This window comes from Aptenodytes patagonicus, chromosome Z (assembly GCF_965638725.1).
Source record: "Aptenodytes patagonicus chromosome Z, bAptPat1.pri.cur, whole genome shotgun sequence".
In the NCBI taxonomy this organism is placed as follows: domain Eukaryota; kingdom Metazoa; phylum Chordata; class Aves; order Sphenisciformes; family Spheniscidae; genus Aptenodytes; species Aptenodytes patagonicus.
Window position 1 is genome coordinate 65,408,482 of NC_134982.1, and position 243,793 is coordinate 65,652,274.

Genomic DNA, 243,793 nt, shown 5'->3' on the forward strand with positions numbered 1-243,793 from the left:
TGCGTGGGGCAAGAGGAGGATGTGAGCCATGGAGGGGCTGCAGCGGTGCTGTGTCCCAGGCACCATCATGGCGGGGGCGCCTGGGGAGCAAGAGCTGGCATGACATGCTGCTGCTTCGAGGCCGCTTTCCCTTCCCCCTGGCAGCCTGCAAATGGATTGCTGTAGTTTAACTTCTTCCATGAGAAATGAGAGGTGTTTTTGTCTTTGTATTATGCAATATAGTGAAAAGGAGAAAGATTTTTCACTTGAATCTTTGTTGCAGTGAGAAAAATCTCATGGTTTCTCTTGGAGCCTGCCCCAGCAGTTCCCTGGCACTGCTGTTTCATTCAGAAATGGTGTGAAAACTGGAAAGGGCTTTCTGGGCCCCTCTAACAGTGGAAAACGACCACCTGTTAAGCTAAAACTTCAGCATAAACTTCAAACGTTAAAGTAAAAGCAGCATATGACATAAGGTTATGCTTTATACCAAACAGAAACTGAAATACTGCAAACTTAGCCGTCGTCTTTGCATTCAGGAGCAGTTTTGAAGCTGTTATTTCAAAACTCAGATTTTTCAGCTTCATTGTGAAATAGAAAGGTCTAGTCCTTAACTAACTGTATCCCTTTCTACTTATGGCTCTTCTGCTAATAGTTAACACAGAGTTGCCGTTTCTCATACTGTAAATTCACTCTGACATCACCACTATATTGTGAAGAAAGTATGAATCTCCCGCTACCTTGTTTTCAGCTACAAGACCTTATTTGTTCATCACTATGGCAACTGCTGCCCCAGCCCAGCTTAATAGGGTGCTTGTCTAGACAGCATTAAACATATCTGCACTTATATGTGTCTGGTTTTAAGAGCCAGGTGTGCAGAAAGTGTGGTGGAGGGAAGAGAGGCAACAGAAAAGGGATGAGTAAAAGAAGAGAAAAAGCATTTCAGAAGTCACCACACTTTATATTAGACTTTTTAATTCTGGAGGCCTTTCCCGGGATGCAGTGTTAAAATGTGTTCCTCACTCAGGACACACAGATTTATAGATGTACATGAAAGAATGCCAAACTGATTTCTAACTGACCTGAGTAAGGGCCACCACCATCCGTGGGCTCGTCTGGGAGCAGAGGTATCTCTCAGGGGCAGAAGTCCATTTCACCGTTCCTGTGGAGAAGTGTGATGTGTCTGGTACTGATCAAGGTCAGCAGGTCCTAGCAAGGACCTGAGGAAGGTTTTAGTTCTGATTCAGATCTGCTGGTTGGATCTTGGAGAAAACAGAATAAAGCACCCCAGCACTGTCCACCTCCCCGTCACAGGAGGCCCCTGTGGAAGGGGACAGCATGCTGTGGCATGTTTGGGGATGCTGAACTATCAGTGTGTATTTTCTGGAACTGTCCTTACTTCAGTAAGTGAACAGACTAGAGCAGGTCTAGCTGACACCCAGACATTGACCAACCTAAGCTTCCCCCCAACCAACATATAAGCAGACATCCTTCCACCTCTCCTGTTCCCACTGTGCATGATATGAGCAAATACTCACTGAGCCATAACAAATGAATGTTGAGATGCTGTCCTGGAAAACAGAGGGTAAAATACCCCTGACAGAGGCAAGAGGCGAAGTAGCTTTCCCGCTACTGGAAGTGGGAAGCAACAGCATGAATCTAACCCTTCATTCCTATTTATTATTTTCTGTACGAGGCTGAAAAACATAACACTTATTTCCAATCTAAACTAAGCAAAGTTATTAAGGGGCAAGAACAGTGAGAAGGCAGGGGAGAAGAGAAATAAAAATTAAGTGGGAGGAGTCAGTCTTAATTTTTGCTGAACTAAAAAGCACCTGAGTATTCATACTGCTTAGCCAATGACCCTCGTACTCCTAGGTGGACAAGATATAATTTTGTTGCTCACGTATGATAGATAAATACCATGTATGCATTCCTATGATGAGTACCCAAAATATGAAAGGTGTATGGCACCAGGAGCTGCATATACCACTTAGCATCATCCTTGGAAATACTCTGTGAAGTGAAGCACAGTTTCCAGGCAGAGGTGTCTGCGGGACTAAACACCTGGATTTTTAATCCTTATCTGTTAACTAGGGATTTTTTTAATATTTAACCCCTAATTGTGCCCTTATTGTGAGTTAAAGATAGCAGAAAAGTACGTACAAACCAGGCCAACATATAAACTCCGTATTGCAGCCACAATTAATGAGTATACCAGCGGATAAAAAATGCTATCTCTGATACTTACATTTTCTTTTTTTCTTACTAAGAGAAAAATTGGTGTGGTTTACGTTGTCAGGCATCAACCTTCCAGCTGGCACGAGGCAACAGAGAAATACAGAAGTGTCCAGAGTCAATTCAGGGACGATACCTGCTGGCAAACAGGGTCATCACAGGAAAAGCCAGAGATGGGTGTTGCAGCTACCTGTGACGCCAACACACTGCTTGTGTGTTGTGGGGCTGACTGGTTGCCAGAACTGTTCAAAAAGCGAGCATCTCCCTTTGAAGAGAAGACAGTTAAGATTGTTGGTAGAGATACATATTCAGCACATTCCAAATGCCACCTTGTCTAGACAGTTACTGAATCCATGAGAAAATACTCTGCCAGTGGAAACACTAGCCACTAGCTCCCACCACTGAGTTCTTCTTATTTGACACACTGTTTGTACACGACAAGGAGATGCAGGTTGCACTTTCTGAAACATATTGGGAAGGTTGAGACCAAAGACTGAAAGGGACAGTTTTTAACAAAAACAGCATTAGGTGATCATGTGTCCGGTTATCTGGCTAGGTCCACTGCAATGTAGCCATTTGCCCCTTTTACAGCTATCCCTAATGCATGCTCACAAGATCATATCATATGTTCATAAGTTTCATGGCAGTATTCCACCCTAGCAACTGCAGAGTTATGCTATACCCTTCCATGTGCTTGGCTCAGCATCATTCACATTGAAGCACTTGATCATACCAAAAAGGGATATTCTTGTAACACGTTCATTCATTCCGTAAATATGAGCAAATGGTAAGCAAAACACCTACACATTATATTTATAGTTTAAAAATATCACTACAGTCTCTCTTGCTAAATATACTATCTTAAAAAACAAGTCCTTTTCACTTGAATTCACTACACTACAGTGTGCAACATTTTTACTGATGTGTGTAATTACATTATATCGACCTTTCCTACCCAAAAGATCCCCATTATCGCAACAGCACTATGCCAGCCTGGGTGTCACTGTGGGGTGGGCATTGACCATCTGTTTATTGTACAATACTAATAAATCTAATGGCTTGGCGTTAGGAAAATCTCTTATCTACTTAATGCTCTATCAAAGCCTTAAAGTAAGAGTGTCCACCTGGTATAAGTCACTAATGCAGCCAAATGAATTACCTGAAGCTGTTTGAAAATGCTTGAATTCTCTGAAACCCAATGTTATTTTGCTTTGGGGTTGCAAGTAAGCCCATGACAAGCTTAATGAGAGCAGTAGAATATACAGGGGTACTGTTGCTAGGCATCTGTGTGCAGGGTCCTATCAACTTAGTCCCAGTAGTTACCACAGACAATTGGCACAATACCTTCTGCTTAAACTTCTTGAGTTTCCTTTGTTTAAACACTCCTGGGAGAACAAAATAGCTTCCTGAGACATCAAGTGCCTAAGCTGAAGCATTACTTGTAAGAGCTTAATATTCACCATCAGGAAGCCAGACTGCTGATGAATGCCAATAATTGATATAACGTAGAAGGGTTTGTATATGAGTAAGGATTTAATCTCAGTGTTAGTGTTGCCCCTAGGAAATTTACCATCTGTATTTAATAAAGGATGTAACTCACTGATGGAATATGATTTTTGTGTGAATAAAGCCTCATGTTTAATGCTCAGCATCACTTCCATTTCTGAGGCAAACTGAACTATCAGGATACTTCCCACTCTTTGGCAAAAAGTGCAGATGAAAAGGCATAGTTCAAATACTGGAAGAATGACATCTATTATACATACAGATGCTCCAGAAAGTTTACTGTTTTTCTAACCACAAATGATGTCCAGATGTCCAAAGGTGACTTTTGGCCTACTGTCAGCTACTTCTCTCATGCGGCTGCCAGACATGCAGGAGAGCTGCCTGTGGGTGATGGTGCTTATGCTCTGACACCAATGCCTCTATGCACTGGAAGTACGATTCACATGGATTTAAGCATTTGCTTTAGAATAGTAGGAGCACGTAATGCTGAACTGGCCTGATAAAGGAGTGTTAGACAGTGTTGTATTTAATAGCAATTGATAAATATCTTTTTGTTTCATACAATGTGAAATGTGAATTTAAATAGCTGCTGTTCTTCATGAGTCATAATACAGCCACCACTGTACTTACTATACATTTGATTGCATAGTAAGATAAATGCAATTGCAATCACTGCACTCTTTAAAAAGGACATTACATTTGCTGAAAAGATATATGCAGACAAATAATTTACAGATTATAACAGGAAAAACAAACTCCTATTAAAAATATCTTATTAGAAACCATGGAAATCAAACACATCACAAAGTGCTACAGCAAAGCAGAACTTTTTTTTCCTGATTCACTGTTGTAACTGCCAAAAAAGTCAGTGTCCTCAAAACTTTACAACATACCAGATAACACTAAAAAAACCCAAAACATCCTACTTTTAACTCTTCTGTCTATAAAAAGGTGATCATTTCTATTTTTGCAGTATCATTTCCATTTCACAGCCCTCGCTTGAGTGGACAGAATTTTGTAATATTTGCAAAGAATTTTCAAGCTAGAATCTTATTTGGCTTTGAAGCTTTTCTGGTATGCTGTTGTGCATTTGCTATTTTTATTCTTCTTGGTGCACTTACTATTGCTTTCATCTTGCCAAAACCTATCTAGGAAGAATCACTAGAACGGCAGCTAGGCTAAGTGGCCTAATGGACGGAATAAGGGAGTTCTGGATGCCTTGAAAATTTCTCTGGTGTATAGTTTTATCACGTAAATATTGATAAAGTTGTCCTGATGAAAGTCACAGGCAACACCACTTTTTACCAGCATAATGGGAGTTTATTTCAGTGGGACAAGGATTTGGCCCATCTGTATGTTTTTACTGATGATCTTGAGCATATGCACAAAGCATTTAAAGTAGTTTTCGGAGACTGACATCTTATTTCTGTAAACTTGTTGCTCATCTATGCCTCTGATGAGCTTGAACAAACAATTAGTTGGAAACTCAGTCACACAAACTGTAAAAACATAAAATGTCATGCATTTACCAGCCGACATAGTAAAACAGTACTTGGTATAGATGCTACTTCGTTATAACTAAGAAGTAACAGAATTATTATCTATTTCTGCTCTGACGTAGAGAGCTGCAAATCTTCCACAGTGCAGATCTTGGGGTCAGATTCTTGTTCCAGCTGTAGCCTGACAAATCCTGGGAAAGAGAGGAAGTGCTGTGCAAATGTAATTGAAAGCAGAAAACATTTTTCCCTCATTATTTAGCTACAGCTGTCACTGTAGTATATTATGGATTTGCATGGTGAACTTTATCTTACACATATGAAACAACACAGTGGCTGTAGGTGTCTATACCTAGTCTGAGGGCTGCCAAGGGCTGTGACAAACTGTCGTGGTTTAACCTCAGTCGGCAACTAAGCACCACGCAGCCGCTCGCTCACTGCCCCCACACCCCGGTGGGATGGGGGAGAGAATTGGAAGAGCACAAGTGAGAAAAACTCATGGGTTGAGATAAAAACAGTTTAATAATTGAAATAAAATAATAATAATAATAATATGATAATAATAATACACAAAGCAAGTGATACACAGTACAATTGCTCACCACCCGCTGACCGATGCCCAGCCAGTCCCCGAGCAGCGGCCCCCCTGGCCAGCTTTCCCCCAGTTTATGTACTGAGCATGACGTCACATGGTATGGAATGTCCCTTTGGCCAGTTTGGCTGTGCCCCCTCCCAGCTTCTTGTGCACCTGCAGCCTTCTCAGTCGGTAGAGCATGGAAAACTAAAAAGTCCTTGGCTAGTGTAAGCACTACCTAGCAACAACTAAAACATCGGTGCGTTATCAACTTTGTTCTCATCCTAAATCCAAAACACAGCATTGTGCCAGCTACTAGGAAGAAAATTAACACTATCCCAGCCAAAACCAGGACACAAACACACTTCCAGACTGTGCTACAATGCTGTAGACATCACTCACCAGAATTGGAATGCATGGTGTTCTTACGTGCAAGCCAAATTCTGATTCAGCCTTAATTGTATTAAATAAAATACATGAAATACACATACAGAAGAAAATCTGCTCCATGTAGGCCAACGGCCACATAAGCCATCTGCAGTCTTCAATGTTCAGGGACACCATGGTCTGTGGGAAAGCCAAAATAGGCCTTCCCATTCTGCTATCTTCTCATGGTTCTACTGGGATCTTCTCTGGAGTAGAAGGTGCTGAAGTTTAAATATTCCTCCAGCAGCAGAACCCATAGGCTGAATGACCCTTCTGGGATGTTACTTGCCAGGGTAGATGGAGCACACAGGGTAGAATCTGGCTTTTATACATCTATTTTAGTTTCAGCAGCAGCATTAATAAAGCATGGCAGCTTGCCCTCATTCCAGTTCAGTGGCAGCCTTATTATACAATGTACTTTGACGTACAGTAGTCTTTAGTTGCTATCAGATTGGGAGACAAAATCATATTCCAACACAGAATCTGATAATTTATCTCACTCTGACTTAGCAGCATGAAGGTTACAGCTATAATGTGGAATTTGGTCATTACATACTGGACTTTTTACAGGAAAATCTTTTTTTTTTTTAATTGGTATTTGAAATCTAGTGTGATAGGTCTCTTTATAATCATGCAGGTTTGTCTCTGCAGCATCAGTAGCAGTTTGGCCTTTTGGCACAGTATTTAGAGAAAGAAGGGGGAAATGGCAAAGGGAAGAAACACTGAACCCTGAGTATGGATGGAGTAAAACATTGAGTAATGGCTGCTGGATTTGACTAGCTTTCAGAAATGGAATCACAAGCATTCCTAGTTTCTCCTGAGTCAGTGCTGTTATGGAGTAGCATTTTATTTTCAGTGTTCACTGAGAAATTGAAGACATTCCCTGAGAAAGATGAAGAATGAGACCCTGGTTCACTGAGCTAATTTTCCTTGGGGGAAAATTAAGTATCCTTAAAAACAAAAATGATGAAAATATGTTCCTGAGGAGTAAGATTTAAGCAGTAGAGTTATTGCAGACCATCAAGTAATTAACCCCAAACTGGCTTTACTTTTAATATAGCCATGTCTTACTCTTTAGCTTTTCTGTCTAGGAATGGATTTGAGTGTCTTTGTCAAATTAGATCTGAACCTCCTTAACAAGTGACCACAGAACATTGTATATCAAAATTCAGATTTATCATTTCAAGAGCATCTAAAACCATTGTAATGCGAAGAAATTAAGATAACAGAGACCTTCTTTCTCTACTGTATTAGCAGAAGCAGCCAGAGATGCAACCAACAGGATCTCAATGTTCCCAAAAGGATTAACACCAACAGAATGAAACCACCTTCAGATTTGCATAAAAAAAAATAGTGCAAAGTGAGTGCCTTGCCCAAGTATGATGCAGAGAGAGTTCTAAGAATTAAAATGTACTTTTCCTTATTAAGCTGCCCTGAGGGTGCAGAGAATGTGGTTTATCCATTAACTTTGTTCATGTGTCACAGAATCACAGAATGGTTTGGGTTGGAAGGGACCTTTAAAGATCATCTAGTCCAACCCCCCTGCCATGGGCAGGGACGTCCTTCACTAGATCAGGTTGCTCAAAGCCCCATCCAACCTGGCCTTGAACACTCCCAGGAAGGGGGCATCCACAGCTTCTCCGTGTTCCAGTGTCTCACCACCCTCGTCGTAAAAGATTTCTTCTTTATATCTAACCTAAGTCTACCCTCTTTCAGTTTAAAACCATGACCTCTTGTCCTATCACTACAGGTCCTGGTAAAACATCTCTTTCCATCTTTCTTATAAGCCTCCTTTAAGTATTCAAAGGGCACAATAATGTCTTCCCAGAGCCTTCTCTTCTCCAGGTTGAACAACCCCAACTCCCTCAGCCTTTCTTCGTAGTGGAGGTGTTCCAGCCTTCTGATCATCTTCATGGCCCTCCTCTGGAGCTGCTTTAACAGGTCCTTGTCTTTCTTGTACTGGGGACCCCAGAGCTGGACACAGTACTCCAGGTGGGGTCTCACAAGAGTGGAGTAGAGGGGGAGAAATGTTACTAAGAGAAATGCTGCTCCGTAGCACACCACCACCCTGCACCCCTAATAATACCACTTCATCAGCATTCAGGCCTGATTGCTTATTTTTGTATATTAGTGAAAGCCAGTGGTACGAAGGTTTCAGATAAACACATGGGGAATCCTGAATATGTGCGTGTAGGGAGTGGTGGAGAACAGACGAGCTGGGAAAGGAGGGTCTCCATGCAAGGCTGGGCAGGCAGCATCCCACTCTCCCAGCCCATTCTCCCTCTGCCGCAAAAGGCTTCTGTGCATTTGATTTCCAAAAAGGGCATATGCCAAATTTCACTGACCTTTTGATAAGGAGGAAACAGTGGATGAAATGAATACAACACAATAGTGCATGCGGACAAGCATTTGCACCTTATTTGCTCATGCAAGAGAAACAACTGGATTCATAACTCAAATCATACAAAGGCTCAAAGAGCTAGGCTACCATAAGCAAGTAGCCATGTTGGCAGCTGTGATGGAGACCTCCGTCTCTGCCCTGGAAGCAGCAGTCTCTTTCACCTCCCCAGAAAGAAATGCTAGTCCAGAAACTCCACAGACAGATTTGCACAGCCTGAGGGAACTGTGCCTACAGATGAGGTCCTGCATGCCTTTTTCAAAAGAGCAATTGCAGAGCTTCATGCAGTCAAAATTGCTATTGGAACGGTTTTCCTCACCTGAAACCTTAGCTGAGCGTTAATTCACTCATTGGAAGTCTGGCCTCTGAAGTCTAGCAGATAGGGGATCAGACTGTGTGTGGTGTCTAGCTCCCACTGTATTTTGGAAGAATGGGGTGGCTGACAGGGAGTTAACAGCACCTTCAATCTCCTTCTAATCGAGGGTCCAAATGTGGGTTAGACCACAGGAGACACCTGCCAGCTGCTGCATTGGGAACTAAATCTCACTTTGTTTGCTCCCCTCCCTGCACTTTTGGTTCAGGAGGGAAAAATCATACTGGATCTATGATCTCTGGACCTGCTGGGACTCTTTCCAACACAGAAATAGATCCAGGTAGAGAGTCCATCTTTACTGAAATACTTGGGTGTCTAAAAAAAAGTACAAAGACAACCTCCACCCAATCAGAAGACTTATAGGTGTCTTCAGGGACACTTTGCTGACATCCAATACTGTGAAACCATCTGCAAATTTTGGGCAGTAGGTTTTAACTGGAAAATTATATTCTGGCGATAGATCGTAATGAAAAGTCCTAAAAATGAGCAATATGACACAGAGGAAAATGCTTTTGATCTTGTTAGACCTAGGCTAGACCCTTAGACAGGACCTGAGTGTGAGGCTCATACATAACACAATCAAGACCTACATTAACACCAGACTGTTCAAATCTTCTCTGTGGTGCAGAGACTATTTGTTTGAATGAGGGTCAAACAAACACACTTTTGCCATTGAATTTGCCTTCCAGCAGATACAAATACATCATTCACTATTCTGTATGCAGCAGTTGTGCTGGGGATTTGTCTCATTGTGCTTTACCAACACTTTCTTCAAATAAGAGGTTAGCAGAGTTGCTCCCCGCTGCCGGCCCCCTTGCTCCTCACCTTATTTCATTATTATACATGACTCCCCTGAAACAGCAGGAGATCACAAGAGGTCATCTAACTTTTGAAGACCATTGTCCCAGAGCTGTTGTCAAATACCTACTTATACAGCTTGCTGCACATGGCACCATACAGTAAGCTGTATGAGTAGGTAGACCAAGGAATGCAACACCAATTATTTGCTTGAACTACTCTAGTGAGGTTGGTGTGTTGGTTTTTTTCTCACAGTTCATAAAAAGGGTCTGAGGAGAAAGGGAGCAGTGGTCTGTAAAAGGTATTGCCAGTTCATGCTCTTATCTGCAATAGTAACATGGTACTGCCTGATCCAGTATTCAGTGGAAAACAATTTCTCTGCAAAGAGTTTTAGATTGCAGTGGGATTGCTGCCAGAGCAGAATGTCAGCTTAGGCAACAGAGCCTTGAATCCAGCATGGCTATCATGAATCCTTGCTGGAGGATGCCCCATTAGGCTTTAAATTTTGAAGCACTGCAGAAGTGCCAACTCTTTCTTACTCACCTTCAGTGAGATTCAATCATTCATTACTTTGTGTGTCACACCTCTTTGATCATGGATCTCAGTAAAAAATTTATGTGCAACTCCACACATCCATTGGAAAGTCCCTCACATTCTCCTCTTAAAGCTAATTTTATAACCCTGCGTAAAAGAAGCTGGCAATGAGATCTTCTGTAAAGGAGTTCTGGATCATTTCATTATTACTGGAAATATAGTCAAAGGAAGAAGAGCCCATCTGGAGTGTATTTTTGCCAACCTTCCATCATATGGTGACACACAGTTGCCGACATCTACATTCTTGCTTAAATTCTGATATTTCTTTCCTTCTTTCGCTCCATTAAATTACATCCCAAGGAAGAATCAATGTCTGAACTTCCATGGAACAGTTATATTTAATGTCAGCTTGTGATTCCATAACAATTGGGGTTTTTTTTCCCTTTGGATCTTAAGAAACAATGTAGTTTTCAGGAGCACAAAACTAGTGAGAAGTGGTGAAGGTAGGAATGCTTACCACTGGTTTTGCTAAACAAAAAACAGTCTTCACTATCTCAGATCAGGTCAGAAAGCTAAACTTATCAGAAGCTATGCATTTTTAATAAAGCTTTCTATCAAAAGCTTGACCTAATAAAGTTATTTGTAGAGGGGACTTTGTGTCTCGGTTAGTTGGCAGAGGTCAGAACCTGCCAGTTCAGCCGGTGGTTCAGATACAGCCTAGGTAATCAAAATGTGCATGTTGTTCAAGAAAAAGAAGTGACTGGAGCATGATGGTCTCAGCTTGGTTTAAATTTAACAGAACTGGGGCCTACCTAGCCTAAATATTTTAAACAGGTAAAGGTAGTGAATATGAAATGTGCTGTCTTCTTGCTATCCCCTCAGAAGGGGCGGTGTACCTCTCATTCCCCAGGCAGAAACACAAGTCAGCAGCTTCCACATCAATAGACTTCAGCTCTGATTTAGCAAAACCATTCCCAGGTGTTCAGTTTTCATTATATTACTACTGATATTGTCAACAAGACTCTCCGTTACTGCCAAATCTTTGTTTAGTGTCAACCAGACTTGCATGTTCCAAGGGGAGTCCAGGGTTCCTAGGGGAAGCCTAGGTGTGACAGGATACAGCCTTAGGGAAAAATTTTAATTCAGCTTCACAGGGAGAATAATTGCACTCAGGGAATTCAGATGCTGTTAGAAAGTCTTGTGTTGAGTCCTGCCCAAACGCAGATGTCCAAGAACACAACAGCTGCAATAATGAATCACAGTCATTTCCAGTGATACCCGTATGATTTTTTTTTTTCCTCTGAGATTTCTTATGTGAAGCTCAGGATCAAAGTTGGGAAACTTACAAAGAAAGTGGATTTGATTAGAACGTGAACAAAAAGCACTTTCTAAAAGTCCAGCAACTCAAAGGCAATTATGCAAGATTGCACTACCATGTGAATCATTGCAGCTGTTTACTAGGAGTAAAGCAGATGTACAGAATATAAGCACGGGCATCGTGTTTCTGTGCTTTCATCTCTGAGATAATCTTCACATTCCCAAATTAATACATAGTACGATCACTATGCTCTATCATACTGATTCCCCAGACATGCTTAAGCGATGGGAAGTGAGATAGATAGATAGATAGATAGATAGATAGATAGATAGATAGATAGATAGATAGATAGCTATAAAGATAATACCTTAGTAAAAGTTAGTGGTTCGAATAGGATCAAAGCTAGAAATTTCTCAAGGACCCTTCAGACAGAAAACATGAACTCTAAGCGTATAGCTGTAAAAAGGACTCCCTTAGTAAAGCAGTCATACAGTCCAGGCAAAGCTCTCCTCAGTTTCTCCCAGGAGATCCAGATAAGAGTATGAAGAAAAAGGAGAGTACATGTAAAAGCAGCAAAGTGGGCTAACAGAGCAGTCCCTAGTTCCAGGAATTTTTGTAACTTTTCACTCTAAAGCTAATGCTCTGTGATGCCAAGAAGTCAGAGTAAAACAGTCTGGTAAATGTTTTGCTCCTCTCAGTTCCTCACAGAATTATTATCAGCAGAACAAGCAGTAATAATGTTTAGTCTTGCTCCACTCCTTTTCACCAGAGACTATAGTGCAGTGAGAGCCTTGAAAGTATCTTGCTGCAAGGAAAACTAACGGTATCTCTGGAAATCATGTTTTCTGTCTTGCATATGAACATGCATTCCCCTGGGAGGCAGTTCCAAGTGATGAGGGGATCCTTAACATGATAAACCAGTGTATTGGGCTCCCTGTCTTCTTGTGGATCTTGTTGTGGCCATAACTTCGTTAATGCCCATAGCTGAAGTATACAATTGAAGCAATTCTCGGTTATCTTCTGTTTTTCTCTGCTTTGTAAAATTTATATAAGCTTCTGCTATAACACCATTGATTGAAACAAAAATGCAGTTGCAGAGTATAAAGCTTTTGCTTTTATGAAGCCTCATGCTGTTGCCCATAAAATAAAGGACTCATCAAGCCAAGTTTACATGCAATCTTAACTCTTCCATTGTGTATATCTATGATAAAAAGCCAAGCTTTTCAGGAGAGATAGCATCTTTTATTAGCTAGCTGATATAGTTAAAAAAAGTCAGATAAGCTCACACAGTACCTTCATCGAGCCAGACAGAAGCACCAAGCTCCATGCCAAACAGATGTTGGAAATGATATGTGCCTACATCACTCTTCTATTGCCACATGGATAGTAATATGTCTTGCACTGGATTGTAACTTGCTCCAAATAAAAAGTGACATTTTATCCCACAATAACTTTTTGGAATAAAGCAGTACAGAAGTGAAGTGCCTTAGGCATTTTCTTCTACATTGTTAGTATCTGCTGCCAAATGTGAAATACCTGAATCACAGATCACATATCCGTCCATCCTTCAGTTTTTCAATACACATACCAAAGAAAAGGAACTATTTAACTGAGAAAACAATGACCTCTTCAGACTAGCAAGACATCATCCATCCCAGTAGCCACAGAGAGGGGAAGATACTCAGCACTTTGCAGGTTAGATATTAAAAATATTACACCATGATTTTTCTGGGAATGGAAGAAAGAGCCTTTCTCAAACTGGAATTAAAACTGTACGTAAGTGTTTACTAGATTAAAATATCTTTAAACCCTACATTAAAAAAAAAAGTCATGGTAACATGGAGGTATATTCTAGGAATGAAACTGTCTTCCACCCCTTGTAATAGGCAGTACAAAACTATGCAAGAGAAAATCTCCTACTCAGTCTATCATTTCTAAAACAGTTTTTCAGTATGGATCACATAGTCATGTATCTCAGCCCCACCAACAGATTTAATAGATGAAGTGTCTATGGTCCCATCCCATCCTTACTGAGGAGGCAGGCAGGCAGGCAGGGAATATTGAGGGAGACATGAAAGAAAAGGGACAATGTTCTACCTAGCATAACTTTGCCTTTGACGTGCAGAATCTCCTCAAGCTGGGGAGAGGCTTTGGGAGTGGTTCTTCACCACAAACCATCTGTAAGCAGCTGTTCTGTGCCTAAAGCAGGCGGTTGTTCCTCCAGCTCCTGTTGTAACTTGTGTGAGCTGTCCTGCAGAGCTCATTAAGGCACCTGGTTGCGGTGGTAAAGAAATTTCCATCATTTATTGGAAGCCATAACTGTAAACCTGAAATTAAGGGCTTGGAGGGATTATAGAAAATCTTCCAGCTGCTTGAAAAAATCTATTAGCCTATTAGGAAGGGCTGCAAAGATTGCTATTTCAGCTAGTTTTCCTGTATAACTCATAAACATTGCCTGTCAAATCCCAAACTCTTCACCCAGACAAACTCCTGCTGAGCAAATGGAATTTTGCCCGAGGAAGGACTGAATAAGGTCTTCTGCAGTTAACCCTGTGAGCCTGGCACTGGTCATCATGATAGGGCTACCTATTCTCATTGAATCTGCCAAAGTGGAAAGAGCCACAGAGGTTATACATTTTTATAGGTTGGTCCACAAGCATTTGTTTAGCCTGGGAATTCACTGGTCACCAAATATTTACAATATATATAATACACTGGTCAAATTTGTGTTTGCCCTCTGGACACCTATAATTTGTGCATCGTTATTTTCCATCATTTGTGTGCTAGGTAAGGATACAAATACAAATGGTTTTTTTGGTAGCTGTCAACCTTTTTTCAATCTGTGGTTCTCCTAAAAACAGAACACTATTGACAATAACTTTGCTTTCCTTAACTGCCTTTTATGGATCCCTTAGAGGCATTCTGTAAGAGTTTCTGGATCAGAAAGCTGAAAAACATTGCTAACTTAAATTATTTCCTTTTAAGTGCTGAAGCTGTTGACACATGTAGTCCACAGGCTAAGTCATTTTTTAAAATTTGACAACCAAAGGCAGGATTCTGATGTTCTTACTTGCCCTCTGACAGGAAGCTTTTCTGTGGGTCTACTCCTGCAATGAAGTACTACAAGACAAATAAGAGTATTATCATGCAACTTCAAATTATTGGTCTTCCTTATCAACACTGTGTGCACAAGACAAGTATCAGCTGTATTGTCTTGGAGCAGTGCAGGACCTTGAAAGTGTCCTGACCCGGATTTTACTGGTACTGGGTAAATTCCCATTATTATTCCTCACAAATGAATTACACAGATTGTGTTTACCCTCTGTTGGAGGCACAGCACTCTGTGTTATTGTTATGTCTAATGCCACCATTTGCTCAGGGCAGAACCAGACAAAAATAAATTGGCTGAGATTAACCTAACACACTTCAACTTCACAGGCCCACGTGAGTGCCATAGGTAGTAAATGATGAAATAAAGTATATCTAAGAGTTTTGGATGTGGAAAATTCAGCTTAAGTGCTCTGAGAGAACTCAGTTCCCATTTCACCCATATAAGAAGTGTCCTGGTCAGATTCCAATTCAGTTCACTGCATGAAGTCCAATTCTTCCTTAAGACATGAATGAGCAGATACAACTTGGATGATCTAATATCATTGCAATGGGCATAATGTAAAATCCTGAACAGAGTGACCTCTCTGATACCTGAAACCATGCATTGAATCATGACCATGCGATCTACTTACCTTTTCTGTGCATTTTGAAGGAGTCAGGCTGATTTCTGCACTGATCTAATGCCACTGAGGACAGCAGTAATGCTGCTAGGTGTCAGTTAAAACATAGTCACACGATTCTCTTTCAGTGGCACTTAAAAAAAAGTGTGAATATTTAAAAATAGAAGGCCTAAAATTATACTTAGCAACCCAAATGAGTGGCTTGATTTTCAAATGAATTGGACATTTGAAAGTTCTCATTCAGCTGTTGCTATTAAGCATCCTAGAAATCAAGCTGCCAATTTGTATACAACTACACATACAATATACAGATGAACATGTGTATATGCATATACCCATCATTCTCTGTTCTTCCTGTCTTCACTCAGCAAAAATGATGTGTCAGAGAAAATGCAAGAGAAAGCATGAACTCAATAAATGGCAGGATGGGAAGGATCAGAATTTATAGTTCCACATAACATAGATGACAGTCTGGATCCCTGGATACCCCATACTTTGTCAGGCTCATGGACAGTAAAGAACGAAGTGTATTCTAGTGCAAGCAAATTCCCTTTTGCTCATTCCCGTGGATCTTGCATATATTGCCTGTTCTCTCTCTTCGCAACGTACACGACAAGGAGTTCGCAAAATTCCTCTAGAAGTTGATTTTATAACAGGACCTTCTTACATACATAGAGCATACACAAGAGATAACCAGAGTAGGATTCATGCCCCTATTTTTAAACGTCATTGGTGCAGGCATCTACCTGTGAGCTAGGTGTCTACGTACCCATGTCAGTCAATGAAGTCCTGGTAAATTCAGTCAGTAGACTGTAGCAACCAATCAGGCTGACCAAAGACAGGTGTGTGCTTTAGGATCAGATGAATCAATTACTGGTCTCCATTGACTAGGCAGATACACACAACATGGATATCTAAAATGAAACAAGACATGCATCACCTCCAAGGTTTCCCTACTTGAGCTTAATCCCATCTTCATTCAGTTGCCAGAAATCTTTGTGAAAAGTCAGCCATGTTCTTCTTCTTCTTGAAATCTTGTTTTCTCTTGACTTTTGTGGCTCTTTCCTCTCCTATTTCTCTTTGTGAGTCTCTGACATTCTTGCAGTCTGATCCCCTTGCCTGACCTTGCACATTACTCACAGGGCACTGTCACAGGTCCCATTCTATTCTCCTTTACTACTGTATTTCTCAGTTGTCTTGCTTGCAAATGCAAGCCTAAGAATTATCTGGGCTGTAGACAAATCATAATTTTACCCCTTTAGCCTAGAACTGTCTAATTCTAGCCAAACCAAAAGTTCAGCGAGTTTTTTCCCAGTGAAAATCATCTTCAGTTCAAGCTGTCTCTGGGCCCTCACATTCAAGTCCTGATAAATGTCAGGGATATTCTTTTCAACAGCATATAGTATAACTGGGCCCTGACCCATGATACGCATACCTATATAAATAACAGCACTTTTCACTACATACAGCAGCAAGCAGTGAGAACTTAGTGCTGATCCCCCTCTTTTTCAATCTGAAGGATAAGCCCATAAAAATAACAGAAGGCCAAATTTTCTTATTATGTCTTTGCCAGGAATGAACTTTGTAGGGAGAAATGTTACATTTCCAAATTATTACTGGCTACTCCATGGAAAAATTAGGCAGCCTGCAGAAAGATGCAGAGCATGTAAAAAGCTCTGCTGCACACACCAGTCTGCTTTTTCTAAAACAACAGGTTTTGGATATAGATGACAGAATTTACCCTCATTTTAATGTGGTATGCCTCTGGTTTTCTTGTCTCAACAAGTACTTGGAAGATATCGTTTTTCACATTCTTTCTTGGGGGCTTTAGAAAAAATGAATTAATCCCCCACCAGATCCGTTCTCGTCTCACTCTGAGCTCTTCCTCTTGTGTCCAGCATGTTTTGAAGGGTGCTTTAACAACAAAACCAGAGTGTTTTACATCTACAGCTGAGAGGGAAAAAAGGTGTTAAAATACTTCATTTGGTATGTCCTGTGTCCCTAGCTCTTAATTCTGCTTTCTCTTTAATATTCTCCTTCTAAAGCCTATTCTCATCAATAATGCTGCTGTGAAATGACTATGAGCCAAAACTGGGAAACAGTACATATTTCTCCAAGTCTTTTCCATTTCCTGGCTGCCATTACAGTAATATTCCTGGTATAAATGCTCAGAACAATGGTGGATGGGGAGGGGAAATGATAGGGTATGTTAGCCTCCTGTTAAAAGTACTCATGCTAATACAGTAGCAGTAAGAGCGGCTGTTTCAGGTCATTATACCGGAGGACATACTGGCAAAACCATGTGGTCTTTCTTCCGTGGTGCTATGTAATGCTTTAAATGTGTATTTTCCATAAGTCTTGCTGCAAGGGTCAAGTTTCTGTACTATTCTTTATAAAATGCCTCTCCAAACAATATCACTCCTCATTTGAAATTTTACTGGAATCCTGTTAGCTTGATGATTAATGTGAGCTCTCCCAAACACTCTTACAAATGCACCAGATTAAAACATGTGACATGGTAACTTCACTGTGCAACCCACAGATTCTGCAAGGCTTCCCTCTACTACCATTAGGACTTTGCATCTTTATTACCTAATATTTCTCAGCCACTTCATTGTCCTTGATGAAAAATGAAAAGCAAAGAATTATTGTCCAAGGAGCTTTCCAATGAAGGTAGTTGGAAGAAGGTTTTATTCTATTATCTCTCTGCTAATGCAATCCCACATTTTCCATATACCTTGATTACTCATTTGATATATACACGGCCCTAATCATTGCTTTCATAGTTTACTTCATATCTGTATTACAAGCAAAGTAAATTATTTTTGTAGGAATACTGTAAACATACTTATTTTCACTCATGCCTATTTTCACTTCTACCTATTTTCACTTCAGAAATGTTGAATGACAAGACTGAGTAGTAAATGTGTCTATTTTAAATATCAGAGAAGGTTAATATGTGTAAATCAATTTCTTGGTGCTGGGGACAATGTTTTCCTACAAAAATATCAGTAAATTTAAAAGGAGGGGCAAAATTAATTTCTGATTTTGCTACTTCTGAGGAAAGCAACTTAAAACAGACTCAATAGCAGTGAAATTCAATGAACACGGAAGTGGAAGGCCTTCAGTGATATGCAGTGATTAGCCAATGCTGTGGATCAAACCATGTCCTTGCTCCAGTCTTGACCACCAGGAAAGGACAAATGCTGGCAACAGTGCCTAGCAATACAATCAGGCCATCTGCTTGCGCACGTCAGGTGCAGGAGGACTGCTGCAAGGCATCTCATTTGCTAGGCAGTGAGGTAACATATGGTGCCCTCACATCAACACCTGTCCAATATAGACCTGCAGCCACACCTCCTGCACCACCGGGTGCATTTCCTACCCTTTGTTCAGAAGGTGCCGGTGTAGGCATGGGTTTGAGATATGCTAAAGCAGGTGCTTCTCAGGGTTCGCTCCTCCCTGCATCAGTGCATGCTTTGCAAGGCCAAGCATCACTCCGTGAGGTAGCACACAGCTGGGAACCCTCTCCCAGTCCTTAACCAGAGGTGTTAGGAAATACTACAGGTGTAGTGGGATCAGTTGCATGCTATGTTGGGATTATCCAGTAGTCTCTGCTCTTGGTCATTTAGAAATACCATGAGCTGAGCTGCAAAGAAAATGGCTAACAGCAATGGGTGGGGACAGCACTTTTTTGGACTCTCCAGATCTCCTGCTTCAGCCACTGGCCCCTTCATACCAGGGGGAAACACAGGAGTGTCATCAGAGTACAAGGAGAGAGAGGTGGCACAGAGATTAACCTGCAGAAAAATCTGTAAGTGAGGAGAGTGGAAGATCAACTGAAAGTAAATATTGACTTAGTGCCTATATAAACATACACCTCTCCCTTCTTTTCAAAACCCTAGGGGAGAGACAAGTAAGTTTGAAACAAATCTCCCCGGCAGTGCGACTGAGGCCGCTGCCCTGGTGTCATTCAAGCCCCGTCATTGTTAATTATTAGCAGAGATGAAAAGGTTAGCAGGGGAGAGACAGAGAAACACAGCTCAACCCATAAATAGCACCTGCTTCCAAGAACCACCTAATGACTACATCTTAGAAATCAGGGAGAGGCTGTCCAAATCCATTAAGGCACTTAGCATACATATGTATAACAGACCTGTCATTTTGGGTTAGGGAGAAAAGAGAACAAGTCTCCCAACACACTGGGAAAATATATAAAATTACAGATAGTTTCAGTCAGACTGTGCAGTTAATGGCCTGTCAGTTTCTCCATTTAACCCCCATCTTCAAGCTGTTATTATTATTCAACTGATAAATTTGCTCTGGGTTAAGTCTTAACACAGAATATTTTGGAAAAGAGCAAGCAAGCAATCTTTCTTTCATTATTCCTTTCTTCACAAGCATTTGAAAACAATTTTGAAGCCATTTTAAATTTCAGTAGTGCAAGGGACTACCTATTGTACAGTAATAGGGTAAGGATTAACAAAATTAGGATGTGGGCAGCAATATGAAGACCTAAAGAAATGAAGCAGTATGAAATGCAAGTATACATTTAGACTGAAGACTGAAGTTTAACAGCCAGAATAAATTTCTGTGTATTGACAAGGGTAATGGTGAAGACAATAAAAAAGCGAGCATAGATTAAAAATATCATGCATAAACAGGGAAGTGGGGTTTGATTTTTTTCCCGCTTTTTAACACATAAAATAAAATCACTTTGGTGTAGGTCTTCAGAAAGTGCTGGGGCTTCTTCAGGAATTAATTTGACCATTACGCTGCTAAGCTTGCTCAGATAAACTGAGCACCTGTAGGCCTATCCTGGGTATTTGGGAAGTAATGGAAACTTGAAAAGAGGTCAGTGATTTTTGCTGCACAACTCTGAAACAACTTACAAGTACTTTTTTCAGGCTGGTGTGCTAGGAATGGGGGATATCACTTCCTGAATGTGATAAAAAATGGGCAGTAACCTCTTTGTGTGTGCTACTGAAAATGTGCTCCTTAACTCACAAAATTACTATGGGTAATTTACCATACTACAGGTTTCACTCTCACCTAGGTCAGTAGTGACCAAAGGTTGCTAATACATGGTCACCAGTTAGCAGCCAATATAATACACACTACCAGGCTCAGAAAGCTGACCAAAACAAAATTGCTGTGATAATGAATTTTCCTTGAAGAACTGCTGGTACATGTCTATGCTTTTTGAGTGTTATGCCTGCAGGACCTCTGACTCCTCTGGGCAGAAACTAGGAATACTTGATCCTAAATGCATTCCCTTGTGGATCCAGACTTTACACCCAAGGCTCTCACCTCGCTTGGTTCCACAAACCCATTTTAAAGGATTGTTTAGATCGATGGGGATTGTACTTTGGCATGCACACACACACATGGGTTCTGCATGGCTCTCCCCCAGGGGCTGCAGGTCAATGCTGCTCATGGTGCTGTTTCCAAGAGCAACACAAAACCACAGATACCTCACGAAAGATCCTACAAAGGGGTATCATCTGTCAAAAAGCAGTGACAGATAAACGGTGCTTCTATTCCTATCACCAGTCGTCAGAAAACAGAGGTGAAACATACTACATGACAGCTTTGCCAGTGCTGCTCAAGTTGAAAAAAAAAGTAACTGGACTTTTTACATAAGGACACAAAAAGCTCTTAGTTTAAGGAATGCATGGTATAACGCAAGGTTCTGAGAACATTTTTCTCTACATAATGCTTGGTAAGAAAGACTCAGATTTGGAAAAGTGTGCATAATGGAAATTTAATGTTGTGCTTGAATGTAAACTGTTACAGCTATTAGTAGAAAATCACTACTGCTAACCGTTCCCTATGGTATACTTTCAGTTTACTTTTTAGGGTTTGTTGGGGTTCCGCTGCTTTCTGTGTTGTTACTCACTTTTCAAAAGCTACCTATTCTCTCCAGCATCATTTTTTTCAGTCTTCCACTATGTTTCTTCAACAAAGTCCCTGGCCAGCCTAGGGTTTGGATCCTTTCATTCTCTTATTTACTGAGTCTCTCCTTCCCCCTGCATTGTCTCTTTTCTGCTCTCTTTTCCATCCCTTTTCCTTCCAGCTAACACAATAACACTGGTCCACAAGCAATCCAAAGTTCCTATCCAGTGGATATCCTCTCACTTCCTTCTGTTGTTCCTCAATCAGGACAGAGTCACTTGTTAGTTAAATTTACTTTCTTAGTGTTCCATCAAAATTACTGGAATTTTTGCCCTTAGATGGAGCTACGACTGGGCCATCCCTAAGATACCCTGACAGTAGCTGCCCACTGAGTCTCTGAATGGAATGTTAAGCTTTTTTCATTCCTGGATTATTTTCTTTCCATTGATTTGAAACCATTGGTGATCCACAAAAGTGGGCCAGCAGGGTGAAGGTGACTGCAGTTCCTCAGGGACAGCAATCATTTGTACGGTAGATTAAGTGCTGTACTTTAGCTGCAGCATGACGGAGAGGATCAAAGGTGCTGGCAGATAGCTCTGGAGTTTGACTTCCTGTGTTGTCAAAAGCTTTCTTAGAGACTTGCTATCAAATAATTCCACAAATATCAAGTGGCCAGTACTTATATTTGCTTATCTCTGTGCTCTGTGAGCTCTGTGAAAGCTGAGAGCTCTTTCCTGCAGAAAAAAAATTATCATTCTCCCCTCAACGTCCTGGTACTGAGATGTGTCAACAAATGAAACGGAAGTGAGATGGTCCAGAAAGTGGTCTGCATTAACTCCGCTGTTTTATGTTGCCAAAAGAAAAGTAGTTTACTCAGCACTTTTTTCCCATCTGCATCTTACAGCTCTCAAGCATCGCTTCTCTGTGTGTCTGTCTGTGATATAAGAGTGATAAAAGGCAATGTCACCCAAATCTTCTTCCTTAATTTTTTTCCTGTGATATGCCATCCAGGAATCATACTGTGAGGGAAGTAAATGCAAGCAAGTGCATCAAATCAGAGGGCAGCTGTAGTATTAACTATCTCTTTTCCTCATGGAGTTCTTGGCTGGCTTGAGTTTGCTAGAAGCAGCTCTCAAAATGCAGCGGCAACAAAAGTTTATGATAGCAGATCATATTAATACTGTCTTTTTTCCTAAGGATAAGAATAACCCTTGTTTCTGCCTAAGGTCGGCAGCGCTTCTAAACTATTCAGAATGTTTGCACTAAAATACTTACAGTAGGTAACAATTACAAGACAAAAGCCCATCATGCTATGACATATTATAACAGATTGTGATTTCATGTACATGGAATCAAATTCTTTAAATCTATAAAATCACAACAAGCACTCTTTTAACTGCTATCCTGGGTAAAATTACAGCACATAATTTTTCTTTCCAACTGTTAAGTTCAGTTCCCAGAACTCTCCATATCCAACAGTCTCTGTGGGGGAGCTCAGTATATAATTTAGCAATTCCACATTTTCAGTGAAGAAAAGAGTGAGAACTCTCTTGCACTGAAAAAACATAAATTATTTGTGATACGTGTTTACTCACACTGAAGGACTTCACTCCCATAAGTTACATCAAAGCATCATCCACTGGGCACTTTATAACATGGTGCACTCTACCAGGAATTCAGCATTAGGCTGGAACAGTATCAGTAATAATAACAACTTCTTCACAGCGTACCCAGTCAGAATCATCACCACAGTGCTAGACTGACTGCATGTACTTATCAAGCAGCTGCCTCAAGCTTGACTCAAACAGGCCAGAACTGGTGCTGGCATGAAGAGAAGAAATGTCAGGGAGCTATCCAGGAAACCGAACTTGCCCTTTATCTAGGTTATGTGCCAATAGGGAGCATGCGTATATTAGGCTAGCTACTGCACATGAACACACCAATAGCAACAGTGGTAAGAAATGCCTCCTTCCATCTTTAAGCCAAAAAAACTGTGTCATTTCCTCTTGGACCAGAGCCTTGCTACCATGATTCATGCTCAGCTCTGCTTGGTTACTACAACCCACTGCACCTTGAGCTACACAGATGCAGAATAAAAAGCTAAAGAACCAGACACATTCATGAGAATCCTGACTGAGGAATGCCTTCGTCTACGAGACCAGAGTGAGACTCATCCAGGTACACCGAAAGTGTTATTTCAAATAAAGTCTTGGCAATAGCCCAGCCAATTTTTCTTGAGCAGATCATAATGGAAGCATGGAAAAAGTCAGGGGAAGGTCTTTTATGTCAGCGACCAACTCATTCACAGAATGGGTGAACATACTTCATATTACTCTCATGTTTACATCCATTGTCTAGATATTCCGGTGAGAATAATGCAGGCAGACGAAAGACAGAAATCTGTTCATCTCACACAAGGGAGTTTGCATTGCTTACATAACCTCTAGAGCTTAAGGTGCACTTTTTTCCATAAACAATAAATTCAGTTAAGAAATAGCATTTTGGATTCCGCTGTCTTTGACTCATCTAGTGGATCTGAGTCCAGTTGAGTCTCTCTCCAGACTGGGGAAATCTGAATTTTATCAGCTCCATGAATCACTACCAGCTTTCCTCACTTGACTCCAGAGTCACCCAATTTCAGTTCTTTGGACATGAATCAATTCAGCAACAATGTGAAATAAAGGGTGGAGGGTTTTTCTGATGCAGTGCCTGGCTGTGGAGCAGTGTTAGTCATCTAGAACATGACAAAAGACTTAACAAGAAAGCTGAAGTAATATCCAATTATTCAGAGGAGAACACTGAGTACAGCCTATTCCAAAACAAGCAATGTCTTCCCGGCAAAACTGATCACACTTCCTGTCATTTTCATGTAGTATCAATGATGTCCATAATTTTAATGAGATCAAATTATGAATCTAGTAATAAAAAGCATTCTTTACAGCATGGATTTCTAGGATGACTGTTACCATGCCTCATTTGGCGCAGATGTGTTTTACCTCTAACATTTTTTTTAAATCAGGAGCATACTCATCTCCAGCTATTGAGATCAGCCACTGGTACACAGTCAGTGGAGAGATGTAAGCAAACCTCTCTGCAGAAGTGCATGTGGCTTTTCACTGAGTATACAGAAGGTCTAGGTAGACAGCTCTTCTGACTTAGGCACAGAATAGAGGCAGGTAATTGTCATAGGTATGTGGGATTGCTCTAGATCCAATTTCTGAACTTGCTAATAAACATTTAAAAGTTTCTTTCATTTTGTTTAGTGCCATATCCTCTATGAGAACAGAATTTCATAGCAAGGTCCATTTATAATATGAGATGGAAATCTTGTTTGTATTTTCTGTCAGAGCATCTTTCAAAGATCTGGTGACCTGAGGAGAACCTCTGCATATCAGGCAGAGCCATCCAGTCAAGAACACATCTGAGGCACAGCCATGACCTTAATGGAAGTTTTCTGTCATTTCCAGGGAAGCCTAGAAAAATGCCCCACCACATTGGCTCGCAAAACTTATTATGGCTTGAAGCTGCACAAACCAGGTATAAATGGAGAAATTTCCGTGGTACCTGCAGCATGATGTAAAGTGGATGTATTTGTATGTACACAAGAGATTCAATATTGTATCTTTTAAAGACATATTTACATTCTAATAGGATCTTGCCTAATGTTCCCATGCTAATATCATGCCATGCAGAACCATGCTGTTTGAATGCTGCTCATCAGTGTCAGCCAAACCAGTCATAAGCAGAATTTAGAATTGCCTTAAAAATCTATTTTGCTCTTACTAAGGTCATGCCTAATCAAATAGAATGAAAAAGTAATCCCCATCCAGTAGCAGTTCAGATTTATGTGAGGCTTAATAAAGGATAGCATTAAAATGAAGCAATTGGCTTTAATTGTTTCCAGTCATTCAGCATGGAAAGTCTTATCAAAACATCTGACAGTGACTACCTTGACTTAATTTATTTCCCAAAATTAAATATGATTCACACTACTGAAAAATCTGGTGATTTACAACCAAGGTTGATTTTGTACTAAATCAACTGTTATACACAGTTCTTTAAAAAAAAAAAAAAAAAAAAAGCCAGTCAAGGAATCTGTTTTTAATCTAGCTAAGTAGGTTCACATCAAATTAACAAGTTGTACTACTGGCAGACCTACGGTAAAATTTCCAGAAGTGTTCAGTCTAGATGTAGGTTCCCAAATATCTAGATATTTTAAAAAATGGGATGTAGGCTCCCAGCTCACTCCACTGATTGTCTAACACCTAATTGTATGTACTTTCCTTCCCACACCACCCCCTGGCCCCAGATAAATTTACAAAAGGATCAGGCACCTAATCTCAAGTCTCTAATCACCACTTACTAATTTTAAGCAAAACAGCGTGTATCTTTCAAAGTGCTGCCTTGCTACTACTTATGCAGAAAGATCTCTAAATATCAACAGATCTGTGTTGTAAAGTGCCTTTGGTGAGTCTTAAGGAAGAATCCGCTTCAGCTCAGGGCCAAGACCTAAGACAAGGTTTTTCATTCCTCTGACTTCACCATACCCATTTTCCTCCCTCATTCCTGTATCATCTGCAGCACTCTCACCCAATGTCCCATTTTCAAACAACTAATCCTGAAACAAACTTCAGGTCACAAGCTCCAGCACTGCTCTCTGACAGCCCACAGGCTGTACTTGTGGATCAAGGCCAACTGTATTGCTGCTGTAATAACCTTTATGAAAAAAATCAATCTTAATTAAACAGAGAAGCACCATGCCTCCTATAGCTTCAGCTCTTGCATTATTTCTTCTTGTCTGTCTCTTGGCTAACCTGAATCCTGGGCATCATTGTATTATCTCCGCTGCTCATATTGGCAATCAAGTAGGGGGAACATCAACCATAAAGAACAGAAGCAGTCAGGAGACCCTATGGTCATGGCAAATCCTGGTGGAACCTCTCTGTTGCTATGGTGAATCTCTCATATTTGAAGATGAGTGTGCTGTAGCGGCTATGAGCAAGCCATGCATAGTGGGTGTGAGATGACCATCCAGGCTACATACAATAAGCACTTTTGCTTGCGTACATTGTGCAATGGTTACTATACAAGTTAGTTTATTAGCTGGTTAGTGTCCTGATACTGAGGTGTCCTTCAGCCTGAGTGGTTTTCATGCTGTAACTGTTGCTGACTAAAAAAAAAGCTCATTTTGACACTTTCTTGCCTCTCCAAGGAACTGTCCAGGCAGCAATATTAAAGCAAGGTATCCACTAGGACATCCTTAAAGAGTTTTTTGGGGCAATTGCTACTCCATTCTTCACCTTGGCAAACAAGCCTTTCCTGGGTACTCAGTTATCATCTGTCTGAACCGTATTGCAGGCTCAACGGCACCTTCATTGGTGTGTAACACCATGACTGAAACATAGGGTGTCCATCCTCTATGGCTTCAGCACTAGTCAGCTGGTACACAGGGCACACAGCATTGCTTTTTCTGCCTGATGAAGGCACCATCTGGACAAAGTCTAAATTCCTGCCCCTTGTAGCAGGCCGGGAAGCAGAGAGCTTTGTACATCTTTGATTGGGATTTATGTTACTGACAGTGGAAAAAAATCGTATCAATCTAAATATAAAATTAATACTTAGAGACACTCTTAGGATAGGTAAGGAGAGGTAATCAGCTCTTAGCAGATTGTACAGCTGTACACACAGCAGATTTTTCCGAGAGAGTGATCTCTAGAAGAGGAGACACCCCAGCAAAGTTCCTGAAGACTGTAAGTATTAAAGCTTCTTTACCTTTATTAGTATTCTCACTCCAAAATCCAACATTTAGAGAATGTTCAGATTTTTACATTTTGTGGAGAAGACATGTATCTCCCACAGACAGGCTTTAGTGTACTACTGAAAGCAAGCGTGTGCCCTAGGAATACCTTTGTTCTGAGTCCCTAGTGCCTAAGGTTTATTTTGCTTTTTCTCTGCAGCTGGAGAAAATAGGAGCTAAAGTTTTACATAAAATGAATATGAAAGAAGGTTTACAAATTACAGTATGTAACTACTATGTATCTGGAAGGAATGCTTATATTCCCTCCTCTTTTTTCTTTTCCCCTTCTCTTTGCTCAAAAAGCTCCTCAAAAGCAGAGATAGTCAATAGCATCCATAAAATGACGGGAGCAGGGGGGTGTTGAGAGAATAGATTGTGCAAATGTTTCAATTTAGTCAGCATTTCCTGGAGTTTTTTTATTACAATGAAAGCATAGAAAATGAAAAATTTTGCTCAGGTTTTGTGTGTTGAAAATTGGATTTGGTTTTTTGGCTTTTTGTATTTGAGTTTTAAAACAGAAACATTTCAGCAGAAAATATCTTGCCAACAGTAAAATCTTTCAGCTTAACTTTTTGTGGAAAGTCAATTTCTGAAAAAGAATTATGTTTTTTTGACTGGCCATTCTTAGCATTGATCTTTGCCTGCCAATGTGGAACATGTTGTCAGTGAATTATCACACAGAAGAAAATTACTTTCTTTCCTCACTGTTAGCAGTCACTAGGCCAGCTTGTCTCAAACAGTGTGAGGGACACCATTTATTTTAGGCCCAAATTGATTTAGTCCACAGCAAGGCTGGTGAATATACTGTTGACAATAGAAACACTGAAACTGAGCTAAAAAAAGTAATCTTACACATACAAGTCTACTGCTGCTTGAAATACGTCCTTTACTTTGAGGTTATGCCATGTGCAACACTGGAAATGTTGGACATTCAAGCCAGAGCAGGTTGAATGAACTGAGTTATGGTCATCCATTTAAAATCTGGTTTATGGCTCATAATGAAAAGGAATTACTGTAACACCGCTCATTTAGTTCCCATCAGTAAAACTGTCATTTTACCATTTCATGGCTCTGTCAGGTCATGTCACAGCCCTCTCACTTCAGGTCTTCCCAGTCAAATTAATATTTTACTGCAGCCCAGCCATTAGCAGTGTTATTGCCCCACCAATCTTATGCACCTAAGCACTAGGCAGCCAATATGTATAATTAAGTAATCAGATACAACTGGACTATTTGCCAACAGAAACAAGAACCGCATTTAAAGCCCTGAATTACTACAGGCTGAGTTAAGGGATCTGAAAAGAAATGTGCACTGTATGCTTATCACTTGTTTTCCCCACAAAAGCAGTTGTGTAAGGTCAGGGTAAAACCTTGGCTCTGCCTCCTCAACACACTGAGCAGTGCAGCTGAACAGGCACAGTTGGTGTTTTTCTGCTGATTTGTTGCAAAATTGGATCCTGCCGGATAGCAGCATGAAGGGATTTGACTCAGCTTCATAAAGCTCCTAAGGTGCTCTGGGGTGATGGGAATAATATGACACTGTTTACTTCAAACATACAAGATAGGTAAAAGAAAAACATGTATACCATAATAACATATATGTCGTCTTATTCTAAAGCATGCTACAGCCATGTAAATAGATTGCAAAAAAAAAAAAAAAAACCAAACAAGTGGCCATGCATTATTTAGGTAAGAGACAGTAAAGACCTAATCTTCACCAGTGACTGCCTATGATGGGTGATGGGCTCAGAACCAGACGTGCACACATCTGCCTTTACTGCCAGTAAAATGTGCCTGATTAGAAGTTGGCTGCTATCTTCAGCAGGGTATTTAGACGTACACTCTAGGCCTGGAAGAGTAGCTGTGGAAGATATTAACAAATGAGAAGCTGGTTGTAGTGGGGAGATTAATATATACATTTTAGGATGAGCTGAAGTTTCTGCTCTGTCTGAACAGAACTTGTAAGTTCTTCTGGGCCTCCTAATGCCTCTTTTAATGCTAGAGAAGGAAAACAGAAGTCATCTGTACTGGACAGCCAGCATGCTGCTATGAACACTTCATCCCAACAGGATTCACACCATAACACAGGAGGAGTTAGCCAAGAGAGGAGCCACTAAACTGCCTTTATCCAATTGCAGTGTTTCAAATATCATGGGCAACTCCTGCACAGAGGCTACAGACTCTCATCCCTCCTATAGACCAAAATACCAGCCACAAAGCGACCCTGTGCTTTAACACAGAGGGCTGGAAATGTCACCTCATCAGTCATTCCATATTCTGCCTACCCACAGCCCCAGCCCTCAGGCCTGGTGTGGGTGAAGCTGCTTTCCCCCTTACAAAGGAAGGTAGCTTCAACCCTTAGCCACAGATTGAATGGGACAAAAGAGACTCAGCAATGATCCTTCCCTCTTGGTGTTATTGAACCACCTTGGGCTTTGTGTGCTATTTGGACAAAAAAGCCTCACCCAGAGGTATATCTAACATGAGCAAATGTGCCTAAGCTTGAAATAAGGTAAAGTAGCCGCCTGGTGATAATCATTTAATTGGTTTGTTATTCTAAGCTTTGCTTTTGCTGACTTAGTGTGGCAGACAAAATAGTAAAAATGCATGTTTGACTTCTACTTGCCCTCTAATAATATGCAGCTTAATTAAACCATTCAGTTGTTAGCACCCTCTAATAAGACTTAAATTCAAGAGAAGAGGATATGACAGAGCTGGATGAAGAAGATACAACTGTGAAAGTTCATAGTACAGGAAGCCATGGAAAGTAAATGGATGCATTTCTGATGGCAGAAGTAGCCTAAACCTCTCTCAGGAAAACATAGTAATTCAGGCTTAATGCGTAACATTTATACTGGAAAGAAAAAATGCAATACATTAAATAAAAACAGGCAATGCGGCTTGACAAGAAGTAGTCTGAACTTTAAAGCATGTCCTCGAGATAAGCAAAGTGGTAGGAGTTAGTGGGCAGAAAGGGACTCACTGACTGCCTGGCCCCATCTCAGAAGACAGCTGAGGCTTGCTTTTTTTCTGGAGACACTGCAGCAGTTTGAATTCCTGACCCACTTGGATGGAACGATTTGCCAGGAAGACTCTGTCGCACAAGCCATCATCTGTATCCTGTGATTTAGCCAAACAAACCTTCTGTTTTGCCAGAAGCAAGACTCATCCAAGTTGTAGCAGGGGACTTAGCACAAGCAGTCTGGGGTGGTGCTCTGAGTCATCTGCAACATAGCCAGGACAGAGGGACTCTTCATCACCTTACCGCCTGCTTGAAACAGGACAAGGAACAAGCTTACTTAGTCCTGGCCACCATCCTAGGAGGCAAGGTGCTGCAGAGCCATAAAAGTCATACAAATCCAGAAAAACAGGACTAGGAGGCACCTCAAGAGATTATCTAATTCACATCCTACCCCTAGCACTGCACTGCTTGCTGCCACCAGAGTTCTGGCTGTGAGGAAGCATTCACGGAAGAGAAAAATGTGATCCCAAGTGCATACATACCCGCTCACAGCAATGGTGAAGGAATGGGAGACTGAATCTCATTTGCTACATATTTATTTTTGCCTTAGACTGTGTAGCTTTTGTAAGTCCAGTCTAAAAATAAAATCAGAATGTTGGCTGATATTACAAAGAACTTGATGAAAGGACTACAGAGCACTGCTGAAGAAAGAGTGATAAAATGATCCTTTTTTTCCCACTGAGATTTTCACTCTATTCTTAACTCTGTTTATTTTCCCTCTCTGAAATGTTTTAATTACTTGAGAAGCAGAGCACACTTTTGAAGGAGAAGCTGAAAAAATTCCATGTGTTTCCAAAAATTTCAAATTGTATTTCTGGTTTCTGGGCAGTCTGCCTTATATCTGGGTATGGAAGCAGCACAGCCTCAGGACAAAGATCCCTCAGAAAATTAATAGCTAGGTTTGGTCTTGTTTGTTTCTTTCTTTTTTTCCTGTTTTCTCAAAAGTACTTGTTCCAAATGCAATGTTGTAAACTCTCAATAGTATTTTTATTCAATCTTGCAGTATTTTCACAAATGTCTTCAGTTTGAAAAACAAAAAGAATTGTTAGGAAGCAAAGACACAGTGTATCAGAGTATCAAAGCATGCAGATCGCTAAAAAACCCAAAGAAACTAGAATCAGAATTACTGGTTTCCTGAGAGCTCTAAAGTGACTAAAGGAAGTTTTGTGCATTTGCATCATCTTTCTGGTGTTCAGTTGAAAGCTATGACTGTATTTGTATATTTGAAGAGGTTTCTTAATGCCTGCATCTGTAATAATGTGCTAGAGTAGCTGGGGGGGCTTTTCAAACATAGTTGTTTTATTTATGAATTAGACATCGGCTGTTTACTTTTGTTTTCTCTGGAAGCCTCTAAGTATGGATAAGACAGTGGCTCATGTCATACATCTTTTAGATGTTATCTTTTCCCTTGGCTGTACAGAACTGGGCTACTTGAAAACTTTTTCATTTGTGACGAGTTTGCTGCTAGATCTCTTTCAGTTTTTCTCTAAAAATAGATCTCCCAGAGCTGAGTCATGGGTCGTGCTCTGATGTAAACAGGGACCAAAAAGCACAGACCAGCACACAGCACTGCAACAGAAGAAACTGTTTCAGCAACACAGCTTGGAAAAAATGCTCACACTACAGCTTTCTTGAGTATCAAAACCTTCAGGATGACTCCTTTATGTGCCTTCCAGCACAACAGTCATAATACTGACACATTCAGTCACTCCTTGCAAGAGCTGTAAGGCTGACACCTTTATCAGCTCCAAACTATTTTGCAGTAACAAGTCATGGATTTTCCTGCAGCCTAAGCCAAGGGGCATTGTTTTGAAACAGGTGGGAAACTATTAGTCTCTTCATCAATGACCTCAAGATGCCTCCAATGATCAATATCAGTCAAGAAAACTTTGTGGGAAGGTGTTTTTTTCATCTTAAGATGAAAGCCCTGACGCAAGAAACATGGATGACTTACTGTTTTATAGCTGCCGCCCAACTCATCTCAGTTTGGAATCCAAAGCCAGTTGCATTAGTCATTGATTACGTCAGTCAGCCTTTTCTTTAAAAGGGCAACCTATCAGCTCTGTCTGAATGTATGACTATAGTGCAGAGGGGACCTGATCTGGACTCCCACGCATGACCTGGCCACCCACTGCCCATTCAGACACAGAGGCTGCCAACATGACAAGGCAGCCACGTGCTGTGGTATGGCTTGTAAGGCTGGTCCCCAGCACAGCCACGTCCTCATTTTAGAATAACATAGATTAATATAACCAATATAACTAGTTCTGTGGAGGCAGAGTGGTGAGAAAATCGTACTCTCTAAAGATTTGAATCTATGAACAATAGCTGAAAAACTTACATATGAAAAGCTCACCCTGGTCCTTCAGTGCCAAGATGAGCAAATGAGAGAAGTAACAATCCTCCAGAAGCAGTTTGTTACTGCTTTCCAAAGCTGGGCAACCCAAGTAAGTACATGCTCCTAGCTCGTCACTTTGTGGTTGGAAAGTCAACTGCTAGTACTACCAGTGGTGGAGGTCTACCAGGCGGTCAGTTGTGAGGTTTACTCAACAGCAGTGAGCATTAGTAACATGGTTGAGATTAAAATTGCCTCAAGAGAATGGGCTTTCTCAGCTGCTGTGGACCAGGTGCATCAGGGTGATCAAGAAGGCCAATGGCATCCTGGCTTGTATCAGTAATAGTGTGGCCAGCAGGAGTAGGGAAGTGATTGTCCCCCTGTACTCGGCACTGGTGAGACCTCATCTCGAATACTGTGTTCAGCTTTGGGCTCCTCACTACAAGAAAGACATTGAGGTGCTGGAGCGTGTCCAGAGAAGGGCAACGAGGCTGGTGAGGGGTCTGGAGAACAAGTCTTATGAGGAGCGGCTGAGGGAACTGGGGTTGTTTAGCCTGGAGAAAAGGAGGCTGAGGGGAGACCTCATCGCGCTCTACAACTCCCTGCAAGGAGGTTGTAGCAAGGTGGGTGTTGGTCTCTTCTCCCAAGTAACTAGCGATAGGACGAGAGGAAATGGCCTCAAGTTGCACCAGGGGAGGTTTAGATTGGATATCAGGAAAAATTTCTTCACCAAAAGGGTGAAGAGCAAATGTGTGTCAAACTTCGCCATGGACCAAAGGGCAAGTTGAAGAATCAGCTATAGCTGTGCAGCTGTGCATGACAGCAGGAATTTTGACAAGCCTATGTTCTTTCAAAATAACTTTTGTCGCAGATCTACAACACACTAATTACTAGCATTCTCATGAGACACTTGACTCATTCCATCAAGGTACTTAATAACATTAAGCCCCTTTTGTTCAGCAGTGTCACCAAGGAAATGCAAATGCACTGGCTAAGTGGCACATTCTGTGTTCAGGTGTTAGCCATCCTAAATGTAATCTTGTCAAGAGAGGGATGACCTGAAATGATTAAACTTTTGGGTAAGACTGGTTAACTGGTTAATTTACATTCTGAACAGTTGTTTTCAAAATTATGTTCTACATTTTTGAAGGGACGCAGAAAATATGGCTCAATATACCAGGTATACTTTTTTCATCACCATGAATTATATTTTGCTGAATTTACATCAAAGCGTGTGTCTGATGGTGTCTGATGAATCCTGAAAGCCAGCAATTGCAAATATACTATCAAAATATAGAAAATGGATTCATAGAGAGATTTGCATAAGGTTGTCTTGAAGTTATAAGAAGAAAAAATACCATACCAAACTTAACTTCTGCTGATTTGTGGTTATGAGTGCTTAGTCATGTATGCATGTATAGTTCTAACAACATGTGGCTATGAGTGCATAAAATGGCACTTGCATTGATATCACCAGTTAAGAAAATCAAGTCCACAATTAGGACAAAAATATATTTTAATTACAAATGAAGGTTATATAAGTGTAAGTGCAGATGGAATAATTAGAACCTTTTTAGTGAAATCCTGAATCCTTATTCATGAAGCCATAGAGAGTTATAACAACATCTGGTTCAATAAGAGAATAGAATATTCTTTTCATTTATTAAGTACCTGCTAATGTGAAAAGGAAACATGGCTCGGAACTGAATCACATGTGAAGTGTAGTCATTGCAGTGTTCATTTCTGAAAATTGTACTAGGATATTGCTTACTGATGCATGAATGTTTTAAAGTAAGGCACTGATAAGCAGTGCATAAAGTAGTAAATTAATTAAGTTAGTCTCTTAAACTGTCTCATGTTGTGCAGGCGGTACTGTGACAAAAAAGTGACATCTTGCTGAAAAACAGCAGACAGCACAAAGATAAAGACACACCCCCCTTTACAAACACTGCACTAAAGAGTGTCCTTTGGAGCTGTTCACCTTTTTTTGCTGTCTTTGATATCATTGTAACAAGACATACTATAATTCCTTTTTAGCCTCTACTTATGACCACAGCAATCTGCCAACAAATTTTTGTAAAAAAGGACACATCACTTCAGCTCACAGTTACTGATGGTTTGATTACAAGGCAAAATCCTAATGTTACACAGTCCGTAACAAATAAATTTATGTGCTTTTGCTGTTAAAGGAAGAAATGTCCCTAATCAGAAAAATAGTATCACTTACGGTGTCATGGCACTGACCTCAGTTGGGAATACCCCCAGAATGACTGTGCCCCAGAAGTACTTGCTGGGTATCTCATAGAAAGAACAAGGAAATATAAATTGAAAAAAAAAAATTCTTTATATGTATTTTTCAATGGTAAAATTAATTTGACATGATTGTACTTCCTGTGTGAATGAAATATGCACAGGAGGTCTAGGAGGATAAGCTGTCTTTGGAGCTTAGTTTGGTCAAGAGAACTCAAAGAGTTTTCCATTATTCTTTCTAGTTGGTCCTTCTAAGTGGCTCCCTAAACACAGATAGAAAAGTTTCATTTTGAAATAATAAAAAAGAAGTGCTGTATCTCAGTTTTGACTTGTAAATTGAAGACTTGGATTCCCTGAGAAAACAAAATTCTATTCCACAGACTGATCTTTTTCAGGCTGTAAATACATTAACAGACAATTTCTAAACCTCATGTATACACTTCATTCATGCACCCTCCGTATCTACTTCCTTAAAAGATGCCTTATGAAAAAAATGTTACATTGACCCCAGCAACTGGAACCATAAGGAAAATATGAAGTATTGTGAGACTGATGTTAAAAATCAGAAGAGCTAGCAAGAAAAAACACTCTCTTTCTGGAATAATACTATTCCAAGCAGTGTTTTTTATAATCACTTTACCTTCTTTCCTTTCCTTTTTCAGTCTCACTTTTTTTACTTACAAAGTTACTTGAGAGCTATTATTTAATATCTAAATATATTTCTTTCTGCTTTTTTTCTGTAGCTGAGAGACCGCAAGGGTTTCTGCAGGTGAAAGTGATGCTGCCTAAATACAGCTGAAGATAATTAGTTTCACACTGCTTCATTCTAACTCAGCTTAGTTAAGGAGAGCAGATAGATCCTCCTAAATCTCCTGTGCTCCTGTACACAAATTCTGGGTTAAATTAAGGCAAAGCCATCATAAGACTTCTCAGCAGTGTAGGTAAAAATGAATTTTGCCAACTGACTTTGGGGCGGAGCAGGGGTCTGTCCAGGACACAGGCTGGGAGTGGGAGAGCCAAGCATTGTCCGGTTGCCTTGGCTTGCCAAAGTGGGGCTAGTGGTCATCACAGGGGCCGCAGCATCACTCCTGCACATCAGCAGTGGGTGGCCAACCCTTCCAGAGCCCTGGCACTGAGAATGCAGCAGGGCCCTGGGCATTCAGCATCCCCGTGCAAATTATCTCCTTTTTTGCATATACCTATAGCTGGCTCTGAAACAGCACTTCCCATGTAAACACAGCATACCAATAGGCACAGCAGCTTGTTGGATTGATCTGGATAGATTTAAATCCAGAACCAGTTCTAAGTCACAGACAAAATTCATTCCAGATAAGATGGTCCCAGTGCCACTGTAAAAAGATGATGATGAAGTTGTGAATGGGAGAGATTTTGGGATACGCTTGTCAGACAGAAGAAGAGTTTTGTTTATTTTACTGTTCTGGGACATCGGGTATCATTTCCTTCTGAGCAGCCAGTTACCTGCATTTGGGGACCCATTTGGAAAGATCAAGCTAGAGAAAAGCATCCGCATTTTCTTCACACTGGAGCTCTATTAACTAAAAATGTTTCATGAGTTGCATGCTTCGACTGAAGAGATCAATCTCAGTAAAGGCATAGAAGCGGCATAACAGCAAGAAAGAGCGAACTGAGATATGATGAAATTAGTCTAATGCTTGGTAACCTTGTTTCAGTGAAGAAAAGGAGCCCCGAGTTTGAATCTGGGATTCTTTGTTCCCTTTATGGGCAGCAATTATTACATTTTATATAGGCGTAGGTTGACAGCGCACACACACACACACACACAAATCCAACCAAAAAAAAATAAAAGAAAGAACAGAAAGAAGCCTTAAAAGTTTTTGCAGAAATGACTGGGAAATTCTCCAAATTTCTATCTAACTGACTCTAACTGAAGTAGCTACATTCTCTGGCATACCTGTTCTGAATGGTTTTAGTTGACTTTAATGACTAACAATGTATTTATTTTTTGCATTACATAAGAACAGATTGTCAGTGAAAGGTCCGCTATTACCAATTTCCAGAGCAGAACAGCTCTTTAAGTGTATCTATTTTTTCTACCTTCTGCCAAGTAACAATAGCTGTTGATCCAGATGATCTAATGTATTTCATTAGATACCTGTTTGTACACCTCCAAAGTATTAAAAATATAAATGACCATAAAAGTCTCTGCCTCAGTCTCTCTCTCTCGCTTTTCCCTGAATGAGTAAGGACTAGCTTGATTATGTCACTCTATGCTTACTGTATTGTCTATGTTTGTCTGAGTTGAGGTTTTGAAAGTGAAAAATCATTTTAGGGGACAGTTAGATAAATACTTTTACATTTATTTCTATGAAAAAATCTGAGCCACTTTTGTTTCAGAAGTGAGTAATCTACTACACATTCAGCTGCTATGGAAGTTCTGCCTTCATCACTTTTAAGCCTACCCCTATTTTATTGATCAAGCATACTGCAGTTGTTGCAAAACGACTCTGTCAAGGGCTATTTCTGATTACTAATCCCATGAAACAACTGGAAACACTACCCTACACAACCATTATTTTCAAAAGGAAGTGAATAGAAAATAGCAAACAGAAAATAAAACACCAGCATAAATTAATCACAGTGATTTTTGCTGCAAAGAAGACAGGCTCCTGCATTTCATACTTGCTGGAGCTTTATCGAAGTCCATAACTTTATTACCAGATATAATGGCCAACCGTCTTCTCTCATCCACTGGTTTTGCATTTGTTGCATTATGTTCACTGGAATATACTTCCAATATATCATGGTCTGGGATGACAGCCAGGGTCAATGAGAAGCTATAACCAGTTCCCTAGACATGATAAATATATCTTGTGATAACAGGAGCCAGATCTGCCACTGAATGAATAGAAGGTGGGCATTGTTTTCATTTTGTATTATTTTTGTTAAGTCATCAGAAGGTAGGTATGACTAATAATGTGAGAAATTATTGGTGCCAGAAATTCAAAAGCACTTTTGATGTTCCTGACACCACTGCCTTTGTTTGGACTGAATTGAATGGAGAGAATATATTTTATTCTTGCTAGAGCTACATATTATTTGTATTACTATTTTCTTACCTTGCCACAGTAGCTCTCCCAGCATATCTGTAGTGACCACAATCTCCACGATAGACAAGACTACATGACTAAGGACTCAGCATTCAAAGTTGAAAGAAAATAGCACAGTTTTGCATGTCTATTTATTCTTGCCCCCGCGTGAGTGCAAAGACCTATGCTATTCTAGCACTTTCACTGTGTCCCACAGTCTGCTGGAAATGGAGAAGGACTGAAGTACAGGTTTGCCATATATAAGGGAGACCCAACTTACAAAGAATGAATACACATTCTTTTTTCTATAGAAAGACAAAAATAATCTAAAAGAGCTGTTTCTGTGTCTTTGTCTCATTTGAACCCTGGCTGCCAGGGACCCCAGATGTAAGCAGCTATGTGGTAGTGGCAGATGGCTTGTCTTAGCGTCTTGTTAGCTTGCTTACAAAACTCAAGATGTCATTGTACCGCTTGTATCCATAGTGTTGTTTTAAGCGAAAAAGTGGATTCCTTTCATGACAATGGATTTCTAGTTCCTATAGGGAACTGATGCTGACTGCTTTTCCTAATAATCTGGAAAGAAAAATATTTGGGAGTGAAAATATTTCCCCAGTTGTTATCAGGGCTTTTGTTGTATCTAGGCCCACTTCTTGGAACTCACAGTTAGCTGAATTTACCATAGGTACACAATGTTATTTTCCAGTTGAAAACAATCCCTCACAGATTCTTAAGATGGGTTTAGGTTTACAGAAAAATTTCTTATTTAGAAAAGTTTAAAAGGAAGGTGGAGCAACATTACTGAATTAATAACCACAGTTCACTTCAAACAGCTTGTCCCAGCACTATGCTAAAATACAGATTAGACTGCTTTGCTGATAAGCCTCTTATCTGTTGCTCAAAGGCTTTTATAACAAGCTGAATGGTAAGTAATATTTTAATTTATTGTGATCACTTATAGGGTCTTCAATCTTGATAACACTGATAATGAACACACTACACATCTCAATGTTTGATAAAGTTTTGACACCATTGTGCCATTCTTCTCTGGAAAGATTATCGCATTTTTGTTCAAAACACAAGGCTGCCAATTTGAGTTGATACAAGTTTAATTTTATAGATGCTATAAAAATCTAAAAATACCTCATGTTACTGATACTAAGAAGAACTCATTTTGGAGCTGTAGCAAGGCAATTTTCTGTTCATGCACTTCATTGATGGTGAATTCTTAGGAAAAAGTAAAGTGTCATTTCTACCTGAGGTTTCAAAAGGCTTCTGAAGTCCGCAAACTGCATTGAACCTTCCACAGTTCACATGGCAGGGATGATACAGAGATCTATGTGCTGTATTTCATCCCAAAGAATAACCGTGGAAGTTCTGAGTGTTGGCTTCGCAAACTAACACTGCAATATTCTTTCTTCCAGAACCATGAAAGGCTTTTCCATAATCATAGATAAGTGGAATAGAAAGAAAAAAAATGAAATAGCAATGCATTTAGAGAGAATGAATTGCTCTGGCTTCCTGTCACATGCCAAGATTTGCTCTTTGCTTTGATGTTACCATAGCACCCCTTTTATCCTCCTCTGAGAGTAGTAGAATGATAAAACTTCTTGAAACTTTGTGGAAAATCCTTTTGCTGTGTGTGAAGTTACTGCTTGTTTCACCTATGGCTGGTTAAAGAGAGGTCTGTTATAAGAAAGCAACTGAAAGCAAATTGTTCTTATCTTTCATAGAACAACCTTAGATGTGTTTGCCTTCACTATCTTGTTTAAAAGTTTTAGTCTTTCCAGCAGAAGCAGTTTCAGCATCCAGATCTTCTAAGCCATGCTTTCTCTTCTTTTTCTTTTCCCCTCGTGCTTATGCCACTGCTACAGCTTTCTGTCTCAGAGCTATCAGATTTTCAGCACGAAGAGTTACATTGGAGCGGTTCATCTTGAGGGCGCTCACAAGGCATGAGCGGGACAACCAGGGGATCAGGCCCAGCCAGCACGGGTTCATGAGAGGCAGGTCCTGCTTGACCAACCTGATCTCCTTCTATGACCAGGTGACCCGCCTAGTGGAGGAGGGAAAGGCTGTGGATGTGGTCTACCTGGACTTCAGCAAGGCCTTTGACACCGTCTCCCACAGCATTCTCCTAGAGAAGCTGGCGGCTCACGGCTTAGACAGGTGTACTCTGCGCTGGGTCAAAAACTGGCTGGACAGCCGGGCCCAGAGAGTTGTGGTGAATGGAGTTCAATCCAGTTGGCGGCCGGTCACGAGCGGTGTTCCCCAGGGCTCAGTACTGGGGCCGGTCTTGTTTAATATCTTTATCGATGATCTGGATGAGGGGATCGAGTGCACCCTCAGTCAGTTTGCAGACGACACCAAGTTGGGCGGGAGTGTTGATCTGCTCGAGGGTAGGCAGGCTCTGCAGAGGGACCTGAGCAGGCTGGATCGATGGGCCCAGGCCAACTGTATGAGGTTCAACAAGGCCAAGTGCCGGGTCCTGCACTTCGGCCACAACAACCCCATGCAGTGGTACAGGCTTGGGGAAGAGTGGCTGGAAAGCTGCCCAGCAGAGAAGGACCTGGGGGTGTTGGTCAACAGCCAGCTGAACATGAGCCGGCAGTGTGCCCAGGCGGCCAAGAAGGCCAATGGCATCCTGGCCTGTATCAGCAATAGTGTGGCCAGCAGGAGTAGGGAAGTGATCGTGCCCCTGTACTCAGCCCTGGTGAGGCCGCACCTCGAATACTGTGTTCAGTTTTGGGCCCCTCACTACAAGAAGGATGTTGAGGTGCTGGAGCGTGTCCAGAGAAGGGCAAGGAGGCTGGTGAGGGGTCTGGAGAACAAGTCTGATGAGGAGCGGCTGAGGGAACTGGAGTTGTTTAGCCTGCAGAAAAGGAGGCTGAGGGGAGACCTCATCGCTCTCTACAACTACCTGAAAGGAGGTTGTAGCGAGGTGGGTGTCGGTCTCTTCTCCCAAGTAACTAGCGATAGGACGAGAGGAAATGGCCTCAAGTTGCGGCAGGGGAGGTTTAGATTGGATGTGAGGAAAAATGTCTTTACTGAAAGAGTGGTGAAACATTGGACCAGGCTGCCCAGGGAAGTGGTGGAGTCCCCATCCCTGGACGTATTTAAAAGATGTGTAGATGAGGCACTTAGGGACATGGTTTAGTGGACATGGTGGTGTTGGGTTGACGGTTGGACTCGATGGTCTTAGAGGTCTTTTCCAACCTCAATGATTCTATGATTCTATGATTCTATGATTCCCCTCTAGCTGACACAAAACTGTAAGTTTATCTACACTCAACGTCTGCAACCTCTCATCATCCTGTCACCACTGGTGCCCTAAATGATGGCAGTCACATAAATATAACTACTTCTAAACTGTAATGGCACAGTTTATGCCAGAAGTCCTCAGAAATACAATGTGAATGCAAATGAAAGAGGATAGTCCTCAATGCAAGTGTTGCCCACATTGATGGTGAAGCTCTGGTCATGAGATAAAACCACTGTCTCCTGAAATTCTGATGTTGCTTCCAAGACATGCCCAAGAACCCATCTAGTCTAAGTATTTCAGCTAAGTGCTTGTGTTAGAAAAAAACAAGCTAATTCATATTTCTTGTCAGGTGAGTAAGTGAACTTTGGCACTTTTTCAAGCCATTTAGCTGGAGTTCCTTGGAAACTAAGAGCATTCTTAAACCAAAGCTTTTTTTTTTTTTTGCATTTTGTTTTTTTTTTTTTAATTAAAAACGTTGCCACAGAGCAAAGAAACAAACAAAAAAGGGCAGTTTAGAACATTTTTAATAACCCTCATAGCCAAAAATGATGTGCCTTTCCCCCACTGGATAAGCAGGAAACCCATGAGAATTTGTCTGAAGATGATGGGGAAAGAAGCTGAAAACAGAACTGGGAGCTTAAGTGTATCACTGCTGTAATATCACTGGCACTGCTTCAGCACTATAGTCAAGGAAAAGCCTGAATTCAACAGAAGGAAAATTAATGCGCTCCAATACAAGCTTTGTGGAACTATCTTAACAGTTCTGTAATTTGTGAGCTGAAAAAAACAGTAACAACCTAACTAAGAAAGCATCAAATGCAGGTTGCTCTGAAGACATTAGAAGATACAAATATAAGCAGGAATGGATTGAATTGGGTTTTGCTTAAGGAATTAATAGATAGTTAGAGCAGGTACAAAAGGGAGGTTTTATTGATCAGAAAGAATGCAGCTCTGTGCAGCAAGAACTGAGAAATTAAGTACGAGTTTTAAAGGGACAAGTTGATGGTCTTGAGCACAGCTTTCAGGCCAGACCTCCTCACTCAAGGAAATTGGTTGGCAAAATCAAAAGAATGCTGGATACATTTGTAAGACAACTAATCCTTGGAGAAATGAGGCTTGATAAACAGAAACTAAAATAGAAGATTTAATGAAAATGCCAGCAAAATAACTCTTCCGGCAGCTATGAGACAGATACTCATGAAAGCTGTAATGAGTTTGATGAGTAACTTGCTTTTAATCAGCCAGCTTTTGCATGATGACTTTTTAAAATATGCAATTTGGTAATAACACAAGCAAAATTTTTTAAGTAGCAGCTGGAGAATATGGCAGGAAACCTGAGGTAACAGAGACTTTAAAAATACTACTTGTTTGCATATTAGTCAGTTACTAGGTGGTTTGGTTTATCCATATCTTGATTACATATTAACTGATGTGTTAAATGCCATATTTGTTCAGATCACCAAAAGAAGCTGATTAGCATTGTGCCAATAATTTAGCACTTTTAACAGAAAGCCTAAGAGTCTGCTAGGATGCAGTTCCTCCTGGGTCTAGAGGCACACTACTCATGACACCAAATGCCTTCACAATCTGTTCTTCCTTTGCTGTTAGAGATATCAGGCTCAAAATGAATGTTCTTATGCAGTCACTCAAATTTAGGCATTTCCAAACAATGCCTCATCAGTGAATAAGATATCTCAGTCCAGAAGTGTCCATTTTTGTCTGTTCAGATTGAATTTCTGGGGAGCTGTGGTTAGAAACCACAACAGGGCAGCTCTCCTCTGTGTTGCTGTCTCCATCTAAGGTAATCATGTTTGGGTACTGGTCTGTGCAGAAGTGTGTTCTCAGGCATCCTTGCAGGTGGGATCTCAGGAGGCTTAGGCAGACTGGTTCATTCAAAAATCCAAAACAGTTGTAGGTACAAGCTGGGCACCAAGTTCCTCTGCCCTGACAAATCTGAGGTTCCTGTGGACCTGTAGAGAGGCAAACTGTTAGGAGGCAGAGAACTCCAAGGTGACAGACGACAGTAGCTACAGCAGTTAGAGACCAACGGAGGAGGGCTTATAGAAGTACAGTTTTGGACTTGAGTGCCTACATTTTTCCCTAGCTGCCCTATAGTCACCTTATCTTTTGCAGGATTTTTGCCCTACAGTCACCTTATCTTTTGCAGGATTTTTGGACTGAAGAATCATTATTAAAGATTCATTACAAGTTCTGACGAAAAAAATTAACTGAATAGTCTTGTTACTCTTCCATCTGGCCTTCCCACCAAGAATATAAAGTACCTTTTCTGGTCCCAAGTCTTGGGACCCTAGCAGTTTTCAAGCTTCCTGAGTCTGAACAGATCCTGCCTGAACACTCTTGCCTCTCCTGTGAATGTCTCTTAATGATCTTCCAGGGTCTTCTGCTTCATTTTCTCCAGTCTTGGCTTCTAGACTAACTTTCTTACCCCCCTTACAGGTGATATCTAAACAAGTCCTGTTCTCTTAGACTGCACTCTGGAAATCCAGATTTGGAAACTTCTTCCTTTGTATTACAGCCAGCTCAAGGTTCTGTTGCCCTTCCATGGGAATGAGAGACCACCAGGGCTGAAAAGGCATGATGCTATCCCTGCTTAACCCTTAGATGAAACAAGTACTTTTCCTGATGGTCTCTCCTTCCTGTTCAAGAAGAAAGAGGTAGTGACAAAAAGAGTTTATTCTAGACAGTCTTAATATTTTAGAAGCAAGAGAATACTCACAAAATATAAAGTTATATACAAATCATCAGAGAAGAATGCAGATGTATATTAATCCCTCACCAGTTTGATAGCCAAATCATATTTTCCAACACAGCAGTTTATAATTTGTCTGGTCTCAGACCACATACCCAGCAATCTAATGCAGTCGTGTTGGCAGCTACATATTCTTTTGGTAGACTTCTTATATGGAAACTCCTTCCTTTATAATCAATCTCTCTTTAGTTTACCAGTAGCATCCCAGGGCTGACCTGCACCCCAAATCAAGACTGAACCATATTGCACTAGATAATGAAATAAAGCAGAGCAGCAGGCAGTCTTTGTCCAAAGGTGCTTGTCATGTATTTCAAGCAAGTCACAGGCAGGGAGAACTGGGAGGGAAGACACGAAAGCCGTGGGCAGGATTGTGCGGTTGCAGTGACTCAGCCTGTGTAATTAGGATTAGATGGTGGCTTTCATGTCATTACTCTATGTAAGGGGGAGTGTACAGGAGGAGCAATAAGGAAAGTTTGCTTCAAGAAGCTGTAGTCTTTCATGGGAATCTTTGTGCCCACAGGAATGAGTAATTCACTCATGCACTCTGCCCAGTTTATTCCTCAGGACAGAGCTTTCAGCACCCTTCCCACAGTACTGACTCAAAGCAAGAAGGGCTGGCACTCGCTTACTACAGAAATTGCTGGGCTGCATGAGGAGGAAGGAATTACCAGTCTAAATTCTGGCTCAAGTAGAAGTCTCTCTTTTATTTATACATACACTCGAATATTAGATTGCTTCAGGAAATGAAAGAGTACAATGTGTGTTGGTATGCATGTGATAGAGATGACAATTAACTGCAATATTTCAATGCAGTCAAGGGTAACTACAGGTGAAAAGAGTTTATCTGCTTCTCATTTCAGCAAGAACAAGTTTATCTAGTTCTCATATATGTCATACTATTAATTAATCCCTTTTTTATATATTTACTTCTTCAACACTAATATAATGGTAGCTAAATAATCTATTGCAATAGCAAAAGAAACTCACAAAGATAGCTGACAGTATAGTAAAGATTTTTGACAAATGCAGTTTCAAGAGTTTAATGTAAAAGATTTACTGTTTTCAAATAGACACTGAAAAAAACCTATCATTTCGGTGATAATAGTTTTCTTAATATTTTCTTACTAATGAATACATCTTGAACAGAATTATCTCTGATATTTTAAAGGATTCAAGTTATTCCTTAACATCAGATCACTATGCACAGCTTTTTTTTAAATGCGAACTTTATATTTGATATAATCCCAACTAGCTTAGTGATAGGTCATAATAAATCCTGGCACATTAAATCCTGAAACACAGCTGGTTAAATATAATACTTGCTGCAAAGGAGAGGTCTTCTATTCATTCATTAAAAAGACTCCAAATCCAGGATTATGTTCAGAAAACAAAAATAAGCCATACCCAAGGAAATATAATGGCTTGGATTGGGGAATTGGGTAACCAGTAGCAACTGTTTTTTCTTTTCTTTCAGTGGTGATGTAGCAATATTTGTTCCTTGAAATGACTGCTTGCAAAGGAATCAAAGAATACAAGTATTGCAAAAGAAACCAAACACAGTAGAATAAAATCATACACTAGTAATTAGATGATAAACCATTAAGAAATCCAAAAACATCAAGTGCGTTTCCCTACAAACCATTCCTACTGCAGTAGCATAAACATCCCCAGTTCAACAATAAAAGATTTCTTTATGACACAACAGTTGAATTTACAGTGATCTCAGTTCTCAAGCCATGATCTTAAAATGCGGCTTTAAAACTGACAGAAGACGACTAATAAATACAACTTTACATTGTTTTATGACTGGCATTGTAATGTTTGAGGCAGTGAAAGATACTCCAGTATTGTAATTCACAACTTTACCCTTGATATCTGGCAGCCTTTTAGCCTCCACTGAAGGAAAATCGCTGGAGACAAAACATCAACTTGCTTACCTTCTTTACAAATAGGGCACTACCACAGCAAATTGTATTTTCCTTTAAAGCATAATAGCAATGTTCATTTTTGCTTCCTCTCACCTAGGTCAAGAGAACTATTTGTTTATATATTTTGATAAAATCTCGATTTTATCAGAACAAGAACTACTATTAAATGTCATACTGAAATGACCATTGAAATGAGAAGTGTTAGACAATATTTTTTGTTGTGAGATTCTTTGTGCTATGTTGATAGTTACTGAAATAATAGTAGTCATGATTCCTATCACTACATATAAATCAGTCTTTCTGGACCTTTCACAGTACCTAATAAAAGAATACAGCCCCAAATTTGTTGACATACACAATTTGTTGCCATGGAAAGGAAGAGGAATACAAGCTGGGGCAGAGGTAACATAAATGTACAGGTGACAGAGACAGGGAACTAGAAGGGGGAAACAGGGAGCTGCCTTTGGGTAGAGAGATGTTTGGGAGAACATGGGACAGGAGGTGAGAGATGGGAACAGAGCTACTTAGGGGACATGTGAATAGTCTGAAACTAAAAACTAGGTCTGCAAAACTAGGACTGCAAAATACAGGTGCCCATCTCCATAGGGTACAGAAGAACATGACTTTCTAATGGTTATCATATGCCAGGTTCTGGAGGGGACTGTATAACATGGAGTTTTGTACTCCATCCTATGCCTAGCCTATACTGTTTTCCTTGACTGCTCTTATCTCCTCTGCTCCCCAGCTCAGACCTCTTTTTCTCTTCTGGTCTATTATTCTTTCTGCCAATGTATTCCTTCTTCCTGCTTTTGATCACCTTGCCCTGGCCTTTATTCTCCCTTCCCCCCATTGCTCATTTCTTCTTCCTTTCCTCCCCTGCTTTCCTGGTGCCTGCTTCATGCCAGCGTCAGGCAGGGTGGCCTGTGTCCGCAGGCAGGGTGGTTGGCTGCTGGCCAGAGGGGCTCCTCGGCACACCGTCCAGGCAGACAACTGGAGCAGCCACGCTCCGCTCGCCGCACAGCAGCCCTGGCTGGACAGAGTATCTTCCATGCTGGAAAGTTGACAGCCAAACTCTGACAAGTGCCCCACTGCGCTCCTGAGAACTGACTTATATTTTACATTTACTGTTTCTCTAAAATACATTTTTGCAGTGATGGCAAAAGGCACATTTTGGTTGTAAGCATCCACCCTTCCTGCCAAATTTCACAGCCTTGCTTCAAAGCATGGGCGTGCAGAGCTTCCACTGAATGACTGTATTGCTTATATTAACATGGAGGGGAACTTGAGTATTTTTGCCTCATACAGTTCTCAGATACGGCTGAACTTTCCAAAATGTTTAAAACTGAATATAAAAAAAAGATTAAATGATACACTAATGAACACAGGGTTTTATAAGGCAATATGCCAGGCAAAAATAAAGATAGGCTTCAACAACTTACCCTGTTTAAAATACCATGATCCGATAGGAGCAAAGATACAGCTGAAGAGCTTAAATACAAAAGCTAAGAGGAAGTGTTTAGAAGAGATAAGCAAGTGTAGTGAAATAAAATTAAGAAATGGAAAATCTATAGCAGGAAAAAATCTTCCCAGCATTGAAATTTGATTAGCCATAGAATATTGTTCCTTTGGGAATGGTGTAAGCCCCATGACTCATCCCCTAGCCTATAAAAATAGGTTAGACAAAATATTAGAAACATATGTCCTGCTGAATAACCCTGCGCTCTCAGAAGGATGAACCAGATGACTGAATGTGACTTTTCCATCTGTAACGTCCATTAATCCAAGAGAATTTCTGTTTTACTCTGCTATGGAGTTTAACTCTGTGGCTGAACAAACCAGAAACCTCACTGAAAGACCTGGTTCTGTCATCAGTACTCATGCCAATTAGCACCTTGCTCCACAGCAGCCCTCTCTCCTCTGACTTCCCCTTAAAACTGTATTCCAAGGGAAGAAGCTCATGGAAGAGAAGAAAATAAATGTGAAACTCCTTGTGTAGCAATCTATAAAATGTCTGAATTTCTTCCCTGGACAAAGGGGATAGAAATGCTAGAAAAGGGAAGGAAGGAGCAAGCACATGATCTGCTAGAAACCTGGTCTGAAAATCATGGCTAGTCACCGAGGTCAGCACCTCATCCTGCAGCACTGCGTCTCCTTCCCATGAGCAGCTCTGCTGGCTCAGAGGCCTTATCATGCTGCTTACTCACTAGCAAATGTACACCTCCACTCTCATCAGTGGAGGAATCTTTGTAAGATGCTTTAACGATGATTCAAGACGCAGAATTAATTTACAGTTTAAATGGCCACACAAAGTGCCGTCCTTAGAAGCACTCCAAATTGGCATGAGTAACCTGCCCTATGAGAAAGGTCAAATACAAAGTTGCTACAGAGAGCTCCCTGCAGCAGTAAAAGCAGATTGCTCAGTAAGAAAAAAGGCAAAAGTAAGGCAAAACAGAGGGTGATAAGAATTTTCATATTCAGTCATAAAAGTGCAAATGCTATACTTCCTACAAAGAAGGCCGCATGTCTCACTGCAATAGAATTGAAACGAGAATTTTCAAGGCAATAAACTGCATGAGGTTCAATAAAAGGAGTGCAAAAATTTGTGTCAGTTGGTGGGCAGGATGAGGCTTAACAAAAGGATCTGTTGCAAATGCTGCTTTTATTAAGCATTTGCAGAACTGGTTATTTAAAACAAATCATGCAGATGAATTCTAATACTTAACAGGAAAAAACAGATACTTCAGTTGCCTTCTAAAAGTGATAATTTTCGATTATCTGGTTTAAAATTTAGAATCAGCATTATGAGGACTGACGCTTGAAATTACCATTTTGAGGTTACTTTCAAATCACAGGGACTATGTGAAAATCTGGACCTTTGGTTTTCACCAAACCAGATATACATAAGCTTGTGATGAAAGCATCGTTTCTGGAACACCAGTTTCTGTCTGGCCTGATACGCAACCTCTGTCATTCAGATTCAGCAGAGCCTAAGCAGTGTCTTGTGATTGGGAGCTATGACTGGCTGTTGGATGCTGAGCATGGATGTGCCTCCCCAAAATCTAAACTTTATTTGGTCCTTAAATGGCAGAAGCTGGATCTTCTTACAAATTGTAGACTCTCCAGTTCATACTCTTCTAAGTCTCGTTGATTTAATGGATACAGGTGTTTGCATTTGACAACATTCAGATATTGCTGATGACCAAAACTGCTGTTTCTCAAAAAATCTTTCCAATTCTATTGGCAATGCCCTGAGTAGAGGAAAATTTCCCTAGCAATAGAGTTGTATTGATCAGTACTAGCTAGCTGAGGATCTTCCTGAATCCATTCTTCTCCTTTTGTTCCCCTACAGTATAATATTGAATCAGATGCTAGTAACTGACATTTGCATACAATCCCATACATTTGCTTTTAATATTGCAAAAGTTGCCAACTAATTATACAGCTTGAGTTTCCACAGTTAATATAGAGTTGGAATTTGCATTTAAAGCAGGAATTCAGCCACTTCTGTTATGCATGAGGAAAGAAGCATGACTTTAATAATTATGACATTCATTCTCCATTTTATGAAATGTAACTAGTAAAGCAAAGAGCATAAAAGAAAGGTTGGGGGATTTTGTCCTTTCTTTTTTAAGGCTGATGAAAAGGAAGAAGTCGGCAGTGGCAAAACACAGACAGAGAGAAGTGGAGATGACCTGAGGACTGGCATGACAAAAATGAGAGGGTGCAGAGGCATATCCACTGTCTCTGAAGGGGTATCTGGCACAAACCGTTCCTGTGAGCAGTTTGGCCTGACTAACGTAACAAATGATGAGACCCAAGACTTAAATGCAGCTGAAGAGAATAACAGAGTTCAACAGAGGTTTGTCATCATGATGGCCAGAGAATGGGTAGGTAACCCAAGACTGAGAGGCACCTGCTAGAGAAGAAGAGCAGAAGAATCCCTGGCTTAGATGGATTACCTCTGGAAGAATGTAAGGACAGAAGAAAGCTACCAGAGGAAAGATATCACTGAGGAGGAGATTGGCTGCACTAAGGAAAACAGAAAATGAGAACTATGAAGCAGCTCTTCCCAAAAGAGGGTGGAGAAGAAGAAATTACGAAAATAGGCAAGGGCTGAAACAGAAGGTGGCATAAGGATGACAGACAGAAAATCACGAGAAAGGGGGCCATGTACAGAATGATATGCAAACAGAAGGAAGAACATGCAGGGGAGGAATTTCATACGAACAGCAGAAGAAGCAGGTTTACATGACTCCTTAGGAGAAATTGATGGGCTGTCCCCAGAGCAGATTCAGAGAATGGGAGAGTGGGCTGTCTGCCAGTATCAAAAATGTGGGCATGTTTCTGAAAGGGATCATCACAGGAGTGGAGGAGAAGGCAATGGGATGCATGACATTGCCAGACTCCTACTGGAATGACTCAAAGACACTTATACACAACTGGAGAGGACTGGGAAAGAGCTAGGGGGACTCAGTCTGCAGTGCAATTCTTCTAGTCCCAGGAGAAACAAAAAAGTGGACAAAATGTCAAAAAAAAGTACAAAAAAGTATTCAGAGAGAGGAAAAAAAACCACAAACCCCTAAGAATGAATGCTACTTCATGGAAGAAATCTTCTGACTTCCTTCTGTTTCTCCTGTACTCAGAGACACAGAACTTGGAAACCTTGTTCTAATAATAAATGAATAAATAAATAAAAGTCTCAAAGTGTGTAACTTACTGAAGGCATCCCTCTTGCTACCGGTGATCCTCAGGATTCCACCCACCAGCTAAACACCTGGGTTGAAACGGGAACAGCAAGCTAACACTAGCTATGGGGACTCCTCAGAAATAGCTTACTCCACTTAGACAGTTCTTGCTGATGAACATTGCTATGAGTGCAAGTAAGATAAAGGTCTGTGAGTCTACATCTGTTTTCAGGCCTCTGTCTGAAGTTAACTCTCCCAAGCCTCAGTTTTAAGACAGTCATTCTTCTCAAGTATGATAAATTTTGGTATTTTTAAAAGTAAATAATCAAACTGCCATATTTAAAATATTTGTTTTGCCAAAAAATAAGGAATCCATGTATGCTTCTGTGTTACGTTTTCCAGGTTCTTTCTCCATCTTTAGAAAACACAAGATCTGCTCTCAATTTCCAGAATAGATTGAGAAAATTAAGAACATGGGTCTGATTAATGTTTCTGATTAATTTCTAAATTGGCAAATGAGAAACTTCATCTTGTGATAAGTTTAATCACTTACCATTTTTAATCACTACTAAATGCCAGTACCAGGCACTGGCATTAAAATATCTACTCTAAACTTACCTTACCTGAGGGGAGTAGAAACTTTTTTTGGAAACTCAGAGTATTTTTATCTGATCCTACACAAAATATGTTAGATCTGGCAGCGAGAGAAAGGGATTGTTTTCAATGCAAATGATAAATGAAGAAAGACAACTCATTTATAAAAGAAATGTATTGTGTGTTGTTGAAATAGAAGTCATCTTCTCAAATAATCTAGCAATCAATACCTTCTGAACCTTTGAAAGCTCTTTGGGAAAATATCATCTCTGCAATAGACCACAAGTTGAAATCCTAATTATTTTAATGTATATATCTTCCAGCATTCACTTCTCCTGCTCCTGTTAGCATGGCCCACATTTTGGGAAGCCTAGGTTTTCATGCATAGATGAAAAGCTTTTGTCCAAAGGGTAAGTCATGATCCTCTATATCCCCCTAATTTTAAAAAGTAATGAGTATGGATAGCAAAACAAAAAACATAAAAGAATTATTCTTTTGACTATCTGACATATTCATAGGCCCTTAGTATTTACTCCACTCAGGCAGAAGAGGACTATTAACACTATTAATACTATTAACTTTCCTCTAAATAAGCCAGCAATTAACTGTAGGTGAAAACATTTCTCAGAATGACAAGATATGTTTTTGTGTTGTTAATATTTTATATGCAGAGAGAGAAACACACACAGAGAGATTTCCATTCTGAAATGTTTAGCCTCAGAGATGGACATCTGCTACCACGATGGTTTAGATCTTACTAATTTAAAACAGAAGAGTGACTTACATCTACGTGTAAAAATCACTTCAGACGTTCCCTCTTCAGCTGTTCCAGCCCATCTGCAGTTGCTGGTTACCAACATCCAAGGAGATATCTTGCCAAAGTACAGAACCACTGGGAAAGAATTATAATATCCTACTAATCCAAATATGTACTTCTCCTTGGAGACTGCATTTTGAAATCATATTATTTGCTGCTTGTAAATGTCAGAAAATTTGACTTTCCTGGGGTAAAGAATTAAAGATTTGGAGAAGAATTCGTGGAGTGTAAACCAAGTCCAAATGATCATTTCAACATTCAATAAGAATAATAAATGCAATTTAAGTGGGAGATTAATTATTTAAGTGCTTCTCCTTTCAATCCTTTGTGACCTCCATGTACAGCAGTGCATATCAATAAATGTAAATATCATCTTTTCTGAGCTACATTTCATTATTTTACTTTAAAAAAAAAAATTATTTACAAAATAGAATATATTTACATGGAAGTTTTCGTTATTACATTCAGACTCTACAGCAATTCCTTTCTCATGACAAAGTACTGAAAAATCCTAGAATATTAGAAAAGGCTGCAATGTTGGGATATAGTCTCCCAACGCCAATAAAAGCAGCAGGTACTGGAGATCACTGAAGTCTGCTAGGAGTACCATTAGGAACTACAATGTGCAAAAGAGCGGAGTGCGTCACATACAGTCAAAATTTCTTCTCAGCATCACTATTTACCTATCACTACTGAAGGACGGTTACATTGCTAACAAATCCCATGTCACTAAACAAGATGAAACTATGCCGTCCTTTGCTTTGCTCTCAATAGAAGCTAGTGGAAAGGCAGCACTGTTACCAATGGACTGGTAATTTCACTTGGTAGGAGTACTCACTCCCTTTTTCTTCCTCTGTTTCTCCCCTCCCCTTCCATCTTTCTCCCAGTGAGAAGACTAAAATGACCTTTACCGTAACATGAGGCTGTGTCATAACGTCCCACAGTAAATAGGGGATAAAGGAGATAATAGCCCCAGGACATGACAAACAGCCTCTCCTTTCTGATGCTTTTCTTTTGAAGAGTGAACATGGAGCTATGTGAACAAACTAGACTCCCAAATTCTTTGCATTCTAGAGGTTCGTCACAAGACATTCTGCAGCCTGTCCAATTTCTCCTTTCCAGCCATATATTTTCCACAGGGAAACCACACGACATAATACGTAATAAGAAGTCTTGCAGACATACTGTATTGGCTTCCACTAGATTTTGCAGGGAAAATGCTGACCAAAGGAGCTAGTTGTCAGACCTGCCCCATTCCCGTCCAGACATACACGTGAGATCTTACTGAGACCCATCAGCATGGAGAATGGCACTGGAAAGAGGACAAAGGCACATAATAAATGGGTGCTGAACTAGTAACTTTTCTACAGTGCAGTATCAGCTTAAAATAGTAATTAGTCACTTCAGATAGGTGACCTCACTACTGGAGCAATGAAAGTGTATTTGCCTTATAGAAATATTCATGATGTCATTAGAGTGACTTAAGATCAGGCTGTATAAGCTGGGGACAGCATGAGCTAAATAGCATTCTATTGAGCTCTGATTTTGCCATCCATTCAATTGCAAAAGCTGTAGAAAAACTACAGCCACAGTGGGCAAATATGCTGTTGGAGCTGCATAACTGTAACCTGTATCCCGGGAACAACTAGACTAAACCAGCACAGTTATGTACAGAGAATTTTCATCATTAAAATAGAGGCAATTATAGAAAATACGAAGACAGGGTCATCTCAGATGCACAGTGAGGAGACTAGAGGCAAATGTCACAGCTTGCAGCAAAAGAAATTTTAACTGGATATAAGGACAAAGTGCTCACCATGGGAGTGGTTAAGCACCAGCATAGGTGCCCCAAGAAGATACATAATCTCCAGCCTTTGAAGTGTCTTGTCCTCAGCTGGGCCAGGCCCTGAGCCACCTGATCCAACTTGGCTATGAGGTTGGACTAGATGATCTCCAGAGGACCTGCGTAAACTGATTTTTTTTATGAAGTTAGCATTTCTACACAAAGGCTCTCTAACTAGGTTTAAACTCACTTATCTATGTCACTTTGATTTTAACATCTATCCTTACCAAAATTTTATCAACCAGGGAGCAAAGCACGTGAAATTGTAGATAAACTTCATCAGGTCCAAAGCACACTACACTATCTACCACCCCAGCTTCTCTTCTGACCAGAGCCAGTTCACATTTTTTCAGCCAATTAGACAAAATAAATTTTGTTGCCTTGAGGATTAGAACTTTACAGAGCTTGTAGTTCAGGCCAGGAGAACCAGAAGCAGGGAGCTGATTTTGCTACCCTCACCCCTGCCACACTGGCAGTGGTTTTTATCTGCCTTTCTCCAAAACTGGCTCGGCCAGGCGCAAGTCATGGTTACTCAGCAAGCTGACTGGGTCGTGCTACCAGCCCATATATCCAAGACATCAGTCACTGAACAAAAAGTGCTAGGTCAAAGGGCCACTTAGGCCAGGTCTACTTTACCCAATTCTGCTAGCAGAGCCATGCTGATCAGGTGCCGTGAGTCTGCAAGCAAGGAAGAGCGGTGAATACAAACAGCTTCCTCAGGTAAAGCACTGCCTGATCTCCTCAGGAAAGATGAAACATTACTAGCAATCAGAGTCCTTTAGGCAATAAAAGGTCTTTGCTCCTATCTTCCCCAGACAAACCTAGTACTGACTATATACTGACTACCTCTATACTGCAAATAAATTGGTGCAGAGCTCTTCCTCTCCCTTCATCCTCCTCCTCCCCTTTAAAAAGGCCGGTCCCAGCCATACTGTGTACTTGGAACAGCTCCTGGACTGCTCCCAGAAGTTGTCAAGGAAAGCCAACATTTACCAAAGTGAAAGTTGTGTCAAGGAGTCTCCTAACAGTTAGGCAGCACAGGCAAATGCAGTCCAGCACTTGGGTCAATGACTTGGGCCTGTTTGCTACTACAAAAAGAGCTAGCTTGCCTTGGATATATCATTTACCAGAGGCTTGAGTATGATGTGCTCTGCATAAATCACCACCTCTCACTTCTACCATACTTCAGAGGTTTGCCGAAGAGCTTTATTTCAGCTCCCAACCTAGATTTCTCCTTCCCTGTACCATGCCATGGCGCAGAACTCAGCACACAGATAAAATTTCACATAAGTGATGAGATAGACTACTGGAAAGAGCCAAGGGTTCATTCTAGCAGGCAATTGTATAGCAACCAATGCAATAGCAAACAAATGATGAATCATATTATATTCATGAAATATTGTAGGCAGCTCCTCTTCACAATATGATCTAATCTGTGGCAGGAATCTTCTAGAAAATTTGGAATTAACTAGATTAAGGTACTAAGAAGACGAATCAGCTTGAATAGAGCACTTCAGAAGGCAATTTGAGCCAAAAGGTCATACCCAAGGATCAAACCTTTTATTTGCTAGGAAACTAGGAGGAAGTATGTCCCAGGGAGGTATGACACAAGCAAATGACCTCCAAGTGCAGATATTGCAAGTAAAAAATTCAATACTCATCTAGGTTTACACTACAAGGAATTTGCTTGGGAAGAGTATGAAGATATGAAGCGTATGAAGCCCTACCCAACACAGCTCTACTGACAAAAGACCTTACAGGAAAAACAACATTTTTTCTAAAGAATACCTTGTTTCCCCTGGGGGCAGGTGAGTGGGAGGCCACAGTGGCTTTGCTACATATGTAAATTGCAAATCTTTGCCTTTATAACCCTAGTGCTAATATACAACACTTATGTCTTTTCATTCCGGTAAAGCACGCCTTATGCAAACACAGGTTAAAGTTTAACATTCTCTTGTAAAATTTTCTAGACTTTTATGTTTTAAAAAGCACCTTTCAGATAAAATTAGATAACCTGTGTGCATTTCCGAAGCTGTCATCCAAGCAAAATTCTTTTGGGATGGCCAAGGCATGACATCTTAAAGGAGATATTATAGAATAAGCATATCTGTTTCATTGTCCTTCAAATGCAAGTAGGATAGATATTATTTACTGCATAGGAAACGCTAATATATAAGCAACCTGAACATGTTGCTTGTTCAGGTTTGTAAGCTTCAGAGCAAAAATTAGTAAATCAAAACTGTAAGAAACCAATTGACCATGTTCTCTGATAGTCAACAAGACTAAGTCACATCTCTTGGAAGAGTTTGATATTTGCCATATATCTGCATACAAAAATAGCCCCACTGCTGGCATACCCCACTGCTGGCAGTGTCTGTAACTGCTGCTTCAGCATTTTCCTCCTCTGGTAAGCATGCTAGCCTACCTGCACAAGCCTGCCATTTGAGCTAAAACAAATGACTCTCTGGGTTCTTGGTCAGGGTACTTTGAGCGTGTTATTTGAAATGCAAAAATCATCTTTTCTGCTGACTTATCGAAAATGTTCCATATAAAAGATTAGGCTTAACTGGAACAAGATTTATTCTGGCCGAGTTTTTGGCTTGGCATCATGCAGAAGGCTGGGTAGCTTTTGTCTTACAGGGCCCCTGAATGGTGACCAAGTTTATCTAGCAATTGCCCTCAATCATCTGCCAAACAGGAAGCCAGGCAGAAATGTCTTCACAGTCTTGAAACAAAACTAGAGGGGAAAGGGTTGAAGGAGGACTGCAATGAGGAAGCAATTAGGCAGAACTGCAAGGGTTGTGCATTTCAGCCAGGCATGTGTTCTTTTATTTATCTGGGTTTATAAGTGAAGATTACAAAAGGAGCCAAATTGTAAAGAACAAATTGTACATCTTTAGTACTTAAGTTCCACAAATATGTAATTCTGGATGTACTAGAAACACTGATCCTGGGCCAAGATACAGTCAGTTAAGAACCCTATAACAAAAAAGGAGTAAAACAAAAAGGAAGTATAAATAATATATTTCCGTACCACAAAAGAGCTGTAGATCATCTTAAGCAATTGTGATCACATGGGCTTTTCATATTAGATTCTGATTTCTTCCACTATATTAGCTATGGGACAGCAAAAATCTCTACAGAATTTTAAGTATCCTTCATGAAGAATATGCTAGTTTCAAATTAAATCCTGCCTATATTTATACATTTATATAAAATACAGCTGTGCAAAAAGCAGACCTGTGCTGCTCTATGGCAAAGGTCCATCCCTTCCATCTACAGGCACAAAGGACACATCTGTCTTGCATTTGTGAAGGATACCCCAAGGCAAGGATCAAGACCAAATGCACAGACGTTTCATACAGACAGAAAGTACAGCCACAGGTGCAGCAAGAGGCCACTTTATGAAGCATGCCACATACCCAGGCATGTCCAATACCTTAGTGAGCTACTGGACATCTTAATATGCACCTTATAGAAGACAGGCTACCCATGGGCTGCCTGTAGGCAGCCAGCACAGCAGTTGTGTGGATTAGGAAGAGAAGACGATCCTAACAGTGGTGTTCACAGTTTTTTCTGACACCACACACAAAGCATGACATAGATAAAGCCATAGGATTCAAGATCCATGTGACTGCAATTCTGCTGAGCAAGGAAGAACAAGATGTAGCAAGTTTCACCTGTTTCCTTCCACTTCGGCTCCTTCTACCCAAAGCACAAACTAGTTCAGAGCAATGGTCTACACAAAGAGTGGGTCTGGCAAATGAATCCACAAGTGAGGCAACCACCATAAAGGCAAAAGGGAGCTACTAGCTAAGGCTCACAGGCATGACCACAGACAGAATATACTACACTGCCATGGGCATATGAGATAATGGATAAAGAAGTCCCTTTCTGACCAGCCCAGAAGGGCCTAGGAAAACAGACTAGTCAAGGAGACGGTTCAACTTGTCTTTGAATAAGTGTTAATTGGGAAAAATGGTTTGGAAAATTTGGATATAAGAGTTTTTTCTGTTTTTCCTGTGTCATTCCGTCACATGTTTTTTCTAAGTAAGGCACATGCTATAGCCTGATCTACAGCCCACTGGCTAGGTCTTTCGTGTTACACAGCAATTCCAAAATAGTAATGTTCTATGATCTGTGTTTCTCCATGTATATCTTTTACCATATTTGCTTAATTAGGTCCTGCATTACCATTTTTCCCAATTAACACTTGTTCAAAGACAAGTTGAATCGTCTCCTTGACTAGTCTGTTTTCCTACCTGAAGATAGGTGTCAAGAAGCATTAGGTTTTCATTCCTAATACAACATTACGATCAATGAGTCATGAATGCCATGTTTCCATTTGTGTAAACTTGTGAGTAAACATCACCTAAACAACAACAAAAAACCATAGCAGAATATGGAGTGGATCAGAAATCTCTGACTAATTTCTCCTTGTTCTTTGTTTTAAGTGTATAAAATTCTTACCTTTTTTATTATTATTTGTTTGATTTGTACTCATGGCATTTGATTCATCCTCAGATTTACTAGAAATAGCCTTCTTTCCTTGTTTAACACAGGAGAGATGTTGGTCTTAGCTCACATTTGAAAATGAGTAATGCCACTGTTCAGTATCTCAGTCCTTGTGAGTTCCCACTCCCTGTAGGTGAAATTAATCTTTGTGGGTGGGGAGGGGGGGAGAGGAGGATCTGCCCTGGACCTATGTATCATTTTAGTCCACAGAACAGGGTCTATCGGGAGCTAGCATGAAGCTGATATTTAACCCTTCCCATCAGAGACTGACAAGTCATCTACTAATTGTACAGCCATGAATCTGACGATGGCTGTCATCCCAGACCCTTGTCCCCATAAAGGTGCAGCAGTCTGCTCACAGCCTTCATGTTACAGATCCAAGCCTATGACTCAGACCCATAAAAGGATTTAGATCTCTGAAGTAAGGCATAACCAGAGCTTCAGGCAAAACATACAAGCCTCATGACCTCTGCCTAAACAATCTGCTAAGTAAATCTTAGAGACACATAAGATTTGAGGCAGGCAGTTTAAGGGGTGCTTCTCGTTCAGCTCAGCATCTGTGCAGACATGACTCAGAAATGTCACTGCTGAAGTCAGTGCCTGGCCCCCTCCAATGAGGTCCATCAAGGCCCACAGATGATCCCTACCTCAGTCCCAAGGCGCTGACTTTAGCAGGCATGCTCAAATCACGCCCAACACACCCCAACAGCATCAGGCTCCACACCGAGCACAAGAGCAACTGTGTTCAAAACTATGGTCAGCCAAGAGAAAGCTACTGATGGCATGTGTATCTGACAACGGCATACTCACTAGGTGTCTACTGGCATATTTTGATGCCACTTGCCAAGATTAGGATACACGGCTCCTAAAATGAGTAGTTCACAACACTCTTTTACAATACACTAGATTATTTTGGTTGGTGCCAGAAGGGGTAGAAAGTGCACTGATGCCTTGAGGACTGGCCAGAATTTTTGTCTTTCAAAATTAAATTCTGAAAGAAATCACAGATCTGGTTCTCCAAAAATTAGACTTTGGTTTTCTCGCCTGTACACTGCCTATTACAACTTCTCACCAGCTGAATCTTTGTTCCTGTCTCTCAAATTTCTATCAGCCATCACAGCTTTTCATAGAAATGTGTATTCTTCCCCCGACCCCACGTACAAATTACACATATAAATTAGTGAATTAAACAGTGAGATGAGGAATAATATTCACTGATAATCAAGGACAGATTTACAGACAAATATCTCAAAGACACTGGAATAAAGAGCATCAGAAAAAAAGAATCCCATATATCTAGTGACATACTCAACACCTGCTTCAAGGCTAGTAAAGACTGAAATGTTATTATGTAGACAATTTTTAAAAATAATTTTATAGGTATTTTACTGCCACTAATTACAGTTTTCTTCTACCTAGAATGATCTCCTGCACATGATAATAATGCTGCCTGACTGATGCAAAAAATAAATGAAATTATTATTTTTTAAAATCTTCAACAAGTTTTAAATTGTCTCTCAGTTAAGTATGTGCCATATACAAAACTAATAATAATGGGGCGTATATTACTGGCTGGACTGACATACTTATAGTGTGATCTTATCAACTTAGTCTTGAAGCCATCCTAGACAAGTTTACAAGCTAATACAAGTTTACATCATATAGCATGCAATACCGTCATACAGCCTGTACATGAAGTTATCCACATTTCATGGCAACAACAAACAAAGTGATCAGCATTTCAAATATCACAAGAGTCATCAATGTAATTAGTCACTAAGGAATGACTAGTACACATAACAGAATGTACTGAATAACTAGTATTCTACAGTGCTAATGAAAAGCACATCTATAGCTTATCTTATGATTAACATAGCAATTAATTCATACCCAAGCCTTCACTCATACTAAAAACAGGACTGTTAAATCAGAAACTACAGGTCAGTTCTGTTCTCCATCACATCAGCTAATCTGAGGAGCTGTATAATTATAATCAGGAACTATAATTAAACTCATAGTATAATTTGATCCAATGAATCAAAATATTTTTTGTATTCAATTAATTTGTATGCTCCCAAGAAAAGCAGAAAACATTATATCATTTACCTGTTACTATTAGTCCTATCCACGAACTCTTGTATCTTTATGTACCAACCTGAGGTCCCCTACTTAGTCACTGATTTCTTATACTACAAGATATGTCTTTTTGCAACAGGATTTTCTTTCTTATCTTCAGAAGCATCCTAAATCACATTTACATTTTAATAGCTATGTATCCTGTGGATTGTAAATTTCATATAGGTAAATTAGTAGTATAATTTAAATTATTTTTCTCTTTAATGAAATTTGTTCATATTATTTTTATGTTTTGTCATTTCATGAGCATCTTGTGTACCGCTTCACTAAAGAAAGTGGTACAGATTTTCAAATTTGACTACATTTTTAATGCATCAAGTTTAGATGCGTTAAGAAGACCTCAATCTCCCAAAAAGTCTTTTTAACAGTATCTGAGGTTGGGCACCCAAAGTGTGAATCCACAACTCACCAGTCGCTTTGGGAAAATCAAATTCTCTTATTTTTATAACGATGTCTTCTATTTTATTTGATGTTCAGTATAATTTAAAATCAATTTCTCTTTCACCAATTTTCATTGGATGAAAACTGGACGATCTACTAGTGTTATCTCTCCAGTTCTGTATTTCCAATAGCCAGCAATACCCACCCGAAGTTTTTGCTTTCATGCCAGCCATTAAAGGTGGAGCTTTCAGCTTCTAAGCCCTTTCCCAGTGAAGGTTTCACCAGAATCTTGAAGCGGATCATCCCCCCGATACAGAAGTCAGATCACCTTTTTCAACAGAATATTACTGTTCTTTCTTGCAACAAAGAAATGTATACATTTATTGAAAAAAGGCTATTAAACTCGCATACAGGAGTAGGCATGTCCACAACTATGAATTGTTTATGGATATTACTGATGTAGCAGTGCAAAACAGATGTCCAAGAGCCTGTCCAACGTTGATTCAAACCAAGCATTTGGGTGCAAAGCACCCTTGCAGGCAGAGAACAAGGCAGTACAGCTCATAACTCTTCCAGTGCTCAAAACTAAAAGTCATCCCACATCTGAACTGTGCAATGTGGCCTATTGGGAAACCTTTCCAAAGCTTACCGTTTCAAATGGAGGTTCTTCCATGTGCATGAGGCTTGATTGGCAGGACAGGACAAGAGTTCTTCAATTTCTCATTGTATTGTTAAGGAGATGTGTAACCCTCTTATTTCATGTTCAATTATGAGCCAAGTTTAAGAATTAAAATAAGGGACAGATTTTCAAAACTTCTTAGCTCTCATAATTGAGGCCAGATTTTCAGAAAAGCCATGTATATCAAGCACAAAGTCCTTGGGAGTCCAGTCATTGGTGTCACAGTGGGAACTGCTAAGCAATGAGCATTTAAAAAAAAAAAAAAAGATGGTCCTAAACTATTTATTGCAATAGGACTTGAATGCACTTAGCATTACATACTTTTCACTTGCTTCAAAAGATCAGGCACACAATACTCAGGAGTCAATGTTTTCTCTTGCTTTAGCAAGGCTCACAATCCTTTGACTCACAATCCTTCAGATTATAAATCAGGAATGGGGTGGAAATGAATTTGTATCAAATTTCAAGATGAAGGATGATGTCTGAATCACTTCCCCAAATCTGTAGTGCTTAGAAGATGGGTAGTGTGGAAGACGAGTATATTTCTGATCAATCCTTTTAAATGTTTGCTTGATGTCAATATTCCATTTATTCCAGATTTATTCTACTTAAACAAATCCACAGATGCAGTTACATTCTAAATTATTAGTTGGCTTAAAAATTGTACTTAAAAATGTTATTTTAAAACTGTTTTTCCTCTACAACTTCCCAGTGGTCTCTGAGAACTGCTATATACAGTTCTGGCAAGCACTGGCTTCACAGCTGCTATGAGTTATTTATTTATTTATGCACCATCCTACTTGGCACAATGGGTTTGATTTTGTTAAAGGCACAGTGAATGGGCACAAATCAGGATTTTTCAAATGAATTCCTTACTATCAACTGTTAATGTTAGCGGCTGAAAGCCATTGCTCAGACCCAGAAGGGCAAAAGCCACAGAGGTTACTCAGCCTTCCTCTCTCAAATGTAACTTGGCCCTTAAGCTGAAAGGACTATCTCTAGCACCTCAGGCTCTGGGCCAACACGTGCCTGACCAGAAAAACCTCACAGAAATGACCTCAGTGAGAGTGTTTGGATCAGGAAGCATTTTCAGGACCAGAGCCTTAACTTTTGATCTCACATCTATCATTTCCAAGCAGGCATCTGACAAAGTGCTAATGGTGGATCTTACAGCATGAAACACTTCTCACTGGGAAGGGGGTGAAACTCAGCTGTCTTCAGATTACCCAGTAGCTGTCAGATTCTGTGGGGCTTTCTGTCACCGGTGATTTCAACTGTATTTGAAGCTGTAATTTCAACCCAGTGAAGTCATCTCACAGCATGTGTTGGGGCAGATGTGGTATTGTTCAGCGGTCAGCGATGGGGAACTGCGTAAAGCCTTGCTGATGCTGTGCGAGTGGGGCACCCCAACGGTGCCTGACAGAGCACATTATGATACCAGCCTGTACTTCGCACCGGTCAGCTGTTTGGCACTTAGGGTCTGTAGCAGAAAAAAATTACCCAGTGGATGATATAACTTTGCAGTCCATCCTGATGGCAAATACTGACTCTGCTTCCAAAGATTCTTGGGAGAAGTGCCTGGAAGGTGAGGCAGGATATTTCTGCTGGAACTGGCATTTGCTGTGAAAAGCAGGATGAAGTATCCATCTCTGCATGCTGTAATCAAGCTGGCATGTTGTCCAACACTGATCATCACTAAGTTACAGGGCCTGATCTATTTTGGGTCTAAAATTATAAAGAAATGTAGAATTTCATCAGTTTGTAGGCTGGCCAGATACTACAGTCATACAAGCATTAAAAATGTGTATGGTAAATCAAGTAATTAAACAGAGGCAGGCAGACAGATATGTGGATTTTGAAATGCAAAACATTACGCCTATCTGTTTTGGTTGAATGACACATCCTTCAGCATAGGATCTGGCACACTTCTCTGTAAAGCACCATGTGCATTTATGTTACTGTGTAAGTAATACACTTCAGGCAATAACCACTAACTAACTGAAACAAAGAAAAATCACACAAAAATTATGGCACAAGTACTGTTTTATTTCTTAAAAAAAAAATTAAAACCTAGGAAATAGAACATTCTCTATAAATTGTGGAATAACACCTCTGTATATTACTTTTTTTTTTTTTTGTTAGCGGTACACACTGTACTATAGTGTACTGATTGGAATTCTTAACAAATGCAATCAGTCTGATCACATTAAATGGGAAGGTTCCCGTAAAAACTGTCTTGCCTATGAAATGGAAAGCTATGCTGTTAATAATTTAAATATCATCTACCAATACTGCAGTGTCCCACTGAATAATTCAGAAGGATATTAGGTTCATGTTATGAGATTTCAAAGTTAATATTTGCATTTTGCAGCCACCCTTTCTAATCAAGTTTCCATAAACATCCTGATGGAGGTAAATGAATCCTTAATTTGATGTTTTGTGCTGATAAGTAAGTGCAACTAGTTTGCAAGCTAATTCAAAGTTGGGGTTATGTCTAAATAACCACTGCTTCAGTCAAATCTTCTTTTGAGTCAGTTGCTCATGTCACACTGCTACTGAAAGCTAAAACATTTTTGAGCCCAGAAATGCGGGATCTCTATGCAAGCAAAATACTAAGAAAGTTGCCCTAAGCAAAAAGATAAAGACTGTCATTTCTTAGAGAATCAAACTGGTACCCACTTTGGGCTCTTCATTTCCAACAGAGGGACCTGGCAAAGGGGAACAAGAGAGCACAGCTGAAGACTGCTGTCTTCTAGTGATTCGGGATAGCAGAATAGTCCTCAAGCAGCCTGTGCTACCAGCCTACCCACCTTACACACCAGGAGCTTCCAACACTAGGGATTCAGAAACAGCTGAAAAGACGGTTCTCCCTTTTCCCTCCTTGATTCTCCCCACAATGTCGGACAGGCCAGGATTCTGGTCCATACATCACTCATTCCTAACATCAAAATCAGATCAGTTTAGTCCACATTCTCAAAAGTATTAGCACACAGCCACACTCTGTCTTGTTCATAGAAGCACTGATGAGAGGCTTGCTGATACCCCGCTTTTTGGCTGACACCTGTCAGACTCCCAGGCACAACCACAGACAAGGCAGCCTGGCTGTCCCTCTGCTTCATCTTGCTCACAAACCTGATGCTCTGCACCTCAGTGACTCACTCATGAGCTACGTGCTCAGGCTTCCTACAGGCAGACTGTTTACCACCTGTTTCCCGTGATTACTCCCCTGTGCTATTGATTCTTCCCCCAGTGATTCAGTGCTTGTTTGGCGTCACTTCTCCACTGTCTCACCATACTTGTGCCACTTTGCCTCCCCCTTCTTCCTCCTAATGGCTTGCACTTTTGTCTTCCATCTTTTCCCTTCCTCCTCCTCGCCTCATGCCTGTTCTAATTCCTTGTTCTCTTCCTCACAGCATTGTGTTTCCACCATCTCTCCTGCTCTCCCTATCTATTCAAAGCAAGCTTTTCTTGCTTCCTCCTTGCCATTTGTCTTGCTCAACTTTGGCACTGTTTCCTACCTCATTATTATCTCTGTCTTCCATGATTTCCCGCTCAAGCCTCACCTCTGTATTCCTGCTTGTCTCTCTCCTACTCCATGTAAGATTTCACCCATTTTCAGAAGTCACCTACAGTGTCTAGATGTCCCCCTTTGTTCCTAGATCCCTGCAATTAATACAACCACATTTTTATGTTGGCCTTTGCTCTTCCCCTTCACTCTGCCCATTGACATTCCTAACAAAAAGTAGCTGGAGCATCAGGTTTCTCTTTTCCTGTTCACATCACTTCTAGCTGTCCCTTCACGCTCCTATATGTCATATGCAAGTCATGACCTCCTCAAATCTGGCTCTTCTAAGTAAAAAAACATGTGCTGTGCATCTCTCAAACAGTTATTAAAATGTTCCTTCTATTAAGACTTTTCCCCTGTTCCCTCCCCTGCTGTTTTTACTTCCAGTTGGATACATTTGGTGTGAGAAGATTTAATTTGATTATAAAGTCGTGAGAGATGTTCCTGACATGCTCTGGTTTCATTTACTGTCTTGTATACTTAGGTTTCAGTACTGCTTGGGACTTACATGTACTTCTAAATGACAAAGAATAAATACAAATAATAAGAATCAGTTCCACTGCAGTCTGCAAGTATATTGCTAGTTTATCTAATTCTGATTAGAAATTAAAAGACAAGCTTAACTGTGAATAGTCCTCTTCTACTCTTTCTCTTGTTACGACTACCTTTTCCAGTAGCAAGTTTGAGAAATGACAAAAGCAGAATGATAGGGAGAATACAAAGACAGAGCTGGGGAATCCCAAACAGGAAGAAATTAATAAATTAAAAAAGCAAATGCAGGAAGGAAAGCATCTGGTGCCCTTGCCAGTTGATGGCCATATCCAAGATCTTCTGTGATCAAAGACTCATGCTTATTGCATTCATTGAAAAAGTGTCTTGCATATTCCTGAAGCTCAAAGCAAAGCCCTGGGCCCATTACAGTGACCTAAGCTGAGGTATTGAAACATTAACTGATTTCTGAAAATTTGTCCTCACTGTCAAACAGACAGTTGGCTCAGTGAGACTGGTGGAAGCCTCTTTTCTAGTTAAACTACAAAAAACCTCACAGAAGTTTAAGTCCCCCTGATGGCAATAGACTTCCTGCCCATATCCTGAGGACTTGAAACAAATGAAACAAAACTTAAGAACCATTTCTGACTAGCTCTTCATGAATTATAGAAAACGTATCTTATTTTTTCCCCATTATGTGTTAACTGATCTAAGAGAAAAAGTATCTTCTCTCCAAAGATGTTTTATTTGGTATGAAGGGAAGCAACATATATGAAAAAATTGCTCTAGAAAATTAATGAAGTACCTGGAACTTTCCTTTGACAGGATTTCCTAAAAGTTGTGGTGTCCTTACCCCTTTACTGGGCCATAGCAAATGACAATACATCTCCTCCTGGTCTACCTTTTTCTGATTTGCAGCTCACCATTGTACTGGGACTAGAGCATGAGATGCTGTTATGACATACACTGGCTGTCCTTGAACCTTATTGCACGTAGTAAATCCATAACTGTGTAAGATGACCTTACTTGGGGCTCATCATTTAGATAATCAGAATAGCAGAGGACAAAATTTACTCTAGGATGGAAATTAATGTTGTGGAGAGAATATAGGAGGATTTCTCCTATTACTTACCACTGCAGCCAATATAAAATCAGTGGTTTCTACCCTGCCATTTGTGGTTTTGCTGATGCAGCCTAGATTGTCACAGGTTATTGCTTCAACAAACTCTCTAATCTACACGTGCATTACTCATTTGTTCTCACTGGCTGTACAGAAGATTATTTCATACACTCTTAAAGATATGGCCAAATGTGCCCCTGCATTACCACTGTAATATTGATCAGAAGGCATTTTGAGCACCACTCAGCATGTACTCCACTAAGTTGGCAGCAGCAAACTGTGCACAAAGTGCATCTCACAGCCTACTTTCAACAACCCACTCTTGCCAACAGCTTTTCAAGTGGAGAGTAAATGTCTGCAGGCATATTTGTGTACCTATAGAACTGTAACCACCAGCACAGGTAGGATCTGTCTCTGTCCCTCTTACAAATGTAGCCAGCAGTGATTACTGCTCAGCTCAAATTGGTGGGGCTTGGAAACATTGCTGCTCTTAAAATTATTTTTTTTATGTGCATCTGTTGCCTTGAGACCCTCTACAATCTTTGCTGCAGTCCAAGTGTGGGAACAGGAGTGAGACCATGTTCATGTTTGCGGGCCACTGAAATATCAGAACAGCTCACACCCCGGACCCAGGACCATTGCACCTGCAGCTTTCTATAATGTGCAAATAATTTTCCTAAGGAATAATGAGTAAATTCATTTTGCATTTTTCTTCCATTTCATTGCATCTCAGTTGTTCTTCCAGTCTGCATTTTATCTGCAGTACCTGCAACACCATTTTGAAAGAGAAAAGGTATTTACCATCAGGGATGGAAATAATTACAGGTTTTGTGCATACTGAAGTATGTGGTTAGCTGCAAGGAAGATATGCATGCTTCAGTGTTGCTTGAGGTGGAAGTAGGTAGAATTACAGAAACTACAGGTCAAAAAGGCTAGTGTGACCTTTTGAGAACCATGTGTAATGTTACACTATCAAGCAGGAATATAATGTTTATAAACAAACAGAAGAAGAATCTTACCATGGCCTGTTGCTGAGACAGTTGCCAAACAGGCTGAGTAAAGTCTGCCCACAGAAAAGCATGAGGTAATGCAGCCATAGGTTAGCCTGAATGACTGTATCACAATTAAATCATCATTACATGAGGGGCATTACAGCAAAAGCAATGTACTAAGAACTGCCTCAGTATAGCACGAGTTTGTTGCTAATACAGATCACGTTCCAAATCCACTTCAGCATGTGGCACACAGCCAAGTGGAAGAGTATCTGCTGTGAGCTCATCCTCCAGGGGGAAAGGGAGTGGGCTGCAGGAAGCAAGCTATATTGAACAGCCAGTGCTAACCAGGTGAGCCTTCTCACTCAGTCAGTGGCTCCCAGTGGTTTAAGATCTGCTGCCATGTCCAGTGATTTCTACACAGAGGTGTTCATGAAAGTGTTTGCAACCACATTCTGCCTCTAGCTTTCTTTCACTCGTCTCTTTTTCTTTCTGGAATTCTTTTCTGAGGCTACTCAGTGCTTTAATCGTCCTTCACACTACTTTCTTGCAGTGGCCATGATCATGGATTGTTCATTAATCTCAGAATATCTAGAAGTGCTTATGGGGCACCTAATTCTTAATTGCCCAAGGCTTTTCTCTTTCCACCCTTCTCAGTGCCTTCTAAACTCAAGAAATGTACACCTCCCCGCACCTCAGCACGTACACTCCACTGAGACAAATGAGAGATCTGTTTGTTTGTACTAGTCAGCTGCAAAGGCATCTGTGTACAGCTTCAGTTTTCAGGGAGTTGCAACTGAGGAAGCCTTTCCATTTATACAGTTCTCTCCTCTTTTCTTCCACCTTGTTCAACTCATCTGTCACTGACTACCTATGTAATCTCAAACATAACTAACTTCTTTCAGCTTAAAGTGAAATCCACTTCACTTTAAAGTCTTTTTTTTTTTGTGATATGCTGCAGAATATTGCACCATTGCTTACTGCAGTATTAATCATTCTTGTCCCAAGGCAGCGTATCTTGAAAGATCTGTCTCACGCCACATAGTTGCTGAGGCAATTGCAGTTATTTCAATGTGCAAAGTTTGGCATCTAGGTCCAGGAGCCTATCCAGAAGGTTAGCTCCTACTGAATCCCCTGGGAGTCCTCAGTAAAGCTTTTAACAGTTGAGACTATGGTATAAGTGAGGTGATACCCTGTGCTCGAGCTGAAAATACTTGTACAATCTGAAATGTAAACAAATCTCACACTGGGTTTGCATTTTGTGGCTTTCACTAAAACTTTGGGTTTAGGCAAGTTCTTACTTTGTCTGCTTTTATGAAACTAACCATGCCTTCAGCTACTGTCTGAACTTATGTGAATAACACCCTGTTTTATCAACTGGTAAAATTCCTCCTTTTCTTTATCTGCCATTTTTGCTGTTGGGCCCTTACGCTAGACACCTGTATGTGTCATCCTGCTTCTCCCACACATGCACAGACCTATGATAAGAAGAGAAGCTAATAACACCATGGCCTTAAATTTCTTGGCTAGGGCATAAAAGTTGGACTCATCGCTAGATACTGAAAATAAATATCTACATTCTCAAGTGGCTGCTGTTATGTCTGGATCCTTGGGTTTACACATGCTCTGTATGTCACAGGACTTGAGTTAGAGGGAGGCCATCTAACCCTGCAGCCATACTAGTTCTTTGCCCAAGACAGATCAGCATTACTGCTGACCTTAAATTATACCCAGTTTCAATGGCTGCTGCGCAGCTTTCCAAGCAGCAGGGAACTGCTGTAATGCTGCAGCCATGTGCATTTCCCATAGTGTGCCCTCCATCCTGAAGCAGTCAGAAGACAGGACCCAGGGGAAACTATGTGCTACCAGCCAAGCAGAAAACTGACTAGTGAGGGACAGAACAGGTACCTAAAATTTAATTTGTACTGGACCACCTACAAAAATTTCTGGTCTATTAAGCTATATTATTCCCTGTGCTTTGCCACCATTACTCACGAGTGACCTCACTGACCATTTAGAAAGAGTTCTGGGTCAGATGCAATTCTGCTCTGTTATTATATTTTATGCACCATTACTTCTCTGGTTTTTGTCATATATATTTTTTTTTTCAACATGAATCCCCATGAGAAACAGTAAAGAGAAAGACAATACCAAACTGTGCTAGGTTAGATCCTGTGAACCTCGTAATCCATCCCTGAGAAGTGCAACACCCGCCTGCAGTACAGCACAGAAATACTTTGTTTTCATTATAGCTGATTGTGTTTGTTCAATTAAATTAAGGCACACAATAGTTCTGTCTAAATCAGAGCTTTCGGCTTTGTTTGCACAGGCAAAGGGAAACCTCAACCCTTTCAACACAACCAAGAACTACCTATTCAAGCAGAATGTCCCAAAAGTAAACATTCCCAAAAGGGAAACCAGAATTTAAAACCTGTTAAAACCTTCAAGTTTCAATGCAATCTGTTTTGCGGTCCCATTGTTTCTGCAGAAATTTCTTCAATACACAGTCTAGACGGTAGCCTTGACAGGCTTATCTTTTATTCATGGAAGACGAGGGGAGAGCAGGAAAGAGAGATGATCTGGCTGTTGCAGATTTCATTGTACACCCACTCACCACTTCTTGTTTCTGTTTTGCTGACATCAGTGTGTTTTGTCCTTTTGCATCTATATCCATCACCATATGTCCTCTGTTCACACATAGGATCCTCAGGGAATCAAACAGCAAAGTATTCCAAATATCAGATACTCAGATTTTCAAATGGTCTGTCCCTTGCACCACACACACTCTCATTAGGTGCATGTCCCCACAACAGAACAGATGCAGGTTTTCATTCAAGTTTTAGACCTATTTTCCACAAACCATGGCAACATGGGGCTTTTGGGTCAGTCTGTGTTTAATTTGAGCTTATGTTGTCAGTCCCAAACAGTGCTGACGCAGGCAGTGCCCAGTCTGCACAATTCAGAAGCTAAAAGACTTCCACTGCCCTCTCCTGATTGCTGCAGGGGGGAGAAGGAGGACATTTTTATGCCCTGCAAACAATTTTCCTTTTTCTGCCACAGGAGCAAGTTGAGGCCAAGCCATCTCCTCAAACCCTTCTGTCTTCCCCCTCACTCCTCCACTGACCAAGGACTAACTCCTCCACAGAGCAAATCTGAGGAGCAGCAATAACAGGGCTCTACGCTGAGCAGGAAGAACACACCTTGGCAACACACCAGCAGCCTGCAATTGTCCGAGTGCCATGTCCTCTGGTCTACCTCAAGCCACCGTTGCACCGAGCAGAAAGAAATGGAGGAAAAGCAGGTAGGCGCATTCTTCTGTGACTGAAGGCACGCTTCCTACCTTAACGGGGGTATTGAGCTGCCCCTTGGGAACTATTTCAAGTCTCCATTGCTTTAACAAAACACAAGCTGGATACATCATGCACTCAGAATCTTCTCATCGGTCTGGTTCCTAGGCTTAAAAAAAACCCAGCTCTGCTGGTAGCCATGACTTCTAGCAGAGAAGTGATATTTTTGAAATAGAAGGCAAGGAGATTCCAAGGGAAAAACAGGATGCCTGATTGTGCACCTCAGGGAGAGACTGAGTAATGCCCGGTGGCAGTAAACCTCCGCTCACCGCTGAGAGGGACAACTGTGGACACGGGTGGAAGGTGGGGAAATGACTGGAAACACCAGAGAGAGGGGAATATAAATAATTTTGCATTCTTCCACTGTATGCCACACTAGAAATTATTTTCCAATTGCCACATTCTCAGCCATCAGAGAATCAGGAAATCCAACCTTCTCTCCCTTTTAACATGTTACACTTTGGCAGCTCACAGCAGTTCATTTGGCAGGCATGTGCACCAAATGTTCCTTTCAGTCTTGTAACAGATGGAGTACATTACACATAGGACTGCATGCCTCACGTACAATATCTAATACTTGAACTAGGGAAGGACATCCAGCAGATACCACTGACCACAAAACTGCTTCCATATCGCTGCGAGGGAAGAAGTCTATAATTGAGTTAGAAGTAAATATTTTCTCCGCGTGGTAAATAAATGTATATGCCTGACTCCACAGCCTTTGTTTTCAGAGAAGCAAGCAATTTATTCTTGCATTCATATTTTACTTTGGATATGTCCCACCTGACATCTAAACCTAAATAATTAAATATCCTCTGATCTACTTACGTTTATGGTATAATTCTTGCACTAAGACTGAGTATCAGATCATTTTACTAGCTGTTTGATTTTAGTGGCTTTCTTGTTATATTGTTATGTATCCCAAAATAAAATATTAGCCACACAAAAATGTCAGGGACCACAGGCTTTTGATTAAATTACAGATTAAAAAGTTTTACTCAATTCATAGATCAAATCTAAAGTTACTGGCAGTTTCAAGTACAACTTAGAGAAAATTTTCAGAAATGCTCCTAGCAGACTGCTGGTTTCTGAGTGCCCACAACAGATTAGCTGACAGAGCTAAAGAAAGCACCTCTCAAAACATAGCAGCTACCAGGTGCATGTCTACTGTCAACCAGGAAGGAACAGCAACAGGGCAGAATGAGAAAAAATAACAGGAGGGCAAAATACTAAAATATAAACACTGGTGGGTTTATTATGGGTTTATTATATTCAGAAACTGAAGGAGGGATTCACATAGCTGTGAATCACTCAGCAAGTTAGAAACTACCCAGGAGTGTTTAATGTATATTATATAATAACCTGTATAATTTAACATATGTGTTTAATGTATATACTTAATATATATATTCTATATTTATATATATATTATGTATTTATTATATATATTTAATATACAGGTTAAAATACAGCTTATTATATAATATACGTTAAACACTCCTGGGTAGGTTCTAACTTGCTGTGTGATTTGAGGTGAGCTATTCACTCCCTCCTTCAGTTTCAGAATCTGTCAGATAAGGATAAAAATGTTTGTTGATATCACCGGTCCAGTCTGAGGATGCCCTGGTATTTGAATAGCAGCCATTCATGTGTACAGTGTTACAGTTTTTATCACTGAATTATAGATAGCGCTGTGAGTACTTCAGCTACTCAAACACCCATATAAGCCACGGACAGAAATTCCTCTCTTATTCACTGTGGAGCGGTACTTAAGAAACAGACTATGGGTTCATTTTCTGCTCTGTGATCAACATTGCCTCATCCAGAGTGGGGTAGACTGCAGTGACAAAGAAATTCACTGCAACATGTATGCCACAGTGTTAGCTGCTGCTCAACATGGCTTATCAGAGATCATGGGAGACTTCCTCCCCTCCCCTGATATATCTGGGGAAGAGTTCATTTCTGCATTTTTTTATACGTGTATATATGATTAGCTGCATATTGATATACATCCTGATATTGAAATAAGTCTGGTATATAGCAAAAGATAACGCTCCATTTGTGAACATAACGATGCATTGCTTGACCTGTCTGACCCCAATTATCTGGTGGACAACTGCATATCCAATTAGACAGTAAATATACATACATGAACAGGCTTAGAGTACAGAAAGGTTCAACAAAATAGTTGACTCTATTTGTTTTCCTTTTATTGAAGATAACAATATTAGATCTACAAGAAAACCTCCAGAGCGAAATACTTTTCTTCAAAAAAATTCATTTCCTGCTGCCATAGAAACAGTCTTAAACTGAGCAAAGCAGAGGTACAAAGTTAGTGTTCACTGAATTCTTATATTCCAACAACTCATCCAGGCCACAGAGACAAGGTAATAGGCAAGGGCAAATAGCAACTCGTAATTCCTGGAAAGAGAATAAGAATTTACAAAGAGGAATACTTCTGTGTTCAGCCAAGCTTTATCTCTTTGCTCCAAGTGCAGATGGATTTTATTGTAGGGAAAACAAGTGCCAATAAAGCAAGTAAGTTCACACATTTCTGTAAGATACAAAAAATGCTGTTTACAACAACATCACTATGTAGATGTATTATTTCAGTACGAATGTATATCAAATCATTTCAGGCACGAAACTTCAATCCTGCTCAAGAACTCAGCTGCACCTATAAAACAAATTAAAACAGAGCAGGCAAAAAAAGAGAAGTAAAAAGCATAACAGACTGGCTGCGACCAGTGCAAGCCTTCTCCTCTCACACACACAGACACACGTGAATCTCTTCAGTTCTGCCGTGCTGCTGAAGCTAGACAGGGGAAGAATTGTACCCCACAGCCCGGACCACTCTTCAGGACAGGGCTCTTGATTGTAGAGTGGCATTGCTAGAGTGATGAGGACTGTGGAGCCCTAAGCATGATCGGGGCCTCAAGGGGCTTTTATAAAGTTGATAATAATGATATGGACAAAGGCATTGATGACAACGCACCTCTAGCAGACACAGAGCTGTGCTACTAACAAAAATCCTGCAACAGATAAATTATCAAGCCTGGGTTGCTTGAGCTCTTCACTTTCGCTGGGGCATTTTCGTGCATAGTCATTTATCTGGCTTTCTTCATTCACTATTTATGTGCAAGACATCAGTCGGTCTAAGCAATGCCATGCTCTTGTGCTCTGAGGTGAGCTAAGCATATTGATTTCCTCATGCATTAGACCTAACTCCAGAAATAAAATAATAAACATGTACAATATATATAGAAGGTGTAGGACTTATCTGCACAGTTCAGTGACGGTAGTCCAGGACTTGCTCTGCCCACAACCATGACTTGGCAAGCCGTAAGGCAGGTCCTCTGTAGAAGCCATAGGAACACACTGACGCTGTGCTGTGTCTGTGCCCTGCTGAATACTCTGACTCATGGTTATTGTCAAAGTTAGATGACATATGTCACAGATTAGAGAGTGATCACTCTCAGCTTATCTATCACCTACCAAGCAGCAGTGGCGAAAAAGGCAGTGTGTCCCCCTTCAGCAGCAGCAGTTCACAGCCAGACCACTGAATTGACCTGACCTGACATGAATATGAGGGATCCAGCAGCTGGGGTACAGCACAGTCTCTTACAAGACTTCTGGTGGAAGCTGCTGCATCTAGCCCGGCTAAGACTGAAAGGGAACCTGAGTAAGAGCTCAGATAGACATATTCCTATTGTTTGACCCATCTTAGAGCATTGCAGCATCTGGTTTGCAGGCAAACATGTAGGTATGCCCTTAAAATATCTGGAAGAAAAGTACACATAATTAAGCACATCTTTCCAATATATATGCTCCTGTCTTGTTTCCAGTACACTGAACACAAACCTACAGTGTGGATTTGCTGTGGGATTTATTACTGTACATAGACTGAAATCTGACCGTTGAACCAGCAAGCATCTTAAAAAAAACAAAAAAAACCCCAAAACAAAACAAAACCAAAATCAACAAAACAACAGTGGTTTTAGCCAATTTTCACTCACAGTTACCAAAGGTGTGCAAAAATAGTAATTAGATACCTGTACTTACACCCACAGGCATGAACACAGTGTAAACGTTTTTTGTTTATATATGCTGAGGGTCTCAACCATCACTTATAAAAATTATTAAGACAATAAAAATATGTCAGCCTTTGGGTTGGTATTAGTTCTGAAGGCCTTTGCTAAAATTGAACAGAGGTGAAGCAACTACAAGTTTGAACTACATCATATCAGATGCCATCTGCTTTCTTTACAGTCTGTATTTCACTCCTTTTGCTCTCCCTTCCATTTGATTTAAAATACATTTTTAATCCTGGTCCCATCAGTGCAGCATTCTCAAAGAACATTTCTCATGATATAGAAGGTTTCCATATGGGTGAAGGTAATGAAAAAGTCATTTATTTTCAGCTTTGGGGCAATTCACAGAAAGCTGCCTAGTGACTATGCGGGTTTGTAAAAACAAATCATTTGAGTTCTCCAGGCCCTAGGCTTCTTGACAGGTTATATCTTGGCAGGCATCTATTTCATCTTTCCAAATATTTGATAGAATTTGCATGGCTTTTTGACAGCTAAACTCAGTGTTGCTGGGAGCTATTATTCCACTGCAGCCCTGCTTCATCCTCCTCTATCTGCTCAGCCATCCTCTGTCTGATGTGGGTAATGATTTTAAGACCAAATGCAGCTGCTTCAACAGGAATTCTGCACTGTCTCCAAATCTGATACCGTTCTTTTCAGCCCACAGAATGAACAGTTTTGGCACAAGAACTTTATGGTGTTGACTCTTGAAGAGAGGATGATGCTGCTAGGTGGCTACAGCAGTTTTGGTTTCCAATTGTATGCCCTACTTTCCTGGAGGTCACCAACATGCAACAGTGACAGGTGAAACAGCTCCCAGATCATTGCAGTTCACAAATTGGGATACCAGTTGAACCTGGACCAAGTTTTATATTGCTGCTGTAATGGGCTGGCAACAGCAGTGGCCCCAGTGGCTTCACTGGTCATCATCCAGATGTTCTTTGCCATAAAGGTGGTGATCTCCAGGAGGGGGCTGGGAAACAGCTGGCGGCAGTACACCTTCAGCACTGGGACTTAAACCCACTGCTTCAGCCCCCTATGAAAAACTATGATTGTCCAAAAAAGTCAATTGTTCATTTGACCTCTACTCCCACTTAGTAATAATAAATAACTCATCACACATTAACAAATTACTTTTATCCTTCTTTATCTTGTTTACAAGGCCTTTACTAGATTCCAAGTTGGTTAAGATAATCTTACTACTTCAGTGGCCAAGGCAGCTCCTTCCCATCAACGTCTGGTCCTGGGCCTAGAACAAAGATTTCGAGTTTAGACGTCTCTGGTTTTATCCACACCTTACTCTTACACACCTTATTGTGCTGCAGTGTGGTCTTAATGACATTTCCTCTTCCAAACTTGAAAAAGTGATGATGGATTTGCTTTTTAATCACTATCCCTTCCTGAAAGTGCATGGGACTGGCATTCTTTGTCTTTAATTAGTCATCTGTTGGATTCTAGATGACATTTAACAGCATAATCTCTGACCTGAATAGCGTGAGAGCTGCCTATTTGGAAAAATGACTCTTTTCTCATGGGATATTGTTACTGTTTCTGCCAAAGGTGCTGCTCCATCTGGAGCCCTGAAAAATAAAGGAAAAGGAATGATGACAGATGTTTTCTTCTAGGGTCTAAGCTCCAGGACATCTTCATCTTTTGACTAAAACTGCAATGGGTATTGTTTAGCACTGAATTAAATCTTGTTGAACCTGGGAAGTTCAACCATTTCCCTTCACTGAAGATAGATGTAGCAAACGTTAAGTAAATTTTCCTGCTAAAAACAAAGGCAAAGGAATCCTGTTGCTATAGGTAAAAGGGATTTGATATATTTTTATTTGAAGCATGAATGGATGCTGGGAAGCTCAGGTAGAAAAGGAGTGAGGTGCTAATAGAAGACAAAATAAATTAGACTTGCTTGGGGCTGAGAAAGAGGTAGAAAGACAGGCTTGGTCCCAAACTAAAAGACTGTGAGGAGGAAATGATTGGATTCCTCCTCTACTCACAAAATCCAAATTTTCTGTGTCTTTGCAAATAAACAAACCAGCACAAACTAACCCAGCTCTACACACCGTCTCTTCTCCTCACCGGAATATCCTAAAAAGCCCCAAATGTTTTCTAGGTACTTGGACCAAAAGGAAGGCAATTATCTGTGTTATGTCTTTCGGGAAGAAGAATAATTTGTGTGGGTAGATCTATTCCCTGCTGATCTACATTTGTTCATGTTTCTGATGGGTGTATTCTGGTTAATTAAGCTTTACATAATTTGTTATTGAAATAATTGCTAAATTATTTAATTTTTAAGTAATTGTAGGGTCTAGATCTGGAAACAGGTGGAAAAAAGAAATAGCATAGTTGCCCATGGAACATTTTCAGTCAGGTATTTTACTTTTCTCCCATTCTCTCCCTCTTTTTGCCCCATCTCTCAGGAGGATGGGGGATATTCCGTAACTTGACCTCAATTATACCTTTGCTCCAGTTATCTGACTTTTCCCTCTCTCTTACTATAACCAACGTGTAATCATTACTTGGAGACAGCTGGAAGCGTCTCCTAAAAGAAAAGCAGGGAAAAAATGAGCAAGAGAGACCATGTTTTGTAGCCCACCCAGAAGACCAAAAGCTTTCTCTTTTCAATACAACTCCCCATGAGCCTGTTTTGTAAATAAAGCCAGGGTTCAGATTCAAAGAAAAAATAAATCAAGCATAATTAAGAGAGATTTACAGAAAAAAACTTGAAAGTTATCTTAGCTTTCTAAACTGTCATTTACTGACTCGTATATGACCTGTATCAAACTAAACATCTTTGTTTAAAACTAAACATAATTCTCATTATCAAAATGATCCTTTGATTCCTCTCTATCTGTCATTCTTTTCTCCACCCACAGTGGGTTGGCCACATGTTTAGAGCTCACTGAAGTGGGATGCTTACAGAAGAGAAGGGAGCTTTTCTACCAGGTAACTGTCAGCAAAACGACGTGTTAAAGAGCCTCTTTCTTTCTCACAGAGCCAAGGATATAATTGGTGCATGGAGCACACTGGTCTTACACTTTACAGTTTTCATTTTTCATGATAGACTTCCTGTATCTTATTCTTCTGGGTAATTTCATGGTTTGTGCATTTAAAGGGGGAAATGGAACTCCAGTTTCATCACAGGTGTTGTTGACTGATAGAGAATAAAGTCTATTTTTAGATCTAGCTAGCTAATAAGAAGTTTAATTGTTTATAACTAATGTTCCAAGACCCAGATGTTGTGCTAATTGCAATAGATGGTCTGAAGCGCGAGAAACAGATGCCATAAATGACAAGACATGAAAATGTTATGCCAATGTACTTGAAGTTCTACTTCAATATATCTTATCATCTACTTTAAAAAAAGAAAAAAAAGAGACTTAATATCTCAAAATGTAAGGCTTTTCTTCAAAAAGATCTATTACAGCTGGAATTAAGCTTCATCCAAAATACCACTTACATCACTTACCACTCAATAAATGCAAGAAAAAGATTTTGAAAATACAAACCCATAGAAAGTGAGAACTGCTTGGGGAAATTTCACTGGGAATTTTTAGATTTGTCTGTCTCCTCATCTTGTTCACATTGACTCTTTATTCAAGTCAAATCACTTTTAAGTTTTCCCTGGATGTCATCTGGTCCAAACTTTACCCAACGCAGGGCTAGCCTCCAAGTTGGATTAGGTTGCTCAGGGGCTGGCCCAGGACACAGAATCTCCAGGGATGAACATTGCACATCTGCTTGGGGCAGCTGTGCCAGTGTTTAATCGCTCCCACGGTGGACAGGTTTTTTTCCCTTAGAAATCCAGTTAGAACCTCTTTTGCTGCAAGTTGGGACTGTTGTCTTTTGTCCTTCAAGCATACACCCCTGAGAGGAGTATGGTTTCACCTTCTCAACAGCCCTCATTTTGCAGCTGAAGACTGCAATAAGATCCCCCTTAGTCTTCTGAAAACTAAGCCAAACAAACCCATCTCCCTCTGTCATGGAATACGTTATGTGCTCCAGGCATCTTAGTGACCTTCTCTGGTTCACATGACCTTCTTTCTCTCGAGCTTGGCAGTATCTTTACTGTACTGGGGTCCCAAAACTGGATACAGTACTCCAGATGTGGCCTCACAAGTGCATAAACAGAAGGGAGCAATCACTGATGGTTACATTCTTGCTAATGCAACCCGTCTTTCATATACAGTGCCCATCTTATTCACAGTGCTGCTAGTACTCAGTATTTGTCTCTATAGCCACTCAGGATCCAAACAGGCCAAATAATTGTATTCGTGTAAAGCCCAGTTGAAATGAAATCTATGATACCACTTCTTTAAGGAATTATTAAACAAGTGTTTAATGTAATATCTCTTCAGAGAGTGTCTGATGAGGGGAATAAATCTAGATCTCTGAATCTAAGATCATAAACCCTTAAACCACGTAACATGGAAGTCCTGTTATTTCAAAAGCTCTTCTAACTTCAAGTCTCCAGCCACTAATACAGTATGCAGAAAGCGATGTTTAGTACAGTTCCAAAATAGTCTGGGGTTAGACACTAAACCAAGCGTTGGACTTTAAACTGGTTTGATGATGATGTTGTTGTCACTACTGTTATTCTACAACGTTCATTTACTCTGAACAACCACTAGTAATTGGAGACTGATTTTTGCTAGCAATTTGAAAGGTGTAATGCATCATGGAACATTTCTTCTGTTCTGCTCAGATAATTGTACATATTGGTCATTACGGTAATTTCTTTTCTTTATAAGAAGAGCTGGTGACATGTTGAGTACTCCTGTGTACACAAACTTGAAGTATTTATTTCAAGATATTTCCTTAAGTTAATTCACTTGTTTGCACAAATAGGTTCTACAAGTAACCGACCAGCAGTGGAGAACTAGGTCTTCATTTCCACTCTTACATGTGCACTGGATTCTTCTTACTAAACAGAGCTTCCCAGAATGTTGTATGTACACTCTATTTAAACATATAGATATTACATAGTTATGTAGTTACTAGTTTTCTAAATAAGTGATGGCCTTAGATAATTTTCTTTAACTTGCTTTACACTATCCCTTCTTAAGCATAAACTACTTGTCTGCTAACCAAGGTCTGTCAAACATAAGGCATAAAAAAAGGAAGATGATTTATTTTGTTTGCTATGACAATTTTCAGGAAGGATCTAAAATGCTGTCTGAATGAGATCATTTTCATGCAATGTTTTTTCAAAGTCTATTTAGGCATAGGCAGTGATTTTGATAAAGCTTACAATAATGTAGGGATTGAACTAATAGTTTCTCAGGTCACCTGCCAAAAGATTAGAGAGAATCAATAGGCAATTACCTATATGATTCTGAAGCCAAAACTGATCTCGCTGTTGTGACAAAGCACAACCACAAAATGAAAGATAGACAAGATTTTTACGTAAGAAGGCAAATTCTATTCATGTTGATATCACTGAAACTACAGAATTAATTGTCTCAACCTTTGGACAGAAAAAGTGAACAAGCAGCTGTTCACCTACGCAGATAAAGCCTGTATCACTGAAAGGCACATCAGGGAGAGCAAAGACAGTCTCCACCATTTACTACTTTTGTTTATCAGTCAGCATCTCCATTTCCATCTCTTGAAGTTTAACTCTTCAAGTCCTGTGCTGCTAGCACACTGAAGCCACACGTCTAGAAATGTTGGTCAGAATCATAGTGTCAAAAAAAGTTAAAGACATATTTCATCCAGAAAAAAGAATTAAAAAAAAAAAAAAAAGGCTTTTGCTGGTGTATGTTAGTAAATTTGCATATAAACTGCAGCTCTGTTAGGAAAATCTGTTGGTTCAGCTAAACTTATGAACAGTATACCGGCAAAATCTTTCTATTGGACACGAGTCCTTTTTCCAGGACACCTTATACAGGAATGGAAACTACTAAAGCCAACCCATGTCCCAAGAGTTTGAAACTGCTGACAGGGCAGTCAGGCTACTGGTAGTCAAAAGCCACCCAGCTACTGTGCCAGCCACACTTCTTCAGAGCAGAACTAAATTACACCGTGCTTAACACCAGTGACTGGGTACACTCAGTGTCAACACACCAATCCTGGTGGAAAAACATTTTAAAAATTCATGTAGACACCTCCTACATGAAGGAGAACTTAGAACAGCAGATATGGGGGAAGAAAAAGGAGTATGACTGGGGTGGGGGGAGGAAGAGCACAAAGTTACATAAAAAGTCAGTATACAGAAGTGCCTGTAGAGCCCTATGGAGCAGAAACAGGCATTTTCCACTCTGAAATAAAACTTGCCCATGAGAACAGTTCAGTTACAAAAAATTCACTCGGAGCAACTGTGCAGGCTCGATTAAAACTGTGGCTTCACAAAGGAGTTTAGCTTCCATGGCTGTCAGTCCAGTATATTTAATGCTCACTGACCATTAGAGAAAAACCTAAAATTTTTAAATATAATATTAAGCAAAAGACTATGGTCATCATGAAGAAGATGGATATTTAAGAGAAACTAGAATACAAAGCCAAGCAGCCTGAATTGTCCACATTTGATTAATTCACAGAAAAATACCTGGCTGTATTTCAGTTTCAGCCTTTATAAAAACAGCTACTTATTCATCTACCAGAACAACTTTTGCACCCACCTGACCAGAAATTGATCAACAAAGTATGCTGTAAAAAATGCTTACAATTCCTAAACAGACTACAGAAAAAACAAATCCTAACTTAATGACTCTTTCCAAATTTTCTGTATTCCACTCATGACAGAAATGCATTTCACTGAATAGACCCTCTTTGAAACACTATGGTGTATTATTGTCAAATAAATTGCTTCCTAATTAATCAGTTTGGGGAAAAAATCCTCCAAGAACTCCTATTACAGTATGGTCAAGTAACAAATTTAATTCCTTTTGTCTTTTTATATTCAACAAATATTATAATAAATGAGTGTGCAGATGGGAATGTCCCCCAGAACAGGGCCTGTTAAGTGAATATCCAAAAATTAAAAGTATTCATATCAAAAACATGAACCTAAGAAAGAAGGAAATTTCTTAAGGGAAGGGAAACATACCTGATGTACAGGAAAAAGCAACACACCACAACATGTGACCGCTCTTTTCAATCAAAACTAATAAGCCTTTTCAATGTCATATATTAAATATGTGCAAAGAAGTACTCAGAAATTATATTAATAGAATTGCTTAGCAACTTATTTCAAATAACAGACAAATGCAAGGAAACCACAAATCCTTCACAATTAATTAATAGAAAGAACATATCATTGAATAAATTATTTGAATCAAATTATTGTCTTGCATCTCCCAGTTCAAGTTTCCATGACAACTTTTTTTTGCTCATGAATAGCAGGTAGTACCAAAGTATGATTCAGATGTACTCTACACTTTATTTGAGTTTATAAAGTAAGCGCCTTATTAAAGAGAATAGAAAATACGCGCTTATGAAGTTCATTTTACAAAGTACATCAGCATGCATTACAAAAGACACCACAACTGTGATGTTATAGTAATTATTTCAATTTAAACTGCTGACTGCTGGCAATAGTGGCAAAGATTAGTTGAGGTTCGTAATTCCAAATCAAGCCTATGTTTACAAAATATTTAATTGCTATAAATGAGACTAGTCAAATTTATTTCAAATCTGAACAAGTTTTGCTTGCAACTGAAATATTTCCATATGTAGCAGGTCTAATCTTGAAAATTGCAAAGAAACTAAAACTCCTGTTAACTTCAAAGTATCAGTATATGAATGAACAGCAGTAGAAAGTACAAGGCTATTCCATTCTCATTATGTGAGCTGACTGTTAAATGAAAAGCAAGAAGTTTATTGTACAAGTAGCTTTTTTGTCCTTCCACTGACTGTGGTGTCATCAAACAGAAAATATTTTAAATAAATGTATGATTTTGGGGCCTTTAGTGCCTTTGTATCCAAAAATACCCAAACTTTTGAGGATGATAGGATTAAAAGTGATGAAGTTGATACAGCATGAGGCAGGGAGCTTTGCAATACAAGTAAATGAGCTGGACTTCTTTTTTAGGATAAATACTTCTTACGCAAGCTCGATTCTCCACCTGAGTTCATCAATTTGAAAACCTCCTAGAATTAATAGGGTAGATTTAAAAGAAAGCATTTGCAATTATCACAAAGGAAGTGTTCAGCTTTCCCCAAAGTACACGTTTTTTTCTGTCTCCTGAAGTAGCTCTGGAGACAGGTGCAGAGACACATGAGCTTGCTCAGCACAGCTTATTAACTCCGGCTCAGAGCCATGGTAATGAAGCTATATGATCTGCAGGACAAAGCTGGCCCACTTCCAGGCAACGTTAAGTGCAGTCAGAGCAAACGTACTCACTTTTTGTATCTGTCCATAAAAATGTACTCACAGCCAACATTTAGCTTCATGTATTTATTCTGGTTGTCTCCATGTTTAGAAGCTCAGCATGAGATACACCAGGAGTGAGTTTTAGAAATGTTCTGTGCACATTGAGGCATCAGCTATGTTAACCTCCAGGAACAGAGCTGTTCATCTGAGTTTACTGGCCACATTTGAAAAGACTGGCCATGGTGAGTGGTTTTCAACCTGAGGACTCATGCATTATTTCTAACTATGAAAACCAAGCCTATTCTCGACAGGTTAAGGTTGAGAATAAAAGGCACATCTACCAGAGTGCTTTTTAGGGAATCTGCAAGGTGAAAAGCACTGGCAGGTCTACCCAGGAACGTACTCTGTTCACTGCCATGGAGCATCACTCCATATCTCCCACTGACTGTACTGAGACTTCTCATCCCACTGAGTCACTGAAAACACAGATCACGTGCAGAAATTTTTCTGCCCTCCATTTGTCAGTAACATTTTCCTCTATGACTAAAGTCTGTGCATGGCATTGTTACTTAGCTTTCTGTATCTACACAGGGCATCTGTTTTCTGTCGCCTTGTGCTAATGAATATTTACTCACAAAAGATTGTCACCAAGCACTACTTCAATCTGTTGCAGAGAAATGCTGATTTCAAGTGTTTCAGAGTGTTTGCCTGAGGCATTCATTTGACCAATGCCTTTCACTTACTTGTGAAAGAACACATTTTCAGGCACTTTTAACCAGCTTCTGTTGTTATCTTTTGTCCTTCTCCCGGAGACGTGAAGAATCAAATTCTGTAAATAAAAAAGTAGGTTTATCACATCACATTCGTACAGCATAAACTCTTTTCCCAATAGTCTGTACACAGGCTTTCTCACGTGGCATTTAGAAGGGCTGATTTACTAACATGAGTCAAAGTCACAAGTAAGAGGTAGGTATTATCCCAATTCAGAACTGTGTTGATTGATCTCAACACAAGAAAATAGGAAGAAAACACAGAGCACAGCTGAGCCCCAAATAGCCAATCCTAGTATTTTAAAGGCAAGCTCAGTTGTTCTTCTAACACATATATAGTTATATTATCAGTAATTTCTGCCCCCCCCAAAAGTATTAGGAATACTAAATATTAATAAAACCACTGAATGAGGTGTTATGCAATTCCTCATAGTCTATACCATGTCATCTCACTTCTATACGCTACACACACCATATGTATAAAAACAGAATTCATGAACACTAAAGTATGACAATATTGTATAGGATTGGCAATATTTTTCTCTGCTTACAGCATTTTCTTCTTACGTATCATGTATCCAAACGATTGTACTACAGAGGAATCAAAGCCATCAATAAATTATATGAGCTAGCTTTTCTAAAAAAAAAGAAAATATGGATTTGAGGTTTTGATTTTACCGTTTTCAAATATACTAAACATTGCAGTTTTAAAGCATATTTCTCCATAAAATTCCAAAGCTAGAACAAATACTGGATTAAATTAGATTAATAATGGTTCATGAATAGAGATTATTTTGGAGAAAAAACCTACATAACTATATATTTTGAAAAAGAGAAGGAAACATTTCTTTGTCATGCTCTTTTTTTCCCCCAATCATCTGTTGAGTTTAGAGGTTTCAAAAGTTGGAATAAATCTCATGGGTGATAAATTAATGGGAACTACACATTACTGTGATCAAAGTCACCAGATAAATTGTAGGGGGTTGGCCTATTTATCAGGTGAGTAATCCCACATTCGTATAAATTTATAGGTAGACCAGATGGAATGCAGCATGGATAAGTCTCTCTACTGAGGTTTTACCTGGAAAATACCTCAGTATTGTAGCACCATACGAAACATGACACATCCAAGATAAAGAATTATATTCTCTTTTGCACAATGTAATGGCCAATTTATATTTTGTGACATTACACATCTTTATAAAAAAACAAGGGTGTGTTTACAAATATTTAAAATCCAGAGAATATTCCAACAACCTGTTATGTGCCATCTTTCGGAGCGAAACCTACTTCCTACCAGTGACCTTTCATATTAAGACCATAATGAGATAAACACATGGTGACTATCTTTCTTTAAACAAAGGTTTTATTTTGGTGTATTAGGTTATCTGTACAGCAAAGCACACAAATGACTAAACTTCAGTAGAAACTCGTAAGTGCTCCATTAGCTCCATTTTGTGCAAACAGTTCGGTGAACCATACTGAATTGTAGTAATGAAGCAGCAAATATTTTCAGCACAACACATAATGAGTGCCTTGATTTGGAAGTTAATCCACAGAATGCATCAAAAAATATTACCTATATTCACTGCATGATGAATTTCTGTGTGCATACATGCCTGCAAAAGAGGGTTAGCAAAACTCTATGGAAACAAAGAGTTTATGTTTTCATTGCAGCCATGTGAAGTACAATTCCGATTGCGGAACAGATCAAGGGCCTTGCATAATGATGTTGAACTATCATTCTCTGCAAGACCACACGTACTAAAAAGTCTTACTTCTGCCAAGAGTAAAAAGCTGCTCGCTCTCCTCTCCATCTGCTTCCAGTCTCCCAGGGCCACAAGGACCCTCTTCACACAGTCCCTGTTCACACTGCATACCACTCCATGCACAGCAGCTGACGCAGAACTTTGTGCTACACACTTGTACAGCTTTATGTGCTGAGCTGCATAAGCAGCACAAGCTACGTGAGCCACAGGTCCTGATCTTTGGAAGGTAACTATGTTAGCCATCTAGGGATGAGAAGGGCTCAGTCTGTGCAGCGCATGTTCTCTCAGGCTGAGGTACTGCACCTCTCTCTGACTCAGAGGGAAGTAACTCTGAAGGTGTTCAGCAACTCCCAGCATCAAGCCCAAAATTTAGAAGAATAAAGATTGGTTCTGCAGTGGTGGAACCAGTCAGAGCTTTCTCATACCCTCAAAAGAAGATACAGCATTTAAACTGGTCAGAAATGGCTGACTTAATAATATGGCAGCAAATTATAGCCAACAAGCCTTGGCACCATGACTGCTTGGAAATTCTGCTTAAATGTCAGCTATCTTCAGCATGAGAGTGACAAGACCTGGCTCTGCACAGCTTTAATTTTATTTTCTTCCACTCTAGGCACAATAAGTCTTATATTAAAAACAAACCAAAACAAAACACTTCACAGGCTACTTTAAAAATATATTCAAAGCTTTTGGTATTTTGCATAGAGACAAAAACTTAAATCACAACACACTATGATGGAATGACTTTGCATAAAAAAGCACATGCAAGGACACAAGATTTTGTCATGCAAAAAAACAATTTGGTTTATGATGCAACATAGCAAACGTTGCTGAACTTCTCCCAGATCATTTCAAAGCAAGAATAAAGGTATGGCCAAATTTTCAATTCACTTTAACCTATGTGCCTAAGTCCTCCCCATCTACTTGATGGTCTGTATGAGCTTCTGTTTAGTGTTATAGCACTGGAATCAAGATGATTTTCCTTTCTAGCGTAGTATGTTGCTGCCAAGAGTGAGTCATCTTAATCACATGGCTTTTTAAGTGGCTAGTACTTGCTTTTTGAGTTGAATAAATTAAGCTTTCTGCAATCCTGACCTGCTGTGGCCTCTTTTTAACATAACTGTTTATCTAAGATCAGATAATGATAATAGACAAATGCCCAGTTTCTGAGCTCACTTACATTTGTGTAAATCTGCAGCTTTGCATCTGAGTTCAGTGGAGTTATTCCAGAGGCAAAGTGACATAAGTTTGTGAGTATCCCTTGACAAGAAATAGTGCTTTCTCTGACAGTTTTTTTAACCTAAGCCTAAAATACAGCTATCCCTCTAAAATCCTCTAAGTTACGGCTTCCGTGATAGCTCAGATACACAGCATGTATAGTGCCCTACAAAAAAAAGAGAGGGAAGATGTCCAAGCACTAACAAAACGATGTTTTGGTCCAATCTGCTTTCAAATGTGTTTTTCTAGAGATGGCCAGAAAGCAGCTTGGTTATGTCGTGCAAAATGCAATCACTCTAGCAGTCAAGTGCATTATACTGCTTCTTTAGAAGCTAATGTACTTTTTACTTAAAATAATCCACATATCAGTATTTTATTTTTCTCTCAGTAACTAACTTGTCTTTTATCTAAATGCTTTTCATACCAAAGCTAACTGGTACCTGCTTTTACTTTCAATTTTTAAACAACTATATAATAGCAATGTAAAGAATGTAGAAGTATGTGGACACGATTGCAGATTACCTTTAACATTCAGATTTAATTGTATCCCTCTTCTCTTTATTTTCAAATCACTTACTTTCTTAGGCCCAAATCTTATATTTATGTGCATTTAACCTTAAGCACACAATTAATAGCACCATTACCCTGCAGGCATGCAGGTAGTCTAATGAAACTGTTTTCACTAGCTCTTCACTACAGATCAGGCCTTCAGATAACAAGTTCTTGAGGCTGGAAATGGCATTTTTAAGGATTTTATTCACATCTAGGAGGGCAGGGCTCCATTCTTATTTGAGTCATCTGAGCACTACTGAAAATGAAGAGGTAATGGGCAGAGATATCTCAGAAATCAGGCTAGATTTAACAAGTTATTTTAATTTGAACCCTGCCTGTTTCTTGGTTTATCTGTAAAGAACGAAAAAGGAGATTAGCTCCAAAAATAGAAAAGTGTGTTCATGACCAACTTAGGATTTGGAGAAGCATCCAGAATGAGCATCAGGCTATGATAGAGTACACGTCTGGCTAGGCTTCAGCATCAATGCTTATCAATTACCGGGGCTCCCGCACACACTCTGTGATTCCCCCACTTCAGGGGCAAGTGTGTCATCTGACACTCACCTTTAGGGCTGTGTGCAGTGGGCAATGACATATCTACCCTGCAGGCAGAGGTTTTCCTGGAGGCGATCCAAGCAGGCTTTATACAGGTAACTGCAATTACAGCAGTGTGGGGTTCTATACAATCTGTCCCCACAAATAAACACTTGTGCATCTAGCTTCTGCAATGCTGCACACTGCTAAGACTACATTATTGTTAATGCCTGAATGGCTCAGTTTAACCTTGCAGGTGTCTGCATAAGTGAAGGTCATCCCTCCCCCTACATGTACAGGAAAAGAAGTCAAGACTTAGACCCAGTCTCCTATCCCCCTACAATACTAAAGGATGTTCTCGTTTGTTCTGACAATATTATTAATTGTTCTGTTTTAATATTCTCTAATGTTCCCCATGTAGATCTGGCCAGTGCAATACATCAGCAGTCTTGAAGAAAGATCTTACTTCACATTTCGCATTCAATCAATTTCTGGTTTGAAAATAATGATTTTCTCACCATCTAAAAGTGTATTACAGTGTGTTCTGTGGGTAGCAGAACTAACAAGAGGGCTTCCTATGGGGTCGTGTTCTTTGTTCTCTGCACCCTTAGACAATACCCTCACAAGGCAAGAAATAGAACATGCAGCTGCTAATATGCAACTGTATGTGTGACTGTTGGCTGTCGAATGGGCTGCCAAACAGAACACATAACAGCTGAGTTGTCTGTCTTTTTTTCTCAGTGAGGGCTTCTGCTTCTACAAAGCTACTAGTTTTCATTAGATCTGTAGGAGTATACTTCATTCTAAGATTTTTTTGTCCCCCTTGAAATCAGTTGATGTCCAAAAGGGTTTAATAACTATGGGAAGGCCTGGCAGCCAGAAAGTCTGATCACAAAGGTTTCCTTAGGAAAACAGGCTAAAAAAAATAGTTGAAATATTAATAAAAAAGGAACTTATAATGTGTTCTTCCTTCTGAAAAACCCTTCTGGACAAAAACTGAAGAAGTGATTAGATCTTTCACTTAAGCAAAGGTATAGACTGTAGGCTTTTTTAACTGTGCCTGTGTTCCAGCTGCTTGCTTGCTCCAGCACCAGTTATCTATTGCCTGCTTCTGGGTTGTAAACGCTCCATGGGGTACGGGACTATCAACTATCATTTTCCACATATTAGCATCCTGCATAGAGCTTTCAAGCCTTGTTGGTCCTCAGAGGTACTACTAGCTCTAAATATTAAACAAAAAAGAAAAAGCAGTGCCAATAAAGTAAATCTATCATTCTTTTAACTACTCAGCTGCAATTCAGGCATGGCACGCTACCCGTCTTTAGCTTTCCATGGTAGTCTTTCCTTGACATAAACACACAAAATCTAAGATTTTTTGGTAACTCCAGACATTCTGCCTCCTACTCATTAGAGTGAAAAACCCAGCAACTTTATTGCACACTACTTTTGATAGCTTGGTTTTTGGAAGTAGTTGAGTGATAATATACTATCTCCCTTATAGCCATATGCCAAGGAAGTTCCCTATGAAGAACTACAGTGACAGCTCTTTCTGGGAATCAGACCATCACACATTTGAGACGTATACAGATCTATTCTCTTGGCTACTTATGTTCCTGCCCATCTGCTGGAGTGGCAAGGTGCCTGCTTGCAGACTGACGTGTCAGTTTCAATAAAGCAAAAATAACAATTAAAGGGAAAAAAAAAAAGCTTCCAGCTGACGTAATACTTCCAGCACTCATACTTCCACAAGGAATTCCTCCTCAGTCACAGCGATACCATATGCTTCTTTCACACAACACCTAGTGACACTTGTGCCAAACTTCAGTGGTAGGAGAAAAGAAGACCATGAGTTCACAACTGCCAGGATGACAGACTGTATATAGCAGTGGAAACCTGAGAAGTACACTAAGGCAACATGTGGTGTCCAAACATGTCACAAAGAAGCACAACTGGTATCTGTGACTGGTGAAAGCATTCATCTCTGAAGTGTATCAGTTGTAACCGAGATATTCCAGTTTGCCTCCTCTAACTCCATAATAAAAAAAATGTAAAATAATTTTTTTAACTTGTGTTTCTTAGGCAGGTGTTTTGGGCTTCTCCCGGAACCTTTGTATCAGTATGTCCACATTAAAATGAAGTAATTTCTGACAAGCCCAAATTTAGCATGGGATTTGAAAGGCAAGCTGAGTTAACTCCTGTTTGCATGGGATCATGATAACAAACATTCAGCAAGAGAGATTTTGCCTTTGTGCAGAAACAGGGAAACCCATTGTTTCCAAAGGACTTACACAAGTTGGCATTCAATAAGCAGCTCCATGAAGAACGTACAAAAAGAGGATTCAATGTATTCCTTTTAGATGAGATGACTCTAAGGTTAACAGGAAGAAAAGTTGGTTAATGCTTGTTTATCCTATCCTCCCTGAATCCAGTGAGCAGATCTGCTGAGAAACAAAAGCCTTTCCTGTAGTTACTTCCTGGGACAGAGCAGAGTTTTTAAGTTTGAAGTAAATGTAATTTGGGGCAAAATACTATCTCAAAATGCCATATCGGGTTGCCAGTTTAGAGGCAAACTTCCAGAGTAGCTGCATATATTGTAGATTTTAGCCAGTTGAGATGGTTAATACACCACCACTAGGGAATTACATGTCAAGTTTGGAAATCTGCATTTATTCCAAACATCTAAATGACAAATTTGATCCTGACCAGGTAACAGCAGAGTCCTCCACTGAGAAGTCTGAGTGAAACAGCAAGTACACACTGGTAAGCAAAGCCAGCACTAAAAAGTGATAAATAGGCCAACAAACATAGTGAAATAGTGACATCTATGTTTGAAAACTGTTTTCATATGGATATCAGGGTGCTCTGAAAGGCTTCCAACTTCATGCCCATATTGAGTCATATGTGCAGGTCTTAGTGCACCCCAGTGCAGAATCAGGATGTGGCTGACCGGGGGTCAGATCCACAGAGGAATACAGGCTCCACAATGCTGAGTGTTCTACAGTGATACCACGTAGCCCTTGTCTTTGAAGCCTTCCTCTCTCTACCCTGCAAATGAAGAGTTAAATATTTCAGAATGGGCACCAGAAAAATCCGTGTTTTGAGCAAGTACTACCTATAATGGTCAATAGAAAGGCTATGACAAAAGTCTTAAGCTTCCCTTTCCAGAGTTTTGACATTGTATTTACCCTAGCGAGAAGGCATATCTGCAAGGAGGCGGGGGTATTTGAGGGATATAGCCCCTCAATCGGCTCAGCCTGGTATGCAATCAATGTGCATGCCTGCATTGCAGCTGGGTATGTCCTCAATGGTCCCTGAACACAAACATCTTCTATAGAATGGACACCTGTGACCAGTGGCTGTTCTAGTCTAAGTTAAAGCCAATAGCTCTCAAGGGCAAGTGAAAACTTGTATCCCATTTTCCTGGTGAATAAAGCTATGGAGGTTTTCATATACACGGGACAAGAATTGAAAACCTATTTGTGTTGCAGTACAGATGAATACCACAGTGTGTAATTTATCATTTATAATTCATAGCTCATAATTGCTCTTAGTGAATGGGACAAATATTGTAGATTAATACTGACATTTTTCTTATTGCAGCCTGAAAGGATCTTCTAGTCTGCAATTTCCTAATTAAACAGGATGTGCAATCACAGAATGAAAGAAAAGCTCTGATTATCTTAGCCTGTGTCAGGCCAACACATTTCTCCAGTGAAACTACAATGGTGAGGGTTAATGAGCAGCATTAGTGTAAAATAATGTTAATCCTGCATTTTACCACCAGCAGATAACATTATTTCTCAACTATTGCACGGCCTCACAACTGAATATTTCATTCTCTGAATCACACAGTGCTGCTGTTTAAAAAGAAAAATCTCCTGGGATTTTACATCCTACTCAGAAAGAATATATTAAAATAGACTGAAACATCCAAAAGATCAATGGTCATCAAATAATATTATAGACGTGCATGGCAGAAGAAGGGGAGGGAGAAAGAAGGAAGAAAAATGCATGGATTAAACTGATTTCCAGCCCTGTGGGCTATTTGCAGCAAGCCAAGGCAATTTCTCTGGCCCATAGTTTTCTTCCAGCTGCCCTCTTTCCTGAGGGCTCAGTGGAAGCAGGTCGCAAGATGCATGAATTGTTATGGCAGCTGCAGCCTGCACCTAACTGCCTCCTTTTGAAGGATCCCTCAGGAATTGACACTGACTTATTCCAGATTTCTAGGAAGCATCAGATCTACCATATAAGCAGATGAGAACTGTACTATATGCATAACTGCTTTTTCTGGTCAGGGGCTGAGAAGTAGGACTCACTGCTACCATTAGGAAAAACAACACTGCTCACTGACTAGAAAAATAGGACATCAGGCAAACATAGGTATGTGTCAGAATTTTCTGGATTTAAAAGGGCACCACTTCTTTCCTTATTTGTCCAAATTAGGCAATTCCTAAACACATCAGGACTAGGAACTTCTAGCAGGGACATATGAGGACCAGAAATGGAAATGTCAGAACACTACAGAAAAGGCAAGATGCAAGACTTAAAGTGTCATTTGTTAGCTTTTTTGAGGTGGCCATTTTTAAACACTCCTCTCACCAGAAGCTTTGCGTGTCTGTTCTGCACGTCTCTGCGCTTCCATTTCCCCTGCTTCCCAGTGACCCAGAGACACAGTGACTTACAAGATTAGTCATTTGTATATAGACAGCAGCTCTTACAGTAATGACATGCCAGCACCCTTTTCAGGGTGAGAAATGCTGGCAGCGCAGTGAGTGCCGAGGGAATTGTGACAACCTCTTAAACCTATACAGAACCAAAAGGCAGAACACTTATCCATTGCTCTGCAACACAACTATGGGTTCCATTCTGACAAAGCCAGAGGAGCCGCGATTATGGAACACATTTGCCTACTGGTAATTTGAGTACCTAGATGCCCTCTCCTGGTTATCTGGACAAGAATAAACAAGGCCTTTTCTGTACAACAAACCTGGAATCTCTACCATGCCTTTTCACTAGAAAGTGAAGAATGGGGAAGAAACAAGCAGGTAGCCCTGGACCTGTCCAAGGGACTCTGCAAACAGAACACACCCTGAAGAAAAGTCAAGATATTGTGATCTTTCTCACTGTTGTCCTGCCCATTTCCACAGGGCAAGAAGAACCTTATTCCAAGAAAACAGAGAGTCAAGCAAAACCTAGAAGCCATTCTTCAAATGTGCCCAGTGCCAAATGAACTGAACACCCTACTCCTGGCTGGCATGCAAAGTGTCGTAGTAAGACTGAACTTATGGGGGAGGAAGAAAACTACTGTCACAAACCACCCTGAAAAGCTACCAGCACTACCACTACTACACAGTGGTAATTTAGAGAAACAAATAGTTATTATGTTTACTCACTGCCCACCTTGACTGAGCTTCTCAACAACAAATAAACAGTTCAAAGCCATAACAATACTGGCAAGAATGAGTGGGTGTATGTTTATGTTAACTAACGTTTTGAAAATAAAAACTATTTCTAGAATGTGTGGCTGTATCGGCAGTTAACTTTTCCAAAATAAGTGTAGTGTATATACCATATACAGAGCAAGAGAGTGCCAATATACACACAAAACGTCTTGCTCTGAAATGAATCAGTCCTCCTACACAAAAATTAACAACCCTTTGGCTTCACAAAGGCCACATTCTCACAAGCAGAAGCTGGGGCAGGTTCATCTACCAGCTCCACAGAGCAGCTGAGCAGTTCACAAGCAGGTCACACCAGGCTACCAAGCAGAATTGGAAACTCCACACCAGGGACTATCCTACACCAGTTTTGAGTTTGCTTCTTAACTCAAGAGTAAATAGGTATATGCTGCTGTGGAGATCTCTGCACCAAGCAATTCCCATACTGACTTTCTGTGGCTTTTTCAATAAGTGTAAGAATTATTTATATCTACCTGTGGAAACATGTTAGCCTAAAAGTACGTTTAAGGGAACAGTCTGTGATTCGGCACTGGCACCCAGATTCACACATTAGTAAATGAGTCCTCTTTCGGGGATGCCCGGAGTGTCTGAAAATCCAGTTTACTAACTGATTCGCCTGAACCTGGGTTAGGGACTTCTTGTACTTGTTTCTACCATACTTTCAGTCCTAGAAGTACCACAAAAGAAAGGTCAATCGGTGGATTCACATCACAGGGGGGGAAAGACACTTGCTTAGAATCTTTTTTTTCCTCCAGAATAACCTAGTCTATTGCCCTGTTCATAGTGAAAGAAATCATAGAACAGGAAGAAAAACCCTTCACCCTGAGGAAACAAGCTCCAAATGCAATCCACCAGATGAAGACTTGCGATAGAGTGGCTACAGAAATTTCTGAAAGAAAAAAGTATCACACATTTAACAGAATTCTTAAAGCACCAGTATTTTACTGGGTTTTACAATTAAACATAGTTAGTTATTCAGGCTACCAACAGAAGCTGAGAGGAACTTCAGAAGAACTCGCACAAGTCAGCTGAATAGGCAAATACAATGGCAAACAAATTCAGTAACAACAAATAAAGTACATTGGAGAAAAAACTTTACAGCTAGGAGTCCTAAAATGTTTCCAATTAATATTATCAGTTCTGAAGGGAACTGACATGTCACTGTAGCCCAGTGAAGACCTTTATTCAGTGAACAGGTGCTGTTAGGAAAAGGAAGGAAAACATTGAAGTCCATTAATGAATGGGAGATGAGACAATAATAAAAATAATACAGTGCTTCTGCAGAAGCGAGTAGTGCAGGCTCAGCCGGAATTTTGTATGCCATTACCAGGCATTCTACCTCAAAACAGGTGGGATTATTTTCTAACAAGCTCAGGAAAACATAGTAAGAATAATGAAAAAGAGACCCTGAAAGACAGGAGTGCCTCTCTTCATGGCAAACTGGTAATAACATGTAAAATAGTGAAGGCACAAATCCTGGGAACTTGTTCATCCTGCCTCGTAATACAAGAACATAGAACTGAATAAAAGGTGAGAAACTGAGTATCAATTTTCTCATTCAAACTGCAAATATGCTGTGACCTGTGTTAGCACAAGGAGCCACTGAGACAAGAGTTTAGCAAGACTTGGCCATTTCTTTGGCTCTCCAGAGTATCTGGAATGCTGCTAATTGATGTTAACACCCTTTGAAAGATATAGCAAGCTTCATGCTTCTGGAATTTAGTCAACCTCTAACAGCCTCACCAACTACAGGTGACTTCACGCTGACCTACTGCCAGCTTCATACGCTTCCTCTAATTCAACTGGTACTGACAAAAGACAAAGTACGCTGCTAGACATATCACTGCTGCACTCAAGTTATGATCCTAGCAACTAGCAGAAACTTGGCATTATTGTCCTGTCCCTATTCCTCGGCATTCTTGGCATTACAGTGACCTCTGGTGGGTTGCAGGAAAAAAATCGTAGAGAAATGAAGAGGACAAAAAGCCAAAGAAATCACACCCTGCAACTTTGGTGGGAATTCAGTGAGGGCATGCAGAAATCCTAGCATTGAAAGTGCTCCAGATCACTCAAGACAGCAGGGCAGGAGCAATATCACACTAATGACTCACAAAGCACTTTAGAGATATTTCAGCTTCTACTCACAATGCTCCCTCGAGATACTATATCAGCTGCGTTAGGATTTCCTATAACATCACTAAAATATTGCATACACAGCAACCCCTTATTCTATACGAGGAAAAGGAAGAAAAGAATAGGTGGATCTGCAAGCTTCCTATGCAACACACATCGCAAACTAAAGCACGTATGTTAAACTAACCTTTCTTGGCTCTACTAAGGTCATATTTAACTATTTTTGTTTATTTTCTTTTCTTCTATTGCACATTTTAATTGTGCCTGAAGCCAAATCACTTGTTTTTAGAAGTCCTGATAGTTTCAGTGACCTGTTTTGTGGTATGCTGCCACAAATACTGGCACCGACAAAACTCATGGAGCAGTTAATTGATGCTGGGAACACGAACAAGAGGCCACAAGCCAGGAAGGGCAGAAACTAGTTTTCTTGCTGAAGAAAGCACAACAGGGAATTATACCCTTACAGGGTAGTGTTGGAATTCACTCAGGAAAACTAAGGACACACCCAGACAGAGTGGAACAAAACAAGACATTTATTACAGATTCAGATTTTGACTGCTTATTAGTGTCCCAGGAAATCAATGACTACTGAAAGGGATGAGGAGCCAGAACTGTTTCTACTGCACTCCTTGCAGAGTGAGACTGAATATTGAATTGGGTCAGATTATTAACTTCACTCTCCCTTGCATGTAGTGGTAAATTTGTTAGAAACTAACGTAATTTGATATTTCCAGGGAAAAGAAAAAAAAAAAAAAGCCCTCATCTGAGGATGTCAGTTGCCAGCTGTTGAATTATACTTTGAAAATAGGAAGTAAGAGTGAATGAAGAAATCACTGCTGCCGTGCAGTACTTTCTAGAACTGAAGTCAATGCCATCAAAAGCCTAAATAGGGTCTTTCAGTGCTAACTTGCCAGAAATATTCTCAGGTCTGATAAGATACTTCAGTGACAAGAAGAGGCCTTTTGTGCATGCTCAGGAAGTGCTCAACAGCATTTAAACGGAAGGGGAAAACCTGAGTTTAGGTAGTTGGTAAGACTCACTTCAGTACTGGGTTCTAAGCAGCTCACTGGAGCTGGGAAACACAACTCCGGTCCACACCTACTTAAGAGACACAGACACCTCGCCGCTGGAAGATTGCAGTGCCACTCAGAGGCTGGCTTTATGGATTTAAAAGAAAATTGTGGAGAAGTATACCTCAGTGAGTGTAGACGTTACCACCACTCCCTCCCACGCTTTCTCCATTTGGCGGGATGACAAGTAGTGCATACAACACTTAGTGGGTCTTTTGGCTAGCCAGATGATGAGTTTTCACAAAACCTTCAAGAACTTAGTATTTCTCTAGCCGTTTGACAAAATTGGCTGAAACCAGCTTTAAAAATATCAGAAACTGACACAAAGCAAGATCATCTCAGTGATTAAATCATTAATCATATCTTTAGGAAACCAAACAGAAAACAGTATCTCACTATTTGGTGCCCAGGTTGGACAAGCCATACTTGTGAACGCCCCACAGCGTGCCCAGCTCGCTGGCGTAAATACGCCGCACACACGGCAGCCCCCTTGCCACAGGAGAACAGGTACATCGGTACATTTCCCACCGCAGCCACTTCAGCACCAAAGCCCGCGGCAGCAGCGGCGCCGGAGCCGCCGGCCGCCACCGCTCCAGAGCAGCGAGCACCCACGGCGGGCAGCGCCGAGGGGAAGGCACCCCTCACCCGCCCACCGCCCGCACCCGCGCCCAACGGCCGAGCGACGGCACTGCGCATGCGCAGGTGCCGGGGGGGGAGGGGGGGAGGGGCGGCCGCCCCGCCCCTTCTCCCCTGGGTGGCTCCACCGCCGTGTTCGCGCAGGTGGCCACGGGCGGTGTTGCCCCAGATCTCGCCGCCTTGCTCCCGGTGGATTCGCTTGCTAGGGACTCCGCCTGCTGAAGGCACGGTGGGTGTAGCCTCGCGTCTGTGGAAGACCCGTATGCGGCCCCTGCGCTGCGGGAGGAGCTGGCGCACGGCGCCCCGCCCCCCCTTTGCCGGAATATTGGTTCACCCCTCTTGAGGCACGCTGGGAGCAGCAGGGGCCGCTGGTCTCTTCCTCGGTGCGCGGAGGCTGTTGGTGGTGGCTGGGGCGGCTGGCACGCGCTCACGGTGGGGGCGGTGGGGGCGGGGCCAGCCCGTCCGTCCGTCCGTCCGTCCGTCCGTTGCCGGGCAGGGAGCTTTCCCGCCGGGGCGCGGGTAAGGAACCGAGGCGCCTTAACGGTCCTGAGCCTAACCGGTCTCCGCTAGCGGCGGCGGAGCGGGTCAGGGTGCTCGCTGAAGAGGTAGGCCAGGCTGCAGCGGGTGGGGGTCCGGGCCGGGCTGAGCCGGTAACGGGAGGGGTCGGCGGATGGCCGTGAAACGCCCTTCCCGAAAGCCTCGTGCTACCTTCCCCGCTGCAGTAGGTGCAGCGGGCACGGGAGCTGGGAGGGCTTGGGGCCGGGAGGGCTTGGCCGGGGCTGGAGTGCCGGTTTGTGGGGGGAACAGCCGTGCCGTTTTAGCGCACGAACGACCTTTCCTTTTCCCCTTGTTAATCTTGTCTCCATGAAACAAAGCGTGGAGTGAATCGGTGGCCCTTCGTCCTCTGGAGTTTCTAGTTTTGAAGGTTCCTATGTGGGCTTCTCGCTGCAGCTTGGGAGAACTCTCCAAAAGCTCACCTTTCGGAAGAGCGGGTTTTCTTGTTTCTTTATATAGTTGGTTTATTTTGAAGTCTTATGGGCAGGCTTTTGCCATGCGGCCAGCACTGCACAGTCTTAAATGCACCATATCCCGTTATAAGGACCACGCATTTTAAAGGAATACTCTTTCAGTAATGTGGAAAAGATGAGTGGGGCTGTCATACGCAGTCACCTGTGCCTGGCTTTCTGAGATGTTGATGGGTTTCCGCATAATTCCTGGTTGCTGTAGCAGGCCACTGGAACTCGTGTAATAGTGTAGCTCTTAATCTTGAAGTGAGATGATGGGGGCCTTTTTTTCCTTCGGAGGGGGAGGGGCATAGATTCTGATGTCTGTTCTTTGAAATTGGGCAATTGGTTCAAGTATTTCTTGTTGGGCTCATTGTACTGTTCCTGTGTCTCAGTTGCTCTTCCAAGTGAAATTGTATTCTCCCTTTTCTTTCAGATGAAAGCAGTGGAAGTCTGTCGATGGTCTAAGCAAGCACCAACATGACCACAAGATGTCCCAAGAGCATGGTGTGCTTGGCTTTTCTTATTAAATGCTTAGTCTGTATAAAACTTTATTTACTTGTGAATTTTTAAGTATTTGCTTATTAATTAATTGATCTTTTTCATATGCTGTTAATTTAATTCTGCAGAGATTATCAGTTCCAATACTTAAATTTTTGCCTTTGTGTTGCCCATTCATTCCTGTACAGAATGAACGCGGTGTCAAAAAAGGCAAACAGGAATTCTTGCTCAAACTGTTTAAGGAGCTGGTTATTTACCTTTCTCCTCCCTGTTTTTGCAAGGACAAAAAAAATCTGTAGAAATTGTATGCTTGAGCAGTTATGTAGTAGACTCTATGCTTCAGTCTTTTTAAATAAAGAATCTGACAGTTATTAAAGAAGGAGAAACTAAAATGATAATGGCTACTTTTAGTGTTGTTTAGCTGTCCTGTCTATCATGATAACTTCTTACGCCTGTGCTGCAAGTAATTAGTACATAATATTTCAGACTCCTGCAGTGGCCTTTAGTTTTTCCATTGCAAAAAGATGTCTACAGCTTCAGAATACTCAGCTACAGAAAAGAAGAAAATCTTCTTTAATGAGGAAAAAATGTGTGTTGCCTTTGTGCATTTGCCTTTTTGTTTTTTATGTCCGGTGTCAGAAAGGTATAAAGAGAATCCTTCTGTAGGACTATTTGGTATTGGACAATAGTGATTCTACTCTTTTGCTCTACATAGAACAGACTTTCTTTGATGCACTTTTGAAAGTGTAAAGTATACTTTAATATTGCTAGCAGCAGTGGCCCTTACCTTGGGGATTGCAGGGCCTGTTCCTACCAGAATGCTTAACGCTATGAACGCTTCTTACAGAATTCTAGTATGTTTTGCTGGAAGTTCAGAAGCTCATAGAGATAGCCCTATGTGGTGGAAGCCTCTGAGCATGAGAAGGGCGTGTAGGAAAAAGTTACAAAGTACTGATTGCCCAGCTATCCTGCAACTTCCTTCGTGAGGTGAGTGACGATAATTTCTTGTGTAGGTGTGTCCTTAAGCCTTGTCTTATAATGAAGCAGACTTTCTGTTGAAAAAGAAGTTCAGCAGAATGACTTTAGGGCAGAAATTAGAACTGAAATGTTGAGAGTGAGATCAGCCTGATGACTATGTTCTCATCAACAAAAGCAAAGTGGAAATCCTAAAGTAAAAAGTTTGGTGTGAGTAGCTTATTAAAAGCAGTGCGTGGCTGCCAGTGTGTCCAAGAGGAGTCTGTGCTTTTCCATGTTTGGCTTTTGGGGGTTATAACTGTGGAGCAGTTCAGAATACAAGGACTGGAAATGTTCAAAGACTGGCGAAACATGAAAGCTCAGAATCTTATATGCAAAATGCTGTTTCACTGTGAAGTCTTGGAAAAACCAACACTATTGAAAAGTTGAGTAGTGCAAGTCAGCATGAAATTCAGTGGTACCAACGAGGCATTAATAAAAATTGCATGTATTATCAAAGATTTCTTCAGTGCTGAAACTGTGGTTTGTGTAACCTCCATACTGAAGGGCATGCTTTGAAGCCAGGGATGACTTGGTCAGTATTGGAAATGTGATGTAAGAATGATCCAGTACTGAGAAATCATTATGATAACTTACCTGCATTTCAGGGGATGTAAACCATACTGAGTAAACTATTAGACAGCCTACTCTAAATTTACAGAGACTAAATCGAAGGTGAAATTCAGAGTGCAAACTTAAGTTTCAAGTCAAACTGAAGAAATGACTGATGGTCTTGTAAATTAGAAAGGGTCACAATATTACACCACATGCTAGAGAGTGGTGTTCATGTTAAATACTTTGTGAAAGAAAAAAAGATACATTTAGATTGTATAATTGTGTGGTGTTTGCAGTAGCAGCTTTCAAAATGTGATTGCAGCTCTGGGAAAGCAGACTGATTATTTGGCAGCTGCTCACAAAGACAACATGACAAGCTCTTAAGCCAAGCTGTGCAAACTGAGCTGAGTCAAGTTCTGAAAGTAGTTTGTGATCCAATAGCTGTCCATGCTGAAGACACATACTCAAAGTGATTTCTCAGCAGCTATCAGACTGGTTGATCCGGAGTTGTTTAAAGAATATATGCTACTTCCTGATGAGAAATTACTCAAGTAGCTTTTTCGGAAAAAATAAACTGAAGATGGCTCAGTATTTTGCATGAACATGTTAAAATAAGATCCACTACATCACTGTTTGTTTCCTTGCAGGAAAGAATGTAACAGAAATCTTCAGTGAAGTGATGGAATTCCTTCAAGTTTGTCACAATGCCCTTGCAAAGAATGGGAAAGTTTCATGCATTGAAATATTGAAAATCTACTTGAGCAACATGAAAAACACAGACATACTTAATGCTTTACCAGTGCTGTTGATGGAACATGAACTAGTGAAATCCATCCCAGACCTTTAGCATCGCAGACACTGGAGGTTTTTGCGAGGCTGAAGAATAAGATGGGCACTCTTTTTATATGAACCTGTCAGACGCTGGGAAGAGAAATGTATGTGTAATCCACTGAGTAATGATCTAATAACAGGGCTGCTACTTGTTTTTTCAACATAAAATTACTAAATCTTACCTTTCTATTATTGGTTTACTGTTCTCTTAAACTGTCATATAACACACAGACATACGTGTGCATGAGTTACTACTGCAAAACTTTGCTCTTGATTCCCACCAGCTAGAAAGTGTTAGTACTGCCATCAACTTGTAGTTAGGATCTGAAATCTTGCTTAGATGGGCAAAGAGCCTCTCTTGCATGTAGGCTTTTTAAAAATTGGATTTGCAGATCTTAGCTTTTGACTTTTTTCCAAAGGGATGAGGGTGAAGCTGATCCTTGTAACTTTGTACCAGTCTCAGGGATCTAGAGGATGTTACTGAAAACTGCTGTGTGCTATGTGTGTCCAATCTCACATTGTGTTTACTTTTTTCCCCTAGGAAGAATTGTTAGAAATAGCCTGAGACCAGTGGCAGTCTATGCAAGATGACTGCATAAGAAACAAAAAACTGTTAAAAAGATGGAATATTAACCCTGCATGTACACAAGGTGCTTTTAACTGTATTGGGGCAGTATCTGGTAATGTTTATGTAGACAAAAAATAAAGATTTATGTTTCTGTTCTCAGAATTTCTATCTTTCTCAAGCTATAGTAGCAGTTGCTTCTGTTTGACAGTTCCGACTTCCTCTACGTTGTTTTTGGGATACCAATTCACCCCTGTGGGCTACATAAAACCCATGAGTTAAGTGGATCGGAAATGATCACTGAAACCATGGTCTTCTGTAGTACTCGGAGATTGGTTTAGCTGCGATTGGTATTGTCGTGAGGAAAAGTAGAAATTAAAATTCAGCAAACCTGGGTTTAAAAATAGCAGGAAAGGTATTTCTCCAACTCCAAAAAAACTGCAAGCTTGGTTTATTATTACCTTGATCGGCTGCATAATATGGTACTTCAACTAAACTTGAAGTAGAGAGAAATACTGTAAGGATAACAACTGGAATTCCTGCTTGTTTTTTCAGAAAGACTTACTAATTTTATCAGAAGAGCAAATGCTGAAATTATGTATCTTGCAATGTCTGATTTTTCAGTACTGAATATAAGCAAGTTACTAATGCAAAGTCTAAGCATAAGTTAGTTTTTGGTTTGGAAAAAAGGGAAGGAGGTTTAGAGAAGAGTAATTAATTTTTAGTGATCCAACATGTAATTATTGGATGCCCTTGAAAGCTTAGGGTTTCTGTTAGGGATTATACTCCCTGAAGATACCATCTGTTCAGGAGTTTTGCTCATGGGTCTTTGTTCTTAAAGTGCAAGACTGGCAGGAGTAGCTTTTAAGACTTTTTTTTTTTTTAAACTAGAGAGCAACAGCTAATGCCAAGTTTTAATGATGGCTATCTAAACTGTTAATTCCTTTTCAACAAGAAAAGCTGTAGAATCTTAAGCTTCGGTGTGTAATACCTGTTTCATAGTGTGGTGGAACAAAGGAAAAGTGAGGTAGAGGGAGGAATAGGTGGGTGTAAGGGGCACTGATTACTAAAATAGTTATGCTGGTAAACATTAAGAATGGTGTTAAGCATTAGGACTGCCTCTTAGTTTTTGTGAGTGGCTAACTGGACTGTACCCTTGAAAAAAAACTCAAAACTCTTTAATTTTTCTTCCCCCTTCCTCTGTTTTCCATGAACACAATGTCTGACAGACTGTTGAAGTGGATAGTATTAAAAAGTAGAAAGGAGGACAGATTCCGAGGTGGTCTAGGGAAGCAAGAGAACAAAGATCTGTACACTAGGTTGTTGTTGCAGCAACCCTCCTTTTTGTTATTGCCTTCAGTGTTCTGTGGAAGAGGGCTCTCAGTGTTAAAGGCTGCAAATCGGAACTCTTGAGAGGTGGGCACAGAAAGAAAACTGGCTTGTTCCAAACTCCTCTTTAACCTTTTAGCACACTGTATCTGAGTTGACTAGGGCTAGCTCTATTAAATGAAAACAGTCTGTATCTGCAGGTGACCTGTGGGGGCATTCTTGAATGTAAATCTGTTACCTCTTTTGCCTAGCAAAGGGACTCATTTGTAGTAAATTTAACAGCATTTTATGAAAAATGTCAAGTACATTCCGATATCCTCATTGAGGAAAAAACTGCATAGTCCTAGCTATTTTTGAGATCTTAACATTACAGTGAGTAAGGTGTATCATTTAAATTGTGACCAGCTGGGGGGGCAGTGGTTTTCTTCACTCTTGTATTAGGTCTGGCTGAGATGGAGTTAATTTTCCCCATAGCAGCCCTCATAGTGCTGTGCTTTGTATTGGTAGCTAGAAAGGTGTTGATAACACACCAGTGTTTTGGCTACTGCATCAAGGCTGTGTCTCCACCATTTCCCCCTGACCCAGTGGGCTGGGGGTGGGCAAGATCTTGGGAGGGGACATAGCTGGGCCAGCTGACCCAACCTGACCAGAGGGACATTCGATGTCTGCTCAGAAATAAAAGCTGAGAGAAAGGCGGAGGGGGGGGGGGGGGGGGCATTCATTACTATGATGTTTGTCTTCTGGAGCACCTGGTAGGCATACTGAAGCCCTACTTCCTGAGAAGTGGCTGGGTATCACCTGCTGATGGAAAGTAGAGAATAAATCTCTTGTTTTCCTTTGCTTCCGCATGCGGCCTTTGCTTTTGCTTTATTAAACTGCCTTTATGAGTTTAACCATGAGAGTTTTTTCCATTTTATTTTCTCTCCCCCTGTCCTGCTGAGGAGGGGAGTGATCAAGCTGCTTGGTGGGCACCTGGTGTCCAGCCAAGGTCAACCCACTGCAACTCTTGCCAAGGAGAGAAATACAGGAGAGAAATTAAAAGAGGCACATTAAGGAGAGAGCATCTGCCACAGTGGCTCTGCATCTGTACGTTTGGTTTGACAGCTTATGTAGTCTGCTGTTGTTTTCTGGTGATTTTCAGGTAAGAAAGGAAACTGTAGTATGGATATATATTGGAAGTATAAAACTTACACTGACAACTTTTTGCTACCAGGAAAAATACTTAATCTGGAGAAGCTGTATCCTCAAGTGGATTTTAATTGGTACTACACCTGTTTTTACCAGATGGTGTTGTCAAATGAATCTGTGTTTTTGAAGGCTTTGCTCCTTTGTGTAATGTAAATAAGACACAGCGGCAACCATGGAATGCCCTAAAAATTCAAGTTTTACTTGACTTTTAAATAACCTGGACACAAGTATTGACACAGCCATCTATCAAACTCAATTTAAAATAAAGCAGTTGCTTCATGAATACTTAATGTACATAGAACATATGCATCACATTGATATGTTTATGTATGTTGTTTTCAAACATCTTTCTAGGGAGCTTTGAATTAAACAGGCTTTCCCAAAAGAAAATGTGCTCTCTCTTCAGTTCAATATTCACCTGTATAAAGATGATTGATTTGGCAACTTAAATGGTAGTGACTTTTTTTTTTCCCCCCAACTAACATCTTCAATATAATGAGCTTGATTAAATACAAGTTGCAAGGTTATGGATATTGGTAAAAAGTGCAGTGTAGAAAACAGCAGGTCAAGGCTAGCTCCAAATGAAAGAAACTAGCTAACAAGCAAGGGGACTAACATGGGGTATACAAAAATGCTTTTGCAGTGTGGTTTGCAAGCCCTCTTTATTGTATAAAATAAATGTTTTGCAAAGAGGTATATCTATGTTGTAGGTGTTGCTCATTAATAAGTGAGAGTTCCATAACTTACCTATTCTTAGGACTTACTGAAGTCTCAGAAGAGCTAAATGCAGAGGCAAAGTTAAAGCTGGTGGCCTGGGAGAGATTCAGCAGACTAGAAACAGAATTGGGATGAGAATGTCTCAAATATCAGTCCTTTGTCCATGTGAGGACAGGTCTGTAATGGCATCCAACCCCAGGGTGAACTTTGCCTGACACGGTTATACATCTGTCTTTTGCCTGACTCAGCAGGAGGTACAAGCATTTTGGACTGACATCCAAACCCCAGGTCTGAAAACATAACTTGCTTCTAGGCAGTGAAAGCCCCAAGAAAGCTGGGGAAGGGCAGCAACAGTGGAAAGGGCAAGGTGTAGCTCAGAGTTGTGAGAGGCCAGCCACTTGCAGGTGTTTTAGGGATGGTTTAGGGCTACAGAGCATAGCTGTGGCACAGTAGGTGCTTTCAGCGATCACTTGTAGGTTTCTCTCACGTAAAAATAACAAGATCACAAGAAAAGGTGCCTTTCCTCAAATGATTGAGGAAAAGAAGCTTGAAGGGCAAGGAAGCTCACATATATGGAAGAAGTTTCTTTTTCTGTACTATTAGCTGACAATGACATCCTTGTCCTAGTTTTGCCTTGTTCTGGCACTGACACTTAACATGTAATACAGGCGTTAAGCTTAGTCTTTCTTTTGGACAAAGGCTTGCTAAAGCCTGCTTCCTACATAGTCTCATTGCAGATAAGACCACTAACTCAAATCCACAACTCTTTCTGTAAATTTCTCATTTAAATGCAAAAAAGTTGGCTTGATTACAAAACAACTCTCCTGTGACTTGCGAATTGAAACCTATCAATATTAGACTAGATAGAAGCCTACTTGCTGATGTAGTGGGATAAGTAAAATACCACACACTTGGCTGATGATATCCAGCAATAATACACAAAAGCCCACAGGCAGATGACAACATACAGGAAAACATGAGGTTGGATATAAACCTTACAAGTAGTTTTCTTCTTGATCAATATTTGACGATTGGCAAGATACGGACACTATGTACAGATAATTCTCAAATAATAACAACACAAATCCTCCTAAAGTAGTAGGTATGTTCTACTTGCCTGTGCCTGAGTAAGGAATGCAGAATAATGGTAATGATTTAGAAAGCAACAAACTACAAGCAAGTGCATAATGCTCCAGCTTGGAACACCTTGAAGAAATAAGGAGTGGTTTTCATTGCAGACACTGTAACCAGTTCTTGTGTGGTTTTGTCATATTTCAGTAGTCTCCCAAAATATTGTGACGCTCTAGATTAATCTGTATCACCACAATCTTTGCAACAGTGATGGGTTTTTTTTGTGTTGTGTTTTGTTTGTTTGGTTGGTTTTTTAACTGGTGATTGTGAGAATACTACACAAGGTCATAAATAGATCCTAAAGGATCACTTTAAATTGAAGCAATATGACAATGAAACCATTTAACAGACTTTTACAAAACAGTTTGAGCAAAGACTTTAAGCCAAGCCCAACAATGTCCTAGGATGAAATCCATAGTAAATTCAGAAAATGCTGAAGAACCTCCATGAAAACAGAATTTTTATCACAGAGGGGTTCTAAGGTCTTTCCTTCCTTTAGATTTGTTCACTGAGATTGAAGAAGCAGAACTGTCCAAAATAAGTGATCAAAGAAAAATACTTATGAAGTGAATCTGCCTTCCCTGTCACGATGCAGCATCTCCCAACCTGCAGACCAATCCATACTGTGATAGGAATATACAAACTGTATGGCTACCACCCTGGCTACTACCTGACCACCTCAGACCATGAAGCAATAAAGAATCAAAAAAATGAAGTGGAAAATAAAACACATCATACAAGGTTTCAGTTCTCAGTTTTGTTAGTTAAAAATGTGTATTAGTAATCCCATGCCTCTTGTAAAGCATAAGTTAGATGCCTTATGCTCACTCCAGTTCTCAAACAGTATTGCTCTTCTGACAGGGCTGCAGTCCCCTGGTATGGTGTTGCTAGGGGTAGAAAACACAGGATCACTGCCGGTCGCTGAAGGCGGTGGGGGTTGAGTTTAAGGACAACAGATGTAAAAAGGCACACGAACTACTACAGGCATTTCCAATGCTGTTTGACAAATTCAATATTTAGTTTGGGGATTACACTTAGCAAGAGTTACTTTCACAACACAAAGATTTTACTAAGCTTCTTAATAAGTTAGCAATGCCAGAAGGCTCATCCATGTACTGACTGTAGACAAATGGGAGGCGGAGGAATGACTTCAGCTATTTGTACAAAGTGACAGGACAGGAGAAGAGCTAGGCATCACTTCAGATACATACTAGAAGATAACCCACTCAATGTGCAGCATCATTAAAACTTACTATTACTACCATGACAATAGAAAAAAAATTGCAATTATCATACCTGAAATACTGCCTTTGTCATTTTATCATAGTAGAAATGGCTCAGAGAAAAGTATAGCAAGGTACTAGCATTGATTATTTCATATGAAAAGAGATTAAGGCAGACTTTGCTAATCTAGTTTTAAAAAAAAAAAAAAAAAAAGCTATTTGCTACCTGTCTTAAATCCTACTCTACAAGTTTCATTTAACCAGTACTTAAGTGTCTTGCTAAGCAGTCTTGATACGGTAAGTCAGTACACATTCTCCAGGTTTTTTTCCAGTGTGGTTTACTATAAGGTGATAGATGGATGCATTTCTACGGTATGGAATGTTCAATTAAATAGTCCCTTTACATAAAAGGACATTCAAACTTGAGAACACTTAAAACTGCCAAGGGAAAATAATAAGTCTGTACCACCTCTGGAACTCTCTGCTACAGGGTGTTACTGAGTCTATTATTTTTGAGCTAAAACAGGTTGAGTCAACATTTGTACTAACAACACGAGCATCTGTTGTTGTGCTAGGTTAAAATAAACCTTGTAAGAGCTATCAGTCCTTATGTCTCAGGACACAAGTTGATCCCCATATAAAATTGTGAAGATAATTCTCCCCATATCACACTGTATTGCACAATTGGCCAAAAATACAACTATTTTGCTTCTCTTGAAGCATCTGGTCCTGATCATGTCAGTTAGCAGTCATTTTTTGGAAAAAGGCTATTCAGTTACAGACCAGACCATAAAGCCTGTTTTCTTGCAGCAATTTTTTTTTGTTCATTTTTTGGAAATGTAACTGCTGATCATTCAGTTTTACTATGACTTTTCTTTTTGGTTGTCTAATTAGGCAGCTTCTCCTCGATCAGTCACACCACTAGAACGGTGTCGGTGATAAAAGCATTGCTTGGCCTTCCCAGCAAGCAGTCTGTGCTTCTGAGTGTTCTGAAGAAATTGCTACCATGTCGACTTCAGTTCCTTCCCTTGCACACACACACAAATTCTCAGTTTCCAAAGACTAAAATCCATTCACCATCTTCAGTTACAGCAGTCAAGTCTCCACCTTGAAGCGTGACACCTGTACAGTTTTTATGATCTTACTGGTGGATTTTCCATCAATGTTGTTAGCAGATAGCTGAGATGTTTCTTCTATTAGGCTGTCTTTAGATCCATTCTGTCTCTGAAGGGAACAAATTAAAACGTGTTGTTGAAAAGGTAGAGCAGAATTTAAATACTGTATTTTGATAACTGCTGCTATGACAGCCTTAGGCTAAGGATATAGCAATTTATATATATATATATACACACACACACACACAGAGAAAGGAATATTAGTCTCTACATTTATTTGATCAAACAGAACTTTTTCCCCCTCTTGCCTCCTCCCTCCCCTGCCAGCTGCTGCCCCTTTGTGCTATTTGGATTCATATTCCCTATTCAGGAAAGGCCACAACTAATTATTTGATATTTAGCAAAACACTGCAAGCAAGCGCTCACAAGGAATTCACGGGCACTGTTGTGAGGGGGTCTGCGGCAGAGGGAGAAGAGAAGTATTTGTGGACACTGAACATTGTTACATTAATTCCTTCCAGGGCATGAACTTAAGCCACACTGTGTTGGGTAAGAATGGAAATAAGCCAATGTGAATTTTGAACAGGACTCAATCACACAAGTTACCTATTTCTACAAAGTACATAAATGTGCTTAGCCTTAAGTATACCAACTTCCCCTTCACTGCTGGAGCAAGTCCTTACAGAAACATGAAGGACAGCTCATCTTTTTCAATTTCCATCATATGCAGGAATACAAATATCCTTGAACGTCATTCCTATCAAAGAACAGGTAGTCTGTTAGCTAGCCTTAAAGTGAAAAATATCTGTTTATTGTTTTAAAATTGTTCAAGCTTAAGTTATTCTAACTGCTTATAAGATAAAATATGACGTCTTTTGCTGATTGTATTCTGTGCAGTTTCCACACTACATACAGTATCAGCATGCAGTTTTGGTATATCCACATGCCAGATTAACAGACGTGGTGACTGGTGTGGGAAGTTAGGTAGAAATGTGTCTGGAATCCTCCCTTCCATGTTTTGGTTTTCCTTTTGTATGCTTGTACAACAGCCCTGCAAGTGCTTTTTGAATATCATTTGCTTCTCACATTTTCAGCTTAATAAAACTATCGAAGCTGAGAGATATGGTGCCATAATTTATGATGAAAGCAAGTGATTACATTTAAAAAGACAAGTTCTATCCTTTTTAGATTTGAGTAACGTAAAAAACTATTCAGCATTTGGGGGGAAAAAAAAAGAAAAAAAGCAAAAAAAGCAATGCTTCAAGCCCAAGCAACAAAACTCTAAGAAAAAGATCTAAGAAGAGGTGAATAAATGATAGTAGGTTATGATTACAACTGCATCCTAAGCACACTTGCATATTTTAAGAAATTGTGAAAGTTGATTCTTCTCCCGTGGAGAGCAGGGTATTATCTTAAGGAAGCACCAAACTCAAACTGGGAAAGAGTCCTCCAGCAGCAGAAGCAGATGTTTGCAGGGGCATATGCTACAGAAGTACATATATTAGGAAATATAAACAAAGTAGTCAGACTGCAAAATGTAAAATTTCAAGTCACACTGCTGCTGAAAAAATCGCAGCCAGCTTTAATTTTCACTGAAAAATGAAGATCTAATTTAAATAAAGCACTAGTCACCGCCCTTCCCTCCAAAAAAGGAAAATTGCAAAGGATGCACAATTACTAACCTGTTGAGTCAACTGGATGCTGGGACCTCTAGCATCTGAAGATCGTGTAACAGGCAGTGGAGGCACCAGATCAGTTTTTGCACTGGAATTACAATATTACAGAATGGATGTTGCTGTAATGAAGTAAACCATAACTGTACACAGGAAGAATAATGAAACTGACCCAGAAAGCTACATAGATCTGAAAGGCAAAATCCAAAAGGTTTATCACCTGACTTTAGACATCCGAAAGTTATCATGCTGATCCTCAGTAGTCAGTGGACACCTTTGGGGCATAGGTCATCCCATCCCTTCTCAAGGGGCCTGTTTCCTCCTGGTCTACAGAGCCAGCCAAACTTAATGCAAGATGAGTCTCACCTGAAATCATGGGTGTGCCACACCTCCTTCAGGGTGCCATCCAGCTAAAACTAGCCTCCCAAGTGAGTGATATCATCAGAAGAATGCTTCTGATATTTAAGAGCATAATAAAACTGAGAATAGGGCTCTCACTTTTCCATTCGTAAGTACACCCTTTACAAATCAGTCTTCTAGGAAAGACTGATCCACCCATTGCTGACGAGGGTTGTACTAGAGTTCCCATGAAACAAATTACAGAGTTAATACAGATGACATCTTAACTCCATTAAGGATGAAGCTATCTGGAAAGCAACTCATGAGTTCTCATCCCTGAGGCAACTTCATGACCCACCACTGAAGAGCAATACAGGTTTATTTTGGCTTTTTCAGTTTTTCCCCCCTCCAAGTAGATCAAGCAAGCCTCTGTGACCCAAAATAGACCAGAAATGTTTTTGTACTTGTTTGAGTCATTTAGCTCTGAAGACCTACTATTTAGAGGGTTGCCTAAATCCTATGCCAGCAAACAACCACATTTATGCCACTTCTAACCTAACCATGACCTCTGAACAACTTTTGGGTCACACTAAACCAGTCCACTGCTAATAACCAATTCACGTACTTCACTTCAGACAGGACAGATCTTTCACCGTCAGAGCACTGGGACCGCCGATACTGACGGTAGCTTCGAGGGGAATGTGAATGCCTAATGCGGATCGGGTCGCCTTGAGTCCTAAGAGAGACACAGAATTCACAACGGCAGGTTAGTAAACCAGATCTTCAGCACAAAAACATAAATTCAACTGCAAACTGAGAGATCCTCCCATTTCTTATTAAAGTATAACAGATGGCTTCTTGCACTGGCTGAATTTAAAAGGCTGATGCTTTCCTTACAAGTCTGTACTTGGAATTCAATGCTTTAAAAGTGCAAAGGTCACAAACTGGCATGCCCATATTTGAGAATGAAATTATTTAATAAAGAATGCATTAACATAGAGAGCTTTAACATCAGCCTTTTCTGTTTAGTGGCATTGTGGAAGCACATTATAATGCAAACCAGGATCCCACTTCTGCCACATGCAGCTGCTTGCACTGACACACAGCCTCCCAAATGGGCAATTATCAATTGAAATAGATGTCCGTTCTTAAGGAAATAGCTGTGCCCTGGCAGCTGCCCATGACAAGCAAGGAAAAGGGCTGAAGAGGTCAAACAGTGCTTTAGATGATCGGAATAAAAATTTAAAAGGAAGCAGAAGGATAGGAAATAAATGGATTTGCTTGTTTGCATTCAGTTCTCTCTGATTCTGTAGTGTATAACATAAAACAGATTGATGGATGGCATAGGGAGACATACAGAACATACAGACATCTGGCAGGTTCATGAGTGTGTGGGAGAGAGAGGGAGAGATGAAGATGATTTTTTTTGTATTTTGGAAAGAGAAAATATTAGGTTTTAAAATTATTAATTATCCTCACCCAACCCATCCTAGCAAGCATTTGCAGTAGATAAAAGCTTAGAGATTATGTGCAAACCCAATCCTATTTCAGTATGACAGAGTTCACAGTAAAATAAGAAAAGTGGGCTTTTATATTCACAAAGAAAAATCCTGACATAAACTTACTCTATTTTAGTGTATGGAATTTCTTTCAATTGCTCCTCAGACAGGCCAGATGGATCCACAAGCTCCTTCCTAGAAAGGATTAGGCAAAGTAAAAAATGTAGCAGTAGCTACAAACTGCAAAACCATTCTTATTTTTATTATATTAGGCTGAAAAGATTTACTGAAACAAGCTGTTGTCAGCCCTGAAGCTATCTTGACATCAAAATAGGAAACCTATTAAGAAATGTTTCTAACTTCACCTTGATTGCTTCAACTGCGTGTCGCATCCTGTTCCACCTTCCTCTCACCTCCCTGCAAATCTGGTCTTGTTGCTTCACAATACATATGAACATTGTGTATACTGAACATCGAATATGCTTTGGAATAGCTAACTATCTTCCTAACTGGTTGTTCTATAGCATGTGGGGCCTCATCCTAAAAGTGTCAGTATTACAAACAAGGACATTTTGGAAGCCCCAGAGGAATAAATCGCTAAAATGCTCTATTCTTCTTTAATAATTCATCTACATACAACAGTCATCTGTATTCAGTGCATTCAGTGATCTGCAGTATCTTCTACACATAGCAGGTCATTAATACCCGCATAATTTACTGTGGCATATAACTAAATCAAAACCTAATGCCTTATAGCCACAGTGCAGGGGATGTGAGTACATTAGAGACAAACCAAGCAGTCACTCGGACCCTACAAGCACCGTACTTACTGAATATGTTTCCACAGTTCTTCTTTAGCTTGTACATCTGGGCTTCTCCTATAAATACCAACAAAGACAACAAAGGCAGAACTGTGAAAACCATCATCTGACGTGTTGCTGTTCAAATAACTTTTAACAGCACAGACCATGCACAGAAATCATGGTAAATGTAATCCACCCGTGACTTCAATTTTAAGGTTTGTTATCTCAGAAAATGCATTAAACTTCATCGCTTTATTTCAACTGAAAAGTCACTTCTTGAATGACAGGCTCTCAATCACAATTCTTGTTCCACTAGCCTTCAGCAAGAGTATATATAAAATATAAACAACAGAACTTCCCAAGCCAAATCAGTGCCCAGCTACTGCCACGCCTTATCCAGCTGAGGACAATGTGTTTTGGAATAACACTTTTGTAAAAGGCCCACAGAAATGTCCTGTGGCCCACAGAGCCCTCTGTGGGCAGGAGGAGGGACAGGCCACACCAGGCTGACACACCAGTAATCCCTGGCCATTCCCACTGAGCACCAGTAAAGAGGACCGGTTGCTCAGCTGTGATCACAGCACAGCCTCTCACTTTCTGGTCATTTCCAAGAAGGGTTTCTGCTCACTTCATTTACCTTTGTGATGTCCAGGACAAAAAAAACCAACAGCAGCAACCATGCATACTCACTCACACAAATATTTTAGCAATTATTTCATTCACAGAGAAAGTACTTAGCCAAAATTGTAATTTTCCTGTTGCAGACATAAAGATGTAGTAAAGCAAGCCCGAATGGCATGCCTCACATTTTCCACTGAGTTACAAAAGATACCATCTCCAAACTGGATCCCCTTTATTTTTATTTTTGTTATCCTATTTTATTGCAGGGTTAGTGCAAAACCACCACTGTTGCTGAAGTTGCACCTAGAATTCACCAAAACCCGTGCAGGGTAATAGATTAAATAAGCATTTTACACAGTGGCAGGGACTACCTTTGCATGGAGAGATAATTCTTTTCACTGGGGTTATATAAACTCTGTGTCACCAGCTAGACTGTTCCACACCATCTGAGATGTGAGCGATGCAACTTTTAGACAGATTCAGCATGCATAAATGCTCCCACTGAAGTCACAGTTTCTCAAAGATTAAGTCTTACATCATCAGATCATACAGCTTGCCTTTTTTTCCTGAAACAAAAAGGCCTATCATATTCAAAGATGCTTTAGGAGTGATATAATCCAAATTTAAATTAAGATCAAGGAGGACAGCAGAGTTCTGCATTTTATAGAATCACGGAATAGTTTTGGTTGGAAGGGACCTCTAAAGGTCATCTAGTCCAACCCCCCTGCCGTGGGCAGGGACATCTTCAACTAGATCAGGTTGCTCAGAGCCCCGTCCAACCTGACCTTGAATGTTTCCAGGGATGGGGCATCCACCACCTCTCTGGGCAACCTGTGCCACTGTTTCACCACCCTCAGCGTAAAAAATTTCTTCCTTATATCTAGTCTGAATCTACCCCCCTTTAGTTTAAAGCCATTCCCCCTTGTCCTGTCGCCACAGGCCCTGCTAAAAAGTCTGCCACCATCTTTCTTATAAGCCCCCTTTAAGTACTGATAGGCTGCAAGAAGGTCTTTCCGAAGTCTTCTCCTCTCCAGGCTGAACAACCCCTTTCTTCATAGGAGAGGTGTTCCATCCCTCTGATCATTTTTGTGGCCCTCTTCTGGACCCGCTCCAACAGGTCCGTGTCTTTCTTATGCGGAGGGCTCCAGAGCTGGACGCAGGACTCCAGGTGGGGTCTCACCAGAGTGGAGTAGAGGGGCAGAATCCCCTCCCTCGCCCTGCTGGCCATGCTACTTTTGATGCAGCCCAGGATACGGTTAGCATCTGTTAAATCAGCTCTCCCTTGCCCAGTGACAGAGCTGTATTAGAAATAATTCTAAACTGCTCTCTAGCACTAACAGTTTTACTGTTTTCTTATTCCACTGTTACTGTGTTTGGCTCGTTTCCAGACTTCAGCCTAGGAATAATGTTCAGAGACATCTCTATTGCAGTAAATGTTTTACAGTTGGTGTAAAGGCAGTTTATTTTTTTTTTTTTTAGATTTTACAGAGGTGCAGAAGTTCTGGGAGATTTTAGTTTACTGCTTTATAAATACCAGAGAGAGACAGAAGGGTGAGAAACAACCTTACATTTGTGATTCAATAGTGGGACTATATGAACTAATCCATAATCTTCTCAGGCTCCAAGGTGGCAATGGCTTTCCAGGCAGATGACGCAGCCACCCCAGATGATTGCCATCCTTGACAGACCACTCCACTGCCTGTTCTGACTGCTCAGGTCCTCATGATGGCAACAGCTATGGCCACGAGTAGCTTGCAGTCCAATTTTTCTCAGGGTTCAGAGCTTTTTGTGGCTTTATGTGTTTGTGTTTATTATAACACATTTAATTTTCTCTGATTTTCACTTCTCCTATCTCTCCTTCTCCCTTCTTGCATTTACTTTTCCTTCTCTCCTTCTTACATCTGTCCATGCGGTTTTTAACTCCCTGATGCAGTAGCTTGGTATGCAGTGGCATTTAACAGCCTTTTTCACCCCTCAGTTTTGAATTGATTCCTCCTTCCATGCAACCTCCTGCTCACAAAATAGCAGCTGCAAACCCTACATTCACCCTGGGGCTGGGAAGATAGGCATCCTCTTCCGAGGCTGAATAATCAGGCAGCAGGGAATGCGAAAGCTCCCTGAAAAACGCCAGCTTCTCCAGGGAGGCTTTGTAATGCTTACAAGCCCTAGTTTGTCTGAGGAAGCAAAGCCTCAAGGTCACTCCCAAACCCAGGATCCCCACAAAACAGAGTATTGTGCACACCACTGCCCATCTGATCAGCTCATGGCTTCTACTGATTCATGGAAATACAACAGTTCAGGATGTGGCCTTAAGTCTCACGTGTCACCAAACATCATGTGAAGCCTCACCTACAGTAAGAAATACTAATTTGTGGGGCAGTGTGGAAAGAGTGGTTAAATAAGAAGTCATCTTTGTTTCTCCATTTTCTAGGAACTGTGTCTCCTGCTTTCTGCAGCCAACTCTGGGCATTTAATTCCATGATCTCTGCCATTCTCCCTTCTTCCACCCCTGCAACTACATTTAATAAGGAAGCCACTGCTGTAAAATACCAGTTTAGCAATATGGCATCCCATGGGGAAGGAAAAAAAAAAAAAAAGGGCTGAACACAATGATTCCTCAAAGCAAACTGCTTTTATGAATTCCCATCTTGACATTATTTATTTTCCATCTGTTTAAGAAGTGTTACCATACTGGGATAACCTCACAGCATTTATTCAAGTTAACTCCCCACAAAAGAATATCCAGAAATAAGATACAGATAAAGTAACTTAATAAAAGTATTTTCCTTCCAAAGGCCTGTTTCTGCTTCCTTTGAAGGCAAAATGAAGAAAAGCTTACAAAAAGAAAGGTCTTGTTAAGGTGAAATGTAGGTATTGCATATACTGCATAGGAAACTCATGTTTGTATAGCTCTTAACAGCCCACAACAAAGCAATCCTTCAATTAAATCTTTAAAGCCAGATCACAATCCCTCTTTCACTTTGTTTTCATCTTTTTACTGTGAATTGTTTTAGAACTCACAGTTTTGACATATAATGTATACTCAGATTGTCCTATTGCAGCATCTGAATCAATAGCTTCTGGACAATTTGTACGCTAATCAGATTGTCTAACGCACAAGAAACCTAATGGGAATTCCCCGTAAGTGATGAGTCTCCAGGGGTTTTTTGTTTATTTTTATTTTGTTTTCACAGGCTCGAACCACTCTACACATTAATAAGGTCTACATTATTTTTTGTGTCTGCATCTGCACCCTTATTAATATTTCAGTTTGAGTCACAAATGGTAAATTTAAATAGCCATGGAATTTTAATGGCCATTCTTCTTAATTAAAAAAAGCCCTTTGGCTACACAGATGTTTTACATGAACTCTTGAAAATAAACCCTGCAGAACTAGAATTGGGAGCTCTCTCTATTTGCTGATTCCTTTAGGAGAAAGAAAGGTCAAATTCTTGTCAAATATTTTTATTCCTGAGACCAAGGAGACACCACCCCACCACCACCAATGATTAATATTACTCATTATCAAACAAATGAAATGCACTGTGCCAAGCACAGTAACAAATATTTCAGCCATTACTTCACGCTTCCAAAGTGAACCTCTAGTTAAGCTGACTGCAATAAGGAACTTAATGTGAAAGACTTATCTGTTCTACTAAAATGAAGGTTTTGTATCAATTGTTAAATGTGCAAATTGAAATTACCATATGACCAGATTTAAAAAACAAAAACAACCATACCCTACACCCTAGGGAATCACATGTTTCCTCTGCCTCTGACCCACATCCAGTCATGTAAGCAAACAACTGAGCCAAACTAAATTAAATAAATGCTCTTATTACCTACTGCAGGTTAACAGTTAGATGCCTTTTACTAAACTTTTTTTAAAGCACTTTGAAAGGAATCCCCATTTTACTTTTTTTAGTTCCTGCCTGCATATATGAAGGATCTCTGCCATACTTGGGAGGTTTGGGCTTATTTCACTGCTTTGCTTTTGCTTTTTTAAACTGAAGAGTGAGACAAAAAAGAGGAATATTTTCATCACTAACACAATAGGGAAAAGAAATGAGAAGCCATCCAAAACCTTCAGGATTTACTCATTTCTTTGCTTCCTCTGGGACCGTTCCTTATTAAGTAAGATGCTACAAGTTTATGTTTTTTGCTAATAGTAATTTAAATAAAATACAACTCAGAATGTCACTGTGCTGGAAAATAAAAGCCATTTCGTAAGTTAAATCAGCCACAAGAGGGAGCCCGAGCTGTCCAAGCAATGAAATTTACTGGGCCTATGGGAAAAGAGAAAAGTTGGCTATAAATTTAATCTAACCATTATTAACTGAGTACATTTCCTAGTTTACAGCACTTTCTGTATATAGTAAAAAAATGTAAATCAAACTTAATCAGCTATATTTTGTGGATTCCATACAAGTGAGCTTTAATATTCCTGATTTTTAGTCATATATCATTGTGTAATTACACTTAATAACATTTGACTTTTGTGCAGCTGAAAGTGGACAAGTCTGTACAAAGCCAGTTAAAGTAGAAATTCCAACATTTGGAATTTTCATGGCAAATTCTATTTCTCATAAAAGAATGAAAACTGTACACTATGAAACTGGAGACAGAAATGAGTTCTAGCAACACGGGCAACCGAAAACAGAACTTAAGTGGATTTTAATACCGGAAACGTCAGTGCAGATTACAGTTTCAATCGGTATGAATGGAATAATCATTTAAGGCACTATACAATTTCTCTTGGCAAGTCTTAACATGAAAGGTAAATTTAAGAAAAGACATTAATGGGAAGTATCTATGTAAGTGTGTTACAGAGGCCACACATTACACCATCAGCATCAGGGCCGAACAACTCATCCATTTTAGCCAGGCAGTGAGGGTGGGGATACAGCTTCAAAGACTGCTCTCTCCTGCCTTCTCTCCCAGTGCCTCACAGCTGCTCTGCTGGCACTCTTCAACACCCCCGGCCCTGCCCTGCCCTGCCCTGCCTTGCCCTGCCCTGCCCTGCCCTGCCTGCCAGGCACACTGATGCTGGCGCTGCTTTGGACGGTTGCTTGGATGGCAGATTAGGCTGGACACAAACACAATACAAAACAGTGTGTCTATACCCCAAAAACATGCCATTAAAAGAAAAATATAAATTAAAAGAAATCAGCATTTTCATTAGTTTGAGAAAATTAATTTTAGAAGCTCACAACTTCACCATGTCAAAACCGGCTGTCAGCAGGAATGGCACTGCCTGGCAGCACGGCTCCATCATGGAAATCCTGACATCGGGATGCAATAAATCACTGACTGCTGCTTGCCAGTGGTAATTTGACATGGAGACATCAATAGCTGGTCTCATCTGGAACAACACCGCAGACATTATACGATTAACAAGTGTGCACGCATTTCACAAAAATGCCTGCCCCTATCACACAAAATCTGAATGTTTTCACAGACATGCTGCCCAGAAGAGATGAATCACTGTCCTCATTACAGAGCTAATATTCAATGAGCCACAAAACCATCCAGGACTCCATCCAAGGTGATGGAGAGAGCTCCTGACAAGCCCTATTACAAAGCCCTTCCTGTGCCATTTGTACCCTGAAATTCAAATCACTATACGAAGGGAGTTTGACCACAAAGACAAATCTGCTAATGTGAGAACATGCCACGTGAAAGTCTCTGGTCCTCAGCAGCTGACAGCCATCACCATGCCTCCTGCTTTTTAACATGCTACAGCAGCCTTAGTTTTCCCGTCAAAGAGGGTAAGGGTTACATACGATCGAGATCTGTGCCTGGATCGCCGGTAGTTTGGATCCGCCTGGTTTTTCTCCTTTTGTCGCCGTAGTACAGCTTCCCACTGAGGAGCCGAGTCAACCATGTCATTCTCTTGCCGTAATCTGCAAAAGAAGTACTGGGAGTTTAGTCTGAGGTCTCTGACACAGGATGCTCTGAGAAGCAATGGGGTATTTTCTTCCCCACAAAAATCCAGCTCCTGCAATGCAATACTTAATTTTTTTATCTTGCTAAATTTTAAGTAATGTTCCCAAACTATATTAAAATGTAAAAATCTGTATCAAAGAAAACTCACAGATTTGCTATTTAGAAACAGAAAAATGAGATGACCCTTTAAAAACAGGACTACAAATTGAATTCAATTTGTCTTCCCAGCCCAAGCCAAACATCTAGAATTTTTTCCCTGCTTAAGTGTTCAAGTCTACCTCATCTACAGCAAGTGTAAGCCCAACATCATGATACAACACTCTACAACTTTTCCAAATACTTTGTTGCAGCACGCACCTTCCTAGGATCCAGGGAAAATCCCCCAGGGATGCCCTTGGTGAGTTCCTGCTCAGAGGAAATGATCCCTTCACTCTGACCTGCAACAAAGCCCAGGATGCATGCAGATCTCCCCGGCTGCCCCAGACACATATAATCCCGCCATTGTCACCCCTTCTGCGCCACACCCTGTGGTTTCTACCCCTGTCTCTGCTTATGTGCTTCTAAACAACATGTATTTTTTATTTCTGCATTTTTGGTTGTTTTTTTTAAAATCCATGAATCTGTTATTGGAATGTAGTACAGATTAAACCAAATGTCAAAATCCTATAAATTCACCATGTTTGTTAGTAGGCTGAAGTAAGTCTGTGATGACGCAACCACCCAGGGTAGCCAGGGCAACCTGCCAGTGTTTGGCCATTCGAAGTTCTACAGACGCTTCACAGTTTTGGGGTTGCAGATATGAGTGGTGTGATGATATGCTAAGGTGGAACAAACGGATATGCTTGGTCACAACAGTGAATTTAAAATTCAGCCCAGATTTAGACAGAACCCTGGAAAATATCACTCCAAGAGTGGATTCTCTGATAGGATGGTACAACTGGCATACTGAAGAAACCAGAGGAGCTTAACAAAAAATGGGAAGATTGACAGGTAAAACAAACAAACAAGCCAACAGAGATAAAGGGATTACACTGGAGACGTGACTGATAGGAAATGCAAAGCATGCTGTTGTTGCTCTTCACTACAGATGTACCTTTCTCCTTGAGTTTTTAATTGTATCAGGCTAAACTAGCTACGCAGGCTGATGCTTTTCCTTTAATCAGATCTTCTCTCACATGTGTAATGTATTTTGAGCTGGATCCCCAACTACTGTAAATGGCTACAACTCTACCAAATGGCACCGAGCATCCGGAGAAGACCACAACATCAGGTTTTGATTTCTAAGCAAGTCTTTTTAAACCTGTAATCTGGTGACAGGGATTAACATAAACTTCTATCTAAGGATTTTGTAGAAGAACTCACAGAGCAACAAGTAATGAATTGTGATTTTCATCCCGAATAATCCACTTTGTGGAGACAGTAATCATCCCACATGGTATAAACACTATCAACTGCCTCGCACATACGGCAGTCAATTGCACAAAAAGAAGACACGGAGCTGCCAGACGAGCGCTGCTGCCGTGGGTGGTGGGTCTGCCCACTTGCCAGTACCTCGCCCCGTCTCTCCCAAACAACTCCTAACAGGTCAAGTAGACAGCTGTGCTCTGAAGGAGGCATTCGGATGCTTGCCATAAAATAACTGAGAGCTTCTCATTCTTCTCAGGAAACCCACACAATGAAGCAGAGCACGAGGTCCATACTCCAGCACAGAGCACATGAGATCCTGCACCTCTGTATTTGAAGCCACACTCCCACTCCAACCATGAATGACCTCTCATGAAGGGAGTAAACACATCATTTCTGCTCCAGTCCATTCTACAAATCTAGTAGATTAGCATCTACTGCTGCATGGCAAGCACAGTCCTTAGCAAATCATCACTCATCTGTTGACTTAGAGATGTTCTTTCCCCATTTCAGGTGATATGATAGCAAGCTACGTTTATGCAATGATAAATTCTCTTAAGCAACTCTGAAGACTTGATTCTTGATACTTCATTCAAAATGAATGAATTTTTAATTCATTCAAACCACGACAGGCAGGAGAAATGGGCTGACAAGAACCTCATGCAGTTCAACAAGAAGTGCAAAGTCCAGCGCCTGGGAAGGAACAACCCCAGGCACCAGTACAGGCTGGGGGCTGCCCAGCTGGAAAGCAGCTTTGCAGAAAAGGACCCGGGCATCCCAGTGGATGCCAAGTTGAAGACGAGCCAGCAACATGCCCTTGCAGCAAAGGTGGCCAATGGTATCCTGGGCTGCATTAGGCAAATTATTTCCAGCAGGTCGAGGGAGGTGATCCTTCCCCTCTCTACTCAGCACTGGTGAGGCCAAACCTGGAGTGCTGGGTCTAGTGCTGGGCTCCCCAGTACAAGAGAGACATGGACGTACTGGAGAGAGTCCAGCAAAGGGCCACCGAGATGATGAAGGGACTGGAGCATCTCTCCTAGGAGGAAAGGCTGAGAGATCTGGGACTCTTCAGCCTGGGGAAGAGAAGGCTCAGGAGGATCTCATCAATGTATATAAATACCTGCAGGGAGGGTGCAAAGAGGACGGAGCCAGGCTCTTTTCAGTGGTGCCCAGTGACAGGACCAGAGGCAATGGGCCTGAAACACAGGATGTTCCCTCTGAACATCAGGAAACACTTTTTCACTGTGAGGATGACCAAGCGCTGGCACAGGTTGCCCAGAGTGGTGGTAGAGTCTCCATCCTTGGAGATACTGAAGAGCCATCTGGGAATGGTTCTGGGCAACTGGCTCTAGGTAGCCCTGCTTGAGCAGGTGGGTTGGACCAGATGACCTCCAGAGGACCCTGCCAGCCTCAACCATTCAGTCATTCTATGATTCTAATCAGATGGATCTTCTAAGTAGAGTCAAGTAGAAAACTATGCTCCAGTACACGTTGTCTACTAGTTTAATATATTTTTATCCACACAATAAATTTTGACCACAGCATTAAAAAAAGCAAACAGGTTTCTTCTATGATTGAAACATGCTCATCATAGGTTCTTCTTTGATTTCCTATGAACGTCTGCTTAGGATAAAACATTCATATGATGGAGTGAAACCTCAAAGACTGATTTAGATCAAGGAAAGAGTTTCTCCCTAACCTTCTTCCAGTGTTTTACCTTCAGAAGTTCTCATCTGCATTTCTGTTTTTCTCTGATAATTTGTTTTCATCTGACAAATAGTTCACAGTGATCTATTCTCATGTGAACAATAAATCCTACTCTTCTATGATCAGAATCAGATTCTTTTGGGTAATGTGAGTATTCGGTCATTTTATTCCAATAAAACAATACAACTTTGTGTCTCCTTGTGCCAGGGACTTGATTATTGTGCTGGGAGACAAATTAGTATTAACCTATGCAACAGGTAAAACTTGAGTAACAGCAGTTGCAAGCCTCATTATATTGTCCCATTTAACCCTGTCAGAGCTGGCTTACCTGTGCTAACAGGAAAGCTATTCAGTGCCTGTGCCCTTTCAGCTTATTATATTCCTGCTGTGGCTGCTAACAAAATGCAGAAATTCATTATGACTAGTGGTTTTCCTGCACCTGACGACAACGAACAAGTCTCAGACCTCCAGCTCATTTAGTACTTGTTTACTTTAACACTGATAATGACTTTCGATCTGGTCTGATTTCAAGTCACCATCTAGGAGATGCTGCAATATTAACATTTTTGATGTATCTTACATTTCTGAAAATGTGAAAAACATAAAAACCATCCACACAAATTGATTTTTCTTCATTTTAATTTTAAGCACTTTTCCATGAGGTGAGGAAGGGTTGGTAAAGGCCCTTTTATTCTTCAGAAAATGATAAGCAGTACTTAATCCTTCTTACAATTCAATCTTTATATTGCAAGAAGCTCTTAAAAACATTCTTGTGGTCAGTCTCTAATTTCCTTCACTTGCTTGTGGAGCACCCTGAACAAGAAGTTTCACAAGAGAAAAAAACTGGCAAGAGTGTTCTAAGAGAAAGGGATACAAAATACCATTTACCTACTGATCACTGAAACTATACTCAGCATTTCATTCAAACTTCAGAGCTCACCTGGAAAACAAATCTTCCATGCACACTAGGTTATTGTTAGCCAAGTATCTCACAAGACTGTGCTCTGATTTAAATAAACTCCAAAGAAATCTCATGGCTCAGCTATGCTTATACCAGCCCACTTGAATGTCACAATGATTTTTCAGCATCTCTTTAACTACTGCAAGTCATGCTTAAAATATTATTATACTACATACTTCTGCAGCACCATCTAGCATCTAATTATTTCTAAGAGCTTCCAAATATCTGAAAATCATTTATCACTCATAGTACTGCATGTGAGACAACAGGAAACTATGGCAACTTTTGCAGACTGCTTCTTAGAAAATTTGTCGTAAACAATTCCTCTTTTGTCCAGTGACAGTTCTCTTATGCTCTGTTTATGCAATATGAAGCAATTCCATGTGCTTTTTAAAAATACATTTTCATAAATAACTCTTAAATGCTGTTATCTCAAGTGCAACGTAAAAGTTGCAGTTTTAAAGGATTTTTTTTGCTACAATAAATCAGTTATTATGTTAACTTTTTCATATCAGCAACAAGAAAAATAGAATATAAAAACCAAAACTTGCTAACATCACTTGATATTAACTACTGTTGTCCTATTAAAAGCTGACGCTGTATACATTTTGGGTTTAAGCCCACACCTTACATTTTGGAAAATAAAAATATTTATACAATTAAATGCATGCATTTAAAAACAACACCAAGTTTCAGGTCCATTAAAATATTTTAACTATTCTCCTCAAAAGCTTATTTTCTGCTAAAATTCTGCACTTGAAATTTTTGAGGTATTGAAGTATATGCTGTGAATATCCTGTCATCACCATTATCCACTTTATTTGCATTAATATTGCAAGTCTTTTGTAAATATGCCCCATATTTGATCTTGCCGTTCATTAATGAGTTCTCAAGCAACAGGAGGCTATGCATTCATTGCACACACCTATGACATATATGTATTTTGGCAATTATCTCTCCTCTTATTCAAAAAAGGACCTTAAGCTGCCTCAGGAGGACTGTACACATATAAAACATGTTAGATTCCTTCTTACTAGGATTATCTCAGAAAGTCCATCTCCGTTTGTTTGTGTTTCATGTCTCTATGTCTAAAATATGTAAAGGTCACCTGTTTCTCTTTTTCCGATGCTCTCTGTTGGAATTTTCTGATTCACTGCCACTGCTGGTGTTACAGCGAGACCGTGATCTGGAGAGGAGAAAAGCAACATCTCAAGGTGAATTAATCTACTAACATCTGAAGTACTGAAGTTCCAAAGAAGGAATGAACAACACTGCAAAGACATTACTAGGAAAATCAGAATTAAAAGACTGTAGAAGGCTTGTGTACACCTGAAAGTCATACTGTCTTTTTCTCATTAATTGATTGGGAATAACTGCTTCGAAGGTAGTGCACCCAGAGTGCAGTGTCAGGTGAGTGCTATTTTCCTTTTGAATCATTGCACTGCATTTTTGTTTGTTTGTTTTATTTTATTTTATCTCTCAGCATTCTTTGTGTATATGCCACAGTGAAATGTTTCTTTGAGATGTGAAATGTTTTGTCTTTAAACTGTATGCATTCTGGCTCTTCTTGCATACTGTGGGACACCCAACAACACACTAATTCTGGTTTTGCAGGCAAAACAAAATGCTCACCAAATCTGTCTTTTTCTATTCACCTCAACTTCCATCTGGCTTCTAGTAAGTTCATATCATTTTTCAAGTGTCAGGCAGTATGGAAGAAACACCACTAACACTGTGATTCTGCTGATCTTTACAAATACAGAAAGGCTGAAGTATACACGTTGGCAGGTGTGTGTATCGGCACAGCTTTGGGATGACCCGATGTACAGCTACAAAGATGGTGCAACACGTGAGGAAAAGGAAATAAAGCAGTTACTTCCGTATCACCTCTGACTGTGAAGCTTCGAATGGTAAGGTGACATTTATGGCTCTGATTATTTATTACTGAAAAAGACTGGTGGAACAGGCTGATGCTGAACTTCAAGAAGAAAATGGGCATATGCCTACCTACAGGCAAATTCCAATCAGTAGAGAGAAGTGCTTGGCCACTACTATCTGAGATCCTTAAATCCTTGATTGCCACCAGTCAACATTCTGGAGCAGACAGATCAGCTGTCAGGGCTCTGGTCCTAGAAACTAGGACTCTGTTACTGTACCACTGGGCTAGGTCCTAAAAAATGGCACTCTCATCAAAACCTGGTCTGGACCATTCTTCAGTGTGATGATGGTCTCTGAATGACTCCAAAGAAAGACACATTTCTCTGCGGCACTGACAGCCCAGCCGATTAGTGGGGAAAGTTGACCAATATTAACATGAGTTGGCCTAGAAAGATTTAGGATATCAGGAGTTAGAATCAGTGATGATTTTGCTGCAATGGAAAACAGAAATTTTCTTCTGAGGTCTCTGGGCCTGAAATAGGAGATATAAGGGGATGACTCCTGATGCTGCTGGCAGAGACACATACTTTCTTGTGCCTCCTGGCTTTTCTTTTACTCTTTGATGAGCCACTTTCATAAGAGAACAGATTTGTTCAACCACACCTCAAACAAGCTGAGTGAAGGCAGTTCATTAGGTATAGGTAACAGGTAAGGGGAAGCATTTCATGACAAGGTTGAAGGCTATTGACAAGCACCTGCTCACGGCATGTTCTAACAGTTTAGGGAGAAGAGCCCAAACAGGATGACAGCAGATGAGAGAGACTTCCTAGTGAACAGAATAGCTGCAGCACAGACCCCCCTGAGTGTCCTATCTGGTCAGGGACACATCACTCTACCCTCTTTCTCTGAAACTAGGACACTGTTATAGATGTCCTTCTGTCACGTCTGAGAATCCCATGAATTTGCCCATAATACCAATGAATTATGGTTGGTTTTATCAAATTGCCGTGTCATTAATTGCCTCACAGTCTATTGAGTCTGGTCTCCCCCCTCTCCCAAACTAGGAAATCATTAACTCAGATAGCTCCCATTCAAACAGAAATGTTTTAGAATAATAGAATAACCAAAGCCTAGGAAAATCAGTTCAACCCAGCTTGTCTGTAGGGAGTAGGCTTGGAAAAGTGAAATTTCCTCAGAGGAGAAGCAGAAACCTCTCCCTATCCCCAAATTTCATGGTTCATAATTTAAAGCCATTGCGAGGCTCAGGATAGCCAGTTTCCCAGGTAAAAATACACATTTCTGGGTGAAGCTGAAAGTGGGGATAAGAAAGATGTATGTTACTGCAGAAATATGTAACCCCAAAGGAAGAAGGAAGATTAAAAGATGGTGTCCAAAAGATATTGGGTCAAGCACATTCAGAGAATTCAGAGCAATAAATGTCCCAGAACTGCAGCAGACCTTACATGTCCAAAAGCATACCTTTTTTCCCCAAAAATCTTATTAGATGTTTAATAAATATTCCACTGATCTTGAATCTCAACATTAGTAGATCATGCAAGCAACACTGTTCTTTCACATTTCCAGGTCATCGGAACGACTCTGTTCTTTTACATTTCTCAGCATTTAAAGTATTTTCTTACTCTGATTTAAGCAATTTATCCCATAAGGTACCAAGGCAGAAAAATCGCACCATGGCAGGAGAAGTGTGAGATAAAACATCCTATTTGCTCAAATTCAAGATATGCCTTTCTCTAGCTTTTCAGGAATGGAAATCTGATCCACCTTATGGATACTGCACATCAAATTACCTTGTGTTCCCTGTCAGGAAAGCACTTGCGGGGAGACAGCAGGGCTGCTGAACTGTCAGCTGAGTGGCAGCTGCTCATGCTGGCTGTCAGAATATTATCTGTTACTGAATATTAAACATCAGCTTTTACTGAACTGAATAAAATACCAAAAAATGGAAACAAAGGTGGTTTCCTAAGTCAGGTGCAAGAACACATGAGATCATCCTGACCTCTGACAATTACAAAGCACCTTTCATCCTTTTCTCATGTTTTCTTGGTCATGCAATATATTTGATATTTTGCAGGTGGTATATCTATATGGTCTGACACAAGGAGCAAGAAAGAATGCATAGTCAGTTTGGCAAGAGAGACAGAACAAATACAGCCCAGGAAGGGGCTTGGGGGATGGGGTGGGTTGCAGGATTTGGTATTTCAGAGAAACAGTTGACAGAGAAGGCTCATATTCTGGTGCAGTCCTTTTCTGATTAAAATGAGAGAAAACTAGGAAAACTGTGAGGAAGTGGAAAAGGTCTATTCCAATATACAATAACAAACCTATAGCTTTGTAATGTAATACAGCAGGCACAGCCTTTGGGAAGAGGTCCCTTCTGAGCACTGGCGTTTTCCACCTGAGATGCCTAACTAAATCCTCTCAGTTTTATGTGCTGGACATCCACCATGGGACTATCACTGGGAGCTTGTAATGGTAACATCCTTCAGAAAAATAATCTGTTATCTTATAATAGGTGCAAAGTACATGAGCACTTTCCCTGACTTCCTGTGATTGTCCCTGAGATGCCTGTATCTCTGCCAGAGCTCCTTTCCCATACTGCAGCAGTGAATCAGATCCTGGGAGTGCCTCCTCTCCTTCACAAGCTTCAAGAGACTCTGACGTTGAAATGCACTGTGCTGTCTCCTTCTTCCAGCAGCCAGGGCAGGAGCACAGGAGCGAGGAGAAGCACAGCACAGAGTCATGGCAGGCAGATGTGGCACTAGAGAACTCCAGATGCAAAAATCTGTCAAAAGCTGAAGTTGTTGAAGGGCACACCCAAATTCACACCAGCATTTTATTTGCAAATGTGACAACTAGTCAAGACTGTACAGGAAAAAAAAAAGCTTAAGAAAAAAATTCAGTAAAAAATGTGCAAGACCGTAAGAAGTTGCATATGCCTCTGCACCTACCTTTTGCAGGACAACTAATCTCAAATGATAGCGCGCTTGCTTTCAGAACAGATTAATTAAAAGTGGACTGGGAGGCTGGAGAACTCAAAACAAAATCTGCAGATGCAAAATCCAAAAGCTAAAACTTCTGGAATTGACTTTCAAGTTGCAGACAAGCATTTAGTAAACTTCCACAAACTGCTTCTAGCATGGTGTAGTAACAATGTGCAAGGTAGCTTGTAGGAATCTGTGCTGTGATGAGGTTATGCTACAGAGCGTTTTAGCAAAAGTTAAGATAGGAAAGAAAAAATTAAATGGGCGGAACACAACAAGGCTTTTAAACATTTAAGAAGATGGAGGAGAAGGAAGGAAGGGAGGGGATGCAGGGAACTAAAATATGATCAGTACCTTCGCTATCGTTTCATGGCTGCTATAGGTTATATATTTACCTTCTCCTTTGCTTTAAATCTGAATCTTCACCACTGTTTTGATTTTTCCTGTGACATTAAGGAAGTTTTAATGAAATACCATACACAAATACAAAAAAACTCCCAACTTTTAAAAAGAGAAAAAACTTTACAAAGGTTTTTTTCCAATATGATTTAAGGCAGATAAAAAAGGGCATGTGCTTGTTTTAAACTTTTCAGGACACCTCTACAATAAGTCACAAAGGTATGATCCCATTCAAGCTCTCATTGGAAACCCCTGACTTGCAAGGTTAGGCATGGTATGCTAGCCTTTAGAGTTTCCTACTGTTTCCAGCATAGCAAAGCCTGATGTTTTCCTCTCAGTTCCAGTAAAAAGTACATAAACAACACGGCTATTGTTATTAAACAGTTGAAAAAGGAAAGTGCATGAATAAAACCAAGATTCAGGAAGACATAATTAGGTTAGAATCTACCTACTATTGTCAGTCTTCACAGTCTCACATATGAGATAAGACTTTTAAAAACATTTTGTTGGTGTGGTGGCCCAAGAGAAAACTTGCTGTTGGCATGACCACCTCTCCACTGAGTATATCAGCCAAACGCAAATCCCAGATGAGAAACACTTCGCATCTCAAAAAATTTTCTACTGCATAGTGCACAAACGTTCTTTTCTTGGTACAAGACAGTTTTGCACTGCACATCTCTATTCCTTGGTTTTTACAGAGCCCAACAAGTCCTTCTGACAACTAAGCTAGCAATGAACAGAAAACCCATTCAGGAAACACATTGCTATTAACACTTACAAGGGCTCTATCCAACAGGGTAAATCAACATAACTCTATTGACTTAGGGAGAGCTACACTGATTTACTTTAACTCAGGCATGAGATCACTTAAGCATACACCATGGGTGAGTTTCTTCGCTCCTGTTCTAGACAGCTAATAGCAGATTAAAGGTCTGGAGCAGCTCAGAAACTTGACAAATATAAAAGCTCCACATCTAACCACATTTCCTCATAGATACAGCTGTGTCTTCAAAGATTCCTTTGCAAACCCTGGCTTTGAAAGCCAAACAGGTAATCACTTCAGAGATGTCAGAAGGAGATGTAACTCCAAAGTGCAGGATCTCAAGGCAGTCCTAGAAGACTGCGATGAATATGGCACAGTAGCTATGCTTGTCTATATTTCACAGCAGATCACAGCACCAGGGTACCTTAGTGATGAAAGCAGCTTCTCAGCAGGACAAATCATCCTAGGTAACATGTAGTCTCTCAAAACTGTATCACTTCAGAACTGTCCCTGTAATTCGCATTTTGGACATACTCCAGGACACACAGCACAGAACCTCCATCCATTTAATTTTACTTCTCTAAGTTACTCAATTCAGCATGTACCCATTAAAAACATATTAAGTATCTCATAGTTGTATTTTTGCTGGCATCCTCTCTAATGTAAAGTAATTCACACATGGGAGTGTTGAAGACAGCTTTATGGCTCATTCATTTAATCTTTGTTGTACTTAAAGCAAAGCAATGTATTTAAAGCAAAACACTGCTTTGTATTACAAGCTCACTGTCGAGCAAGCAACATCCATCAGTCCTTTGCTTCGCAAGGGAAAAATAGCTGCAGCAACTGAAAGGATCTTGCACGTGCCAATAATGCAATTTCTTATATTTTTAACACTATTTTCCTAGTACCCAGAAGAGCACACAAGCAAAAAGCCTGACCAAAGCTTCCTTTCTGAAAGCAGATCTGGTATTGTTGCTCAGGGTTTTTTTGGACTAACAACTGGCCCCTAGAGTACCCCTTTTCCCAGAACCCAGTTGCGTCTCCAAGAGCCTTTACTGAACACAGAGCATGCGGGACCTCAAGCTTTCTACTGTGAGAAGCTAACAGTAATTAACCCCGGGGCTCTTACCTCCTCCGGACTGGCTGCCCAGACTCATTCTCGCTGCCACCTGACGGGTTTCGTCGCCGAGAGTAAGGAAACTTTGGTGATTTATTGCGGTCACTGGGAGAATTATACAGCCCACTAGGGTTAAAAAGGAAGAGCAAACAGTTGGCTTTAAAACTTCCAGGAGAGTTAGACCAGCTAACTGAGATTCAGCCTACAAAAATGAGAAGGCTCACACATACACTTACATACATATTCAGCTATACATGTATGTGTGTGCGTGTGTGCTATGTAAATACAGGTGGTACTGCTTTCCAACAATAAATATTTTACACTGAACCTTGAAAATGTAGGAGAGAGACCCCTTAGCATTGCCAAGCCAACAGCTCTAAGCTTACAAAATGTAGAACCAAGTATATACATATTCTTTTAGCATGATAAAATTTCTGTGCTTTAGTATGAGTTAACCAACCCAGAGCTAGGCATTCAAGTGCACCTCTATTCTTTATGTTTTCCATGGATGTAAGTATGAAAACAGTGTTACTGTCGCGACACACATCTTCATCACAGAGTTAATGTGAAACAATTTTAGCTCTCTGATGTTCATCCACGCAACCCTCTGCAAATGCTCTGGAGGTGTTTCAAACTTCAGGTTATGTACTTAAGCCTGGGTGGGACCCAATGGGTTGGGTTGTTACTGAATTAGATGTAGACTATCAAATGCCTGTATAGATTATCCTGTGATACCTTCCTACAGAAGTGTAAGAACCTGTTGCAACAGTGTAACGGAGCCTGCAATGGAGTACATATCACTCTAAGGTGGTGATGGTGGGACTGATGTTCCACGACTTTGTGGAGGAAGGATGCTAAACTCAACCACACATCTTTATCTAACATTACTTAGCCCTTTTCACAATAACTGTGTGGTAAATATGATATTCTCATCAAATTCCAGTTAAGGCATTTCTTTCTGCTTTCCTAAAACCCGCTGGCCTTCAAATTGGTTATATTCTTCTTCACCCGCTTCTGCAGACTGCCGATGACAGCACTGCTCTGCACGGTTGAGAAGTTGCCACAGTTCATCTCAATGAGAATTATTATTGGAAGCTGTGAAAGCCTCTGTGCAGCATACAGTAGGCTTATGTGTCTGAAACTGTGCAGTCCTCTAGAACAGATGGACTTGCAAAAACTCAATCCTACCATTCTTTGGCTGCTGGGGCATCAAACTTCCTGCTATTCTGAGAGCAATTTTAACACTGGAGCCATAATGTGACAAGCTGACACCACTTCTTCTTTAAAACTCACAAATAAACATCTATCATAGCAAGAGAATATTTGCACACTGCTTTGTCCTTACTCTGAAAACTCTTGATGTTTACAGAAGCACACAGGGTAAATCATCATGGTGCCCCGAAAGACACACCATGTGTAGATCTGAATGATCACACAAAAGCAGGACTGTACTGGATTACACTTAATGTGCCGTCTAGTTCAGTGGCCTGTTTCCAACAGTGGCCATAAGCAACTACCTACAGGAAGCAAGAAGTTGAATACATATGACAGCTCCCCAGTGCTCGTTCAATCCCCCACTATCACCAGTCCAGGGGACTTACTGAGCCAATTGCTCTACAGCTGTCTTCAGAAGCCCTCGGGGGTTTCTCTTCCATGACTCAACCACCTTCTCCCAGGAATCCACTAACTTCCAGCATCCCTTCTAAAGGAAGACTACAGGTCTCCTACTCAAGGTGAGGCACTGCTTGCTGCCTTTCTCAATGCTTTTAAACCACCTCCAACAGCTTCATCAACAGATCCCAAGTTCTTATGCTGGAAAAATACAATCCTGATCTCTTTTTCCTTTCTCTGTACTACTCGTGATTTTCTAGACCACATCCCCTGAAATTATCTCTTTCCCAGGCTGCAGAAAGAGTCCTGCCTGGCCTATGGTCCTTGTACAGGTTTCCTGCACAGCCATTCACACCCTTGATTACCCTTGCTGCCCCTCTCAAAGCCTTTTCCTTTTCCTGAGATAAGGACATCAGAACTGCACTCACAATTCATGGAGCAAGTATGTGATCCACAAATTTATGTAATGGCATAATGCTGTTCTCTTGCTTTCCTAACAATTGCTAATTGTTTTTCTGACTGCTACATAGTTGATGTTTCCATGAAGTTATTCATCATAACTCCACAGCACCTCATTTTACTCAGAAATCTACGGTTATTTTTTCGCCCCCATGTGCCTCTCTTTACACTTACTCAACATCATCCACCATCTAATGACTTGTCACTCATACCTTAGGGGTCTTTCTGCCACTCTTCACAGACAACTTTCACTCTCACTATCCTAAACAATTCTGTCCCATCACCAAACCTTATCACCCTTTTTCCAGGTCTTTGACTCAATAGCAGAGGTCTATGAACAGATCTCTGTGGAAAGCTCTCATCCACAGACCACTTCCTCCTACACCTACTTTCCTAATTTTTAACTGATTATTTACCCATGACAGGACCATTATATGCAATACAGATTTATTGTGACCCTGTTAATACATTAATATAGTATATCAACATCCTTCAACCTATTGCCATGGCATGATATTTACCATTGCACAATACCTAGGACATCATGCCTCGCCTTACCTCTGCGGGCCATTTTCCTCCCATGGTGCGCTTGTTTTACTTCTTTGGGTTTCTGGACTGTTTTCATTTTTCATCTTTTTAAAGCTAAATAGAAGTACAGATATATATATTTTTTTTAAACCCATAGTGTACAGATCACATGTTCTCTCCCCCTGACCTCTTAGAAATTAATCTTAAAGGCATACAGTCATTACAGAGACCCACCCTGGCATATAGCTATTTGCCTGCTATGTGAAAGAGAGCAAACAGCTGCTATGTTGAAGAATCTTTCCTAGAAAGAGAGATTGGAAGGAAAAAAAACAAGATTTGAAAATCAGCTCTACTAGCTCATAATTATGGCTGCAGTGAGTCAGAAAAAAGGTCAATCTTGCCTCAGAATAAACGAGAACAGGTGCTTAGGCAAAAAGTCTAACAATAGGGCAAATATACAATATGCTCTCACAGTCTTCCACAATATGCAGTTAACAGATTATTGAACCAGAGGCTTTATCTGCTTTTTATTCTACATAACACTTGATGGAGCTTTCTTCTATGGATTTACTCAAATACCTCATGAACATTTTTTAATTTTTGGCATAAATAGTGCGTGATAGCAGTGTGCTCCAGTATTTAACTACAGCACAAACAATTATTTCATTTTGTTTCAAAACTTCCACCCTGTGTGCCTCACTAGTTCTGTGCTTATAGAAAGAAAAAAGGCCCTGTGAATGATGGTTCCCTAATCACAAACTCCACCCAATAATTTTTTTTTAGACATTTTTAACGACTGTCTCATCTCTTTTCCAAGTGAAAGAATCACAGACTATTTAATCTCTCCCAGTATAGGAGTCACCACATACCTCTGATTATCCTTATCATACTTCTCTATCATTTTTCCAGGTCTACAGTACCTTCTTTAAGATGGGAGCAACGAAGGCAGGGGTGATAACTATTCAAAACTTGACAGACCACAGGTTCAAAGTAGCATAGTCTTCTCATTCCTTCCCCAGTAACCCCTTATGTTTTCTTTTTGCTAGACACTGAGCATAGATCTGACAATGTGAAAGAGCTGTCTTCACTGACTGCTGCAAGGTTAAGTACCAGGACAGTCAAGATAGCCACCTGACTTAAGAGATATATCAGTGTTTGTAACCAGTCTCCCATCGTACCTACAGGAGACAGGGGGGAAAACAGCAGATACTCCAATTCTTCCTATTCCTACCATTCTCACAGTGTCAGGTTTCACAACTTCCAACCCATTAATGCTCCTAGATAGCCTGCTCAGTGCCACTCCAAGTGCTGCAAGGTGGCTTCCAGTTGGAGCATGCTTTTGCACCCCTCTTCTCGCCAATGGCTAGTCATGCTTTTCCTGCATCACTATCTCTAGAGCTCGCTTTCTACATAAACAAGCAGTTCACCTGATACAGAACTAGACAGCCACATTGACTTCCACTAAGCTCTTCAAGAAGTATTACTGACAGCAACCCAATACAAGCATTAGTACCATGTATCTTTCCAAAGTGCAACTTAAGCAGGAAAAAAAAAAGCTTTACAGATGCTTACAGAGAGGAGGACATAAGCCAGAGTTCTTTGCCCAGAGCAGGAGCTAACAGACTTGGCTTTATGAAGGAATCGTGGCTACTTAACTCACTAATCCACTTTTAACCTCAGCCTTTGGTTACTACAGGTCACTGAGTTAATCATTTAATTCTCACATAGTGAACAAAATGCAAAGCTACAGTAAGTCAGCAGGAAAAGAAATTAGATTACACTTTATCAGGTAAATCATTTTCTTAATACTGCACCTATTAATTATTGACTCATACGTGCATAAAATCTATTCCCAGGCTTAAAAATATGTGCTTACTACAGACCAAGCAAGTAACTCAGGTAAATATGTTTCAGTCCTCTAGTGAAAAAAACAATTGTTTTTGCACAGCATAAACTACTGAACAATACTTAGATTGAAGTTGGGCTTAAAAGAAATTTGAATAATGTTCTCAAATCTTAAAAAAGGGAGAGAGAGAGAGAAATGATCTTGGGGTGTGAAATCACTGCATTAGATTCCTAAGTCATTATTCATTCAGAGCAGACACACACTTTACAGCTAGAGAGCTACAGCATGGCGGCTCTTCAGATACTGGTATTGTCTCCAGGAATGCAGCTGCAAAAAGGACTAAGTTCATTTGAAGTATTTCAAAAGGTTAGGATCTGAATTTCATGTGAGATTACTGTTGTTGGGGATTTTTATGGTTTACCTTGAATTTATACCACGTATGCAGAAGTGACCAACTATGTATCTCAACAGTGAATGAAATGTTAAACTACAAAAAATCAGCTTGTAAGAGCTGCTGAAAGATGCTTTGCAAGCATGACTGACAATTAATGTGAGGATTATATAGGATGGAATAAACTACCAAACCGTAAATGCTTCACAAAGTATGTGTGCTGCCTTTCACGCATACTAAGCCTGGAAGACCTGAAAGGTGTTTTACATGTGCAGAGTCACAGAGAAAAACAAATAAATTTCTAAATAGAAAACATGCAAGAAAAACAACTTCCAACACTTTTTTGCTGGAAGTGACTAACACTATTTAAAACTGTGAGTCAGTGAGAGTCTGCCTGTGAATTGCTTTTAAACTGTCAAGGTAAGAAACTAAACTCAAAAATGTTGAAGCTGCTGTGTTGAGAGCCCCTTATTTTGGTTCTTGGTCTACAACCTGCCTATTCATTTCTTTTTAACAGTTCGTTGCTAAAAATTTATACACAGCATTTGGAGCACAAGCTGTAGTGAAGCGCTCCTATCCCTTCCCAATACAATCATCTCTGCACTATGGAATAAGGGTACCTCTTGCTTTGTACCTTTCGCTCTCCTAACAAATCACAGAATGACAGAATGGTTGAGGTTGGCAGGGTCCTCTGGAGGTCATCTGGTCAAAGCCCCTGCTCCAGCAGGGCCACTTAGAGACGGATGCCCAGGACCATGTCCACATGACTTTTGAATATATCTCCAAAGATGGAGACTCCACCAGCACTCTGGGCAACCTGTGCCAGTGCTCAGTCACCCTCACAGTGAAAAAGCGTTTCCTGATGTTCAGAGGGAACCTCCCGTGTTTCAGTGTGTGCCCATTGCCTCTGGTCCTGTCACGGGCCACCACTGAAAAGAACCTGGCTCCGTCCTCTTTGCACCTTCCCTTCAGCTGTTTATATACCTTCGTATTGTTTTCTGCTCAGTGGCCTAGCTTCAGCATGACCAAGTGGCAAAATCATAAACTTTCTTTTAACCCATGATTAGTATTATTTTCTAAGGGCTAGAATATTTGATTAAATTTCCCTCAAACTGAGGAAGCAATTAAACTCAGCTCTTCTTTTTTGGGGCAACTGTTCTAAATATTAGGCAATAGGAAACACTATCCACCACGTATTTGCAGTAAATCTTTTAGACCCTTTTTCAGAGGTCAATCCAGATACCTAGTATGTGAAGCCCACAGCTTCAATGGAGCTATAAGGCCAGAGGTGCTCAGCTCAAAAAAAACTGTCAGGGTAGTTGGGCATGCAGAGGCAGACATTCAGGCAACTAAGCAAAAGAGTTAGGTGCCGAGTTTTTGACTCATTGTTTTGTCAGATCACTCTTTTTTGATTCAGGCACCCAAATTCCACCTAAAATTAAGGGTGGGGATGTAAATCCCTTTGAGCCTCACCTCTTTCTCTCAAATATGCCTAATAACCAGAGATGTGCACTTTAGCACTGATAAACACAGCAGACCACGCAAATCCAGAGGAGCCCTGGCAATTCACTGCTCCTAAGGATCAGGCACAAACACTCATGAGTTTTGTTCTGGATTTACCGGTGTAACAGGTAATGGACTGCAACATTAACAGCACTGCTGGAAGAGAGGCCATGCCCAGCTCTTCCCTGCCCACACATCCCAAGCACAGCTTGCCCTGTGCAGAGGCAGAAGACACATGCCCTGAGGGCCCTGCCAGCCAGCCCACAGCTCCCAGGGGAGAGACACATAGGACTTCACAGGACTATCCTGACCAATGCCCCTTGGGTCATTATCTGTTTTTTTCGTATTTAAAACTGAGACTGTTTGCCTTCCCATTAACTTGTCCCGATCCATGGGTTTCCAAAGTCTGTGTCACCTGGAACACCTGTTCCAGGCTCCTCAGAAGATCAGGGTTTGTTAAAATGAATTATTGGGCAACACTCTCTGACCTTTGTCAACAGAAAATCAGACGGTCCTACACTTAAGGGAAGGCTGAACTGTTACTAATGATTACTAAATGTGTTCCTCTATCCAATGCAATACACAATCTCTTAAAAGCTGGAAGGGAACTGCTGGTCTACGTACCTTTTCACAGGGGAAGGTGCAATAATTTTGGTAGTTCCTTCATTTTCCCCATTTGTTGTAATCTGGCTCATGTTCTTAGATCCTGAAAAAAAAACCACAAACAGAACAGTCCTGTAGCATATATGCTTGCACACCTATTCAGCATAATCACCTACTGAACACAGTGCAGCATGAAAGATAAAAGGATACACAAGACATCTGGTGCATGCTCTACTTGCTAAGGGTGTATAAGGATCACACTTTTATGTCTTATCCTTATTTCTAGTTATACCACGTCACAAGAAAGTTTAACATGGGGGACATTCATTACCCTTCCACATGAGACAGAGGAGTTTGAAGCTGCTGTTCTCACAGGGATACTATGCCATTGCCACCAAAAGTGAATTCCCTCTCAGTCATCAATGAGAAGGAAGGTGTGAGGAGAATACAGGGTATGAAAAAACCTGGGAATCTCCAATGTAATAACTATGGCCTCTGAAACAATCGTTAGATTAGATGGTAAAGCAAGATTAGTATGTTTGTTCTAAGAAACCATTTCAAATTGATGTAGCAACACAGTGCAACACAACGCTAATATATCCTAAGTTATGACCAGGAAAATAGTAACTGTAAATCAATGGATTAGAAAACTAATAATGTAAATAGAGACAATAAAGAGTAATACTCTGACAGAGACAGCTGAGGATCAGTTTCAATGAGTCAGAAACTTTTGGCCAATATTTGAAAGTTATCTGCCTAGTTTCCAATTTTGTGCCGAATACTCTTTCCATTTTGATCCTGCACTTTTCGCACTGTTGGCAACTTAAGTCCCCACCTGAGCCATGAAAAGGAACCCGAAGAAGCAGGAGGAACATTCACCTCCCACTCTTTTTGAGCCCCCATATAACAGGCTTTAAAGAAACAGATTTGTATATTCATGATTTAGAAGCACTGAGGGCCAAGGGAATCTGGGTATTTCATACTGGGTTAATGTCAAAGTGGCGTGATAAAATTATGCTCTACAGATGTATACAGCTCAGTATCATGAACAAAAAAAGAAGTGTTCTGTTCAGCTTGGTACATAGTAATGTCTAAAACATCAAGACAGGTTTGTTCCTACTGGTGCTATAATTTTAGTTTCCATACTGTGCTATTACTATTAATCTGTAATTTTTCTTCAGTTCACACATTCTCTTTCTATCTAACCGGCAATTTCAGTAATTTCTTACAAAACTGTTATCACCTCCAGAAACATATGTTAAGTAAAACAACAAAGCAACATCACTGATCATGTACATCAGCTCTGGACAGGATTCTGAGCGTGTTCATTGAAGATAATGAAACAGATTGACTGAAACCTATAAGACTGCTAACAAGAAAATACTATGGCCTCTGGGCACAAGCAACAGCATCATGGTCTTGTTAATATAGTAGTACAAACACAAAGCCTTTTTGTTTGGCTAAAACTAAAATGTAATGTCTTAAATTAAGCTGTGGCGAGATTTTGCATTATAAGCTTTCTCCACAATCTCAGAGAATTTCTCCACAATCTCCCTCAACTTTCCTTGCCACCCCTTTGGCACACGAAGTCTCTGGACTCTCCTCTACTTCAACAAAAATACTTGAGATATCCTAAGGCATCTTGTCTGGCCATCAATTGCCTCTCCTACAGGTTAAATCTGCTAGTCTTCTGCAGATGCCTCATATGCTGCAGAGGGTCTCAAGTGGCATTAGTCGCCTTTGCTTAAGCAACTCAGCCAAGCCCTTTACATGTTTGACCTTCACTTTTAATGATGGAGTTTACTTCTCTCCTTAGTTTTTCAGACTAATGCCTGGCAGGGGAGGGCAGCAGCCTGGGTCCTGTCTTGTACAATATTTGCTCCTTCAAAGCACTTTTTGTTGTTTATGCAAGCATAAGCACTAGGAAAAATTTGGAATATTCTGAAGAAGGAAATGCAGAATGGGCACAGATTCACAGACAGAAAGGAAAGTAAAGTTTTGGCATTCTGAATGAATCCTCTATTTTATACAATAAGAGACAACCAATTCTCCAGACTTTCTGAAGCACTGCACATCTGCCCATACAGTTATTTTCTGTTTTCAAGAATGAAGCAACAGCTACACTGCTGCTATGACCTGCTTGGTAAAAAGACAGAATTACTGAACAAAAAACTTTCTTGGATTAATGTGGATGAGAAAATGATCAGAAAAAGAATCCGCAATCTTCATTAAGGCCATAGAAGACTGCTACAAAAATTCTTCCTCTGACCTCTAAAAAGAGAAGGATGCCTACAGTCAAAAATCACAAATAAATAAAGATGACATCGCATAAGAACAGGAAACAGAAATTTCCCACCTTTAAGGAAGGTACTGGTAGCGAAATGAAAATGAAGTAGGTCAAAGTGTTAAACTACAAGGATATCTCAGGGTTTCTGACCATATTTTTTTGCATGCAGATACATTTAACTTGCCCTTGCTAGGCCATCAAATACATAAGATAAAATAACCCCCTATAGTAATTTGGCCCACAGAAGTATTGAAATCAGCAAAGATATGACTTTTTCAAAGGAAATAATTTCAGTACTTCACATATTACTGTGTAAGGGAGGTAGCTTCCAATTATGCCCCTCAGCTCATTACTTGAGCCCAAGCTCATAACTTGATGGAGCAATACAAACTCATGCTCTAAAACATGTCATAGCTATGAAACAACTGCCAGAAAAATTGCCAAGGGTCAAGTCCTGTAAAAGTAATAGCCACCTCCAGAATTGATCCTTTGCTAAGTTTGGCAATAGCCTTTACCATTCTGCTGACACCCAGTCGTCTCTGGGTGTCAGGTGATGGGGGTTTATGCGATGCAGAGCCAGTCCACCCAAGTGCAGAATGTCTGTGATGCCTTTGCAACTCCCTGAGTGCCCTGCACGAAGGCTGGTGCTGCAGAGCCTACATGGGGCACCGCAGCTTTTGGAGCAGCCAGTACTAGTAAACCCTTACAAAAGCAGCAGCTCCTTCTCACTGTTGAGTTCCCTGGTTACCACTCTACTATTTTACCAAGTACTTAGTTGAGGGAAAACCAAAGAAAAGACAACATACCAGTGACTGTCACACAGAGGCAGAATCCACCCAGAAATGCAAAATAGGTTTCTACTGAGACAAGACCTCATATTAGCCGTGTTTGACTCCACCGCTGCCCACAATGAGGACCTTTGCTTTGCTTTTTAAAAAAAAAAGCTCTTGCTTTTGTACAATTCTTTTGTACAAATAACTAGCTTAATCAGGAGCTTTCTGTCCACACTTACAGAAACTGTAATAATTCTCTTTAAGTATGTTCCACCTCGTGTATCTTTTACTAAATACAGTACTGTTCTGCCAACATACACCTCTGTATGATAAAGTACCCCTAATATAAAAGAATAGACTCCAGAAAAACTGTCCAAGCACTAACCCCATTGCAATAACTTATCTATACCGTTTCTTGCATGCCAAGGTAATAGGCCTCTCAAAAATACCTTAGATAGCCAGAAATCTTGAATATCTCACTTGTAGCAGGTTTTTCTGGTTGTTTACCTTTTGTTAGATAAGTTACTGTCAGCATTCACTGCACCAAACTTTTCCAATGAGGTTAATGCACACACTTTGATTCCCTTTTACAGCCATCTTGATTTGTACATTCAATTGAAATAGACTTACATTTCTAAAAACTCAAATGGCCAAAGCCTCAGGAGCCTGGCAAGCTAAAGCTTGTCATGCCTGTTTCTTATCAACAAAAGCCATTTCACTGACTTTATCTGGAAGTAGTGTTTGTATTTAAATCTATTAATGAGAGCAGAAGATAGTGTCATCAGAAGGAAAACATGCAGTAAGAGCTCATGCTTTGCACTGTGTGTTACTAAGAGCCTGTAAAAAATGAATGGACTTCCATATGTCTACACTAGCATAGTCTACTCTGTGATAATGTTTAGTTTCCAAACCTGTAGCCTCAAGGGTTTGTGCATCTCACACCACATGCGCGAAATGCAGATGCGGTCACATCCATCCTTTTACAAAACATAGGATTTAAAATAAACTTTAAAGTGTAAAGCGCAAAGTAAATAAATAATTAAATAGATAAAATTACCCCAAGATTCATTTTCTAAAATTTAACTTTGAAACCAAATCTCACAACTTTCTTTGAAAAGTTTCATGACTTTGAATGTGCCAGACCAACAGTTCTAGCTACCATGACTGAAGCTGGCGAAGCAGGGTAATGATAGGTGTCTGTGGTAATATGTAAGTTAGTCAGCGCAGGGACTATGGCTGCCTGTGATTGCTTACAGACTATTATAATACAGACAGTACTGTAATGTTAATACCCACTCCCGATTCTCCACCTGCCTTTTAATCAGAATGGCAGCACTTACTTTACACTAGTTTATACAACTACCCAGCATGCAAGGCAGGGACAAATCAAGTCCTCAGCTACCAAACAACAATAAACCCTAAGCAATGTATTTTCCACTGCTGAATAAACTCAGACCCACAGCAACAGGTCTGGTCACATCAATGTTTGCCCAGAGAGGATGTTCCCAAGGAGCTTTTTGCGTGCAGCGTTCAGCCAAATGAATAATGAACGCCTTCACCCTACGCACTGTTGCGAAAGCTGAACGTTATCAGTCTTGCCCTAAGAGGGTAAGACAGAATAATGAGAGATCCTGTTCTATGTTTATGATTTGCAACCAGAACAAAATGGCACTCTAACTCTCTCTCAGCTGAAATGAAAAGGGGAGAATAAGCAAACGAAACAAGCTACGCACATCTCACATATAAGACGTTACAGAACAAAACAAAAAAACCCTTCTCCAACTGAACACCAACTTGAACGCCAACCTAAACACACGCCAGAAAAAAAAATCCACTAGTATAGAAACACTGATTGCATAGCCATTGAAGTTTCCTGGTCTGATTTTTCCATTAGCCCTAGAACAACTGAGATATGAAATGCATTAAGCAAGTGACAAAAGGGAGGTTACTGCATTTTAAACCACTGTAATCTGGATTATTAGGAAAATAATCTGCTATGCTAAAGCCAAACTGTCTACACTGTCTATCCTATCAGGGGAATCAGTCAATGGCAGTGGCTTTTACACAAGAAAGATAGTTTCTCTCTGTTCACCGTATCGTCTCCTTCAATCCCTCTCTTAAAGCACAAGTATTTTTACTGAAACCATAAAAGTAAATATTTTCTATCATTGTCTTGGCATCTACTCCAACTCCTAACCCAGAGTTCACCAAACGGCTGCAGTCCTAATGACTTTAGCACGCTTAATGGACCAACAAGACAAAGAAACATTATTAGTCGCTCAGCTCTACAAAAGACAGCTAACCTCTACCTTCAGGTGACAGAAAAAAAAACATTAAAAACACATACTATGTAACTGTGAATAACAACAGAACATGTATACAAAAAGAAGGAACAAGGGAAAACATTTTAATGAGATACCAGAGGTTAGAGGCTTTAGCACTTCACACACACCTCTACAATGGAGGCAGTGCAGACTGCACATGCTACAGCCATGCATTTGTAGCTACTGGTTCATCTAATTGCCCCCAAAACCACTGCTGTGGCTGGTACCACAACTGGCACCAACAGATAAAACAAAACAAAACAAAACAAAACCAGAATGGTTAATTGAACTGGCTGCAGGAAGGAAGCTTTTCATGCGCTTAACTTTGCGATCTTAAGAAAAGGAAAAAAGTAAAGCAGCAGGTGAGGAAAGATGTTGAACTTGGAGAAGGTGGAAGGAAGATACTGCATAAAAACTATTTGTAAGTTGCTACTGGGTTTTGGGAGAATAAATGGAACTCTGATTTTCATTCCAAAAAGCTAAATTATAAGCCATGTCCAGCTGGATCCTAATTTAACTGGCATTTGGCAGAAAACACCTTAAGAAATATGTAATACATGCAAACTAAAATTGCCCTGTTTGAAATGTTGAACAAGGCATACTTAATCTTATTACACCATACTAGAAACACTAAATTAAGAACAAAGGACTAGCTATCAATGATAACCATCGGCATAATCTCATTATGCAAAAGGAATATTTATTTCAAGAAGAAATGTCATATTATTCTCTCAAATATTTCAGCCAGGGAAAGTTTTAAGTAACTCATAAGACTGTTTACACCACCAGGCTCATTTCCAAGATAAAAATTATTCTATAAAAGTAAAACCTAAATTGGATTAGTATTTTTAAACAAGTGATGCTTAAAATATATCAAACAGACTTGATTTATTTTATGAAATGGACTTTGCTACATCCAAGAGCCGGTTTAGGTGAAAAGAGGTGGATTTATCCTAGTGACATGCAACAGGCTGTCACATGGTGTCTGACACATGGAGAAGTAGCTTAGTCTGCCTTCAGCATCTGAAAGCCCATTCAAATGGAGAAAGAGTACTAGATGTCTATCATTGTGAATACCCAAATACAAAATGAAAAAAAAAAAGTAAAAAATATGCTCATTTATAGGGAAAGATGGAATTTGAATGACATAGCTCTCTTCCTTTAGCCCATATTTGAAGTGGGAAATGAAACAAATTCATTTAATTTAAAAATCATTTGAGTTAATATACCCACCCCAGTGGAAAATGACTGCACACTTGGAACATGTGGGTTATCAATTAAGTTGAATTAAAAGCAAAACAACCCAGATGGGGGATACAGATTATACAAATACATATGAGTAAGATGGTGAAAAAGCAGCCTTTTTATTTTAAAGTAAAACAAAGTATTTAAATCCACCGAAACAACAAACACACATTGCCCACAGAATTCTACATCACATTACATCAGCAGAATGCGCCATGGGAAGGTTTCAGTTTTCCTCACAAGTCCAGTCAAAGAGACGAAAAAAAATCAACAATCACAACACGCACACCCTTGCAACAATATAGACTGACTTTCACTGCCTGTGCTATGGCAAACATTATTTTCAACTAAGGGCTGAGTTTTGGCTGAAAAGTTTACCTCTGAATAGCCACACAACTTTCTGCACAACTGGACAGGGGACTAATGAGTGGGAAATGCTGTTCATCTTGAACTGCCACCCTAAGAATGGGACAGCCCAGCTGAACAAAAGTCTAAGTCACTATTAGGTTCAAGGGTGAACAGCTTCTTGTCCTCTTAGGCACCCATTGACAACTGCAGACACAAGAAAAAGATATCATAATCAGAAAGCAAAGCAATCCTTCTCTTCTTACACTTACCTAAAAAAAACAAAATTAAAAAAAAAAATCTGCTGTAAACTGCTTGTATTTTCCAATGGCAATACTTTTAATTACACTGCACTTCAAGACCCACTGCAGCTAAAAGGGAGAACACACCAGATTTGTTTCTGAGTCAAGAGACAGCATCCAGAATAAACATGGGAGGTTTCCAGATGTATATACCAGCTCTCTTTTTAAAAATGTGGACTCTCAAAAGTTTATAATGCTGTCGTAACCCATGATAAAGAGAAATCTTACTTACATTTTAAAGCCCAGACAAGTTTTTTCTCAAATTGCTAACACACATACATGTATACTTAACTCCATGCACGAGTTCGACTGAAATCTGCGTGACTGCTGTCATAGATGAAGCTAAGCATACACGCATAATCACATGTAGAACTGGAGCTTGACATTAGAAAAGCTTTTTGCCTCTATTACTAAATTTCAGGAAACAGCCATTATTCTGGGCATGACTCCTGTGATCTGTGCTTAATCTTACACGTTTCCTCTAACACCTGTAAAAACTTCCAGCTTCCCCTGACATCTTCAGCAGGCAGAATAGATTTCCAGCTCACACATCTGAAGCATGTTAAAATTGCAGAGGGCATGGCACTAACTTCTGTTCCACCTAATATCAAAATAAAGGGATACTGCCCTTGAACTGGGAAGAGGATGTACAAGAGACACCTTGGGTCAAGCAGCTGGAACAATGGGATATCAACCAAGACACACAGGTATAAAATTCTTTAGTGAGAGACAGGACTCCTAAAAAAAACATGTTCTCACGGCCTGTTTTCAAACTTCCCTTTCATACTTTACATTAGACTTACAAACATGGGGTTTTATCATGTTTAATCCATACCACCTCTTTTACTTTTATCCACAAAGCCGGAGTTTTTAGATCCAGTTAAGGTTAGGTATAAATACTGACCTAAGGCAAAAGAGAGAATCCATTCTGAGAGATCCTTGAGGACACTGCAGCAGTTCTGAGTCCCCTCTTGAAAACGAAATGAACCAAAGACCAAAGAAGACATCTCTCCACAGCCCAGGAGAGAAGGACTTACCGGTCTGTTGTGCTCTTTTGGGGTAAGTCTTGCTGCGGCTTCTTTCAATGCACTGGTCGGGCCGCGGGAGCTGCACAGAAGGGTCTCTGGTCATTTGCAAAGATGTCCGGCCACTTGAAAACACAACAAAACCATGGGAAAACACTTGGAAAAATGATCAAAGAAACAGAGGATCTTTAGATTGAAAAAAACCGCACAGTGCAGCATGGGCAGCATGTTTTGTTAGCTATTTACTTCTCATCCCAGCTCTGGTTCTCCTGCAGAGCAGCACTACCCTGACTTTTGTTTTGAATCAGTCACTGGCAGAATCATAAACAGATTGTGCCAATCTCTTCTATACTGGGTATTTTCAGGAGGAGCTACACAACTAAAACAAAATGCTGGTTTATGAGGAAGAGGCTAAGATAGTGCGACCTTTTGTAACCTCGAATATTCTAACAGAAGACTTTCTTAATTAATTTGATTACTTCCTCAATTCTTTCTGTAAGTTTTTATCTCAGGAAAACACATATTTAACATTGTTCAGTTCCAGTCAGTAAGGGGCTACTTCTCTGCCATGTGGAATGACAACGTAAAGGGCATGGAAAACCCCATGCAAAGCAAACTGTAATAAAGTAGTCTCATCAGCACAGGCCCAAATGATAATAAATTGAGTAGAAGCCCTGACTCCCGTTTACAGTAAGGCTCTTCTTCATCGCAAAATTTAAATAAGTTATTAAGTTTAAATAAATTCTTTTCTGCTCGTTTTAATGTTCCTCTCCATGTGACTAAGCAGAATAAAGCGTTCATAACAAAAATGTAAAACAGGCCTCATATTCCTCCCCAAAACTCCATGTTTGCTTCTGGAAACTTACTACACAAGAGAAGTAATTGTTAGTATTAACTCCCAGTTGCATAAACACCTGCAGCTCAATGACTTAGAAGTAAACAGGTATCATACTAGCAAGGGCCAAGCAACTATATAGGCATTACATATGTAGATTTTCTGAGTTATGTGAATAGACTCCACTAGGATGATTGTATTTTCACCGATAGCCCCACAGGGGTAGTCAGCACTGCAGAATTTTTATCTTCTCAAAATTTTAAAAGAATTAAAGGACAAAAAAACCTCAAATTCTAAGAGTACATCACAGTAATGCTGGTTTTTGATATTCAGTTTAATGGGTTTTTTGCTCCCAAGTTAGCCAGAAAACACTTCTATTCAACTTTTAAGTTCAGCAAGCATACCAGTCTTGCAAATTCCAGAAGCGGTTTTAACAAAACATCTGGGGATAAGACCTTCCACTCACACTAACACCTCCATGTATTAACCAAAGCATCTGATCTTAAGACAAGGAAATTGCTTTCCTGAAAACTGTCTGCCACCTAACGAGAAGTACCTAGAAGATTAAAAAAAAAAAGGGGGGGAAAAAAAGCCAAAAGATAATATTATGGTCCCCTTACATACACAGTCAAATGGTGGGATTATGGTTTCTGCTTTGAGCTAATGATGTGTACAGATACGCAACACTGTCACTTCTTTCGGTGCTACAACAGGGACCAAAGGTAAAGAGGGAAGACAATCAAAGCTGATGGATAAGCAAAGAAAAGATTCTCAAAGCACATGAAAATTAGTGCTGAATTCCAAGACGAGAGTTAACATGTCAAACACCAATTGATTATCACTATTTATCATTAACGCTGTATAATCAATATGGTGCAACTAGATGTCACAACCCACATTTACTAGAACATCCACTCAGGTCAGAGAGAGTCCTCAAGAATCCCTGCAGCAAAACAGGGAACACTTCATGCTAGAAGGGAAATACATACTTTAATGTGTTCTAGACAAAACTAACATTATAAACACAGCTGTCAGTAATGACTGTCATCCCAACATGGCAATTCATATCACAGATCACCCTTGAAACTTCAACTTCCTTGAAAGGAAGATGAGCTTAAATGCACCACCAGCAGGAATAACTCAAATGTAGTTAACCGCTTCATGGTATTTTTTTAAAATTGATTGGAAGGTCCTGGTAAGTACAAAACTTTCTCCTCCCCAGCACCAATGCCCTGCTCCGATCTGCTGAAATGGTCCAACAGAGGAAACTCTCATCCGCAGTAGTCTGGCAGGAATCCACTGAACTCCTGTTCAGTTTCACAGATGGGGTTATATGGGTCAGGATCCAACTAGAAACAGTACATTCATTCCTCTATTATCTACAGTAAGAAGCTGGATCATGCCTGATAATGTAATAACCCCGATAATCTGTATTATTATGAAATACGCTGAAGAAGATGGGACAGAAACACACCAGTGATCCTGGCTGGAGACGGTTGACATTCAGTCACATGAGCTCAGGCTCAGCAGTGGCATAGTCATCTCTCCATCAGTAACACCTTCCTTACAAGCAAGATCTTACATCCAAGGGTAACAGACAGTTGACAATGAATTCTGATTGGCTGATGACAAGGGTAATAGAGCTACTATTACACGCTGTTATTAGTACCTACCACAGATACTAACTCCAATCCAGGAGCTGCTGGAGAAATTGGGGGCCATGGTTTTCTTGTTTTCAGAAAAGTCTTCCTAAGAGGCAGTGACAAAGAACTTCCTAACTAATGATTGTCAGCCTTACCCATTATGATCCATGTATTTCTTGTGTGATGGTGGAAATACAGACAGGAAGGAGAGACAGACAGACAAGCCAAAAATAAACCTAAACAAACCTGGTATATTTGCAGGCCATGGGAAAAAAAAATCTTGCCATTATAGTAAATAGGGCCTTTTCACCTAGCAGCTTCAAAATAACTACAAAAGATGAAAACTGTTTTTATCCCCAGTTGACCAGCAGGGAAAAAGAAAATGGAAAAAGAAAGGGTCCTGGCTTTCAGATGTGGTTTTGATTTGCTGCTTTCCACCCTCCCTTTCAGGTTCACTGAATATGCGACTCAACCAGACCATGAATTATTTGGCTCAAAATTGCTCAGCCAATGTGACAGAATTGGATTTAAAACAGTGGTCGCCAATTGCCAAATCAAGCGCCTTACTCACTAGACAAAGACCCTGTCATTTCAACAGACTTAAAAACATAAAGTCTCAATAAAAGTCAGTAAAAACTATTGGGTTTCTGACATCTTACAATCTTAACTACATCCTATATTCTGCTAGTCCTTTGTGGCAGAGCAGCTAGAGGATCTTAAACCCACTCTCCCTGCCACATCTTCCTCTGTATCACGGTATTAACTGCCCTTTATTCACACTGTCTGCTTGGTTAACTCAGGCTAAAATTGAGACTAAGTGCTCCCTATACACCCTTAGTCTGAAGTTTACTGCATCTTTCAAGGCTTGCAGCCTTGAATGCTTATCCAATTTTGCCAGCTATTCCAGTTAGAAAAGATACCCCCATCTCCCTTCAGATCTGCCCTCATTTTTATTCTTAAATCAACAGCACTGTACCAGCAGTACTGCTACAGAATTAGACATAACCATTCGGATCAAGAGCCCTTGACATAGCTCAATTGCAGCTGTAAAGAAGGACATCACAGTTACAGACTTTATACACTTCTTTGCACCAGCCCTTTGTTAATTTCCAGAAGAAAGGCGGCAGCCAACATGCCTCCTTGTTCTGGTATTCCCCAGTTGTCAGGAAAAAACCTTTAGGACATGAACATAATTTCAGGACTTCTAAGGAGATTTTGACTTAAAGCATTGCCAAGGCTGCTCTCACTTTCACTACGGGCTACAGCAGGCCCTAGCCAACTCTGGGGATCTGGAGCATGAGAAGTAACTCACATTTGTCCCAAAACTGCCAGACTCCCAAGGGGAGTATGTTAAAATGGCCCTGATTCATGCTTTGTCAGCAGAACTGCTCTGAGTCATAGTCTGTGTGAGGTTTTTCTTCCATTGGAAGAAAAGAAGGAATGAAGAAGGAATTAACTGCAGTTTAAACAATGAAATAAATTCACCTGTACCGATGTTTATAACCTATGGATCCAAACTTGCTGAATTTTCTTGACAGAGAGTTTGATTCATTCTCTGGCACTCTATGTAGTTTGAAAAAAAAAAACAACAGAATAAGTTACATAGATAGTAACATAGTCCCCTTCCCAAGAAAAGAGAAATACAAACTTTAGGTTCCAAAAAAAAAAATTTTCTGCTAGCTCCTCTTCATCCCTACCTCCAGGCAGACTCTTACAGGGTTGAGAGCTCCACAAAGCCGTATGTTTATGCCCTCCTCTTTTCACTACACACCTCTTTATTTCAGGCTCTACTGTAAACTGCTGGCAACAACAGTTGGCAACAACCTTTCGCTTAATATTTCACAGGAGCAGGCAAAAACATCATGCCACAGTAATGAGACTACAGGAGGGATTCTGAGCTTACTCATTTACAGCACTGCTAAAGCCAGCCCTAAGCATCTCATCAACCAGTTCCTAGCTAGACACCATTGCACATTTCTGTTCGTGTTTTTGCAACAATAAAAGAAAGTGTTTTGAGATGTGTAATATTGGAAACATTTTATACACTTCAATAAGTACGCAAAACATTATGGAAATTCAATGAGTCTTTCTACCAAAAAACAAAATTTCTGTGCATTGTAGGAAATAGTAATGTCTGAAATCCAAAGGCCTCACTCAAGTCAAGGCTGCTACAAAAAATTTGATGGTTAAATACCTAAAAATTTATATGGCAGCTTAAATCCTGCCATATGCATTTGCGGATACTTCTGTTAAAGCCTACTTTATGCAACCTGCGATACTGTTTCAAAAAGAATTCTAAGACAAAAGAAACCACCGAACTACCCAATTTTAAAATTATTGTTTCACATCATTGTAAGAAAATGGAAGGCATCCCCTTTTAAGAGCATTCTATAACCAAGAGCAAAAATATGTTTCCAGGCAGCAAGCCTGTGTTACACCACTCTGTAGGTATAACAACGTTCTTACTCAAGTCTTCCTCCTTTGTTAAATGAAACCACAACTTCTGCATCACTCACCTGAAAAATGTATGATGTTCTACACAGCATTTCCACAGATGTTTGCATGTGATCTTGTTACGTGCTTCAAAAAAGAAGGAAGTTTCATTGCACTGAAAACAAAACAAAACAAATCAATATTGTTATGAGGGATTCTGCCAGTGAAGTGAGTCTTCATTTACTGAACACAAGAACCAACCATCTCGTATCAATGCACATAAGAAAAGACATCAGTATGAAGAAAAGCAGGTTCTATAATTCTGTAGAATTCTTCATTTAAAAGAGGTTTTCTTTTTGTTTTCTCATTGCCTGAAAATAATTATTTAAAGAATCAATTCCTTAGGTACAGAAAAACAGAAAAGAAGACTATTGAAACACTTCTGTTCCTTCATTCTTGTTCGTAGATATGAGGTTTTTTCCTAATTAAAAAGCACAAGGTTTTTTTCAAATAGTATGTTTCTGATGTTTTCTGAAACTGCACCTCAGATGTCAAGCAAAAACATATTCCCAAGGCTCTGTTTAACGGTATACAAAAAGGCAAGAATAAGTGAAAGAAAGAAACTCAAGATTTGTGATAAACTAATATGAAGCAACAACACAGAGAGAAAATGCACAAAACATACAAGTAGAGAAGAACCAAGGTAAAACTGGAAATAAAAAAGATGAGAGGAAGGAAAGATTAAAAAAAAAATTAGCTAACTTCAGAATAATTCAAAATACAAGAAAAAAGGTCAAAGGCAAAAGCCATAAAATCCACCTTAAAATCTCTTAAGGAAGACAACAAAAAAGAATATTCAAAGCTTAAAACCTAATCACTGGAAATTGGCAGTCAGTACAATAGACATGAGAAAAAGGCAGGGAGGGATCACAGAATCATAGAATCCCTGTGTTGGAAGGGACCTCTAAAGGTCATCTAGTCCAACCCCCCTGCCGTGGGCAGGGACATCTTCAACTAGACCAGCTTGCTCAGAGCCCCGTCCAACCTGACCTTGAATGTTTCCAGGGATGGGGCATCCACCACCTCTCTGGGCAACCTGTGCCAGTGTTTCACCACCCTCAGTGTAAAAAATTTCTTCCTTATCTCTAGTCTCAATCTAACCCCCTTTAGTTTAAAGCCATTCCCCCTTGTCCTGTCGCAACAGGCCCTGCTAAAAAGTTTGCCACCATCTTTCTTATAAGCCCCCTTTAAGTACTGATAGGCTGCAAGAAGGTCTCCCCGAAGCCTTCTCTTCTCTAGGCTGAACAACCCCAACTCTCTCAGCCTTTCCTCATAGCAGAGGTGTTCCATCCCTCTGATCATTTTCGTGGCCCTCTTCTGGACCCGCTCCAACAGGTCCGTGTCTTTCTTATGCTGAGGGCTCCAGAGCTGGATGCAGTACTCCAGGTGGGGTCTCACCAGAGCGGAGTAGAGGGGCAGAATCCCCTCCCTCGACCTGCTGGCCACGCTGCTTTTGATGCAGCCCAGGATACGGTTGGCCTTCTGGGCTGCGAGCGCACATTGCTGGCTCATGTCCAGCTTTTCATCCACCAGGATCCCCAAGTCCTTCTCGGCAGGGCTGCTCTCAATCCCTTCATCCCCCAGCCTGTATTGATTCCGGGGCTTGCCCCAACCCAGGTGCAGGACCTTGCACTTGGCCTTATTAAACCTCATGAGATGACAGAGAAGTCACACATACACAAAATATAGAAATATAAAATACTTCAACAGACAAGAAGAAGCAACATCACACTGCTTGTTACCAACGAGCTAAACATTCAAATATGTTCACATAAAATACACTTTCATATATCTGTCACTCAGTAAACTTAAGTGCTCAGTTTTGTATGTGTGATTTGCACAAAGAATGAGTAGTCCCAATGACTTCAGTGTAAATCCTCAGCGTGGTATGATACCATCTGTAATAAAACTGAGTCCTAAAACCATTTCCCCGATATGTGAATTACAAAGAGGATATGATTCATACCACTTTCGGCAACTGATTTTAGGAAATGGATGCCCTTGCGTTAGTTATACTTCTGCAGTGCCATGCATACGTAGGTATGGCAAGAGTTCTGACAAGTTTCTCCCACTCTTCATTTAATGAGGTATGGTGACCTGCAAGCACCTTGCAAACTGTGAACTAATTCAGTATGTTCTCTAGAATTCAAAATTTCACCTCTAACAAAAACCAATTATATCTCTATTAACGGCTGTCACGCAGCCTCACAAAATCACAAATTACCTGCTCAAGCAGCCTTTCCTCTACCTTGAAACAATTGTAACAGTAAAAATGAAAGAACTTTGCACCTGTGGTTAGAATAATTGAGACTTCAATCCCCAACAAGGAAAAAAAAAAAATGGAGACATACACATGAGCTTATTTTCTCCCATGGATTATTTTAGTTAGTTTAATGGCTGGCTGGAATACTCCCATGGAATATCCAAGGAATGAAAATCATCCTCTAGTCTTCTCTCAAAAGCACAATTTGCTCTCCAGAGCATCACAGCAAGAAGGAGGAGTACAGTAAGACATACGGCCTCTGAGAATACTGAAAACTAGGATTTAGCTGAGATTGCTATGCATAGCATAAAGTGATTATATAGTAGGCAGTCCCATAACTATATTCCTACAGTTACTTAAAATACAATTTCAAGCTTGATAGGGAGCTTCATCTCTCTGCAGGATTCACACGGGTTTTAACTTGTAGCAAAAGTAAGTTTAATTTATAAAAAGTAAAACCAGAAACTTAAAAACTGAAGCTCTTCTAAAACAGAAAAAAAATCTACGTAACTAGGGGAAAAAAGAAAAAAAAAGCTTCCTGGAGAATCTTGAAGATTGTCAAGGAGAAAAATCTATTTATACTAGAATTTTCAAGAGTAACCATATTGCTCTTGCTCCACTGGCAACCAGAAACAAGAGTCTACCCACTGAAAGATCATGCTGGATTTTTACATTTTTAAAGTTTTAAAGAAGACATGTCAAGGGGTACTTTTCATTCACTTATTTTACACATAACAGAAAGGTAGCTTCAGATTTTATGATTTAATTTACATTACAATTTCTAGATCAGACTGTCATCTGATGTGATTTCATATAAACCCACACAACTATAGTCACCAGTGCACTTTTAAAGAATAATATCAGATCAGGCCTGTGGTATTGCAAACTTTATGGAATATGATGAGTCAATTTAACTTCTGTTAGGAAAGAACTCAATGACTCACTTTTAATATGCAGGCTCTTGCTCCTTCTTTGTCCACTCCTAAATTTTACTTTTAGGCAAAGAACTCTCTGCTGCACTTAAATTTATTTAACTACATAATCTCAGAGGAGATAGTTTGTGGGTTGGGGGAAGAGCGGGGAGGAGAGAAGCCATGGGTGTTTTGGCTTTTTTTAAAGAGACTTTTTAAAGCAAGGTATTTCTGCCATATCTTATTATTAGCCCAGTTTGAATGCCAGTGGAATTCAGGGAAAGATTCCCATCAGGGAAAAGGTTCTACTTGTCCATTTTTTCTTCTTTATTAAGCTAAAGTTTTAGAATTTTCCTATATACAGAACAAATGGCACATAACACATGAAAATCAGTAAGTGACTAAAAGAGGGACATGTATAGCTACAGAGTAGTATAGCTACATTGCCATATGACTGAAAGATCTGACCAGCAAACATTACTGATTCCATCATTTGAAGGCATTATTTTCTAAGGTGGAAGAAAGCTCCTGTCAGCTGGTAAGAAAAATATTTGATGGTTAACTGCATGCTGAAACATCTATACTTAGTATGCAGCAATCAAAGGCACTCAGGAAAAAACAGCATAGCCTTATAGATCCAATTTATCAACATGTTATGGAATTCAGACCTAGAAAATGAAACAACTGCCTAAAAATCAGGGGATGGACCAGCAAGCTTTCTGATAACACACTGAGGTTTACTTATTTGAATTTGAAGGAACAGCACGTCTGAAAACTATTGCCTCAGAATGGATGCTTGTAATAAGTCAAATAGCACAGTTAAATTTTACTAAAGAGAAAGAAAGAAAGCCTAAAACATTCATCTCCAAGGTCTTTCACCAACACAGAGGAGACAATTCATAATCCTTTTACCATTTTTCACCTTTTCTGTGAAGGATTCAGTAACGTACTGCAACTAAGGCCAATATGACACTGTATACAGCGTATCTAGGTTTAGGACTTCTTCCATTTACTTTTTAAGACTTTTTAAGGCTTGCAAGAGTACTGTGATTACCCTCAGAATTTATAAATGCATATATAAAAATTAAGCAGTACTGAAGGCAGTAGTATCTTTCAGTTTTAATCTTTCTCCCCTAAGGGAATAAACTGATTTGTATAGGTAAAGCAAGGATGTCCTTACCTGTTAACATCATGAACTTTTTTTTCCAATAAAAGGCAATATTTTTAGCATTTTGAACAATTGTAATTTCTTACAGGTAGTGAGAGTTAGCTGGGGTTTTTTCTTATTATTCTCATCTATCTGAACCAAAAGAAACAAAGACCTATTGTGCTTTTACTAATGATTTATCAGAAATGACAATTCCAAACTCATTCAGTGTTGTTTGGTGCCTCACAAGTGACTCCCTGCTACTCATCCTGTTGCTTTCAGAGTGCCCAGTGTATTAAAGGTGAAGCATTGTAAACCATGATGGCTTACTGCTTCCAGAGCGGTTCTGGTCATGTGCAGACTCTGAAAATGTCCCCTCTCCTTTGAACCAGCTTTGGTGTTTGTCTATTCTTTCAGGAAGCCAGCTGTGCTCACCAAACAAGCAGAAAACCAGTTATTTTGATCACATCTGTGAATTGCACCAGCAAGGGAGACGGCCGGACCACGTGGCCAGAGGCTGCAAAAGGACAGGCGTACCCCTGCAGCAGTACCTAGTTGTTGAGCTCTTTGACTATCTTCTCCTAATCCTGAGAAAGGCAAGACACTAAAAAACTGTGAGGACAAACATAAAATATTCCTCTCCTTTTAAATGCTTTAAAAGCTTGTCCTGCAGTCTCCAAAACATGCTAAAGCTCATACTGCCATAGCCTCACCACGATTTTTACCCATGGGAGGAGAGACAGACTAGCACAGGGAATGCAGATAGCTTGACCATACTACGAGCTTATAAACAGATGGGCACTCAAACATGTAGCCACAGCCCTTATCTGTTTTATGCTGCCTCTCAAATCAGCCAGAAGACTGATCTGGCAGGGCCTTTGAGATCTTCACTAAACAGTTGGTAATTGGTACAGTGCTCCACCATAACCCCCCACACTTTACTGAAAGACTGAAAGCATGTTATTAATGCCTTCAAAGGAGACAAGTCAGAGGGGTCATTGCTCTACCTAACCACAAAATGCCTCTGGAACTGTTAGAGCTGACACACTAGTTCAGGAGTGCCCACGCTGCCCTTTGCAAACAGCTCCCAGCTTGCTCTGCCACGCCAGCATGATTACACAACTTTCAAGCTCAGAGCTGCTTTGCGCCCAGCTAAGTGCCCAGGTAGGGCAAGCTCAAGTCCGCCGGGAAGAGAAGACACACACTTAAAATGACAGTTCTTCCCTCTGGGGGCCAGAAGATCCCTTCTTTGTGAAGTTCATGAATTACTTCAAAGATAAGAGGGCTACTCTCAGTAGACTTACACCCGTTCCATGGAGCGCTGCACCCATTCACAGATAAAAAATGTTTTGAAAACCTATGATTCAGAGCAGGCTTTAGCTGCTATAATTTATGACAAGACACATATTGGTTCCCACCAATCCAGGCTCAAAAAATGAAGAAGAAGAAAAATTCAAACCCAAAACCACAGTATGAACCCTGCCAGCACACACACCACTCTTCCTAGTCACACTGAATATTTAATATAGCATAAGGAAGGATCTTGCCCCATTACAGAGCACGCTGCATGTACATGTAACACACGTGCGTGTACATGTAAAAGAAATATTAACACTAGCTCTGAAGCTACTGCTTCCCAACATTATTCTTTGCCAGGTTAGGCACATACCTGGATACTATCAACTGTTAACTCCAATAGGAAATATTCTGTCTTTATATATTTACATAATGCATACCAATCATAGCTTATGTAACAGGCAATGTATTATTACTGGTTACACAAGGTCAATCTTTAAGAACATTATACAAGTCAGGAATTAAAATTAATAATGCTGTGCCAGTTTGCATAAAGCATGTCAAGATTGAAACAAACATATCTCAGCCTCATATTACACCAATTAAAAAAAAGACTAAAGAAGAACTTACCAAAAAAAGCCGACAGTAACACCTTAGTGGCAATGAATTTAAGTTTATGCAGGAATTTTAATCCCAGTTCTCCTTCAAAAATGTTCATTACTTAAGATTTTGCTATCAAGCCTTGAACCAATCTTACAATCCTTCTACGATGGCTCAGAAAGTGGTTAAGAAAAGGCAAGGAAACCCCCAATCAACTGAAACAAGCCAAAACAGTTCTATATGATGTATTAACACCACTGTGCTTGCTCACCTCCATCCCCCACTACCACTCTGGCTTAAGTAGGTGCAAGTGCAAATGATACAACAGTCATTTGTAATTCTTAAGCCATAATAAAGATCAAAATGCTATTTTTGTCTGGAATGGAAATCTAAGCTAAACTCGACTTTAGAATGGGAAGAACATCTCTTCAAACCCTGTTTAATCTTCCCAAGAAACTGTGGGAGGAACGAATCAAATTAAAAGCTCCTGCCTAGAACTTGTAACTCAAGATGGAATATAGTGTGTGACAGGGCAAGAAAGGGTACAGCTGAACCACCTTATTAATGTAATTACTTTTCAGACTTCTGACACTTACAAAAAGCAGATTAAAAAAGATAAAGCATATTTCCAGGGTTTTCTGAGACTGTTTAAAAGAACACAAAAATCTTGTATTTAGACAAGTTTCAGCCACCAGAATGGGGAGTATATTTGCTTTGGAATTGCCCTAAAGTTCCTCTAGCATGCATCAGTGGTTGGTATTGCTCCTGAAAACAGTCTTTACCAACTTCACCTTATGAATTCAGCTGAGCTGGGCCTCTTCATCTGACTAAGCAAGACTGTAGAAGAAAGCATGTCTTGAAAATGTGTAAATCATTTTTAATTGCACAGTTTGGGGGTTTGTTCTGACTTGAAAGAACGCAAATTTCAAAATCTCTCGAAACAAAAATTTCAGACTTCCGAAAGACCCTTCTCTTACAAAAAATAATGAAAGCAAGTGTTTTGCACACTCAACATTTTCTGTTTGGTGAAAGAGAAACATGAAAAGTAAGAAGTACAGAAGCTTCGCACAAACTCTGTGAAGGAGTGAAATCATTCACTTGCATGTTCAGACACAGTGCAACCAAAGTTAAAGGTGCTGTTACAGAAAACAGTATGGGGTTGTGGGGAAGAGCACAGGAGTACTTGGTACCTACAGGCAAAAAAGCTCCACAATTCTCACTCCTGCATATTATTACATTTATGTTCCCAGCCTACACAATCTATCAAAGCATGTTTTTCTCTATTTTGTTTCATGTCCTTAGTTGAGAGAGAAATCTAAGAAGCAAGCCATGTTCCTCACATGGGGAAAGCACAGGAGGTGTGCTGTGCACCCCTTTGATTATCCACTTCCACATAGTGCATCCATTGTGATTAGGCTCCATTTTGCTGCATCGGGAGCGGGGGAGAGGGCCCTTGGCAGCCACCTGTATTGCTGGATCGTTTCCAGCAAGGTTGCTCAACAGACATCTATGCTACCAGGAATTGTGCACAGGCATCAGATGGATCTCTCGGTTTTCTTAAAGGAAACTGCACGAAAATACACTTTTCTCATCTTCAAAAATTCTTTGTGATTGTTTGTCATGTTCAGGGAATCCTTCTGTGCAGTCCTCACAGAGGAAGGGTTCCTAATTTTGTGCTAACTTCATACTTAGCGGTTTCACAGAAAACCTAATGTGTTTCTAGCTCAGAATTCACAGCATGGGTCTACTCAGGGGACAATGAAATACTGATTCAATGATTAACACCACTGAAAAAGAGTTTCTGTCAGCTGGTCCAGGTCATTCGTCTCACATGTCAGGATAAGTCACGGACGGCCAGATATGAAGGGCAGTATTTTGTTTATGAAGGGGCAATAGCAATAGCTTTGGGGAGAAAACTTATAACACAAAGTAGTGAAAGATAAAACCAAAATACTGATGGTCATGCTTGCACAAAATAGCAACAGGTATGCAGGAGAAATATAAAGAAGTTAAATATACAGGAAATGTTCTCATGGAAGAGATATGAAGAAGTACAAGAGATTACACTACAAAACAGGAAAGGTGAAGCACCTTTCTTTTAAGACAGTAAGCACAAGTAAATCTGCTCAGTAAATCATCAAGTTTATCAAAAGTGAAACAATGCAAACAAGAAACTCAGCAGCCATAAATATGGCTGACACAGACACCCCACAGTGTGTTTTTTAGGTAGCCTAAGGACATGGATCTGTATGTTTAGACCGCCATGTCTGTCATCTATCAAGGAGATCAGGATGTCCACTTCCACATCTTTAGTGGGAAGTATACATTCAAATTCTTTCAGCAGGTCTGAAAAAGTCTCAGACAAATTTATTGAAAGGGAGAACAAAGAAGTTAACCACAAGTAACCCTGTGCAGGGGTAGAGCAACACTTCATCGGTACTAAAAGCACCAAGAGCTTCCTCTTGATGAGCAGGTGTACCCGTGAAAGGTGCCTGTCAGTGTGAATAAAGGTAGCTAGTGTGTGAAAACACAAACCAAAATCCAGCCTGCAGAGAGTCTTCACTACAATATAGAAAACGTGATTCACACAAAGCACTCAATATACTCAGAAATAATCTGCTCTTCTTATTACGTGATGTTAACTCCTTCGCCATATGCCATAAAGCTCCGCCTAAGACACGGGAAATTGTCCGTTATTTCTTTTCTTCCTGAATCTTTTCTGGCATTCTCTCCAACTAACTGGAAACACGTAACTTGGTAACTTCCAGACTTGGTATACCACATCTGAAAACAAGGAAAGTACTAATTCCATGGGCCGTAAAGTGATATCCCAGGAGGCAGGATGATGTAAAAATGGCATGTTTACTCTCCTATCATATACTGCAAACTCAGAAGGACAAAGTGATAGCATTTGTTCAAAAAAACCAGAGGAATAAAAGAAATTTGTGAATTAAGTTTTCAAGCAGTATTGGAACATACAGTCGTATAAATACACTGATGAGCTTTTCCTCCTCTGGGTGCAGAACAGCATAAATTGTTATGATGGCTTTAATCCAGAGACTAAGGCTACTGTTTACTTATTCCAATACATAATTTTGTTCAAACACCACCAGAATGTTTAAAAAAAGGGGAAAGGAAGATTTTTCTGGGCCATTTTGGCCTCTCCTGATCTTGTTCAGGTATGAAGCACTGTAGAAACACTTCAAATGCGTATTAATTGCAAAGGAGATTTTAATGATGGTACACACCCTTGTACTTACTGTTCTCTTGAACAATTTCCTAAAAGTACCTGTCGAGACTTGAAATTACCAAGTGCTGTCAAAGTGTTTGCCTTATGATCGCAATAGTAAGTGTTCACCAGCCATCAACATTCACAGTCTCAACTTAAGCACGTTTTCCAAAACTTCCAGGTTTTTTGCTCAGCATGTTAAACCTTTGCGATTCCACATGGTTCAGACAAAAACTATATAGATGTGGCATCAAGCAGAAACTACAGCATCACTTCAATGCAATTCACTCTAAGTCCTCGGACTTGTTTATACATGAACAGGCATTCACCCCTCACATGAAACACTGAGAAAAGTTTTCCCAACCTTCCCCCTGCCTTCAAACAACTCTCCGATTTCAACAAACACACAATCAGAAATAAAATTCCCATAGATCACCACACCAAATAGAAACAAACCACTTGGGAGTAACAAAAGCAAAACTTGCCACTACATCTGCAGAGGCATGAGAAATGTTGTCCACGACAGAACCAAGACAACCAGTCAGGGGTACACTTATATTTCCCAGAATGTCCCTAATGTACCAAATGGCCTCATGGAAAAATGTGGATGAACTAACAACCACTACATAGATGAATGAAGATACACAGATAATCAGTAAAGGGGAATACTGCCACGAGGTTAATACTTCTTCAAAACTATAAACTTTCAGTCCTGATATTCCAGAGAGACCTACAAAGTATTTTCAAAAAATGAATAAGCAAACTAAACTTATAACTCAACCAGATACCAAAAACCACAGACTGACTGCAACTATCTGTTCTATTACACTTCATCATTGTCCCTATAGCCTCAACACTATCCTCCTCCCGCCCCTGCCCCACGTGCCCAACGGGTGATAAATATCTTTCTCTTTTTTCCACTGACCCTATCTTAAAACCTCTTCTCTTGCTATCAACCTGCTATCCTTGCTCCACTGGTACCAACATTGTTTTCTCTCCAACGGTCTAACAGCACAAAGAAGTTAAACTCTGACAAATGGGTTTCGAGCTATATTATGTGGCTGCTTCTGTTTCCAAGCTACAAAATTACATGCGCCTCACAGCTTTGTGAGTTTTTCTCCATCCACATTTTGGTTAATATTAGCTTTCCCTGTAGATTTAGCCTAGTTTAAAAGCACTGTGCAACACCATAAACGAGGCATTGCAGAAGGAGTCTACTCTAATTTACAGAGCACAATATAAAATGATACAGGTTTGTTATAAAATTCCTACTTCAGTACTGTTCTGCTGAAGTTCTCTCCCCTTGCCTGCAAAACGTGGACAGAAAATCTTTCTTCCTCCTCTTTCTTTAATAAAACTGCAAGCACCATCAGGAACACACTACACTTGAGGATAACGTAATTTTCTTGCAGTAATTATCAATAAAATTAATTTCACTTTGATGGTTTCTTGCAGTAAATGTCAATAAAATAAATTAGACTTTGATGGATACACAAAATTTCCCACTTCATTAGATCTGAGATTACTTTTTTTTTTCCTTTCGGGCTTAAATAAAAACTTACATCTTTTCCCAGGACTCTAAGTTCAAACTGTGTTTCCTTGAAGTGAACTTTTGTAATTCTAGGCCTGTAAAAATGGAAAAAAAGACAGACAGAACTTCATGAGACTTTCATTTCATGCATAATAAAGTATAAAGTTGTATATATTTACATACAAAGACAAAAAGGAATTCACAGGTAGATTTTATTTTTTTAGGTATGCAACAGATATCACCAGAAAATTAGCAGTATTTAAATATTTCAGCATGACTATCATAAAGGTGAAGTATATTTTGCAATACTTGGATTATCAAAGAATTAAAAATCTGTATAATCCAAACCAAGATTACGAATTCCAACTACACTTTTTTTTTAATTTATAACATTAACCTTTCAAATAGATATCACAAATCATACATTTCCATACAACAACATTGTTATCGTTTTAGCACAGACTGCACATTTGAAGTGTACATACCAGAAATATTTTCCTACTTGTTTTTTATTCTTGTAGACAACAACTCCTATGGGTGTTAATCCTAAAAAATACTCAGATTTGTTTTCACCCTGGAAAACAAAAATGTATGTCATTCATAGAATCGCAAGTTGTATCACTGTAGCAGTGAGGTCTAGTGAGGAAGTCAGCCTGATGACTGACTTGAACATACTGTTTCACTCTCTGTGCCAATGGGAAAATAGTACTTGATCTACTGGCGAAAACTCCTATACAAAAACTTGTAGGCATAGAGGCAAAGAGGCAAGAAAGAATGGCAGTGAGGGAAATGAATGGGAGATTCCACATGCCATGGTGAAAAAGAAAAATAACTTTTTTTTTTTAAGGAATTACTTTCGGCTATTTGGCAAATGGCCAAAACTCAGAAACTAAACTCTTCATTCAGATACGAATGCAACAGACATCCGAACTTTTAGCTGAAGGTAAATAGTGATTTTCTGACCTATTCTACTATAATATAACCTCACAGCTGCCTTCTCCCTCCTAAAATAGTATCACCTGCATACTGCTACCAAGGGAAGTAGCTCCTTGGAGAGATTCAGAGCATTTTATTGTTCAGAATGGGTAGCGACATGCAAGGAACAGCCGCATGCATCGTTTCTTCCAAAGGAAACCATTCCTGAGGCCAGCATCCAAATCACAAACCGTGTCAGGAGAGAAGAGGATGAAAACCCTGGTGCTGAGTGGCAGGAGGCCCCTGCCTCCCCAGTTTACGGTCAGTAAACAAAATCACATGCACCCTACACTTGAAAGAGTGCAAAACTTAGTGCATGAGGTTAAAAAAAAGTCAGCTGCAAAAGCTCATTCATCTGCCTACTTGAGGCAACGAGGAAGAGCCCTGCAAGCTCTAAACCAGCAGAGCATGAACCGCAAAAAATATCAACTATGAGATGGACTGACTGTAGAAAGTGTCCTTCTGTGTGACTACTGATGTGAGAAAGCTCAAGCACACCTCTGCGAGCTCTGCCTGTGCCCCTCAGTGAACTAACTACTAAAGGCAACTTTACTTTTAATATGACCAAATGAGGAAAAGAACTACATCTCTTCACGTGTGCGGCTTCAGTCTCAAATGACGGCTTCTGTTGCTGTTGTAATATAAACAGCAAGATGATATTCATGGGTTAGACTTGGGCATATTACAACTCACCCCTCATTACCCAGGCAGGGATCTCATTGCACAGCAAAAGCAAGCTAAGAGAAAAAAAAACCTTCCAGGCTCTGCTATTTTAATATCATTTTGCTGGATCATGTTGAATCTTGTTCCAGTAACTCCCCCGGCTTTCTGTGGGTGGGAGGGGCACAGAGCATGGGATATGAATACAATTAAGCCACAGGGTGCATTAAAAAATGCTTCATATTGCAGGCTACACAATTTTCAGCAGGAAATACATACTTAATCTTCTGGTAGTATCTTGATTTCTTTATTTTCTTTCAAGTAATTTTACAAAGTACTGACATCTAACTCAGTGAACTATCTACATTACAACTCCCCATTTGAACTTCTGATTTTCTTTAATTCAAACAAACCTGCCACAAGCACAATTATTCAAACAAGATAGAATGATGTTTCCACCACGAGCACATAGCCTCCAGGTGATAAGTTGGATCCAATCCCAACATACATGCTGTTCTACAAAAGAAGTGGAGGGTTTTGCTGAGGCAATACAGACAACTTGCAATGCTGCATGATACAGCAGAGGAAAAGCTGGAAACATACTCTGGATCTTTAGCAAAACCTTCACAATGAATATTAAAAAAAGCCAGACATGGTGCTGCTACCCCTACCTAGTTTTTGCAATGGTATTGAAAAGATTTTGGGACACACTTGCTGTTATTTACACAAGAATAATGTGCCAATTCTTGTGTCAAAGACAAAGGTTATAACCCTCTCTCATCTCTCCTGATACTTGCACTAATTACTTCTTATTTATCTGAATTGTTTTTTCCAGAGTATAACTGATTGTCTTTTGTAGGTGTAATACAATCACAGCCTTTCATCTGAAAACCATTAGGCTTCTGTGAATGAATGAATGAATGAATCCCCTCAGTCTGTAAATATGTCTTCCTTTGCATTTCTTAAGTACAGCATTTCCTTTCAAGTTATTCTGTGGCAACTAAAATATATAAATACTCTCCTCAACATTAGTACAAGAAAATTTTTTTCATTGTTACCAAGTTTAAAATATTTAAACAATACTTACGTAAACAGGATGGAGATCTACTCCATACATTTCCAAGGATTTGGCCACCCCTAAGTAGTTCACTTCTGCCTCAGCAGGAACTTGACCCCTGTAAACAAAATTCCGTGTAAGAACTTTGCGCTTCCAGTCAACATATTAAAATAGATTGTATTAATAAACACAGTTTGCTGGACAGGTATGCAACCCTTCCTACCATTTCTTTAGACTGTCATAACCCTTTCAGCACTGTACTTCCACTTGCTCCAAGCGAGACTGGACAGCAGGCACAAACTTTTACTAAACTTTCTGCTGTAAGATCCTACCACAGATATATGCTACCATATATATAGTGTATGCCTACTACAGAGGCTAATCTTTTCCCTGCTGTCACAAACACACTTCAGACATTCCATTTTTAGGCTTGAATATGCAAAATAACTTTTTTCCCAATAACTGTATGATTATTAATAAAGCAGGAATGGAATAATTGACTGGGGTACTATTTCCCCATAGCAGGGCTGAAGCTACAAAGGATTTCTGAAAGCAGGGCTCATGACTTCAGATAAAAATATTTCTTTCTTCGTAAAATCTTGCCTACAGGAAGTCACACCAACTGGTAATACCCAAGTCTGCTACTGTGAAAACAAAGTTTGGAGTCTGTCTCAAGACATTACCAGTTTCAAAGATCCAGCTTGCCTTCCTATCTGCAAATACCAATTCATCAGTTAAAAACTACCATCAGCTGCATGCTGGTAGGAAACAATAGGGTAAAACTGGTGGGGAAAAAAACATGGCTACTATGAACATCAATAATGAAGGATTTACTTTCAAAAAGAACAAAATGACTACATAAATTCAAAGCCTTCAATAGACATCCTCAGAATTGAATTTGTTCTTCCCTTAATAACAGCCATTGATACAAGAGCAAGACGCTCTGTTGCAAGCCTGAAATAATTGAAGCTGCATTTTCATCTTCACTCCTTTTTAATACTTCCATGAAAGCTACTGGACTGTTATTGGGAAAGTACAGCACATCTTGTGAAAATATCAACTCAAAAATATGCATCTCCTGTTTCATCCTGTGATGGTCCTCTTGGGGAAATACTTCACTGCATTTGCTACCTTTCAAACTGAAAGTGTGAAGCAGAGCTCAACATTTTGACTCAAGACCTGGAGAAGTCCTGCAATATGCACAAAAGCAGCTACTTTCCAGGTTTTCCCAACTTTGTGTTATGCCTGACGAAGTAAAAAAACACATCCAATGTGAAAGATGTGAAAGAGCAGTGCTAGCATGAATGCAATAGTATAGGTATTTAAAATGCCTTCTTTGTATCTGGGAGATGGGCTGCTTCAGCCCATCTTATCCATGTAGCAGCACTGGTACTATTTCAGGCGTTAGCCCTTCTTTCCAAGGACTCCTGGAAAAGCAGCAGACCTGAAGCTTGTAAGAGAAATCCCTTTCTTCAAGAGCTGGATTTCCTGGTAGATCTGTGATTCATCTCTGTATTCAGAATATGCAGAACACTGGATATTCAGCATGTCAGCATTGTCACATCTGACGTCTTTTATCCACTTCTGCTATAAAAATTTACTCCACAGCTTGATTTTTTTTAAATCTTGGTGGTAGCTCTCAGAAATGTAAGCAAAATATTCACTGGAGCAGTATTGTCTTACTGAGTTCCCAGGGAGGTGAAATACCAGCCCTGAGCAGAGTGGATTACCCCATTACTGAATTAGTGCTAGAATCCAACACCAATTTAAATACCGCTGTTAGTGTTTCCTTACTGACCATACTTAGAAAAATGCTGATGTGCTTATCCCACCATTCTCAGCTGTCTCTGAAAGTACCAAAAGGCACAAATGTCAAGTAAGTGTGTGCACATGTATAAATATTTTCACAATAATACCTAATTTATAAGAAAGTGCATTTGCAAAAATATTAAAGGAAGGAAAGATGTGCGCCGGAGCTTCTGAAGGAAGCAGATGGAAGCCAGAGGAAGAAGTCCTCCCAAATGCAGATGGAGAAGAAAGAACATGAAGGGAAGAGGGGAATGTCAGGGACAGAAACAATTCCCACCATTACAAAGGCTAAGTGTTTCATTTTTACTGTGTATGAAAAAACAAACTCTCCTCAGCATCATACAACCTGACAATACACCGCAAAACTAAAACAGTCTTTGCAGTTGGTAATGACAGAGCAGGCAATGTAACAGCCATGCAGCTGACATGCACCACTCATTTAGATGGACAAAGAGCACCTGAGTGCCACTGATGGCCCTAAACAATATTGAAAGCTACTCTCAAAGCTAACTATCAGGGGCATTTTAGCTTTCCTTATGTCCCACTGACACCATGTAATATCGATTCAAAATACACCAACAGCTGACTTGCCAAGTATCAGTTAGTCCCAGATCTGCTGCAGTCTGGAACAAGCAATGTCAGAGGGCCAACACAAGCTCTCCCATTTGCACTGAGGGCTCATATCCCTCCTCCAGCACCACGAGTGCCTGCTTCCTCACGTGCAAGCCCTGAAGCCCCTGCTTGCTCCTCCAGATGTGCATGACAACAGAAGGTCACCTCACCCTGCTATCTGACCTTGGGATTGTCATGCTGGTTTATAGATGGGACAACAGTCGCAGCAGGCAGGCTGCAGAGACTTGATGCCGTCAGAAACCCCCCTGCACCTCTGACTTCCCTCACCTTACTTGATTCAGAAACTTGTTCAAAAAAATGCATCCTGAATGAATACCTGAATAGCTATTGTGCTGTGTAAAAAACTGAGACATAACCTGCAACCAAAAACAGTTTATCTGGACATAACTAGCAGAAGCAAGGTACATGCAATACCACAGCTGTCTTGCAAAAAAACCCCATGCTTCCATGCTGGGCTCCAGAAAGGATAAAGAAGTTCTTCCAAACCGTATCACAAACCTGTCCCTAAAATGTCTCTGGTAGGTCAGATAATTTGGGATATGCCCTCAGCCATCCTAGCTTCAAACTTCTTAACTAAAGAGACCGCTGTCACCTGTGCAGAAGTCAATGCTGGCAGTGCTGATGATGAGGGTCAGGCTGAACTAGCAATGGGTGGGTACACCTTAGTTTCACTCTCTTTCCTGATGCTGCTAAATCCCTGACACCTAACTGCAGCCAAGCAGCAAAGAAGTATCAGAGCTTTAGATCAATAAGCGTATAAAAACACTAGAGACAGTGTTAAGACAGTTATCAATCCTCTTTGCAACCTCTGTTCCCCTGGCTTCTGAATTTCATCTTCAAGGTTATAAACTTTTTGAGGCAAATGGGTCTTAATCTGACTTACTACACTAATGACTAGAGAAACTTGAGAGAGAGGAATGAAGGTTGCTTAGTATCAGTGACCTGGTACATAGTAATTCATCTCAAGTTTCATTTCTCAAACGTAACCTCTGTGATGTTGAACCAAACAAATTCTCTGTGACTCAGTTTCCAATCTCTAGAACAGAAAAAACAGTACATTCTTAGTTCACAAAAGGACCTGCAGTAAGGTTCTCTGTAACGCATCAGTTACTATAAGGCAGTCAGGCAACCACACAGAAATAATTATTGAACAACAGACTCTCTTCCCTGAAAGAGAAACCTCAGGTCAATGTGGCAACTGGCACAGACTCCAATTACAGAAGAACTTTTCAAAAGGAACAGCTATGTCTCTGAGTTAATACCCATTCTCATTAAACAAAGCATAAATAACACTAACATGCAAAACTACAGGCAAGAAATTATTTAACCTTTATCTAGACTGTGGCTTCATTATAGCAAGAGAATCAAGAAATCTAGATCTACATACGAGATGGCTAGCTCTGATTATCTCTACATTACTTTGACAAAGGGTATGATGAACATACTCATAAAATGTTTCTTAGTGCTCTCATCTTAATAAATGGTTATATCACAATTGCACCTAACTTGGATTTGTTAGAACAAGCTTCTTTACACTTACCAGGAACATGAACTTGGAGATGAGCAAGTAAATGTTTATTTTGGATTTTCGTACGGTTGAACTTCTGGCATATGTTTTATTTTCAAAACCAATTTCACATTTTGCATTTTTGAAGGCAAATATGTGGTCTAATATTTGGAACAGCAGGCTGGGAAGCCAAATCCCTCTGACTTCCAGTGCTTTCACACAGTGACTGGTGGTTCGGCCTCTGTTACTCATACATCAAGAGTACTTCAGTCTAAAACTACTCTCACTGAAAGCATTTCATACGTAGAAGGCCATTTCTAAAAATGAGTAATTGGGACAAAAAGTGGCTCTGAATTGCTGGGGATTTTTCTATATTTTTTGTATGCCTAGAGACAGTGTAGAGTTAAACATCCTCTTTAAGAAGACTACTTACACAGCTGCTGCAAATGCATCTAGTATTTAAGCTATATTCACACAGGATCACTTTCTGGCTCTGCGTTCTTTACTGGAAATTATGTTCTTTGCTCCAACTTCCCTATGAGATTGCTATGGGGTTTTTTACATTACTGCTGTTGTTCCTCTCTCAAGCAGTGACAGAACTGATGGGGCCAGAGGTTACAAGTTTTTTTCTTGCTTTGCTTATCTATTGGGCACCCCAATCCATCCCCTGGTTGTCCTTATTGTAGTTTTGCCTCCCACCCCGTTGACAAGTAATCAAGGGAAGGCATTGTATGCACAAATTGCAGTCTGACAAAAAATCAACTGATTCCCAAAGCAGCATCTCGGGATCCACCATCAGGCAGAGTTTATCCAGAATGTCAATGATAGTACAACTCACATGTTTTGTGTCCAAGATGATTATTATGCCAATAACTAGAAGATGGAGAATTGAAGTTTTGCAGTCTCTATTGTAAAAATGAATCTGTCTTTTCCAGCTTTTGCAAAGGTTAAGTTGGGATTGCATGAATCTCCCAGGTCTGTTGACATACATGGTTCAGATCTCTGGAGTTCTCCTTTGTCCTGTCTGCAGCGCGCCTAATATCCTCCTCCTGCAACCTCTTGACCAGTTGCCCCTGCCAAGTACCATAACTCTAGCTTATTCCAGCTGTCTCAGCTCCTTCTCATACATAAGAAATGTTATCAGGTACAGTTTCAATGCCTGTGAACTTCTGTAGTGCCTTGTTCAGTTTAAACCAAAATTATTTTGAGGCCCACCAAGTAACCCGTGTTCCCACTGCTTTAAGATCACATGCAAAGTTTTGGAATTTATTTGGTTTTTGTCCAGAAACCAGCACTTTGAATACCCTGTGTTATTCAGTGCTGCCTGAAGACTCTTGTTTCTAGGTGCTGCTTTTTTCCTTAGACATCATATGTTCTTCCTTACAGTGCGATCCATTATATTGACCACTGCCAATATGTTTTATGTAAGACATGTTGGTTAATAAAATGAAAGGACTTGATGCTTGTAAAACCAGACTGGCTCTTTAATTCACACACATGTTGCAACTGAGATTATCACTTAAACCATGAGCATACAAACTGCTTTCCTGGTAGCTCCTGCAATGTGAGCTGCTCCCACAAAGATTCATGCAGGTTGCTACAAGCACTCCTTCATTACCCCAGCTAAGGATCTGGCAAGAAAATAGAGGCTTCATTGTACCAAGTGCTGTACGTTATTAGATTAAAAGTGGTTTTGTCCTAACAGTTTATGTGAATACACAGGGCAGTACGAAGAAAAGAAATGTTATTATCTCCATTTTACAGAGAGCAGACTGAGGCATGGGCATAATAAGCAATTTGTCCAAAATTATGCAGGAAATCTGTCCTGGAACAGGGAACTGAACTCACACATTTTTGTTTCATTCGTTTTAACTACAAAAGTAAGAGGAAACAGAAGCGCTATTAAAACTGCTGGTTCTGAAACACCCATACCTAGGTCTGACACCCATTGTATTTCCAGTTATTGTCCTACTCAGTTCCTAAAAGAACAACTCCAATTACGCAAAATGTTTTCTGCTTCTGAGGGACGTAACTGCACGCCCTGTGTTCTCTCCTCTGGTCTAGAGACCTCCACACTGCACCACAAGCTGCTCCCTTCCCCACCTAACAAGCATCTCTGAATCTGAGGTTACCTGCCAAATTCCCAACAGTACTGAATTCTTACATCAGAGTTTTGTGTATCCGCTCTATGGCATCCTCCAGCTCTTCCTTCTGGTCTGGAACAAAGCGGTACTCCGAGACGTAACCTGCAGTGTGCTTGTACGGGTCATAGTCCCCCAGCTCAGCTAGAGGACACAAAAAGGAAAGAAAGGTCACCTATTTTCAACGCTTTATGTTAACCAAAAATTATGTCGTATAATCCACCTGTTTGTTGCCAAGCCACCTCTTTCCAACTGACTGTCAATTTACCATGCAGTTAAAAAACCCAAAGACAGTACAGAACTGTTCATTTTAGTGCACATAAAACCAAGAAAAAATGTCTTCAATCATTTTAAAAGAGAAATGAAAGGTTCAAAGAGCTAGAGGTTTTGAAAGGAAACCTACCACTTCTACAGGACTAGATACAATTTTGTCCAAGCCAGCAAAGTTGAAATTTGATTACATATATTATTTGGCAGCATATGTAAAACAAGTGTAGAAGGAAAGTCTAATTTTTTTTAATACCTATGCCCTCATGATAAGCTGTAATATTACAGACAGAACGGATCCATATTCTTGCTGGGACTCCTAACATAAATGTCAGTGTGGGAATGCTAATGGAGACAAATGTCCTGAGACACCTAGACGTACGCCCTTCTAAGGGTAAGCATCGTTTCTTGTGAGGAAACACAAGACTTCATTTTTCAGTAAAATATCAATATATTTCCTGAACATTATTTCAAAATCAAAATAATTTTTAAAAGAATTTTCTTAAAGAAAAGAACCTAATGAATAGCCAACAATTTTCTTTGAAACAACCTTGAATTTGCATACATTAGTCATTACCAGTTTACATGTTGCCATGCAATTATAAAATAAATACGCACCTTGGTCAGAACCCACTTCTACTGATCTTAACTCTAATTGCATCTATCTGAGAAACTCTGCGAAAGTTAGTATTTCAATTTTTTAATAACCCTCTGTAAAACCTGCGTAAACTGGGCTGCTCTGAGAAAAGCTTCATGGAAGGTTGCTATCCAATGCCCACTAAGCCAAACACATAGCCAAAAGGAGGCTTCAAGAGCCAAGAAGACTCATCTAATAACTCATGTTTCTTTCCAGAATTTAATGATGTTTCCAGAACAAGACAGTGATCTGCTCACTAGACATGCTGAGAAGTTTCTCTAGAAAACCTCCGTAAAAACGGTGTGGTCCTTGCCCATAGCAGGAACAAGAACAGGAATGTCTACAACAGTAACAACTCCAGCATTCGCAATAGGAAAATTGGTATATTCTGTGCTATACCCATGCCATAACTGTGCCATGGGTACTAGTTTTTCCACCATCACAACCATAATAGTCTGCAGTCTTTGGCTACAAAAGGAGGAAACGATTCATGTGCTAAGGACAGGATCTGCCCGGAGACCAAAGATGACATACAGGCACAACCTGCTTGGTGAAAGCAGGGCCCATGGCTGGAGCAGGACATGGGTAGAGGACTCTGGGAGAACACGTGGCCGTGGCTCCTCCTCCAGATCTCAGCAGCTGCTAGCTCCACTGGGAAAGACACCACCTGTATCATTACAGAAGCAGAGCTTCTCGGCTATTTCTGAATTCCCACAAATGCACTTCATCTCAGTTTGGAAAAGAAAAAAGCATGATCTGGCACATCACCCTTGGAAAGGCTGTTGACCTCGGTGCTGATGCTTTGGGTTCATATTTTCAGTATCTGACACAAACATTTTTTAGGTGTCTTTATATACTTTGAACAACTGCAGGCCCTAAATAAAAGGACAAAGTTTTTTATAGAGTCAATGGGAATGTATGCTTGCTGGTGCCAGGACTAACTTTAACCCACTTTATGTAATCTTTGCCATGCTTTAGCTCTCCTCTCCCACATGAGCTTCCTCATTGTTTTCCAATAGAATATCTGAGATTAGAATCACGGGAACAGGATTTTATACCAAAACAACAGCTCCCCATACTCTAACCACCTTACAAAATGACTAAGGACAAGAATTTATTCTTTTTACTCATTTCTCATAATATGATTAAGATGTTACCATCATTACATATTTTCCTGCTTCATACTTGCAATAGTTTTTCAAGGAGGGCACGTATGCCAGTAAAGTGAAATGTGCGTTGCAAACAGTTTTTCAGAGTATGACATGTCACATTTCTTAGATGGCAAAATGAAATTAAAAATAATTGCACAAAAATAAAAACTGCCTGAAATTTTAGCTTTTCAGAAACATATATAACACACCGTGAAATTCTGTATAATGCCCACTCCCATTTCATACACAAGTTATTCTGCTTTGTTATTAAAATGGAAATGAAAGGAGGACTGTTTTTTATGTTGTATTAAGTGTTGTTGAGTCATACTTGGAACACCAATAACAAATAATCTTTGGTTAATATGTATCACTGATAAGAAATCCAAATTTAACATAGAACAAATTACAGGTACATGTCCCAGCATGGCTCATCATACGATTTTTGGTTACCAGTTGTGTTTGAATATAGAGCTTGAGCTGTAATGTGAAAGGAATAACTAACTGGTAGACAGACAGCTCCTTTCTAATTGATTGCTAGTTCTATCAAGTATGCAGGATATAACAACCACTTCTGAAAAGCTAACTACTGATGGGTGAATGCAGATAAGTGACAGATAGAATTAAAATTCTTCACTTCAGGTTAAAACACATCCTCCCTTCAAGCATAGGCGCATTCATACTGACATAATGTAATTTTTGAAAGAATGTTTTATTTGACAGACTTTGTTGGCTGGAGGCTGCCAATAGCCCATCAAATCTGTAAACCTCCTGATGAAGGTTTTGTCATACTCTATATGCAATCCAGAGTAAGTCATAAAGTCTTAAGTACATGATAAGGTATTCCTCAGCAAGGCAAAGAGTGTTTGGCAGACTCTTCAGACTGACTTTTCAGTTTCTTCTTTACATTAGCTTCTATATTGCTTCTACATTATCTGTTCAGAATGGTCATCTATTTACAGTTCTTCAGCTGAGATCAGTCACACTAGTTTTGTTCTGTTTTGAAATGAATGCATAAAGCGTTAGTGAAATCTTCAGTCACCACTTAAAATTAATCATAATACAGGATTAAAAGAAATAAGCTCTCAGTTGGACAGAACTTACACTGAATTACATATGCTCCCAGCTGTGCTGCAGTGTTGATTGGACAAGGCAAGCGACCCTGTAAAACATCTTGCTTGACCTGCAAGAAAAACTGATACCTAAAACACAGAGAGAAAACAAAGCTGTTATTTCAATATTGAGTCTGATGCTCCACGTAATGTTTCATCATCTTCCAGTTTACTGAAGACATATCACATACATAACTATGTGACAGTCAAAAACTGTATTCCTCTCTGAATGACTTTTCCCCTACTGACCTTGAAGTAACAACTAAGATTAACCTAGTGAAAGAACCTAGGTAGGGAAGCACTCTGCAATTTTTCCATCTGCTTACGTTGTGCAGATACAATACATTTTACTCCTAAAAATGTAATTTTTCTCTTTTGACTTTCATAGAGCAGTCAGGAAGTGGGGAAGAGGGCTAGGAATCAGAAAAATTGAACAAGAAACCTATCAAAGGGCCAAAGTTTAACCTGATCAGTGGATCAGCATAAGGGAGAACTGGGTATTGGATACTTCTTGACTGAAAGGTTTCCCCTCCACACACCAGAGTATCAACTCTAGAGCAGCAAGTCGATTTGATGGAGTCCATACTCCCATGAAAAAAATGGATGGGCATACCATCAGCAGCTAACTGTATCTGTCATAGCATAGGGTACTCTCCTTCTTGGAATAGAGACAGCAGGGGTAAAAATGTAATTTTCAAAGTCATAACCTGCTGCTACACTTGATGAAGCACGTACTGAGACCATTTACAGTGAAACAGTATGCACAAAACAGATGGAAAAGTAAAGACAAGAAAACAAGCCATCGTACAAAGGATCTGCTTGGTTTTGCAACTGTCCATACGCATTTAGAGGAAATCTTTTAAACATTGTTTGGGTTTTGTCTGGTTTTATTGCAACAGATTTACGCAGTGTTTCACATCATCCTAAGCTAATTTCTTTACACCAAGTTCATACAAAAGGTAACAATACTGAGAAGGTAACTTTTAAAGAAAAAATAATGGTCATCCATACAAGCATATAGCTTTTTCATTATTCACTAATTCAACTTTATCTACATAGAGCCATTCAGCTATACTGCAAATAATTCATTCTGCGTTAGTACAAGTTACTTCTGAAAGCACCTTGGAATAATCTGTAAGTTCAAAGTGCATCATGCTGATTTCAGGGAAGTTAGCAAACTGCTGGTTACATGATAGCTGATGCACAAATCATTTAAGATCCAATCAAATTTACTAGACTTTATCAGCCCAGATTAGCCTCTGAATAAGGATACCAGTGTCTTTCTGGTTAATGATCCCCAGAATTTGTGCTGTGACAGATATTCTAGTAGGAATGTCCATCCTTAAAAAAATGGCTAATATTCTCCACCTTAAAGGACCAGGGCACTGCATGAGAACTTTCTGGGAATGTCATAGGCAACGCAAAGCACATACACTCAGTGTTTCTTCACTCTAAGCAATACCTCAGTACTGCTTCTAGCTTCTAGCTTATGCTTGCCAGTCCTACCTAGACAAATCTTCTCAGTATGAATGATGATAATGACAAAGATGATTTTACATCTACTATGGAGTACACAGCACCTTCTTTTAAACATGAAATGCATTTCTGACATGCACCCGTCTTTCTGTCAGCACTTCTGCATCTCTACAGTGCAGAGCTTCATACCAGCTGATGCTACAAATGTCTTTTCCATGTAGCAGGTATCTATATTTCTGCATTCTCATAGTGTAGCCTCAAAATAAAGCAGGATAGGAAACTGCAAAAAACACCACCTCCCTGCAAAAAACAGAGCCAACTGTTAAGTGCTTAAGTGACTCCTATAATTTAGTGAATGATCTCAATTCCCACTGAAGCCGCTAAGCTCCTCACAAAACCAGGCCTTTTGTCCAAACTTGTAGCTAAAGCACTCTCATCTTGCGTGCTGTCAAGTTTGTCATGCATATATAATAGCACCTAAGCGCTAGTTTGCTCTAGCAAACACAACCAGCAAATGTTGATATGAATCACTGCGGTGTTAGCTTTTGCCTACAAGCCAGATAGATTTTTGCTGTGAAGCAATTACAAATTTGACAGGTTTTCATTATTTGCAAATAGTAATCATGTAACACCACAGATCACCAACATCTAATAACAACAGACTCCACTCTAATATCCATTAAAATAACAAACACGTGCTCCAAAGAAACACATCAGTTAGCACAAAATGGATAACACATCACTGGAATTACACACCTGGGCAGAAAATTATTACTATAAAGAAAAATAGGGCCTTTAATTGCTCCTAAGCAGAAGGAGGGGGTTTTTTGGTTTTGTTTTTTTTTTTTTTTTTTTGAAAGGTATACCTTTCTTCCAAGGTTTAAGAGCCTATAGGAATAAATGCTCAGAAATGTTGAGGACATTTAACTATACAATGTGTTTTGTTGAAGAGTGTCAATACAAGCATATAGCTTTCTTATGCCTTCCCTCTGTACCTTCTACGGTGCAAATTCTGCATGACCAAACACTGTGCAGACATGAACAGAGGCTTATTAATTGTACTGAAATGCTTCTCGACTAGATCTGCACACCTAATCACTGACTGACCTTATCACAAGGCAAAGAGAAACAGTTTTTGAAAATTTAGCCCCTGTCATTTCCCAGACAGAAATCCACCCTGCCTCCCAGATAGCAATCACAACAGGTTCGGTGGCTGAAGCGCTCTTCCCAGGGCCATCTGTCTTCCCCTGTGAACAGGGTTGAAAGTGCTTCTGGAAAAGTACAGGAAAATTGCATCAAACTTTCACGATACGGGGGCATCACATTGCAGCCAGCTTACGCTCTTTTACCTGCAAAGTCACAGTGTTTATTATCTTTACCAGGCCAGCCTCAATCTTCTTATATTGGAGACTTCCGTTCCTGCTGTGCCAGTATGGAAACAAAAGAATTTTCTCACTCTGGTACAAGAAAAATATTCTGCCTGTGCTGCAACAACTGCTACCTTTGATTAAGGAAAATTAAAAACCCTGCATGCATTCTAATGAATTCTCGTGTGTCATATTCCTAGGACATCAAAAGAAATATTTTGGCATTTATTAATGCAAGCCAGCACAATAATTTTGTCCGCCTACCTATCCAAATTCTCAAATTTCCTTTTGAACCTAAAACTATTTGTCACAGACCTTTCATAAATAAAGCAAACAGAAAACCCTGTGTGTGACAGTTCAGGCAAGCATGTGTGTGTATATGTCTGTGTGCATGCGTGTGCATGTGTTAGTGTGTGCATCCTCATATTTTGTAGAGGCCAAGCTTAGTTAAAAGAATCAAAAGCATGCAACTCTTCAATTTCCTTTGCATATTTTTAGAAAGACCAAAAGAAATCCTCTTGAAAAACAGTTCTGGAATTTAAGCTATGTCCAATAAAGAAGAAAATTCCCTGTATTTATATTTGATATCCAAGTAAACTCTAAACTTGATTACAGCACAATATAAATACAGAAATGACAACGCATTCCTTAAAAAAAACCCACAAATGCACATCAAGTCCCTTTGATTTTTGATGCACTAGAGAGCACCTTTTCATCTTGGGCTTCCAAATAGCTGTCCATACCAACCACTGTGAAGCTAGTCACAATTCTCTTCCTACACATACGTGTTCAAGCAAAAACGTTCAGGTGTTCAAGGAAAAAAAATAAAAAAACCCAGCCACACCACAACAATATGCATGTGGCTGGAACAGATTACTACCCTGAAATCAACAAACTACACTTATTAAATACTATACCTTGTTATTTCTTCTTTAAGTTTACACGGATCCTCTGCATAGAATTTAATGCCAAAATACAAAGTGTATGGTGGTCCAGCTGAGGGAAAAAAATATTCAGTGCAAAAGTTAGTTGTTATGAACTGTTAATTTTTATGAATTGTTACTAGTTGACTATAACACAGTTACTAAGAAGCCTATCTTAGTATTTTATGAAACTTGAAAATTTCAGAAAAAAATCTTACATCCACATAGCAAATCTGTACATCTATACTCATTACACATGAGAAAAAAAAAGTAAGAAAAAGATTTTTATTATTATTTTTCTAGTCTTGTGTTTGTTTATTCACAGCTTGTCTGTCTACTTGGAGTTTTTGCTTATTTTGAAGACCTGACTTTAGATTTCATTGCTAACCCACTATTTCGCAAAGATTTTTTTTTTACTGTTTGATTTTGACTTTTAGATACTATTTCCACTGAAGCTTTTTGAAAAATCTAATTGTGCATGAAATGTGATTCCCGGTCGTAACTAATAATACTGAATACTAATCCCTTCCACACTTTCAAATATCTTATGGAGCAACCTTAAATATGTGCCACTTTAATTAAGACATATTTGGAAAAGCTCTTCTAATTCACCTTCTAAAAATGTTATTCTCCCAAAAGATTCAGTTAACTCAGTACCAAAATTGTTACAGCTGCATTTATCCCATGCATGCTCCACTTCTACATCTTTTTACAGAAGGTCTCCAAATTCTTGAGTAAAATAATCTTATGTTCTTTAATTATAATAAAAATAACAGATCTTGCATCTGTGATATCTGAAGAGTGACAGTAACAGCAGACACTATTATCAGTAAGAAGCACTACTTTACTTTCAGCAGAGAAAAGGAATCTAAGCTGGTTATGGTATGGTACAGTATGGTAGAGGTATCACAGCTACTACAAGATTAATTATACAAGTTAAGAATAGCACCATTTATTATTCTAAAGTAAAATTTAAGCACAGAGAAATCTTTGGACAATAATCACACAAATTATTGGAAAATGATGGTATGTTCAATCTATGTGTGAAATTTTGATACAGCTATGAACTGCAGTAATAAACTTGTTCAAGAACTATCAATCTGTTGCGACTAGTATATAAATGATGTACAGGCTGTATATATGGAATATTGCCTCTGTTACTTCATCTTCAGCTACGTTAAGTTCAAATTAAATACATACTGTTTATCAATTCTTTATGTTCAGCAAGGGTCTTTGCAGGATCCAGCCAGTACTGTGAGACAGATAATTATGGACATTAGTCACTTAACATGGAAAATTAATACAGAACAATTGCAATTCTATATTTATTCACATATTGATACTTATTAGCAGACAGACACACTTCAGTCTGCTAATGACAAACCTGCGCCAGCTTCTGATCAGAGAAACACTGTCTGTACAAGTCTAACGTTGCGTATCTTCTCTGGGGGTAGGGGTCTCCCTAAAAGGAAATCTGTTTGGTAAGAGCCACCACACCTCAGGCTCGTGACAAGCTGGCTCTACAGAAGTATCATATTAAGTACCCGCTGGTGCCTACCTGATCTGCTATAGCTATAGTATATGGACGTGCAACCTTGCTATTTTCTTCCTGGGAGATTAACCTAAGCAGGATAACTCTAAATTTAAACAGCAACAACAAAGCATGTAAGACAGGATCTACAAGGAAAGAATGAAGGGGCTTCACTTGTTTTCTGAAAAACAAAAGACTGTAGGGGGGAATAGGCATAACAGCACTCTTCCAACACCTGAGAAATTGCTGTAACAACATAGCGATCAATTTTTCTTCATGTCCACTAAGTATGAAGAAATTGGCTTAACTAGAAGCAAAGAAAAATTAGCTTCGATTTTCAGAAACTGTTTCTAGTAGCAGGAAGAGTGGATGACTGGAAATTGGCACCAAGGTAGGAGGGCACAGACTCTTCCACCGGATGGTTTACAGGACTGGTTGGACAAATGTGTCAGAGATGATCGAGGTACACTTAGTACACCACAGAGGGATGAAGTGTTACAAGGGGTTTCATACCATTTGTTCAACAGACAATCTGCAGTATAATTTCTCACTAATTGCTCTGCCCTGCCTTTATCAAACTTCTAATAGAAGTTATTCTGATATTACTGCTGACCACAGACCAGCTGTGTACTTCTCATTATAGCTACACAGGTCACCAGCATCCTGCTCTTGTAATCCCTCGAGCAACTTATTTCTTCCTTAGCTTGACATTTCTATGATTCAGTTTTGGAAGAAAGTGCAGAGGCAGCTGCCAAGATCATTCTTGTCTTCCTTTTCTCCAGTCCCTTTCCCTCATACACAAACTTTTTGGACCAGCTGAGACTGGCACCTCTTCTTAAAACACTGGAAACAAAAGGCTGCAGAACACAGCTGCTGTAAAGAGCAAATTGAGGAGGCTTGAGGAGGACTGAATCTACTCCTAATACCCACACCTTTTTTAACTAAGGAACTCCATAGACCAGTGAATGAATAAACTCCTTACCTGCATGCCTGAACTAACCCCATAGAGAATAAGAATAAAATGATTAAACAAAATATCTCCCCCCTCTATCCAGAAAACTCCTCTGAACTAGAGAATTTCACTATTAGAAGGAGTAGCATAAAGAAGGGAGGGAAAAACACTACAAAGCATTTGAGTGGAAAATTTCAAGCAACTAATTTCATAAGTGGCTGTAAACAACTATCATTATTTTGACAAAACATGAAAAGAAACCGCTTCCATTAGCTGCTGATCCACCTGCAATAGAAACAGCTGTATGCCCTGTTCTTGGCCATTGCTATTTCAAATCCAGGAATGTTTGTTAAGAAAATTTCCTAAATTTTTAAGGAAAAAAATATTCAGTACATGCTTGTATTGAATACATCCAATAACTACTCGAATATAAACCCTCTTAACCTCAACAGAAGGTGGGAAGGAAAGAAAAACTCATCACGCTTGTTCAAATATCCTACTAGAACTCCCTATCAGCAATAACCTGAGCTAGCACAATAGGCTGATAAAGAGATTTTACAGTCAACAGGCAGAAAAAAGGCAAAATGACTCTGCAGTGCACATTCTGGCTGCGCAATGCGGTCAGAATGTGGTCTGACCTCTTCCCAAAAGTGGCATCACAGTTATGAACAACACATTGTCAATCTAGCCTGCTTATCATTGACAGCTTTGTTACACTGCAAGAGTTTCAAAATCAGATCAAAATCTATCACAGAATAACTCCTTCATTAAGTTCTCCTGAAGTGTATTTAAATCGGCTTCAAGATATATTGTCTTACAGTCCTCTTTGCAGTTTAGCTTTACATGCACAGGTAGATTGATTATTTAAAAATATATATATATATATAGATGGACCATCATTCAGGTTTGCAAGTCAAGCACAGAACAGTTACAGATTTCTGGTTGTCTCTGCAACCTGAATTACACTGCCTCTTGTATCCATGTGATTCACTGGCTCCCATGAGACAAACCAGAATTGGGCCAGGTCATTAAAGACTGTACGGGCACTTGTAGACAATACAATCAAAACAGAGTTGCATTAGAAGACTTAATTCTCACTGTGCTGTACTCGACTTGCAAGTCAAATTATATTCTTTGTATGGTCTTCTGAAGACAATTTCCAAGCTTGGGCGAAGGGGGCAAAATTCAGAGGGAAAATTGCAAGTTGAGATTCAGAGGGAATCTGAAGAGAGGAAAGGGAAAAAATCTGGTTATTTCTATCGCTAAACATTTCCTTTCCTTCCCCCAAACTGAGCCAGCAGGAGGAACTGCACTCTCAGCCCTCATCCCTGTAAGACAGATTGCTGTTACTCATGCTAGTGAGAATCGGCATCAGCTGGCACGAGGCAATACGCTCTTCTGAGTGTACCACGGGCCTTGAGATCCACGTGCTGCATAGGTGAAGTTAAACACTTCAGCTCAGACCGGTTTACCACTGGGACAGAGAGTGGTGGGGAAGAGGCAAGAATCTAGTCTGCCTTCTCATTTCTCCAGTAAGTATTTAGTAATGCCACAAACCCACACTTAAAATCACTGTGTAGCTATTTATTATTTCAAAGGCTGCCAAAATTTTCCTGAAGAATGCAAGGGGTGGGGGGAGGAGAGAGAGATTTCTAACATTTTATTTGTAAGCCAAAGATGAATGGAATTTCATGGATAATGAAAAGGCATTTTTCAAGCCAATGTTAGACAATAAAGATGAGAACATTTACAAAACCAAGAACCCCAACAGACCCCTCTAAGCATACATACTCACACATACATAATAATGTGTATTAGATACCAGTTAAATGTTTGCATATACGTATAAATAACGTTGGGTATAGTTACAGTTTTGAGCTCACATGTTAAAGTGTCAAGAGAAATGGAACAAAAAAGCAGAGTGTCTTATTAATCCAATACACTTGCACAGCAGGTGTCGACAACAAACCCTGCATTCGTGAATGCCAAAGTACCTCCAACACACAGCTTCACTCTTTTTATCTGTTTGGCAGCCAGCATGCCACTTCTCGGTGATTGCCCACCTGTATCTCTCCTGCACAAATAGCAAAGGTTATCTGACTTATAAACAGCTCACTACTACTGCGAAGAGGTGGAGGACCCAGCATATACCCATCCAACTGCAGGGGATAAACTTTGTGAATCTGAAAGAGGAATTTAACACTTACAGAAGAAATGGGAAAAAAGTGATGATTTCTAAATAGTCCTAATCAATACAACTATCCAATTACTAAAGTGATGGCTACTAGTTTACTAATTGTTATTTATGAAGACCATATAGTATTAGTTTAATTTAATAATTATTTATTTACTAAGACTGATTATAAATGTACAATGTTATTAAAGAAAATAATTCCCTTTTAGTTTTTAGGTAGAAATTATAGAAAAAGATGTTTTAAAGTACAGCATATCTAAGAATAGACGGGCTCTATTGTCCTTTGTACTTTCACAAATCTGGCTCCCATACAAGCCAGATGTGTAAGCAGCATGCATCCAAGCACCATGCAGTATTTCATATTTAGTCCTTTTAAATGACTGCAAACATTTTTCCACAAATCTGGAATCTTCATTCCTGGTATCTCCATAGGGTTAAACCTGGGTCAAATTCCATGAACCTGTTTGAAACAAAATATTAACTAGGTTGAAATGTTTGCTGTGGTATCAATCAATGAAGTGCCTGGTGGAGAAAAATCTATCAACTTCAAACTAAATCCTGGGCTGTCTTAATTAGATTCTTACGAAGCTGTACCCATCATGCCACACATGCCAATTTTTGTTCACATTTACAACAGGCAAAAACACAACTTTCAAGAGAAAACCCATTATTTTTCAATTATAATCTGAAATTATCAAGATTTTTCCACAATCTAAGACAACACTAACAGTTAGAATTATTTTGTCAGTTTTTTCTGCAAATGTTCAGTGCCAAGAATCTAAATCTAAGCTCAAGACATCCTTATTTTATAAGAAATGTATAAATCATCAGGCAATTCCTACATACAAATATGTATTTAATACTTCTGCCTTTTCTTTATTAGAAGCTGAAGTTATATTGATTATATTTAGTATTAGATCACCAGTGTGAGTATCCTGTTGATCCTGCTACACTCTAAAAGCTTACTCTTACCGCCTTTAACTCACCTGACCATCAGATTTGCCTAGGTTGTTTTAATCCATTAACAATCTTCTAAAATGTCTAGCTTCTAATCAACGTTATCAGTCTCCATCTTCTTTCCATTGGCTATGCCATCTATTTTAACAAGCACAACAAGTCTTTTTCTTTCTAGATGATTTAGTATACCATACTTGTGGGCAAATGTCAAATCCATACAACACCAAAATACAAGCTAAGTACAATTCATCTGTTTTTCTAAGATCTTGAGATCAAAATATACGCTATATTATATGACAGTAATTCCCTAGAGAACAGACATTTTTGACTGTAAACAAACCTTTTGTTAAAATCATGCCCTTCTTTCTATAGCGAAGTTACATACAGCCTGTTCAATCTGTTACCCTATCCAATTTGGTATAGTAACCTGGCAATCTGAGCACGCTGCAGTTACTTTATTAATCACACTGGATGGATCAAGATACATCTTTCCGATGTATGAGCTTGCACAGCAAGGATATGCAATTCATGGCACAGGCTTCTGTGCTCAGCTTTGCCACAGCTGACCTGATCTATCACTGCAGCACAGCAACTCACAGTAGAAAGTTCAGCTTCACAAGAAACTGAGACCTGCATCTCCCCTCTGCCTCTACACACCCTCTGGGCTACGCAGCTGTGAAATATATTGCCACAGGCTATCTCCTACCTGCTGTGCTCTCAGGTCTGTATGTTCAAAACAGAGCTTCGTCATAGCAGGGGACAAAAGCCACATCTACGCTACAGAGTGGATGCACGGTACAGAGACAGAGCGCTGCCCATCTCATGTTAGCTCCAGACCTTGGAGCAGTACACATGTGTTAGCACAGCACTACACTTGAACTAACGGGCTGGGGAAATGAGCTTGGCTACGATAGTGAATTAACATGGTGATACAGCTCTCTGTATTTTGTATTTCTCCTCTTAGAGCCCTAAGAGAGTATCAGTGTGCTGTACATAGTGAATATAATAGCTCAGATTAGCATTTTGTCGGGTAAGAAAAGAAGGATATTTGCATCACAGCCTGCTGTACAATGCAGGCATGCCTCCTGCAGCTTTAGATTAAGCAGGTTTAGCGCAAGAGTTCGGTTAGGGACGGTGAGGGGGCAACCTGACCAATGTGAAATTGTAAAGTGCAGCCAGGTTTCTGGAAGTAAAAAAAAAAAAAAGTTTTTATTATCAACAGACCTTTAAAATGCTTTTGGTTGTCTCGTTTTCTGCAATAAGGGAGTTTCAAAGTCTTTTTTGTAAGAGAAGCTCTAATAGCATGACTCTTTTCAGCACGCTTTTGTGATTTGACAAGTGAATGCCTTTGGGCTTCAAAAGTACCCTTTCCCTCATCAAATTCTGCTCAGCTTTTCCTGAGATATTATGCATTAAAATTGCCATTTCCATTCTCCCTTTTGTGTGCCACAAGAAAATACTGGCCTCCTGCCAGAACAGTAATTAGCACGACTACCCTAAGGCACACTGGAGATGCCACAAAGGCAGTAGCAAAGGGACTATGTGGGGAGCACCTGGGAGCTGCAGCACGGTGGGAACCAGAAGTGAGAGGGGCAGGGGACCTGCACGGCCCTCCCAACACCGGCTTACCACCGGCTTACCCAGCATTTGGCCCCCTCTCCGCTAAAGGAAAGGTACATCACTGGGCCGCTGTTCTCCCCAAATACTAAAGCGCTGAGAGACTAAAAGGCAGGACAGAGTTTCCTAAGCCACCTTCAGCTTCTGCAACACAGATTCTGGTGATCGTGTCTTGCCTGAAAATACCAGATGGCGCACAATGTCCTGCATTTCTGGCAGATGAGGCAGAAGACAAAAATGCCTTGTCAATCAGGACCCAGCTGACCACCCACATTAAGAAGCATAAAGACTGTATTTGGTCTCAGCTTAGCCTAGCTTGAGTGTCAGCAGTCTCTGCAGCAATGTAAAAGGCTCAGGTGAAGGGCTGATGATGAAGCACACTGAGAGATTCGGTGGCACTCAAAGAAAACTGGTCTTCCTTTTAAAGTATTTGCACCAAAAAAGGTACTCATGTACTACATTAAAAAGCACCATGTAGCTTGTCAACCAAATTACTCAGAGGTTAGGAGACACTACTGACAACCTACAGCATTAATTCAACCCATCTGTTCATTCGGGTGTAGTTTTATATTACAAGATTTTTAATTAATTATTAAATGTTATATTTTAATTAATTATTACAAGATACTTTTTGTTTTTTCCTTAGAGGTCCTGTCTTGTTCAGAGCACAAGATAGATATAGCTTACGCTGTTCTGGCAACTCATAATCTTCCAGAGCTTGATTTTGCAAATTAAATACTGTCCTTTCACCACTGAGAGTTTGGGGGAACCTGGAATGTCAATAAAGCAAAATTTGTCTAATATGACCAAATTACTACCCCGGAGACAGTGTCATCCAATTTATGCTTTATGCTATTGTTCATGGTCTTCCCAGTGCCATCGAGTTCTGTAACTCTGTTTGCTGCATCCAGCTATTCTCTCTCACGTGATAATTAGTTTGTTAGCTGTTAAGGAATAGATCATTTTAATGTTATGCATTCATATACTACATAGCACAGTAAAACCTCGTTCACTGATTAGACCCCTACTGGTACTACTAAAATAATTATGACACCACCCACGTAAGAGGTAGCACACCAACACAGCACTTAAAAGACCACCTGGAAGTGCTGAGGCATGCAAAAGTAATGGGGAAAATAACAAAACAAGTTCTTTCAAACCCTTAATAAAAAAATGTTTCTTTTGTGACTGGGTGGTGTTCTTTAAAATACATAGTTTTGTCCACCCTGCTTTATTCATCATTCAGTTAAATATGTAGTGTGACAAAAAAACTGACAGAGCAAATACTAAAATATTCCCCACCACGAGCAATGTATTAATAGGTAGCCAATCACGTTTCTCTGTCTGAGACTAACTCAGGAGCATGGTTTTAAAACTAATTAGCAAGGTAACCTTTTTCCCCCTTCCCTTAGGAAATCTACTGTGGCCGATCCAAAACATATCCAATCCAAAATTCAAATCTAGGCTTCTTGCCAGCCATTACAGGACTAGTTCCCACAACAGCCTAGAGAGTTTTAGCCATATTCAGTGCACAACTGAACATATGTTTACAGCTAAAGCACAAGGTGTTTGTTGCATAGAAGCTTTGCCTTTATACTGGCCATTCTTAAGAGCTTACAAGATTTCACTAAAAATAGCAAGTTAGCAACAATTGTCATAAAACATGTAAAACTAAACACAGTACCACAGGTTTACTCATTTATGAACATTCCAGATAAACAGCATCAACTTTTAATTACCCATACACAGACAAACAACAGGAACAGGCATTTTCATAGTATTTTGCTACAACACAGCCCAGGTGCAAAGCCTGCAGCACAAACTCAGGTCACTGTGGCAGCATCTACATGGCACGGCAAGTGTCCTCTGTAATGTGGCCCACCATTGTGGTCTCTGGTTGTGTCTCCTGGCTGCTTCCCAGCTGTGTGTCAGGACAGAGCTGATGTGTGCACCATTTTCCCACACACCTGGGATTTCCCTGCAAAGAAAACCTGCAGGCAGAGGGAGACACACAATGCTCCCGTCAGGGAACTGGGACACAACCAGGCGGCAGAGATGCCTGCCCACCAGTGCAGAAGCCAGGCAAAACACGGGCCAGCAGACCTCCATGCAGAGAGAGGCTGGAGGTCCATGTCTGTGCTAGTGCAAACTGTATCCCCATGACATGACTGGTGTCAGTGCATGAGCAGGCAAACGAGGGAAGTGGGATGAATGCCTTCCTAATCCATGGGAAAATCAAGAAGCACGGTGGCTTCCTGACCTTGGGCTGGCCAGATTGTGGCCCAAGGATAAGTCCACGCTGGAGAAGGTACACCTTGAAGCATTTGTGGCTGTGCATGAGGTCATGCTGGAGCACCTCAAACCATGTGGCCATGGATAAGCCCACGACAGAGCAGGTACACCCCTAGAGGGACTGCAGCCATGGGTAGGGCCATGTTGGAGCAGGTTTACTTCTGAAGGGACTGTGGTTGTGGGTAAGGCCATGCCGGAGCAGGTATATCTCTGAAGGCATTGTGGCCCATGGAGAAGGCCACACTGGAACAGGTGTCCCTCAAAGTGACTGTGGCTGTGGATAACTATGCTGCAGCAGGTATACCCCCTGGAGAGACTGTGGCACATAGGTAAGGCTCCATCTTGAGCAGGTACAGGCCTAAGTGGATAAGTCCAAGCCAGAGCAGGGGCAAGGGGAGGAGTTCATTGCAATGTTAAACCCTATGGTCTGGTCCAAAGGAACCAGGGGTGGAGACTGTAATGGAAATACCTTTAAAAGGTTGTAAGCTGGGATTTGAGTTGCATGTTATAGGAATTACTACAGCAGGAACCACCTGAACCAATGGAGGACAAGCCTTACAAGAAGCAGTGCAAGTGCAGCAGTGACCCGACCTGAGCTGGCTTTGGTGCCCAATAACTCCATGCAACACACCACCTCTCCTGTCCTGAGTGACCACCATAACAGATGGAGGCCAAAGGCATGGACTAAATGAACTCAGTGGACATTTGTGGACATTTATGGACATTTCACAGGGGTGGTCCACAGACTAAGGGAATGATATCTGTGTATTGTATCAAAGGATGGTAAGGAGGGTGGTGGTTAATGAGAATGTATTGGATAGTGTGGGACCTGAGCATGACGTAAATGGTATGGAATAAGGGGAGGAGAATGTGCTGGTTTTGGCTGGGATAGAGTTAATTTTCTTCCTAGTAGCTAGTATGGGGCTATGGTTTGGATTTGTGCTGACAACAGTGTTGATAACACAGGGATGTTTTCGTTACTGCTGAGCAGTGCTTACACAGAGTCGAGGCCTTTTCTGCTTCTCACCCCACCCCACCAGCGAGCAGGCTGGGGGTGCACAAGAAGTTGGGAGGGGACACAGCCAGGACAGCTGACCCCAACTGACCAAAGGGATATTCCATACCATGGGACGTCATGCTCAGCACATAAAGCTGGGGGAAGAAGAAGGAAGGGGGGGACATTCGGAGTGATGGCGTTTGTCTTCCCAAGTAACCGTTATGCGTGATGGAGCCCTGCTTTCCTGGAGATGGCTGAACACCTGCCTGCCGATGGGAAGGAGTGAATTAATTCCTTGTTTTGCTTTGCTTGCATGCATGGCTTTTGCTTTACCTATTAAACTGTCTTTGTCTCAACCCACGAGTTTTCTCCCTTTTACTCTTCTGATTCTCTCCCCCATCCCACCGGTGGGCAGTAAGTGAGCGGCTGTGTGGGTCTTAGTTGCCAGCTGGGGTTAAACTATGACACCAGAGAATAAAGACAAAAGCTAACATTAAATTTACACCACTAGAGCATCATGTGAGAGAAAAAGGCAAAAAAGCTGTATTTGTGTTTGGAGAGGCTGAGTTAATGGGGTTATGGCCTACAGCTCATGCACACTACCATAATACAAAATGCACTGGTATCATACAAACAAATCATCTAGTCTGATAGCAGGATGCATCCTAAAATGTGCCTTTACATGTTAAGCCTTTCACAGAAGAGAAGTAATCTTCTCTTATTTTTATAATGCCATATACACCATTAAATACACAGTGTGTATGCCTCTGGAAATGTTCCCAGTAATAGCCACTTCTATTTTATTTGCCTCTACAGGAAAAAGGGAAACACATTTGAGAGCAAAAAAAAACCTGTCTGCTCTTCATTCACACCTCAATTCCCTCAGGAAATCGAAAATACTGTTTTTAACAGTCTACCTTTAGTTCACAGCTGAATCTGACTTTCATCTCCATGGAATGAAACTTGGTTAGAAGCTTATCAAGGAACTGAATTCATAAATGTGTAGACTATGGCACAGAAATAAAGATATACTGAGTAGGGCAGCCTGTAGCTTTCAGCAGCAATCAATAATCTTCTGCTAATACTGTTCCGACTTCAGTCTCTACATGTTCAACTTCTGCTAAACAGAAGAAATTGGCAAATATTTAGCCAATTCAATAACATTATTTTTAGATGAAACATGACATCTCTTGAGGTTAGGGTCTTGTGCAGTACTCTCAACACAGTACAGTGACTTTAAAAGCATAACTGCTTGACTTAATTTAACCACAGGCCAGGCATAAAATTAAGGTAATATGAAGGCCACCCTATGAATACAGCACTGGTCCCACCTGCTGAGCATCCCCTGCTCCTCACCTCTGACTGCAGTAACCCTGCACAGGCCATTTAGGGGGGGAGCACTCCACACAGCACTGCCCCAAGCCACTGCCTGCTTCAGCTGAAACATCTCAGCCTGGTTTCAATTTTCTTGCCTATTTAGGACTGTAATCTCCCGGTGGGAAAAGCTCTCATATATCTGGTGAGTCCCTGTCAAGAAGGCTCAAGAGAGCATGGGCCCAAGGACACAGGGATGGTTCAGGCAGAGTGAAAATGTCATTGCCAACACCCTGACTCCTGGGCCTCTACCAGTGAACAGGCAGCCACCAGACCAACCATACGATACACTCTGAAACAGGTGTTCAGCGAGTGGTCCAAGTGAAGCAGCCTGTGACATGCTCAGGGACATCGCTTCCCAGACACCACAGGCCAAGCGAAGCTGGACAGCATACTGCACCAAGCACTGGCTTCAGGGCACAGTAATAAAAGGGGAAAAATATTAATGCTACTTTCATATCATAATTCTGTACAATTTATACTTTCTTCATTTAGTTTTCAACAACATTCAGCATTTGATTCTGTTCCTATCTAAGATATTAATGGCTACTCCAAGACTTTTAATGCAAACAAACACAAAGACATTATTACTGGAAACCTGAGCCAGGAAATAGTGAAAGCTAGTGAAAGTATGACAATCTAATGCTCTACAGGCAGACGGCACAAACAGGGTAAATTTTACATATGGAAAATCCAGTCTGTCATGTCGTTTACTCACCGTTTGATGACTTCGGTCACAGTAGCGCAGTCCAAAGTAATCTATCTCCAGTAGGTTTAAGTGACGAAATACGTAGCCCAGGACAACCGACCCTTTCGTTGACTTCTGTGGGAAAGAATTTACAGAGCCTTTTCACAAAGATGCTCTGCCTTTGTCAGCTATGTGCAGTGGCATTCATGCATTCAGTTAGCTTTGTTTAAAAAAAAAAAGGAGGCAGTTCCCAGTTTGGCAGTTCCCAAACAAAAATTTCAGCTGTACAGAAGAAAATATTTTGTCTTCATACATGTTTAATCAATTATTCTGTAAATACTATTAGGTAGCTGGCAGGTCAATAGTTACAAAATACAAAACAAACCAAAAAAACCCACTCAAATGTACTTGCATAAGCACAATGCTGGTGAACCTTGCATTTTTCTAGAAAATTTCTGTTCTCTGATCAAAATTCTAATCCCCATGACAAATTGTAATTCTAAAATCATACTCTTCCTTCCAGTATGGGCCTGTCACTCAAACTCTGACAATGAAGATCAGGAGGCAAAACTTTGCCCTTAAGATCTAAATTATATATCATTAGCTGCTCTGTTACTACTCTTTGTAAAGAAGGTTAGGTTTTATTTGTTTTCTTTTAAAATATTTTTGATAGTAGAAGTGGGAGCAATCCAACACCCTGAATTGAAATAATCCCATTGTTTTCTTGAATAGTACTTCATTAAGGGTCTATGCCAGTACTTGCAAACAATGCTGGGGACAATATTGCAAACAACATTGTACTGTTGAGAATGCATTATAAAAAGCTCACTTCCACCTGAATGCCTCTTATTTGTTGGTTCACCTGGCAGCCAACAACAGACTAGGAAGACTGAGAATTATTACATAGAATGATCCCCCCTCAGAATCAATTAAAGCCTTTGACTATTACAGTCCTAAATTCCACGAGAAAATATGGACATAACTCATAATTAGGTTTTGGTTAACTGCTTCATATTGTACAAACTGCTAGATTGTAGTAAAATCACCGGAGAGAAAAGAAACAGGAAGAGGAAGCTGTGGGATATTGTTTGTGCTATTTCATTTTTTAGCCTACGAACAAATACTTTCAGAATTAAAATGTCAAATAATATTGATTAAAAAAATCACTTAATTTAGCTTTGCTGGTGAAGTATCAATCACATAACGACAGTGAAGATGCATCCAATTTTTTTCAGCAGGTGCATTTGGTCAGGATTTGTACCTAGTCACATGGGCAGAGCCAATACAACAATTTCAGATGGCCACTCACACTCTAAGCAAGCCGTGACAAGGTAAACATCTCTGGTAGGCTGTGAATTGTGTACCCATGCTATTTACCAGATTTACTATATATTTGCTTAAACCAGGAGATGTTCTGGAGAGGTTCTCAGTGTGTAACAGTCTAAAGCCATCATACAGGTTGTTTACACTAACCAACTGTAATGACATATTCCCTCAGCATGTACAGACTTAACGATGAGCCACAAAACAGAAAACAATTTGGGGGAAAACATGATTAAGGTAAGCAGAAATTCACTAAATCTCATTTTAGCATTTTGGATAAAGCAGAGTAGTACAGTGATTTTATCATCAGATTCCTCAACAAGAAACTGAATTTGGGTTGTAAGAACAATGCGAGACAAGAATCAGCCCCTTTTAGCTACAGAGTGACTATCATGAGCACTACAGCAAAAAGACAGAAACAAAACAAAACACACCTTAAAAAAAAAATTAAAAAATACAGGTTAATTTATTAGACAGCAGGGATTCAAGACTGAAGCAGTAACTGTTCTGCCTCATTTTCAATTTAAATCAGTTGTTATTCAAAGAAGCAGGAGAGATGTCCCACTAAAAAGCACAGTTACCTCACCATTCATACGTCATATAAGGCAAATTACCTTCGCCATTAGAACTGTTTCCATTATCATTTAAATAGTACAACAATGTCTTGGGAACCTAGGATTGGACAGGCATCTCTAGAAACAGACACAGGAAAAGCTCAAAACAAACAAGCAGCCCTGACTCCAATCGACCCACACAGATAAATGATGGTGACACTTCCAACTGGGTACTAAATGTTAAAAGAAGATTATAGACAGAAGGAGCTCCACCACCAGCTGCTCAGAGCCACAGGGTTTTGACACAGTTAACCAAAGTGTGGTTAGTAAACCCTTGCAGAAAGCATAAAAAGGGCTACCTGCACCACGGCTTACAGGGGACACGGAGTGGTGCCCACCACAGGCATGCTGAGCTTCTGTGATCGTGAAGCTCAACCTGTTTGCTTTCAATGAGCTTTCCACTCTTCGCCTCACCAGTAATATTATTCATAGCGTCTGTTAGTTTTATTAGCAGATCTAAGAAATAGTAATCCAGCGGCAAAGATGAAGCTGTCAATTTTCCATTCAGGCATCTTCAATAATAATACACACTCCTGGGAGTAATCAAAGATACTAAAATAACAAAGAAGCTTAAGTCTTATAGGAGTTTAACTTACATAACTGCACCAGTTTAGGATTCGGCTAGCCTTCTTGGCTGGAAGTCTTCTTCAGTCGGCTGAGGACTGCAATGGGCTCTATGTAAAGAGTCTTTGGGACAGCTTTCCTCCCGCGGAGGCTAAAGCTAGTGTGTTAACCCCAAGAAACATGCACGTTTCACACCTGGTTTGGCTGAAATTAAAGACTCCCTTTTTTCCTTTCAGAGATAAATGGTAACAATGCATAAAAAGCTTTTTAACTGCTTTTTACTTATATTGCTACACTGAGAGAAAACATGCATGCCTGTTAATTTATTCTCTTGACACAGCTCGGTTAACACTTCCATCGTTGCAGGTCTTGCAGAAACAGGTGGTCCAGCTGTGGGGAAATGCTGAGCAAAACCATTCAACTTACAATGGCTGGGGGTCCTCCACCTCTACAGCAGCAAGATGCTCAACACTTTGGTTATCCTCAGCCAAAAAAGACTGTCTGCAGTAGTCTCTGTAGCCCTCCTCACCAATCCCTTTCACATCTTTCAGCAATGCCTGCATGCACACAAGGCAGTGCTTCACAACAGAACTGCCAGGATGAGAGCTAGCAGGTATCCCCACACCCCTCTAACCTCACCTTCCTTAACCTCATATTTTCCCAGCACTCAGAATCACTCTTCAGGTAAAACATTGACCCTTGCTGAAACCATTGCAACCTCATTTTCAATTATTCTCATTTTAAGCCACATGATTTCAGGGTTTCATGCAAGCCAATTGCCTCTTCAAGTGGTGTTAAGAAAGCAGTTTTGCTGATAAATCCCAAAGTGGCTACTTCTCAGTCCTGAAATACATTTTTACTGCATTTGAAGAAAGTTTTGCAAACCAAGAAAAGCCATTTTATTTCCGCTGATAAAATTACAGCAAAATTCAGCAAAACTGCAAACTAAAACTATCAAAGATGTTAACAGGACTACATTCACATCATATGGCATTGCAAAAATTACATAATCTGCCTTGCATTCAGCTCAGACTTGCTAGAGGCTTGCATTCTTAGGGGTAAACCCAAGCAGATTTGAAAATATCATCAGCAACGCTTTCAAGAGAGAACAAAGAATTGTTCGAATGAGTCATAACATCTTGCTTCACACGTTAGCACCATGGCTTCATAAACCAGAAAGGCAGGTTTCTACTGGCTGAAGAAAATGACAGCCAGAACATTCAGGAGAGATCTGATTTAATTGTATTTTTCTAATGAAAAGGAAATTGTTCTTTTAAAAATGGTACATACAGTACTATATTTTAACATATAACATATGTATATTTAGTCACCAGGAATTCTTATCTTCCACACTGCTCATTGCTTTTTAGCTCCAGTAAGGTTTTACTAGTTGGATATTTTAATTTTCTCTTTTGTATTGTACACAGCAGTGCAGGCCTAATCAGGTCCATGATCAATGTTAACTGAATTTAAAGACAAAGCAAGATATGCAGCAATGTCTGCCTCCGTAGGATGCTAGTCCCCCTCTTGAAAGAAAAGTGGTGTAGGTAGTAAAGCCTCTTTTTATTAAAAACAAAATAAAAAACACATCACCTCTTTTAGTTCAAGCATCCATCATGAACCTGAAGTAATTAAATCCACCGACTCTACCTCTTACAGCCTCATAAGTGCTACAAAAGATGCAGATGAATTCATGAGCCTTCGCTCAAATAAAATAGCTTAAAACTTTGGTTGAACTTAACCGTTGCCTTTTGAGATGCCTCCCCCCACCACGACCATTGTTAGAGTTTATTGGAAAGTCACACCTGATGCTGAATTAGTTATTCTGCTTATATACTGGCAAGAGATAACAATACAGAACAAGAGCAGGTTTCTAATGCTGAACAAGGGAGTTTATATTAGAGCATGGAAAAACAAGGAGGATGCTATGGGAGATGACACACAATCATGCTGAGATATTCAAAAACACCTATGTAACATCCCCACATTGCCATGTCAAGTACAGGACTGTATGGGTTTTGCTGCTAACAAGCCCTCCAAGTGGGAAGCGCATTTGATCTGCTACCTATGTGCTAGACAGCAGCTAGTGCCCATGCAGTACACGAGGTGCTCTGTACGTGCTGGCGATGGAGCGTGGGCACCGGCATTCTCCCTGACAGTGCACAGTGAAGGGCAGAGAGCAAGCACAGCTCTTGACGTATGTGTCAGCACCACCCCACGTGCATCGACCAGCCGGACAGCATCAGTATCCTGAGGCAGACATACTCCAGACAGTAAACTTTACGCAGCATTTTCAGAGACCAAACTGCAGTATTTTGTCCTACATAAAGGTTACTAAGGAGAGATGAAAATTATGCACAAAACCGGCGTACAGTCATGCAACTGAGAGTGAGCACAGCCACCAGTTCATCCCATTCCTGGTAGATATGTAACAGAAACAGGTGTCTCCAAACAGCACTTTCTCACTGTTCTTTGTCCATTTTTCCCCCTTACCTCAAGCTCAGAAAAGACCAGACACCACCGCAGTTTTTCCCTCACCTTCCATCTATAAAAGCAGCAAGGCATAAGGCTCTAAAATCAAAGTTCTTGGTGGTCTTTACCAACATAGAGTAAGCACCTCTTTTCTCCAAGGCAGTCAACCAGCTAGGCCTCAATTTGCGCATTGCGTGTTCAAGCAGAGAAAAATCTTCAAATTAACAATACTAAGTATTTACAATTATTTACCTACATAAACCAGCTTGACCTTAATTTGCAGAATGCATGTCCAAACAGAGAAGAATTTACATTAGTGTTATTTTATATGTGCAGACATTCCCCAACACAATCACATAACAGAAGTAAATACTTTGAGAAACTGAGGATTTAACACATGCAAATGTAATATCACAGTCTGCCCTAAGTATACATCATACAAATGTACCATCCAAACTGTACTAATCCATCCCTCCCTCTCTTCTCATCTTTCACTGACAGCAGACATGCCAACCTGTTTTCAGAGGTTTTTTTTCTGAGAACTCCTCACAAATTTACGGACACATGCACAGACTTCCCCAGCTCTGTTCCCAAGAACTCGACACAGCGCCTGATCTGTCTGCTGGACGTAACCTATGGCACTGACTTTTAAGTGCTGAATGTCAGGATGCCTGTAGACTCATTTTGTTTTTACTAATGGTCAATCTAATGCATTCCAGTTAGAAAATGCTATTCTAGAAAAATGTCCAAAGGTGTATCTTATTTGACTGGTTTTGCAATTAGTGTATCTGTCCCAAATTTATAAATACCTTTAAAAATCCACTTAGGGGCCAACTCCTTAAGAGAGGGGAAGACTCCTGGGAGCAGGGTCTCCAGCTAGTTAAACCTCTCCCCTTGTAACTACCTGCTAGAGTGCACTTTGAGGCGTTGTCACAGATAGATGTAAACTGATCTACTTGACTCCGAGAAAAGATATATAGAACAAAAAAGTTGAAATATTTTACAAAATATTTGGCTTATGGGAAACTAATTCAACTCAGTGGGCTTCTTTTTTGGGGGGTAGATATAAGCAACTATATTTATGTGGTATAGTAATGCAATTTGTACATGCACACACATAATAAGAAATGCTCCAAGCAGGAACCAAAGTCCAGAGAAGACAACAAAGGGCAATTAGAGCAAGCAAATAAGTAACAGAAAGACAACTAAATTTTGGAAATGTAATTAAATACTTACTAATGCTTTAAAATTAATCTCTCATCAGCCATGAATGATACTTTGTAAAATGGCAGGAACTAGTGCTTTGTAGAGGGATTCTGGCCATATCAATTTTATTTAAAAATCTGTTCACTAATCTATCCCCTAATATTAACATTATCCAGTTCATTAACATCTACATTTACCGTATGACAGATGAGTTAAGGTACCAACAATAACGCATTTCAACCTTTCACAGAAAAGAGCTCCTGTGAAGAACTGAATACCAATGATCATTTCCATCATTCCCATGCAATTTGAATAATACCTACATCAAAGAAAGAAACCATTATAATAATAATGAAATTCAAAAATACAGCATACAACCACTCATTTGGAATGGTTAAGATGTTCGTTACTATTATTTTTCTACTTCTCAGAAAATACTCTTCACACATAGCTGTGTGACCTGGTGTACCTTCTTGGCAGGCAGGGGCTCTGCGCATCCTGATTAGGGATGCTCCAGAAATAGACCACAAGCACCTGGCGAGGCAGAAGACAAGTACATGTGAATTTATAATGCATGCACTTCTCATGCACTCTCACAGATTTATTTTAAATAATTCCCCATGAATATGGAAGACGCATCCCTTTGGACCCACCAAAGGCTGCGAAGCTGCGAGACAGGAGGAGGCCCTTTTCTCTTGGAAGCTGTGAGTGGCTCCGTGGTCGAGCAGGGCTCTCACGGGTGCATGGTGGAAGACAAGAGCTCACGTCCCAGCCCTGGGCTGCCTGCCAGCAGGCAGCGGGCGCCTGGCAGGGTGGGAAGGGGCAGCCCAACACGCCAGCCGCTCTGCAGGAATCCCCTTTGCGGGCAGGCTGCCTGCAGAAGCGCCCTGCCCTGGGACTAGGGGGAGCAGCGGTCACACTGCCCACCCGGGAACGGGGAGCCTGCGGAGGCTGCTTCAGTCTAACCTCAGCCGCCTGCACCGTGCCACAGCCCCCCGTGGGAAAATCCCACCGGCCGTAAAAGCAGTGGGGCTCTGCCATTCTTCCCCAAAGGACAGTGCACAAAAACACTCTTGCTCCAAACCCAGGGAACACGTGAAACCCTGCAAGTGTAGAGGCGGTGGGCTTCGGTCGTTTCCGCAGCACAAAGCTCAGTGCATACATACAGGGCCTCTTTATTCTGACTTGCACCACCTCCAGAGGACAGCTCTGGTTCACACCCAGCCTGACCTGCCTTCAGAACTGCCTCAGCAGAGCTCACTCTACAGAAAGGTCAGCTCTACATCATCGGGGTGTGCATCTCATGGAGGGAAAGATGCAAAAGAGCCAAAGATATGTGTGCTCTGAAAGGCTTGTTTAATGGAGAGATCTACTCTTTTTTTCTTATATTTCCCCCTCTTTTCTTTCCCTGCGTCACCCATGTCAGAGCCAGAAAGAAAAGGAGCCTCTGTCCTTTCCAGAAATGAATTCTCTCTTTGTCTTTTCCATTAATTTTGCATCTGAGAAGGATTCCACTGTTTTTCTGGTAACTTTTTCTCTTGAGCTTCCTGTAATGTCTCTTGACTGAATAATAATGAGACAGTTCAGTTAACTGAATCAAATGATAAACAAACCCAAGTCTGATACTAACACCTTTGCTTTTGAAGAAGGAAAATATAAGAAATTTTTCCAAAATGTTTTTTGAACTGAGCTTGATAGAGGGCTTTAAGATGTGAATTGACTTGAAGACACAGATTTAAACCTCTGCGTTATTCTCTTGAACAAGAGGAGTGGGAAAAAAGTTAAAGAACAAATTGAGAATTTATTTGGGAATTACCATCATAAGTTGCTGACTCCATGACCAGAGATTTGAAAAGACTTAGAGAAAGAAAGTGGAGGCTAGAGGGAAAACAAAAAAAAAGGTGGGATGACACAGGTAAAAGTCAGGGAGTAGCAGAAATAAGTACCCTAAGAAAGAGGAGAGGCCTTTTACACTTACAAGTCATACTGAAGGAAAATATGGTCAAGAGGTTAACAGTGTCACCAGGGCTGAGAGCAAGTGCTAAGCAGGACACCAAGTTTGGGCTTTGCTTGGGGAGAGGGAGCGTGAGAAGGTGGTTTGCTCCTTGGTCAGAGTGTCTTGTGGTGCTCTGTACGAACAAGCTTTCGCAGGTATGCTCAGCTCTGACAGTACAGCTATTCATTCTGAATGAAAGAAATGGCAAAATAAAGGATTAACAAGATGTATACTGATCTATTCTCCTTCCCATTCTTCCTGCTCCTAAAAAATCCCCAAACAATCCAACATAAAAAACCTCCACCATTCTACTAATAGTTTGAGCCAACTTCTTATAACAAGACTGTAACCGTATTACTGCTCTGCTTAGCAGTTGAAATAGTAGTAAAATCCTGAAACACTTTGACAGAATGAGTGTCTCCTCTTCAATTTTTAACATTTTCTCTTTCTGAAAGCCTTTTAGTATTTAGCTCTTTACTGATATTCTCCCTTGACAGTCTTGCACTTAAAGCAGTTAATCAAAGCACGTGACATTTTTAAATGGTAAGTTCTTGTGCTCTAAAACTGCTGTGCATAATGAGCTTAATGTGCTCCATAAAAATGCACACAACACCTAATTTAAAAGAAGTGTTTAGACTGATGACCATAGGAAAAGTTAGGAATGTTGGAAGTGAGGCTTTGGTACTTAAAGTGCCTCCCTTTTGCATATAGGCAGAAATCACAAAATGTATCACAGAGGTGGAACAGCACAAAACATACCAGAACTAGAAAATTAAAATGAAAAGATTGTACCCTTGTATTTATTCTGCAGTTTGTATTTTGTAGTACGTTAATAGAACCAACCTAAGAAATACTGCTCCAGTAAAACATGAGAAATAAAGGAAATAGGGCAAAACAAATAAGAAATAAGGCGAAACAACTGAAAAGGTGACAAAATGGAAATTAAAAATGCTTCAGAACAGATTTATTTCAAGACAAAATAAGCAACATCAAAAAAAGATTTTTAAAACTGCAACAAATTTATATGAGAAAGGTTTCAAGGAAGGTTTCGATGAATTGAAAAAGGTTTTGCAGAAACCATGTCAAGAAAATTAACTAGAAAACATGGGATGCTTCCTTTAATTGGAGTGAATGTGCCAAAAGTAAGTATATCATCTTTTCTCCGCCAGAAGAAAACCGCTGAGGCAGTTCTGAAGGCAGGTCAGGCTGGGTGTGAACCAGAGCTGTCCTCTGGAGGTGGTGCAAGTCAGAATAAAGAGGCCCTGTATGTATGCACTGAGCTTTGTGCTGCGGAAACGACCGAAGCCCACCGCCTCTACACTTGCAGGGTTTCACGTGTTCCCTGGGTTTGGAGCAAGAGTGTTTTTGTGCACTGTCCTTTGGGGAAGAATGGCAGAGCCCCACTGCTTTTACGGCTGGTGGGATTTTCCCACGGGGGGCTGTGGCACGGTGCAGGCGGCTGAGGTTAGACTGAAGCAGCCTCCGCAGGCTCCCCGTTCCCGGGTGGGCAGTGTGACCGCTGCTCCCCCTAGTCCCAGGGCAGGGCGCTTCTGCAGGCAGCCTGCCCGCAAAGGGGATTCCTGCAGAGCGGCTGGCGTGTTGGGCTGCCCCTTCCCACCCTGCCAGGCGCCCGCTGCCTGCTGGCAGGCAGCCCAGGGCTGGGACGTGAGCTCTTGTCTTCCACCATGCACCCGTGAGAGCCCTGCTCGACCACGGAGCCACTTCACAGCTTCCAAGAGAAAAGGGCCTCCTCCTGTCTCGCAGCTTCGCAGCCTTTGGTGGGTCCAAAGGGATGCGTCTTCCATATTCATGGGGAATTATTTAAAATAAATCTGTGAGAGTGCATGAGAAGTGCATGCATTATAAATTCACATGTACTTGTCTTCTGCCTCGCCAGGTGCTTGTGGTCTATTTCTGGAGCATCCCTAATCAGGATGCGCAGAGCCCCTGCCTGCCAAGAAATATATCATGGTATTTTCATTTGCTGCTCTCCTACAGGCTAGTCAAGCTATTTCTTTCCAGCTGTCAATTGCAAACTGGATATTTTGGTACTGAATTCAATGGAGTCTACACTGCAACCAATCAACAACTTTTTTATAGATAAACTTGTAGTTCGTATATAAGAGTGCTTATTTTCAGTTTAAGATTCACCTGTGCTTGATCATATTTTCATTGAAACACATACTATACTTTTACAGTCTATGTAATGATGATTCGCCACATCCCCAAAAAGCTTTTCCAAAATGTTATACCATTTTAATTATTTAAAAGTTTTATTTCCAGTTTGATAGAGTTTAACTTCTCATTTTGACTGACACTAGAAAATTACTTACTCCTGCAATGTTGACAGAAGGCAAAAGGATACATTTGTTATCCTAAAAAATGTACATACTTTTTCTGCACAGCTTTGATAACTCAGTTACCACAGTGCTTCCCATAAAACTGATTTGATTCTACTGGAAACTTAATTCTCATTAAAATTTCTGAAAATAACCACGTGGAATTTTGTTTGAAAAAATTAAAGATTGAAATTTTTTTAAATGCCCTTTTTTTTTTTTTAGTAGATAACTCCTCATGAGAGCAATGGAAGATACACCGCGGGTATTTTTGTACTAGAAGTAGTTTCCTAGATATGCTCATTAGCAAACCCCCCCCACAAAAAAACAGTCAACGTGTTTGCACCAGGACAGGAGTAAGTTATCCATTAGCAGGCTGTAACGGCTGCTAATGGGGAACTCTATACACCTGCATTCTGTCCGGCCCCTTCTAGAGTTTCTGGCTGTCCTGAAGAGCTGCTATCCAGTGCCACACACTGCACGGGGTCATATTACCATTTTACTGGTACTGGGCTGCATTCAACTTTAACAACCTTGACTGCAAAAAACAAAAAAGCCCCTCCATGGGAAAGGAAGGCCTCTAACCAACCCGCAGCAGCAGAGGGGGATGAAAAGGACGTATCTGTCACAGCTCCTAGCTGCTCTTCACCCTCTGACTAGTGCTGCCTGCCCCCTCACCCCCACGCTCACAGCAAGGGTGCCTCATTCAGCTGTCAATCAATTCCTGAATCATTCAGCTGTCAATCAATTCCTGAATCACTGCATATTTCAGCCCTGCATATTCAGATAAACCAGAACCCAAGCCAGGTTTTTTTTTGAAGGATTATACCCCTGCACATAAACAAACACACAAGGCCAAGTGTTAAGTTCAAATAATGGCACACAAAATAAAAATTTAAAGCATTAAAGCAACCTGCAAACTGCTAATTCAGCCTCTTGCATGTATGTACTGCGTCAGTTGTTCCCCCCCACCCAACTCACACAGGACTACCATTGTCTTCTTGGCGTCATTCCTCATCCCTGGCTGCCAGTCCTGAGCTCCTTAATTAGACCTACCTACCACGTCAGGGGTCTTTTTCCCAGTTCCTTGTCCTTTCCTACCACCTGTCTCTTTCCAGATAGCACCCTCCATGCTCATACTCCCTTGTCACATACACTGCCGCTTCCCTCAGCCTGTCGTCCCCACGGGTTCCCGCATATTCCTTGAACTCCCTGGGCACTAAATCACAGGCCCTTCCTCCCTCCTCTACTTTGACCCTTCTCCAACCTAATTCTTCGCTCCCTCCCACCAGTTTGGCCCTTGTCCCCACAGGAATCAAGCCAGGAAATTTCTCCACGGTATTGCATTGTGGGACAGGTAACGCAGAAACACATCTGACAGCTCCAGATGCAAGAAAATTGTTTTCAGTTCTGGTGCCCAAACTCAAGCACCAGAAACACCAGTTACACAGATGATGTGGTGGCTACCGGGACAGTAAAAGATAGCATACTTACAAGATTTAACTGATAAAGTTTGAGGAAATCTCTCCTGAGAGAGCTTTTTCAGCATCACGAATGGGCTTATTGTGGGCATGTCTTTAAAAGAAAGAGAACAACACATCTCTGGCACGGTGACCATACTGACAGCAATTATCAAGTCTTTGCTTCAAGAGTTTCTCAGACAAAAGTTGTCTGGGTTTCTTTTTCTTTGACAGCCAATTTTTTTCCTTGCTTCACTTTTGGAAATAACTGAACTGTTTTGAACGAAACTTTGTGAAATACTGTAACTCATCACAGAGTTCAAAACTTGATGACTGACAAACCTAGAAACAGACCAAGCAACTTCAGTAGCAGTAACACCTAGCACTTCCCATTCAGGAAAATCCCACAAGCTTTTCAGACTGAATTTATAGCTATTTCCTCAAAGATTTTTTTAAGTCAGTATTATTCTGAACTAGTTCTTGGGCATGGAGCTGTAGTGATAAAAGAGCTTTCTTCCTCTGAAAAAGTAATGCGCAAAATATTCTGTGTGGTTTTAAGGGAAATTGTGGCATATTTTAGCCAGTTCTTTTCTTCCCTGTGACCTCCATTCCTTTCCCCTTTTAGTAATTAAACCTTTCAAGTGGTAACTTGATGTTAATCCCAGTGATTCAGACAAGGACACTACTTTCTCACTGCTTAGTCTTCATTTGTTCCCCAAAATGATTAGTATATTTTGAAGTGCCTTTATATGCTATGGGAAAACTGCGTATACATAAGAACACAATTTTGCATGTTCACGTACAAGGAACAGCAGGTCACTGTTCAACCAGTCAACATTCAGTAGCTACTTGACCATCAATGCTAAATCAGTGTTGAAAGTTTAAAACGTATAACATTATAGACAGCCTTCTGAAAAATCTTTTTACTGACCTGTAAAACTTTCAGATATACCAGTTTTGATTGTGCATAGAAAATAAGTTTTCATATGCACTGTATGTATTTAAAGATCATCCAAAATTATTTTTTTAAAACTGTATGTACAACCTGTCATGATTAACTTGTAAACTCATCAGTAACAATAAAATTACCACAATCTCTTTATTTTTAATAAATGTTTAACTTATTGAGGTTGTTGGGGAAAGGTGTTTTTAACATGAGGATACAAACCAAAGAACTGCTATACCTTGACTTTGAAATCTGTTCCTACAGAAGGTTTTTGTTCTTTGATATGGAACCTACAAGAAACTGAACATCTTATACATGGTATAATATGATATGTATGAGAGAGAGATATATATGATTTATATTGATATATATATGGTGCCTGCCTACCTGTGCTAACGAAAATATTCCACATACCGAAGAAACAAAACTAAAACAAAAACCTTACTTAATCAGCACTTCTGTAACACATCTCCATGAAGGAGAATATAAAGAGATTATATACATGTGCAACATTGGATTAATTTCTTCATTCCCAGCTGATAGGCAGATTAGTGATAAGCATAGCAGAAAGATCTATACACAAATATGGCACACAGAATTTTGCAGAACTAGACCCTTCTTTCTCTACATGTAGTACAAAACTAACAAATATGTCTGTTCATTAACAAGTGTTCACAGAGATGTGAGCAGTTAACCCCTCAATGCTCATAGTCTAAATATTGTGACTGTAATGAAAAATACATCCTTGCAGCATCTTCAGTATCGATTCAAGAGGTTAATTAATAAAATGCCTCAGGCATGCTATCCTTTGCTAATGGGGGTGGCTATCTGCTGTACTCCGTGAGTCTACACACACCTCATGCAAGAAGGAAAACAGTTTTTAGAACAGCTTTCTGAATACAGACATGAAATCACAAACATATTTCACATTAGAAAAAAATGTCAATTAATACCAGAAGACAAAAAAAGTCTGTTTAGAATCCACTGGTGATATGAAAATATCTCGTTCAGCTTTTTCACTCAGAGGGAATTTTGATAGTTAGAGTGAAAACCTGATCCTGTTTCATACGAATTTAATATGACTTTTATTACTGACTTTTGAGGCAGAGGATTTTAGATTAATGTCAGAAATAAGATTTCAAGCCTTCAACCTAAATTCTGCATAAGGCCAACAATTGCGTACAGTGGAGCTACTGGAGTCATGAGCTTAATCACCTTTGTTTGGACACAAGCAGTACACAGCTCCCAGCTCCCTCCCAATAATCTAACAGAGTAAAAACTGATGATTGTAATTAAAGCAAAATAAACTATGAAACTGAAGACTGATTGTAAAATCTCTTCTGTTTAAATCACAAGCTTGCAGGTAAGCCACTAGTGTATTGTCAGGAGTCTCCACCAGAGTATCTCCAGTTCTGTTGCAGTTGTACCTTGCCAGAGAGCACTAGATAAACCTCAGACAACCATGCTTCAAAGTGGATTAAAGTACTGGATATGCCCAGTGCACTTCTTTCGCTGCAGGCAAACCATAACATGTTCTGCGGAATAGACTGTTAAATTTCAAATAGAAAATCACTACTTTCATTTTTAACTTGCTTGAAATGTACTTGGTTATATCCATTTTTTGAAGCCAAAATGATTCATCTCTGATCTGTGGAGAATACAAGACTTTTGGCAGCATTACTTTTGTTTACATAAAATATAGCTTACCGTGTGATTTGGCCATGATCCTATTCACACTGAAATCCAAAGGCAAAAAACCCCTTTTGTTTGAAGACAGGAGGCTCAGATCCTTCAGTTTTGATCTGATTGGTTGAGGATAAAATAATATGATCTACTTAGAGTAAAACTAGCAGCATATTCAGCAGGACTGAATAAAGTAATAGCCCCTAGGTTCCCCCTTGCATTTTAGTTAAGAGACACCGTTTCCATAAGTTTTTAAGGTGTGCCACTTCATGTGGACCTCAAGCATGCCTATACTCACCACTTTGGCAATGGGCTAGTAAATGAGATATGCCCGGGTAGTGCTTCTTGAAGGGCTATTATGAACTCAGTGACACTCATATTCCAGAATGAAATATTACTAAGCACCCTTCCTTGTAAAATAAAGATTTTTAATTTTTGTGTAATTTTTTTCTGGTGATATAAACTCTTACTCACAAAACTTCTCTGCTGACAATAACCACATCAGGACTGTGACATGAGACAATACCCAAAATCAGAACTTTAGAATATGTATCTCTCTCTCAATGTACACAGTTACAATGTATTCCTAAAATTATTTTTAAATAACTGTATTTGTCTAAAAATAGAGGAGGCTGTTTTATTATTTAAAGCAGCCCCCAAAATACTGACGCTTTCCAGCCAGGGTAAGATCTGAAACTTCATCCCATGTAGCTAATAAAAGAAGGACAGTTAGCAAGACTGCAGGCAGACTGTCTTCCCACTGAAAGGTGCAGTTCTACATGAGTCAAAACCTCCTAGGTAGGTTTCAGCAAATTTTTTCCACCATGAAAGTCTAAACCAAACATTTTATTTCCTAACAGGTGTTAGCCCAGTATCCACCTACACCACAGTAAAGATGCATCCCAGCACTATTTCTCCTAGGCTCTGCTCCCAAGCCACCATGATGTACCACAATGCCTCAGCCACAAAAAAGGACCAAGGCACTCATTTATCTACCCTGTAAACTCTACCTTACAATTTTGTGCAATACAAATACCCACAAAATAAATGTCCCCAAGGACAGTCTCACTCAACTTGCTAGTTGTAACAAATCCAGCTGCTGCTCACTCAGACACTGAAGGTGCCACAAATCCCGTTACCTGGGCTGAAGAGATGATGGATGCCAGCCTACACAGCTGCTCCTACTCCACGGAGCTGCTCTTGGGAGCATAACTCATCTGGTTTCACTGAAAATAAACCAGGCTAGCACGGATCTTTCAGTTAAACTGCACAAGTCTAACAGGTTTTGACTTACCATAGCCTGCTGATGTCTCTGTCAGAAACCTGCGGGGAATTTTAGGCTATAGGTATCTAATCAATACTAACATGAACAAGTCCCCCAAACCGTACGAGTTACACTGGGGTAGTGATCAGTTATCCCAGCCACAGCACAGGCCTCCAAGGCACTTGGTATCTCCAGTTACGCAAAACGCATAAGATTTTAACAGAAAGTTGGCCAACTCCTAGACATAGTTATGCTGTTAAAAAACGAGACTTACATCTAGCTTGGGCCTGGGAGGAATAAAACACTATGTCAGTGATGTACATGTCATTCATCCAGTTATTAAGGAGGAATTCATTACCTAATGTCAGTGGCTTTGACACTTCTAAGGCCAAGCCTGGACCTGCTGCCATGCCACACCCCACAAAAGGCAGTGACTGCTCTCATACATGGGTGAGGGGAGAACACTATCGCAGTATCTTCCCCATATTCTAATCTAAATTTCAAAAAAAACCAAAAAACCCTCATTGATAGAAGGATGATTGAAGATCATGCAGATTAACTAAGAAAATACGAAAAATACACAATTTAGACACTGAAGGTTTGCCTTTTCCTAGGCACACTCAGACATTCTCCCAGAATGAAGTAGTTCTCACTTTTTTACATTCAAACTGCTCACATCTATGCACTTTAGAGTTGTCTGAAGGCTTTTGTAAACTCAGCTATTACCTGGCTGTCAGTCCCTGCCATGAGAGCAAAAACTTCTCTTGGGAACACTGTGAAGAAAGGCGGCACTGACACCATGCTTTGAAGACATTATCAAAGCCTGAAATAAGCTGCTGACATTTCATCAAGGAAGGGAATTGGTGGATACAGGGATGTCACATTTTGGCACAGAAGCAGCACAGTATGATAATCAAGTGCAGACAACGGGAAGCAAGTAAAATGAGAGGAAGCATCACCTCCACTTGCACAGCTACATTGAGAATGGTCCATCCAGGCTGCTGTACTCAGAAACCAAGATACACATTTTGCTCAATCCAGAGTTGCTGGTTTTGACAACTTCACATTTTTGAAGCAGAAATAACATTTGACTCTACTGTCTCGCTAAATGAAGGGAACTCATCTGTTGTCCTGTTCAGAGCTGCAATAACCCAAACAACACCAGAGCTTTCAGCTTAGGTAGGGCAACAATTATCACCTAGGCCAAATGATTTGATTAACAACACTGTTTGGAGGTGAGAGGGGCAGTTCCTCATCACTATATACCTGAGGTAATGCTTTAACATATGCCCTCTATATCACTCTGCTTTAGTCTGTCATTACAGGATTAAATCTTGCTTTAAAAAACGACGACAATTAGCAAGAACAAAAACATTGCATGTTCTTACTGAAACTAGAGTACACCTAACACTAAAGGTAAGAAGGCAAGAGTATGTTAATATCCAAAGACTGAGATGTTTGCACGTTTGTATTGACTTCCTTTTGTCCACATGTATTTTTAGTATAATTATTAAAGCTCCTCCTGATCTGATAGGAAAGCCTTCTCTGGACTTCTTCCCTCGGTACCTCAGGAAGAATCAAAATTTTTCCATTTTTCACCTCCACATTAACAAGCATGATCATTCATCCTTTCTGTAATAAGAAACAAAATGCTACTCACCAAAATGCTTATTTGTGTATTCACTGGCACCTTCTTATTTTTTGGCATAAATCCACTTAAGTCAATAGAACTGAGCTATGTCAGAGGAGAATTCAGCCTTTTCTTCCTAGATATAATATCATCACACAATACCAAGATCCAAATAGCTGAAATAGGTTAATTACCCAAATTATACTAAGGAAGTCTACACTTCAAATATACACCAGTGAACCTTACATTCATTATGCAATTGCTTCTTTCAGGTTAGAAGAAAAAAAAAAATTATACTCCTGGTCACGAAACCCAATTTCAAGTTCATTCCTTAAGGATCATAAATGCATTGCCACAGATTAACTGAACAATGGCAAAAGAAAAATCCCCATCTGTTTAATTTTATTAGTGCAACAAGTCCTTAGAGAGTCAAGACTTTCCAGTGTCTCCAGCTGATACAGATTAGAATGGCTTCAGCTAGGTCCACAGGGCAATTCACAACACCTGAAAACACCCAATGTTCAAACAACTGTTACAAAGCAGTTGGCTGTACTGTTCCAGGTGACAAATCTAAAGGAAATGTTTGAATAGTTTAAATGCACAGCTGTTGAAAAGTCAAAAACATTGTTGGTATACCAAACAGCAGAATATTGTAAGCCTTACTGTGTTCTTCTGTACAATGTTTGCTCTCAGATCTGTCATGAAGGAGAAAAGGTATATAACCCCACTGTCAAAAGCAAGTGGCATAACTAGGCTTCAAAATATTTCACTCTTTGACAAGCCAACTGGTGACACAGCCGTTTTGACAGCAGACACTCAACTCATCGTGTCCTAATGCTGCATTCACTGCACAAACAAGATACTACTCAAAAAAACTGTATTTCACAGAAGCATTTAAACAGATAACATTTACCAAATTAAGCACTAATTTAAGACCTAATGAACTTAGACTGGAAAGTCTAAGATTTCTGTTTTACGGACAGAAATTTTGCTGCCAAATTATTCCAATAATTTACTTGAGAAACAGATGCCTCATTAAAAATAACAAGCAGAGTAGATTGCCACTAGAAGTATAAAGAGGACAAGTATTTCCCTCCAAGCCATTTTATAGATATTACAATACCTATTTTTGCCTGCCTTCATAAACCAGACCTGAAATAGCTAAGATTGGTTGCAGTCAGTCTGGCATATTCACACCTCTACCATTCTGGGAGAGTTCTAGACTCATTAGGATCAGAAGTTACATATCAAAAGTCTTGATAATTTATTATCATCATAATCTAGACAGAGATAAAAGATAGCTTTTTTGCATATTACATATGGGTAGGCATGAGAAAATTCACGTCTATTCCTTGCTCTGTACTGGCTGCCTGAGTTATATCACATTGATTAAGCCTCCTCTTCCATAAAAATGGGTTGTGAGTCTGGCCTCTCTACCATACAAAACAGAATAATTTTGAAGAAAACAATGATTAAAGCCACACAGGTAAACAGGATGCAACAAGACACATTTTTGCTGGTTGTAGGCTGTTCTGATATACTAAGGAACCACCCTTCATTGCCTAGAATTGATTTTCAAGAAAAGAAAACACAGTATGTCTCACCAGTCTGAGCTTCAGTAACATATCTGATTTGGTATCACATGAGACGTTATTAATTAAACTGGATAAAGTATAGTTTAGTAGATGAACTGTAAAACAGACAGGCTGGCTAAAGAAAAATGACAGCAGATTTTTCATTTTTTAAAGGAACATTACCAAAACAAGTTCCTGTAAGGTTGAAGGTGGAACACCCATCCCTTAGCATTTTTGGCATTTCTGCAGTTAATACAAATGCCAGTCTAAAATTAAGAAGTACAAAGGAAGAGGATAGACACACCTTATAGAAAGAAAACTACCTGGAGGACAGGATCAATAGAAATGAGATTAAATTCAACCACACAAAATTGCAAGGATATGCTCTTACAGACTAAAACCATACATTTCTGTTGCAGCTGGAACATCACTAAGCAGAAATAAATGGGGTACAGAGGACAAAGGCGTATTAATCAAACACAGCACCACTAGCACTTGTCATGAACACCCCAAGTTAGTGGTTTACAAGATGGTCCAATGCAGCTTCAGTGAAGGTGCAGTTCAGCACTTTTTTGATATTCGGCTGAAGAGCAGAATGCTGTAAAATGTTCTGGTACCCCAGCCACACAGATTACCACACCAAAGGGAACCCAGTATGCCTTCTGAGTTTTCCACTCAGCTTGAAGTTTCTTTTACATTACAACAGTGTTAATGTAAAAGCAAGGAACGTTTGCAGTCTTACAGTCATAAATTAAACAAAGATCCCTGACAGGTTAGAGACAAAAGGAAACGACAATAAGTTCACCCAAGACCTGTACAAAGATAAACTAGGATGAAGTTCTGCAGAGGGCCACAAAGGTGGCTAGGGAGCTGCAGCACGTGAACACACAACAAATGTCTAGGAGAATTTGTTTGTCTACATTGCAAAGAAGTCAAGGGAGGATGTAGTTGCAGTAAGAAACGACAAAGCCACACTCTCATCAAAGATGCACAGTAAGAAGAGGAAATGATCACAAGATGCAGTAAGGGAAATTCCTTACTGGAGAGTGAGTAAGCGCAGGAACAGGTTGCCCACAGGTTATGGAGCCTCTGCCATCAGAGATAGTCAAAGCTCATCTGGGAAAGGTTCTGAGCAATCTGCTCTAACTTGGAAGGCAGCTAGACTACATGACCTCTAGAGGTTCCTTCCAACTTAAAAGATCCTATCACATAACTTAACAGACATACATTACACAATCCACAGAAAAGATTAATGCTGCATCACTTTGCTTGCATTTGGCTGAAATCAGACTTGAGCATGAATTCATGGAAATAGTTTGGGGTAAGGATGCCCCTATCCCTGGCTTTAAGGGATGTTGTAAGAAACCTCTTCCTCATGCAGAAAATATTAAAAGAAATGTATATAACTGGTATCACTATAACCACTGGAAAAAAACCCATTGGACAGTGGTCTGCAAAACTCCCAACTCCAGACAAAGTCTATATAGACGTGGTCAACAGGCAGTATCAGTACTTTTTTACTGGAAAGTTTAAAAACAGTACACTTACTGTTCCAAGACAATAAAATACTGTTTAGCCGAATGCTATTCACTTTAACTTTGAGAACATATTTTGAACGTATAAATACACAAAATATTTTTATTAAAGTGTGATAGCATATAATTAATTCACAGTGCACACACTCATAGAGACTACCCCCTCAAAAATATTTTATGTTTATTTTTATATTGCTTATGTTTACATAAAAGGAAAGCAGTTCAAAAAAGTTATCCAAAGCTCTTAGATATTAACTACAACTCTTAACTACAGTGAAATATTCTAGTGTTAACCAGCAAGTCTGCTTAACTTTAAAAGCAAACACACCAAAAGATAGGTTATACATAAAGTCAATCATACCATTAATCTCTGTTTATCTTTAGCACAATTTCCAGAAATGTTACCTCTGAGGAGTTTCTAAAGAGAACAGTTAGAGAACTCTAGGCCAGCAATACTTGTCATGAGTTCCTTTAAATAATTATTAACAGAAGTCTCTTAGTTCAAGCAGCCTACTTTCAATAAATTACCGTGCTGCTAACACGTCCACTTTGAAACAATGGCACAAGCATCTCGGTGACCTACATAGAAGCCATTTCAAGAACAGTATGATCTGATAGCTTAGCATTAATTATAACATAGATGACTGACTTTGCGATTCTTACATTTACTTTCGTCTTTCATGTTTTTATTCAACCGATTTAGCTATACATACTACTATGAACTATTACTGTTGAAAAGAGAAAACTGTTTGGACAGCTTTAACAGGGCTAGCTATAATCACCTCTATTGTAACAGAACAATGCGTTGACTTTCCTCTGGGAGAGACAATGCAACACTGAATTTGCTTACACTTACTAACTTGATGAGGAAAGCAAACCAGTCCCAACAGAAACTGGAAATCAGTCTTTCACTCTTCAGTAATTACTGCACATGAACTGGCAAAAATTAAAAGAGAGCCATGCCATTATATACAGCAGATATGTCAGAACTTAGCACTGAACTGTAGCTGTTAATGGTGTAATTTCTGCCATGTCACAGAGCCAAATTTGCTATGTTTTGGAAACATTCTGTTGATAAACATCTCTCTTACATGTAACTTTTGTTAAAAGACATAGACAGTTTTCTTACTATAGCTTTATAGCTCAAGGATTTCACAGCCAAATCTGTGCATACATCATTTTTTCTTCTTAAAGTTAAGATTATTCTTCATCCCTCATTTATCTATGGAAATAAGAAAGACAGTATCTGAAAAATACTAAATTGAATACCAAATTCCAAGTACCTTCATCTGAATTTTTTCTTTTCTTTTTTTTTTTTCCTAAGGGAGAAACAAGTGCTATCTGCCTGTAAAACTCAGGCAGACCATACAGCATCCTCACACATCAGAATTCATCTCCAAAAGAACACTTGCGAGTAACTTAAGGATTTTTAAATTTTTTAAGCACAAATTTGTTAAAAGCTGATTGTTCTAAAAGGAGGACATGTTTCTTAGTTGTAACAAGCAAGGTAATTTTATAAAGTCCTGGCTCAGCTAATAATGTGCTAGGTACCATCACAACTGTGTAAGTTTAATATTTAAACGGGAAGTTTCTTTCAAGCCAGTGTACTCTTTAAAACTTTATACTTATATGCCTTTCAGGGAACACTTCTAATACATCTTCATTTACTATTTTATACAGAAAAATGTAAGAAAACATTCCAAGCTTATGTATTTCATGACCCAAAACATCGAGCTAATCTCCCAGGGTGAAATACTATTTCATAACCTCTTTCATAACCTCTGCTATATAGGCAGATAGCTAACTGATGCCTTCATCAGGTTACACCTGTACACTGGTTTAAATAGGTGCAATCAATTAACATGTAAGACATTTATGTTAATAATGCACAAGAAAAGATATTTATCTTACTGGTCCTTCATTTTCTTATCTTCATAAAGCTGTTAGAAGGAAAATAAATTAAGTTAAAATTTCAGCCCAAATCTGTGGTACTGCAGCCCCAGGCACTGTTTTGGAAAGGAATATTGAGATAATTGGACCCCACACAGATATGCCAGCAAATCTTGATTTAAAGCTGTTGCATTAGGCGTTGGTCCAATTCCTGTGTAAAACAGAACTGAATCAGGTCTCAATCCACAAATTATGCTGTGGATGAGAAGGTCATCTGTTAGTTGAAATCACACCATTTTCCATGGGCAGGTTCCACAAAAGGAACCCATTTTAAACATGAGAACTGATTTCCAAATTTTTCAAATGACCCAGTCTAAGAGTACGGAAAACTGGCATTAACAAGGACTACTAACATTGTTGGCTCATTCATCCGTATGATAACACACCTAACTATTCAGATGCTATTGTCTCGTTCAGACCTCCCGAATTCTTTGAAATCCAGCCCACAAGGTCTACGAGACAGACACATCTCAGTGGCATCTCAGGATGTACGAATCCTCCATGTCCTCCATCCAAATCATATGATACAGGCAGGCCACAGAGCTACCTTGAGGCTGAGTAATATGCAGCAAAGCTGTTGCAAACTTGAGAAGGCTGTGGCCAGGCATCAGTGCCTGCCAGTTGCCTCTGGCATGGGAAGTTGTGGAGCTGTTAACGTGTGGAATGCCAGCATCCCAGCAGAGGAGTTTGGTACAAGGAGGGAAAGAGCAATTCTCATGATTAGCATGTAAAATTTGGCAAGTTTGACTTCAGCCAGTGCTTGCATCATCCATCCAGAAGGACAGATGAATCAATCCTAGGCCATTTTATCTCTTTGAAATAAAAAGACACAACAGGAGGTTCCAGGACCCAGTTAACATGTATTTATTTCAATTAGAAACTTTCAGCTTCTTTGAGAAAAAGATAAACATTATGTAAACTCCAATCCAATTTCATTCCTAATTTGCTGGCCTTTAACGAGCACAACAATATTTTAAACAGAAACAAAATCTTGACTGTGTATGAAACCAAAGCCACAATACGAGGTCTCATTCTGCTAACTCAGTCTCTTGAAAATACAGTCTCCACTCTGAGATATGATAGACATGGTATTAGTTAAAGAAGATACAAAAAGAAAACATATTGCTCTGTGGAGCATGAAACAAGTGAGTTTCACAAGTTTGTGATACATGCAGTATCACAAACCTCATGGAAAGACCTGGAGATGTATTCATGCCTGCTACTCTCTATCCATACAGTAATAATAAAAGTAGTCTTTTTCACTATAAATTATTAGTAACACTTTGGTAGCAGAATGGATCTCAACATACGCACTTTACTTTTAAGTCCACTGAAAAATTTGATTGTACTAGGAAGAAGCTTCAACAGAAGACAATAAAGGGTCACAGCCGAATGGGTGACTTCTGTGTTCCCACAACTACTATGACATTAAATCACTGGAAAAAACCCCACATGCTTCTACGGACAACTAATGAAGCAGACAGAGGACTTACTCTTTACAGCCCACCATGATACAGCTGTGCTTGTTAATGTAAGTGCAGTAAAGTTACAGTGAAGAAGTCTATGTGGGTCACGGAATTAGAGAAGAAGAAAGCAAAAGCTCAGAAAGCAAGTCGCCCTTAGTAGAGCAGATATGTCAACGTTCAAGATGTTAGTAGATAAATACAAACACACCTTACAAACTACTGAATTTTCTTCATACATTAATTCACCACCCCCCACTCTTCAGAGCTTTAAAACTTTTGTGTTGGTCACATTCCAAAATAAATTATCAGTTATTTATTATCAGCATTGATTTCTCATACGCTGTTCCAAAATCCGCTGACTAGATCTTGCAGTAAGAAACAATTACAAAGATCTTCCACGAATAATAAATGTTGGCATTTTTTCCTCCTTCGTTCATTTTTTTTTAATTTTCATTAAGGGAAGAATAGTATTATAATGCACCAATACTAAAAAACTTAAAAGAGTAGTTATTTTACACCAAGTCTATAATGCCATATAAAACCCTAAAAAATGAAATTATCAAAAGTGTCAAAAAGCTATTTCTTCTGCAGTCAGACTAAGGTGATTTGTATTTGAATATGAATTAAAAGCAACAAAATAAAATTAAAGATGATTAAAACAAGCATAAATAGCTCTTATAATTAGTTCATTTTTAAAGGATGGAAAAGTATTTTTGAACTACATACAGTGGTAGAATAAAACAAAATGCGTTAACTCAATGCTACCACTGGGAAGGAAGAGCAGTCGTCCACCATGACTATTGCCAAGCATGTGTACAACTTAATTTTTTTTTTTTCTATTTCCATTTATCCAATACTGTTATTCATTAATATGAGCAGCATTACCATAACCCTTTACAATAACATGTTATTGTTGTTCTAATTCAAGGAAACAAGACTGCTAACATTTTTTGTCAAAATTTTTTATTGTTACAGTGGGTTGACTTGGCTGGCTGCCAGATGCCCACCCAACTGCTCTCTCACTCCCCCCCCCCCCCCCCCTCAACTGGACAGAGGCAGAAAATACGATCAAAAGCTCATGGGTCAAGACAAGGACAGAGATCACTCATCAGTTACTGTCATGGGCAAAACAGACTCAACTTGGGGAAAAGTGATTTAATTTATTGCCAATTAAAAATAAGAGTAGGATGGTGAGAAACAAAGACAAAACTTAAAACACCTTCCCCCTCTTCTTCCCAGGCTCAACTTCACTTCATTTCCGACTCCTCTACCTCCTCCCCTCCCCAAGCAGTGCAGAGGAATGGGGAATAGCGGTTGTGATCAGTCCACAACAGCTCCTCTCTGCCGCTCCTTCCTTTCCACTTTTCCCCTCCTCCCCTCACAGAGGCCACCCCTGCAGACCCCTGCTACAAAAACCTTGCCACATAAACCCAATACAATTTCGTAAATAGACAACAGAACAAGCCTTTGGAAGTCTGATGATATGGTTCAATAATTATGTGATTCTGGAGGATGGAAGGGAGGAAGGCTTTGTTTAGAGGTTTCATAACATTTCAGCTCTAGCACCAGAAATTTCATATGTAACATTTCCTTCCCCAACATAATTAACCACAGTCAGGGGAAAAAAATAAAAATCAGCAATTTCCTTCGTATAAAATAAATGAGCATTATGATAGGGATCTGGTTTTCCCCCACACGCACTGAAAATTAGGAGCCTGTTATAACTGCAACACTGTACTGGACAGCTGTAGCAGTTAGAAGAAGTAAATCTACCCTAGCCAATGTTAAAAAGTAACACTATAAAAAAAATACCAGTAATTAAATAAAAATGAGGTGAATTCTAAATCCCAAAATATAGTTTTTAGTAGAGAACTGTCTTCCAGTTTCAGGCAGGGTTTTGCAACAGTTCATCTACAACCTGTAAGATAATATAAAACCACCCTAGTAAAATTTATAGACATCCCAAAAACTACTAAAGTGACAAGTAATAAAGCAAGCCAGTTATTTGTGAAAATAACCTGAGTCACTTGGTAAGACAGGCTCTTCTGAAAGCATGCATTCTAACAACTGCAAAGGACAAGATCATCTATAACAAGAAAATTATGCCAATTTTATGAAGAAAGATTTGTGTCCTGAAAAGCTGCAGCTCTGAGTGGGACTTGAGCATCAACATGAATAAGCCAGTGACTGCGAGATCACAGTGATGCAGTTATTAAGGGGGGGCAGGGGAAGAATACAACAGCCCTATGAAGAGAAAAGTATCTGGGTAGGAAGGTGGCAACACTTTCATATAATTGAAGAAATATAGCTGGTTCTTTGCATCTATACTTCAAGAAAATAAAAATGGTTCAGACTGGGGTTTAAAAAGAACAGAGAAACTCTGGAAAGCTTGTCATTTGGGAAGGGGTGAAAGAAACTTGAAATATTCAGTCTATCAGAGATTAAAGGGGTGACTTGATCAGTGCCTCCCAGTATCAACACAAGGAAGATATCTGACAGATGGCTTTTTAACAACAAAAGACAGAGTAAGGTCAAATGGGTAAAAGATATCTACACAAATTTACTTTAAAAATTAAAAAAGAAATTAACAGTGACAATAATAAACATGTCGAACAACCTAACAGGTGATATGGTAATTTTTAACTTGAAACCTTACATTCTCATCACTGCCTTTTTAAAAATTGAGCACAAATTACTGGAGAGGCAGTACTGCATATATTTAAATTATCACCAACTAATGAAGACAGAATGGTTTCTGGTCAGGACTGCTAACAGGATGTCACCCTAAAACAAAGGTTGTACTTACTATAGTTACTGATCGCAGCTCCCGTGAAGGAAGTGTGGCTATCTACAAATACATCAGAAACACATATGTTCCAAAGCCTGGACACTTGATTCACATGTGCATCTTTCCAGTTTCCTCAGAGCATTGCCAGCTACATTCATCCGTCTAACCAGTTGCCAGCACCAGTAACAATAAACCTCCTGACTTCTTGTTCTGCTAATGGACGTCAACTACACCGAGCTACAAAACATTCTTTGTTTGAGGGCATGTCCCAGTGTACATTTTCTATCAGCAGGTATCATGCTCCACACATAGCCAAGATAAATGGCTTTCACCACGCACTAGGTATTATTCCCCTTCACCTACTTCTTACCACTCCCCTTGCACACCAGGTGCTCCCCCTTTACCCTTGCCCACATGCCGCCTCTTCTCCACCGACAGCAGAACCCAGCAGACCCTCCTGAACCCTCTGCTGCTACCCAGTGCCGTGCTGCAACCCACACCTGCTTCTCCCCTGCTACGCTCAGCTTATAAATGTTTACATAAAGCCTTATTTGCTCATGGTAGGGGAAGACATGGGTATCGAATGAGTTTATGTGGGTGCAGGTACCTTGAAGAACTGGAGTAGAACTGGAAAAGAACAGAGGGACAGGGAGAAATAATGGATACGCACATGCTCTGTCAAACACATCATTAGTCAAAGCAGACCTCAACAGTTCTGTGTCTTCTAGATTAAGCCCCATTTCACTTACAGGACCATGGACATCCTACATCACTACTCATTCCTAATGCCCCCTTCCTGGGGGGAGCAGAAGGGCTCATTGCCAGTCACACTCTCTATAATTCTCCTGAATAGCAATGCTAAGGATCCACAGGCACATTACCATGAAAGAGAACGAACAAATTATGTACCATGAGGGGAGGAGGGGTACAATACTGAAGCTAAAGACTGCTGTGATGGAGGAGTTAATTTCTTTTTCCTGTCCAGAAGGGGTGAAAAGGCACTACTGGCTGGGAAAACACTACTTCCCCTAGATCACAGCATTGGCTTTGGTGGCACTCAGATTTTCTCACTGCATCAGGCAGCAGCAGAACCTACAGAAACTTCTGTGGGTCTCTTCCTGCGAAAGGTTAAGCTAAATTTTACATGAAACATATACCACCCATTGTGCTTTATGTCATAGCTATATTACATAATATCATACAAAGAATATGGATTATTATTGAGTAAATACACTAGGTCACTTCATCCCCCTCTCCCACTTCGATACCAGGTATCATCCTCTATTTCCAACAGACTACATCCCTTCACTAGTCTTCAGGATTTATTCACAGAAAAGTCAATTTTGTTTATAGCAAGAAAGCAGTACTGCATTCAAACGCTGATGGATAAAAGGTCTACCATGCTCTCAAACCAGCAGGAGCAATGTGAAAGGGCTGGAAAAATGACTTTTATATTCCATTGCAATTGCTATGCCAGTAGATATCCTGAGGCTCTGAGTTTCATTATATGAAAGGTAAAATAATCGAAGCAACATGACAGCAGCTCAAGAAAACAATAATTTTGTTTCAGGTATAAAGGAATATTCTAATGCATTTTGTCTGAAAGAAGATGAATGCCAATTTTTAAGCACTTAGTTTTCTTGGGGTTCTTTTACTCAACAGGCTATTCTGTCAGATCTGGCTCCGTAGGTTTACAGAACTATATAAGCCAGCAAAAATGAGCTGAAGGATGGGCAGTTTTATATAATGATTGCTCCAAATTTGAAACTGCACTGAAATTAGCACTTAAAGCAGAAACAAAATCCTTTTCCTTCATAGTGATGGTGGGGGTTTGCTTCAATTTGACTTAATCTACCATAAAAAATGCACTGCATTTTCTTCTTATGGATGCTGCTTTTTTAAGAATGTAAAGAATTACTAAATTCTTTAGATGAAATAAATAGAAGCAATTTCTGAGCAGATCTTGTCAGACTTCACCCTTTCTGTCAGGTTTCCGTATCTGTATTTCACTCACATTTATTTATCTATGTAACACCAGACCCCACAAACTCCACAGTCACAGTTATCTTTTAAGTCAGACATAAAGCACTCTGAGCTTTTAAAGTGTCACACTTTGACTTACATATGCAAGACGCACATGCAACTTAACTTGTTGTGACTGATTTGATCTACACCAAAATTGGATAATGGATACTTAAAAAACACCCTTCAGCTCCCCTCCTTAAAAAGAAGTGAATAACCAAGAGGAGAATGGATTTTGTTTCAAAAAATCACAGAAACTAATTGTACAAATTTATTAAAAGGAGTGGCTTTGTTAATTGCCATCAGCTCTAAGCTCTTTCCAAACAATTCTGACCACTGCTATGCAACAACCCAACCCTCCTTTCACCCTGCAGATACAGGCATCGGTACGCAGCTCAGGCGCACCTGGCAGGTAAGCCACACTCAGCTGGGAAGCCCTAGGAATGGCAGCAATGCACCCAGTATTAGCTGTTTTCAACCAACCCTGTTATACAGATGACTCTTTTTATGTGAAGTGTAAGAACAGACACGGATGCATTTTGAAAGGACTAAAATGAAGGGTTCCCTTTTGTGGGATCTCTCTGGCTGAGTGAATGAGAAAATGACCTTACAAAATTTGCCTCTTGCTTGCAAGCCACGTGCCTGAGACCAAAAGATCTCAAGTTGTACTGAAAGCAGTCATGCATTAGGTTTCGTGTACTGATAAGCAACATAATTCATAGCAGCTGAGGTCTACTTTCAACACAGCTGGGCAACAGAATAAAGATTTCAACCCTGCAGTCTGTTTTCTTAAAGTCTTTTTTTATTCCTGCTACAAACCTGAAAGAACATAGGTAGCAACTGGAAGGATGGGTGTCCCTGGAGCTGCAATCAGGAGGGAGAAAGTCACAGATGCATTAAATGAAGGCTGAGCAGAAAGAGGCAGAGGGAGAGATGGCAGGGCTCCTTCTTTCTTCCCACTGCAAACACTGTGCGGTGTGTGAAATAACAAGCACCTTGTTCAGCTCTGCCTTCTCCTGCCTAACAGAGGGGGCAGCACGAATGTCCGCCTTCAGGAAGCAGTACGTGAGCTCTGCACGTCCCCTGTGCCCTGTCCTCCTACTCTCACACTGTTGTGAGATTGCAGTTGTGAAATTGTTGGCTCTGCAGAACCGTCAACTGATCATACACAATACGGTGAGAAAGACCATAAGTAATGAGCGGATGCAAGCAACAAAGGAGACAGAAAGAAAACACCCATACACTCACACCACCTAATAAAAACAGAATAAAGAAAAAAGGTAAGAAGAGAGCGGTGATGAAATAGGAACCAAGCAGCAACCAAAGTGTGCAGCACAAGGAAAAGCACAGAAAAGAGCCTGTCAGGCATCAATTTATTGTGCAGTTTATCCGTAACTGGTTTTAAAAGGGTAATTTTTACTTCCCCTTGGGTACTGGGTGTACGTCTAATTACAGACCACTCCCATTCAGGTGAAGTATAGAGCTCGCAGCCTCGATTGGCTTTATATTCCCATCACGCTATTCACCATCTATGAGGCAAAAATCCCATGCCTTCTCCAGTCCCTACCTTCTCCGTGGCTTGCTGCTATTACACAGGTGAAAGGATAAGCTGGTTTAGTATTTCACAAACAGAATACAGGACAGAGTAATTTGTGAGAAGTGATCTAGAAACACAGGCTTTTTGGCAGTCCCTGTTTGCCCAAGTAGGGATTAAGGAAAAACTTTAATTGCTATGCCAGAAAGTTACTAGCGTGTTGGTAACCTCACACATAAGCTACAAAATTCTCTGAAACAGACCCAGATGTGCTGTTGAGATTTGTTGTTTATTCACTTTTAAAACTGGCCAAGACCATGTTCATTTGTGACGCTGTCAGAAGCATACCTGACTTTATCAAGCCAAGACTGGCACCCTGCAGTCATGTCAAGACAGATTACTTCCACAGTGATGCTCCACAAAACCTGTCATGAACCAGGAACTGTAATACTGATTTCTTCACAAGCCTCCAAACTATTTAAAATCCAGACAACAGCTATAAACCCACTTCTAAACATTATACTAACAGAAACTTTAGGAATATTCAGATCATATCCACAAACTTCCCAGTCTGGCCCCGCTTCTACTCAGAACACACTGCCACACACAAACGAAGCACAAAAACACACCCGGCCTACTCTGGCAATGCATTCTAAACATCGTTCAGAAAACCAAAAACAAGTGAGCTCTTTGCTTCTGGGGAGATTTCATGCTCCCTGCTATTGTGAAGGTTTTGCCACTGGGGCAAGCAATTCTGTCTCACTGACTGGATTTCCCTGATACCTTGTTTTTCCATGTCATAGGCAGAAATACCTGGAAATGCATCTCAATGTTAACACTATACAGCTAGAATCATCTCTAGTACACAATGCAAGCAATGAGAAGAGACTGAATAATGACATTTTAAAACAGTCAGTAGCTGAACTGGAAAAGAAAGGCTGCAAAGAAAAAACACTGGAGAAGAAACTGATTTTAAAAATCCTAGATAAAACACATATAAATAACATAAACCATACAAAAGATCTATTCTGGAACATTTACAAACTCCATAGCTTACACGTTTAATGCACAGCCAGTGGCAATCTACTAAGCTATGTAAGACACCAAATACGCAACTAACACTTGAAAACCATACCTGAAAATCCTGGCCTTATGTTTTCTGAAAAAGACACTGGAAAATGTGAAACAATACACTACTTTTAGGATTTAAATGGCTAAAAATGTGAGTTCATGCAGTCACATAATATTACATTAAACAATGCTTTTTTATGTAAATACTGTTTTTAAATGTTAAATTAGTCTCTTGACAAAGATGATTATCACATGAAGCAATCATTATGGTATGCACGTGTGCACAATTGCATCTAAAATTAAAAGATCCCAGTGAATACTAATGTTTTGAAGCTTTTCCCACCAATTCTAGTTTTGCTAGAACAACATTTATGTAATACAGAGCTTTTTAAATTTCTTTTGAGAAAATTGTATGCACACACACACATTTTTTCCATGCCCCTGTCAAGGTTATCAAAGGTCTTCTTCAACAAAGGAGAAACTGGCAACAGTCTGACCCTCAGCCTTTTTAAATCAGTGGAAAAATTTCCATTGACAAAACAATTGTGCATCTAACTTAGATCACTAAATATACGAGGCAAAAAAATGCAAAGAGCTAGTCACAAACATGCTCTTATGCACACAATAGAGAAGTGGGGAATAAAGCAAGGAAGGGGGGATGGAGAGGAGAGAGAGGGGAGAGAGGAGAGGGGGGGAAAGGGGGGGGCGAGGCGGGAGGGAGAGACCTGTTCTGGACTTGCAGGAAACTAATTCCTCAAAATGTAAAATGAAGAAAAAATGATCTAACATAACTGAACTGCCACCATTAAGCCTAAGCTTAATTACAAACTGCCAACACTTCGTTATAACTCCACTCTAAACTGCCCACCAAGCAAACTACTGAACTTGCCAGATCAAAGGAAGCAATATTAAAGAAACAGGGACACAAAATTCAACAATTTTATGCATGATGGTAAAATGTTTGAGTCTGTTTTGTATGAAATCTCAGTCCTTTCATAAACTCAGAAAATGTATATTTTATATTTTTTTTCACCAAATACTGCACAGTCAAGCATGGAGCTTCAATATAATACCAATTAAAACAATTATTTCACTTTACCAAAAATGCATCAGCATAATTTCTCCATTTTGACATCATACTATTAATCCATAGCAAATTTACTGATGAAAAGTAAAGTTCTGGGGAAAGAATAAAAAATAACTTTGTGAACAAGTTGGCACTACACTATAAAACACAGTCTACTATAAAGATACAGTCAAAATACTATAAAGATACAGTCAAAACTGTTATGTAATGGGTTTGTTTGATCACTATAATTAGTAAACTTTTTGAGATTATGGATTTTTTCCCCCGTGTTTTCACCACATCCCCTATCATACAATAGGCAGGAAAAAGTTTTGAAAGGCATTTTTACACTGTGTAATTTTTTATTCAATTTCAGGGTAATATTTTCAATAACTAGTCAGTAAAACCAAACCAATTACAAAATTCTGCTGGTAATTTGCACACAACACATCCAGATGCTCAAAAATCCAGAAAATTAATTTTCACAATAAATATTTACTCCAAGTTTCAGATTTCCAGATACACAGATTAAAATACTGTAGTTCACTATAATCTCAAACCACCCCAGGTTCTGTAAACCAGACAATGAATTTTTTTCACCACTAATTAATCTGCTGAACTGTAAAGTGAAACTTTTTCTTGCTGACAACAGGCTACTGCAACATGAAGTTGAAGGAAAAGGTTAAGACAAGAAAAGGTCAAGATGGAAAAAAGAAGAAACCATACTTTGTTCTGCTTTTGTGATAACATTATAGCAAAACGATACTACACATTTTAAGATTCATCTTCTAGAATGACGAGCCTATTGAGAAGGCTGAAGAGAACAATTCCCCATGTATTAAAAAACACTTTTCTTAGAACTAATACAATGCATTGGAGCAACACTTTATTTTTGTAAACTCTTGTAATGACATCCCAATTCGTAATATATTACAAGTGTGGTTGCATTAATTCTAGCATCAACAAAGACAGAAGTCAATAGTGGGCCTAGATATAAATCATGAAGTTTAACAAATACATAAAGCAGGAAAGTAACACTAGAAACAGTACTGGTGATAGCATATCATCAGTGAAGGTGCTTTTTTTTTTTTTTCTTTAAAGAAACAATAGCTCTAGAAAAACCATAGACAAGAAATCAATTCCTACACTTCAGCACAAACATTTTTAATAATGACTCCCAAAACATGGCCTTACATAACGGGGTGAAGGAAGAAGAGTAGATTTAACAGCATTTATTAAAGTATTTCTGATCCAGAGGAACAGGGGGAAAAAAAACAGTTGACAGGTTGCATGAAGTATGACCTGATTTTATTGTGTAACACTGTATTCTGTAATTATTTATTGCATTTACTATTCATATGCACTCAGTTAAGTGAAACAGCATGATAAAACTCTTTTCAGCAAGATGAACAATCAACTCATCTTTTGTAAATTAACTAAGGCAACCAACTTCTCTTTGGAATATTCCTATTTTGCTTGTGCAAGTAACATTTTTGCAAAGGCTTCAGAGACAAAATATTGGCACCTCTGACTTACAAACTACAGTGTTTTTTAAAGAAGTGTTTTAAGTAGAAAACGTCCCTGACAAAACACATCGACTTCAGTGCAGAGGTCGTAATGCCCGTCTTTAAAGTTACAGGGCTTTGGAGAGTAGCGTTCAAACTTTTCATTGTGGGTTTACGGGAGTATTTGAAGGAGGTCCTTCTCTGCACCCCAAACAGCTCAAAGTGGAAACTCTTGGCAAGTTTCCCGCTGGGGGCTCCCCACTTCGGGGCAACCTGGCAGGCTGCGATCCAGGAGATCCACCTCCCACACACTGCTGCCCACAGCACCTTCTCAGGGTGAGGAAAGGGAGCGGCTGGGATAAGCCCTGTTGTAGCCATAGCCAGGTGGCATATGACTCCTCGGGAATCACAGCCAACTGGAGTAAATTATAGTCCTCAGGCTACCTTAGGTAGGGGCTGGGCCAAGTCAGGAGAGAAGAAACATGCAGCTCTAATTAGGATAGAGTTCAAGGAACACATTCCCTCTTAATCAAAAACATTTTTCCTCTTAATTTGGTTGAGCATTAATAGTTTTACAAAGGTCTTTGTAGTGTACCTCCTGTCCTTCCCATCTCTGCAGCCACAGATACAAATACTAGCAAGTCTAGGTGGGAAGAAGCATGAATGGAAGGGAATATTACCTCTGCCGTGTCATTTGTATTTCTACTGCACTCAGGATTTTTTTATCCTAAAAGAAGGGGCCAAATGACAAAAATTCAACTGCAATGCCAGTGCTGAGAATGAAGGTACTCCTCCTCCCCAGGAGATTCATCAGGTAGGTAACTCAAAACAGGCTGTCTCTGAAGGCAAGCATCTCAGCAAGCCAAGAGCCAAATCAGAGACAAACACAAACTGTTATTCTTAAGTTCTACAGAACTTCGGTAAAATTGAACCCAAACTGGAACAACATTGGAAAATACTGGTTCAACGCCCTTTTTCTGCTTCTGTGCTGTCTGGATAGCAGTTGGCAAGAAAGGTGGTTAATACTATTTACAGATTCAGCCTAATGTTACACTGTCAGAAGAACAACATGACCACAAAGACACTGGAGAACTTTTCAAATATGAAAGATGAGAACTGCCTAATAAGAAGCCATTAAACATTCAGGGCCTTCAAAGCCTGAGACCAAACTGCAAGTAGCTTTGCCTGTGGAAGACGTGAGTTCACTTCTAGGAACTTCCTGAAAGCAGAGGGCTCTTCTAGAAATCATGAGTTTTCTAAGATCTTTCTAAAATCATGAGGTTTACCTTTGGGAAGTAAATTCATACAAACTTTTAAAAATGGGAAGGGACACTGGATGTAACAGTGTCATGGCAATGTCAAAAATCAGATGCACAAAACCAAGCCAACACACTTAAAAATTAAGTCTGCAGAGATAAATAAATCTGTCTATGGCTGCAGGCATTTTTTTTTAAGGGGAAAGGGGTCAGGAAGTTGGCTGAGCTGGTGGTGAGGTTTGTTTGCATAGTTTTTTGCTCTGCTTCTGTTTTGTGGGTTTGTTTTAAGTCAACCCCTGTTCTTTGAGGTTAAATAAAACCCCAGATTTTTGCCTGAACATATTTCCAGTCTTCAAGGTTCTCTCAGATCTTCTAACAAAGAACTGTATGAGAACTTGTATCTGGTAGGACTTATATCTGATAAGATTGATTTTAATTAGAATATAAAGTAGCTGTTTCACACCACAGTGCTTATTTCTCCTCACATCCCTTGCCCCTTCTGCTCTATTACCATCATCGTCACTTACAGACATGAGATGCAAGGAGAATGCCAGAATACTGTAGCTCCCTGTGGTAAGGATTGTAAAAAATACATCTACTAGTCCCAAACTCCCACAACTTAAAGTCAAACTAATGAAACAAAACAGGAAAAAAAGAAGGAAATACAATTTCCCCCTCTCTTAAGTGCAAAGATTTGGAAGTCCAGACCCTCCCAAGGGCGTTAGACTTATAGAAGCAAGAACTGCATTCTGCTCATTTACATACCATCTCAAGGCTTTGGCCAGCAGACCACTCTTACCAGTTTTCAGTCTCATCATCATCTTCTTCAGAAGACTGCTTCATATCACATCTTCTGGATTTCTGCTGGATCCCAGCCTGGCTCAGTTTAAAGCTGCCTTGGAATGGGCAACATTCTGCCAAGCAAATAGCTCCAGGGACAGCCAACATGAAGCACAGACGTAATGATACGCATTCGGAAAGCGTGTGGTGGTTTGGAGTAGGGGAGAGAGAAGCTGCCAAAGTTTTTGCAGAGTCACAAGGTTAAGTCCTCTCTTCATGGAGACTCTCAAAAAAACATAGCAGAACAAGAATCCTTAGAGGCAGCAGCCTAAGGACCACTGCTGCTCAACCTCTCAAATAAGAGTATCCATACAGGAGGATAAAAGTATATGCTATTTAAAATGTGTTAACAACATTAGTTCATTTGCTGCACACAGTGAGAAAGGGAATCTATGCACAACCTTTGTACCCATGGATGAAATTGCTGCTCAAACTTTTGCTTTTGTATCATTGACAGTGCAAGGTATATGCTGTCCTCTACTTGCTGGGATCAAGCAAGTCTCTGTCTCCCTCTCACTTACCAGAGTAGGAAAAAACAAACCCAAGAAGGCGGGGGGAGACTAAGAAGGTTGTTTAGATTAATTTGGTCCTTTCTCCTCATCATCTGGGAAGGAAATAATACAACAAAAAGAACTATTCAAGAAAGACAAAAGGGAACCGCAAAGCAGGATTTCAGTGAGGACACACTGCAGAAACAAAGACGAAGTTTTGTAGGGGTACACAAAAACATCAGGCAGAAGAGAAACAGCTAAGGTAAAGCAAACCAGTCCTGATATTTTCCCTAGGTACATGACTATGAGATGGCGGTGGAAAACGTCTGTATACAACATAACGCCACACATACGCGTGCCCTCCCTCATCTTGGGTGCCAGACAATTGCCTGAGTGCCTGTCCCTACCCAAAATCAAAGTTGACCAGCATCAAGTCTCCTAACATAATATAAAAAAGCATGTTAAAAAAGGTTAAGAATCAAATGTACTCTATGCAAAGACCCATTGAAGTTAGGAAAAAATGAAAGTAGCTTAACTGAAAACAAAAATGACCCTGGCTAGATGTCTGGGAAGGCTTTCTCACTAGAAGAGTAACAAAGGACTGCAGCTGAGCTCCTGGGAGGCTCCTTTAGTAGAGGTTTTCAAAAACAGATCAGACCAAAAAACCTGTGAAGAATGAACCACATATTTGTGACCATGCCCTCATGTAATGTAATTCACTATAAATTGACTATATAACCTATTCATCTAATTCCCTTCTACCCCTGTTGCTCTACAGAAGCCATCCTAGCCATTGAGAAATTATGACTTTACCTTCAAGAAAAAAAGAAAAAATAATCATAACGCTTTAATTCTGACCTTCCTCACAGAAATATGCAGGCTTACTGGTTTTAGGAGTCAGCAGGGTTCATGCTTTCGAGTTCCTCTCTGCAACCATGACAACAGAAAGTAGAAAGTTTAAATTATTTTAAATGAGAGCAAGAAATTCCAAGACCTTGCATTGAAGAAAACACCAGCATGAAATCCACTATAAGAATCAGACTGTAACATTGCAGATTTGAAGACTTCCAGAGAAATAGAAGACCCTTGAAGATACCTATATAAGCTGAACTACCACTACCACAACCTGTGCAGGCTCTTAGCCAACAGCAAATGAAAGGTAATGCAACTAAATCCTCTTACTGCAATCTAAACTAAACTGAATTACTAAATATTTGCTATTCATGCATGTGGATGGCTACCACAGCTCACACTTACCAGCTTGATCATGTGCCCAAACCTTTCGATAGAAACTTGTAAGAATCAGCAGAGCCCACAAATACTGCATGCAAGTAAAAGATTCAGATACTGTAGTCCCACTGGAGAACTTAATTTTAGATAGGGTAACACACCTACCTGAATCACAGAACTTTCAGCTCCATGGCACTACATAAATGACTCTGTGACAGTCAAACCTTCCTTTTGAAATATAGTTTTAATATGCTCCTATGTGAAGAATTACAGTATTGCTTAGAGGCAAACATTTCTTTGTGTCAGCAGCAGCTGTTCCTTACAACTGTTAAATCCACATTTAATTATCTGGGATTGGTTTTTTTAATTATTAAAAATGCAGACTCAACAGCATAAAATCCTCTATCTTCTGTTTCTAGCATTGAGTAAGAAAATGCCAACTCGTAATGCTAAGGTGCTGCTTCCCAGTGTCAGCTTATGCGTCTAGCTCTCATACACCAGGCATCATAAAGGCACCTCAGTGTAAGTGATACTGTTGTACTGATATTTACTCTGCAACTGGTAATTCAGGCCTTGAGACAGTTTTTCAGAATTACCTGAGTGCCAAGCACGATATTTAGAAAAGACTTTTGAAAGACTCTTATGCAGACACCTGAATACTTTTGAAAACAGGTATCATGCCTGTGTCCTTTGTGCACAGTTCCAGTCCTGCCTATGATTACATGATACAAGATAATCCCCATTGACATCAACAGGATCTTCCTCACCAAGATCAGATCCTTCCGATTTCTTCTTTTTCATATGCATAATTTTTTTCTGTTCTGATTTGAGTTTTGTTTGCTTTGATACATTATCGCTTAAATGACATTTGAGGTAATCCAACAAAGGATAGCATTATTTTTTTCTCCTGTAGCAGAACATGTGTGAACTGACTGAAGCCTAACCACTAACTTAACTTATTTTGGCTTAATCAAGCTAGATAGAGATTCCCCGTGTCACTGGAGAATATAATTCCTAGTTGGACCAACAGCCCAAAACCAGAACAAACTTTTGTTCAAAATAAAAAATCCTTTTAAGCAGATCCAACCTTCTATCTAAATTAAGTAGATCTTAAATAGTAGATCTATCTAAATTAAGTAGATTAAGAAAAAAAAAATCACAAAAATCACCTGTTCCACCAGGGTTCAAACAAGTCTGCTATTTCACCAAAATATTTTTGCTGCTCTAATCCTTAGCATAGATAGATAGATAGATAGATAGATAGATAGATAGATAGATGTTTCAAGGTGCTTTAACCGTCTCCAACATATTTCTTTTCTCACAAGTGAGTAGCGTATATAACATGAGCACGATCATAATGTGTAGCCAAACAGACTACAGGGGGATTGTATTTTTTTTCCCCGTGAAAGCACATCCACTTAACCAAAATTTTTGCACGCAGAGAACACCTTGAGGTTTGGGGGTTCGATGGGCTGGCAGAGCTGATGGGTTGATCAAATGGCTTTGATAGACTGTGGGTTCTGTATTTTCATAAGGTCAGTACTTGCTGTGGAATTACCTGCTAGGCCTTCGGCAGACGAGCTACCTTTGCAGCTTTGTGTCAGAGATGCTTAAAATCTTCAGGCTTGCCTAGAAATCTTCTTCAATTCACACCGCTCCTGGAACTAGAGTATACCTCCCGCCCAGCCTGCCCCAGGCAAGGGCGGTTGAGCTGCTAATGCTAACCTATTAACTTTCTCACTAAAGGAAAGGTTAAGCTAGGTAAGTGCAAAATTATTTGTATTGGTAAAAACTGTTTCCAACTGTAAAACGCTGTTTTACCTTTATAATTTTTTTGCGATGAAAACAGAACATGCTTAACCAAAATTGTGATAGCCGTGCAAGAACTGGATACACATCAGTCCAGAGCTACCCATAATAAGCACTTATAATTTGGGGCAGACACCTGGTGCAATTTACTCACAGCAGAATTCTGCAAATTTATACTACCAGAGCAACAACCACAGACTAATCAGCTATTCTACTGCCTAGAAACAATATTACCTGAACTGACAACTTGGCCGCTTTTCTCCTCCATCCTAACCTGCTCCCCTCCCACACTCGTCAATCTGCTCACTCGTGTATTGCTGCAGCCCTAGACTGAGATCTCTCTGGGGCAGGGCCTGCCTTTGCTTGGCTGTTTGCGGAGTACTTTGATGTTTTATCGGTGTGCTCAAGTGCTACCACGACTAAAACAATATATCACTCTACAAAAACTCCAGCCCCAACTTTGTGCAGGAGGAAACTGCTCTACACTTGAAAAATAACCTAAATCTACATGTATCATGAATGCTGGAGCATAAACTAATAGAGTCAAAGGCATTGTTTAACTAAATGTTCAGCCCCTTCTTCCAGATTGAAAATGGCTAGTGTTCCTGACAGAGCGCAAGGCTTCCTTTGTGTATACTTAAAACAATCACTACTGCAATTTCCTTTAAATTGCTCTTCTGGTTCCCCCCTCCTGCTTCAGACTTAAAAGAGCTGAGAAGAATCATGCTTTTCCCTGCATTATGATTTTTTCTTTCCTTTTTGCAAGCCTTTACTGAATAGAAAAAGCCTGTATCAGGCCAGTCAGGTTTCCTGTTTCCCCAGAACTGTTCCTAACTGACTGCAAAATGCAAGCACATTTGTATGCACGGTGAACTTCATAGCAAACACCTGCTTCTTAAAGGTGCTGTACACTCTGCTATCTCCTGTAATTTACTGCTTGAGTACATTCTTTCGCTTCATTTTTTGAACACTCAGAAATCAATGTTCAAAATTCAATTACACTACTTTTCTACAGTTCAAGTGATTTTTCTTATCCCATATTCCTTCTGTATGCAAGAAAAGGAATATGAATCAGAGCAAGCTTGAGAAACTAGGTAATAAGCAGCAGCCTGTTAGATGTCCTTCTTCTTACAGATAATAATACTAAGTCCATCTGCTCTATGTGGTGAGATTTATGTAGGAAAAAATGCATATTGAGATGAAAAACCTTAAACCACTGTAGGCAAAGGCAGAAGAAACTCTACCAATTTCAATAGAATTACATCAATCCACTGGTGGATTAGCTACAAACACACACACAGTATAACCACCTCAAGTTGAGCATGGAGATGGGCATAGCATATATTTATATAACTTCAAAAGACAGGTGAATGCAGTAATGAACACTGGCTTGCAGAATCATAGAATCATGGAATAGTTTGGGTTGGAAGGGACCTCTAAAGGTCATCTAGTCCAACCCCCCTGCCGTGGGCAGGGACATCTTCAACTAGATCAGGTTGCTCAGAGCCCCCTCCAACCTGACCTTGAACGTTTCCAGGGATGGGGCATCCACCACCTCTCTGGGCAACCTCTGCCAGTGCTTCACCACCCTCAGCGTAAAAAATTTCTTCCTTATCTCTAGTCTCAATCTAACCCCCTTTAGTTTAAAGCCATTCCCCCTTGTCCTGTCACAACAGGCCCTGCTAAAAAGTCTGCCGCCATCTTTTTTATAAGCCCCCTTTAAGTACTGATAGGCTGCAATAAGGTCTCCCCGAAGCCTTCTTTTTTCCAGGCTGAACAACCCCAACTCTCTTTTTTTTGGTCCATGAGTATTACATAGGTCAGGGTTGAAGCTTTGCCGTAGAGCTTCAACCATACAGAAATACTTTTGTTGCTGTGTGTGACATACATGTAGTGTGCTTATAGAACCCTCCCTCCAAGAATATTAATCCAGAACTTTTCATAAGCAAATAACGCACTCAAAGAAACTCCAAAATCAAAAAGGTAAGTGAAATTTTCTTCAGTATTATTTAATCCTACCATGTGTCTTCTCTTGATGATGACTCAAAACAGATAGATTTTTATATGCCTGATCTACTGAAGTTTAAGCATGCACTTGAAAAGTCACAAAAGTACAAACAATATCAAAAATAAACCTTTTATTTTTCTGACCATCTATGCTGACTTTTGTTCACCTATTCACCTGTTCACAAAGCAGCAGACACCATAAACAAACATGGTTTGCATTGCAGTTTGTCTTTAAACAAAGACTTCAGGAGACAGTTCGTGAAACCTGCTTTTATAGCAGAATTTTTTCAGGAAAGTGGGAAGAGAAAAAACAGATCTAAGATCATGGAATAAAGATTCAGTCATGAAAGCAACAAACAGAGCTTTCATGCTCTGAACAGTCAGATTCAAGATCTGAACGCTGATGACAGGCCAAGGATGACTAAGAAAAAGTTTAACTTTTATTTAAAAGGTAGAAAGTTTATACGTTTCTTTTATGTGAACAACATCTAACATCTTCATACAAGATCTAACACATTTTATTTTCAGAGTCATCATTTACTAATTGAGCCTTCTCCAGAAAAATTGAGTCCAATTTGGCTCCTCTTGAAGTTGGTGCCAAAACACACCAAAACACCTATTGTCTTCATTGGAATTGAAACAGGGTCCACAATTTCAAGTACTCCCAAATCAGGGAAAGGCTTTGGTAACTCACTATTACTTTCACATGAAAAAGGTATGTTATTACCAAATCACTGCCTGAGGAAGAGAATTGGCTTTTGCAGGAACAGCCCAGGGACACTGAGGAACAGCTGAAGGAATCACAAGGCCAAGAGTATTTTCTTAATAGTAAACCTCATCCACACCTATCTGGAGTGTTGGGAGAGCAGAGAATACCCCCCATTTTCAAAGAAAGACAGTTTGTACAGGTGATTTTAAAGGCACTATAGTTTGTCGAGCCTTAACACAGAAGAAGAAAAGACTACTCAAAATAATCCAGAATAAATGTGGTACCTTTGAAGGACACCAAAAGCTTTTGTTTCCAAGTATGTCCCACAGCTTTAGAGCTTGCTATGTTCCAGGTGAAGAAAGTACATGCTGAAAAGAGAACTGAAGTGTTCAGCCAACTTAATTGTTATACATGAAAAGGCATATGGGCACATGTTTCGGAATATCTAGGTCCTGCTGAGGGACTTTTAGAGAGAAAAAAAGAATAGGGGGAAGAATATGGCTGAAGAATCTGACATCACTTCAAAACAGAGGCAAAATATTTGATCTTTTGAACTTAAGGGCTTTATTCCATCCTGAAAATATTATTAAAAAACACCTTTAAGCCCACTCCCTCCTCCCCCACCCAAAGCAGCCAATGCAAATTAAACCTAAAAAGCTGAGGGCAAGTCAGGACATTCACACACCTCTTCAAAAGGTTCCACTACAAGGTCTTGTGGTTTTCTTCACTTCTTTCACAGAGGAAACAGCCATACGAGAAAAGTTTTTTGCAAGTGTAACCATGCTGTCAATTTGCATCTCTCATTTGCCCAGGGCCTTTTTCTCGTGATCACCACTACTGAACTTAGGCCACCTTTCTCCCATGACCCCTTCTAAAGTGTCCTAATTTCCTCTGAAGGGAGATCCAGGCACAGCTGTCAGGATCATTTGCTGCATGGTCCCCAGCAGAAACAGCCTGGTTTCAGTCGTTCAAGCCAGCTTTCAACATTACCCAGTAATGCGTGCACCTTCAAAGCACCCCGATACATATCACTCACTCCTTACAGTCATGCCATGACAATCAGAATTATGATAGTCTGAGACTCAGCTTTCTTTTATTCTGGCATATTGAATAAACAAACCAACCATACAGACAAAAGATTGTCTCTCAGCACCAAGCAGACTTCAAAGGACCCCCAAAGGGGGAGGTCTGGGCTGTGTGCAACACAGCGTAGATGTGGCCAGCTGCACCACTTAGCCCAGGATCCAACGGGCTCCTTGCACTCCTTCATATTGTCTTCCCAGGTAGTACAGACACGGCTACAGAAAACCACAGGAAATGAGAATCTGACGGTTCCTCAGCATGAACAAAAACTGAAAAAGTAGTAGCAGTCATGGCTTTCCAGTCCAATTTGGTTCTGACACGTGACTTCCTTTCCCTTCAACAGCCTTGATGAGAAGATTACACTACTTTATAAACAACAGCCATCTTCTAAACCATAGGCAAATAGGTAACTGCACAGAAACAGAATTAGAGCAGAGGCAAGGCCTAATGCAGTATTCTTCTGTCTCTGGTGTTGGCCAACACCAGCTGGTTTTGAGGAGAGTTTAAGATGCCCCCAGTATGAAGATGTGGAGACTCTGCTTTCATATTTTGTGTCATACCAATATTCAGAGATTACCTCTTTTCAGAAGGGTTATCTAACCATTTGCTTCAAGTTATAAGTCAGTGCTGAACTCAGTCCTCATTACTCACCTAAGTTTCTTCCTCATTTTTTTAATTCTGAGTAGCTAGTTTCACCAGTTTACTGTGGTACTCACACATGGCATTAAAAATGTGTATTTTCCCTTATGGTTCTGAATGTAGCCCTTATAATGACGCCTCTTGTTCTGGTATTCTGAGGGGAAAAAGAACTAAATCCCATTACATTCCTTCTAGCCACCATTCATCCACCAAATAGGAAAGAAGTTTGTCACAATTTTTTTACACTGTGACACTGAGAATCTGAATAAAACAGATGAACCAAAACCAGAACTGTAATTTTTCCATATCTAATTAATTTAAAAGACTAATAATAAACTAGATCTTCAATATTTAATAAATAAGTGGGTATTACTATAGATAGAAAATATTTTTTGTGACACTACAAATAACCTATTCTCAGGTATAAATGAGAACTTAAAGTGAAATATATAGTATGTGGAAAACAAGAAACAGGTCCAGTGTTTTTTATCTGGATGATCTTTCTTCTGGCTCAATCCTGCAAGATGCTCAACTGCCTTTAGTTCTGCAAAGTGTTAAAGCATGTGCTTACATACATTAGTAGCCATGCCAAATTTTACCACTAATTACATAGGGAAACTGCCATTTTCTGCCTTCCAAATACTTTTCGTGCAATTGAGATATAAAAGATCCTCCTTTTCCATTACTAAAAGGCATTTCGTCTCACACAGCCAAAGAATTTATCCCTCAGTGCATTCAGTTCTCATTTTCCTGAGAACACAGGAAAGATAGTAAAGTGCTGAGCCACTTATTATCAAACTGGCTCATTCAACCACATACAGATTTTACCCACATACCCAAAACTTCAAGAACTAGGGGAAGACAGCGTGTCTGGTTTACAGAGAGCCATTTGTAACTCTGCAAAGTTTAAAAGGTAAATACTGACACATAAATAAGTACACGAACCGTACAAAATATAGCCCACTTTTTCCTCCACGTTAGTAACTATCCATGACTGTAATGACTTTATTATATATTTTAAATGCAAATAATGTAAATTTAAATAAGCAGAAGGGGCAGTTAGATTTCACAGGATGTAAAGGATTCCCCTTATTAAACCTAACTAATAAAAATACCTGATAGGAGGGAGGGTTTGCCACTTGTATGCACTTCTCTTGTGTCACACCAAGACAGAATAGAAAAAATTCACCAGAGGCAATGAGAAAGATGGATTTGTTTAAAAGGAATCCTTACAAATGCCTGAGACTTCTAACAACCAAGCTTTAACATAACACCCCCGGTGCTATAGGTTAATGATACATTCAACTCACTAAAGATTTCCATGAAGAATGGTCAAAAAATCCCTACACAGGTTCTTTAAATTTTAGTTGTTATTTTCAATAATGACTATTTGTACTATCAATTCAAAGAAACTACTGAGGTGCCTTTTTTCCAGCTCTGGAAAGGTACTACTAGAATTGCATTTCACAAAAGGTCTCTTCCCTTGTCATCACAGTATTTATTTTCCTCTCTCACTCATATTCCCAACTGCTTCTCTCTCCCTCGATTTCTAACCTCCCCAGTACTACTGTTTTTCTTTTCCTTCCACTCAAATAAAGAATGCAAATCCACTGGCTGTGTGATTACTGCTGCCTGCGTTCCCTTATACACCTCAGACTGGACCATCCTGACCATTTTCTTACAGGTAAGCACCTGCCTTCCAAAGAGTCACTAAGCACAGTCTACTTCTGACCAGGCAAAACAGGGTATGGTGTGTTTGTTGTGATATTTAAATCTCTAAATATGACTATTGAAATTTTAGCTTTTAAAAAAATCAATATTTGTGGTCACAAACTAAGCAATACAGCCTTCTATCAGAGATAAAGCACATTTCCCACTTGGCAAAACAGACAGGTTCCCCTCTTAATGCTGCAGCAAAACCAAAGGAGCAGAGCTCTCATTTTGCAATGTTTCTATTGGTTTTCCACTTATAAAGGATAGCATGGGTTGACCCCAAGTATGTCCCTTTGACCTTACTGCCTACAGTGTTCAACCATCCCCAACACAGGATGCAAAGGAAGAAGTGGGAACAAAAATGAAATCCTCTTGAGGAAAATACGAATTTAAATTAAAAAAACACTAACAAGAATGAAGAAAGGAGAATGCATCAGTAATCTCTCATCTTTCTACCAAAAATATGGATATTAGTAATGATGCAACATGACTAATACATAACTTCTTGGTTTTTCATACATGTTCGATACCATCTTGGCAACAGGTATTTTACAGTGTGAAGTGACATAAAACTATAGCTTCTTAATGAAATTCTCTTTCTGAAGCACCTTTCAAATTATTCAGTCTCATCAAGAGTTCCCCTCATATCACATGGTAATTTTTAGCAGTTTTCTTTCTGGAGGGGAAGGGTTGCAATTCGGCAGTTGAATTTTAGTTTAGAACTTTAATAAAATGAATAAAATATCAACAGATGGTATTTAACTATACTAAATAATATAAGAAATGCTCAATCCAAGTTACAGAAATCCAAAAGTATTTAATAAAAAGGTCACCTCACACAGCTTACATTTGTCCTGGTTATATTAAGAAATTATTGCTCACTGAAACCAGCAAAACAGACCCCTCTGACCTGTATTGCTCAAACCTCAGGTTGACTAAGAAGTAACTTCATTTAAAAGTTAATGGATTTCCTTCTTGCTGTCATGCTGGTTTCATTAATTTAGTTAAGTGCACCTAGGGAAAATAAAGTGTCTCAGTGATCATTTACTTTATGGTTATTCCCTGCAGTATTCAAAATTGCTGGTCTCATCTGTAAAGATACTGGTGAAATTAGTAATCTCTTTCAAATATGTGACAGTAATTTTGAGAAGTAGGTAAGAGCATGGTTCGTGAGCCCTTTTGTTCTTTTCATTCTTTTTCAACTAGAATTGTGCACTATTTCAGTCCATTTTTAGAGGACTGAAATAGTGCACAATTCCACATGCACCATCTTGTACTCAGTGTGCAATTGGATGACTATTTTATACCTGTAACAGAAATTTAAGAAAGAATAGCATCTTTCTATTATGGAAGTACTATGGAGTATCTAATTTACATTTTTGTTAAAACTTTTTTTTGTTGCTTTTGTTACAAACAATCCTTAGATGTATTTAATCTACAATATTAAAGAAGAAAACGTACTTATTTACACTTCGAGTTTTCCTGCTGCTGTGCAAAATATGAACAAATAACAGAAAACTGTAGCTTTATAAAGAAAATAAATTACAAGGTTGCCAACAAGACTTAGAATGGTATCATGTCTTCTAAATACTGTTTTCGGTGTTTGGAAAAAAAAAAAAAGCTGGATTTCAAGAGTGTGTCCTTCTAACCAATTCACTTTTTATTAACTATTCTTTTCAAAACAATATTCTGAATATCTAGAAGAATCTGCCTTGAAAGTACCTGTTAATCAATACCAAACAGGGCAAAGGAAAGAATATGATTTAATATGCTTGAGCTTTGATATTACAGTTTAGTAATTACCATAGGTGGAAAGCAACTGCAATCTACCATTGAAAAGATTTTTAGGATTTCTGAAGTAGTGTACCTGCATAATTAAGAAAATTTCTCACAGAAAGATGTTTTCCTTTTTTAAAAAATACATAAGTAGAAAACAGCAGAAATCACTATCACAAAGAATACATTCCATACTCACACAGCAAATGACTACCAATTTGACTTTTAATGCCAAGTCTCAATTAGAATACTTAACACAATGTAAGATCTTTCTATTCATAGGGCTCTATTTTCTGCTGACATGTGCATTCATTAAGCATTTTCACCAGGGAAAAAAATAGGAGCCTACCATTCCCATATTGACTCCTTGGAGTCCCTGGAGCTAAATTAGCTTGATCCAAAAGTACACCTCACATTTTCTGTATATACTAAATTTTGAAGGCATGAAACCTGGAACGTTTTGAACTGCTCAGATTTAAAGAAAAAAAAAACAAAACGAAACAACAAAAACCTTCACTGGGGAGTGAAAGAAGACAAATAATGTCAGAATAATCCTCAGAAAACTTTCTAAGAAATGGTATGTTTACCTATTTCTAAATATCATACTAAATCATATTGTCAATTATTCTGTAAGTTTCTTAACAACATGTATCATATTCTCATGAATCCACTCATGTTTTTTACATATCAAGTCATTTAACAAAGTTCCTAACCTCAGTCACTCACTATTTCAGGTATTTGTGTGTGTGTGGTTTTTTGTTTATTTTTTAAACCACGTTGAGATGTTGAAGCCTGCTTTTAGATTGTTGGATCTCATTTTGTTAAATTCTCAGTAAATCATCATGAAGAAAAATCTGTCTGCTTATTTCCCAGATAAAAACCACACACTTTCTTTGGAGACTGAGTACCTTATACAGAGATTCAACCTGTAAGTGTTGCTTACAAACTACATTCCGTAATAGCAGAAATGTATCTCTTTATGGACAGCAACATATGGAAGGCCAGACAGCCTTCTATGTCACAGAAGTACCAGTTAACACCTTAACATACCAAGTAAGTGGTATACTGGCCAGAATATTACTATTAGATGGTACTACCTAATAAAATGTTACAGAACATACGCTGTAAACGGAGTCTTCCAGGAAGAATTAGTGATCCACCCTGTTCATCACTCCTCTTACAATGAAACTGCTGTTGGCCCATCACACATGTCAAATTAACAGGACTTAGACAGCACAAAAATAGTGCTCAGAGAGGAATTTCAAGGAATACTTCAAAAGTGCAATGACCAGATGGCTTAAGACTAATTAGAGAGCTTGTTCACTGGAGAAGTAGCTAATATTTTTTGAAGAACTTTATTCCAACCAAAGAGATACAAACATAAAATAGAGATGTTTCATAATATTTTCAACTTCTTCAGGAAAAAGAAAACAAACATTTGCCTTAAATAATGTTTTCAAGAAAAATATGTAAAAGAGTTGTTAAATTCCTGTTACATACACATTACAGATGACCATTCTTTCTGAAACAGCTAATCACAAATAGGCTTCATAGCAGTATTTTCTAAGGGCCCACAGAGGTTTCCTTGACCTCCAATAACAAGTTTGTGCAACAAGGCACACCAGTCTCCTTCTGCGAGGACAATTACTCCAATTCTTAACAGAGTCAAAATATGTAATGCCCACAACCCATCAGTCAGGTATCACGTCAAAACACTATTGACATGTCTTGTGACATCAACAAATAAGTTGTACCTACTTAAAAGGTACCGGTACCGTACCATAAAAATGCGTAAGTTATTGTTTAATCTATGTGAAGATGTCAAAGTAACAGTCCTGGAAAAGTTACTACTTTTCAGTTAACAGCTGATTCTTACCATATTTATAGCAAAAGTCTGATAAAAACCCATTTCTTAATTGGCATCTTGAACACCCTTTTTAGAGGAAAAGCTGCCCCAATCTGAGACCATATACCTTGATTAGACAAACTGTACCAGAACCTGGTGAATAGCCTCTTTTAATCCAAAATTGTTTAGACTAACAACTGCCATTGTTTTATTATCTCGAAACATGCACTCTCCAAAATATCTTTCACTGTTAATGTACTATAGGGAAACATAAAAATTGAGATTATGAGATATTTGATGCCCTTTCCTGATTATCTAGCTATTATCACCCTGCTGTAAATCTGAAGGTTGGAGAGCCAGCTTCCACATTTTCACAGAACAGTGCTCTGACCTTAAACCACAAAGACATAAAGGGAGAACAGCAGGACAGTACTGCTAACAGTTTGAAAAGAGAAACAAACTACGAGAAGCAAAAGTCAGTTTGAGCAACTACAAGGAAGAGATCATCACAAACCCTTCCAGACAGCGTGGCCCACGGCAGACTGGTCAGCTGCTACCAGCCTAGAGGGCTGGGAACGTTACTCCTGGCTCTGATGTTGACCTGTTGCATGACCTTGGAAAAGTCACTTGACCTCTTTGCACCTCAGCTTCCCCACTTGGAATCAGAAAAAAACAATCCTTTCCTTTCCCTAATAAGCTCTTTGCAGAGACGAGTATCTCTAAATTGCACTCAAAGTCTTAGTCTTGTGCCAGCTCTCCTCATTGTTTTAATCTGAAGTACAATTTAAAACTCACTGTAGTACCAAGAATATGTTAATAAAAACAGTAATTCAAAAAGTCACATTTTGCTGCATATAGTTGCTGTCAAGCAATAGCTAGTCAGAAATAACTACCATACAAACTAAGCAATGCATCTTCAAAACTCTACCTCAGTTCAGAAACAAGTATCTACTTCATGCCTTTATTTCAGATTCACTGAAGAAACAAAGTTGCCTAGGACTCCTACAGTCACAGAGCTCAGCCTTCCACCTTTCAAAGCAAATAGGAGTGAATCCACTAATACCAAGTACATAGACAGTAAATAGCTGTTAAGTTGTGGTTTTTACTTCTAGCAGACATGCGTCTGCTTGGGGGAAAAGAAGGGAACGAAGTTGCTTGTATAACCCCTTAAAATCTCTGCTCTTCCAATAGTTCAAGATTTTTAAAACAGTACCAAAAACATGTTTCCTGTGTAGCTGTGAACCCAATTAAAAGTGTGAAGACAAAAGAAAGGTCACATCCACGATCTGAAGTTCTAAGGAAATCTTTGTTTTAAAATAAAATACATAGAACATTTATAATCTATACCTCGGTGCCAAAGCTGAAATGCTATAAAAACAAATACAAGACTCTGCATTTTTAGATCTGTACATACTAACAAAAGAATTTGAACAAAATATTCATATTTCAAGGTTAAAGTGCCAAATGACAGACCGTGACAAATTTTAAATTCTATTTTACTAAGAAATAATTATATAACTTCAGTGGAAACCTGTAGAATAAAACCAACACAAATGCTCCCTGAGCAGTTTAAAATGGCATAAGCCAGGACTCAGTTGAAAGAGCCCGTTCTGCCCTCCTCCAGCTGTGAAGCGGATCAGGGCACCAATCCAGCCGAAGACTAACCCAGCAAAAGGAAAACCAGTGGTTACCCTGCAGCTGGACATGTGCTGCTCTTCACACGCAGCTGCACAAACACTTGTGCGAGTACAAAGGCAAGGGAGAACACAATGGTGGAAACCATTGACTAGGGGAGAGCTATGCAGTTCCTCTCTGTAGGCTTTCAAAGGCTCATGGAGCTACAGTGCTGGGGTGTGGTTTCACATTATACAAATTTAATCTTAAAAAAAAAACCAAACCAAAAACACACAAACAGGCTGCTACAAAAAGGGAGATTCTCCTTTTCCTAAAGTTCCCTGCTGTGCAGTCTCAGCGCCTACGCCAAAATGTTAACAAACCACTACTTTTCTGTCAGACCCGCACACTGTTCCAACTGACTCTATAACTGCTCCATGGTTAGATTCAAGACAGGGAAGGAGCAGGTGGAAGGGCTGAAATATTTAGCATCTTACCACATTCAGATCACACTAAGAATGGCAGGAAACCACACCCTCATCTTAAACTAGACGGTTCCCAACGCTGCAAGTCACGCATTCTTAAAAAGAAGTTACGTCTTCAGACCCTTTCTTTCCCATGGGACATTAATTCTCATCAGACACGGCACAAACCTGTCACCTTTCAGGGTTTCGATTCATGAAGCTAACTGTAGGACTACCTTTGCAGATTATTCTTTTAATATACTTCCGCGACTGCACATTTACAGGCAACAGAAGCATATATGCATGCATAACATACATACCCACATCTGCACATATAAAGGTAAGTTTTTTAGAAGTGTCTAAACTTAGACTTCAAAGACCCTACGTAGGTACTGAATTCCAGCATCACAGTGATTTGCTTACTCCTCTGTGCTAAGCGTGGATTTATGAGCCTATTTGCGGGCAGTTGATTCAGCAAAGCTTGACAATTCTCCATACATGTAGAGCTGGTAGTGCCACAGATTGTAGTTAAAATTATATTGTTACATTTAGACTCTCTCTCCCGCTCTTTGGGTTTTCCTTTCCCCAGCTGCTTCACCAAACTTGAATCATTCAAGCTGAAACATACAAGCATACAGATTTTTATTCTTTGAATGTCTTAGGTAAAATAGATCAGCCATTTCCAAGAATAAACTTTAGAAGAACTGATTTCTTTCTTTTTCTTTTTTCTTCTGATCCAACACTGAAACCACATTCTTATGTTGCTAATAAATTCAAGTCTCCGGCTCTTCGAACAAAGGCTTCAAGTGTCTGAGCGATGCCATTTGCTGTCATTAGGCTTAACCAAACAGGACCAAGTTAAGGGCCTTTAGAACAATCTCGGTTTTCACATGCTCTGTCAGGGCTCATTAGGGTTTGGCAGATGACTACTTTGAAGAGTTCCTCCGCGCCGAGCGTGCTGCAGCAGCGCAAGAGCTTTTCCCACCGACCAGGCTGTCGGCCACAGGGCTGGAGACGAGGCTGGACCTTCGCCCCTCCGCTCGGGAGCTGCTGCCCTCCCGGACCCGGGGGCCGGGGGGAGGCGCCCGGCTCTGCCCCGCTGCCGGCGGCCTTTCCCCCGGAGAGGCGAGCAGCTCCTGGGAGGGCACGGCAGGGAGCAGCGGCCAAAGGCAGAGCGAGAGGGGAGTGACTCAACACGGGTGCGCAACAGCCCGTGTACACAGCCGCCTTCTTCTTTTTTTTTTGGAAGCATGTACAGAAAAATACTTGTGCCAAGTGCCCCGAGTGTTCCGGAGTGGTCGGCACCTGCTCATGTAAATGAGTATCTCAAAGTAAAGTCTCCAAAGCCACGTCTACCCCACCGGCACGCGCCTCCCTCATTCATCTGTCCCTTGCGCGACCGCAACGAAAGTTACGAAATTATTTTTTCGCCTCCCGCGGGATCCCGAAAACCCTTTTTCCTACCGCCGCTCCCTTCCCGGCTACCGAAACGCGCTGGGAAGGCAGACGCCGCCGGGCAGCCGCACCGCACCGCACCGCACGGCGCGGAGCCCGGCCCCGGGGGTTCTCCCGCAGCGCATCCCGCAGCCCCGCCGGCCGCCCTTACCTTGATGCCCTGCTGCTGGGTGGTCAGGGTCAGCTTGGACTCGTCCAGGAGCAAAACTTCGCAGTAAAATTCCTCCGGGACCGCGCAGAAACAGCCCATGCCTGCTGCGATGGCCGGGGACGGGGCGGGGAGGCGGGAAGAGCCCCGAGCGGCGGCGGAGAGGGGCTGAGGCGCAGCCGGGGCTGGGCCGCGCCCGGCTCCGCGCCCGGCTCCGCGCCCCGCCGCAGCGGCTGGAGGCCGGCGGCTGCTAGGGCGCAGCGCCCAGCCCCACGGGGCGGCCCTCCGCCGCCGCCGCCATCCCGCGGAAGAGCCTGGACAGGGGTGCCGGGCGCTCCCTGTGGGAAAGGGGGAGGAAAAAGACCGGCGGCTTTTTAGAAAGGAGCCCAGGGCGCAGCCCTCGCCCGCGGCTGGCTGTCACGGCGGCTCCCCCGCCGCTGCCGCCCCGGGGAGGTACCGAGCCGCCCACCCGCCCCGTCCCCCGCCCCGTCCGCGCACGTTTCCGCGCCTCCTCTTTGTGT

General features: G+C 40.1%; 1 protein-coding gene, 1 long non-coding RNA gene and 1 other non-coding gene across 7 annotated transcripts; 2 read left to right on the forward strand and 1 right to left on the reverse strand.

The window, feature by feature from the left end:
* The first annotated feature begins 97,515 nt into the window (after positions 1-97,515).
* LOC143172749 (uncharacterized) lies at positions 97,516-102,033 on the forward strand. Of its 3 annotated transcripts, none has more exons than XR_012997406.1 (4): positions 97,516-97,627; positions 98,839-98,909; positions 99,751-99,890; positions 101,120-102,033. It is a non-coding gene; the product is annotated as an uncharacterized LOC143172749 (long non-coding RNA). The 3 variants fall into 3 exon arrangements; XR_012997405.1 differs by lacking the exon at positions 97,516-97,627 and adding an exon at positions 97,808-97,917; XR_012997404.1 differs by lacking the exon at positions 97,516-97,627 and adding an exon at positions 97,811-98,003.
* LOC143173240 (small nucleolar RNA SNORA13) lies at positions 99,060-99,191 on the forward strand. The gene has a single exon (XR_012997496.1). It is a non-coding gene; the product is annotated as a small nucleolar RNA SNORA13 (small nucleolar RNA).
* Positions 102,034-104,563: 2,530 nt separating the features above from the next.
* Positions 104,564-243,446, reverse strand: EPB41L4A (erythrocyte membrane protein band 4.1 like 4A). 3 transcript variants are annotated; one of them, XM_076361776.1, is made up of 23 exons: positions 243,276-243,446; positions 190,218-190,322; positions 178,786-178,837; positions 177,580-177,658; positions 173,812-173,909; positions 170,679-170,799; positions 164,596-164,683; positions 162,359-162,447; positions 161,905-161,968; positions 150,920-151,011; positions 149,889-149,966; positions 145,938-146,050; positions 137,646-137,727; positions 133,312-133,395; positions 130,696-130,809; positions 128,800-128,847; positions 124,633-124,710; positions 119,290-119,409; positions 112,913-112,960; positions 112,209-112,277; positions 111,209-111,319; positions 110,254-110,335; positions 104,564-108,680 (listed from the first exon to the last, which is right to left on the reverse strand). In XM_076361776.1, the coding sequence occupies exons 1-23, from the start codon at positions 243,372-243,374 to the stop codon at positions 108,552-108,554; spliced, it is 2,043 nt and encodes a 680-aa protein (XP_076217891.1). In that variant the 5' UTR covers positions 243,375-243,446; the 3' UTR covers positions 104,564-108,551. The 3 variants fall into 3 exon arrangements, with proteins under 3 accessions (XP_076217891.1, XP_076217894.1, XP_076217892.1); XM_076361779.1 differs by lacking the exon at positions 133,312-133,395; XM_076361777.1 differs by lacking the exon at positions 128,800-128,847.
* Positions 243,447-243,793: the final 347 nt, after the last annotated feature.

What these genes read in the sequence shown, in the direction of transcription:
- EPB41L4A (XM_076361776.1), bottom strand. Translation starts at nt 243,374, where the DNA reads ATGGGCTGTTTCTGCGCGGTCCCGGAGGAATTTTACTGCGAAGTTTTG. An exon ending in GGGAGCATATGTAATTCAGT is followed by an intron (nt 170,800 to 173,811) that starts GTAAGTTCTGTC and finishes TGTGTCCTCTAG; the next exon opens with CTGAGCTGGGGGACTATGAC. An exon ending in CAAGTAGGAAAATATTTCTG is followed by an intron (nt 161,969 to 162,358) that starts GTATGTACACTT and finishes CCATTTTTACAG; the next exon opens with GCCTAGAATTACAAAAGTTC.